We start from the raw sequence: 288,358 nt of genomic DNA on the forward strand, positions 1-288,358 counted from the left end.
CCCCACGAGGCACCCCCTGGCATCTGCCACGAAACCCCGCCGGGCAACCTCCCAGCTGACAACTCCCTACCTGGGCCCGCTGCGCCTTTTGCATATCCAGGCTCTGCGTTGTTCCCCCAGCACGTTTTACCAGGGCCTGGGTCCAAGGTGTCCACTGCGTCAGTCCAGGCCAGTGCCGGGTGCCACTCACCTCCTCTGCGGCTCCAGATGTTGCGGCCGCTGCCAGATGCAAGCGAGGTCACAGCAACTCTCCAGGCATGGTTTCATCAGGACCAGCGTCGCTCCCGCAGCTCGCAGACTGGGTCTGCCTTTTTCTCTTCGAGCTGAACACTCGCCTCTTCACTATGGAGCTGCCACCTAATTTCGGTTCAAATGATATCAGCAGCCCACCGGGTGCACCCACGCTCAGTATCAGGCCACGATGGGCATCTCGGCTGCAGGATTATTGATGGATTGTCTGCCCGGCCTGCAGATCCTCACTACTTGGTGGCCATCTTGCAGCCGGCACTCTAGTGCCCTCCCAAAGCTCACAGATTGTCCAATGCAAAATATTGATTCCAATAGTATACACTCACTTTTACACACTCTTTTTATCCTACTATTCCCACTTTGTCACTCTTTTACAATCACTCTTTTTCCCTTTCCTAACAGCTTTTCTGCCTTTTGCTCTCTTGTTCTTTGCAAATGACTACTGGTGGAACAAACTGTCTTCCCTTGACAAAAGAGAGTTGGTGGGCCCTACCAAAAACTCCTGGCTCTAATGAATCACCGTGTATGAGCAGAGAAATACTCATACTGCAAACGTTCATAATGTACCAGCTCTTAGTTTTGGGGTAGTTTGCTGTGCTGTCTACAGTGCTATGTATACTGGGAGAACTGGAAGCTTCCTCTACTGTACCTCTTCTGTGTGCAAGGGATGCTTGCATTGTGGATGATTGTATTGTACCTGATTGTGCAAGACATGAAATGCAGATGCTTGTAGTGTACTTGCAGTGTAAATGTTTTTGCTCATGAAAAGGACACACCACCTGTACCTGTACCTGTTTTATGTCAATGAAGCTTGCAATGGGCAGGTTGCACCATACCTGATCCATGTGGAGGCTTGCTACAATACCTGCAGTGTAAAATCCAAGCTTTCAATTCAGATATATACCTGCTCTTTGCATTTTAGATGATTCTACTGGAGATACTAGTATAGTAAATATTTTGAGTGAGTGAAGTTTTTCATTTAGTTGCCAGTGTTGTCATTGCTGTGAATGCTCTGTTTGAAAGCTCAGAGAAGCTTGCATTCCAAGTTCACACTCCCTATTTGTCCTTCAGTGAGTGATGCTTGCACTGCTGTCACACCATTCATAATTAGAGAACAGGAAACTTGCCCATAAGCTTGAACTTTGGATGTTTGTCTACAGGGCACGATCTGTTCTGATTGTGTGTAAGAGAAGCTTACAATTGTACCTGGCATGTATATCAGCGTAGACCGCACTGGGGATGCCTGGTGGTAGCTGCTCTGTGCATGAGGGATGCTCACACTGCTGAACCTAGAATGGTACCTGCTTTCTGTCAATTTTATACTGCAGACGATTGCACTGTACTTGCTCATGAGTGAATTGTGTACTGTGCATGTGTGACTGGTACTGTATTGTGCCTGTTCTGTGTGATGAAAGATCATCCTACAGGTGTCTGCAGGATTCCTACTCTATTTGTGATGGAAGCTTTCTCTACATAGACCTGTAATGCATATTTTTTTGTTTGAGCAAAGCATGCCCTCTTTGCCAGTTCTTCATGTAGTTTATCTGCACAGTGAAAAACGTTCACTGTTGTTGTTACAGTGCATGTTCTGTGTGCGAGCATATATTTAAGTATCATGTGCACTCAGCACCCTAGTGCCAATAACAGTCACTGCTAGCATTCCCATTTCTTCTCTATCTGACATAACACCCGCACGAAGTTCTGGCAGTATTACACCCTCCATGTTACCAAAAACGTATAACACTCTTCCAACATCACCTGCTCTATTTGTAATGATTTCCAGCAACTGCACTGCTCTCTCCTTCATCACATATATTAAAGACTCCCTGTGGATGCGCAGTACAACTCTACCTACCCGTTGACACTTTGAAGGGGGTTTTCATCTACAGATGCTTCTGTCTACTTGCCGTGAGTACAACGGCCACCAATCCAGCTTCCAGGTCTCTCCAGCCGTGAGGGGAACAGCGTACAGAGACAGAGACCACAAGACCCAGCAGCCGTTGACGGTTGCCTGCCTATGACGCTGTGCAGCACGCCAGGAGGTAGTATTCCAGCGACCCCAGCCTCCAGCAGCACAGGACGCGCAAGGGCGGCGCCCGGGCAAAGCCCAGGCCAAGGGCGGGCCCCTTTGCGCCCGTCAGAGGCCGAAGGAGGCCGGGCAGGGCCTTGACATTGGCAACTTCTATCCTGGACGTCATATAGACAAACAACACGCCTAAGAAAAGGTACTGTCTGGCTGGCTGGGGTTTACCCAATAACCCGACCAATCCAATTGACTTTAATTGACTAACCAACTTTATTGATCAGTTTATTTTTGGTGTTAGGAGAGGACTAAGTCATGGCCAAATCCAGAGTAGGGCAGGGGGTGGTAGGCACGTTGGATGCCTTCTTAATAAGAGCAGGATCGCACTCATACATGAAATATAACTAACAGAACGTAGACTGTCCCGGTCTATGGATCGCTCTGCTTTACCGGCACTGGCTTTCAATAGCTCTGGTGCCCTGGGGCTGCCTTCAGGCCAGGATGACTGCCAATCTCACCCACAAGGCAGTGAGTGGCTTTCACAAAATATAACACCAGAGAATGATATGACACAAATATCAAAAGAAGCCAGGTCAAAAATTATAACGAGGCCAGTCATTAAAAAATAAGGGGGGTGGGAGTAAGGCCCCACAGCCAAGTGGAAAAAAAGGGGCAGGTAGTAAATAAACATCTTAAATCGACCGATGTACTACCTAGGCTAGAGATTGATCAGTGTGAGCACGTAGTCAATGAAAATGCGGTTGGGGCGGTTGGGGAGGAAATTCGGATCATGATTCCCCCAATTGAAGCACAGCCACAGGATGGCTTAGACCAAAGGAAGACCCACCTATATGATAGCCACCTAGCATTACAGATCCAGGATCCCATGCAAAGAGATGGACAGCCCACACAAAATAATTCTTCTGATAAGAAAAGGGTAAACCTGGAGCACGCTAAATCAGCCTCTAATCCCTTAAGTCAAGGCCCCACTATGGGTTAGCAGAGTGACGATCCGATCACAAGTGATACTGAAATTAATCTGCACCTCCCACCACAAGCTACACCTTACATCATTATCCTAGCTAACGTCCCGGTACTACCGTTAGGTCAGAGGGAACATTGGTCCTCATTGAGGAACAGGGCATTATATTTTTTAAATACAAAAACAGGATTGGCTAATAAATAGTTATTTGCCAATTTTAAGATGGCCTGTTGGATTAGATGGGAGGGGGAATCACCAAAAATCTAGCAGGAGATTATGTTGCTCTGACCTTCAGATCCCCAGGCCTAGTCAAATCAATACTTGATATAATGACAAATCAAAACCAAATTGGGTACAATCTTACTATCTCAGTACTTCCGCTGGGCTTATTTTATCCTCCACTCAAACTATCAAATCATAATATGGAAGAAGTGAGATACACTTTGATCTACCAGCGCCCTAAGCATTTTGAGATACAACCCTGGTTCCATAGAAACCGATTTGCCCCACTGAGTCATTTGGCTGAAATAGATTGACTGCCAACCAATGGGGGTACGTTAGAGGAAAATATCCTTGATCCTCATAAAACTGGTGTGGGTGCTGTGGTACTTAATGATAATTTTGGCCAACAATCTTTAAAGTCGAGTCAAGGGTTTGATAAGTGCCCTTTATTCCAGCTACATAATATGAGTGAGAGTCTGGGAGGTTTGGGCTTAGTTACTGCCCCATCCGACCAGACCCGTGTGGTCCTAATAGGCAAGACATGCAAGCACCTTATCTTCAAAGAAATTGTGACCAGCTACGCCTTGTTCCTGGAATGTAGCAGGGATTATCCCAAAGCTAACAGATGAGGTTTGGGTTTTGTACAATAAAACATTTGATATTGTTTGTACCCAAAAAACATGGAGTGAAACGGACGTTAACATAGATGGATATTTGTCGCTAAATGTTTTAGCGGAGCCATCATTGTCAGGGAGGGCAAGGTGGGGATTGGTAACCTTGATCTCAGTGGGGTATGAGGCGCTCGTAATTGAAAAGGTAATTGATTCACCCTGGTACCAACTGATCATGTGTTTTAATTTGTTAGATGTAAGTCTATTGTTAATCAATTGGTACTATAACATTTTCGATGAGCAAAGCAAAGCACAGGGTCATAAATCACTACAAGAGGAAATTGACAAAATAGCACAAACATCCACCCCTTTATGTATTAAATGGGTTGGAGATTTCAACTGTACACTTTGCCAGCAAAGCAGTAACAAAGTGTGCGGGATGATTGATCTTGATGATTCTCCGCTTGCCCATGTTAAACATACTCCTCAGGAGGATGCATTAAACTCAATCATTCTTGTTAACGACTAATCCCCGGCAAACAATTTAGTGGACAGCTCAGTGGCATACTTCCCGACATTTCAGTGCGGGGGCAGAACCAGTACGATTGATTTTATCTGGATTACCATGAGATATTCCGATCTTCTAGAAAACTTCCTCGTTGAACCGAACCCTGCCAGTGAGCACAATCCTTTAACAGCCTCTCTAAAAATTAAGGCCCTGAAGGGGATGGCTGTGTACTGTCCTATAAAATATAACTGTGATCAAGGGGTAAGGTTGAAATGAAATACAATGGATCATGTCAAATTTGAAGAGAATATAATTAAGTCTAACATAGATGACCTGTTTAACCTACTTAGCCATCCCTGAATCCATTATAGGGAGTTTTGAAATATGAAGATGTGGCAAAAAATCTGCATAAATCAGTAAAAAAAAAATGAATCGCCCTGAATATTAATGGTTTGACTCGGAGTGCTCAGCGGCAAATAGAGTCTTAAAAACACAACTAAGCACAGCACCATGGGAAACGGCCATGATTAAGGAAGCTAGGCGGTCTTACAAGAACACAATAGAGCATAGAACAGAAGAATTGAGATGCCAGTCCTGGGAATATTTAGAAAAGGCAGGAATGCTAAGAGATTCTAGGTCCTTTTTTCGGAGGTGATTAATCGCACACTCTTCATGGATGTAACCAGGAACGTGGAAATAAACATAACGGGTCTAGCCTTGGAAGTCCCATTTTACGAAGATTTTTAACCCAAATGATATTAGTCTTCAAGTCAGTCAGACAGATATATCTTTTAATCCTGAATCTGCCTGGCAATTAAGTGCATCCCTAACTTTAGGCGAAGTGGAGGATGCCCTTAGAAAGGCCATTGCTTCTAAAGCCCTAGGCCCAGACAGGATACCTTTGGACCTCTTTAAAAGAAATCCGGCACTCTGGGGCCCTGTAGTATTTAATGTTTTTAGAGCTGTTACAAGCCGATTTCCCTTATAGATTCCACATGTAAGGCGATAGGGAGGGTAATTCTAGCACGCCTGGAGTTATGGGCTAACAATACCGGGCTAATATCACATACCCAACATGGGTTTAGGAAAGGAATGAGAACTGTCGAACAGTGCCTCAATGTGCTGATGATCATGGGCAAGTACAGGAAGGACAGGAGAGCGTTGATCCACCTGGCTTTCATGGACTTGTCCAGTGCCTTCGACACAGTTGTAGCCCAGTTTTTATTTTTGGTTTATAAAAATGGGCTGGAGCAGTTTCTGTTAAACAAACACTTGGACTTCCCGAAAATAGCCGGTAGCCAAGTACGTACCTTTATTGTCGTATACTGATGACACGGTCAATAGACCTGAAGGTGAATTATAAGAAATCCTTTGTCATGGTATGTGTGTCTAAATAACGAAAACACACAAATACACTGTGAATGGGACAGTTATTGAGAAGGTAAAATGTTTTAGCTATTTGGGGAATGTTTTTAACTCTAACTTAAATTGGGATCAACTTTTAGTATCTCAGGTGCAACAAACTTCAAGAGTCTTTTAGGGGCTGTTTCGATTTGTGGCCAAACATGGTCATAAGCCTGTTGCAGAGATGATAACCCTGTACAAATCAAAATGTCTGTCAGGAGCAACGTACGGTGCAGGAGTGTGGGGATACCAAAAGAGTACCTAGATTCAAATAATCGAGAACACATTTTTGAAGAGACTCTAATTTATCCTGTCTAGCTCCCTTACCTCATTTTGCCACTCAGAGGTGGGTATGGATTATATTGCAGACAGAATACACACAGCACCCCTGTTTTTATGGGGGAAAATCTGGTCCTTAGAGGAACTCAATTTCTCCGGACTTGTCTTAAAAGATTCCATGAATTTAGACAAAGCAAAGGCGGTCCCCTGGTTATGCTACGTTAAACAAACTTTTTATAAGATAGGATTAGAAGATTTTTATAAGTCTGAGTGTATACCGCCAAAAATGAAAATGTCCATAAAAGAAGCGTTTGGAGCAGAGCTGAGTATATCATCTAGGTCTTCAGATAGGCTTTAAAACAGCAACAATTTTATTTGTCTTTTAGTTTACAGGGAAATGCACGTTTTTTAATGACAATATTTCGCTTAGGCACACTGCACTTTCTTGTTGCTTTTCCAAACCAGGTGGGGTGGTGTGAGAGGCTACTTCTCTGTCCTTGTAATAACGCAACTCAAAAAAATACTATGCACCTTATGTTATTTTGCACATCATATAAAGACCCCGCGGTGCGCTTTCTTGAACCAATTTTAAATTAAAACTGTTTCCGCTCCCATAAAGAGGGTTTTAATTATTTACGTTCCCTAGCAAATGCTTCCATTTGCAGCTCTGTCCTTAATTTGATAAAAACTGTTTTTATAATAAGGAAACGATCCACAATGTAAAAGTATGTGATTTGGGTGTTTAATTGTCTGTGAAAGATATTACTTATGCTTTTTTATAAATATTGTCCTATTTTATGGGTTGTCCACGGTTTAGCATGATGCAAAAGATGGAGGGAGTTTCCAGCTTCTTCACTGTGTTTTCTGTATTTCTGTGGCTGGGGGGTGAAGAATATGCCTGGGCACAATTTCATTTACCCAGAATAATCTCACAATGTTTATCCTTGCTAAATTCTTAAAATTGTGCTATTACTGCACATGTGTAATTCCGCATTGTTTGCAGCAAAGATTGTGCATGAGCACACTTGATCTACACAAATGAGCAGAAAGCCAGGAGCTGTTATTTGCAGCGCTTTTTTTGTCATGCCATGTTTGTGTGCAAAATGTGTGCTTGCATTCAAAATAGTATTTGTTTCATGCTAATGTATTGTGTCAAATATTGTTTTGAAATTCACATACTCTTTCCAAAATGTCATGGATTCTTGCAAATGTCATACACCAAGACTTGGGACCCAGGCATTCTACTGAAAGAGGGTGGAGACAGGACTACCCTTAGAATGTGCATGATGCCTTTTGGGAAAGGATGTTCCTGGGCACTGGAAGCTTGTAAAGAGTAGGGAAAGCGTCAGCAGATGCTATTGTGAGGGTGAGTATGTTTCTTGGCATGTTCAAGCTGTTTCAACGTCCTTGATTACAACCACAGAAAGGTTTGTGAGAGCCAGGTGCAGAATCTTCCCACTTCATCATGCTCACTGTTTAGATACTTCTGCCTGTAGCCAGTGAAAGGGCCTTTGGTCGTTCTAGAACATTTCTAGAGATACACTATGATGGGTCTTTTAGGCAGCATGAAAGTGTGAAAGGGAGAAAATCATAAGTGCACCATCAATTTTAAACAACCACTTTCTGATGCATAAAACCAAAAAAACAATTTAGAAATGTTAGTTATATTTATTACTAACCCAAAATAACTTAACATAAACACACCTCAACACAAGGGTATAGAAATACTAAGGAGACAGCACAAATCCAAATCTGTGCACCCAAGTTAGACAGTGCAACATAATCAAAACTATTAACTTGAAATGGAGGATATAGTCACTCAAGAATCAAGAGTCCAACTTTCCCGGCATTGAGGATCAGTGAATAAAGAGCATTTAAGTCTATCTCTACTCTACCAAAAGATGACATCCCTCTGTTAATGAATAAGCTTTTTGAATTAAGAGGAAATTTGTCTGACATTTAGTCTTCCTAAGAAGTCTCTCCACCACTCTCCACTCTATCACCGGAAACATCACTACTTGCAGTGAGAGCCGAAAAGTTTGCAAAAGGTGTCTCTACACTGCGATAGAAAATGGCAACCGAAAGGGAGCCACCTCAACCCAATTCCATGACTTTAGACAATGCATCCACATCACCTATTTGGAAAAACAGTATAGAGTGGACCCAAACCAAAACCTACATCCCGCTTTCAATAGAGTAAACTTAGATCTCACCTGAGAGCAGGGCTGATGTCTGTGTGGGTGCCAATCTCTCCGAGATGAGGTGACATTATCTGTGCAACTTTCTGAAAAATATTTGGGCCTGCCAAGCGGCTAGAGCCCGACTGTGCATGATGAAGGTTGTCCAGGAGGAAAAATTCATCCGTGTTCCTGGCATGTGGAAACTTAGAAGAATCATATCAAAGTGCTACACGGAGCTATGTTTGGGCTGAGTTGTGAGAAGTTGGTTCATATGGTGAGCTTCAATGAGGAACTTAAGTAAAGCCGCCAATTTGCCTGAAAAACTCAAATTGTTGCTGCCAGATAAACAGAGTATCTTGCAAGTAGTCATCATTGTCACAGATGATGAAGATCTTCCCCCACCTGCATAGTCCAAAAACAAGTATTTATCAGTCAGGCCTGTCCTGCTTATCACCTTAGCAGTCTCATTGAGACGCAAGACTGCTGCCTGCCATTCTACTACCCTGAGGAACATTCCACAGTGCTTGGCATTAGGTTTTCAAGCACATGTGCGTTTTTTGTCTCAATACATATCTACAGAGGATACATATATTTTTTCATCCAATTCAGAGTTATGTATTAGTATAATCCAAGAATTCATATCTGATTCAGCCTGGAGTTATAATACAAAATATTGTTATTGTCATTCATTAATTTACAGATTTATCAATATTCTTTGCACTTCCTAAATAGGTAATAAAGATAATCCCTCAATGCTATCCAAGGTAATATAGGCCTGAGTATGTGGATTCTACTTTAGAATACAGTCTGACAATCAATTATGTAATTTTTCAATAGTCACATTTTAGAATTGTAATACAGAAAATAATGTGACATGATAGCATGATGAAATACATCTCAAACCAGTGTATGGATTGTGTTATTCGAATCACATCAGTTACAGTGAGCAGCGTATATGCATTTAGACCAAAATACCCCATTAACACTCTTGCATTCAATTAGTTCCGTCTGACCCAGCAACTTGCTCCATCCCCTTTCATGCCTCCCCGGGTAGCCCCTTTCTACATAAGGCTGTTTCTCCTGCATGACACACCATTCAAAACCTATGTGCCACTGTGTCACTGCGGGGGATAAGGGGGGTTTCCATTTGGTAGCAATGTCACTTACGGGCATCACAAGAGCTGTGCCCAGGAATGTTTCATCTACCCGAGATCCTCCCAAGCCCTCCGGATCCCCCAGGAGGGCAGTTAAAGGTGTGTTGGATACCTCCCAGCTCTTAACCCCAGTGAGCTCTGTGGCAATAGTGGTCTGGTACCTATTTTTTGCCAGGCATGCCCAAACCATATGGTGAAAGTCTGCAGGAGCCAGTTAGGGCTTGACAAAAGGCCAGCCCAGTGAAGTCTGGTCAGGGTGAGATAGGCACAATGTCGATAATATGTCTGGATTAGTCTCAGTCTAAAGGAAATGGTTATGACCCACAGGGTCATGAGGGCATCCTGACAGACGTCATCCTCCAAGGGGCCAAATCAATGCTCCAAGCATGTGCTGAGATAGTCAAGCATAGGGGATGCGTTGATTACAAGTGTGCAAGAATTTTGGGAAATGCCCCCCTTCCATAGTGCACCAATCAGGGTTTTGGCTTCCAGTTATCTGAACTCCGGGATTGGGCTGTTAGCGGGGATGTGGGTGGTGAGCACAGGCTTAAGTAGCAAATATTTCTAAAATTGGGTAGGGTTGATGATATACGTGTCCTGCAATTCCTAAAATGCATATGTATGGAGCCCAAACCAAATGTCTCCCAATTGTGATATTCCTATATGGTCCCACCTCCTTAAGCCCTTCAACGTGGCCACATCTCTCAACCAGGCGCCATGCCAGAGGAGGGTCTTCAGTGTCAGAGTTGTGTTCCAATGTGTCTGCCAAAGAGCAAATCTCCATTTGAGGAAAACCATTTGGGTCTCTGCAGGAATGGAGTTGGGGATCCGTGTGGCATTGCTTGAATCTTGGAAAACCTTAGGGAAACTTCCTCTAGCTTGTACGTTGGGTCAGACCACCTTCCAAAGAACAAGTCATTAATCACCAAGAGTTGGGTGGCTAGGTTATTGTAATAAAGGTTGGACATACATAAGCCACCTTCATAGGGGCACACGGACAAGGGGAAAGAGCCATTCCGTGTCTGGATCAACCCCAAAAGAATGAAGTGGCTAGTCTGACTAGGGTCAGAAACCAATGACAGGGCTGGCAGAGCCGGAGATTCTGAAAGGCTCAAAGGAATTGTAGAAGAATCATGGTTTTATGTAAGGCTATTCTGCCCATTGGATTTAACAGTAGTGTCATCCATCTATGTGGGTCTTCTTTAGCGTTTTTAGTCAATCGGGTAAGGTTCAGGGCCCAAATTTGCTCCAGGTAGAGTGCCACCCCGGTTCCTAAGTATTAAAAACTGAGGCGTTGATTTGGGATAGCAATCTGCCACACCATACAGTCATGGGAGTCATTCAGGGGCACTAGGATAGATTTAGTCTGGTTGACCCTTAAACCAGCTGCCTCACCGAATAAAGGGAGTAACCAAAGACAGCCAGGACCCATCATCTCTGGTTCCACCATAAAGAGCAGAACGTTGTATGCCAGCCACAAATTTGGCCATCACATCTGACTAAATGAACCAAAGGTTTGATTGCCAAGGCATAGGGGAGTAGAGAAGGGGTCTGATAGTACTACATTCACCTGGACTCAAGCAGTGGGGTAGGAATAGTGGACACAAATGAGTTTGTGAAACTGCAGCCCCATACCCACTTTTGTCAGAACTTCCTCCAACTATCTCCAGGCCAGAGTATAGAAGGCCTTTGTGAAATTTCTAAATGAGAAGGGCCAGATTCGATGATAGGAGGTACTGATGAGCTAATACTATGTGGGGGAGGCAGAGGCAGTGACTTGTGCTAATTACTATGTGGAAGAGTCAGAGTCAGCGACTTGTGCTTCTATGAGACATAAAGCTACTTTGGTCAGGGTGGATAAGGGTACTACGCGCTTTCCTAAGGCAGGTGGCCAATATTGTTGCCTAGATCTTTACTTCTGTATTAATAAGGGAGATTCCCTAAGTCTGAACAGGAGGTTGATGGAGGTTGTTTCTTGGAAATTGCTGCAATCGTGGTCATGATGATGACTGAGGTGAAGGTACCTTTATTTCCTGCCTCTTCATACATTGCATGGAGCCAGGGTGTCAGGTCCACAGGAAATCAGGGCCCTGATTCTTTCCGGATGCTACTACTGAGATAGCTGCTCCTCCCTCCTCAATGGAAATCAGCAGGTCAAGCAGTTGAAACTCCATTTGAGAGAGTCACTTGAGAGGTATCTCTTGTGGGAGGTAGGGAGGCAGGTTCAACGAGTGGGACCGCTTTTAAGAGGTTATGATATTACTCCACAAAAGTCTGTGCAATACCACAGAGGTGGGTGTGCCTTTGGCTATCAGTCACCTCTGCTATGATCTTGTTGGCTAGGGGACAAATTTGTGGTGTACTTACTTAAATGCGCGTGTGGCAGCCAATACGTTGGCAGTACCATTAGATCGGTCAAAGAAAGAATCAGCGAACATGCCAGAGCCATCTACAATCAGGATCCTAAATACCCCATGGCATTGCAAGTGGCCTCCTGCCCGTCACCAGGCTCACACAAGAGTTTTTCATTTTTTGGAATTGGCGTCGCCCAACCCAACATCAGGGGGGGAAACCGAGAACTCAGACTAAAACAACTGGAGGCTACATGGATAATGCGCCTCCATACCGTGGAGCACGGTCAGAACTCGGACCATGAATTACATTACTTTCTAAGTGAATAGACACCGCAGCATCTTATTAGAATCTAGTAACTGTTAATTTTGAATTTTTTAAATATTTTCCTTCCCTTCAGCCACTGAGCCCTCTGTACATATGGACAGTCCTATATGATCGAGTCCCTATTTTTACACCAGTTTGCCTGTCCCTCCTCATTCTGTTCTAACCCTGAACGCACCTTCCCAATTTTCCTTCTACGTACCCTTATTGTCACTGTCCATTTGATCATTTCATAGAATAACTTTGAACTTTTTCCAGTGTTTAACCGGTATCTACATGGTTATCTAGAGGTCTCTTTTTGGTATTTTCCTACTAACTGTGACCCTTTACTGCCTTTAAATAGGAGGACAAATCAGTACACTTTCCGCTATTCGTGTACTCTCGATATTACTGGCCCTTCTAGTAAATTTCTAAATGTTTGCTTAATGGTGCAGATTCTACCTTGCCTTATTGTTATTATTTTCATGCCACTTACCCTGTTGGGCACTTGCTATTGTCGTGCCACCTTACTTACATACGGATACGTTTTCTTCAGTTTCTGTGTCTCCTACTTTTACCTAACAGGCTACTTACATGCCATCACACGGTTCTCGATATCTGCACTTGTGCCCACACTTCCGTTTCTCCACAATTTCCACACTTAGTGAGCGGGCTAGTTCTTCTGACTTTTACTCACTTTCTCACCCGTCCTTAATTCTGGTCCCGGACACTACCACTGCTAGAAGGCGGTCTAGTTTCTGCTTCCCCTTTTTTGGAGAAAAGCTTACTTCCGGTCCTTGCTCGCTCTCAGTTTCACTCTTACCGGCAAGACGAGCACGAGGAGAGTTCTGCTTTTACAGAGACACCTTAATAGATATTCTCCCTTTCTTTGTCAATAGTAGGAGCCACTGACATTACCGCGTCCTTTTATTTTCCATCCGATATTTACCAGGCTCTTCATGGGCACGGACGCACCCGCCCGCCTGACCACATCTCACGCTTCAAAGTCACCATTATTTTCATGCAACAAAGTCACCATTATTTTACCCGCATTCCGGGTTGGAATTATCACCGGATCTTTGGTGAGTTTACTTCCCTACTTATTCCATTTCTCCCCTTCCACTTCACTTTACTTTGGCTAGCGGGTGCTCCTTAGCTCCGCTTTACCGTATGGTGAGAATTTCTCAGTGCTGACTCCCTCTTTTTTGTTTAATTTAAAAAAAAAAACTATTTCCCCGTAGATACCTGTACCACGCCCATAAGGTAATTCTTTTTCTGTTTCCGTTATCTGGGACTTTGTCTGGTTGTTTCATTAATACGGCTAACCACTATCCTGTTCCTATGCAGCTCATGCTTTTCCCTTATTTCTATATATTTTTCCTTTACAACACTACGTGGCAGCACTGTCAGCCTTTCCTATACGCAATGTTATCCTTCCACGCGACTACATTTCCTGTATATATGTTTTTCAACGTTGTTTTCTCGCAGCTGACAAATTTGCCAGCTACATTTGTAAAATCCAATTGTTTGCATTCTGTTCTCTTAAAGTCACGTTCAGAGTTGATTGTACGCATGTTTCCTGATAAAATTTTTGGATGTTTTCTTATGTATATTCTTTGACGCATGCTTGCAAATACCTTTTGTTTCACAGTCTTTCCATGTCCCACAGCATGCTCCTAGTAATTATTGGTTTGCAACTACTGCAACTCAAATGTATGATTAGCCAGTTACTTTCCCTTGATAAGTGCTTCTAATTTCAGATTATTACTTAGTCGCAAGATGTGCTTTGTGTTAGCTCCTAGTCGCGTAGAATATATTTTTTCACTCGATGTACAGTCGCCTTTCCTTCATCCTGTTACCACCTTTTGAACAATCATTTTTGATTCACCATATGGCAACGTTGTTCTTTCTATGAAAGTTGTGCCCTTGTATTAATCCACTTGCACTCATTCCTTGAGAGACCTATGATCCAATACGCTCTCCAAGTGAATTACGTTTCTTTTTTCTGCCAATACCCATTCCTTGAGAATTACTACGTTGTAGACTTCCAAGCGAATTTCGCAAAATATTTACTTTGTTGGCACACATTGTGTGATCTCACTTGGACCTCATATCCATCACCATTTTTTCTCTGTGACCATGCATTTAGGGTTTCACGCTGTGTTGGTGTTCTGACAGTCACGCATCTTGTTTTGTTGATTAACCACTCTGAAGGCACTTGTACATTTACAATGCAGCATATATAATGTTTGTCCTATATCACCTTGTTCCCAGCCCTGAAGAGTCACAGGCACTGTCCTGTTGACGAAACAAGTGTCGGCTAGCGTTTGTCTTTTCTATGAACATACTCACATAAAAAACTTCAAGGAGACTATCCGGTATCGACCACATTTACTACTTATTACTGTATATACTGTTGATAATTATATGTGTGCCCAGGTTCTTCTTTGACATTTCAATGCAGATGACAAATTTTGACAGTATCATTATCCCTCTACTTTGATATTGGTGGAGTCCATGGGTACACACAAAAGAGTTGATAATCTGCCAAAAAGAAGTCATGGCGATTCGACAATGAGGGAGTTTAGTTTAAAGGTTGGCTGGTTTAAAAAAAAGCTAATTGAACAAAAAGTGTTAATTATATCCCTCCTCTTACATTGCAAAGGCCAAGGGGTAAGATCATGTGGTATTATCCAGGCAAAGGCACAGCGATGACTTAATCACATAACAAGAACATGAATAGTCCCAGAAACAGAGTGTACACAAATTTGCTTTGCCCCCAGGGATTTCTAGGTGTCTTTCAATTCCTTAAATAGTCATACTAACCGAGCACAAGGGACGGGATTGAGAGGCCAAATGAACAGCATCAAGCCTGGCATTCATCAATTCCTGTTATTCCCTAATGTCTTAACATCACAGACTGCCACATGCTTTGCCCTTGACAGAAGGTATTGAGGGAGCTTCTCCTCACCCACTCCCTTATAGAAAGGACTCCTATTTCAGTTTCCCACATTGCTCTAATGAGTAAAATAACAAAGACACTAACATTAACATAAGAAACTTACAGCCTGCTTATGAGCTAGGTAGAATGGTTACCCTGTCACAACAGTGATGGATTTACCACACGCCGAAATATAAGTCCCATTAGATATAATGGGATTTATATTTCTACAGTTGGGCTAGCCATCCTTGTTGTGACGGAGTTACCCGTCCACCAATAAATCTAACTCGGCCCATAGTGTTTATGAAAAGTGTGCTGAGACTAAGACGGAACTCCAGGGACGATGATGAATCACTGGCAAATAAAATTATACACTGGATTCGTCTTGAACGGCAATGCTAGTTGGCATTGCACTTTGACATACTAAAAGAAAAGTACATCACTAGTGACAGCAAAGATTATGATAGCGTTGGACTTCTCCCTAGAACCCAAGACATAGTTGGTTAATTGCTTTCCATTACCTTACAGTCCCCCACCTATACACTCATCAATCCAATTCAAATAAACATATCTACTTCACTCTTTCAGTTTAATCTAAGACAATCGTGAAACTTGGAACACCACTTAGCACATACACCAAAGATCATGTTTTGTTCAACTTGAACACTGATGACTAACTCTACAGGCCAGAGCTTCCATATCAGCATGGATAATCCCTGGATGTGGATCCTCCTAACCCATATGTAGCAATTGCAGGCCCCATTATCCACTGGAATTAAGAATGTTGACTCAAGGCCTTCAAGACGGCCGTCTAAGTCCTCCCTATAGATATAACAATTGGAACTCTCTCTCTTATGTTAAATGATAAACAACCTAGCAACCCTCTACATCTCCACTATTGGAACATTTCCAGCTTAAGGCACCAACTTATTGACCCAGAGTGGCAAGATTACAATGAACAGTTTAAAAATTACATGCTACAGGAAACCTGGTTAATAGAACCATCCTATAAACCAGGCTGTAACACATTTTATGTAAATGCCACCCCCTCCTTTACTGGTTTGCCATCCGAGGGACTTGTTCCATGGAAATAATGTTTGCTTAACATCACTATAGATGTCCTGACAAGTGACTCACCTTATAGTCTATGATTAAGACTACATGCACAAAATGGTCACATTTATGTTACACCAAGAAAGAGAAACATGAAATCCCCCACTTTAGGATTATTGGAAAAGTTTCAAAACACGTCAAATATGAAGGGTAAGATAATTATTAGAAACTATTGTCAATTGCCCATCGATATTGGCCAACACAGATATCTTAACCGATACCTTAACTCAGATATACAATGTTTACTCCAATGTTCGAATCCAATTTATTGATGCACCTATATCTGACATTGCTGTAGTGGCTTTCCATAAAATCGTAATAGAACATTTAAATATTAACTAAACCATCATCCAAAAGGTAGGAAAGTGGGATAAATATGAACTGTCTGCGAAATCCTTGGTAAATAAAGAGGATTTCAGATTGACTAAAAAGGTAATAATAAAGGCTATAAAATCCTAGTGCCTTATTTATAAGGGTTTGCATTGTGTTTACACCACACAACATGGAGATAATTTTATCTCCGCTTTCTTGGCTTTTAAAGCCAAAAAAGCAGAGATAAATCCCTTGATAATATGCCCCTTTGTTCACTGGCTGGCGTTCATTTTCAATGTAGTGTTTAACAATGGGGGCCGCTAGTTTGCAAATTTTACTTGCCAATATATTTTCTGTAAGACAAATATGGAAGCTATCGTCTGTTTCCCCCACATAGCCCTGACCACAGGGGCATACCAGTAGTTAAATAACTAACCCTGGGCGTAGTTCGCACAGTAGTGCTACGTGTAGGTAAGCGTAGTGCACTTCGCAATATGCAAGCTACGTGTAGCTAAGTGAACTGGAAGACTAGGCGGAGAAGCGGGACATACTTTATCGCTCTCCGGCCAGATTTGCAGCTCTGTAATTTTTTCACTTTAAACTGCACTTTAAATCGTCTCAGGGGCTGAATTGGAGCTATCATTCACTGGGCGAATCATTTTAAACATTTGTATAGATTTTAATTATACTTGTGTTTGTGTTCCTATGCTGTGATTTTAGTACTGCATACACCCTACCCCTGAGTTGACTCGGCACCCGCAGACTCCTCGTTCCACAGCCAGTCAGCAGCTGACTGTTCGAAGTGGAGGGAGACTCCAGTGACAGCCCGATTTTTCCGAACCACTCACTCACTTCCTGATAGTCCCAACCTGAACCGCCATCTTGGTTGGGTGAGCGGTCTAGTTGCTCCGCCCCAACCTAGACAGCCGGCAGTATATTTACCGGCAAGGGCGAGGGAGCGCATTGATGGAAGACTAGGCGGAGAAGCGGGACATACTTTATCGCTCTCCGGACAGATTTGCAGCTCTGTAATTTTTTAACTTTAAACTGCACTTTAAATCGTCTCTGGGGCTGAATTGGAGCTATCATTCACTGGGCGAATCATTTTAAACATTTGTATAGATTTGAATTATATTTGTGTTTGTGTTCCTATGCTGTGATTTTATACTGCATACACCCTACCCCTGAGTTGACTCGGCACCCGCAGACTCCTCGTTCCACCGCCACTCAGCAGCTGACTGTTCGAAGTGGAGGGAGACTCCGGGGACAGCCCGATTTTTCTAAGCCACTCACTCACTTCCTGATAGTCCCAACCTGAACCGCCATCTTGGTTGGGTGAGCGGTCTAGTTGCTCCGCCCCAACCTAGACAGCCGGCAGTATATTTACCGGCAAGGGCGAGGGAGCGCAGCGGACGAGCGCAGTGGGCGCACGAAGGGCGCACCGAAGACGCGCCTAAGAGAAGCCCGTCTGCGCCCGTCCGCGCCAGGATGTCGCCATTCGCCAGGGACCCTGGCCAAATTGAGCTAACCAAGCTTGTTTAAACTCAGGCGCAGCTGATGGGCTTCAACACCATACACTTGACCTGTAAAAAAACTGATCCCCATTTGGTGCAAAGTGGCATTCATTGTGCGTGTGGATATTTACTCTCACATATATCTCCCCCTCAACCTCCTCTGACTACATCAGCATGTGACTCTGTAAGAATTGCACAACTGAATGTAAGATCTCTTGGAAAACATTACTCACAAATACATGACTTAGTTATTGACCACTCTCTTGACATTCTATTCATTACTGAAACTTGGATGCAAGACGAGATAACATCGGTAGCTAACCTGGTCACCCCTACAGGCTACATTATCCACTCCCTAAACAGACAAACTAGAGGAGGTGGGATAGCGGTAATGACCAGATCCCATTTTGAGTGTACATTCACTAAGCTACAAATTGCAGGCTGCGAGAGTGCTCGCTACACCATTAAAATAAACCCGCACCCATCCTTCTCAGGCATTCTAATTTACAGACAGCCGGGAAGTGAAAGCAACTTTGTAAAAGCACTACTAGGGACAGTCTGTTCATTGGCAGCCGGAACAGCGAATTTCAATATTCTCGGAGACCTGAACATACACTTTGACTGCAGGAATGAGACAAAAATAACTAATCTGCTTGCAGACTTAGTAGGGTTTTAACTTAGACAGATGGTCCAGGGAGCAACGCACACTGGAGGCCATTTCCTAGACCCCATTTTTACTAACATAGAAGAAGCTGTGGTGTCCTTGCCTATACCTATGACATGGACGGATCACATGCTAACTATTATGTCCATCCCCAACCTGGCTAAATCTCAGCCCAGGCCAATACACAAGATGTATAAGAGGCCCTGGAGAAAACTACGGTTAGAAGACTTTGCCAATCTGCTAAAAAAACTCCCGTTATCCCTCTCTGACGACACTAACCTATGTTACAAAAATGATTGTAATTGGATAACTCAGGCCCTGGATATATTGATTCCTACTTCCTGGATTCAAGCACGCGCTAAGGAGTCAAGCCCTTGGTTTGACGAAGAGCTATTAGCCCTGAAAAAAAGCTGTAAAATAGCCGAACGTAAATGGAGGAAACGATATGACCCGACCTAAAAGCTCAATATAATACAATTCAGAAAAAGTATCACAGGCAGGTCTGTAAAACCCGTGCAACTTTCTATGCCAACGAAATCAATGTAAGTTTTAATCCCTCCAAAATTATTTTTAAAATCCTGAAAGATCTGAGCACTAAAAAAGCAGAAGTTAACATCTCTGCATCACAGATGTTCTGCGATAAACTGGCTTTGTTTTTTGTGGAAAAAATTGAAAAAATCTATAATGTATTTCGCGCAAAGCCAATGCTCAGCCCTTCTAAAACAGAAATCATATCTGAACTTACTAACATCTCGGAGCTAAGTCAGGAGGTCTTTGACGGATTCTGTCAAAAAGTCAAATCGGGTTCTCCCCTCGACCCCCTAAAGCCTGAGCAATTCAGGAAAGCAGATACCACAGTACTTGAACCACTAAGAGGCATTATTAATACATCATTGACAACATCAGAAATCCCCATAAAATGGAAGCAGGCATGGGTGAATCCCATAATCAAAAAACCAAATTTAGATCCGACAAAACCTGAAAACTATAGGCCCATATCTCTGCTACCATGGCCTGCCAAGATCACTGAGTCCTACGTAAACACCATCCTTATGGACACCTCCCAGCATGGTTTCCGTGCAGATCACAGCACGGAGACGGCACTTCTTAGTGTTACAGAACATCTCAGATCCATCAGAGATTCCGGTCAAACGGCAGCGCTGATCCTGCTCGACCTCAGCGCTGCCTCTGATACGGTCTCCCACGAGGTGCTTCTGTACAGACTGGAGGCAGCAGGGGTGAAGAGCGCAGCTTTGGCCTGGTTTAAAGCATTTCTGTCAGACAGATCTTTTCAGGTAGCTACCCCCCCATTTGTCTCTAAAAAGTGTAACATAATGCAGGGAGTACCTCAGGGCTCAGCGCTCAGCCCGACACTCTTTAATCTATATGTCCAACTACTAGCTGAGATCGCCAAGAGGTGGGACCTTTCCATCGTGTCATACGCTGACGATACTCAGCTGGTGGTAACATTGAGTGATGACAACGGAGCAGGAGCACTGAATGGCCTCACTGCAGTAACTGAGTGGCTAACGGCCAATTATTTACAACTTAACGCTGACAAAACGGAGGTGTTAATAGTAGGAAAAAATGCCGAAGCTTGGGGAAAGGACTGGTGGCCCGATACTCTTGGCCCCCCCGACCCCAAAGCAGAGGTAAAAAACTTGGGGGTGTGGTTCGACTCAACCTTGAGTTTTGTTGGCCACACAAAAAAAGTAGCTGCCGCAAGCTTTGGTATCCTACGCAACCTACGACCTATATTAAAAATGTTCGACCCCTCTACACGTCAGGTAATTATCCAAGCCACAATCTTTTCCTGCTTAGACTATGATAACTCCTTACTCCTGGGAGCCAATCAAGCGGAAAAAAAATGTCTGCAGCGTGTCCAAAACGCAGCAGCGCGGGCCCTAACAGGGCTTCCCTGGTTCGAGTCTGTAACCAAGACCTTGGTAAAACTGCACTGGTTACAGGTGGAAAAGAGAATTGATTTCAAGGCCCTGTGCTTGGCCTTTAAGATTCTAAAAAAATCCTCACCCCCCATGCTATGTCATCTCATAACGCAGTACACTCCGAATAGAGCTCTCAGATCAGAAGGACAAAATCTGGTCATGATTCCCTGTGTCAGACTCGCCCGCATTGGAGGACGTTCCTTTCAATACATGGCTGCCAAACTATGGAACGCACTACCACTGTGGATCCGAAGTATAAATGACCTTCTTGCCTTCAGAAAGGCATTAAAGACCCACCTGTTTTGCTAAGTTGACCTGATAGCCTGTCTGTATGTTGTGCTCTCTCCTGTCTAGTCCAGCGCTGGGACGCCCCTTCGCTGGGGCAGCCGCCGCGCTATATAAGCAGATGTAACATAACTGCGTAGTGCAGTAGGGAAAATGATGTTTGCACTGATTGCACAGTGCCGGATTCTTGTCCTCACTGTGCAATCATTGCAAACGGCATCTTGCACAGGCAAGCAATCGTTTTCTGCCACTCAAGTAGATTTGTACTCGAGCTGCAGTTTTCTCAACGTGGATTAGTAGTCTCTCATCGCAAGAGGTCGCGAGCATACTCGACCACTCGCAATGAGAAACCTGACCTCCCCACATTGAGAATCTCACGGAAGTTTATTTTACACGCTTGCGATCTGCAACTTGATGTTGCTGATCGAAAAAGTCTCGCTGGGATGTCATTTTGCTCGCCTGCGCTCGCCAACTTGACTTTAGATGACCGCGAGCAAGCAAAAAATGCCTGCTACGCTACGTGTTTTTGCACTGTCCTACATGCAATTCGCGTACCGCGAAGTTGTGCAAACTAAGCGAGCGTAGCATTGTCCTACACCCAGGGTTATCAATAACATTTTGCTTCTTGCAGTTCTTCGTAGTTTGTAGATGTATGTTGTATCCATTATGGGTGTGGGTAATTGCATCTAGAGCAGTATATCAGGCTGGACATTGGTCACTTGTGAAACGTCCTTTAATAGGCTTACCACAATGATCTTTTGAATGATGTTGCCGGTGTTAATAAGTCTGCTGCTGTGGGAAAACAAGGGTTTGGGGATCCTGGTGTAATTAACTGAATCACTGTTCAGAATATGCCAATGACAACTAATGGCTTGTCTTACTTTTTTCTATTGAACACTGAGGGGCATATGTACAAGCCCCTATCACCACCATAACGTCACTTTCAGTGACGTGATAGCGATAGGTGCCTTGCCTTATTTACAAGGCAGTGTTAAGCCACGTAATGTGGCTTGACCTTGCTTTGTAATAAGGACCCCTTTCAAGCTATGCTTAGCAGTTAAAGGGGAGGGCAATCGGTGTTGCTGTGAGTGTTCCACCGAAGCACCTATTGATTCTGACCCTGCCTCCTAATTACAAGGAAGGCGTAGCTAGGAGTCAGCGACAGAATTATGACACGGGAAAACCTGGTCTTACCCTGACGCAATGAGGAAAAAGGTTTCATTTCTCGTAATGTGTCATTGTGCAGCACGCATTTAAACAGCAAAATGCCATTGATTGTTCATGTACTGGAAGGTCCTCCTTTTTTTCAGATGCTGTTTTGCAACTTCCCTGTTTGCTGCAATAGGCAGCACATATAGAAGTCACAAAACGGCCTTTAAAAAATGGTTTATGTGCAGGAAAGTGGACCTCCCTGCTGATAAACAATCTTCCCCTGCACGCAGACACCCTTGTACTATAGTGCAAGGCTGCCTGAGTTAGTGCTAGGCTGCTAAATGTAGTGCCATTGAAGGGAGAAACGCAGAGCTGAACCATATTCTTGTAAATATGGTGCAGCCCTGCATTTCTGAGGTGGTGGAGTGGGGCGCTAAACAAGGAAGGCTAACACCTTACTACACATCCTCCTTTGTACATATGCCCCTGAGTGTCTAGTGATACACACTATGGGATTGTTTTTTCTTTCTCACCCCTCAGCAGATGATGTCTGTCATAGAATCTTGCTCTCTCGTAGGATTCTCCTGTGATCCTTCTAGGGTATCTACGTCTTGTCTCTCATAATGGTTGCTTTCGCATTAAAGTCTGCAAGATTATGACAATTATGCCTTATTCTGGGAAACTGAGCAAAATACCCTGGCTTTCGTTTCTCGGTTGTAACTGATGAAGTGTAGAAGAGTGTTGTGTCTTGTTAGTTTAATAAACAAATCAGCTTCTAATTTTCCCTCTCTGTGTTTGATTCATGTGTCCAGAAATGTGACCTTATGCGGTCTTCTGTTGGCTGCGAATTGCAGGTTTGGGTCACAAAACATGAGCCATTCAATGAATTCTATAAGGGGGCCCGGCTCACCCTCCTAAATGAAATAAAATATTGTCAATGTAACATGACAAGAACTTGGTTGATTCTAAAAACAGCGCCAATTCATTATTGATCAACGTATCCTCCAACTACCTTATAAAGATGTTTGCTATGCTTGGTTCATAGGCGGCTCCCATGCTAATTCCTGTTTTTAAAACAAGTTCTACCCCTTATTCGAAAGTATTTCCATGCAAGACAATCCTAGATGTGCCTCTCTAGTGCTGTCGAATGAAATTATCCACCATATTAATGACTGCTTTTTAGGGGATGTTGCTGTGTAGAATGTCTCAATATTTAGTGTGATCAAAATCTCATTCTGTTCATGCCAGCTCCTCCTGCGACAATACTCCTGTCCAGCTTGCCCGCAATCCGCTGCCCCCACTGCCTGTCTGGCTGCTTCCCTCTCTTTGTGCCACTTCTGCTCAGTTCTGCTTTGCATTTCTTGCTTGTTTTTCTGCCCTCTCTGTTTCCCTTTTCTGCGTCATTTACTGCCCTCTGTTTTGTCCTCTTCTGCTCTGTTTTGTCTTTTTGGCCCGTTTTTCTGCCCTCTTCTTTGCCTTTTTTCTGCCCTTTTCGTTACCATTTTTCTGCCCTCTGTTTTGCATTTTTTTGGCTCGTTTTCCAGCCCTATGTCTTGCCTTTACTGATTGTTTTTCTGTCATGTGTTTTACACTCACTTTTTCGGCCTTGTCTGAACATTTTTCTGCCTTTTGTTTTGCCTTTTTCTGCTCGTTTTTCTGCCCTGTATTTTGCCTCTTCAGCTCACTTGTATTTCTGCCCTCAGTTTTGCCTTTTTCTCCTAATTTATTCCCTCTGCCTGCCATTTTCTCAAGACCAGGCTTTTCAACGCAAATGTCACACTCAGCACCAGATGCCCCAGGGGTAACAGTGCCACAGTCTAGCAATGCTGATTTATTGATACATCAGCATTTCTACATATTTTATCATATGTCTGGTGTCTTTAATATTAGGTTTGATGGACGGTATTATGGGGCACAAAATGAAACCAACATTCTATGACAAAGGTTCAGTCATTGATCCTATCATAGTAACGATAGGCCACAAAAGGGGATGATGTTGATTTTCGTGAATCTTGGGTACCCCATAAACATTTGCCATACAAAGATCACAACGTTCAAATTTCTTAGTGCATCAGATTCTCTCATTTAGAGCTTGTGTGATCAGCCGTTGTATCTTCCTGTAAACTCTGCATGTGGGTTCACTGAGAATACCTTTGTGATACTCGGTGTTGCGCAATATCAATTTCATCTGGTTAAAATGTGTTGATGTGTCCATCAGCACAATGCCTCCTCCCTGGTCACTGTTCTTAACTGATACTTTGTATATGCTGCAATAAGTCTTCCAGAGCTATATGCTTGTCAGTTTCTAAATTGAAAGGGGGTTTAGTAATGAATTCAGTTGTTTCTTTGAGTTTATTTAAAACTATATTTTAAAAAATGTCTAATTCTGGGCCAAGTTGTTCCAAGAAGCGAGCAAAGACAGAAGAAGGGGGGTGTTGCAGTGTGGTGAGTTGAGATCAGAGGTGCTAAACTCTCAAGTGTCTAATGCATCCTTCTGTGCAGCAATTTGTCTCAGGTGTACTTTTCTAAAAAAAGAAAACTATATCCTGAAACAGTACAAATGTATTTGCATAAAGGATATGTACATAAGATAAACCTTTTTGCGGCAGTGAGTTGGTAGCTTCATCAGTTGATATAAGGGAAAGATTAAAAATAGGATTTTCATTCATTGTCTTCAATTTTGTCAGTTTCTTGTTTCTAGGTTGTAGCACCCACTCTCCGGGCTACACGGGGAAGCTGCTTGCAGGTCCTTGCACATGAAACTGTCTCCCTACTGACTCAGGAAATTGGTGAGAGCTACCCTCATTGTCCGATTCCGAGGTAATTGAGAAAGTGATCACTTTTTTGGTATTCAAGCTGAGTCATGATTTATCTCCTTCCTGATATTGACACTGGTTGTAATATTTCTCAGAAAGATAGGGATATATTCTTTCTGTTGTAAAATATCTGATGAATTTCCTTCAATTTCTCTGGCTTATTCATTAAAAGAGATGTGTTTGCTTTCAAACTTCTCCATTTTTTTTCATGGCCTCTTCTAGGAATTAGACTTTTCAATCTACCTTACAATTCTAAAATCTCCTTCATTTACAGCCTTATACAAAAAGAGCCCTGGTATGTTTCTTACTCAAAAGTAGAATGATATTGTACCTGCTCTCGAATATTGGATCATAAAATCCCCATGCATATTCTTTTGATTTTCTTTTTTTAGGAACATCCGTTTATTCCATTCCTCACTAGATTGGTTTGTGGAGGTGGATTGATTGTTAAACACCATAAGGTTCCCCACTAATTTGGAGGATTCTTCATCATTAAATTCATTTTTTTTTAGCATCTCTATGATTAGTTGTACAATATACCTTCCATATACTAGTTGGTAAAAGATCAAGAGATGCTTCTTGAAGTGAATGATCAACCCCAAAAATTGAATTAAAAACACAAAGCCCTATTCAGACAAGCTGTAGATAAGAATAGTGTTCAAAAGAGGGACCTGCTTGTAAGACAAGGTAACCGGGGTAGGTTAAATGATCAGTTAAAGGTAAGCTAAAGCAAACAAACCTATGTCTTCCTGTACAAATGTCTACCATTCATACATCAAAATAATGTATGTATGCCTCAGAAGGACTTTGTCTTTACCTTTCTTTCACCAAGATAAGTTTTAATTTACAATTGTCATGACATAATTCTAAGTTGCAAAAAGATGTTCTGGAATATGAACACATCAAACACAGGTAGCATGACAAATGGGCATATCTCATTTAAAAAAACACAATGACTCATCCTCTAATAGACATATAACATTTCCACTTATTCTCACATGCATTCATTGCTTCACGCATCTAAAACCATGATAAGGCTTCCTATCTATGTTATACATTTCTTTGTACTGCACCTCGGCCACTGTATCGTGATTGTATCACACTCTATGTGCTGCACTTCACTTCTGACATTGCCTTGAATTTGCAATTGTTCTTCTTCTAGATGACCTGCTTTTCTGGTGACTGAATCCTTGTAAATCAAAACATTCATTGATAAGGAAGGAATTAAAGTGATCAGCACTTTTACGTACCATGAACCTTATACTGTTGCACAAATACGGTTAGGAGGACACAATCTCTTTTTTGATTTCGATTCAAGCACAGGATTAGGCTGCCTCTTCATTGACAATGCTAAATATTTATTTAACATTTTCCAAATATTCCTGCAGGAGGTGCAGGAATAGGATTGCATGGCTAATGGTAAGCACCTCCTTGTTAACTTCCTGTGTCATAATTGGATAAGACAGTATCATTGGGATCAGAATCTCCACTAGTGCAAATTATTGTACCTCTAACTTCATTGTTTTGGCATTTGCATGCCATCTGCTTAGAGGTACAAATTCATTGATGAGCCTGTATTGCTCATACAGGTGTTGCAGAAAGGAGAAGGTGGAGTTCTAATGTAGTTGTTTTTCCAGTGTGCAGGATCATACAGGTATTGTTTCAGTATGTTGAATCTTCCTCAACTGCTTCTGAACTTTGGGTGAATTACTATAATGGATCCAAGTTCTGCAACGCCTCACCAGTATTTTGTTTATAACTTCTTTTTTGAGAAGTCCTGCACAATAAGATTCATGCAATGTGCTAAGAGCAGGACTCTGAACAAGTGGCAATGAATAGAGTGCTGAAACATTTTTGTTGAAGCCATTCTTAGACTTTGATATTAGATTAATCCCTCTGTGTACTTATCAGCTGTTGCATGCTACTGAATGCTCTGAAAAGTACTTGAAGCGATGAGACCAGAAGGTAGCAGTTGCGTTACTCACTTGAAGTAGATTCAGTGCGCAGTGATAGACATGTGATGTGTTGCTTAACTACTTATCCACATGTCCATTGGAAGGTGGATAGACTAAACAGCACTCTCCTTTAAAGTTTCGCCGAGCCATTCCAACACTTGCTGGTGCAATGATGGCAAAGAAATAATGGATAGATATGTCAGGCTCGGACTCTTCTATTTTGGGTAAAACGATTCCAAAAAATCAAGAAGACATTAAAGAATGTTCTAACATTTTGGTCAGCTTCTAATTGGACAAATTAAATTTCTCTTGGGTTTTGGGGTACGCTGATGTCACTGTGTCAGTATGTCCTTTGTGCTATTCAGAGGTTGGTGTACGTTAACCCTGGGCGAAGGACTTCGCTACAATCGCGGAGTGGGCATAGTGTTGCCTAATTCGCCCTTTGCAAAGTAGGCGTAGCAGGCAACACAACGCCCACTCCGTGGGCATAGCGAAGTTGCCCGCCACCCACCTCCCTCCCTCCCTCAACTACATACCTAATTTGTGCAAATTCGAAAAGAAAAGTAAATAAAAGGCACTTACCTTGTCCGCTGCGTCGGCGCGAACGAGAAGAGGGAGCCCCGGGACGCAGCGGACAAGGTAAGTGCTTTTTATTTACTTTTCTTTTAGTATTTACACAAATTAGGTATGTAGGGGGGGGCAGGTGGCGCGTAGTGGGGCTACGCGAAGTGCGTAGGTGGGCGTAGTTTCTCACCCACTTTGCGTAGCTTCGCGTAGCCCCACTACGCATACTACGCCCAGAGTTAGTGTACGTGATGACTGCACAATACGAGTAACAACCACAGTGCTGCTTTGCAATATGCTTCCATGCAGGGACGGTTCCTCCACAATGGCAGAGGAACATCGCCCACTGGCAGGTTTTATTTTTAATTTGCCAACTCTTAGCCAGTACTGTAGGGATGGGGTAGGGCAAGAGCATCGTAGGGGGAGGAGTGCTTTGTGCAGGCTGGCTCAACACACATGCCCAGTAGGTTTCTCCCGCCCGGCTGGATAGACCAGCTGGGCTGTAGAAACAGGACAGACTCCCTGTCCTGAGTGGAGCATCTTTTCGCCCACTAAGGCCAATCCCTGCTCTGCACTCATAGGATGAGAGCAGCACAGGGATTGCACAGGGAGTCGGAAGCTGCCCCAGTGCATACTGGCAAGAAGGTGTTAAGTGGGAGGCGGCTAGCAGCTTCAGTGCATTTTTTAGAATTATTACCCCCCTGTACTTCCCATTCCATGCTCCACTTTCCCAACTACTTCTTCATTGTTTCGCCTGCCACAGCTGACCTGCTCACAACCCCACCTCCTTTTATCAGCACAATTCCTGTTAGAAATTGGGTTTCTGGTTGGCATGGGTATGTGCTCTGTATAAGCAGGCACCACAATTCTATTGAGGACGGGTCACAAACACTCCCTAAATTAACCTATGCTCACCCTCTGGTAGCTAGTCACAGAGCAGTCATGCTTAACTTAATTTACTGAAAAAAACAAATTGAACATGACAGATATTCAATAAGTAGAACTGGAGTTATGAATCTTTAAAGAAATATGTTCATGCTGGACTGGGTAAAATCCAAAGGTTCAGTCGAGCACGATGGAGCATGGGTTGGATACAGGGAGCGGCTTTGATGTACGGCAAAGTGCTTTAGTTGCATTGTCAATGAAGGTAAGAAGCGGGATTCAGAGGAGGCGATGCATTGTCTATCCATATAGTTAGGGAATACGTTGGTTCTGAGCGTTGCAATGGTGATGATACTTCTAGAATTAAGTTTATGCGCTGCGCAGTCATTGATACATTGGAGCTGAGCTGTGATGTGTCTGAAGTGGTGGAGATGCGCTGGTTCCAAATCCTTTGCATCGATGGCGATTAATGAATGGATGAATGAAGCAAGAAATCACTTGGAAAAGAGCTATGTTTTCAACAGCTTATGGAAGACCATATGATTGGATTCCTTATGTAGCTGAAGAGGGAGGGAATTCCAAAGTTTGGCAGCATTGTACGAGAAAAGCCGGCAACTGGTTCTGGCACTCTTAATTCTGGGGACAGCGGTCAGAAATTGCTTGTCTGAGCGCAGCCGCCTGTTTGTTCGATTGGGCTGGACCAGAAAGGAAATAATTAATGGTCCTTTCCCTCCTATCATCTTGTGGGTAATACACAAGGCTTTGAAGTGGACTCGCTCCCGGACCTGGAGCCAGTGGAGAGCTATCAAGGCACTTTTTGCAGACTGCCGGCTCAGAATCCCCGCAAGAGTCCTTGCAGCGCAGTTCTACACTGTTTGAAGTTTAGCAAGGACCGAGCTCGGGCACCAAGGTAAAAGGGCATTCCCGTAGTCCAGGCGGAAAAAAATAAGTGCCTGGACCATGAGTTTTCTCACCTGTTAGGGGATCAAAGGGAGCCCTTTAAGGATCATCCTTATAATGCCAAAGCAGGAAGCCACAACCTTCCTGGCTTGGACTTTAAAGCTGTGGTCTAAATTAAGCCAAACACCCAGTCTCTATATCTCTGGCTTACGGGTAGGTGCGGGGCCCATGCAGGCTGGCCACATAGTGCCCGCCTTGAAAAGAAGGGGATTGCCAAGGAGCATAAGCTTGGTCTTATCACCATTCAATTTTAGATGTGAGTGTTTCATCCATATGGCTACTTCTTCAAGGCAGAGACAGGGGCGGATAGAGATCCTGTCTGAGTGGTTCAGTGCAACAACCCGTTGGGTATCATCAGCATAGGTCACAATATTCACCCCATAGGGAAGAATGATGTCCGCAAGAGGAGCCATGTAAGAATTAAAAAGGGTGGGGCTCAGGAATGACCCCTGAGGAACCCCACAGTGGAGAGGCAAGGATTTCAAAATAGTCTCATCCTCGAATACTTGGAAGGATATTTCTTCCAGGAAAGATTGCAGCCACGTAAGGGGGCCTCCGGACACCCCCAAACTTTTGAGTCGTTGGACCAGAATATGATGGTTGACTGTATCAAAGCCTGCGCTTAGGACCAGAAGAATCAATGCAGAGGAGACTCCTGCGTGGAGAATCTTTCTGGTATCTTCAATGACAGCCACGAGTGCAGTTTCCATTCCTTGGCGCGGGCGAAAGCCAGTTTGAGAGGAATGGAGGAGGTTGTCGGATTTCAGGTATGTGGAAATCACCAAATTAACATGCTTCTCCGCAATTTTGCTGATCCCTGGGAGATGCGAAATGGGTCGATAGTTGCTAAGGCAGTCTAGGTCCAAGCTAGGTTTTTTCAAAAGGGATTTCCCCATGGCTTTTTTCCATAGGGGAGGGACCACACTAACAGAAATCGAGTAGTTGATCACATCCAAGATGATTGGGCAGACTGATTCAACCACCTGTTTCAGAATCTTGGGCGGGGCGGAGTCTCTAGGCGACCGGCTCTTGACAAATGCAGAGGTAGCCTGGAGAGTTTCGAAGTCCATTAAGGGAAAAGCTTCTAAAGAATGTTGCTTGGTCCTAGGGCTAGAATCCTCTGGCTGTAGGATGGTATAACCATTGGTCGAGGAGAAGGACCCATAGATTGTTTGGATTTATATTATAAAAGTAATCTGCAACGTTGAACCATTGCTTTGGGTATATCAGGTGGAGAGGGAACTTTCAATAGTTTTTTCACTATAAGAAATGTTTAATAGGGGGAATTGGCTGCCAGGGAGATTATTTCCTCAAAATAGGAGGTCTGAGTCTTTTTGATTTCATTCTTTTATGTTTTCATGGCGTCCCTTTATTCCCTTATCTTGCTAAGGAAGTTCTTTCTCAATATTCTTTCAGTTTTTTTGCATATCTGCTTTAGCTCTCGGAGTTTAGGGGTGTACCAAGGCGTTCTATTGAAACTTTTATGTATCTGGGTGATTTTCTTCGGAAGGACCTGGTCTAATGTCCTCTCAAACCAGTTGTTAAATATTTCATTAGCTACAATTGGGTCAGTTTCAGGAGGTGGCCTAGAATTTTCCAGTACTTTCACCCACTTTTCCAAAGGAAGTTTCGGCCAGCAGCAAGACATTGTCTGGGTGGGGTGGGTGACATAGGTAAGGGACCAAAGGAAAAGAAGCAGAAAAAGATCTGACCAGGGGATAAGAATCGGTTCCTGACCAAGTAACTCCTCCAGATTAGAGAATTTAGGATGTAGGAGGTGCCCTTTCGAATGTGTAGCATATAACACATTCTGTGTGAGCTGATAGGCTGCAAGCTCAAGGGATAGGTCCATAGTGGCTGTCGAAGTTTGATAATTAATAAGAACATTAAAATGGCCCAGAAGAGTAGAATTCGAGGCAAAGCTTGCGAGTTTAACGACTAGTTTGGGTAGTGATTTGCAGAATTGGGACATTCGGACATTGCTCCAAGGGGCCGATAAAGTAAAATGCCTGAAAGGGATAGCGTACGCGTGAATCCTATTGAGAAGTTGAGATTCTCTCAGTCAAGTAAGGGGCTACCAAAACTCTGGCAATTAAAGTGGCTTTTATAAAGGATGGCAGTGCCAACCCCTTTACCTGTTGCCCTGTCCATCCTCTTTACTATGTAATCAGATGGGGAGGGCTTGAACAATGTCGGGCTCTGAGCCCGCATTCATCCAGATTTCTGTAAGAAACAGAACATCAGGGCTTTCATCCATTAACAAGATGCACAGCTCTGCTGCATGTTAAGGTAATGATCTCCAATTTAATAGGACTACTTTAAAGTGTTTATGATCATTCTGTGCAATTGAGAAGATGCAGGGGGCAACCAAAGCCTAAATGGGCAGTGCATGCAACAAGAGACTAAGCTGCTAAGCTGCTAGGGGCAATGGAATGGGTGCAAATCAATCCTAAGGTTGAGTTTAATTACCTTAGCTGCTCCGCACTGTAACACAGTTTATCTGAAGAAAAAGGGGCTGGGGTCATGGCCCCTGGCCCTGTCCGGACGTGGACAGGCGCAGAGGAGCTTGCCTTAGGCAAGCCAGCTGCGCGTCTGCTTCACCATCACGTAATCAGGCTCTTATGAAGGCCCTTAGATTAGAAGTAAAAATGAGATGGCCCAGTGTCACTCAGAACCTGGGATTAGATTTAAACAAAAACAAACGGTTCTGTCGGGTATTAAAATTTCTTTTCAAGTTCAAGGCACAATTTACTTGTAATTATATCCGATAAGTTTAGAGAAAGGACAATATGACACACACCGGAGTTAGGTTTGAATCGTATATTAGAGGTTTACATCAAATATTAAAGGCTTTAGCAATAAACATATTTAATTGCACAGAAAGAGAATCAAGTGACTGTGGTGACTTGTGGTGAAAGGTGATTAGAAAAAACACACTATGTACAAGACAAAAAATGTGAAAGTGCAGTGAACAGGGAGAGATAATACAATTTCTGTACATATGGCCCAGAATCCATGTAATGGTTGCACTGTACTGATGGGCACTGTATTGACATATTAAATGCACTGATGTTTCGACCCAAGGTGGGTCTTCTCTGATAAGCGAGAGACGGAAGGAGACGGACGGCTTGATCTTGTAAATCTTTTGACTGGCCACAGACTCCAACCGAACGGTGGAGATCTGACGTCCTTAAAGGAATTACCTAAGGATACCTGTGACTGAACTGCACGGACCTCTAGCTGGATCAGACACCCACCGCAGAGACTATAAGGCATCCTGTGCTTTGGCTACATACCTCCGACCCCCCCCTGCCGTCCTGAAAAAGACCCACCTAGACGCATTACGAATTGCGCAACACCTTGGGTCGCAACATTGACGCATTTAATATGTCAGTACGGTACCCATCAGTCTTATACCAAAAGTAGTAAGTTTAGGATTTTGTCTTAAGTTAGTTCTGTGAATCTGGGCCACAGTGTTCAGGCACGTGAGTTGGGTGTATTTTATGTCCCTGAGACTTCAGTGAGGAGGCACACCAACACGCCCGTGGAGTCACATTGGTTATGAGTTCTAATGTTGTGCGTCCAGTCCTTCTCACCCAGGCAAGGAGGGCAACAGGCAGCAGGTCAGCACAGCAAGAAAGCGGTTCTTCCAGAATGGCAGTCAAGCAAAGTGTCAGTCCTTCAGCAGCCGAGCAATCCCTCTTCCTGGCAGAGTTGCCACAGGTCTAGAAGTGTACTGAAGTGGTAGGGCCAGATGTCCAGTTCGTAAACCCAATTAAGCCTTGCACATGGGAGAGACTTCAAAGGACTATTTAGTGCAAAGAGGTTGTCCCTTCCTTCCCTGGCTCCAGACTCACTACAAGGGTATATGCAGCACTTTGCATGGGGACATGGCACAGCCTATTTAGTTGTAATTATGAGGCTGTGTCCAGCTCCTCCCTCCCATCCTGCCCAGGATGGACCTTCAGGATTTGGATGGAACATTAAATCAATCCTTAGCTCCCTTTTTGTGTGGCTGTCTAGGGGGAATGCACTAAGCCCAGCTGTCACCTCCCCCAGATGGGTATTTGAGACATGCTGTAGGCACACAGGAATAAGAAAACGGAAATGCGAACTTTCCTAAAGTTACGCAAGTTTGGGAAATGGCTGTAACTGTTCAAGTGTCTTCATTAGAAAGACAGGTCAAGTGGATTAATTTTCTTGGCCTGTATATTTATTTCACAATTCATTAACAAAAATAAAGAACTTTCAATGTATCATGAAAAGGAAAACTGCTCAACCTTTTCATTGATCAGAAATACCAGAAACCAGAACAGTTCAAGCATGATACCATATGTACAAAATACATATTTATTGTGTAACTTGACAACCAAGTAGTGAATCCTATACAATGGACATTATGAACAAGGAATTGACAAAAAATTCATAATGAAATCAAAACTAAATTATGAGAACAAGTCCAATGATTCTAAACCAGAGATGCCTATCACTTTTATTCGAATGTCAGAGGTCCAAAGTGGCTGTGGAAAAAGGGAAAAAGGTCTCAACCCTCTTTTTCATTAACTTTCTAAAAGTGGCTCTTTAAACATTGTAATGATAAATTCAACTTTCTATTAAAGAGGATTCATCATTACATTTCCTTAGGAACCTCTCGAATAGGAATTACAGCTTAGTAAATGCACTAAGGGATAACCAATGTTGACGTATGAGAGGGGTAGGCCTCACAGTAGTGAAAAACAAATTGGGGAGTGTTTCACTACCAGGACATGTAAAACTTAAAGGTACATGTCCTACACTTTAAATACACTGCACCCAGTCCTTGGGCTGTCCAAGTCCTATCATAGAGGTGACTTATATGTATTGAAAAGGAAGGTGTGGCCATGGCAAGAGGTTTAACTTGCTAGGTTGACATTGCAGTTTAAACTACAATGGCAGGCCTGATACAATCACTGCTGAATGCCCTCTAGGAGCATTTATTTACAGGTCCTGGAAACATGTAGTGTACTTTACTGGAGACTTATATGAAAATTTAATATGCCAATTGTGGTAAGTCAATGCTACCACCTTTTAAGGAGAGAGCACAAGCATTTTAGCTCTTGTTAGCAGTGGCAACCTGCTTAGAGTACTAAAGCAAACAAACACAAATTCATTGAAAAAGGGAGGAGCAGGAAGGCAAAAGGTCTGGGGTGACCCTGCAGAAAGGACCATTTCCGATACTTCCTCTACTCTCTCACCACTATCGGCTATGTTCTTGCTGTGTTCTTCCCACATCTGGTACAGTAATGACCACTGGCTTCCAAGCTCAGACTCGTAAGTCAGTGAAAGGAATACCGCTGTGGGCAAGACTGCACACTACAGTGGAGGGATAGTTACAGAAGCAAAGGTCAGGGGCGGAGCAGGGAGAGGAGAAGGAACATGCTCCTTAAGGTTCACATCGATAAACTGCCTTAGAGACAAAGTCCTTAATATCTATCAGGAGGAACCCCCGCTCCTGTACACTTAAGTGTGAGGTGCTCGGGACACTGCGGCACAACCTACCCGTCTCAGAGATGCCTGGAACTCTGAAATAGCAAGTAGGCATCCATCAAGTAGTGCCGATCATGTGGATTCGAGAAGGTTACACAATGCTGCGAGAGTCTGGAAGTAATAAAAAAGTGAAAGCTGTCCATGAGGGCAAGATGTTGCTGTGTGAATAGCTTCTTCACACGTTAGATGAAGCAAAGAGCGACACTATGCACTACTTCATGCCTCACTTGTTGTCTTTTTGCAATGTCCCATAAAGTTGTTGCCATTGCAGATATTTTCCTTGCAATACAGGTACTTTGCACACTTGACAACATGGTGGGAAGACCATTGATAGTACACTTCTCAGAATAATGGATGATTGGGAGGGACATTGTGGTGGCAGCATTCTTGCTGGCAGCAAAGAGAGACATTGCCTTTAATTTTAGGACATTGTCATATTGTGTGGAAAAGAACCCTACTGCCATTTTAAGCCAAAGAATATAGGTTGGTGACTCCTACACATTTTCCAAAGTCTCTCTGGGTTGTAATGCACTCTACTGAATTGTAATAGCCTCTTAGAATAAATTGTATTAAGCAGAGAAGGGATGCTATTGCCAAGGAGTGGGAGGCAATATGGAACTCATTCCTTTCTTTTCTTATAGGCTGCCCAGGTCTTTCGGAGGGTCAGGCATATTTAGTAACAGCTATAAATTCTGCAATTACCCTTCCTTCCTATCTGCTCCATAGTCAGTTGCTGGCTGTAGGGGATTAAATGCAGGGGTGGTTATGAAGATACCCTGGAACCTTTGGATTTGTGGCATAGCTGAAAACAACAATAGAATTGACATTGACGGATGGGGAATTCTGCTGTCTTTTGCTGACAAGATTTTCCATGACTAGTTTCCTGCGCATCTTCAGGATTAGATATTCTTATCAGATTCTAGTCTTAAAATCCTATTCCATTTGGCAAGTAAGTTTACTTTCTATTGAATCCATTTCAGTGTATTTTACCTGCAGTCTTGAGGCATTCTGGTGACAAGAGTCATTAATGCTTGTCTGCATTTCCATACAGCCAGCACAGTAGTCCATTTTTAGGTCTCACCTGAGACAGCGCACTTAAAAGAGGCTTAGAGCCTGCCTATTACTTACCAATGGTTGGTTTCATCTTCACTTTCATTTTCTTGCTTCTCATTGGTCAGTGCTGGTTTCATTTTCTCTTTATCTGTTTGTCACTTTGATGGGGCATGACCATGAACCAATAACTGTTTAATTACTTGCACTCGGCTTAAGGTATATTTTTTATTTTCTGATTCTCTCATCAGCATTGCTTGCTCATTGTTGCCTGCACCTGCCTACCTTCTGTCATTTCTGTTTACCCCCTGCCTTTTGTTGTTGCTTTGTCTCCCGTTATTGTTGTGTATACACCTCCCATTGTTGTTGCTGGCCTCACCTCCCTCGACCTTCCACTGTTGATGCTTTACCTCCCATCATTGTTGCTTGCCTCCCCTCTTTTCTCCCTCCTGCCACTGTTGCTTGAGCTGTTCTCCCAACCCCTCCTCTTGCTGTTTCTTTCTCCATCACTCGCACATTCCTCGCCCTGTGGCCCACACCCCTCCCCACACTCAACATTGCTTGCCCCGATTCACTCCTCCAATGATGCTTGCCCCTTCCACAGGTAGGAAAAAACTTGTATGACACGGCCAGCATTGACAGTATGAGAACTTTTGTTTTACTTATTTAATGTTGCACAGGAGCTGTACTGCTGTACACCATGGCTAACGAAATTGACAAAACTAAAAGGTCTTGAATAGGTGAGATCTATTTGGCTTGCCAATTCTTGATAAACAGGAGCTCAATTTGTAATCTATTAGTTAGCAGTGATGTAACAAAACTTGAGGAGGCCTCTCTGCAAAGTATATTGAGGGGGCACCCCACGATCCAGACCCAGTCGGGGGCTCTCAGACCAAGGCCCGCCAACCGGGCACCGTGCTGGAGGGGAGGGAGGCCCTTGGAGCTCAGGCTCCCCATGCCACGTGGGCTCAGGGGCGATTGTTACATCACTGTTAGCTAGGTGGTTTCTGTTTTTGAACATACAACTATGCCATCCAGTAATAAAGCCAGATGACTGCTATTCCGAACCCCCTACTTGCATCGGTTGCACACCTTTTTGGATCACCCCCCTTGAAAGTCCTCATGCACAGAAGTAGTTAATTAGTGAGGGTTGTAGTCATGCAAAGAGACTTAGCCTAATCTCTTATGGGTATGTTTGTAGTATTTACAAAAGTTATTATGATGGGATCATTTTTAACAATGCACCTTTTCCCATTACGGACACTGAGAGTGAGCTCCAAGTGTCCAGTCTACTTCATATGAGGTGGAGCTGGGGTTATATTCAGATCCCAGAACTCTTGCCCTGTCTTACCTTTTTTAAATAGAGCTTCAAATGTAAATGTATCAAATATGCTTAGTTAATATAAACCATAACATATAAAAAGAGCACAATACAAGTTTGTCTTATAAATGCAATGAAAAAATTCTAAGAAACTCATCAAGATATTTTATCTTAATCCAGGTGCTATTAGCATTTACACATATAAGACATACAATTTATTTGAAATGGCCTCTTAACGCCTTAACCGCAGCGGCAATTCCGCTGCAGTGCGGGCGTTCTATTAAGTGGGCGGGGCTGCGACGGCTGTTGGTCGTTTGCAGCACTGGGGACGGAAGGATTAAGTAATATTGTCTCTATACCGGCCCCGGCAGCAATGTAAATGGAGGACATAAAATTATTATAGCTTGTTTTTTGTTGCAGCTTGTTTACAATTTCTTTCAAAATTCTGATTCTATACAGATTAAGAGGAATATTCAGTAAGAAGTGCCGGATAGAGGCGTTAGCCTTCATGGCTTAACGCCTCGCTCCGATACTACGGAAAAGCAAGGTTGCACCATATTCACAAGGACATGGTGCAACCTTGCTTTCCCCAATGCAATCGCGTTAACTTTCACAACTTAGCGTCAAGACAGGCTCCCTTGTACCAGAGTGCAGGGAGGTTTGTTTATGTGCAGGATGGTGTCCCTTCCTGCACATAAGCAAACCTAAAATGCCAGTTTGTAACTTACAAGTGTGTTGCTTGATGCAGCACACATGTAAGTAAAAAAAACGGCATATTTTAAAAAAGATTTGTTTATGTACAAGAAGGGATCCCTTCCTGTACATAAACAAACCGTGGTGTTTTGCATTTTCCATACACAAGGCAGCACACATGGAAAAGGCAAAAACGGGGAGAAATAAAGCATTTCTCCTCGTATCGCCAACTTAAGACCAGGTTTTTCCTGGTCTCAGGTTTGGCGTTAGCTTCTATTTACAATGCCCTTGTGAATAGGGGGCAGCGTAAATATCAATGGCTGTTGCGGTGGAACGCCCACCACAACACCCACTGCACGCCCCTTTCACAAAAAACACAGTGTGAAAGGGTCACATTCACAAGGCAGCATTAAGCCCCGTTAAGTGGCTTAACGCTGCTTTGTGAATATGTCGGCCCCTATCGCCACCACTACATCACTGAAAGTGTTGTTGTGGTGGCGATAGGGGCTTGTGAATATGCCCCCGAGTCCTAAATTGCCCCCGTGAGACATGCTTTAGTTGAGTGACGGAAAGTTCACACGCCCAGTGAGTTGAAAGAATGCAGCAGAAATTGTTGTTGCTCTTTCAGGAAAGCTGAGCAAATGCAAATAATACGCAGAAGAGTTTTGAGGGATTGATTGCAGCCTCTACACGATTTTTTTAAAATTTTGTGAGCCATTTCAGACAATGGTTCTAAGTTGTGAAAACTCCCAAGAGAATTATTTTCCTTTTTTAATAGAATGAATAACTAACATTTAGATATTCCTGCGGAACTAAGGTCATAAGGGGTTGGAAGGTATTCAATGAGTGAGCGCGCTTTGAGAAGATGTTTGTATCTTCCAAAAGCTAAAGTACACGTAATTTTGTTGACATGTTTCCTAAAGACTTGAAATTATATTGGGAGTTATTGCAACTCATTTATTTGTGGAGAGCCTATGCTTGACCGTAGATAGTCACTGCATGGGCATATGTTTGTAGCTAATTCATTTCAGAGTCTTTGGTTTAATGACTCTTCTTTCTCTGTCTTTAGTTTGTGACAGAATTTGACAAAGGCACCTTGTCTTATATACTTTTGCCTCACGAGGTCAAACGTTATACTTATTTGGGCTGGCGAGGTATTCTGTGGCAGTTGAAGAACTGCCTGTATTTCTTGAAAAGAAAAGAAAGCCACTAAGAGAGACCCGGCCTTCACTTTAATTTGTTCCTTACATTGTAGAAAGTTTGTATCAATTATAACTCCCAAATACTTGTAGCTATTTAAATGCAATAGTCATTTTGGATAAATGTTAACACCTTTGTTTTGTTGAGATTAACAACCAGATTGTTTGCAAGAGCATAGACACTTAGAGGGTCTTTAGGATGGCGGGTGGATTGCCCCCGCCAGGCTCGCGGTAGCCATTGTCGGCCTGACGGGGTCAATCCTCCCGCCATCCTCAGCTAAATGCCCCCGCCATATTAGTATGGCGGGGGTGACCACGGCGGACGTAAAGACCGTCCGCCGCTTTTCCACCCCGGTCGCCATGCGACCGGGGCGGAAAAGGTCTAACATGTTGGCGGTGTCTATTTGACACCGCCAGCCATAAACAGAAGAACAACAACAAACAAGATTCACAAAGATCGAGGGGTAGGTCTCCTCAACAGTAGTCCTCATAGAGGAGATATAATCTCAGGAATCGTGATAACATCAAGAAACCTGATAGGTATAAAGATACTGATACTCATTCCTCTTGTTCCTTTCAGGGTTCTTCCAAAAAGACAGAAAGGGAAGGACAGTCAGAAGAGCGTGTTGAGCTAAAAAAAAGAGACACAATGCACTTCAGACTACATTATTAAAGAAGAAGATAAGCCAAAAAAAAGCACAATTTAAAAAGAAGGAGGTGAAAGGACTAAAAATAAGACCTTCTCAAAGTATTGAGGACTTTTGAACTGGGATGGGCTCTGACGATCTAGGACAGTGCAGCAGAAGTAAAAATAGCTCACCAGAACCTGAAGGAATTTCTGTTGGCAGCAGTGCTGAGTGAATACATCACAGTGGAAACATCTGATACTAGGTACAGTGTCCCACATCCTTTGCATGAAATCACACTCCAAATGTAGGGGGACATACCCAGAAGGTTAGGGGGCTCTTTTGGGAGGAACTTACATATGGATATGATATCCTTTTGGCTGAAAGAGATTGGCCACCTGACTTCGTCATAGACCGCCCCAGAGGTGAAGACGTTATCATACCAGCCTTTTCTGACCTAGTCCCCCAGTCCCTGAAATATTGCTTCGCGCAGGAGTGGGCACTTGCGCTAGCTCTTGCCCTTTATCATTATCATGTTGTATGGTATGCTGAGTCACCTCACAATATAATTCCATTAAAAAATACTCCAACACCACAAAGACAATATGCAGTTAAAAATGAAGCCAAAAAACAAGTCAGGGAGATATTAGATCAACCTGAATATCAAGGTGTAATTAAGAAATGCACAATCTTAATTAATACGCATGCCAATTCATACTGTGTGGTTTTAGACAACAGGCATTTAAATACAGGTACCTATATTTGTGATTATGCAGAATCTGATTTCTCTGTCCACCAGTGGATGGAAAACTACACAGAAATTCTACTCTCCTTACAAGCTGACATGATAGCACAGGTTAACACAAAGAACCTCTCAATCTGTGTAGTCGCAGGTCGAACAGGATATACCTACATCATGTTCAATAAAGGTGAAACCGTACCAATTGCCTACAAGTCTCACATATACACGAACGAGGAGATGCGTGTCGCATCCTCAAAGTAAATACTCATTGTAGTACAGACTGCTGTAGTGAGAGAAAGAGCTCTAGCCCAGGGGAAGTGAATAATAGTTGTGACCCCGGTGCCAGCACTAGAGGCTGTCAGCAAGGGAAGTGTTCCAAACGCAAACGTGTTACATCCACATTGTTTACAATGGGCTAATTCTCTCACTGCAGCAGACATAGGATACATATACAATCCTAGACTGAAAACACAGGCTTTTCTGTAATATGAACAAAACTACCCTCTTCCTGATTGGTACACAGTCTAAATATCGAGTTTGTAATATCTACCTACAGAAATATCGAGTCTGAAATATCAAAGGTAAAGAATATCGAGGTCAAGAATATCGTTGGACAGAATATCGACCCTAAGGTAAGTAATTGCAAAAGAAGAGCGGGGAATGGGGTAAGCACAATTCCACCTATCCTTACTACTTCTTTGTATAAATTTTAGGTGCCACGGACCAGAGATTCAAAAGCCCCTAAATTTCCTAAGACAAAGGTGTCTTCCTTTCAAAATACAGCACACAATGGCCCAGCACACTAATTGTGATTATACCTCAATTTTTCAACAGTAATAACAGTTATATACTTTTATTTGAAGAAAAAATAAAGAAATAAATAATGCACCGCAAACAACTCCACTGAATTGTTATCATCAATTTGGAATAATCACTGTATATAACTGTTATTACTGTTGAAAAATGTTTGTATAATCACAATTAGTGTGCTGGGCCATTGTGTGCTGTAGTCCTAAGGTAAGTAATATTGATTTTTTTTATATTGATGTAAGTAATATGGAAGTCAGTAATATCGATATCAAATATATCGATGTTACTAATTTTAATGGTACTAACATCGATGTTTGTATTATTGTTATGTATTTTATTATGTACTTAATATTTATATGTTATATGTTTTTTATTAAGTATTTTAATTGGTTTAAATTATATGTGTACTATTTTTATATAATAATAATGTTATATTTAAGTCAATTTTATGTTTTAGTACTGGAGCGGGTTGTGGGTTTATAGGGGAATAGGGTGGGAAGTAATTTAAATATATTATATATTTTTTTTCAGGAATTACAAATTATTCTAATTCATTTTTTGCATTTAAGTTTTGTAGCGGGTAGTGGGTTTAAGGGGAATTGGGGGGGAAGGTATTTTAATTGTAATTAAGTAATGATTTATTTTAATTTATTGGTAGTGATAATTAATTAATTTTAAATTAATTATTAATTGGTAATTAATTTTTTATTAATTGGTAGTTAATGTTTCTAATTGGTAATTATTGTTGTAATTGGTGATTACTTTTTTGAATTGGTAATTCATTTTTAATTGGTAATTAATGTTCGTAATTTGTAAGTACTTTTTTAAAATTGGAAATGATGTTTTAATAATTGGTAATTAATGTTTTATAAAAAGTATTCTTTGGTATAAAAAATAATTGTATTGTTTATCGTTTTTTAATTGCTAATCCATTTTTAATAATACATAAGTTTTTTGTTTTCAAAAATATTTTATTGTTCAATATTTATTATTTGGTAACTAATAGTAATTAACTACTATGTATTGGTATTTATTGTCAATTTATTTTTAATTAATTATTCAATTGTAATTATGTTTTTAATAATTATTACCTGGTATTTGTAAATGATGTTGAGTTATTTACCATTTAAATTAATAATTATTTTAAATATACACATTATTATGTTATATTTAATTTCTATGCTATCCAACGCTTTCCCTGCTATTGCGCTCTCTGGAGTGGGAATAGTAATTTTCACCCCTATGCTATCCATCGTTTTCCCTACTATTTCACTCTCTGGATGTGGAACAGTAATTTCTACCCACCCGCTATCCAACACGTTCCCTACTGTTGCAGTCACTGGAGAGCTAATAGTAATTTTTAACTTCCCGTTATCCAACGCTTTCCCTACTGTTGCAGTCTTTAGAGTGGGAATAGTAATTTTTACCCCTACACTATCCAACCTTTTCCCTACTGTTGCACTCACTTGAGTGGGAATAGTAATTTATACCCACCCGCTATCTAACGCTTTCCCTAGTGTTGCACTCTCTAGAGTGGGAATAGTAATTTTTACTCCTACGCTATCCAATGCTTTCCCTACTATTGCACTCACTGGAGTGGGAATAGTAATTTCTACCCCTACACTGTCCAACGCTTTCCCTACTATTGCACTCACTGGAGTCAGAATAGAAATTTTTACCCCTATGCTATCAAACGCTTTTCCTACTGTTGCACTCTCTGGAGTCCGAATAGTAATTTGTACCCCTACGCTATCGAACGCTTTCCCTACTGTTTCACTCTCTGGAGTTGGAATAGTAATTTTTACCCCTACGCTATCCAATGTTTTCCCTACTGTTGCATTCTCTGGAGTGGGGAATAGTAATTTTTACCCCTACTCTATCCAACCCTTTCCCTACTGTTGCACCCTCTGGAGTGGGAATAGTAATTGGTACCTTCCCACTATCCAACGCTTGCCCTAGTGTTGCTCTCTCTAGAGTGGGAATAGTAATTTTTACTTCTACACTATCTAACGCTTTCCCTACTATTGCACTCACTGGAGTGGGAATAGTAATTTTTACCCCTACGATATCCAACGCTTTCCCTACTATCGCACTCTCTGGAGTGGGAATAGTCATTTTTATCTTCCCGCTATCCAACGCTTTCCCTACTGTTGCACTCATTGGAGTGGGAATAGTAATTTTTACACCTACCCTATCCAGCGCTTTCCCTACTGTTGCACACACTGGACTGGAAATAGTAATTGTTACCCACCCGCTATCCAGCTCTTTCTCTACTGTTGCACTCTCTGGAGACGGAATAATAATTTTTACCCCTATGCTATCCAACGCTTTCCCGACTGTTGCACTCCCTGGAGTGGGAATAGTAATTTTTACCCCTACGCTATCCAATGCTTTCCCTACTGTTGCACTCACTGGAGTGGGAATAGTAGGTTTTACCCCATCTCTATCCAATGCTTTCCCTACTATTGCACTCTTTGGAGTGGGAATAATAATTTCTACCTTCCCGCTATCTAACACTTTCCCTACTTTTGCACTCTTTGGAGTGGGAATAGTAATTTTTACCCCTATGCTATCCAACGCTCTCCCTATTGTTGCACTTACTGGAGTGGGAATAGTAATTTTTACACACTCGCTATCCAACGCTTTCTCTACTGTTGCACTCTCTGGAGTCGGAATAGTAATTTTTACCCCTACGCTATCAAACGCTTTCCCTACTGTTGCACTTTCTGGAGTGGGAATAGTAATTTTTACCTCTAAGCTATCCAACGCTCTCCCTACTGTTTCACTCTCTGGAGTTGGAATAGTAAGTTTTTACCCACTCGCTATCCAACGCTTTCTCTACTGTTGCACTCTCTGGAGTCGGAATAGTAATTTTTACCTGTACCCTATCCAATGTTTTCCCTACTGATGCACTCTCTGGATTGGAAATAGTAATTTTTACCCTTACACTATCCAACCCTTTCCCTACTGTTGCACTCACTTGAGTGGGAATTTGTAATTTTTACCCAGCCGCTATCCAACGCTTTCCCTAGTGTGGCACTCTCTAGAGTGGGAATAGTAATTTCTACCCCTACGCTATCCAATGCTTTCCCTACTATTGCACTCACTGGAGTCGGAATAGTAATTTTTACCCCTATGCTATCAAACGCTTTCCCTACTGTTGCACTCTCTGGAGTGGGAATAGTATTTTGTACCCCTACGCTATCGAACGCTTTCTCTACTGTTGCACTCTCTGGAGTTGGAATAGTAATTTTTACCCCTACGCTATCCAATGTTTTCCCTACTCTTGCATTCTCTGGAGTGGGAATAGTAATTTTTACCCCTACTCTATCCAACGCTTTCCCTACTGTTGCACTCTCTGGAGTGGGAATAGTAATTGGTACCTTCCCGCTATCCAATGCTACTGTTGCAGTCTTTGGAGTGGGAATAGTTATTTTTACCCCTACATTATCCAACCCTTTCCCTACTGTTGCACTCACTTGAGTAGGAATAGTAATTATTACCCACCCGCTATCCAACACTTTCCCTAGTGTTGCTCTCTCTAGAGTGGGAATAGTAATTTCTACTCCTACTCTATCCAACGCTTTCCCTATTATTGCACGCACTGGAGTGGGAATAGGAATTTTTACCCCTAAGCTATCCAATGCTTTCCCTACTGTTGCACTCACTGGACTGGAAATAGTAATTGTTACCCACCCGCTATCCAGCTCTTTCTCTACTGTTGCTCTCTCTGGAGAGGGAATAGTAATTTTTACCCCTACGCTATCCAACGCTTTCCCTACTGTTGCACTCTTTGGAGTGGGAATAGTCATTTTTACCCACCCGCTATTCAATGCTTTCTCTACTGTTGCACTCTCTGGAGTGGGAATAGTAATTTTTACCCACCTGCTATCCAACGCTTTCTCTACTGTTGCACTCTCTGGAGTCGGAATAGTAATTTTTACCCCTATGCTATCCAACGCTCTCCCTACTGTTTCAATAGTAAGTTTTTACCGCTATGATATCCAATGTTTTCCCTACTGATGCACTCTCTGGAGTGGGAATAGTAATTTTTACCCCTACTCTATCCAACGCTTTCCCTACTGTTGCACTCCTTGGAGTGGGAATAGTAATTTTTACCATTACTCTATCCAACGCTTTCCCTACTGTTGCACTCTCTGGAGTGGGAATAGTAATTTTTACCCCTACTCTATCCAACGCTTTCCCTACTGTTGCACTCTCTGGAGTCGGAACTGGCATTTTTACATTCCTGCTATCCAACGCTTTCCCTACTGTTGCACTCTTTGGAGTGGGAATAGTCATTTTTATCCACCTGCTATTCAACGCTTTCTCTACTGTTGCACAATCTGGAATCGGAATAGTAATTTTTACCCAACCGCTATCCAAAGCTTTCTCTACTGTTGCACTCTCTGGAGTCGGAATAGTAATTTTTACCCCTATGCTATCAAACGCTTTCCCTACTGTTGCACTCTCTGGAGTGGGAATAGTAATTTGTATCCCTACGCTATCGAACGCTTTCCCTACTGTTTCACTCTCTGGAGTTGGAATAGTAATTTTTTACCCCTACGCTACCCAATGTTTCCCTACTTTTGCACTCTCTGGAGTGGGAATAGTCATTTTTACCCATACTCTATCCAACGCTTTCCTTACTGTTGCAGTCTTTTGAGTGGGAATAGTAATTTTTACCCCTACACTATCCAACCCTTTCCCTACTGTTGCACTCATTTGAGTGGGAATAGTAATTTTTACCCCTACGCTATCCAAGGCTTTCCCTACTGTTTCACACTCTGGAGTTGGAATAGTAATTTTTACTCACCCGCTATCCAACGCTTTCCCTACTGTTGCACTCTCTGGAGTGGGAATAGTAATTTTTACCTTCTCGCTATCCAACGCTTTCCCTACTGTTGCACTCTTTGGAGTGGGAATAGTAGTTTTTACACCTACCCTATTCAACCCTTTCCCTACTGTTGCACTCACTGGAGTGGGAATAGTAATTGTTACCCACCCTCTATCCAATGCTTTCTCTACTGATGCACTCTCTGGAGCGGGAATAGTAATTTTTACCCCAATGCTATCCAACGCTTTCCCTACTGTTGCACTCCCTGGAGTTGGAATAGTAATTGTTACCCATACGCTATCTAACACTTTCCCTACTGTTGCACTCACTGGAGTGGGAATAGTAATTTTTACTCCTATGCTATCCAACGCTCTCCCTACTGTTTCACTCTCTGGAGTTGGAATAGTACGTTTTTACCCCTACGCTATCCAATGTTTTCCCTACTGATGCACTCTCTGGAGTGGGAATAGTAATTTTTACCACTACTCTATCCAACGCTTTCCCTACTGTTGCACTCACTGGAGTGGGAATAGTAATATTTTTACCCACCCGCTATCCAACGCTTTTTCTACTGTTGCACTCTCTGGATTCGGAATAGTATTTTTTACCCCTATGCTATCAAACGCTTACCCTACTGTTGCACTCTCTGGAGTGGGAATAGTAGTTTTTACCCCTAAGCTATCAAACGCTTTCCCTACTGTTTCACTCTTTGGAGTTGGAATAGTAATTTTTACCCATACGCTATCCAATTTTTTTCCTATTTTTGCGCTCTCTGGAGTCGGAATGGTAATTTTTATCCCTACTCTATCCTTCGCTTTCCCTACTGTTGCACTCTCTAGAGTGGGAATAGTCATTTTTACATTACCGCTATCCAACGCTTTTCCTACTGTTGCACTCTTTGGAGTGGGAATAGTAATTTTTACCCCTACGCTATCCAACACTTTCCCTACCATTTCACTCTCTGGAGTTGGAATAGTAATTTTGCCCCTATGCTATCCAATATTTTCCCTACTGTTGCACTCTCTGGAGTGGGAATAGTAATTTTTACCCCTATGCTAGCCAACGTTTTCCCTACTGTTGCACTCTCTGGAGTGGGAATAGTAATTGTACGTTCTACGCTATCCAATATTTTCATCACTGTAGTTTTTTTGGACTTTAAATAGTAGTTTTATTTATTGATCTATTTAATATTTTTTGTATTATTTTAGATAATGTAGTATTTAATTAATTTTAAATATTTTGAAAGTATGTTTAAGTTTTCTAATTTAATAAAATAATTATTTAATTTTTATTTATGTTATTATTTTATGTGTGTAGATTTATTTATAATTTATAGTATTTATAAATAATTTAAAAGTAATTAAAATAATTATTAAAAGTTGGTATTACGTAAGTATATATTATTTATTGTATGTATGTGTTTAATTAATGTTTTATTATTATATATTGATTATTTATCAATTTTAAACATTATTAAATATTTTTAACTACGTTTATTTTATTTATTAGTATTATTTACTTTCTTGTACACATTTATTTTTAACAGAAAAAATACGATATTTTTAAATATGATATTTTTAACATAGGTATTTTGGTTCCAATATTTTTGTACTTACCTTGTTGTAGATAGGATGTCGATATACTTGCCTTCAATATTCCAGCGTCAATGTATGTGTAGGTCGATATTCTTTGAGTTGATATTCTGTCAGGGATTCCTTCCGATTGAAGTCTTGCCTCTACATCAGTTTGAGTATGTTAGATATGGGGGTCTCTAGTTGGCACAGGTAGGTACGAGTGACAAACAGGGACCCTTGCCTCTAGTCAGGGTAAAGGGGATAGACTTCTAAAATAACCCCTGCTCAACCCCTTGGTAACTTGGCATGAGCAGACAGGCTTATCTCAGAGGCAGTGTGTAAAGTATTTGTGACCACATACACTAAGCCAGTGACAACACTACAGATGGACAAAACACAGTTGTATATTAAAAATAAGTATTCTTTATTGTTGGACTTGGCCCTTTTTGCAGTGTCATCCTTGAGCTTTTTGCCTTCCTCCTTTATTTTTTCTGACCTGTTGTTGAATATTTCATGACTCTGGGCACCTTACCACTGCTGATCCGTGCTAAAGTGCATATGCTCTCCCTATTGTAAATTAATGTATGTATTAATTGGTGATTCCATGATTGACTATTTGGTTTACTTGTCAGACCCTAGTACAGTGCACTGAGTGTGCCCAGGGCATGTAAATCCAAATGCTGCTGGTTGGCTTGCAGCACTGGTTGTGCCACCCACAGAATCAGCCTAGTAAAACGTGTCTACCTGTTCTCCATAAGCCAGAATGGGCTGTTAGATTATTACATGTTTATAATCCTAACAGACTCAGAGAACTTAATTGTTTACAAATACCAATGCGGAGGACCACGGTCCAGGGCTTCTATTCCAAAGTAAATAAGATCTGTTTTCCTTGCACACCCATCCTGAGCTTGGCGCACTTTTGCTCCACTGAGACTCAGACAAAACGTACAAATAAGGACGGTGCACCAGGGATAAAGTCAATGAGAGCTGTAAGTATTTTCAAAGTATCCTAAAATCCATAAGAGAGTTTCTTAAAATTTACACCACAGCTTATGCGTTTCGTTCATTTGAACTTCGTCAGGGCTGGAATGGACACAAAAATAAAAACCCTAAATACATGGACGTGACATATATGTTTAAACCAATAAACACAATACATGTATATAGTTATACATGTCAACAGAAACAACCAAGAAGCGACAACTTGAAAAACATGTAAAGACAATTATAAACAAGCATTTACAATGCAATGGTTTCGCCTTTGGAAAAGTGAGAGCTATTGGCATTGTAAATGACAACATTTGTATTTATGTGTTAGTTTTTAAAACAGATAAATAAATGGAATTGTCATTTACATTACATATCTAAACAGGATGCACACCTATTTATTAACACTTTCAAAACATTCTTCCCCTTTTGCCAGCCTCGTGCTGACCGGTGAGTGCCAAGCCCAGAAGGCACTCATTAAATGAAACTCCATAACAAAATGGGGCGTCATCTCGCCCCAACCGATCGCACTATTTAGTTGTGCCATCACGGCAATTTATTTTCAAAAATGCTCCGTTTTCATCTTTCTCCTTGTACTTTTTACTCATTTTTTCAGTTTTAGTATGCTTTAATTCCACAGGCGGGGTGATCATGCAATTTCCTAGATTTCTAGTGCTCCCACTGTGCCCATCCGGACCTCTTAGAAAGAACACAACATAAGCATTTCTTCATTCAGGTGCAGTGTTTATTAAAACCCAATGCATTTCGTGCTTGAAAGCACTTCTTCAGGGGTCACTACAATCAAAATAAAAACAGTCTACAATCTCTGTGATTTCACAGTTTGTTATGTACTAGAGATTTTTCACAACGTTATGCGCAAAAAACGGTTATTATTCCTTAAAAAATTGTCATTTACATTGCCATTAGCTTAATCTCTCGCAAATGTGAGACCTATTGTATTTGCACCCACACATACACACAGAGCCACACACACACACACACACAAAGGAACCAACACAGAGCCAGCCGCACACACAGAGCCAGCCGCACACACACCCACACACACAGAGCCAGCCACACACAAACGTGTTTCTGTACTGAATTCAGCTTCGACATGTCACTTTGTAACCCAGGTGCACATATCCACAGGTCGTGGCCCCAATCTGTGCCACATTCCACCAGACAGGAGCAGCGTTCAGAGCTTTCTGCGCAATGCTCTAACATCGCGATAGATAGCGCATCACTAGAATGACCATATCTTCCTCCAGGTGAGACGGGTCTCAAAGTGCCCAGGGACCCGGCAGATAACAAACTCCATGCCCTTTTCCGTCTGTTCAGCAGGGAGTGTTCGTTCAAATTGTTAGCAACACAGCTACTATGTGTGTAATTTAATCGTTGTGTTTAGATTGACTTAATTAAACCATCGTCTTATAACAAAAAAGGTCAAATGAGTGGCCATAGAGAATTCTATGGCATGCTGGCCATTTGTGTGATTTTCAAATATTCTCTCTCTTTAGAAGTTTGGGTCAGATGTCAGAGTCGCAATGCACAACCAATTTATGCAGCAAGGCGGACTAAATTATGCAACAAGAAAGGCAAATTATGCTACATAGTGCAGCACATTATTTAGCATTATCATTTCACTAAGTTGACCGTTTGACACAAATAAGTGTCTGAGCGAACTTTGTATCTCAATAATATCAATTTACAAATTTTACACACCAATCCGCAAAATAAGGTGACCGTTTGTCCCTCTGCAGCACCAGGGGTGGCCTTTTTTGTAACTTTTGATCCATTTGAGATAGAGACTACTTGCATTGAAATCTGAAAATTATGCGAGAGGTACTGGGAAATGTGGCACGTGTGATTAATCCATATTAACATGGAAAACGCTACAGCAGCAGAATAGCATAATTCCAGTGGCCTTGAGTATGCCCTGGGAGAATAGAGATTTTAACATGTGACTAACTAAATAGGTGTGACGCAGGAGGCTGACTCTTTGTTGGGCGTCTGGTCCACCACACAGGTCTGTTTCAGCTCTGCCACTGGCACGTACCACACAATGTAACTACATCTCAACCTATAAACGTGCTTATTATCATCTGTCGGTCACAATTCAAAACCGTGCTAGCATTTATCTCCCAAAAAATCTCCTCTCAGTCTTCAGTTCCCTCCCTGGGCCGATATGTTATCCGCCTCCTTTTCTCCTCAATCCTAAACGTAAAAAAACAGAGCCAGCATGTGACCCTTTATCAAATCTGGTCCCAAAATAGGAGGTCCTCTGCTGAATTATGCTACTTCCCGGTGACGTAGCAGGCCATTTGTCAGGAAGATTAACCATCCTGGTAGTCCCTCTATGGCCAGTTAAAGACAGCCAACATGAGTGTGTATGGGTCCCTCATCCTCCCTCGGTGCCAATGCACCTGCTGTATTACTGATAGCTACGCCACTGGGGTGACTGATGTCACGTGACCTGGGCCCGGATTGGTCAGCCCCGCGCCCTTGAACATTCCACGCCTTTACTGGTTTCTGACCCCAATGGAGCGAAAGCTCAGTTGGTTTGGCGACTCTTTTCGAAACGTGCATACTAAATGAGGTTCACTCACAACCTGAGTTCAGGAAAATTTTAGTCAGCCTTTCATCATTTTATACAAAACGCCTGTGTTCATTTGGAGATCATATAATCAAGCTTTCAATACATGAAAAGGTATAATGAAACTGGGGTACTTGCCCAATTAGGCACTAGATAACTCATCCAATCCATTATTATTCTTAAACGTATCTTGCCAGTTGCCAGGCGACTATAAACTGATCACAAATGACAGGAAGTATATGCTTAGGTAGAAACGGTCATTTAGTCTGAGCACTGTTCTCAAATTATCTGAAAAGACCAGGGACGTGAGCCAAGCGCCAGCCCCAGATCTTTTATTTATTATCACATGTATAAAAAGCAAGCCCTACCGAAGGTACTGTGAAGTAATTGCACAGTTAAAATGACAACTGTTTAAAGAGGTCGGGGGAGGGGAGGAAACGCACTTTCTCCAAGTGCTTCAAACTTTGACCGCGGCTCATGGTGCATCTGCCTACAGCACACCGTTGCCAGGGCTTGGAGCTTTCTGTCATCGACCCTTCATTAAAGGACAGCGTGGAGATTCGGGGAAGGCGAGGCCCTGGTTTTATGCTGCCTCCCGGCTCCTGCCCCGGCCGCTAATCCCTGTAATTTAGATGAATAGCCTCTGCTTTATGTGAGGAGTCGAGGGGCTCTGAGGAGCCCTTTTAAATCGCTCATGAAGGGTCGTGGCCACCTATCAAGCGTCGTAGGCACTAGGCGCTTCTGGCTGCATGCAGTATCGGTGGCATTTCACACACGCGCGCCTGCATTTTTTTTTAAGAGCGAGGTTGTCCCTGGTCTACGAGAAAGCTTTATTAACACAGCAGGCGCCTTTTGTACCCGTGTCATCTAGATGTGGCGAAAGGATGCACCTCGGCGACAGTGCCCGTCTCCCTCTTCGAGGCGCATATAAACAACTGCCTTCAAATTGTTTTGGCGGCTTTTACAGGGTGTGTCACAAACTGAGGCCCCCTCCCCTGCCGTCTCTAAGGTTTTTAAGCACTGTAGGTAACAGGCATTAGTTACTATTATTATCTAGTTTAACACACTCAATATACCGACTTCGAAAGGATGGAAGACTGAGTCAGCCTGATGAGGAATCTAACTCTTGATCCGCACAACACCTCCCCGATCTATCCTGCCAGCATGTGGTTGACCCTGACATACAAAAAAACACCCCTTACACTTCTCACTTACTTTACAAACAAGGGTAGTCTCAAGTGGAATTGACCAGCTGTCCATGACACAGCATCTGAACACAGTGTCCCTCCCCAAGCAGAACTATATATATGCCCAGCAGTCTCACCACACGTCTGCTTTGTACTTATGTTACGTCACTAGCACGTCGTGTGAGGAGACACACCTGCACGCTCCCAGGTTACCTTGGTGCTTTCTCATTTTGGACCGCGGACAGAGGAGGGGGTTATCCTCACCATATCCGTGTGCGACTGGCACACACTCTTTGAACCTCAGTGCTATCTCCGGGCCAGGTTTCATCCCTGCATTAATGTCCCTCCGCCCTCTCCACCCTTCACAGTACGAGTTCAACAAACGAGTTAGACTATTACAGGCGCCCCTGCGAGTCTGTACTAGCATGTGTGCACTCACATACATATATGTATTTAGTGGAATGCTGTGTTTCACTGGCTCACATCCACGTAGCGTGGCAGGGGCCAGGATGTTACAACAAAGATAAATGTCCCACTGCTGAGGGAGGATGCCTGAATTTGTAATTTCTTCCACTTCGTTTTTTTAAAAGTGGCAGCCCTAGGTAGGGTGGACTGTGGTAGTATATATATATTACCTACTGGCGGTCGCCAGTAGGTAGTTATAGTTAGGATTTTTTTCAATGTTAAATCTCAAAATTCTATTTGGAATAACTTTGGCACCGGTTGACGAATCTGCCTGAAAATTTCCTGAAAATGGCCTCGTCGAGCTCCGGTCCTTCCTTTAAAGTTTGGGGGGGGATACGTCAAGCGGGGGCCGAGATAAAAGGGGGTCCCAAAACGCGTTTTCCCCATGTAAATTTCCATAGGGCGGTCGATTTCACTTTTAGCCCGAACGGCTGAATGGATTTCCACCAAACTTGGCAAAATTGAAGGGACTGGTAGCCCGATGTGCCTTTGCTATGTCTCAAGATATGTGCTGCAGTGGATTTTGAGTAATTTAGGTGCAAAAAAATATATATATCTATAGGCGCTCTCCGGTGCGCGCACCGGAGTGCGCTCCAGGCGCGACACACGACTTGCGCGCAGGAAGCTGATTGGCTCTTGGGTGTCTGTAAACATTCTAAACAGTCTGGAGCGGCCGCCATCTTGTGTCTCGGTAAAATCGAGACACAAGGGGTTTGAAAAAAAAAGGGCCAAATGACCATAAGGGGGAAGAGTAGACCCCCTCTGACCCCCTAGGTTTGATGTGGGGGCTAAAATAGGGTCCTGCGGGGCATTACATTTTTTATTTTTTTTTTCATTTTGCGCGGGGGACGCGCATGGTACGCGCACCGGCGAAGCACGGGGAAAATCTAGGACCATATTTATGAAGGCCTTGCGCTGCCAGTTTTGCGCCGCCTGTGCGTCAATTTTTGTGACGCACCAGCGGTGTAAAAAAATGCGCATTGTTACGCAATATTTAAAAAGTGACACATCTATCTAGATGCGTCACTTTTTAAATATAGTGCAACGAGGCACATTTTTTTACACTGCTGGTGCGATGCGTCACTTTTCTGTGCGCACTCCTTATGACATTCAAGATGTGTCATATTTAATGTATGACGAATCATGTTGCAAGGAGTTACAGATACATCAGTATTTCTGACATATCTGTAAACATAAAAGTGACGCGAGGCAGGTGCAAGATTTTGACGCAACAGCATCCTAAAAGTGACGCAGAGAAATCTTATAGATTTCAGTACGTCGTTATTACCAAGCTTTTTGCGGGGGAATGCCCCCTCTGCATACATTATACCTGACGCAGATATAATGTGGCGCAGAGTTTTAAAAAGTGACCCATGTACCTAGATGCGTCACTTTTTAAAAATAGCGTCAGGTATAATGCATGCAGAGGAGGTGTTCTCCCGCAAAAAGCTTTGTAATAGCGACGCAGTGAAATCTTTGAGATTTCACTGCGTCACTTTTAGGATGCTGTTGCGTCAAAATCTTGCGCCTGCTTTACAGCAGGTGTTAGACTGACGCAAGACCTTTCACATGGTGCTTTTTCCATGTGAAAGGACACATTACTGGAGTTGCGTCACTTTTGTGACGCACTCCAGCAATGCGTTACTTGGAATGTCATAAGGAGTGCGCACAGAAAAGTGACGCATCGCACCAGTGGTGTAAAAAAATGTGCCTCGTTGCGTTATATTTAAAAAGTGACGTATCTAGGTAGATGGGTCACTTTTTAAAATCAAGCGCCACATTATATCTGCGTGAGGTATAATGCATGCAGAGGGGGTGTTCCCCCGCAAAAAGCTTTGTAATAGCGACACAGTGAAATGTTTGAGATTTCACTGCGTCACTTTTAGGATGCTGTTGCGTCCTTTAAATATAGTGCAACGAGGCACATTTTATTACACTGCTGGTGTGATGCGTCACTTTTCTGTGCGCACTCCTTATGACATTCCAGATGTGTCATATTTAATGTATGACGAATCATGTTGCAAGGAGTTACAGATACGTCAGTATTTCTGACATATCTGTAAACATGAAAGTGACGCGAGGCAGGCGCAAGATTTTGACGCAACAGCATCCTAAAAGTGACGCAGAGAAATCTAATAGATTTCAGTACGTCGTTATTACCAAGCTTTTTGCGGGGGAATGCCCCCTCTGCATACATTATACCTGATGCAGATATAATGTGGCGCAGAGTTTTAAAAAGTGACCCATGTACCTAGATGCGTCACTTTTTAAAAATAGCGTCAGGTATAATGCATGCAGAGGGGGTGTTCCCCTGCAAAAAGCTTGGTAATAATGATGCAGTGCGTCACTTTTAGGATGCTGTTGCGCCAAAATCTTGCGCCTGCTTCACAGCAAACCTTTCACATGGTGCTTTTTCCATGTGAAAGGACACATTACTGGAGTTGCGTCACTTTTGTGACGCACTCCAGCAATGCGTTACTTTTGTGTTTAGAGATACGTCAGAAATACTGACATATCTGTAACTCCTTGCGAATTGATTAGTCATATATTAAATATGACATATCTGGAATGTCATAAGGAGTGCGTCCACAAAAGTGACGCATTGCTGTTTTCACGTAGCGATGCGTCACTTTTCAGAAATGAGGCCTCCAGTTTATTCACTGTGTCATAACTTTCTCACCTTTTTTCATTCCTCCTACTTCACTTCCTTTCACCTCTCATACCTTTCTGTTCTTTCTTACTCATTCTCCTTTCAATTATCAATGCACTATATTTCACTTACTCTTCATTTTTTTAAGAATATAGCTCTTTGATGAGAATTGGAGGTAGTTCTGAAAAGAACTTTTGGTTTTCTTCTTTAAACTGAACAGGAACAAAAACAGGGAATGGAAACTGCTCAACAGGAGCAAAAAGATAACAAAAAAATTAGGGGTGGGAAGGGCAGCGATGGTTCTCCAATGCTCGAACCATGAGCAGGACACTTTGCTCCCCATAGGTGAGGAGTTGATTGCAGTATCTGCATTTGACGACCCCATGGTTAAATGCAGGTTGTATGTTTGCCACCTGCTCCTGCGATTGCTCTCTCCCAGAAGAAGTTGCTCCTCCGGTTGATGTAGAGGCCCCATCTCTGGGAACCTCTTGTGCCAGAGCCCTGACACTTTCCCGGGCAAAATTCTGGGGGTGCCTCCTCTCCACATGGCGAATCATGGTAAAGTTGCCAAAAGAGTACTTTTTTGGGGGGTTACCCCGTGACAGGACCTGTTTGCAGATCCTGCACTACACTTTTGGTGCATTCACCTTTTTCTGGTCTGCTGGAAACTTACAAAATTTCCAGATGAAATGCTCTTTGACCTTCGGCTGAGGAGGCTCTTCATCAATGAATTCAGGCTCATCTTCACTGCTGGATGGTCTGGCAGCCATGATTATCCAAGAAATATGCAAGAGCAAAAAGGCAGGTCTTTCAGTCCCAAAAGTGAAAGAAGAAGTGAAGGAAATGGGTGGGGATTTCATTCATTGTAAAAAAAAACTGTTAGCAACCAATGAAAAGTGTTATTTTAGGGTCACATGACCCGACGCGTTTACGCTACGCGCTCCGGAGCACTTCCGGTGCGTTTACGCAGCGCGATCGTAGGCGCTTTGGGGCGCAAACGTGGCGCGATCGTAGGCGCTTTTGCGTGCGTTTACGCGCCGCGAACGTAGGCGCTTCCGAGGGCACTTACGTTGCGCGCCGAAGTAACGTCATCAAACTTTTACAGAAATGCATAATCATTTTCCTTATTAAAAAAAACTAATTTTATTTGTATGGTACGAAATGTTTTGCATTATTATTAACTTTTCATTCATATTTTTTTTCACAAACGACAGTTGCGCTCTGGGTGCGCTTTCAGATGAGCTCACGGAAAAGCTTACCGGAGAGCTTAGCTGAAAGCTTCCCGGAGCGCGCACCCAGAGCGCAAAAGAAAAAAATTATATAAAAAAAATGAATACTTTAAAAAAAACAGCAAATTGTAAAAAAAAAAAAAAGGTTAGAAACTCGATATACAAAGGAATTAGCATTTAAAAAACCTATGAAATTCACTGAAAATACCATAGGTTTCACACCAGTTATAGTTAGGGATTAGCATTTAAAAAACCTATTAAATTCACTGAAAAAACCATAGGTTTCACACCAGTTATAGTTAGCTGGAAATTTTACTGATATAAAACCATTGAAATTCCCACGTTATAGTTAGATGGACTCACTATAACTTGCGCGTGCAATGCACTGCTGATGATGTCTTAATAAGCCAGTTAACCAATCAATTTTTAAAAACCATCCATTTAGACACTTATTTAAACATTTATTCTTCCATCAACTTTTACATATACATATATAAAATATATTTATTTTTCAGAAAGACACACATTCACTGGATGGTGTCATCAGTGATGTCATGAGTGATGTCACTGACCATGTCATGAGTGATGTAATATGTGACGTCATCAGCAGTGCATTGCACGCGCACGTTATAGTGAGTCCATCTAACTATAACGTGGGAATTTCAATGGTTTTATATCAGTAAAATTTCCAGCTAACTATAACTGGTGTGAAACCTATGGTTTTTTCAGTGAATATATATATATATATAATACATAATACATATATATTACACATTGCATGTCAGGGAAACACTTATGCGCTTAGCAACAGGATCACACCGCCCATACCATACGAGTGAAAATACAGTGCTTGAATCCCAAAGCGCTGGGTGGCAGGTTTTCACATTCACCCCTCTCACGGGCGCGTCTTCCAACGCCCTCAGAAGGATGAAGAGCAGAGTGACCTAGATACGTTTTAAAACCGTGTTTTTGGATAACACACAGATCAATACGGTGGACGCATTAATCTACTGATCCACATGAACTCATCTAAATGACTATAACATATCTGAACATATGTCTTTTATACAGCACTATATCACCCCAAGTGACTTCTTGGCGCCATATAACAGATGAGTCTTACAGTAAACCAGCAAGTAAAATAACACCCTTTGCACTAAATAGCCGCACTGCCTTTCCACAATCAAGTACTGCTTTAAAACTTAGTTTACTAAATAGCTGTTCAACCGAGGCAGCTTTTACACACATTCCGGTTACAATAACTACATATTAAAGGCATGAAGACAGGGAGCAGTGGGCAAGGAAGAAGACCCCACACTGCACCGGCCGCCCACCTTAAAGCGCCCAACAGCAGCGCCCTTTCAGGCCCCTGCCGATTTATGAGGCTTCCAAACGCCAAGCAAGACGAAGCACGCCTGCCTTTACGACTCCCGCAGCAGCTTCAATATATCACTCACAATAGATAACACCGTGTCTCAGACTACAGTCAGCACTTCCCGTGGCTACACAGACCTCTGCCGGCCGCCCCGTGCGACACGTTCTGAGGTGTACATGCCAGTGGCTAAGCCTCCCACAGTAAACACAAAAACAAGAACAAGTCACACAACCTGTAAACACTGAAGTGGCTCGCTTGAGACAACCCACAGTCGAAGCATCATCGCCCGGTTTTATCAGCAGCACCCAGGCGAGCACGGGACATGGCTCAGCCGGGCGGCGAGGCGCACCCGTTCCCCGCCATGCCACAGAGCCCGCTGCAGCGGCCCCCGGCGCTGCAGGGGCAGCCGCTGGGGGCCCCGGCTGCGGAGGGGCCAGCTTCAGCACCCACGCGCCCCTGAACCGGGGTCTGGAGCGGATCTTGGAGGAGGCGGGCAGCTCGGGGGCTCTGACCCTGAGCGGCAGACGGCTGAAGGAACTGCCCCGGAACTCGCAGAGCCACGACCTCTCGGACACGGTGCAGGCAGGTGAGAGGGGAGGGGACCTCGGCTAGGTGACAGGACACCGGGAGAGGGGCGGCGGGCACCCCCTGCCATCTCTGGAGCCCGTGAGGCAAGGCACGTGCAGTGCCCTGCCGGCTGCACTTACATGTGGACAGATAAACTGTCATTCAAGCGTTATCAGCCATAAATATCTGCCTTCATTGATTGTGTTTCTGGGAGGTAGTTTCCTTAACGCAAGCGGGGTTCACGGCATGGGTCTTTAATCGGCGTCATCAAGCATGACATGCTACATTCTCAGACTTAGTAAAGTATTTTTGTATTTGTTGTTTGCAGAGCGGTCAAATCTGAATGCTTCTTCTGGTTGGGATTCTTTTACCCAAAAAGGCGATTCTGTCGTCTCATTGCAGGGGTTGGGACTCAGTGGACTAACGCATCCACTGCAGGGAGATGTATTTGACCCTACGGTCACGGGTTCAAATTGCAACATGTCCACTCCACTTTCATCCTTCCGATGTTGATAAAATAGGTATCATTGCATTGGTAAAAGAAATACAACAAGTCAGGTCCCGGGCCGGCAGCCAATCACAGCGCGGCCCGGGGAATGACGTCACGGGGTGTCCCGGGCCGGCAGCCCGTCACAGCGCGGCCCGGGACAAAGGGGCGGGACTTAAAAAAAGCTCGCGAAACGCCCCCGAATCGCGTTTTCCCGAGAAAGCGTGATTGACAGCCTCTGTCTCCCAATGGCTAGCCTCCATTTATGGAGCTAGCCAATGGGAAACAGAGGCGGTCCGAACATCCCTACTATAGACAAAAGTTTTCGATCTGTGAGGGGCACTGCGTGCCCCTCGCCAGGTCGAAACCTAAAAATAATACATATAGACTAATGCAAAACACTTAAAAAGTCTTATTACGAGAATGACTAGAAATGTGATATATAGATCACCATAGGTATTATACAACCTAAACCATACACATATATTCATACACAATATTACAGCGCACTGAGTGTGTCCAGGGCATGTAAATCCAAATGCTGCTGGTGGGCTTGCAGCACTGGTTGTGTCACCCACAGAAGCGGCCTGGTAAAATGTGTCTAAGGTCTTCCATTGCAGAGCCTGCGTGCAGTCTGGTACTGTCATGATGACTGGGCAAGTGCACCCACTTGCCAGTCCCGGAACCTTCCCTTGTCTTCATATCAGACATCCCTAGACTCCCCCAGCTCACTTAAGACATATTGCCTTCACCGTGTTTTACAATTCGTCCATACCAGGCGTTGTTAAATGCAAAACCATACGTAGGCCATGTAGCGATTGTGGTTAAATAGGGACGGTGAACACAGCTTCCCTGCCACTTATCGCTGCGCTGAGAGTCAGACGTCCACGAAGCATCGCACAAATAAGACTCCTTTATCCCAACGCCTTGGCTCATGGATTGTCTTAACTTAGTTCTAGCACCTACTTTACGGGATTGAGCTCCCCCACGTGCCAGTTTTTTTTAAACTCACTTTACATAACGTTCAATTCGAGCCCGACTGATTACCTTATACATGTAAGGGTTCGTAACGGACAACATTATGTATATTCAGTAGGGTCTATTTTAACTGAGCACACTCCATAACTAATTATTCTCCACGCCGGGAGCCTCCATTCAACATAAGCATCTCTCCCGAGGCTTACATTCACCCGTTGTGTTTAACTGCTGCATGCTCACTGTCAATTGCCACGTTTGTGGGCCACGCCTGTTATTCTTTATTAAATACTGGCTTCTTAATGTGGGTAACAGTTTTGTGTCAAGGTGCACATGTTGTTCTAATCCACCACGTGCAATCCTTTTTCTTTCCCGGGTAACCACCTATTATCACAAGCACTGCAATGCCGACCACATTATATAATTAACAGGACTTCCCATAGATTGATGCACTCATCAGGTTCCCTTTACTTCACAGATGATGGCTACGGCGGCTTACACCTTCTTTTTCTTCGTCTGGTGAAGAAATTTCGCAGTAATCGCTGAATGTATGTACATTTATAAATACCTTCCTTAGTTGTCCCATTTTTGCAAAGGTGATGCACTGACTCACACGTACATCCCCACAGATTCCGCAGAGAAAGGATAACTCTTGAAGGGTGTCGGCTGACACCTGTTCTTTCCATGCTACTGAAGAAACCTTTAGCAGTACCAATCGCCAGTTGAGCAGGCTAATTGGCATTACTTAAATTTTTCAGGCTCCCTAGACACACATTTTAAAACCCTCCCTTATAATTAGAGGCTATCCTTCATTTTTCTTGTCCTGATGAAGACCCGCCCTAGATGAAACTAAATCTGCACTTCACCCTAGGGACGAAACGTCGACGTTGTGTTTGTCAATCCGTCCGTGAAAAGTCACAACGAAAAAAAGAAAAATAGCTTTGGTTATTTCAAAAATGGACTGATGCTTATTTATGTTTTGTATTTATGTATGTTAAAATGTCCTTCACTCTTATTTGTATATAGCACGGTAATCACTTATCACTACCAGTCACCAAATTTTTTTCTCTATATGTGATTCTATGTCATTTTTGTCCAGGTCAGCCATTTTTCTATGTTGAATTATACATTTAAAAATTTTCACAATAAGAAAAATCTTTCAAATCAAGAATTTTGATGTGTGTTCTTACTTATCATACATTCAATGTTGATTTTGTGAAATACCCAAATCGTTTTTAGACTTACAGTATAACAAAGAGATTGCTATACACCCGACAGAACCACTGTTTTTTTGTTTAACTTTAAAACCCAGGTTCTGAGGGTTACTGGGATACCCCATTAGATTTTATGGTCAAAATAAAAAAGAAGCACAGATTCCAATCAGACCAAACAAGGAAGTTTATATAAACATGTCTCACAATGAGCCATCAACAACTGTGGAGCTACCCAAAATAGATCAAACTTCATCTTCCTATTTCATTAACTGTGATGACTTCTTATCAGATCAAAGTGAACCAGAGATATCTCCAGTACCTGTTCCCTGCACACAAAGGATTTGTGTTTTCTATCTTTGGGTGGAAAAGTCTTACCTTCTTAATCCATGGCTTTAAATTTGGCTTGTAATTGGGGTACTGTTTTAACTGATTTATATTGGTACAGCAGTTGTCTTTCTCTTGGTTTTAATTGGACATTTCATCCTGAATGCTCTGCAGTAAAAAAGAATACTGAAACCACAAACGTCATCTCATTGTGAGGAAAGAAACTTGTCCCTACTGAACATTATAGCAGTTTCTGTTCTTGAGGGAATAGTTTGGGATATGATGTGTATAGTCCCACTGAACTTAAAAAAATTCCACATATGTTCAAAATAAATACTTATTGAACGCGCTCCATCATTTATTCTGTGTACCTCTCTGAGCATGAGTGACTGAGCGAAAGGCGCTGTACTGTTTCAAGGATCCCAGAGGGGTCAGAGTTGTCATGTTCAGTGGTTGACAGAGACTATCCGTCCATCAGTGAGAATTAGGGGCTAATAGTGGCACTATGAGCTAGTTGGTCTACAGGCTAACATATCCTCAGCGGGTGCCTGGAGTTTGTCCTGCAACAATGCCTTTGTTTATATTACCCAAACATGCAGATCCTGAGTTTTCTTAGGAACTACACACTATAACAAGTGACAGTCCTGTTACAAGTCAATAATAAATAGGATGGAGAGGGGCGTGGGTATGCAGCGCAGCATGATGGCTGCCACTTAGGTTTGCTCTGTCTTCCTCGTCTTTTCCCCGAAGATCCGCTACACTAATCCAGCCCCCATAGACATTGCCAGTGAGCAGAATGCCTTCTGACCCCACTGAGGCCAAAATGTGGCTGAGAGGCTCCAGCAACAGGAGTTCTCACCAAATCTGTCTGCGGCCTGGGACGGAAGAGCAGCCTGGCGGTGGAGTGCTCATTGCAGCCAAGTATGTAACGACGCACAGTGGGGACTTCAGGAGCAGACCCGGGCCCTGGGCCTGAATCGTGGTGTACTCTGATACAAGATCGGCAGCGGAACCTGTGACTGGGCAGCTGAGACCAGTAAGGAACCTTGGACAAGAAGTGAGGCCCCGGTTCATGGCGTACTTTGGTGCAATCCTGCAAGGGGCTAGACACACTTACTGGCAGTGAAAGACCCAAGTGCTGGGCCTCTGCCCCGCTGCGCTGCCAATGGTTTGTGATCAGTATCACCGGCGGGCCCCTGGGAGTTAACAAAGGGGGCCGCTGTGCCGAGGGGCTCCCGTGTTGCACCACAGCGTTAACTATTGCAGAGGTGAGGAGATGGCAGAGTGTTGTAACATAGTTCCTGGCAGGCCTAAGTTTAGTGGGTGACCTGCACTCCATCTCCACCAGCGCCAGGGGTCGCACTAGTGCACTGAAGCCCAAAACTTGCCCAATAGCTGTGCCCTGACCCGGCTCCAAGGCAGACCTGAGAAGTGTGCCCCACGTGCTGGAGTTGCCTTTGACCTGCAACCAGAAGGTGTCCTCCTGCCCATATTTTCCAGCTCCAACATGATTGTGGCTCTAGAATTCAAGTGAGACGTGCCTCCTAGCCAATTCACTGGCACAGCAAATAACTAGAAGACTATGCCCATGTCGCATGGTCTAGTACTAGGCCTACATTGGTGAAGCGCAAGATGTCTGGCACAAATGGAACCAAGGTGGCCTAACACTGCAAACTGGAGCGCTACGCATTCCCCAAAACGTCATCTCAGGACCAGCCGGCCAGGGACAAGGCAGGAGGGGGACTGGAGGAGAAACCCCCCTCTTAAGGACATCATGGAGGCCATATCTGGGGTCCGATCATTATTGGAGCAAAGAAGGGACACGATATCCCTGGAAGTAACGCTCATTAGGGCAGACCTCATAAAAATGTATGAAAAAAGTCAAACAACTGGAGGTCACAACGAGAACCTGGTGGAGGGCACTTCGCAACTTCAGACTGAGCTCCACAACGTACAACTTTTCTGAAAATCCGCCGAAAGCAAGCTGGACGATTATGAAGGACGAACCCGTTGTAAAAACGAATGAATCCTTGGGGTCCCGGAATGAGTGGAGGGCCAGACACCGAACCTTTTCATGGAGGAACTTTTTTTACACATCTACAACCTAAAGGCCTATCCAAGTTTTTTTTGATCGAAAGAGCACACAGGGTCCCTGGGGGGCGGCCGCAGCCCGGGGCACCCCGGCAACCATTGTTGGCGCGAGTACTGACCTTTTGTGACTGGGCATGATTCTACAAAATGCCAGAGTAGCCCCACCTATGTGTTATGAGAACGCCAAAATATCCTTCTTCCCGGATTTCAAGCAGGCAGTTCAGATACAACAACAGTTCTTCCTAGCAGTCAATAAGTCGTAGCATGACAAAGGAGTGAAATATGCCATACTGTTCCTGGCGCGGCTCCGAGTGAAAGCTGAAGGGAGGACCTGGTTCTTCGACACTCCGGAAGCTGCAGTGGGGTGGTTGGAGGGTTGGCGGGGAGCAAAAGAGAATTACTCCAGTTGAGAAACGGGTGACCCTGCCCATGTGTATGACATGTCTCCTTTCCAGGGACCAGCAAGAGCCACCTTCTCAATAAACGTTCCCCGTGTCAGCTGGTGATACAGGTATCACACAAAGGATGCTACTGATGTCTCATGCGACTCCCATATACCTGATGGGGACATAACTCTTTGGGACTTGGCCTTGTATGGGGGCTGCACACTATTGACTGCATAGGGTGAGAAGGGGGGATGGGACACTTAAATCACCTCCTCATTTCTACTTTTAGTTCACAAGTTGGGCGGCAGGCTTTCTGCATAGTTGGGATTTATGGGTGGTTCACGGCCGAGAGTGCAGGGGAGCAGGGAGGCGATTTTTGGGATTGGATGAAGAAGTTTTTTTATGTTTTTATTGAATCAGAACCAACAGATTGTATATTGCAGGAGGAATCACTAACCTACACCAATTTCCATGAGCGTACAAGGGGGTAGTAGTGTCAAAATATTGAGCTGGAACGTCAGTGGGCTGGGGGACAAGGTTAAGCACTGTGTGGTCTTGTAATACATCAGGAGATACGCCCAGGATGTCATTCTTCTCCAGGAGACAACTTGATTGGAAATGTCTGCAAAGCACTTAACAGGTGGAGCTATAGACTGGTAGTCAATGCAGGTTTCATCCCTGGTTTAAGGGGGGTGGAAACAATGACACTAAATTCCTCTCCCTTTGTGGCCCAATCTACATGGTCAGATGACCTGGGTAGATATATTGGCATCACGGGGCAATGGGTGGGCCGCACGCTCACATGCATCTACGTTCCGCTTGGCCTTCAAAACAGTACATTCTTAGACTTGGGAGCTAAACTTGTCTCACTTCTATGGAGTCTACTACTGATGGGAGGGGACTTTAACTCTGAGGTCTCCGGCACGCTGGAGCGATGTCCCCCTGGGGACACTGGTACATCTGCCAGATGGTTGCCCGATTTCCTGGAGACTCTGGGCCTCAACAAATGTATGGAGGGAATACCACCCAGACAGTGTACAGCACACGTTCCACTCCGGGGACACATAATAGCCTTTCTTGGATAGACTACCTTATTGTCCTGGCATCCAAGACCACCCACATCCACGAGGTCAGGCACATGGCAAGAGGTGTCTTGGACCATGCCCGGATATGGGCTCACCTAGTGTTGGATCGAGGTGGGGTGGGCAATATAGCCCCTAAAAATCCATGGTATCTCTGCGACCTGAATGTGTGCAAGGCCCTGCTGCAAGTCGAAGACCACTACTTCCAGGAAAACAAAGGCACAGTATACTCCCCCCAAACTCTATGGGAAGCATTTAAATCAGTGGTGCGAGGGCAGGCACTCCCCATGATAGCAGGGACAAGTAAGGAGAGAATAAAGGACCTTGTTGAAAATGCAGTCCTTGGATTGGAGGAGGAGCTAGGAGAGTTACACAACCAAGAGAAAGTACATATCTTGTATCTCACAAGGAATGAATATAAGTCGATAGTCACAGACAGGGCCAGGTCGTTTTGGAGGGAGACGGCAGGAAGAGAATATCACCTAGGGGATAAGGCAGGAAAACTCCTGCCTTATCCAGCATGACTGAATAAGAAAGAACTGACACCTATGTTGATGCCAGAGCTAATAGACAAAGATGGTCAATCCATTACAGATCCCCAGACCATTGCTGATACATTTGCTGCACACTTTAGCAACATCTATTGTGCTCACACATCCTATACTGAAGCAGATTCACGGTCCCTCCTCAGAGATATTGTCCTTCCTACCCTGCCGACTCCAGATCGGGAGATGGTGGACAGTGAATTTACCAACGACGAAATTGCACTAACGATTAGAAGTCTACAGCCAGGCAAGGCGCTGGGCCCTAACAGCCTTCCAATCGAGCTCTATAAACTAGCCCCTGAGAAGCTAACCCACACCTGCGGAATATGTTCACTGATAGCAAGAAGCAGGGTCACTCCCATTGGATCAGAGGGTGGCAACGCTCATTACCATGCACAAAGAGGGCAAGCCCAAGATGGATTGCGCCTTGTATAGGCCCATATCTCTCCTCAATGCGGAGCCTAAAATTCTTGCTAAGCTCCTTGCCAATGGTCTTGTTAAAGTGATCAGCTGATTAGTGCATCCAGATCAGTCAGGCTTTATGCCCCAGCGCAAAACAGCAATGAGTGTCCGAAGCTTGCATGGGGTGATGGAAAGGCTGACCACGTCTCGCTGGACGCATCCATGGCATTCAATACCATCAAATGGCCTAATCTTTTTGCCGTTCTAGAGAAGCTGGGGTTTGGGCCTGGGTTTTTTCACTGGGTCAGGCTACTCTATTTGGAGCCCGTGGAGCAAGTTGTGGTGAAGAACAAAAAATCTGAGGTGTTCATGTTAGGTCAGGGGTCTCCCAATTCCCTAATGCCCTTGCTCTGGAGCCCCTAGCGATCTGGCTTTGTAGGGATTCAGTTATACATGGCCTGCGATTGGCGAACACATGAGAAGACCGCATCTCTCTTTATGCAGATAACATTCTCCGATTTCTAACCTCTCCAAGAGCATTGTTGATTGCGGTGTTTGATATTTTTGCAAGCTTCTGTAGATTCTCTGGATACTTCATAAATTGAGGTAAATCCATCATATACGTCCTTGGGGATTATCGAGACATCCAACCCACAACTCTGCCACAATCCCAACTTGCTCCCACCATTACAATGATAGAAACGGGACATAACAGCCTGGAAGGGGCTTCCTCTCTCACTCTTGGGCAGGGCAGCAATAATTAAAATGATGTCTTTACCCCGCTTCCTCTATGTGCGGCAAATCTACCCCGACCCGGTGCCTGCACGCTACTTATAGAGGGACTGCAGAGAGACCTGCTTAGCACTGAGCAAACTCACCCTAGGCTGGTACAACGGGGATCATCCTCCCTGATCTTAAGAAGTACTTTTGAGCGGCTCATCTTGCGGCCATCAACCATGCTACATACCGCCGCACAGATGACCCAGGCTATGCAAAGGACCGCTGGGTCCTTCTGGGAGGGAACTAAAACAGAGCCCCTACGCCAGACCACGGCGATTCTCCCTCACTGGACCTACTAAACATTCAGTGCAGGTCTGGCATGCAGCAACCTAGAGCCGGGGATGGGAGCGACAACTGATGTTGGCGACTCCTCTCTGGGATTCAGAAACACTGGGAGATCTGTGGAAGTCAAAAGGATTCAACAAATGGTAACTTATTGGGATCTCAAACGTCAGAGATATGTGGGTTGAAGGGGATGAGGTGACATTTGCTTCCCTGCAACAATAACACGAACTCCCCAAACCCGAGTACTTTCAATACCTCCAAGTCTGGCATGCACTACAGTCCTGTCTCACTAAAGAATCCTCCCTCCCACAGTCCTCCCCCCTTGAAGATAGATTGCTTGACAGATACTTACCAGAGAAGGCAATCTCTCTCACATATAGAAAACTGATAAACAACACCGTAGACCCCCTCCAGAGTACCAGGGCGAAGTGGGATTGAGATGGCCTTGAACTTGATGAGGAGGAATAGCAAGAGGTGCTGACCTCCCCACGAGAGGTGGCGATATAGCCTTGTTCAGCTCAAAATATTACATAGGGTGTATGTTACGGGACCATGCTTGGTCCGCATGGGGTGGAAACTAGGGGGAGATTGCAGGTGACAATGTGGCATTTAGGGCACGTTCATGCATATTCTATGGGAGTGTGATCTTATTGAGGTATACTGGTGCCAAATACATTCTGTTCTTAGCGAAGTGTAGACTTGGAATAGCCGCCCTGAAGTGAAAAGGTGCCTATTGAATGTATGGGAGCCCACGGACCTGTGCAGAGCAGACCAGTTGTGGGGAGCAGCCAATCCACCAACCATAGTGGAATGGAAGAAGCATTTGGACTGGTGTATGTTCTGAGAAAAAATGGTGCATCTTGCGAGGGGCTGCCCAAAGAATTGGTCTCATGTCTGGGGGGCATGAAACACATACCGGGGAGAGATATGTAGTCTGCTGCACAATTCCTTATCTGAAGACATCATTACTATGTTCGTGTTGCCACCAAGATTATCACTGTATTATTGAATGAATTCCTCCCATGTGTTAACTGTCAATTTGAGTCATGATCTATGCGAAAACAGATTGTTTGATAAAAAGATTTATAAAAAACAATGAAAATTGTAAACTACGGTCATAGATTGTCTACTGATGAGACCTACTTCAACTGGGATAACTTCAGGCCACCTTTTCAACAGGTAGCCTTCAGTGGGAGGGGGTAGGGGCAGCCACATCACTTACCATAGCGCGGGGACACGCCAGTGGCGTAACCAGGCGCTTTACAAATGCCCAATAATAATAATAAAGTGATAACAGTTTAGAGCTTTTGTCCAGTGGCAGCAGGGGATCCTGCCTGTAAAGGTTCCACATTCCCATGATCTGAATGACCTGTTTCTCAGGTGCTGGAATGGCCTAGTTGCAGCTCTGATTACAGATTCAAGTTCTCTTGAGACGCATCCTTGCCCTGCTCCTGCATATAGAGGTATCGGTGCTTTAACCAAGCATCAGTGAGCATTTTAATGTGTCTAGTGGTGATCTAATTCATCATTGTTTGGCAGGGTATCGAGTGACTATTGAACTATAATTTGGCGTCTGTGTTTGAAAAATATGCTTAATATTGAGCTGAATGACGTATCATTATGCCCATGCAACAAAAAATCCCATCAGACACAATTGCACTTTACCTTTTTTGTAATTTGTATACATTTTCTCATAGGCACTTCTTGAAGCCTCTCTTAATAAAGTTAGTACTTCGCCGGTGTAGAGAATGTCTGTTTCACCTGCAATCACTGAGTTCTTCTGATTTATGTTTTAGTATGTCTCTCTTTAAAATCTAACAGAACAGTGTGTTACGTAATACGTAAGCACATCCCTGTATATGGGCACACTTTTAGAGTTCAGCGTCGCTGATTCAAGAAACAGTTCAAATAAGGATGTTTTTCAAAAGTTTGTGTATTTAGTACATTTTCAAGTTATCAATTGTACAGTGGCGTTACATCACGCCATATGTTCCAATGACAGTAATCCAATGATTAATGTTGCAAGGTATGCTCCAATGCATTTCGGACTTGTGTAGTCCTTTATCAAGGAGCACTGTGGGAAGGATACAATAACTGCATGTTAGATCAACGAAAAAATAAGTAATTGAAAACTTTGTGTGCATGCTGTCTAAACACGCGTGAATGGATGAATACCAGGAAGAAATTCAGTGCATGCAGGTTCAAGAAATTGAATGAGGAAGCATGCAGTCAAAAGAGCGACAGATCGTGATAGGAATTGTGCCGGTTTAACTAAGGAGGGGAAGGTGAATAAACATGTGGAACCCATTGTGCAGAGCGTTAAATAAACCTAAAGGCAGCGCTGGTTTAAAAAGTGATCGCTAAGCGGAGCGGTAATTAAACAATGTAAAATGAGTCTTACACTTCCACATAAGTCAGCGGCTCACATCGGTGCTGCAACCAACAGGGTTGCAGCACCGATGTGAGCCGCTGACTTATGTGGAAGTGTAAGACTCATTTTACATTGTTTAATTACCGCTCCGCTTAGCGATCACTTTTTAAACCAGCGCTGCCTTTAGGTTTATTTAACGCTCTGCACAATGGGTTCCACATGTTTATTCACCTTCCCCTCCTTAGTTAAACCGGCACAATTCCTATCACGATCTGTCGCTCTTTTGACCGCATGCTTCCTCATTCAATTTCTTGAACCTGCATGCACTGAATTTCTTCCTGGTATTCATCCATTCACGCGTGTTTAGACAGCATGCACACAAAGTTTTCAATTACTTATTTTTTCGTTGATCTAACATGCAGTTATTGTATCCTTCCCACAGTGCTCCTTGATAAAGGACTACACAAGTCCGAAATGCATTGGAGCATACCTTGCAACATTAATCATTGGATTACTGTCATTGGAACATATGGCGTGATGTAACGCCACTGTACAATTGATAACTTGAAAATGTACTAAATACACAAACTTTTGAAAAACATCCTTATTTGAACTGTTTCTTGAATCAGCGACGCTGAACTCTAAAAGTGTGCCCATATACAGGGATGTGCTTACGTATTACGTAACACACTGTTCTGTTATATTTCTGGACGTATTGGTCAGTTACGTCACCTGTTGGAGCACCTTCATTGTGTCTCATCTCATCAACCGCCCTTCACAACTTGTGTTTATCTCACATTTGCTGTGCGCCTAAGCCCCTTCTCTAGTTTCATATCTCTTTAAAATCTGCCATCAGAATTTGAAAATCGATGGAGGAGAGCTTTTAAAAAGGGTAAAGTAATGACATGAAACATTAATTGTTTTGTTAACAAACTGTATAATGTACTATTCATATTGTTTTAAGTATTTTATGTATGTTCTTTCATGACCTTGTTTAGGTCGAATAAATATTATTTGATTTGAGAAAAGAAATATAATAATAGTTAGGATGACATTGTCACTATCAGAACCTAGTGCCAAAGCAAATGATCCAGACAAAAACCAGAGGGGACAAAAACAGGCAGTGTCATCAGGTTTTAAGGAATGGGAAAGTGTAATCTGCTTCTCAAATAGACAGATTGCTCTCTAAACTCATCCAATCAATTTACTGTATACCCTATATTCATTTCTTCTGAAGTCTCTTTCTGGTGTGAGGATCCCGGGGTTCAAAATAATACAAGGGAGAATGCTTTCATGTTATGAAACAGATCTAAAGCAACATCTGTAGTCAAAGTACTGTCTTGGAAGAGAGCAGTCCAGTAGTCTATGGAAAAACAGACATCCCTTGGCATCAAATCGTCCCTCAAAACAGTACAGATTTTTATGTTCAAGACCTGGAAGAATCAGTAATTAATTGTGAAAGACAATAAAGCCGACACAGCCAACATTGTGACCAGTCTCTTCGGCTGAGTAAAGTAAATAAAGACCAAGATATGAGAACCACAGCACTAAGGCCAGTGTCAGACATAATATGTGACCCACTGCAGGTCACTTGTCTAATAGGTATTGAACTGCAGATGTTAGCTTTCCACAAATTGTGCAGAGCAACATGGGAGAGGTCACTTAAGTCAAATTTAGGACATGCAATATAGCTTATGAGTGGGGGCGTCGATGGAAGATGTCCCAAAGTGGATGTCCCTTTTTTAGTGAGAAAGAGTGCGTCGAAGGAGACATCAACTTCTACACCTGTCACACGGAAGATAGATGATGCAGAATATTGAGAAGATCAATCAAGGTACTTTATTTTTGCACTCATATCAGTATTCCCAATCACACTTTCCAGCAACTTGGACTGATTTGTGTGCTTAGGTCACTAATTTACTTGTTCACTCAACTTATCTGCTGGCAGCTCCATTCAGGTCTAGGCTACCCTAATCCTCCTACAGCCATGCTCAACACTGTTCATGAAGATCAGAGCCTCTCCTCATCCTTTTTTGTAGTCCCAATGTCCATCAAATTTATCTCAGCATTCACCATAGACCATGCCTCCGCCTAGACCCATCTCCGATTCCTCTCTCATTATCTCAGTGATAGAAATGACTAATTTAAGTACAATGATGGATAGGTACCAGGGAAGGACTGCAGTGGTTGTTGGTAAAAAAGCATATATTGAATAAATGAGTGAAGAAATAAATGACTGTTAGACTACCAGAGCTGCCCTAGCAATGGCTTCCCCGCACTGTTGACCACAGAGAGATTTAAGTGGGTACTAGTTAGAGCTGAAAATCCAAGTTTCTAATTTTGTATGGACCAAAGACTCTATGTTAGTACAGCATCATTTTTTGATGTTAGGGGGGCTTTTTTTTATTGCCATATTCACAAGTTGCTACTAACTCGTGTTAGCAGCACTTTTACAGCATAAATGTGAATTTTAAAGATCGCCACTCCTGTTAGTCGTACTTAACAAAAATGAGATGCAAGGTGTTCCCTTGAAAAAACTGACTGTAAACTCAGAACATGATATGTACAAGGAAATTCTAGTATGTCGATAAACCTTAACAATTGCAGCTAAGTCCAATTATAGGCAGTTTTTGAAGGCCAGGAAATCACTGGTCGTAGAAATTGGTGAAAACACTTATGACAACATATAACATGCCTGGTTGATGGACAGCGCTGCAAGGAATATTGCTGCGCTGTCCTGCACAAAATCAAAAGGTAAGGAATGCGCACTATCAATAAGATTCATGAAAAGTGTTGCACCACTGCGATAAAACAGATATTGGACACTTTTCACTGCACCCTCCTTGTGTCACCATGGCTTCGCTGTATTTACTGTACAGCGTTCCATGTCGCAATTAATGACAGTTACGTCTAGAATCCTGATGTATCTGTCAGCGCTAGATACACGCTTTGCTGCAGTTGTGTCACAAGCATCACACAACTCCGGCAATGAATGGGGCCACAGTGACGTCACTTGCCTTCTGGCAAGCGTAAGGTATTGACGCAGTGGCGTCCTGGAATCATCACAGTGAAATCTATAGATTTCACTGCACCACTTCTATGAGGCTTTGTTGTGTGGGAATGCCCAACCTGCATACATCATACCTGATGCAGGCATAGTGTGGCACAGGACCTTGCAAAGTCCTGCATATGTCTAGATGCTTCACTTTTTAAATATGGTGCAAAGTGCATGCTGCAAGTACATCAAGAAAAAAATTACGTAAATTGTATTACCTGTCAGAAGGGGCTAATCAATAAGCCCCCCCTGTAAGTTTCCCCTACATTGACGCACAATGGCTGCCATGCACCAAAGCAGGCACCCGTGCACTATGGTTCAAGGGTGTCTGTGTGCAAAGGTGATTGGAAGGGACACATACCTGCACAAAACCAATCTATCTCGGGTATTTCATCTTTCTCTGTGTGCTGCCGAATGCTTCACACATAGAAAAAATGAACAAAATTGGAGAAAGGAATACATTTATCCTTGTAGCACCTCCCAAATGTCACCTTTGGGGTGGTATTAGAATTTGAGGCATTACAAATGTTTACAGTTTCCCATAAACCCTGGAATACTTCAGATTCCAAAGGATTGGCGTGGAAATGCCCACAGCAACACCCATTGAATGCCTCTTTCACATTGTTTAATGTTATGTTATGTTATGTTATTTAAAATTTGTAAAGCGCACATACGTCCAGGAGCTTCTTGGCGCTGAAGAGAGATAAAAAACATAACAACGGATATACCAACAAGAGTCACTATTTCAGATAGGCCTGTGTGAAAAGGTGGGTCTTGAATGCCTTTCTAAAAGCAAGGAGATCCTTGCTCTGTCTAAGGGCCAAAGGTAAAGAATTCCACAAGGTGGCTGCTAAAAAGTGAAAACAGCTGCCTCCCTGTCGCTTTTTCTTGAACCGTGGTACCTCAAGTAAATCTTTGTGGGCTGATTTCAAGCTACGTGAGGGGATGTATCTCCCAATCAATTGCCTGATGAACAGGGGGCCCTTACCTTGTAAAGCCTTGAAGATGATGCACCCGGCTTTGAATGCGGCTCTCTGAGCCACAGGTAGCCAGTGCAAATTCTCTAGTCCTGGTTTAATCTATTCCCATTTAGGTACTTTACAGATCAATCTAGCAGCTTGATTCTGCAGGTGTGGCAGTCTTCTAAGTTGACCTACAGGTAGGCCAAGATAGAGACTGTTTGAAAAATCAATGTGGGAAAGGACTAGAGCCATGACTACCTGAATTAGGGCAGAGTGAGTAAGGAGGTGTGCAATTTTTCTTATTTTTCTTAATTGAAAAAAACCAGAAGAAACTACAGTTCCAATCTGGGATTTTAAAGCAAGGTCCTCATTGATGGTCACTCCCAGACTTTTTACTGTTTGAGATTTTTTTGGGGGGAGACCCATATCAGAAGGCCAGAAGTGAGGGCTCCAGCTAATTTCACTCTTCCCGGGCAAAATTAATTCGGTTTTCCCCGGGTTTAATTTGAGGTGATTTAAAGACATCCAGCTCTGAATTAAGGTCATAGTTGCCTGAAAGTCCTCCACAGCATTAGGTGAATTGAGTACAAAAACTAACTGCAAGTCATCTGCATAATTATATACAGTGACTTTGTGCTCTCTTAAAGAAAACAAAAGGGGCCGCATATACAAATTAAATAGTAAGGGAGACAAAGAAGAGCCTTGAGGGACCCCACAAAAAGAATTGATTTTAGGAGCTGAGAAAGACCCTAGACGGACAGACTGGGTGCGTTCAGATATGAACGATTTCAGCCAGGCCAAGGCAGAATCTCTGAGGCCGGCCTGTTCGACACGGTTGACCAGAAAGGAATAGTCAACCGTGTCGAATGCTGCGGACAGATCAAGAAGCACCAAAGCTTGGTGTAAATTTTTGTCGGCGTTAGACCTCAAGGTGTTCTGAACGGCCAATATTACTGCCTCAGTAGAATGACCAGGCCGGAATCCTGCTTGGTTAGGTTGTAAGTAGCCAGAGTCTTCAACAAAGTTTGAGAGGCTATTGGTGACGTGAGCCTCCAAAATCTTGGATAAATAGGGCAGAAGGGATATAGGCCGATAATTAGTGAGGTCAAGAGGGTCAATGCCAGGTTTCTTAGTGAGGGGGATCAATAAGGCCTGCTTGAAGCTGCTGGGGACTGTCCCGGATGTAAGGGAATTGTTAAGCAATAGTATCATGCTATTAGGAATGGCCCGGCCAATTCCCCTCATGATTTGAGGGGGACAAACATCCATGGGGGATCCTGATTTGACTCTAGTCAATAAATCTAAAATCTTAGCACTGAATAAACTCACCCTAGGCTGGTACAATGGAGGGATCAGAAGTACTTTTGAGCGGCTCCCTTGCGGCCATCAACCATGCTACATACCGCCACACAGATGACCCGGGCTATGCAATGGACCGCTGGGTCCTTCTGGGAGGGAACTAAAACAGAGCCCTCTACTCCAGACCACAACGATTCTCTCTCACTGGACCTACTATACATTCACTGCAGGTCTGGCATGCAGCAACCTAGAGCCGGGGATGGGAGCGACAACTGATGTTGGCAACTCCTCTCTGGGATTCAGAGACGCTAGGAGATCTGTGGAAGTCAAAATGATTCAACAAATGGTAACTTATTGGGATCTCAAACGTCAGAGATATGTGGGTTGAAGGGGATGAGGTGACATTTGCTTCCCTGCAACAAAAACACGAACTCACCAACCCAGAGTACTTTCAATACCTCCAAGTCCGGCATGCACTACAGTCCTGTCTCACTAAAGAATCCTCCCTCCCACAGTCCTCACCCTTCGAAGAAAGATTGCTTGACAGATACTTACCAGAGAAGGCAATCTCTCTCACATATAGAAAACTGATAAACAACACCATAGACCCCCTACAGACAGAGTACCAGGGCAAAGTGGTATTGAGATGGCCTTAAACTCCATGAGGAGGAATAGCAAGAGGTGCGGACCTCCCCACGAGAGGTGGCGATATAGCCTTGTTAAACTCAAAATATTACATAGGGTGTATGTTACTGACCATGCTTGGTCCACATGGGTTGGAAACTAGGGGGTGATTGCAGGTGACAATGTGGCATTGAGGGCATGTTCATGCATATTCTATTGGAGTTTATTCAGGTGTACTGGTGCCAAATGCATTCTGTTCTTAGCAAAGTGTTGACTTTGAATAGCCACCCTGAAGTGAAAAGGTGCCTATTGAATGTATGGGAGCCCACGGACCTGAGCAGAGCAGACCAGTTGTGGAGAGCAGCCAATCCATCAACCATAGTGGAATGGAAGAAGCATTTGGACTGGTGTATGTTCCGAGAAAAAATGGTGCATCTTGCGAGGGGCTGCCCAAAGAATTGGTCTCATGTCTGGGGGGCATGGAACACATACCGGGTAGAGATATGTAGTCTGCTGCACAATTCCTTATCTGAATTATCAAATCGTCCCTCAAAACAGTACAGATTTTTATGTTCAAGACCTGGAAGAATCAGTAATTAATTGTGAAAGACAATAAAGCCGACACAGCCAACATTGTGACCAGTCTCTTTGGCTGAGTAAAGTAAATAAAGACCAAGATATGAGAACCACAGCACTAAGGCCAGTGTCAGACATAATATGTGACCCACTGCAGGTCACTTGTCTAATAGGTATTGAACTGCAGATGTTAGCTTTTCACAAATTGTGCAGAGCAACATGGGAGAGGTCACTTAAGTCAAATTTAGGACATGCAATATAGCTTATGAGTGGGGGCGTCGATGGAAGATGTCCCAAAGTGGATGTCCCTTTTTTAGTGAGAAAGAGTGCGTCGAAGGAGACATCAACTTCTACACCTGTCACACGGAAGATAGATGATGCAGAATATTGAGAAGATCAATCAAGGTACTTTATTTTTGCACTCATATCAGTATTCCCAATCACACTTTCCAGCAACTTGGACTGATTTGTGTGCTTAGGTCACTAATTTACTTGTTCACTCAACTTATCTGCTGGCAGCTCCATTCAGGTCTAGGCTACCCTAATCCTCCTACAGCCATGCTCAACACTGTTCATGAAGATCAGAGCCTCTCCTCATCCTTTTTTGTAGTCCCAATGTCCATCAAATTTATCTCAGCATTGACCATAGACCATGCCTCCGCCTAGACCCATCTCCGATTCCTCTCTCATTATCTCAGTGATAGAAATGACTAATTTAAGTACAATGATGGATAGGTACCAGGGAAGGACTGCAGTGGTTGTTGGTAAAAAAGCATATATTGAATAAATGAGTGAAGAAATAAATGACTGTTAGACTACCAGAGCTGCCCTAGCAATGGCTTCCCCGCACTGTTGACCACAGAGAGATTTACGTGGGTACTAGTTAGAGCTGAAAATCCAAGTTTCTAATTTTGTATGGACCAAAGACTCTATGTTAGTACAGCATCATTTTTTGATGTTAGGGGGGCTTTTTTTTATTGCCATATTCACAAGTTGCTACTAACTCGTGTTAGCAGCACTTTTACAGCATAAATGTGAATTTTAAAGATCGCCACTCCTGTTAGTCGTACTTAACAAAAATGAGATGCAAGGTGTTCCCTTGAAAAAACTGACTGTAAACTCAGAACATGATATGTACAAGGAAATTCTAGTATGTCGATAAACCTTAACAATTGCAGCTAAGTCCAATTAGAGGCAGTTTTTGAAGGCCAGGAAATCACTGGTCGTAGAAATTGGTGAAAACACTTATGACAACATATAACATGCCTGGTTGATGGACAGCGCTGCAAGGAATATTGCTGCGCTGTCCTGTACAAAATCAAAAGGTAAGGAATGCGCACTATCAATAAGATTCATGAAAAGTGTTGCACCACTGCGATAAAACAGATATTGGACACTTTTCACTGCACCCTCCTTGTGTCACCATGGCTTCGCTGTATTTACTGTACGGCGTTCCATGTCGCAATTAATGACAGTTACGTCTAGAATCCTGATGTATCTGTCAGCGCTAGATACACGCTTTGCTGCAGTTGTGTCACAAGCATCACACAACTCCGGCAATGAATGGGGCCACAGTGACGTCACTGTTATGCCTGCCTTCTGGCAAGCGTAAGGTATTGACGCAGTGGCGTCCTGGAATCATCACAGTGAAATCTATAGATTTCACTGCACCACTTCTATGAGGCTTTGTTGTGTGGGAATGCCCACCCTGCATACATCATACCTGATGCAGGCATAGTGTGGCACAGGACCTTGCAAAGTCCTGCATATGTCTAGATGCTTCACTTTTTAAATATGGTGCAAAATGCATGCTGCAAGTACATCAAGAAAAAAATTACGTAAATTGTATTACCTGTCAGAAGGGGCTAATCAATAAGCCCCCCCTGTAAGTTTCCCCTACATTGACGCACAATGGCTGCCATGCACCAAAGCAGGCACCCGTGCACTATGGTTCAAGGGTGTCTGTGTGCAAAGCTGATTGGAAGGGACACATACCTGCACAAAACCAATCTAGCTCGGGTATTTCATCTTTCTCTGTGTGCTGCCGAATGCTTCACACATAGAAAAAATGAACAAAATTGGAGAAAGGAATACATTTATCCTTGTAGCACCTCCCAAATGTCACCTTTGGGGTGGTATTAGAATTTGAGGCATTACAAATGTTTACAGTTTCCCATAAACCCTGGAATACTTCAGATTCCAAAGGTTTGGCGTGGAAATGCCCACAGCAACACCCATTGAATGCCTCTTTCACATTGTTTAATGTTATGTTATGTTATGTTATTTAAAATTTGTAAAGCGCACATACGCCCAGGAGCTTCTTGGCGCTGAAGAGAGATAAAAAACATAACAACGGATATACCAACAAGAGTCACTATTTCAGATAAGCCTGTGTGAAAAGGTGGGTCTTGAATGCCTTTCTAAAAGCAAGGAGATCCTTGCTCTGTCTAAGGGCCAAAGGTAAAGAATTCCACAAGGTGGCTGCTAAAAAGTGAAAACAGCTGCCTCCCTGTCGCTTTTTCTTGAACCGTGGTACCTCAAGTAAATCTTTGTGGGCTGATCTCAAGCTACGTGAGGGGATGTATCTCCCAATCAATTGCCTGATGAACAGGGGGCCCTTACCTTGTAAAGCCTTGAAGATGATGCACCCGGCTTTGAATGCGGCTCTCTGAGCCACAGGTAGCCAGTGCAAATTCTCTAGTCCTGGTTTAATCGATTCCCATTTAGGTACTTTACAGATCAATCTAGCAGCTTGATTCTGCAGGTGTTGCAGTCTTCTAAGTTGACCTACAGGTAGGCCAAGATAGAGACTGTTTGAAAAATCAATGTGGGAAAGGACTAGAGCCATGACTACCTGAATTAGGGCAGAGTGAGTAAAGAGGTGTGCAATTTTTCTTATTTTTCTTAATTGAAAAAAACCAGAAGAAACTACAGTTCCAATCTGGGATTTTAAAGCAAGGTCCTCATTGATGGTCACTCCCAGACTTTTTACTGTTTGAGATTTTTTTGGGGGGAGACCCATATCAGAAGGCCAGAAGTGAGGGCTCCAGCTAATTTCACTCTTCCCGGGCAAAATTAATTCGGTTTTCCCCGGGTTTAATTTGAGGTGATTTAAAGACATCCAGCTCTGAATTAAGGTCATAGTTGCCTGAAAGTCCTCCACAGCATTAGGTGAATTGAGTACAAAAACTAACTGCAAGTCATCTGCATAATTATATACAGTGACTTTGTGCTCTCTTAAAGAAAACAAAAGGGGCCGCATATACAAATTAAATAGTAAGGGAGACAAAGAAGAGCCTTGAGGGACCCCACAAAAAGAATTGATTTTAGGAGCTGAGAAAGACCCTAGACAGACAGACTGGGTGCGTTCAGATATGAACGATTTCAGCCAGGCCAAGGCAGAATCTCTGAGGCTGGCCTGTTCGACACGGTTGACCAGAATGGAATAGTCAACCGTGTCGAATGCTGCGGACAGATCAAGAAGCACCAAAGCTTGGTGTAAATTTTTGTCGGCGTTAGACCTCAAGGTGTTCTGAACGGCCAATATTACTGCCTCAGTAGAATGACCAGGCCGGAATCCTGCTTGGTTAGGTTGTAAGTAGCCAGAGTCTTCAACAAAGTTTGAGAGGCTATTGGTGACGTGAGCCTCCAAAATCTTGGATAAATAGGGCAGAAGGGATATAGGCCGATAATTAGTGAGGTCAAGAGGGTCAATGCCAGGTTTCTTAGTGAGGGGGATCAATAAGGCCTGCTTGAAGCTGCTGGGGACTGTCCCGAATGTAAGGGAATTGTTAAGCAATGGTATCATGCTATTAGGAATGGCCCGGCCAATTCCCCTCATGATTTGAGGGGGACAAACATCCATGGGGGATCCTGATTTGACTCTAGTCAATAAATCTAAAAAACTTTCAAGTCAATGGGAGGAAAAGAATGTAATGTTAAAGGATTAAAAAAAATATCATCCACAGGGGCGCAGACTGGAAGTGTGGATATATTCTGTTTAATCAATAGTATCTTTTCACTGAAAAAGTCATTCAAGGAGTTACAGAGTGTTTGTGAGGGGACTACCGGAGGAGAGGTTCTGTCATCATTACATAATTCATTCACAATTCTAAAAATTTCTTTCGACTTGTTGGTAGAATTTAAAATTTTTGTTGAGAAATAAGCGGTCTTGTGATTATGTAAAATGTTTTGGTATGCTTTCCTAGCTAAGCAGTAGGTAGCCCTAGCTTGAGGGCAATACTTAGAGCGCCATGTTCTTTCCTGTTGCCTCACTTCCAATTTAAGTTTTTTTAGCTCAGGTGTGAACCATTTGTGTGCGTCCGAGCTTCTGGAGCTACAAAGACGGGTAGAAGGGGTATAGATATTGATGGCTGTAGTTAGCCATTCTTTAAACCTAAGGTCAGCTACCTCCACATTAGTACTCTGTAGGAGAAGGGAAGTATTTAAAAAGTTTAAGAAAGCTGACATATCCATGGAAGTCCATTTCCGAGTGGTCTTACTGGTTTTGTGGTAAATTAATTTTACCGAATCATTTTTTCCATATAATTATCAATAAAAGGCAGCTCATTCAAATGAGCGGCAGAGTCCGTGGAATCTGAGTCATACGGGCTTTAATAATAAATCCTCGAGGATTGGATATCATGTTCCATCACCACTAAGGTTCAGGAAGGGACATTCAACTTTTTATTAGCATTACACATTATATATAGTAAAACGGTACAATTGAATCCAATACAGTAGGCGTAACAGGTGAAAAGAGAGAGATAAGAAGACATGTGCGTAACAGGAGGCGTGTAAAAAGGCGCACACATGGGCGTGCACTTTACATGTCAGAGAAACGTCACAAGAAACGTCACATGTGGGTGGAGGCATAGAGTAAGTTGCAGGATCAGCAGAAACCTATGACCTGAATGCGCGCGCAACTAAGCATGACGTGGAACTGGGGAGAACTGGGGGTTTTGACTTTAACACTAGTAGAGGAGACTGGTGTCTGGAATGTCAGGGCAACCTGCACCTATAGCATATCTGGTATCTTATGTTTGGAAGATGTAGTGTCTGAAGTAAAAGGTCTCTCGGGCAGAGGCCGTTCAATACTGAATGCTAGTGCGTGCATACGTGTCTTGGTGCGACGTGCGGAGCCAAGGGCCTACCATGGTAACGGGTTCAGTAAATCACTTGCAAGGAGGACTAGAAGGCAGGCCCCTTTGCTCTGTAGCCGGGAATATGTTTACCTATTTCACTAGACTGGAATGTGTTTTCGAGGAGGCTGAGCAGATAACTATAGGCAAAACATGATTTTGGCAGGCAAGCAGGCCGAGCCGGGCACCGCTTCGTTGGCAGGAAGTAAGGCAGGGGTCAGGGATGCATACAGCTTTCGGAGACAGGGGGCCTCGTTTAAGGGCCTAGCTCGACTGGGCCAGAAAACATGGAGAAAACGTGTGCGAGATTCAGAAGTGTACCATGTAAAGACGTTGGCACCATATGCCTAGGAGCCTAATTAATGGGATTTCTTTGCATGACTCGATAGTTAACATGTTAAGGATGGACGCAAATGTATTTGCGTCTTTCTAGCATGTACGGAACAGAAGTTACACAACATACAAGGAACATGGGTGCATGGATAGGGTGCGAGTGGGGGACACATTAGCTACCTGAAAATTTCTATTACCTCATTCCCTCCTTGGACCCTACTACACCCTTCAGGATATATCTATATTCATTAGACCATCTATCTGTTCGTAAAGCATCATTTGTTCGTCTCTCTTTATTCGGGAACGGGAACGTGTACTTGGGCGGGGAATACAAGCTGTGGCGCACAAGCAGCAAATCGCTGGCCCACATTGCAGACAGAGACAACAACTGAATACTATGACCAATATTACTCCAAGGAATGATAACAATTTCCATCCCCAGGCGGATATTACACTCCAGAGCCAACCGGACCAAGTCCAGGAGCCTGGATTCTGGTGTATCAGGTGAGCAATCTCATGAAGCAGAGTTATGGCCTTATACACGGATGGCGCGTTATTAGGAATAAACACGCAACAACTGGATCCGATGACTCTACAAGCCCCGCCCCTATCTGCCAGGATGACGTCAAGGACAAGGCGATTTTGAAGAACAACAAGTCTCATAGCAGACTGTTCCTCGGTCAGGTTACCTAAGGCAGAAGTAGTCTTGTTCACTACTGCTTCTAAAGTTCTAATTAATTTGCGTATCAATTTACTATTCTGGACAGGACCTACAAAGAAAAAGAATCCTTTATTGAAATCTGTATATTGCTCCCATGTTGTTTCGGTCTGGTCGACAATCGGGGTCTTGATCTCCCTTCTATGTCTTACATGTACAAGATGTGGATTTCTATGATAATCAGGCGGGGCTAGGAAAACGGGTGGTAATAGGAACGCAATATAACACGTCCCATTCCAATCCAATGGCAGACGTACATAGGCTGTCCGACCACATATGAAATAAGAATGGCGGGAAGCTTTGAAAGTAGACTTTCCTTTATCACTGAATTCGACAACAGTATTACAATCACTGTGTCCTAAATGTACTGAACCATTCTTTCTGACGCACAATTCACCTTTCACTGGCAAAACTGTAATAAACGGCAAGTCCGAATTAGTCTCAGACTGCACATTCAGGATCATGAGGTTAAGTGTAAAATTACCTAATCCATACACTTCATTTTCTAGATCGGTCCCTGTCCTTTGGGGAAGACCTTCATTATCTGGGAAACATATTCTATTCATGACGGTATTCAGGTTCCCCCATATCCAATTAACTTGGGAAACCTTGGACTTACTATCTAGGGAAGACATTAAAGTAAACCATGCACCACACGAACCATTATGTGTGAACGGATAAGGAAAGAGGGGCAGAGCTCCCTTGTATTTCTGATAGGGAGGGAGTCGGCCACATACCCAGCAATTGGTGGCATTGCTGGTTTGGTGAGAATGATGCAACATACGGATGAATGTATTGTTGCGCATGGCTAAACGATAGGACAATTCATGTGGAGGCAGGTCACTAAAGGTGTGCTCGATAGAGTCATTAGAGGAAACATGTACATGTGAATGAAGAGGAAAGAAAATGTGTAGCATTAAACTAATGCATATAATCGTAAGACTCAGAAGAAACATCGAAATCAAGGCAATTATGCATCTGCTGTGCAAAACTTTACAGTACTGTTTTCTCTTTTCCCTACGCCTATCTCTCTGACTACTTGGGTCTATCTTATACATGTCAGAAACCTGTCTAACCGCTTCACCCAGGTGGGGACTTAAACAATTAAACGCTGTCTGACTTACTAGACCTTAACTTTGAGCGATACTCCTCTTGGGGAGTTTTCTCTAGCAGGGGGAGTTTAGAGTCAGTCTCTAGAAGTGGGCAGTCCTTAATCGGAATTTCTGGACACAGTCCGTGAACTTTCTTAACGTGGCTCGAGTGTAGCCAGCCTTTTCTTCCTCCCAGCTTGACTGCAGTTCTCGTGGACATCAACACCAATTTGGGCTGCTTCCATCTGGGCTCCAGTGGACTTTTCCTATCAAAATTCCTCACGTAGACATGATCACCAGGGAGGACTTCATGCGGTTTTACTTGAGTGTTGTCCGGAAAGGCAGCCGCGACCTGTGAACGACAAGATTGTAGTGCAGACATCAAGGAAGCCAAGTAATCTGTCAGCATAGTACTTTCAATATCGGTTATGCGTTTTGGCATAGGCGTACCCCACATGTTCGGGGGACGACCAAAAGTAATTTCATAAGGAGACAATCCTGTCCTAGAATGGCCACCATTCGCATGTAAAAGAGTGCAACTGGCAGGGCAACTATCCAATCTACACCTTTTTCGGCACATATTTTTGCTAGGCATGTTTTCAGGGTCTGATTATGTCTCTCTACGAGACCTGCGGCTTCGGGATGTCGGACGCAGTGGAACTTCCACTGGTATCCTAATAGGAGTGATACCTGTTTCATAAGCTCGGACGAGAATGGCTGTCCATTATCAGAGTACACGACACGGGGCAAACCATATCGCGGGAAAAACTCACGTAACAGCTGTTTGGCAGTGGTTGCAGCAGTGTAATCGGGGACTGGATATGCTTCTGTCCATCGGGAAAGGGCACATACGACTACGAGGACATACTTGAATCCTCGGCATCTGTTCATCTGGATATAATCCATCTGGAGGACTTCAAAAGGATGGTCAGGAGGATGAAATCCACCTTGTTCCACGGGAACACCTTTGCCTGGATTGAACTGACAACAGATCATGCAGGTACGCACTTTCTGTTTTGCTGCTGCTCGTAAATGTTTGTTGAACCAGAGGTTCTGTAAACTGTCTAACATGGCTTTGTCTCCTAGGTGTGCTGGACTATGTGCTGTGTTAATGATGATTTGAACCATAGAGTCGGGGAGGAACCATGTGGATCTTCCCTTCGTCATCCATCCCTGATCTGTCTGGATCCCTCCTTGTTCAGTCCATTTCTTGATTTCGTCTGGGGTTGCATGTGTCTGTATGTCGAGTACTTCTAGTGTGGGATTCTTGACTGTCAGGCAACGTGTCAGTGCAGGTACTTCAGTCTTTGTCATATCAGTCGGTATGTCTGTCTGAGCTGTAAGTTTGGCTGTTCGATCTGCCAGGTCGTTACCCTGGGAAATATTGTCGGTGACTTTAGTATGTGCTTTGCACTTCATGATGGCTATGCTGTAGGCAAGTGTATTGCTTCTAACAGGGCTTGAATGAGGGGACCATGCTGGATCTTGGTACCGTGAGAAGTTAAAAAACCTCTCTCTTCCCAAAGAACTCCGAAGTCGTGAACGACTCCGAATGCATACTGTGAATCTGTGTATATGTTAACTTTCTTGTTCTTGGCTAGTATACAGGCTTGGGTCAGAGCAATAAGCTCTGCAGCTTGAGCAGATAGTGTGTCAATACAGTGTGTTTCTATGACTTCAGTTTCAGTGGTCACCGTGTAGGCGGCCACCAACTCTCCTGTGCTTGTTCTCATACATGAACCATCCACGTAAAGTGTCAGGTCTGGGTCGGTCACTGCAACGTCTGTCAAGTCTTGTCGGGGCTTTGTTACTGTATTAATGACTTCTACACAGTCATGTGGTGCTGGATCAATTGTACTCGAGGGTAACAATGTGGCAGGGTTGAGTATGTTGCAGCGTCTGATTTCTATGTGTGGCTGGAAAAGTGTCAGTTCATAACCTGTCAGTCGTGCTATGGTCAAGTGTTGAGTCTGGGTTCGGTTCAGAAGGACTTCCACCGAATGTGGAACCTGTACTGTCAAGGAATGTCCTAACACTATTGAATCGCTTTGTCTGATAGCTAGAGCTGTTGCTGCAACTGATTTCAAGCACGCAGGCAATGCCCGGGCTACGGGATCCAATGTACTAGAAAAATAAGCACAAGGCTTATGGTGTCCTGCTTGGTCTTGTGTGAGAACAGATAACGCTGTGCCATCGCGTTCTGTGACAAAAAGTGTAAAAGGTTTGCTGTAACATGGTGTCGCTAAAACTGGTGCTTGACATAAATCTTTATTCAAGTCATCAAAAGCTTGTGTATGTTCCTGAGTCCAAGGGAGGACAGTCGAAGTCGCTGCCTCCTGTGTTGTCAACTGTATGAGTGGCTTGGCTAGAAATGCATACTGAGGGATCCATTGTCTGCAGTACGAAGTGAGGCCAATAAAGGCCTGTACTTCCTTTTGTGTCTTGGGTTGTGGCAGATGTGCAATTAACTGGATACGATCTGGTGTCAACTGTCTACCCCTCTTGGACAGCAAGTGTCCAAGGTATACCACTTGCTGGGCACAGAATTGGAGCTTCGAAGGGGACACTTTATGCCCCTTTTCGGTTAGAAAGTACAAGACTGTCAGTGACGCGCGCTCGCAATCACGTTCGGTCCGTGCTGTGATCAGTAGATCATCAACATATTGCAGTAGAGCAGTGTCAGTAGGCATATGAATACTATCTAGTTGTCTTTTCAGTGCTTGGCTGTAAATACTAGGACTTTTTCGTGAACCCTTGAGGTGCACGTGCAAATTTGAAGCATCGGCCATTTAAACAGAACCCGAAAAGGTATTGGCTTTCAGGATGAATGGGGACACTAAAGAAGGCGTTCTTCAGATCAATTACAGTAAAGAACGCAGCTTCGGAATCAATGGCAGTCAATAGGGATGAAATATCTGGGACCACTGGGTACTGTGGTACTATGCATTTATTCAGTTCTCGAAGATCGATCACCAGTCGATAAACTGGAGGAGCATTTGGGTCAGTTCGTTTAAGAATCGGAATGATAGGAGAATTACATACATTGGAGTCAGTTTCTACAACTACTCCTTGGGCAATGAGTTCGTCAATAATTTTCAGTAAGGCTGCTACAGCCTCGGGGGGCAATTTGTATTGTCGGATTCGGGGCAGTACAACACCTTGCTTGAGTGTGACACGATAGGGAGTAATGTGCATACAACCTACATCAGTTGGACCTTGCGCCCATAAATGCCGTGGAACATTTTTCAATCTTGCATCAAAATCTCTCAACACATAATGACCCTTAAAGTCACGTAGGAATAATCTCACTCCTTCCGGAGAACAACATATAACTGCTCCTAGAGCTTTCAGCGTTTTAATACCAAGCAAGTTTTCGGGACATGATTTCGTAAGTAACAGATCTGTAGTACGGGACAATGGACCAACTGCAAGGGGAACTGGTTTTGATACTTCGTTAACTATAGGCTTTCCTGAAAATCCAAGGGAAACATTCTGTGAGCCTGAGAGGGGTGACCCTGGAACCTCGTCATGACTAATGGTAGTTCTGCTCGCCCCTGTGTCAATCAAAAATGTTCTGTCTTCCCCCAATACCTGACTATGTACATAGGGACCCTCTTGATCTACAGGAACCTCGATAAGGGGCAAGCCAACCTCCCTCTCTAGGCTGTTTCATGTGTACTGCTGATAATCGGGGTAATCGGACTGTGCATACTGGTACATTTGCTGTGTGACATGTTGTGTTGCGGCAATGGGTTGGAGTTGGGGTACAGCTACTGTCTGTTGCTGTGCATTCTGTGGAGGTTGCGTATTCTGCGGAATATTCTGATTCTGTGGAACGTGCTCTGGTCTAGGCGGACGTGGTCTTTCTTTCGTTTTGCCTGTAGCAATATTGTGTCTGAGACCGGCACATTCATTTATGAAGTGACCTGGCTGTTTGCAGTAATTGCAATTCCCTTTAACAGGAGCTGCAGAATGACTAGTCTGTGTGTTCTGCGTGTTACCCCTTTTCTGACCATCTGCTGGGACGGACTGGGCAACTAGTACTTTCATTTTCGTATCTTTCATACGTCTCTGTTCATGATCGTGTTCCTCTCTAATTCTGTTCTGGTGGTACTGTAACATTTGTAACATTTGGGAAGGCGTATTTGCTTGCCATGTACTTTCGACTTTCAATACTCTATTTTTAACCTGTGGTAAGGAATTCTGGACTAATTTGGTCACAAAAAGATGTGGATATGACTCGCTACTTGTTTTCAGGCCACTATTAATAATGAAACATTTCTCGAATCTGGAATAAAAATCACTAGTGTCTTCGTCTTGTTTCTGTTTGCAGGCTGAGATTGCATCCCAGTCTTCCTTTTTAACTGTCAATAGTCTAGGCAAAACTTGCACTAATAATCCTGGTAATGCTTTCGTTTTGTCCCCAAGACCTAAACCTGGGGTACGTGTCTTTTCCTCGTCTTCTAATTCAGTCCAGATAATCTTTTTATCTCCCACCTCCCATTCTTTCTCCTTCAGTTTTTCGTAAATCCCTGCTGGCAATAATACTTTTAACATTTTAAGAATGTCGGAATACGTGTAATCTCCCATCAGTAACATGTCCTTTAATTCACGGTGAAATCCTGCAGGGTCTTTATCGTGACAAGGTACTATTTTCTTCATTTCCAATAATTCCATTTTGGTCAAAGGAGTGTCTACGAATACGCGTTGAAGCGTACCCCCTGGAATCTGGACGGGATGTACTTCTCGTAAGGGATTCTGTCTGTCTAGGTGATATGGCTGTCTTACTTGGGGTGGAACAGAAACAAAATGTGGAGTCAGGAAAGTTCTGTATTTGTGACGTTGTTCTAGAATGGTATTAATTAAATCGGTACCTAGGCCCCTCCATCTTCTCAGGAGTAAGTCTTGCAATATATTATACAATGGACCTGGATCGGAGTGCTGATTTTCATATAGTGTAATGAGATGTTGGATCATGTATATACCAGCTAGTCGCTGTTCGTCTGGAGAAAGGCTCAAAAACGTTTGTGCTACTGAATCGTCTTTATATATACTGTCATTCCCAGCCCATTGGACTGCTGACCGGGCTAGTTCCTGATCACGCATGGTACTAAGTTCATGATAACCTATTCTTTCTTTCAGTATTTTATCAGTGTCTTGGAATACATGTTCAAGGGACCATTGTTCTGGTATAGGGGAAAGGAAACGTTTCTTGTTTTCTAGACGAATGGGTCTGTCAAAAGGTCTGTCAGAAGAATACTGTTTAGGAAGTTTCACTCTACCTACATACGCTATTGTGCCTTGATTCTCTACTGTATTATCTATTTCTTCCTCCTCTGAGGATTCATTCTTGTCTGACTCGGCTTCTCTTTCAGCCTTTTGTCTGTCATGCATCGTTACTATTTCTTTACGGATCTTTCTGGACATGGCATCTATACAATTCTGTTTATCATGTGTACAGTATGCAATATTCTGACTCCATTTTATTAATACATCCATCTCTTCTTTGACAGCACCTGGCCAATCTTGTTCCCTTATCAAACAATTAATCAAGAATCATAATATTAAACCTTGTGTCTCAGCTTTCTGGTATGCCATGGCCTCACGAATACATTCTGGTCTTTCCCCTGTTCTAATAAAATGATATATATTGTCTAGATGGTTCGTCATTTCTGGTAATAGCATCAAATAATCTGTAACACGTCGTAGACGTAACGAGGCTAACATCATGTCTCCTTACTTGCCAGGTACTGGATCATATCTACAATCTGTCATATACTGTCTAAGGTTTTCGTATGCAACCGCTTTCGGTGTACGTTGCAATGCTAGTTCTCTGACTGTCATTCGTTTCACTTGTGGCGGGGTGCGAAGGTGGCCTCCTACGGCACCTCCTGAGGCGGAAGCATGGGCATGAACTGACTGGGTTGTAGCTGTTGAGGTCATGGCGGGTATAAGAGGCATAGGTAATGGGGGTGGACTCTGGGTTACAGCTGTCGCAAAAGGATTTAGAGGACCAACAGTAGGGGGAACAGTAGTAGGGGGGCCTGTAGCAGTAGCAACAGCAGTAGGGGAAGTGACAACAGGTGCGGGAAGTGAGTCTGGGAGATGAGGAGGGGTCGTGGCTTGAACAGACGGAGCAGGCTGCTGTACATTACTAACGGGTGGTACGTGTACATTGGTATATGCTGGAGCTACGTCATCTAAGTAGGTAGAAAGGAAAATGTCTGCTGCGGTCTGTTTGTGACGGAGTTTAGTCGGAACCAATGGTGGTGGCAAGTTACGGGGTACTTCCGGGGTCGCCTTGGGCAGGCCCTCGGCAAGAACTGGATACATGCCTGTAATGAGTGCATTTCTTTGACGGTCTAATTGTTCTAATCTAACTTGTTCTCCTTCTTCTAGTAACTCTTTTTCTCTAGCTTTTTCGGATTCCTCTCTACTTTTCTCTGCTTTTCTGATTTCTTTCTCCGTTCTTCTACGCAATTCTTTACGCCACAATTCTATGGCATCTTTCTGAGATTGTCTGGCTTTCTTTTTCCACAATGCTTCTTCTACTCTCATGATGCAGTCAGCATCCCATGTCCCTGAGACAGGCCATCTATACTTCTCTTCCAGATCCTTGGTGTAGTCCACCCACAAATCTAAATACAGCACGGCATCTAAGCCATGCTTGTGGTACATAAAATATCCTGGAGTGTCCCTAGGCGGGACGGGAACTGCTTCTTCGAGTATCCCTTTCCTAGTACCTATCTGACGTAATTTCGAGAACAGTGGCATGATTGGAGTGATTCGGACGTGAACACAATAAACACAGTAATAAACAGTAAACAATCATTCACCCCACAACATAAAAAACACATTAAAACATTTCAGACTGAAACCTGGTACATAGAGAACACATATTCTGGAAATCTTGAAATAATACTGAATAACTAGATGCGCTGCTAAAACAGTACAGACAATACCGGTCCCATAAAAAAACATGTCGGACCATATTCACCAAAGTGAACACGTCAGGACCAGGTCTGTGTACCCAGACCTGTCTTGACCGGGCACAAATTAATGAACCCGTCTAGATGCGTTCCCAACAACGGTACTCACCGGGAAGCAAGAAACTGAAGGCCTCGGAAACTGGACTGGACTGGACTGGACTGGACTGCTACGACATCTGACTGCCACGCATCACGCTACCACGCATGCGCTTCGGAACAGGTGGGCCTCCGGACACCTCGGACCTTGCTCTCTCGACTAGGGCTCTGGTCGGGATCCTCCGCATTCCTCACCGTCTCGTCTGGACGTCGGACCGCAGTCTCCGTCTCCCCCGTGGGCCCGAGGGAAGATAGCAGGAAAACCCGCAAACGTGCACGGTTTCTGTCGCGGCTGTAGAAGGGGTCAAAGCCTGCGTGACTTCACCGGCGAGTGGGGAAGGGGGGGTACCTATTCGGGCGCCAAATTATGTGGTAAATTAATTTTACCGAATCATTTTTTCCATATAATTATCAATAAAAGGCAGCTCATTCAAATGAGAGGCAGAGTCCGTGGAATCTGAGTCATACGGGCTTTAATAATAAATCCTCGAGGATTGGATATCATGTTCCATCACCACTAAGGTTCAGGAAGGGACATTCAACGTTTTATTAGCATTACACATTATATATAGTAAAACGGTACAATTGAATCCAATACAGTAGGCGTAACAGGTGAAAAGAGAGAGATAAGAACACATGTGCGTAACAGGAGGCGTGTAAAAAGGCGTACACATGGGCGTGCACTGTACATGTCAGAGAAACGTCACAAGAAACGTCACATGTGGGTGGAGGCATAGAGTAAGTTGCAGGATCAGCAGAAACCTATGACCTGAATGCGCGCGCAACTAAGCATGACGTGGAACTGGGGAGAACTGGGGGTTTTGACTTTAACACTAGTAGAGGAGACTGGTGTCTGGAATGTCAGGGCAACCTGCACCTATAGCATATCTGGTATCTTATGTTTGGAAGATGTAGTGTCTGAAGTAAAAGGTCTCTCGGGCAGAGGCCGTTCAATACTGAATGCTAGTGCGTGCATACGTGTCTTGGTGCGACGTGCGGAGCCAAGGGCCTACCATGGTAACGGGTTCAGTAAATCACTTGCAAGGAGGACTAGAAGGCCGGGCCCTTTGCTCTGTAGCCGGGAATATGTTTACCTATTTCACTAGACTGGAATGTGTTTACGAGGAGGCTGAGCAGATAACTATAGGCAAAACATGATTTTGGCAGGCAAGCAGGCCGAGCCGGGCACCGCTTCGTTGGCAGGAAGTAAGGCAGGGGTCAGGGATGCATACAGCTTTCGGAGACAGGAGAGATGAGGCTCGGGGGCCTCGTTTAAGGGCCTAGCTCGACTGGGCCAGAAAACATGGAGAAAACGTGTGCGAGATTCAGAAGTGTACCATGTAAAGACGTTGGCACCATATGCCTAGGAGCCTAATTAATGGGATTTCTTTGCATGACTCGATAGTTAACATGTTAAGGATGGACGCAAATGTATTTGCGTCTTTCTAGCTTGTACGGAACAGAAGTTACACAACATACAAGGAACATGGGTGCATGGATAGGGTGCGAGTGGGGGACACATTAGCTACCTGAAAATTTCTATTACCTCAGTTTGCAGCTTAAATTGAATAGTTTTATCTAAATGAAAAGAGAAGCTTATGCTATAGTGGTCAGACCAGCTACAAGGTTTTATAGCAATAGAATCTATTGGTAAATTCGAGGACCAGATTTGATCGAGACTATGACCTTTCTGATGAGTCTCGGTGTGAATGTATTGTGGCAAACTAATGTCGTTAAAAAGGTCCTTCATCTCTGCTGCTTGAGGATCTAACAATGTGTTATCAAACCAAAAATTGAAGTCCCCAACCAAAAGTAGTTTGGAGTGGTTTGTAACCAGCAGAGCCAATTGCTCTGCTAGAATTGAAGGAAATGTGGCCATAGTTTGAGGTGGACGATACAATAGCACCAATACAAGTGTTCCATTAGGAGTGTCTAATTTAGCAACTATATTTTCTATATTGGGCAGAGATAAAGATGTTGATTGTCTAAGCTGGTGTTTTTTTACTAACAATGATGGCCACTCCTCCCCCACTTTTCCCTCCCGGACGTATTGCTGATAGAATATAATAGTCTGCTGGTAAGGCAGCTAAAATGTCCGGTAAGGAATCCGGGGTGAGCCACGTTTCGGTCAGTAACAACATATCAGGTTGTGTGTCAGTTAGTAGCAGGAAGATGTCCGTCTGATGTTTAGTCATGGAGCGAATGTTTAGATAAATGCACCTAAAGTTGCAGGTTGCGCTGGGTGTGGTTGTAAGCATCGCATACTTTGGAGCGGGATCAGCAATGAGGTTGGCGGGGTTGCTGATACCAAGGCGAGATGTTCGTTTTATCGTATTAAGAGGAACGGGGGGACACATCATAAAGGTAGGTCGTAACGCTTGTAAATCAGCGGATGTGTATGTATAGGAGCTAACAGTATCCTTAGCCCCTAGCCCCGGACGCTCGCGGACGAGCGCAGACGAGCTTAACTCTAGCGCGACTCCGGCGCGCCTCTGTCGCGCCCGCTGCGCTCCCTCCAACACATCACGTTTTATGGGAGGGAGCCTTGAGCAACTGGACCGCTGCCTCAGGTCCCAGTGCTCTCTGACTCTTCCAAATATGGCGCCCGCTCTCACCACCAGACCGGCACCAGGAGCCGCAGTAGGTGAGCCGCCCTCCACTCAATCGGCAGAGGAGCCGTGGTGGACCGGGGCAGAGGGGCTGCTGACTGAAGGTAGGAAAAAGGTGGCGCTAGTAATCAGCAGCGCTGCGTGCCTTTAAACACAAAAATACTCCAACAGCATTCAAGAGAATCTATTATTAAAAGTTACCGTTTTGGCCACAGTAAATCAATCAAACTTAAAATAGTGCAAGTATACACAAGTGCATGAATTTAAAAGGCGATTCTCTAAGGTTTGCCCTTATGCGATGTCTCTCTTCAAATGGCGCCGGGATGCTGCCACCAACCCGGAATCCACCGGATGGGCATATATTTACAAGTCCATGAAAAGTCACATGAAGCACATTGTGCATCCAGAACGTCAGACAATTGATGTCACAGCACTGCAAGAGTGCTGCTAGGGCCCTTGGATAATCGAAGAACTCCCACAATTCATCCTTGGCAAGATTAATGACGCAATGGGCCTGCAGCCATTGCAACTTGCATCAAGAAGAACACCAACACCACCCTTGATATGCACTGCTCACCTGAACAATGGCCCTGTTCCCTTTAGGTGACAATGGCTCTTGATCCCCTCTAAGTGCTGACCTCTCTACACTGTAACTTCAACAAAAGGAAGCTGGAGAAAAGAGACCACAGAAAACCTGAGACTCTTCGGAGCTGTAACTGTGAAAGGAGAGACTCACAGCCAGTCAAAATAAATTAGGTTATCTGCTGTCTGAGGAGTCACATCTGGAAGCAGCATGGACTCTGCACTGGATGACCACGTTGCAGTGGAGTCAACGTCACTGGGGGAGCCTCCATGAGAAGTGTCAGGATCATATCTCTAAGTTTAATTGCACAATGTCGCCTCTGCATGCAGTGGCTACCGCCTATCTTGTATAACCTTCTTCAGATTGGGGTTGGCTTGTAGTTGTGGTGGGGAGGCCCTCTCATCCCATGCCTCCCAGTATGACCAGCTCCATAAATGACCCTTCAATCTGTCCACAGCCCCTGGTGACCAGTAGATTGCAGCTAGGTCCAGATATGTTCAGCTGCGTCAATGATTTGAGTGTCAACATCTGAGATCACCGTCAGCCTTTACAGGTGGAGGAGGGAGTAATTGATGCCCAACTCTCGGAGGGATTGAATAACCACTAGAGAATAGCCCCTCTGCCTCTGCACCCCATGGTATGGTCAGGAAAGAAAATAACTGTGTTGTTATCCACTTTTACCTCCCCCAGCTTGCATAGATCCCTCATGAACAGAAAACATCCAGGACCTGTCCCTGGCAGCGGGCGGGTCAGCATCACCCGATGGACCTGCTCCACAATGAAGAATGGGGAGGGTTCCCCAGCTGGCAGTAGGTCACACAACCATGTCTCTGTATATGCCACTAAATCACCCCCCTCTGGTCCCTCAGGCACACTCAACACCCTCAGGTTGTTATGCTTGGAGCGGCCCTCTACATCCTCAGCAGTTCTTGCCAGGAGCTTCACATGTGCCATTAGCTGCTGCACCTCCAACGCTGTGCTCACCGTACTCATGGGGCCTTTGGTCAGTTCTTGCTCAATGTTGATTTTGTCTATGCGGCACTCAAAGGAAGTGCCCGTTTGTTCGAGGGAGGTACCCACTGTGAGTTCAGAGTCTAGTTTGGAGTTCAGGCTGTCTACTGTGGCCTGCCATGCGGCCAGCAATAACCAGCCCCTCAGCTAACTGGCATGGAGGAGGAGCCATATGTCAACAACACCCCATCTGCAGGCAGTCCATCGTTGTGCCAGATGCCCAGGCATTATGTACGACATGCGATGCAGTACAGTGTGGCCAGCCTGGCCCCTTTCCTCCAGTCAGGTGTATGTTAGCCAGGAATCTTCGTTCGGGCATCACCAATGGAAATCCCTTGTACACCTAAGTTCTCACTACCAGGGGGCGAGGAAAGGGGTTGTTAGATGGAACAATGTATGTCTCAACAACACATGCCTGAACCAGGCAGTCTTATCTATGACCGTTTCATGCATGCCTTTACCACACATGCCTTTACCACGCAGATTCAAGATCACACTCCTTCCCCTCTGTCCTGAGCCCTTAAACTCATGATGCCCCCAGCCCTGAAAACTACCCTGATCCCCAGCCCCCAACCCAAACAAACTATCTCTCACCCCTGTCCCCTGCCTGACCCCTAAAACTCCTGACCTCCTCCAAGTCCTGAAAATTATCCCCCACCCCCTACAAACTTCCCCCACTCCCCAAAACCCCACATACCTCACTGCCTCATCCCAAGCTTTAGCCTTCCTGCTCTTCCGTCAAGCTGCAGACAGCAACTAGACCACGCATATGCCTTAACCATGCATATGCATGGATAAGACAAACGCGTGGTTAAGGCAAGAGTGGTTACGTTTGCGAAGTCGGAACATGTGTGGCTGGGACTGTTTTCAGAGGAAAGGCAGCACCACCCGGTGGCCTCCTCTAATCTAACTGTGGTGACTAGATTCCATGTTCCCCAGTGCCCCAGTGACTAATGGAAGATCAAGCTGCACGTCCTAGGGCCTTGGTCCAACTCTACCTCCGGGCCTCCTCTGCTCTGTGTCCCTCCTTCTCGTCACCTGGGCATCTATACTGATGCTCAATCCACTGCGCTCTCTTCAAATTGGTGACTCACCAAGCAGGAGCCTCAGCCAGGCGGGATTTCACAAGCCTGGGTACAGCAGTGACCACAAAGTCCGCAGGGGAACCTCCTGATGCAGGTCATGCAACAGGGCCCCCTTAGGTGTGAAGTTGCAGTGCTCCTGCCACACAAGTTCAGAGCAGCTCAGGGGCCTCAAGAGCCTCCGGGCAGTGCCACATCCTCCAGCCTGTGATGTAGAGAGACGTGAGCCACTATTGGAAATCACCTCTGCACACCGCAGTGTAGTGTTGGTGCATGTTATGCAATGCACACCTCCTTACGTCGGTGTGCAGGAGTGCCTCTACTGATCACAGCTCCAAGGGGCACCAGGTGGTCTTCATGCACAGATCACCAAATGTGTCTCCATGCGACTTCTCAGACTTTGTCGATAAGGGTGATCGCTGATTCCTCAATGTATACTGCCACAGTCCACATGCTTGAGACAAATATGGCCCACATCCACCGTCAGGCCACAGCGACTCCACAGCACCACTGCCTGCTACTTCGTATCTCAGACACAAGCCCAGAGTGGCCCCCAGGATTTGGGGGTGGGGTTGTAGACCTGTGCTGAACTTGACACTGGCTGCTCCATTCAGCATTCCATTGTTTTTTTTGTTTTTTCATTAGAGGTGTATTTCTAGGCTATTTTTCTCTCTAGCGATTGAAAAGTGATGTGGGTGCTGACTAACAAGAATTTTGTTTCTCCTAATTGGCCTTTTGTCACTTTTCTCTCGCTAACGTCACATTTTTTATCTCATTGAGCCTAGTGTTAGCGGCCGGTTTCACTGCAGCTAACTGATAATATTGCCACTCCAGGTGGTGCAAGCATTCAGGGAAATGCAACGATTATTTAAACCTAATAACCCTGCAGCAAAACCTGATTTAAACCTTTTAAAACCCTTTTTAACCTGTGATAAATTGTGATCTTAATGTGTTGAATCTGAGGCACATACCTGTTACGAATACACATGTGGCTTCATTCTACACAACTTAGGCAGCTCTAATGCAGTCTAGTGGTTACGGGGGAATTCAGCTGCTGCCGGCAGGGTTAATTGGCGGGAAGGGCCGAGGGACGAGAAACTGCATAACTATCATGATGGAGCAGACACCCGCAGCAGGTGTGCCACTGGCATGCCGAAGGCGTGACTAAGGCAAGCCTGTCTGCGCCCAGCCATGCCCAAATGGGACCAGGAGCCAGGACCCCTGGTCAAATTCAGTCATACCTGGCGGGATCGCCCCCTGTAAACACATGTAGAAGGTATATTCATAGCAGAGAAGTTGCTCACTACACAGGGGAGAGGGGACGGACTCACAGCTCCAAATCCCGAAGGGCACAGGTCCAGGAAACACTAAGGATTTAAAGACACTAGTACTCAACACACAATCCCTCCAGAAGACTTGTCTAAAGATCTTCACCTTGCTTCAGGAGGAGTAACTAGCGCTGACATCCTTGCAGTCACAGAAACCTGGCTCGATGATGGCTCAAGTCCTGACATTGTAGCAGCATTACCCTTAAAGTATGACGCCCTACAGCATAATAAGCAGGATGGGAAAAGAGGGGGGGTTACTCTATTGTAAACAACTAGCAATAGAAAAAATTGCCAGAGAAAACCTTAAGAGCACCGAAATCTTGGTGGCAAAAGTATGCTCCAAGCAATGCCTGGTAATAATGGTGGTGTATCGTCCCCCACAATCAACCCCCTGTTCAACGACCGTCTCACTTAAATATTCACAGACCTACGCTCCTGGTATTGCAACTGCTGGTGGTGGGGGACTTCAACTACCACGGGGACCAGATACCTAGAGAGTCACAGGCCAGTCAGTTAGAGGAAACAATGACCACAATAGGGCTGCAGCAGCGCATGGATTCCCCCTCCCATGAGAAAGGAGATAAACTAGACCTCATTTGTCCACTCAGCCACCGGCTAAACTGACGTATATCAGGCCTTGTAGTTGATCGGACCACTACATGATCAGCCTCCAGATCCCCCCAGCTAGGCGCCTCATGCAACCCCTTCCTGGAATGGAGAATGGTATGAAACTGGAGCAAAATTGAGGCAGGCAGCCTAGGGGAAGCTCTGGGAGGCAACTTGCAGAGGAGATTACGGCCATAGGATCTTTAGGAGAAGAGTGAATCTATCACCAACCAGTTGAGAGCAGCCATCAATAGGGTGGCACCGTCTCATTGAGAAAGGGTGAGGAATAAGGGTAAGGGAGCCCCCTGGTACACAGAGTAACTAAGGGGTCAAAAACGGACCCTACGCCAGCACAAAAGGCAGTGGCGCAAGTCATATGACACTGATGCGACCAAAGAATACAGGGCTAGGCTAGCCGAAAAACAAAGAAGCCATTCTAACAAGAAAGGCCAAGTACTATGAGGCGAGGATCACACAGGCAGATAACAAACAAAAAGAAACCTTAAGAATTCTGAAGAAACTCCGTCAAAAGCAGGTGCAGTAAGCAGTCACTAGCCAGGAACACTGCAACAGGTTCCTGACCTTTTTCCTAGATAAAGTTAAGGACATCCTAACGGACATACTTAACACCCCCACCACTCAGAGCCCCCTGGTTATGCGGGAGCCGCAATATGACATGAAAGAGTTGCTCACCTCCTTTCTAAGGCTAGACCATGACTCCTTGTCCCAGGTTGAGGCCCGAATTAAGTCAGGCTCACCAGCAGACCCATGTCCACCAATGATATTCAAGATGGCTCTCCGCGCGATTGATGGAGAGATCATCTCTATGATCTATCTATCACTTGAAACTGGGAGGGTCCCCAGTAACTTCAAGGAAGCGAGAGTAATTCCCCCTACTGAAAAAGTCAGGAGCAGACCCCACTAACATGAAGAATTATACGCCTATATCAAAACTTCCTTTCTTGGCTAAAATTGTGGAACAGCTTGTCCTAAAAACCCTGTCCCTATTTATGGAGGAACATCAGTTACTCGAGGTTCAGTATTCAGGGCCCACCACAACACAGAGCTGGTGATGCTGTCGGTGCTGGATGACAGCAAGAAGCTGTGTTCCTTGGTCCTAACTTAGGACAAAATTCTAATTTAAGACAAAATCCTAATTTAGGACAAAATCCTAATTTAGGACAAAATCCTAATATAAGCCAAAATCCGAATTTAAGACATAATCCTAATTTAGGACAAAATCCTATTTAAGACAAAATCCTAATTTAGGACAAAATCCTAATTTAAGACAAAATCCTTACTTAAGACAAAATCCTAACATAAGACTATAGCCTAATTTAAGACTACTAAATGCCTTCTGTGAATACCAAGAGTAGTAAGCTTAGGATTTTGTCGTAAATTATTTCGGTGAATCGGGCCCGGGGTTATAGCTATTCAATAAAACCTCTCCTAACAAATAAATGGGTACATATTTCTGAACAAATGTTAGTGCGCGCGGCTGCACCAAATTTGTCAGCTCCGCGCTCCTACATTTTGAAAATGCATGGATGCAACATATTCAAATTGTTTTCCCTAGTACAGGCGCAAAATGTTGCTGTCTAGCGCCAAGACAGGCACCCTTGCACCATAGTACAAGAGTGCCTGAGTAGCAGGGAATAATTGTTTATCTGCAGGAAGAGCCCCTTCCTGCACATAAACAAACCGTCATGGTGAGTTGTTACTTCTATGTGTCCTTCAGAATGCAGCACACAGAGAAAAAGCAAAAATGAGGAGAAAGAAACATATTTTTCCTCGTTTCACCCTTCGAAGGCCTGCTCTTGCATGGCGTTCGTTTTTTTGCTGCTGCCTCAGATTTACACCTCCTTATAAGTCTGGGGCAGTGTTAGAAGCAATCATTCAGCATATTTATAGAATCCCTTTAAGAGCCCCCAGATGTGAAAATGAAATACATTGGAACTGCACCTACTACATGCTGCTACACCAGCATGATTCAGAAAAGGGGATGGTGATGAACAGAGTGTCTGAATTAAGCAGACCACTCTTACCCAGTCCAAAGATCAGGGATTGATCCATCACCGTTATTTATCTCACTGCACCATCCCAGCTCAGAACCTGGCTATATGCAAATCAGTCTGTCCCTGGCCCAGTGCATCATGGGAACAGGGCAGACTAAACTACCAAGCCAATTCTTCACCAGAAAGGAGACAAGCTACCGGGGACCGGTTTCTGGCATTTCAGCCTTCTTCGGCCCGGCTTGCTTGAATCCTGATAGTGCAGTGAGAAAGGGACTCATGTCTGAGTATACCCTGCCACACCTATAGTGGCCAAAAACGATTCAGAAAAGGGGGTGGTGATGAACAGAGTGTCTGAATTAAGCAGACCACTCTTACCCAGTCCAAAGATCAGGGCTTGATCCATCACCGTCATTTATCTCACTGCACCATCCCAGCTCAGAACCTGGCTATATGCAAATCAGTCTGTCCCTGGCCAGGTGCATCATGGGAACAGGGCAGACTAAACTACCAAGCCAATTCTTCACCAGAAAGGAGACAAGCTACCGGGGACCGGTTTCTGGCATTTCAGCCTTCTTCGGCCCGGCTTGCTTGAATCCTGATGGTGCAGTGAGAAAGGGACTCATGTCTGAGTATACCCTGCCACACCTATAGTGGCCAAAACGATTCAGAAAAGGGGGTGGTGATGAACAGAGTGTCTGAATTAAGCAGACCACTCTTACCCAGTCCAAAGATCAGGGCTTGATCCATCACCGTTATGTATCTCACTGCACCATCCCAGCTCAGAACCTGGCTATATGCAAATCAGTCTGTCCCTGGCCCAGTTCATCATGGGAACAGGGCAGACTAAACTACCAAGCCAATTCTTCACCAGAAAGGAGACAAGCTACCGGGGACCGGTTTCTGGCATTTCAGCCTTCTTCGGCCCGGCTTGCTTGAATCCTGATGGTGCAGTGAGAAAGGGACTCATGTCTGAGTATACCCTGCCACACCTATAGTGGCCAAAACGATTCAGAAAAGGGGGTGGTGATGAACAGAGTGTCTGAATTAAGCAGACCACTCTTACCCAGTCCAAAGATCAGGGCTTGATCCATCACCGTTATGTATCTCACTGCACCATCCCAGCTCAGAACCTGGCTATATGCAGATCAGTCTGTCCCTGGCCCAGTGCATCATGGGAACAGGGCAGACTAAACTACCAAGCCAATTCTTCACCAGAAAGGAGACAAGCTACCGGGGACCGGTTTCTGGGATTTCAGCCTTCTTCGGCCCGGCTTGCTTGTATCCTGATGGTACAGTGAGAAAGGGACTCATGTCTGAGTATATCATGCCACACCTAAAGTGGCCAAAAACGATTCAGAAAAGGGGGTGGTGATGAACAGAGTGTCTGAATTAAGCAGACCACTCTTACCCAGTCCAAAGATCAGGGCTTGATCCATCACCGTTATTTATCTCACTGCACCATCCCAGCTCAGAACCTGGCTATATGCAAATCAGTCTGTCCCTGGCCCAGTGCATCATGGGAACAGGGCAGACTAAACTACCAAGCCAATTCTTCACCAGAAAGGAGACAAGCTACCGGGGACCGGTTTCTGGCATTTCAGCCTTCTTCGGCCCAGCTTGCTTGAATCTTGATGGTGCAGTGAGAAAGGGACTCATGTTTGAGTATACCCTGCCACACCTATAGTGGCCAAAAACGATTCAGAAAAGGGGGTGGTGATGAACAGAGTGTCTGAATTAAGCAAACCACTCTTACCCAGTCCAAAGATCAGGGCTTGATCCACCACCGTTATTTATCTCACTGCACCATCCCAGCTCAGAACCTGGCTATATGCAAATCAGTCTGTCCCTGGCCCAGTGCATCATGGGAACAGGGCAGACAAAACTACCAAGCCAATTCTTCACCAGAAAGGAGACAAGCTACCGGGGACCGGTTTCTGGCATTTCAGCCTTCTTCGGCCCGGCTTGCTTGAATCCTGATGTGGTGCAGTGAGAAAGGGACTCATGTCTGAGTATACCCTGCCACACCTATAGTGGCCAAAAACGATTCAGAAAAGGGGGTGGTGATGAACAGAGTGTCTGAATTAAGCAGACCACTCTTACCCAGTCCAAAGATCAGGGCGTGATCCATCACCGTTATTTATCTCACTGCACCATCCCAGCTCAGAACCTGGCTATATGCAAATCAGTCTGTCCCTGGCCCAGTGCATCATGGGAACAGGGCAGACTAAACTACCAAGCCAATTCTTCACCAGAAAGGAGACAAGCTACCGGGGACCGGTTTCTGGCATTTCAGCCTTCTTCGGCCCGGCTTGCTTGAATCCTGATAGTGCAGTGAGAAAGGGACTCATGTCTGAGTATACCCTGCCACACCTATAGTGGCCAAAAACGATTCAGAAAAGGGGGTGGTGATGAACAGAGTGTCTGAATTAAGCAGACCACTCTTACCCAGTCCAAAGATCAGGGCTTGATCCATCACCGTCATTTATCTCACTGCACCATCCCAGCTCAGAACCTGGCTATATGCAAATCAGTCTGTCCCTGGCCAGGTGCATCATGGGAACAGGGCAGACTAAACTACCAAGCCAATTCTTCACCAGAAAGGAGACAAGCTACCGGGGACCGGTTTCTGGCATTTCAGCCTTCTTCGGCCCGGCTTGCTTGAATCCTGATGGTGCAGTGAGAAAGGGACTCATGTCTGAGTATACCCTGCCACACCTATAGTGGCCAAAACGATTCAGAAAAGGGGGTGGTGATGAACAGAGTGTCTGAATTAAGCAGACCACTCTTACCCAGTCCAAAGATCAGGGCTTGATCCATCACCGTCATTTATCTCACTGCACCATCCCAGCTCAGAACCTGGCTATATGCAAATCAGTCTGTCCCTGGCCAGGTGCATCATGGGAACAGGGCAGACTAAACTACCAAGCCAATTCTTCACCAGAAAGGAGACAAGCTACCGGGGACCGGTTTCTGGCATTTCAGCCTTCTTCGGCCCGGCTTGCTTGAATCCTGATGGTGCAGTGAGAAAGGGACTCATGTCTGAGTATACCCTGCCACACCTATAGTGGCCAAAACGATTCAGAAAAGGGGGTGGTGATGAACAGAGTGTCTGAATTAAGCAGACCACTCTTACCCAGTCCAAAGATCAGGGCTTGATCCATCACCGTTATGTATCTCACTGCACCATCCCAGCTCAGAACCTGGCTATATGCAAATCAGTCTGTCCCTGGCCCAGTTCATCATGGGAACAGGGCAGACTAAACTACCAAGCCAATTCTTCACCAGAAAGGAGACAAGCTACCGGGGACCGGTTTCTGGCATTTCAGCCTTCTTCGGCCCGGCTTGCTTGAATCCTGATGGTGCAGTGAGAAAGGGACTCATGTCTGAGTATACCCTGCCACACCTATAGTGGCCAAAACGATTCAGAAAAGGGGGTGGTGATGAACAGAGTGTCTGAATTAAGCAGACCACTCTTACCCAGTCCAAAGATCAGGGCTTGATCCATCACCGTTATGTATCTCACTGCACCATCCCAGCTCAGAACCTGGCTATATGCAGATCAGTCTGTCCCTGGCCCAGTGCATCATGGGAACAGGGCAGACTAAACTACCAAGCCAATTCTTCACCAGAAAGGAGACAAGCTACCGGGGACCGGTTTCTGGGATTTCAGCCTTCTTCGGCCCGGCTTGCTTGTATCCTGATGGTACAGTGAGAAAGGGACTCATGTCTGAGTATATCATGCCACACCTAAAGTGGCCAAAAACGATTCAGAAAAGGGGGTGGTGATGAACAGAGTGTCTGAATTAAGCAGACCACTCTTACCCAGTCCAAAGATCAGGGCTTGATCCATCACCGTTATTTATCTCACTGCACCATCCCAGCTCAGAACCTGGCTATATGCAAATCAGTCTGTCCCTGGCCCAGTGCATCATGGGAACAGGGCAGACTAAACTACCAAGCCAATTCTTCACCAGAAAGGAGACAAGCTACCGGGGACCGGTTTCTGGCATTTCAGCCTTCTTCGGCCCAGCTTGCTTGAATCTTGATGGTGCAGTGAGAAAGGGACTCATGTCTGAGTATACCCTGCCACACCTATAGTGGCCAAAAACGATTCAGAAAAGGGGGTGGTGATGAACAGAGTGTCTGAATTAAGCAAACCACTCTTACCCAGTCCAAAGATCAGGGCTTGATCCACCACCGTTATTTATCTCACTGCACCATCCCAGCTCAGAACCTGGCTATATGCAAATCAGTCTGTCCCTGGCCCAGTGCATCATGGGAACAGGGCAGACAAAACTACCAAGCCAATTCTTCACCAGAAAGGAGACAAGCTACCGGGGACCGGTTTCTGGCATTTCAGCCTTCTTCGGCCCGGCTTGCTTGAATCCTGATGTGGTGCAGTGAGAAAGGGACTCATGTCTGAGTATACCCTGCCACACCTATAGTGGCCAAAAACGATTCAGAAAAGGGGGTGGTGATGAACAGAGTGTCTGAATTAAGCAGACCACTCTTACCCAGTCCAAAGATCAGGGCGTGATCCATCACCGTTATTTATCTCACTGCACCATCCCAGCTCAGAACCTGGCTATATGCAAATCAGTCTGTCCCTGGCCCAGTGCATCATGGGAACAGGGCAGACTAAACTACCAAGCCAATTCTTCACCAGAAAGGAGACAAGCTACCGGGGACCGGTTTCTGGCATTTCAGCCTTCTTCGGCCCGGCTTGCTTGAATCCTGATAGTGCAGTGAGAAAGGGACTCATGTCTGAGTATACCCTGCCACACCTATAGTGGCCAAAAACGATTCAGAAAAGGGGGTGGTGATGAACAGAGTGTCTGAATTAAGCAGACCACTCTTACCCAGTCCAAAGATCAGGGCTTGATCCATCACCGTCATTTATCTCACTGCACCATCCCAGCTCAGAACCTGGCTATATGCAAATCAGTCTGTCCCTGGCCCGGTGCATCATGGGAACAGGGCAGACTAAACTACCAAGCCAATTCTTCACCAGAAAGGAGACAAGCTACCGGGGACCGGTTTCTGGCATTTCAGCCTTCTTCGGCCCGGCTTGCTTGAATCCTGATGGTGCAGTGAGAAAGGGACTCATGTCTGAGTATACCCTGCCACACCTATAGTGGCCAAAACGATTCAGAAAAGGGGGTGGTGATGAACAGAGTGTCTGAATTAAGCAGACCACTCTTACCCAGTCCAAAGATCAGGGCTTGATCCATCACCGTTATGTATCTCACTGCACCATCCCAGCTCAGAACCTGGCTATATGCAAATCAGTCTGTCCCTGGCCCAGTTCATCATGGGAACAGGGCAGACTAAACTACCAAGCCAATTCTTCACCAGAAAGGAGACAAGCTACCGGGGACCGGTTTCTGGCATTTCAGCCTTCTTCGGCCCGGCTTGCTTGAATCCTGATGGTGCAGTGAGAAAGGGACTCATGTCTGAGTATACCCTGCCACACCTATAGTGGCCAAAACGATTCAGAAAAGGGGGTGGTGATGAACAGAGTGTCTGAATTAAGCAGACCACTCTTACCCAGTCCAAAGATCAGGGCTTGATCCATCACCGTTATGTATCTCACTGCACCATCCCAGCTCAGAACCTGGCTATATGCAGATCAGTCTGTCCCTGGCCCAGTGCATCATGGGAACAGGGCAGACTAAACTACCAAGCCAATTCTTCACCAGAAAGGAGACAAGCTACCGGGGACCGGTTTCTGGGATTTCAGCCTTCTTCGGCCCGGCTTGCTTGTATCCTGATGGTACAGTGAGAAAGGGACTCATGTCTGAGTATATCATGCCACACCTAAAGTGGCCAAAAACGATTCAGAAAAGGGGGTGGTGATGAACAGAGTGTCTGAATTAAGCAGACCACTCTTACCCAGTCCAAAGATCAGGGCTTGATCCATCACCGTTATTTATCTCACTGCACCATCCCAGCTCAGAAACTGGCTATATGCAAATCAGTCTGTCCCTGGCCCAGTGCATCATGGGAACAGGGCAGACTAAACTACCAAGCCAATTCTTCACCAGAAAGGAGACAAGCTACCGGGGACCGGTTTCTGGCATTTCAGCCTTCTTCGGCCCAGCTTGCTTGAATCTTGATGGTGCAGTGAGAAAGGGACTCATGTCTGAGTATACCCTGCCACACCTATAGTGGCCAAAAACGATTCAGAAAAGGGGGTGGTGATGAACAGAGTGTCTGAATTAAGCAGACCACTCTTACCCAGTCCAAAGATCAGGGCTTGATCCACCACCGTTATTTATCTCACTGCACCATCCCAGCTCAGAACCTGGCTATATGCAAATCAGTCTGTCCCTGGCCCAGTGCATCATGGGAACAGGGCAGACAAAACTACCAAGCCAATTCTTCACCAGAAAGGAGACAAGCTACCGGGGACCGGTTTCTGGCATTTCAGCCTTCTTCGGCCCGGCTTGCTTGAATCCTGATGTGGTGCAGTGAGAAAGGGACTCATGTCTGAGTATACCCTGCCACACCTATAGTGGCCAAAAACGATTCAGAAAAGGGGGTGGTGATGAACAGAGTGTCTGAATTAAGCAGACCACTCTTACCCAGTCCAAAGATCAGGGCTTGATCCATCACCGTTATTTATCTCACTGCACCATCCCAGCTCAGAACCTGGCTATATGCAAATCAGTCTGTCCCTGGCCCAGTGCATCATGGGAACAGGGCAGACTAAACTACCAAGCCAATTCTTCACCAGAAAGGAGACAAGCTACCGGGGACCGGTTTCTGGCATTTCAGCCTTCTTCGGCCCGGCTTGCTTGAATCCTGATGGTGCAGTGAGAAAGGGACTCATGTCTGAGTATACCCTGCCACACCTATAGTGGCCAAAAACGATTCAGAAAAGGGGGTGGTGATGAACAGAGTGTCTGAATTAAGCAGACCACTCTTACCCAGTCCAAAGATCAGGGCTTGATCCATCACTGTTATTTATCTCACTGCACCATCCCAGCTCAGAACCTGGCTGTATGCAAATCAGTCTGTCCCTGGCCCAGTGCATCATGGGAACAGGGCAGACTAAACTACCAAGCCAATTCTTCACCAGAAAGGAGACAAGCTACCGGGGACCGGTTTCTGGCATTTCAGCCTTCTTCGGCCCGGCTTGCTTGAATCCTGATGGTGCAGTGAGAAAGGGACTCATGTCTGAGTATACCCTGCCACACCTATAGTGGCCAAAAACGATTCAGAAAAGGGGGTGGTGATGAACAGAGTGTCTGAATTAAGCAGACCACTCTTACCCAGTCCAAAGATCAGGGCTTGATCCATCACCGTTATTTATCTCACTGCACCATCCCAGCTCAGAACCTGGCTATCTGCAAATGAGTCTGTCCCTGGCCCAGTGCATCATGGGAACAGGGCAGACTAAACTACCAAGCCAATTCTTCACCAGGAAGGAGACAAGCTACCGGGGACCGGTTTCTGGCATTTCAGCCTTCTTCGGCCCGGCTTGCTTGAATCCTGATGGTGCAGTGAGAAAGGGACTCATGTCTGAGTATACCCTGCCACACCTAGCTGAAAAACGGTGATGGATCAAGCCCTGATCTTTGGACTGGGTAAGAGTGGTTTGCTTAATTCAGACACTCTGTTCATCACCACCCCCTTTTCTGAATCATTTTTGTCCACCATAAGCGTGGAAGGGTATACTCAGATGTGAGTCCCTAGCTCATTGCACCATCAGGATTCAAGCAAGCCGGGCCGAAGACGGCTGAAATGCCAGAAACCGGTCCCCGGTAGCTTGTTTCCTTCCCAGTATAAGAATTGGCTTGGTAGTTTGGTCTGCCCTGTTCCCATGATGCACTGGGCCAGGGTCAGACTAATTTGCATATAGCCAAGTTCTGAGCTGGGATGGTGCAGTGAGCTGAAAAATGGTGATGGATCAAGCCCGGATCTTTGGACTGGGTAAGAGTGGTCTGCTTAATTCAGACACTCTGTTCATCACCACCCCCTTTTCTGAATCATTTTTGTCCACCATAAGCGTGGAAGGGTATACTCAGATGTGAGTCCCTAGCTCATTGCACCATCAGGATTCAAGCAAGCCGGGCCGAAGACGGCTGAAATGCCAGAAACCGGTCCCCGGTAGCTTGTTTCCTTCCCAGTATAAGAATTGGCTTGGTAGTTTGGTCTGCCCTGTTCCCATGATGCACTGGGCCAGGGTCAGACTAATTTGCATATAGCCAAGTTCTGAGCTGGGATGGTGCAGTGAGCTGAAAAACGGTGATGGGTCAAGCCCTGATCTTTGGACTGGGTAAGAGTGGTCTGCTTAATTCAGACACTCTGTTCATCACCACCCCCTTTTCTGAATCATTTTTGTCCACCATAAGCGTGGAAGGGTATACTCAGATGTGAGTCCCTAGCTCATTGCACCATCAGGATTCAAGCAAGCCGGGCAGAAGACGGCTGAAATGCCAGAAACCGGTCCCCGGTAGCTTGTTTCCTTCCCAGTATAAGAATTGGCTTGTTAGTTTGGTCTGCCCTGTTCCCATGATGCACTGGGCCAGGGTCAGACTAATTTCCATATAGCCAAGTTCTGAGCTGGGATGGTGCAGTGAGCTGAAAAACGGTGATGGATCAAGCCCTGATCTTTGGACTGGGTAAGAGTGGTCTGCTTAATTCAGACACTCTGTTCATCACCACCCCCTTTTCTGAATCATTTTTGTCCACCATAAGCGTGGAAGGGTATACTCAGATGTCAGTCCCTAGCTCATTGCACCATCAGGATTCAAGCAAGCCGGGACGAAGGCGGCTGAAATGCCAGAAACCGGTCCCCGGTAGCTTGTTTCCTTCCCAGTATAAGAATTGGCTTGGTAGTTTGGTCTGCCTTGTTCCCATCATGCACTGGGCCAGGGTCAGACTAATTTGCATATAGCCAAGTTCTGAGCTGGGATGGTGCAGTGAGCTGAAAAACGTTGATGGATCAAGCCCTGATCTTTGGACTGGGTAAGAGTGGTCTGCTTAATTCAGACACTCTGTTCATCACTACCCCCTTTTCTGAATCATTTTTGTCCACCATAAGCGTGGAAGGGTATACTCAGATGTGAGTCCCTAGCTCATTGCACCATCAGGATTCAAGCAAGCCGGGCCGAAGACGGCTGAAATACCAGAAACCGGTCCCCGGTAGCTTGTTTCCTTCCCAGTATAAGAATTGGCTTGGTAGTTTGGTCTGCCCTGTTCCCATGATGCACTGGGCCAGGGTCAGACTAATTTGCATATAGCCAAGTTCTGAGCTGGGATGGTGCAGTGAGCTGAAAAACGGTGATGGATCAAGCCCTGATCTTTGGACTGGGTAAGAGTGGTTGCTTAATTCAGACATTGTGTTCATCACAACCCCCTTTTCTGAATCATTTTTGTCCACCATAAGCGTGGAAGGGTATACTCAGATGTGAGTCCCTAGCTCATTGCACCATCAGGATTCAAGCAAGCCGGGCCGAAGACGGCTGAAATGCCAGAAACCGGTCCCCGGTAGCTTGTTTCCTTCCCAGTATAAGAATTGGCTTGGTAGTTTGGTCTGCCCTGTTCCCATGATGCACTGGGCCAGGGTCAGACTAATTTGCATACAGCCAAGTTCTGCGCTGGGATGGTGCAGTGAGCTGAAAAACGGTGATGGATCAAGCCCTGATCTTTGGACTGGGTAAGAGTGGTCTGCTTAATTCAGACACTCTGTTCATCACCACCCCCTTTTCTGCATCATTTTTGTCCACCATAAGCGTGGAAGGGTATACTCAGATGTGAGTCCCTAGCTCATTGCACCATCAGGATTCAAGCAAAACGGGCCGAAGACGGCTGAAATTCCAGAAACCGGTCCCCGGTAGCTTGTTTCCTTCCCAGTATAAGAATTGGCTTGGTAGTTTGGTCTGCCCTGTTCCCATGATGCACTGGGCCAGGGTCAGACTAATTTGCATATAGCCAAGTTCTGAGCTGGGATGGTGCAGTGAGCTGAAAAACGGTGATGGATCAAGCCCTGATCTTTGGACTGGGTAAGAGTGGTCTGCTTAATTCAGACACTCTGTTCATCACCACCCCCTTTTCTGAATCATTTTTGTCCACCATAAGCATGGAAGTGTATACTCAGATGTGAGTCCCTAGCTCATTGCACCATCAGGATTCAAGCAAGCCGGGCCGAAGACGGCTGAAATGCCAGAAACCGGTCCCCGGTAGCTTGTTTCCTTCCCAGTATAAGAATTGGCTTAGTAGTTTGGTCTGCCTTGTTCCCATGATGCACTGGGCCAGGGTCAGACTAATTTGCATATAGCCAAGTTCTGAGCTGGGATGGTGCAGTGAGCTGAAAAACGGTGATGGATCAAACCCTGATCTTTGGACTGGGTAAGAGTGGTCTGCTTAATTCAGACACTCTGTTCATCACTACCCCCTTTTCTGAATCATTTTTGTCCACCATAAGCGTGGAAGGGTATACTCAGATGTGAGTCCCTAGCTCATTGCACCATCAGGATTCAAGCAAGCCGGGCCGAAGACGGCTGAAATGCCAGAAACCGGTCCCCGGTAGCTTGTTTCCTTCCCAGTATAAGAATTGGATTGGTAGTTTGGTCTGCCCTGTTCCCATGATGCACTGGGCCAGGGTCAGACTAATTTGCATATAGCCAAGTTCTGAGCTGGGATGGTGCAGTGAGCTGAAAAACGGTGATGGATCAAGCCCTGATCTTTGGACTGGGTAAGAGTAGTCTGCTTAATTCAGACACTCTGTTCATCACAAACCCCTTTTCTGAATCATTTTTGTCCACCATAAGCTTGGAAGGGTATACTCAGATGTGAGTCCCTAGCTCATTGCACCATCAGGATTCAAGCAAGCCGGGCCGAAGACGGCTGAAATGCCAGAAACCGGTCCCCGGTAGCTTGTTTCCTTCCCAGTATAAGAATTGGCTTGGTAGTTTGGTCTGCCCTGTTCCCATGATGCACTGGGCCAGGGTCAGACTAATTTGCATATAGCCAAGTTCTGCGCTGGGATGGTGCAGTGAGCTGAAAAACGGTGATGGATCAAGCCCTGATCTTTGGACTGGGTAAGAGTGGTCTGCTTAATTCAGACACTCTGTTCATCACCACCCCCTTTTCTGCATCATTTTTGTCCACCATAAGAGTGGAAGGGTATACTCAGATGTGAGTCCCTAGCTCATTGCACCATCAGGATTCAAGCAAGCCGGGCCGAAGACGGCTGAAATGCCAGAAACCGGTCCTCGGTAGCTTGTTTCCTTCCCAGTATAAGAATTGGCTTGGTAGTTTGGTCTGCCCTGTTCCCATGATGCACTGGGCCAGGGTCAGACTAATTTGCATATAGCCAAGTTCTGAGCTGGGATGGTGCAGTGAGCTGAAAAACGGTGATGGATCAAGCCCTGATCTTTGGACTGGGTAAGAGTGGTCTGCTTAATTCAGACACTCTGTTCATCACAAACCCCTTTTCTGAATCATTTTTGTCCACCATAAGCTTGGAAGGGTATACTCAGATGTGAGTCCCTAGCTCATTGCACCATCAGGATTCAAGCAAGCCGGGCCGAAGACGGCTGAAATGCCAGAAACCGGTCCCCGGTAGCTTGTTTCCTTCCCAGTATAAGAATTGGCTTGGTAGTTTGGTCTGCCCTGTTCCCATGATGCACTGGGCCAGGGTCAGACTAATTTGCATATAGCCAAGTTCTGCGCTGGGATGGTGCAGTGAGCTGAAAAACGGTGATGGATCAAGCCCTGATCTTTGGACAGGGTAAGAGTGGTCTGCTTAATTCAGACACTCTGTTCATCACCACCCCCTTTTCTGCATCATTTTTGTCCACCATAAGAGTGGAAGGGTATACTCAGATGTGAGTCCCTAGCTCATTGCACCATCAGGATTCAAGCAAGCCGGGCCGAAGACGGCTGAAATGCCAGAAACCGGTCCCCGGTAGCTTGTTTCCTTCCCAGTATAAGAATTGGCTTGGTAGTTTGGTCTGCCCTGTTTCCATGATGCACTGGGCCAGGGTCAGACTAATTTGCATATAGCCAAGTTCTGAGCTGGGATGGTGCAGTGAGCTGAAAAACGGTGATGGATCAAGCCCTGATCTTTGGACTGGGTAAGAGTGGTTGCTTAATTCAGACACTCTGTTCATCACAACCCCCTTTTCTGAATCATTTTTGTCCACCATAAGCGTGGAAGGGTATACTCAGATGTGAGTCCCTAGCTCATTGCACCATCAGGATTCAAGCAAGCCGGGCCGAAGACGGCTGAAATGCCAGAAACCGGTCCCCGGTAGCTTGTTTCCTTCCCAGTATAAGAATTGGCTTGGTAGTTTGGTCTGCCCTGTTCCCATGATGCACTGGGCCAGGGTCAGACTAATTTGCATACAGCCAAGTTCTGCGCTGGGATGGTGCAGTGAGCTGAAAAATGGTGATGGATCAAGCCCTTGTCTTTGGACTGGGTAAGAGTGGTCTGCTTAATTCAGACACTCTGTTCATCACCACCCCCTTTTCTGCATCATTTTTGTCCACCATAAGCGTGGAAGGGTATACTCAGATGTGAGTCCCTAGCTCATTGCACCATCAGGATTCAAGCACAACGGGCCGAAGACGGCTGAAATTCCAGAAACCGGTCCCCGGTAGCTTGTTTCCTTCCCAGTATAAGAATTGGCTTGGTAGTTTGGTCTGCCCTGTTCCCATGATGCACTGGGCCAGGGTCAGACTAATTTGCATATAGCCAAGTTCTGAGCTGGGATGGTGCAGTGAGCTGAAAAACGGTGATGGATCAAGCCCTGATCTTTGGACTGGGTAAGAGTGGTCTGCTTAATTCAGACACTCTGTTCATCACCACCCCCTTTTCTGAATCATTTTGTCCACCATAAGCGTGGAAGGGTATACTCAGATGTGAGTCCCTAGCTCATTGCACCATCAGGATTCAAGCAAGCCGGGCCGAAGACGGCTGAAATGCCAGAAACCGGTCCCCGGTAGCTTGTTTCCTTCCCAGTATAAGAATTGGCTTGGTAGTTTGGTCTGCCTTGTTCCCATGATGCACTGGGCCAGGGTCAGACTAATTTGCATATAGCCAAGTTCTGAGCTGGGATGGTGCAGTGAGCTGAAAAACGGTGATGGATCAAGCCCTGATCTTTGGACTGGGTAAGAGTGGTCTGCTTAATTCAGACACTCTGTTCATCACTACCCCCTTTTCTGAATCATTTTTGTCCACCATAAGCGTGGAAGGGTATACTCAGATGTGAGTCCCTAGCTCATTGCACCATCAGGATTCAAGCAAGCCGGGCCGAAGACGGCTGAAATGCCAGAAACCGGTCCCCGGTAGCTTGTTTCCTTCCCAGTATAAGAATTGGCTTGGTAGTTTGGTCTGCCCTGTTCCCATGATGCACTGGGCCAGGGTCAGACTAATTTGCATATAGCCAAGTTCTGAGCTGGGATGGTGCAGTGAGCTGAAAAACGGTGATGGATTAAGCCCTGATCTTTGGACTGGGTAAGAGTGGTCTGCTTAATTCAGACACTCTGGTCATCACAAACCCCTTTTCTGAATCATTTTTGTCCACCATAAGCTTGGAAGGGTATACTCAGATGTGAGTCCCTAGCTCATTGCACCATCAGGATTCAAGCAAGCCGGGCCGAAGACGGCTGAAATGCCAGAAACCGGTCCCCGGTAGCTTGTTTCCTTCCCAGTATAAGAATTGGCTTGGTAGTTTGGTCTGCCCTGTTCCCATGATGCACTGGGCCAGGGTCAGACTAATTTGCATATAGCCAAGTTCTGCGCTGGGATGGTGCAGTGAGCTGAAAAACGGTGATGGATCAAGCCCTGATCTTTGGACTGGGTAAGAGTGGTCTGCTTAATTCAGACACTCTGTTCATCACCACCCCCTTTTCTGCATCATTTTTGTCCACCATAAGAGTGGAAGGGTATACTCAGATGTGAGTCCCTAGCTCATTGCACCATCAGGATTCAAGCAAGCCGGGCCGAAGACGGCTGAAATGCCAGAAACCGGTCCCCGGTAGCTTGTTTCCTTCCCAGTATAAGAATTGGCTTGGTAGTTTGGTCTGCCCTGTTCCCATGATGCACTGGGCCAGGGTCAGACTAATTTGCATATAGCCAAGTTCTGAGCTGGGATGGTGCAGTGAGCTGAAAAACGGTGATGGATCAAGCCCTGATCTTTGGACTGGGTAAGAGCGGTCTGCTTAATTCAGACACTCTGTTCATCACCACCCCCTTTTCTGAATCATTTTTGTCCACCATAAGCGTGGAAGGGTATACTCAGATGTGAGTCCCTAGCTCATTGCACCATCAGGATTCAAGCAAACCGGGCCGAAGACGGCTGAAATGCCAGAAACCGGTCCCCGGTAGCTTGTTTCCTTCCCAGTATAAGAATTGGCTTGGTAGTTTGGTCTGCCCTGTTCCCATGATGCACTGGGCCAGGGTCAGACTAATTTGCATATAGCCAAGTTCTGAGCTGGGATGGTGAAGTGAGCTGAAAAACGGTGATGGGTCAAGCCCTGATCTTTGGACTGGGTAAGAGTGGTCTGCTTAATTCAGACACTCTGTTCATCACCACCCCCTTTTCTGAATCATTTTTGTCCACCATAAGCGTGGAAGGGTATACTCAGATGTGAGTCCCTAGCTCATTGCACCATCAGGATTCAAGCAAGCCAGGCTGAAGACGGCTGAAATGCCAGAAACCGGTCCCCAGTAGCTTGTTTCCTTCCCAGTATAAGAATTGGCTTGGTAGTTTGGTCTGCCCTGTTCCCATGATGCACTGGGCCAGGGTCAGACTAATTTGCATACAGCCAAGTTCTGCGCTGGGATGGTGCATTGAGCTGAAAAACGGTGATGGATCAAGCCCTGATCTTTGGACTGGGTAAGAGTGGTCTGCTTAATTCAGACACTCTGTTCATCACCACCCCCTTTTCTGCATCATTTTTGTCCACCATAAGCGTGGAAGGGTATACTCAGATGTGAGTCCCTAGCTCATTGCACCATCAGGATTCAAGCAAGCCGGGCCGAAGACGGCTGAAATGCCAGAAACCGGTCCCCGGTAGCTTGTTTCCTTCCCAGTATAAGAATTGGCTTGGTAGTTTGGTCTGCCTTGTTCCCATGATGCACTGGGCCAGGGTCAGACTAATTTGCATATAGCCAAGTTCTGAGCTGGGATGGTGCAGTGAGCTGAAAAACGGTGATGGATCAAGCCCTGATCTTTGGACTGGGTAAGAGTGGTCTGCTTAATTCAGACACTCTGTTCATCACTACCCCCTTTTCTGAATCATTTTTGTCCACCATAAGCGTGGAAGGGTATACTCAGATGTGAGTCCCTAGCTCATTGCACCATCAAGATTCAAGCAAGCCGGGCCGAAGACAGCTGAAATGCCAGAAACCGGTCCCCGGTAGCTTGTTTCCTTCCCAGTATAAGAATTGGCTTGGTAGTTTGGTCTGCCTTGTTCCCATCATGCACTGGGCCAGGGTCAGACTAATTTGCATATAGCCAAGTTCTGAGCTGGGATGGTGCAGTGAGCTGAAAAACGTTGATGGATCAAGCCCTGATCTTTGGACTGGGTAAGAGTGGTCTGCTTAATTCAGACACTCTGTTCATCACTACCCCCTTTTCTGAATCATTTTTGTCCACCATAAGCGTGGAAGGGTATACTCAGATGTGAGTCCCTAGCTCATTGCACCATCAGGATTCAAGCAAGCCGGGCCGAAGACGGCTGAAATACCAGAAACCGGTCCCCGGTAGCTTGTTTCCTTCCCAGTATAAGAATTGGCTTGGTAGTTTGGTCTGCCCTGTTCCCATGATGCACTGGGCCAGGGTCAGACTAATTTGCATATAGCCAAGTTCTGAGCTGGGATGGTGCAGTGAGCTGAAAAACGGTGATGGATCAAGCCCTGATCTTTGGACTGGGTAAGAGTGGTTGCTTAATTCAGACACTCTGTTCATCACAACCCCCTTTTCTGAATCATTTTTGTCCACCATAAGCGTGGAAGGGTATACTCAGATGTGAGTCCCTAGCTCATTGCACCATCAGGATTCAAGCAAGCCGGGCCGAAGACGGCTGAAATGCCAGAAACCGGTCCCCGGTAGCTTGTTTCCTTCCCAGTATAAGAATTGGCTTGGTAGTTTGGTCTGCCTGTTCCCATGATGCACTGGGCCAGGGTCAGACTAATTTGCATACAGCCAAGTTCTGCGCTGGGATGGTGCAGTGAGCTGAAAAACGGTGATGGATCAAGCCCTGATCTTTGGACTGGGTAAGAGTGGTCTGCTTAATTCAGACACTCTGTTCATCACCACCCCCTTTTCTGCATCATTTTTGTCCACCATAAGCGTGGAAGGGTATACTCAGATGTGAGTCCCTAGCTCATTGCACCATCAGGATTCAAGCAAAACGGGCCGAAGACGGCTGAAATTCCAGAAACCGGTCCCCGGTAGCTTGTTTCCTTCCCAGTATAAGAATTGGCTTGGTAGTTTGGTCTGCCCTGTTCCCATGATGCACTGGGCCAGGGTCAGACTAATTTGCATATAGCCAAGTTCTGAGCTGGGATGGTGCAGTGAGCTGAAAAACGGTGATGGATCAAGCCCTGATCTTTGGACTGGGTAAGAGTGGTCTGCTTAATTCAGACACTCTGTTCATCACCACCCCCTTTTCTGAATCATTTTTGTCCACCATAAGCATGGAAGTGTATACTCAGATGTGAGTCCCTAGCTCATTGCACCATCAGGATTCAAGCAAGCCGGGCCGAAGACGGCTGAAATGCCAGAAACCGGTCCCCGGTAGCTTGTTTCCTTCCCAGTATAAGAATTGGCTTAGTAGTTTGGTCTGCCTTGTTCCCATGATGCACTGGGCCAGGGTCAGACTAATTTGCATATAGCCAAGTTCTGAGCTGGGATGGTGCAGTGAGCTGAAAAACGGTGATGGATCAAACCCTGATCTTTGGACTGGGTAAGAGTGGTCTGCTTAATTCAGACACTCTGTTCATCACTACCCCCTTTTCTGAATCATTTTTGTCCACCATAAGCGTGGAAGGGTATACTCAGATGTGAGTCCCTAGCTCATTGCACCATCAGGATTCAAGCAAGCCGGGCCGAAGACGGCTGAAATGCCAGAAACCGGTCCCCGGTAGCTTGTTTCCTTCCCAGTATAAGAATTGGATTGGTAGTTTGGTCTGCCCTGTTCCCATGATGCACTGGGCCAGGGTCAGACTAATTTGCATATAGCCAAGTTCTGAGCTGGGATGGTGCAGTGAGCTGAAAAACGGTGATGGATCAAGCCCTGATCTTTGGACTGGGTAAGAGTAGTCTGCTTAATTCAGACACTCTGTTCATCACAAACCCCTTTTCTGAATCATTTTTGTCCACCATAAGCTTGGAAGGGTATACTCAGATGTAAGTCCCTAGCTCATTGCACCATCAGGATTCAAGCAAGCCGGGCCGAAGACGGCTGAAATGCCAGAAACCGGTCCCCGGTAGCTTGTTTCCTTCCCAGTATAAGAATTGGCTTGGTAGTTTGGTCTGCCCTGTTCCCATGATGCACTGGGCCAGGGTCAGACTAATTTGCATATAGCCAAGTTCTGCGCTGGGATGGTGCAGTGAGCTGAAAAACGGTGATGGATCAAGCCCTGATCTTTGGACTGGGTAAGAGTGGTCTGCTTAATTCAGACACTCTGTTCATCACCACCCCCTTTTCTGCATCATTTTTGTCCACCATAAGAGTGGAAGGGTATACTCAGATGTGAGTCCCTAGCTCATTGCACCATCAGGATTCAAGCAAGCCGGGCCGAAGACGGCTGAAATGCCAGAAACCGGTCCCCGGTAGCTTGTTTCCTTCCCAGTATAAGAATTGGCTTGGTAGTTTGGTCTGCCCTGTTCCCATGATGCACTGGGCCAGGGTCAGACTAATTTGCATATAGCCAAGTTCTGAGCTGGGATGGTGCAGTGAGCTGAAAAACGGTGATGGATCAAGCCCTGATCTTTGGACTGGGTAAGAGTGGTCTGCTTAATTCAGACACTCTGTTCATCACAAACCCCTTTTCTGAATCATTTTTGTCCACCATAAGCTTGGAAGGGTATACTCAGATGTGAGTCCCTAGCTCATTGCACCATCAGGATTCAAGCAAGCCGGGCCGAAGACGGCTGAAATGCCAGAAACCGGTCCCCGGTAGCTTGTTTCCTTCCCAGTATAAGAATTGGCTTGGTAGTTTGGTCTGCCCTGTTCCCATGATGCACTGGGCCAGGGTCAGACTAATTTGCATATAGCCAAGTTCTGCGCTGGGATGGTGCAGTGAGCTGAAAAACGGTGATGGATCAAGCCCTGATCTTTGGACTGGGTAAGAGTGGTCTGCTTAATTCAGACACTCTGTTCATCACCACCCCCTTTTCTGCATCATTTTTGTCCACCATAAGAGTGGAAGGGTATACTCAGATGTGAGTCCCTAGCTCATTGCACCATCAGGATTCAAGCAAGCCGGGCCGAAGACGGCTGAAATGCCAGAAACCGGTCCCCGGTAGCTTGTTTCCTTCCCAGTATAAGAATTGGCTTGGTAGTTTGGTCTGCCCTGTTTCCATGATGCACTGGGCCAGGGTCAGACTAATTTGCATATAGCCAAGTTCTGAGCTGGGATGGTGCAGTGAGCTGAAAAACGGTGATGGATCAAGCCCTGATCTTTGGACTGGGTAAGAGTGGTTGCTTAATTCAGACACTCTGTTCATCACAACCCCCTTTTCTGAATCATTTTTGTCCACCATAAGCGTGGAAGGGTATACTCAGATGTGAGTCCCTAGCTCATTGCACCATCAGGATTCAAGCAAGCCGGGCCGAAGACGGCTGAAATGCCAGAAACCGGTCCCCGGTAGCTTGTTTCCTTCCCAGTATAAGAATTGGCTTGGTAGTTTGGTCTGCCCTGTTCCCATGATGCACTGGGCCAGGGTCAGACTAATTTGCATATAGCCAAGTTCTGCGCTGGGATGGTGCAGTGAGCTGAAAAACGGTGATGGATCAAGCCCTGATCTTTGGACTGGGTAAGAGTGGTCTGCTTAATTCAGACACTCTGTTCATCACCACCCCCTTTTCTGCATCATTTTTGTCCACCATAAGAGTGGAAGGGTATACTCAGATGTGAGTCCCTAGCTCATTGCACCATCAGGATTCAAGCAAGCCGGGCCGAAGACGGCTGAAATGCCAGAAACCGGTCCCCGGTAGCTTGTTTCCTTCCCAGTATAAGAATTGGCTTGGTAGTTTGGTCTGCCCTGTTCCCATGATGCACTGGGCCAGGGTCAGACTAATTTGCATATAGCCAAGTTCTGAGCTGGGATGGTGCAGTGAGCTGAAAAACGGTGATGGATCAAGCCCTGATCTTTGGACTGGGTAAGAGCGGTCTGCTTAATTCAGACACTCTGTTCATCACCACCCCCTTTTCTGAATCATTTTTGTCCACCATAAGCGTGGAAGGGTATACTCAGATGTGAGTCCCTAGCTCATTGCACCATCAGGATTCAAGCAAACCGGGCCGAAGACGGCTGAAATGCCAGAAACCGGTCCCCGGTAGCTTGTTTCCTTCCCAGTATAAGAATTGGCTTGGTAGTTTGGTCTGCCCTGTTCCCATGATGCACTGGGCCAGGGTCAGACTAATTTGCATATAGCCAAGTTCTGAGCTGGGATGGTGAAGTGAGCTGAAAAACGGTGATGGGTCAAGCCCTGATCTTTGGACTGGGTAAGAGTGGTCTGCTTAATTCAGACACTCTGTTCATCACCACCCCCTTTTCTGAATCATTTTTGTCCACCATAAGCGTGGAAGGGTATACTCAGATGTGAGTCCCTAGCTCATTGCACCATCAGGATTCAAGCAAGCCAGGCTGAAGACGGCTGAAATGCCAGAAACCGGTCCCCAGTAGCTTGTTTCCTTCCCAGTATAAGAATTGGCTTGGTAGTTTGGTCTGCCCTGTTCCCATGATGCACTGGGCCAGGGTCAGACTAATTTGCATACAGCCAAGTTCTGCGCTGGGATGGTGCATTGAGCTGAAAAACGGTGATGGATCAAGCCCTGATCTTTGGACTGGGTAAGAGTGGTCTGCTTAATTCAGACACTCTGTTCATCACCACCCCCTTTTCTGCATCATTTTTGTCCACCATAAGCGTGGAAGGGTATACTCAGATGTGAGTCCCTAGCTCATTGCACCATCAGGATTCAAGCAAGCCGGGCCGAAGACGGCTGAAATGCCAGAAACCGGTCCCCGGTAGCTTGTTTCCTTCCCAGTATAAGAATTGGCTTGGTAGTTTGGTCTGCCTTGTTCCCATGATGCACTGGGCCAGGGTCAGACTAATTTGCATATAGCCAAGTTCTGAGCTGGGATGGTGCAGTGAGCTGAAAAACGGTGATGGATCAAGCCCTGATCTTTGGACTGGGTAAGAGTGGTCTGCTTAATTCAGACACTCTGTTCATCACTACCCCCTTTTCTGAATCATTTTTGTCCACCATAAGCGTGGAAGGGTATACTCAGATGTGAGTCCCTAGCTCATTGCACCATCAAGATTCAAGCAAGCCGGGCCGAAGACAGCTGAAATGCCAGAAACCGGTCCCCGGTAGCTTGTTTCCTTCCCAGTATAAGAATTGGCTTGGTAGTTTGGTCTGCCTTGTTCCCATCATGCACTGGGCCAGGGTCAGACTAATTTGCATATAGCCAAGTTCTGAGCTGGGATGGTGCAGTGAGCTGAAAAACGTTGATGGATCAAGCCCTGATCTTTGGACTGGGTAAGAGTGGTCTGCTTAATTCAGACACTCTGTTCATCACTACCCCCTTTTCTGAATCATTTTTGTCCACCATAAGCGTGGAAGGGTATACTCAGATGTGAGTCCCTAGCTCATTGCACCATCAGGATTCAAGCAAGCCGGGCCGAAGACGGCTGAAATACCAGAAACCGGTCCCCGGTAGCTTGTTTCCTTCCCAGTATAAGAATTGGCTTGGTAGTTTGGTCTGCCCTGTTCCCATGATGCACTGGGCCAGGGTCAGACTAATTTGCATATAGCCAAGTTCTGAGCTGGGATGGTGCAGTGAGCTGAAAAACGGTGATGGATCAAGCCCTGATCTTTGGACTGGGTAAGAGTGGTTGCTTAATTCAGACACTCTGTTCATCACAACCCCCTTTTCTGAATCATTTTTGTCCACCATAAGCGTGGAAGGGTATACTCAGATGTGAGTCCCTAGCTCATTGCACCATCAGGATTCAAGCAAGCCGGGCCGAAGACGGCTGAAATGCCAGAAACCGGTCCCCGGTAGCTTGTTTCCTTCCCAGTATAAGAATTGGCTTGGTAGTTTGGTCTGCCTGTTCCCATGATGCACTGGGCCAGGGTCAGACTAATTTGCATACAGCCAAGTTCTGCGCTGGGATGGTGCAGTGAGCTGAAAAACGGTGATGGATCAAGCCCTGATCTTTGGACTGGGTAAGAGTGGTCTGCTTAATTCAGACACTCTGTTCATCACCACCCCCTTTTCTGCATCATTTTTGTCCACCATAAGCGTGGAAGGGTATACTCAGATGTGAGTCCCTAGCTCATTGCACCATCAGGATTCAAGCAAAACGGGCCGAAGACGGCTGAAATTCCAGAAACCGGTCCCCGGTAGCTTGTTTCCTTCCCAGTATAAGAATTGGCTTGGTAGTTTGGTCTGCCCTGTTCCCATGATGCACTGGGCCAGGGTCAGACTAATTTGCATATAGCCAAGTTCTGAGCTGGGATGGTGCAGTGAGCTGAAAAACGGTGATGGATCAAGCCCTGATCTTTGGACTGGGTAAGAGTGGTCTGCTTAATTCAGACACTCTGTTCATCACCACCCCCTTTTCTGAATCATTTTTGTCCACCATAAGCATGGAAGTGTATACTCAGATGTGAGTCCCTAGCTCATTGCACCATCAGGATTCAAGCAAGCCGGGCCGAAGACGGCTGAAATGCCAGAAACCGGTCCCCGGTAGCTTGTTTCCTTCCCAGTATAAGAATTGGCTTAGTAGTTTGGTCTGCCTTGTTCCCATGATGCACTGGGCCAGGGTCAGACTAATTTGCATATAGCCAAGTTCTGAGCTGGGATGGTGCAGTGAGCTGAAAAACGGTGATGGATCAAACCCTGATCTTTGGACTGGGTAAGAGTGGTCTGCTTAATTCAGACACTCTGTTCATCACTACCCCCTTTTCTGAATCATTTTTGTCCACCATAAGCGTGGAAGGGTATACTCAGATGTGAGTCCCTAGCTCATTGCACCATCAGGATTCAAGCAAGCCGGGCCGAAGACGGCTGAAATGCCAGAAACCGGTCCCCGGTAGCTTGTTTCCTTCCCAGTATAAGAATTGGATTGGTAGTTTGGTCTGCCCTGTTCCCATGATGCACTGGGCCAGGGTCAGACTAATTTGCATATAGCCAAGTTCTGAGCTGGGATGGTGCAGTGAGCTGAAAAACGGTGATGGATCAAGCCCTGATCTTTGGACTGGGTAAGAGTAGTCTGCTTAATTCAGACACTCTGTTCATCACAAACCCCTTTTCTGAATCATTTTTGTCCACCATAAGCTTGGAAGGGTATACTCAGATGTAAGTCCCTAGCTCATTGCACCATCAGGATTCAAGCAAGCCGGGCCGAAGACGGCTGAAATGCCAGAAACCGGTCCCCGGTAGCTTGTTTCCTTCCCAGTATAAGAATTGGCTTGGTAGTTTGGTCTGCCCTGTTCCCATGATGCACTGGGCCAGGGTCAGACTAATTTGCATATAGCCAAGTTCTGCGCTGGGATGGTGCAGTGAGCTGAAAAACGGTGATGGATCAAGCCCTGATCTTTGGACTGGGTAAGAGTGGTCTGCTTAATTCAGACACTCTGTTCATCACCACCCCCTTTTCTGCATCATTTTTGTCCACCATAAGAGTGGAAGGGTATACTCAGATGTGAGTCCCTAGCTCATTGCACCATCAGGATTCAAGCAAGCCGGGCCGAAGACGGCTGAAATGCCAGAAACCGGTCCCCGGTAGCTTGTTTCCTTCCCAGTATAAGAATTGGCTTGGTAGTTTGGTCTGCCCTGTTCCCATGATGCACTGGGCCAGGGTCAGACTAATTTGCATATAGCCAAGTTCTGAGCTGGGATGGTGCAGTGAGCTGAAAAACGGTGATGGATCAAGCCCTGATCTTTGGACTGGGTAAGAGTGGTCTGCTTAATTCAGACACTCTGTTCATCACAAACCCCTTTTCTGAATCATTTTTGTCCACCATAAGCTTGGAAGGGTATACTCAGATGTGAGTCCCTAGCTCATTGCACCATCAGGATTCAAGCAAGCCGGGCCGAAGACGGCTGAAATGCCAGAAACCGGTCCCCGGTAGCTTGTTTCCTTCCCAGTATAAGAATTGGCTTGGTAGTTTGGTCTGCCCTGTTCCCATGATGCACTGGGCCAGGGTCAGACTAATTTGCATATAGCCAAGTTCTGCGCTGGGATGGTGCAGTGAGCTGAAAAACGGTGATGGATCAAGCCCTGATCTTTGGACTGGGTAAGAGTGGTCTGCTTAATTCAGACACTCTGTTCATCACCACCCCCTTTTCTGCATCATTTTTGTCCACCATAAGAGTGGAAGGGTATACTCAGATGTGAGTCCCTAGCTCATTGCACCATCAGGATTCAAGCAAGCCGGGCCGAAGACGGCTGAAATGCCAGAAACCGGTCCCCGGTAGCTTGTTTCCTTCCCAGTATAAGAATTGGCTTGGTAGTTTGGTCTGCCCTGTTTCCATGATGCACTGGGCCAGGGTCAGACTAATTTGCATATAGCCAAGTTCTGAGCTGGGATGGTGCAGTGAGCTGAAAAACGGTGATGGATCAAGCCCTGATCTTTGGACTGGGTAAGAGTGGTTGCTTAATTCAGACACTCTGTTCATCACAACCCCCTTTTCTGAATCATTTTTGTCCACCATAAGCGTGGAAGGGTATACTCAGATGTGAGTCCCTAGCTCATTGCACCATCAGGATTCAAGCAAGCCGGGCCGAAGACGGCTGAAATGCCAGAAACCGGTCCCCGGTAGCTTGTTTCCTTCCCAGTATAAGAATTGGCTTGGTAGTTTGGTCTGCCCTGTTCCCATGATGCACTGGGCCAGGGTCAGACTAATTTGCATACAGCCAAGTTCTGCGCTGGGATGGTGCAGTGAGCTGAAAAATGGTGATGGATCAAGCCCTTGTCTTTGGACTGGGTAAGAGTGGTCTGCTTAATTCAGACACTCTGTTCATCACCACCCCCTTTTCTGCATCATTTTTGTCCACCATAAGCGTGGAAGGGTATACTCAGATGTGAGTCCCTAGCTCATTGCACCATCAGGATTCAAGCACAACGGGCCGAAGACGGCTGAAATTCCAGAAACCGGTCCCCGGTAGCTTGTTTCCTTCCCAGTATAAGAATTGGCTTGGTAGTTTGGTCTGCCCTGTTCCCATGATGCACTGGGCCAGGGTCAGACTAATTTGCATATAGCCAAGTTCTGAGCTGGGATGGTGCAGTGAGCTGAAAAACGGTGATGGATCAAGCCCTGATCTTTGGACTGGGTAAGAGTGGTCTGCTTAATTCAGACACTCTGTTCATCACCACCCCCTTTTCTGAATCATTTTTGTCCACCATAAGCGTGGAAGGGTATACTCAGATGTGAGTCCCTAGCTCATTGCACCATCAGGATTCAAGCAAGCCGGGCCGAAGACGGCTGAAATGCCAGAAACCGGTCCCCGGTAGCTTGTTTCCTTCCCAGTATAAGAATTGGCTTGGTAGTTTGGTCTGCCTTGTTCCCATGATGCACTGGGCCAGGGTCAGACTAATTTGCATATAGCCAAGTTCTGAGCTGGGATGGTGCAGTGAGCTGAAAAACGGTGATGGATCAAGCCCTGATCTTTGGACTGGGTAAGAGTGGTCTGCTTAATTCAGACACTCTGTTCATCACTACCCCCTTTTCTGAATCATTTTTGTCCACCATAAGCGTGGAAGGGTATACTCAGATGTGAGTCCCTAGCTCATTGCACCATCAGGATTCAAGCAAGCCGGGCCGAAGACGGCTGAAATGCCAGAAACCGGTCCCCGGTAGCTTGTTTCCTTCCCAGTATAAGAATTGGCTTGGTAGTTTGGTCTGCCCTGTTCCCATGATGCACTGGGCCAGGGTCAGACTAATTTGCATATAGCCAAGTTCTGAGCTGGGATGGTGCAGTGAGCTGAAAAACGGTGATGGATCAAGCCCTGATCTTTGGACTGGGTAAGAGTGGTCTGCTTAATTCAGACACTCTGTTCATCACAAACCCCTTTTCTGAATCATTTTTGTCCACCATAAGCTTGGAAGGGTATACTCAGATGTGAGTCCCTAGCTCATTGCACCATCAGGATTCAAGCAAGCCGGGCCGAAGACGGCTGAAATGCCAGAAACCGGTCCCCGGTAGCTTGTTTCCTTCCCAGTATAAGAATTGGCTTGGTAGTTTGGTCTGCCCTGTTCCCATGATGCACTGGGCCAGGGTCAGACTAATTTGCATATAGCCAAGTTCTGCGCTGGGATGGTGCAGTGAGCTGAAAAACGGTGATGGATCAAGCCCTGATCTTTGGACTGGGTAAGAGTGGTCTGCTTAATTCAGACACTCTGTTCATCACCACCCCCTTTTCTGCATCATTTTTGTCCACCATAAGAGTGGAAGGGTATACTCAGATGTGAGTCCCTAGCTCATTGCACCATCAGGATTCAAGCAAGCCGGGCCGAAGACGGCTGAAATGCCAGAAACCGGTCCCCGGTAGCTTGTTTCCTTCCCAGTATAAGAATTGGCTTGGTAGTTTGGTCTGCCCTGTTCCCATGATGCACTGGGCCAGGGTCAGACTAATTTGCATATAGCCAAGTTCTGAGCTGGGATGGTGCAGTGAGCTGAAAAACGGTGATGGATCAAGCCCTGATCTTTGGACTGGGTAAGAGCGGTCTGCTTAATTCAGACACTCTGTTCATCACCACCCCCTTTTCTGAATCATTTTTGTCCACCATAAGCGTGGAAGGGTATACTCAGATGTGAGTCCCTAGCTCATTGCACCATCAGGATTCAAGCAAACCGGGCCGAAGACGGCTGAAATGCCAGAAACCGGTCCCCGGTAGCTTGTTTCCTTCCCAGTATAAGAATTGGCTTGGTAGTTTGGTCTGCCCTGTTCCCATGATGCACTGGGCCAGGGTCAGACTAATTTGCATATAGCCAAGTTCTGAGCTGGGATGGTGAAGTGAGCTGAAAAACGGTGATGGGTCAAGCCCTGATCTTTGGACTGGGTAAGAGTGGTCTGCTTAATTCAGACACTCTGTTCATCACCACCCCCTTTTCTGAATCATTTTTGTCCACCATAAGCGTGGAAGGGTATACTCAGATGTGAGTCCCTAGCTCATTGCACCATCAGGATTCAAGCAAGCCAGGCTGAAGACGGCTGAAATGCCAGAAACCGGTCCCCAGTAGCTTGTTTCCTTCCCAGTATAAGAATTGGCTTGGTAGTTTGGTCTGCCCTGTTCCCATGATGCACTGGGCCAGGGTCAGACTAATTTGCATACAGCCAAGTTCTGCGCTGGGATGGTGCATTGAGCTGAAAAACGGTGATGGATCAAGCCCTGATCTTTGGACTGGGTAAGAGTGGTCTGCTTAATTCAGACACTCTGTTCATCACCACCCCCTTTTCTGCATCATTTTTGTCCACCATAAGCGTGGAAGGGTATACTCAGATGTGAGTCCCTAGCTCATTGCACCATCAGGATTCAAGCAAGCCGGGCCGAAGACGGCTGAAATGCCAGAAACCGGTCCCCGGTAGCTTGTTTCCTTCCCAGTATAAGAATTGGCTTGGTAGTTTGGTCTGCCTTGTTCCCATGATGCACTGGGCCAGGGTCAGACTAATTTGCATATAGCCAAGTTCTGAGCTGGGATGGTGCAGTGAGCTGAAAAACGGTGATGGATCAAGCCCTGATCTTTGGACTGGGTAAGAGTGGTCTGCTTAATTCAGACACTCTGTTCATCACTACCCCCTTTTCTGAATCATTTTTGTCCACCATAAGCGTGGAAGGGTATACTCAGATGTGAGTCCCTAGCTCATTGCACCATCAGGATTCAAGCAAGCCGGGCCGAAGACAGCTGAAATGCCAGAAACCGGTCCCCGGTAGCTTGTTTCCTTCCCAGTATAAGAATTGGCTTGGTAGTTTGGTCTGCCCTGTTCCCATGATTCACTGGGCCAGGGTCAGACTAATTTGCATATAGCCAATTTCTGAGCTGGGATTGTGCAGTGAGCTGAAAAACAGTGATGGATCAAGCCCTGATCTTTGGACTGGGTAAGAGTGGTCTGCTCAATTCAGACACTCTGTTCATCACAAACCCCTTTTCTGAATCATTTTTGTCCACCATAAGCTTGGAAGGGTATACTCAGATGTGAGTCCCTAGCTCATTGCACCATCAGGATTCAAGCAAGCCGGGCCGAAGACGGCTGAAATGCCAGAAACCGGTCCCCGGTAGCTTGTTTCCTTCCCAGTATAAGAATTGGCTTGGTAGTTTGGTCTGCCCTGTTCCCATGATGCACTGGGCCAGGGTCAGACTAATTTGCATATAGCCAAGTTCTGCGCTGGGATGGTGCAGTGAGCTGAAAAACGGTGATGGATCAAGCCCTGATCTTTGGACTGGGTAAGAGTGGTTGCTTAATTCAGACACTCTGTTCATCACAACCCCCTTTTCTGAATCATTTTTGTCCACCATAAGCGTGGAAGGGTATACTCAGATGTGAGTCCCTAGCTCATTGCACCATCAGGATTCAAGCAAGCCGGGCCGAAGACGGCTGAAATGCCAGAAACCGGTCCCCGGTAGCTTGTTTCCTTCCCAGTATAAGAATTGGCTTGGTAGTTTGGTCTGCCCTGTTCCCATGATGCACTGGGCCAGGGTCAGACTAATTTGCATACAGCCAAGTTCTGCGCTGGGATGGTGCAGTGAGCTGAAAAATGGTGATGGATCAAGCCCTTGTCTTTGGACTGGGTAAGAGTGGTCTGCTTAATTCAGACACTCTGTTCATCACCACCCCCTTTTCTGCATCATTTTTGTCCACCATAAGCGTGGAAGGGTATACTCAGATGTGAGTCCCTAGCTCATTGCACCATCAGGATTCAAGCACAACGGGCCGAAGACGGCTGAAATTCCAGAAACCGGTCCCCGGTAGCTTGTTTCCTTCCCAGTATAAGAATTGGCTTGGTAGTTTGGTCTGCCCTGTTCCCATGATGCACTGGGCCAGGGTCAGACTAATTTGCATATAGCCAAGTTCTGAGCTGGGATGGTGCAGTGAGCTGAAAAACGGTGATGGATCAAGCCCTGATCTTTGGACTGGGTAAGAGTGGTCTGCTTAATTCAGACACTCTGTTCATCACCACCCCCTTTTCTGAATCATTTTTGTCCACCATAAGCGTGGAAGGGTATACTCAGATGTGAGTCCCTAGCTCATTGCACCATCAGGATTCAAGCAAGCCGGGCCGAAGACGGCTGAAATGCCAGAAACCGGTCCCCGGTAGCTTGTTTCCTTCCCAGTATAAGAATTGGCTTGGTAGTTTGGTCTGCCTTGTTCCCATGATGCACTGGGCCAGGGTCAGACTAATTTGCATATAGCCAAGTTCTGAGCTGGGATGGTGCAGTGAGCTGAAAAACGGTGATGGATCAAGCCCTGATCTTTGGACTGGGTAAGAGTGGTCTGCTTAATTCAGACACTCTGTTCATCACTACCCCCTTTTCTGAATCATTTTTGTCCACCATAAGCGTGGAAGGGTATACTCAGATGTGAGTCCCTAGCTCATTGCACCATCAGGATTCAAGCAAGCCGGGCCGAAGACGGCTGAAATGCCAGAAACCGGTCCCCGGTAGCTTGTTTCCTTCCCAGTATAAGAATTGGCTTGGTAGTTTGGTCTGCCCTGTTCCCATGATGCACTGGGCCAGGGTCAGACTAATTTGCATATAGCCAAGTTCTGAGCTGGGATGGTGCAGTGAGCTGAAAAACGGTGATGGATCAAGCCCTGATCTTTGGACTGGGTAAGAGTGGTCTGCTTAATTCAGACACTCTGTTCATCACAAACCCCTTTTCTGAATCATTTTTGTCCACCATAAGCTTGGAAGGGTATACTCAGATGTGAGTCCCTAGCTCATTGCACCATCAGGATTCAAGCAAGCCGGGCCGAAGACGGCTGAAATGCCAGAAACCGGTCCCCGGTAGCTTGTTTCCTTCCCAGTATAAGAATTGGCTTGGTAGTTTGGTCTGCCCTGTTCCCATGATGCACTGGGCCAGGGTCAGACTAATTTGCATATAGCCAAGTTCTGCGCTGGGATGGTGCAGTGAGCTGAAAAACGGTGATGGATCAAGCCCTGATCTTTGGACTGGGTAAGAGTGGTCTGCTTAATTCAGACACTCTGTTCATCACCACCCCCTTTTCTGCATCATTTTTGTCCACCATAAGAGTGGAAGGGTATACTCAGATGTGAGTCCCTAGCTCATTGCACCATCAGGATTCAAGCAAGCCGGGCCGAAGACGGCTGAAATGCCAGAAACCGGTCCCCGGTAGCTTGTTTCCTTCCCAGTATAAGAATTGGCTTGGTAGTTTGGTCTGCCCTGTTCCCATGATGCACTGGGCCAGGGTCAGACTAATTTGCATATAGCCAAGTTCTGAGCTGGGATGGTGCAGTGAGCTGAAAAACGGTGATGGATCAAGCCCTGATCTTTGGACTGGGTAAGAGCGGTCTGCTTAATTCAGACACTCTGTTCATCACCACCCCCTTTTCTGAATCATTTTTGTCCACCATAAGCGTGGAAGGGTATACTCAGATGTGAGTCCCTAGCTCATTGCACCATCAGGATTCAAGCAAACCGGGCCGAAGACGGCTGAAATGCCAGAAACCGGTCCCCGGTAGCTTGTTTCCTTCCCAGTATAAGAATTGGCTTGGTAGTTTGGTCTGCCCTGTTCCCATGATGCACTGGGCCAGGGTCAGACTAATTTGCATATAGCCAAGTTCTGAGCTGGGATGGTGAAGTGAGCTGAAAAACGGTGATGGGTCAAGCCCTGATCTTTGGACTGGGTAAGAGTGGTCTGCTTAATTCAGACACTCTGTTCATCACCACCCCCTTTTCTGAATCATTTTTGTCCACCATAAGCGTGGAAGGGTATACTCAGATGTGAGTCCCTAGCTCATTGCACCATCAGGATTCAAGCAAGCCAGGCTGAAGACGGCTGAAATGCCAGAAACCGGTCCCCAGTAGCTTGTTTCCTTCCCAGTATAAGAATTGGCTTGGTAGTTTGGTCTGCCCTGTTCCCATGATGCACTGGGCCAGGGTCAGACTAATTTGCATACAGCCAAGTTCTGCGCTGGGATGGTGCATTGAGCTGAAAAACGGTGATGGATCAAGCCCTGATCTTTGGACTGGGTAAGAGTGGTCTGCTTAATTCAGACACTCTGTTCATCACCACCCCCTTTTCTGCATCATTTTTGTCCACCATAAGCGTGGAAGGGTATACTCAGATGTGAGTCCCTAGCTCATTGCACCATCAGGATTCAAGCAAGCCGGGCCGAAGACGGCTGAAATGCCAGAAACCGGTCCCCGGTAGCTTGTTTCCTTCCCAGTATAAGAATTGGCTTGGTAGTTTGGTCTGCCTTGTTCCCATGATGCACTGGGCCAGGGTCAGACTAATTTGCATATAGCCAAGTTCTGAGCTGGGATGGTGCAGTGAGCTGAAAAACGGTGATGGATCAAGCCCTGATCTTTGGACTGGGTAAGAGTGGTCTGCTTAATTCAGACACTCTGTTCATCACTACCCCCTTTTCTGAATCATTTTTGTCCACCATAAGCGTGGAAGGGTATACTCAGATGTGAGTCCCTAGCTCATTGCACCATCAGGATTCAAGCAAGCCGGGCCGAAGACAGCTGAAATGCCAGAAACCGGTCCCCGGTAGCTTGTTTCCTTCCCAGTATAAGAATTGGCTTGGTAGTTTGGTCTGCCCTGTTCCCATGATTCACTGGGCCAGGGTCAGACTAATTTGCATATAGCCAAGTTCTGAGCTGGGATTGTGCAGTGAGCTGAAAAACAGTGATGGATCAAGCCCTGATCTTTGGACTGGGTAAGAGTGGTCTGCTCAATTCAGACACTCTGTTCATCACAAACCCCTTTTCTGAATCATTTTTGTCCACCATAAGCTTGGAAGGGTATACTCAGATGTGAGTCCCTAGCTCATTGCACCATCAGGATTCAAGCAAGCCGGGCCGAAGACGGCTGAAATGCCAGAAACCGGTCCCCGGTAGCTTGTTTCCTTCCCAGTATAAGAATTGGCTTGGTAGTTTGGTCTGCCCTGTTCCCATGATGCACTGGGCCAGGGTCAGACTAATTTGCATATAGCCAAGTTCTGCGCTGGGATGGTGCAGTGAGCTGAAAAACGGTGATGGATCAAGCCCTGATCTTTGGACTGGGTAAGAGTGGTCTGCTTAATTCAGACACTCTGTTCATCACCACCCCCTTTTCTGCATCATTTTTGTCCACCATAAGCGTGGAAGGGTATACTCAGATGTGAGTCCCTAGCTCATTGCACCATCAGGATTCAAGCAAGCCGGGCCGAAGACGGCTGAAATGCCAGAAACCGGTCCCCGGTAGCTTGTTTCCTTCCCAGTATAAGAATTGGCTTGGTAGTTTGGTCTGCCCTGTTCCCATGATGCACTGGGCCAGGGTCAGACTAATTTGCATATAGCCAAGTTCTGAGCTGGGATGGTGCAGTGAGCTGAAAAACGGTGATGGATCAAGCCCTGATATTTGGATTGGGTAAGAGCGGTCTGCTTAATTCAGACACTCTGTTCATCACCACCCCCTTTTCTGAATCATTTTTGTCCACCATAAGCGTGGAAGGGTATACTCAGATGTGATTCCCTAGCTCATTGCACCATCAGGATTCAAGCAAGCCGGGCCGAAGACGGCTGAAATGCCAGAAACCGGTCCCCGGTAGCTTGTTTCCTTCCCAGTATAAGAATTGGCTTGGTAGTTTGGTCTGCCCTGTTCCCATGATGCACTGGGCCAGGGTCAGACTAATTTGCATTTAGCCAAGTTCTGAGCTGGGATGGTGAAGTGAGCTGAAAAACGGTGATGGGTCAAGCCCTGATCTTTGGACTGGGTAAGAGTGGTCTGCTTAATTCAGACACTCTGTTCATCACCACCCCCTTTTCTGAATCATTTTTGTCCACCATAAGCGTGGAAGGGTATACTCAGATGCGAGTCCCTAGCTCATTGCACCATCAGGATTCAAGCAAGCCGGGCTGAAGATGGCTGAAATGCCAGAAACCGGTCCCCGGTAGCTCGTTTCCTTCCCAGTATAAGAATTGGCTTGGTAGTTTGGTCTGCCCTGTTCCCATGATGCACTGGGCCAGGGTCAGACTAATTTGCATATAGCCAAGTTCTGAGCTGGGATGGTGCAGTGAGCTGAAAAACGGTGATGGATCAAGCCCTGATCTTTGGACTGGGTAAGAGTGGTCTGCTTAATTCAGACACTCTGTTCATCACCACCCCCTTTTCTGAATCGCTACACCAGCATGAGCAATACAGCCCTATCAACAATAATGTACCTCTAAGGAGTGGCATTCAAATGCTAAAGCCATGATGGTAGAGGTAATAAAATGAGGTAATAAAATGGAGTCTAGTGGAGCTCCTGATCCAAATGGTACTCTATTTTGTAATACAGGAAGCCAGCAAGGAGGTGATTAACATGAGCCATGCGATCCGATTTCTGCCCCTACTGCAGGAACACTTTCAAAAGGAGGACCAAATATTAAGCATTGTCGGTGAAGAAGGAACATTTGGTCAACAACATAATCCTCCTTTTGAATGGAAATTAAAAAAAAGATTGTGTTCAGCCGAGCAAATATCTGTACAATAGTGCCAGATCCATTGTACCAAAAAAGCTGACCAGTTTAATTCCATTTTCATCAATAATTGTGTTAATTTACATGAATTGTATCATCAGGAAAGCAGGTGATCTAGAACATAAATTGCTAATTCATGGCAATGGAAAAAGTGAAGTGCAGCACTCACCTTCTGGAAAAGGTAGTGGTGTTGTCTGTGAATCCTCCAGAAGCGTATTGTCACTAGTGCAGCAGCATAACCCACTACCATCGCTGGCTAATACTAAAACAGCAGCAACAGGAGGCTCACATACCACATCTGCAATGGGTTCGTTTCATATCATGGTGCCTAAATCAAGTGCACAGGTGCAGGCAAGCAGGCACATCTAGTGGCATTATTAATGACAATTGGGAAGAGAGTTCATAAATATCCGAATGATGCAGCAGTGGTGTTAGTGGATTACAACCCATTAAACTATTTGCATGGGAAGAAGAAACAGTGACCAGAAGTCAGCATGGTGGCAGCAAAGTATCTAGCATCCCAAGTAGCCAGTATGACTTTGGAGCACATATTCAGTGCTGCTAGGCCAAAGTAGGAGCCTCTCTACTTGAAATGTTGAGAGACTGAAGATGTTTAAAACAAATACATATTTCATTCCCCAAAATTATCAGGCTCTAGAAGACACATTTGTGGGTGGGGACATCACAAGTGTGGCAAATGATCATCCTCCGGAAGCCCCCCTCTCCAGTTTTCCAATTAAACATAAAACGCAAAACAATATTAGAGAGCTTTAAAATCATGCACATTAGTGCATTTTATACCATCTTTTGTAAATAAAATTAAATGGATCAGTGTGCATAGCACAGAAAGTCAATCAAGGACAACATCTTTTTGTGGAAATGGTGACTGATCAGCGTGAGGTAACAACAAATATTTCAACCTTATGTCCAACAATGGACTTGGAAAAGAGTAATGAAGTTAAAGCCTGCAATGCAAACAAGCATTTCCCAAAAAAAACAAGAAGATCTCTTCAATGCCTACCCTTTGTTAGGGATGGACTGTAAACTCCGCTCTGCCAGTGGGGTTCATGGAGTTTTGCCCACTCCACGCTCTGCTTTGAGTGGGGAGTTTGGCAAAAACTCTCTCAACCACTGAATGGCAGAGATTACTGACCAGTCCGCCCATCCTTATATTAGTAACAATCACTTGGCACATAAATATCACTTTGAACTGCCCCTCTCCCCATGTGTTCCGGGTGTCAATCTCTTCCTCTGTCTGGGGCCAGAGCTTGACCAACACTGAGCTTCTCCAATGGGCTGTGGAGGGCAAAGGAAGCATCGCTTTGTGGCTATTGTTGCTCCTCAGTAAACAGAATCAAAACAGAAGTATCTACTTGCAGCGAATAGTGTCCTGCGCTCATGGACGTCTGACTGCGAGGTGCCTGCGGCCCCCGGAAGAGGTAGAAGGGAGTCGGGCTGAGTCTCAGAGTTGCACTCCATGCTACTGCTGGATCTACTTGCTACCTTTGATTCCCAGAGAAACTTGCTGCCTCTACTCCTGGACCCTAACCTGGGGAATGACAGCCAGCAATAGTCCTCAAGTAGCAGGAAACTGTCCCGAAAGTTTGGCAGGCAATAGTCTCAGTTGAAGTGGAGGGATAGCAGAGAGTGTTTTTGTATACTTAACAACTGAATTGAGCTTAAATGTCAAATAACTGACCAATAGACCAATCCCATGAGTGTCATGGTTAGCAGGGGCTGGATTGTAAGTCAAGCGCACATTCATTCTGTGACTTGTAATTCTTAATTTTCTGTTTCATAGGTGCTGAAGGCCCTCGTGTATGACACCTTAAGGCAATACTGGCTTTTCTCCAAATTGCAGTCTCTTGTGTTACACTACAAATATGAACAGTTTGCAAAGTGACGTTGGCTTTGAAAGACAAGCCTGTCTGAAAGCGTGTTGCGCATGACACGGCATGCTTGACGGGCACACATTTAAGGCCCTTTTGATAAAGAAATGTGGAACCACCTTTTCCAGCTTGCAAAGTGGTTTTGAGTGTAAAACTAAGGCATAGATTCATCAACCTAAATTGCGATCGCAATAGCAGCAAAACAACTATTGCAATCGCAATTTCCGCTCCCGCAATTCATTAACCAAAAAAGCATCAAATAGCGAATTCGCAAATATAAATTCACAAAATCAATGTGGAACCCCCATTGCGATTCCTTAACAGCAATTACCCACATTTTCTGAATATTATTTTGCGAATTTGCAAATAAATCGGTAATCCAATTCATCATAAATCGCAAATTGCAAAAAACACTAAAATCGCAAAATGCGAGTCGCAATTTGAGGAGAAGTCAAACCAGGTGGTAACCATGAAGTTTAATTGGGAAAAAAAATTCAAACAAGAAACAGGTGCAGGGTAAATCAAACACACTTAAGGAGCATGAGGAAAGTCACAATGCCACATCGTGGCAAGGCTGCTGAGGCACCAGGCTGCAGCCCGGAACCGATGCAGGATCAAGGAGCACATCTTCCAGCTGCGGATTACACTCCTGGGTCAGACTGAAGAGGAGATCTACTCCAAATACAGGTTGAATGGGGCATTGATAACTAAGCTCATCAGAGACCTTGACCCCCTGATGCAGCACCCAAGAAGGAGGACCAATGCCGTGCCCACCCATGTCCAGGTCCTGTGCTGCCTGCACCTCCTGGCCTCCTGATGCTTCCAGGGGATAGTTGCATATGCAGGGGGGATATCCCAGAGCACACTGTCACTCTGCCTACGGAGTTTCCTGAACGCCATGCTGAGCCGGATACAACACTTCATAACCTTACCAACAACCCAACAGGACTTAACCCAAACAAAACTGGACTTCTATCACACTGCCCAATTCCCCCATTTAATTGGCTGCATTGACTGTACCCACATCCACATCTGTCCACCCGCAGAGACCGAATACATGTACCGGAACCGCAGGTCCTACCACTCACTCAACATCCAGATGGTCTGCAATGCGAAGACCATCATCACAGACATTGTGGCCCAATACCCGGGGAGCACGCATGATTCATTCATCTCCCGGCACAGCGGCATACACACCCGCTTGGTCAGGGGTGACTTTGGCGAAGGACATCTCCTAGGTAAGTACACATGCCCACATACAGTATGTCAAGACCATGTAGCTGCGCATAACAGGCACTGATCCTCTGCTCCTTTTCTTCAGGTGACAGCGCCTACGGCCTCCGTGAGTACCTCCTCACCCATTACCTCAACCCTGCTACACCACAGGAGCGGAGTTACAATGCTGCATACATACACACAATAAATGTAATTGAGCAGGGGGAGGAGCCAAGATGGCGACGAAGACGGACGGGTAGTCTCCCGGCTCCGCAAGCCTTTGTCTCCCGAGACGATATCCTGCTCTCCATCCTGTCACCGCGCTTCAGTGGGAGGACGGTGAAAGAGCGCTGCATCGAATGACGTTTCTCCGGTGTCCCTGCCTGCCTGCCAGCCGGAGATCCTGTTGAGCCGTTCGGACGGCTCTTCCTCGCCCAGGTACCGGGACCCATGCAGCGGCGTATAGACGGTGGCAGCCACAGCTACGTGGGGTGAATCCATTGCGGCGGTCCTGTCGCTATATTCCACGCTATTCGCTGCTGGGAATAACATGAGCCCTTCCATCGGCTCTTACGGATCGGCCGCCTGGGAGTTCCCTCTGTTGTCTCAGTTGTGCAACTTTGTTGATGAGACGTGCTGCGCCCTCCATGTTGGTGTGCATCCACTGCTTCACCCTAGGCTTGCCCCTGCTCTGAATCGGCCGGCGTGGAACTATTCTGTGCATCGCCCGTTCTTTGTTGCTCTGGGCTGCGCCAGTGGCTTGGGTCCCTGCTGTTTTACGTGGACTGCACCCGTATGCCCCTGTGTCTTTCCTGGCGAGACGGCGATGGTGCCTGGCTCAGTGGGGGAGATGGCGGACGATGCCTTGCATAAGGGCTGGACCGCGCTATGTGACCGTGGGCAGTGTGATGGTTCTGGCGCCATGCCTCCTGAGGCGGCGATGGTGGACTTCCCGACCACCTTAACCTGTGGCTCTGTTCTCGCTGCCCTGGCCGACTTGAGAGCCGAACTGTGTGAGGGCGCTAGAATGCTGGGATGTAAGCTTGATGCTGCCGCACTTCAGATGGAGTGTACCTCGCCGGCTTGTTTATCTCAGTGCACCGAATGGATTCTCCCTAAATCGGATGGGGATACAGTGTTGCCGCGCGAACTTTCGGAGGATCTCTCGTCCGGCAGCGTTGGTGTGGATGGAGCGTTATCTGCCTGCCTCCCTGATGCTTCATTGTTGCCCTCCCTGCTGGAACTTGTTCTTTCGGCGCAATGTCTGGTCAACATGGCTGTTTCAGCTCAACATGCTCCGATACCATTTCAGGCTGATTTGAAACATCGGGCGCACCTGGCGATATTATTGTTTGGTGCTCACAGACTTGTTCGAGGCTGCGGATGTCCATTTTGTTTTGTGGCACCTCCTCCCTGTCGAGAGCGGCCATCTTGCTCCTTTGTTCCATCTGTGGTGATCGCCCTGCGGGAGCCATGCCCGGGGGGACGGGTGCGGACTGGCCAGGGCTAATGGAATTTTTCCTACAACTGGAGCTGGATTGGCCGGTGGGGACTCGGACTGCGACACATCCTTAAACTTGTATTGCTGCGAGATGCGGTGACTCTCCCCATTTTATTATGTGTTACTGCTCATTGTTTTTGTTGATAAGTGGGGTGATGTGCGCACTTATGGCTGGGTAGTCCGGTAGACTTTTAAGATGGCCCTCCTCTGATATAACAATATTTCCTTTTTCCTTTTCTTTCTTTCTTTTCTTGCTCTATATTTCGGGTTTATCGGGCGACAGACACACTGCTGGGGGGGGGGGGGGGGGAGGCCGTAGCCTCTGCATGCGTGTAGGGTGGGGGGGTTGGGGGTTGGGTTTTAGGTTTCTGGTTTCAGTTTCTATGGGCCTTGTTTTTTTCTTTCGTTCTCGCTCTCTTCTTCTTTCTTCTATCTTGGGTCCGTGAACGGGATTGCTAGGGGGTGGGTGGCGGCGGACTCTGGGTAGGGCGTTAGGCTTGCACTCCTGTTGTACAAACTTTTGATTGATGGTTTACGTGGTAAATTTGTCGCTAATGTCGTGATGTGCCTGCACGGACTCTGCTTTCTTAATCTATTGTTTATAAAAAATGACAAACTCTAATAGCTGCAATAAAAAATTTTAAAATTAACCTTCATTGCTCCTGAGACATGGTATCACGACGACTTCCAGTGTAACTTTCAAATGCTTGCTATTTGTGAAAATGTGTACTGTCACCGTATTGCATGCACTAGTGCTTCAAGAGTAATCGTGGCCGGCCGGATGGTTGTGGGCCCGTATTTGTTCTTTTACTATTGCACAATAAAGGTTTACAAAAATTTAAAAAAATTAAAAAAATGTAATTGAGCAGACCTTTGGGATGTTAAAGAGCCGATTCAGCATTTTACACAAGACTGGCAGGCCCTCAAATACCAGCCTGAGGTCTCCTGCCTCATCGTGGCCATGTGTGCCATACTGCACAATATTGCCACCAAGCGGAGGATACCTGTGGAGGTGTCTGGTAGTGAGTCGGAGGGGGACAACCTGTACCCTGTCGCCTCTCCAACTCCACGTTGGGAGTGTCCAGCCGTGATGCTGCACTGGGCCTGGTACTGTGGCACCTTTCTGGTAGCAACTGTACAGACAGGCTGCTCAGGCTCGATGTGCCCTCACTGGCATCATCACTGCCCCCCCTTGCATGGCCATGGCCACGCACCTGTTGGTTTTGAACTGCGGTGGTGACCTGCTTCAGGGCCCTTACTACATCTTGGCAGCATACCACCAGTTGAATTTGCATTGCCAGTGACCTGCGCGACAGTTGTGATGTTGCGTTCCCTATCAGGTAGTTCGACCGGGTATTTTCAGATAGCTGGGTCAGCAGCTGGCCGTGGCGTCGGCGGGTGATCTCCTGCTGCGCCACCTTCAGTTGGTTGTTCTCCTTCAATACAGCCGTTAGCTCCTGCACACTTTCTGTCAGCGGGTTTATATTGCGTGCAGTTTTGTACAGCTGCAGCTGCATGGCTGCCATGTGATGTGCCTGCTTGCGGTGCACAGCTAGCATCCGGGCTACGATTCCAAGCCCTAGATCTTGGGCCTGTTGCTCCCTGTCTGCTCCTGTGGCCAGTGTGCGCTGCTGCCTCAACCGGCCATTTGCCTGCGACCGCACAGTGGCTGTGCGGCGTGTCTGCCTCCTGGGTGGTGGTGGGGCCTGTTCCGCTGCCATGCCTGACGCCTGGGGTGGTTGAACTCCTCCTGTGGCTGCAGGGGTGGCCATGTCCGTTTGGGGAGGTGGTGGTACTGGTGCAGGTGCAGGTGTATGTGCTGATCCAGGTTCTGGGGCTGGATGGCTCGCTCCCTCTGTCTCATCTTTAGTCTCCACGACATGGAGCGCATCGATATCTGAGGTCTCAGCATCTGCAGCACCTGTGATGTGAAGTGGTGCATGATTAATTATAGGAATCTTGTACATGGGATGTTTGGTACATGCATGCAGGCTTGCATTCCCTGACTGGCTTTAGGGATATGTTTCACTTGACAGTTCTGGCTGTGTGTGGCTATCAGGGAACATTGTCACACTAAAGGTCCCACAATTGAATGGGGCGTTTCTGATGTGCAGAGACTGCATTACTGGGGTTATCAAATGGCAAGCTCTGGGGGCATGGGCATTGTTAGGGGACAGGGTTGCAGTTGCATGGCTCTTACCTTGTGATTGTTGTGTGGGTCGGGAGGTGTCCAGCTGAGTGACCCCCACGCAGGCTGCAGGGTTGATGGTGTCCTCAAACAAGTCCTCCAGTTGTGTGTTGGCAGCCACTGTGGAGTCTCCACCTCCAGTGGCCAGTCTCTTCCCCAGCCTCTCTGCTATGCGCTCCTTGGCACGGCCTCTGAGGTCATACCACCTCTTCTTGAGGTTATCGATTGACCGCTGTGTCACTCCTACGGTGTTGACATTTGCCCTAATGCACAGCCAAATGCGCCTTTTGTCAGCCTCGGGTACCTTCCTGGAAAGCTTTCCAAAAAGCTTGTCATGGTCTCTGCTGACTCCCTCAATCAGGTACTCCAGCTCTTGTTCGGAGAAATTGATTTTCCTCTTCCTGCCAGTTTCACTGGATCCTTGTGCATCCTGGGACATTGTGGGTTCAATGTATGTCCTGTTGTGGGGCTGCAGGGTGTGTCTCCGGGAGCTCAGTGATGGGCCTCCTCCTCTCTCCAGCTCTGTGTTCCAAATGAGTAAGGGAACTGCCTACTTCCCGGTTGTGATGTCATCATTGTGCTCAAAATGCGACTTCCCGTTTTTGCGATCTCGCAATTTGCGGGTTGGGGAAACAGACGATTCTGCAAATTTGTAGCAATTTTTGATATTCGCATACAGTGATTGCGGCCGATTGCGATTCGCATTTTGTTTGCGATTTTCATGATGCATCCCATTCTGCGAATTCCAATTAGCGATTCGGTATTTTTCGCTATTTGGAATTCGCAGAGCGGGTGCTTGATGCATGTGGGGTAAGTGTGCAGAAGTTTTGACACATGACAAGTAATGTTTTATTTTCCCCATAAATACTGTTGTGGGATTATAGGAATTATGGGGAAAAATGAAACAAGGGCCATCATTCAGTTTCCAGGACTGACCGAACATGGGCAGGGGTAGTGCTTTGGTTGTGCATGTATGTGTGTGGAGGGCTGTTTCAATCGCAACTATATGCATGTAAATATTGTGCATTGTTACCTGAAGGCCTGCCTACATCCTGCTGCTTTCTTCCTGATACAGCGGGCTCACAGTGTTTAGCGTGGCCGTGCTCCAGCAAACACAGTTTACATCGTAAAACACAGGAACCAGGCATTCCTTGGGCTTTGCTGGTTAACTTTGCTCCCCACATCCCTTCAGTCTGTGTGGGGGGTCTAAACCTTCAAAGGCCAGCCCTGCATATATGTGGGCCGGGCCTCAATTATTTTGTGCTTTACTCAGGTTTCGTGCACTATTAAAATTACACCATACTTGCTTACATGTGAGTTCCCAAGTTCAGTGAGTTTTGAAGGGTACAAGTTTGTGAACTCACAGCAGCAGGCATTTGAGAAATAATTCGCCCCCCCCAACCTGAGACCCTCACAGGTGAGTAGTGAGCTTCACAAATTCCTGAATTATTGAGTATAGTTTCAGAGGAGAATTGGTGAAAAAGTTAGCTTTTAAACGCCATATGGGAGAAATTACATGTTCGGATGTAGGGTGTGAGATGTTGGGGTTTGCAATTTCTTGCAGTCCTGCAGAGCGGTGCTGCTTCAAGAGGGTGCAAATTAAAAGAGCTCTGGGTGCTAAATTCCACAAGCTGTTGCGAGGATGGCCTGGTCTTGGGAATGCTGATTTTAGGCTGCAAATACCTTTAGTTGGGTCTGTTTGTTATGTTACCTGTTTATGTTATCCCTGAACACCTGTTTTACCCCATGCCCACATTTACAGCTTCAACTGGGGCATTTAGACCCAAGCGCTCTTACTCAAAAGAGCGCATTTAGCACATTATCTCCCACACGGAGGTCAGATCATCGCCACCTTCAGGTGATGTTAATCGGAAGATCACAAGTGTGTATGGTGGACCGGAATTCTACCACTGGCAGGACACAGAAGAATTCCGCTGCATTTTAGGTAACTCCCCAGAGTTCTGTTTGGTAGAACTCTGCAAGCTCCGCCATCCCCTACCTTTTGTTTCATTCCCATGCTGGGCTACCAGGGAAGATTCAAAAGCATGCACTGCTCACATGAATTAATATTGCTTCTCTGGGAAAGAATGACAGATCAGCAAATGGATGGCATGCCTGGAACAGGCGTCTCACTCACATGAATACAAAATATTGAGGGTAATGTTTTACTTCAAAATTAAACTTGATATGTAATTTTTGATTGATCATTCTGAATCAATACCTTCCGTCAACATGTCACTGGGATTGTTGTTACTTTGCTTGATCTTCCTTCATCAACTTACTTCTGTTATCTCTAAATTCTTCTGAGGCCACTGAGATATCCTAGAATGTATAAAGACTCAGTTTACAGTCACTTTTGTTGTTCAGCCCATTGATCTCATTTTTAGAGGAAATAAAATCTGCAAGTGCTGTTGACAACAGTCAGAAGAAAGACTAACGCCTATTTATTCATATGGGAAAGAAGAGGTCATTTACAGTCCTACTCTTGTATATTGAGAGATGTATTTTGATTAGCAAAATGCATACAAGTGGCAAACTCAATTTTAACGGTTGTGGTTTGAACGTGCAACATAATAGGCCTAGCTAAATGTTACTATTGTTTGGGTAATCAGAAGGGTATTTGCCATCAATTACAAAAAGGGATCATGGACAGTGATTCTCTCACAAATTGGTATCCACACTAACATTTCATAAGTGATTGTGCAAACTAGGTTCCAAAGGAAACCTCACACATATTTGGTGTTACTGGGCACCAGACATGCAAGCCTATATTACCTTGGTCAGTATTAAATGATTATCTATGCAAATTTGGAGTGCAACAAATATTCAGCAATCTGTTAAATTAATAACAATATCTCCACTTTAAAAAATGTTTTATCTTCAGGCTGCAATCAGATATTAATGCAAGGTTCGCACCAATACACAACTCTGAATGGGCTGAACAAATATATATATAGCTTGTATGGATGGATAACAAGACAAAAGAAGTGTTTGAAAACCTGATGCCAAGCTACCTTGAATGTTCTTTAGAATAGTAGTGTGGCAGGCAGCAGCCTTTCTCCTCACTCGGACTGCTGAGACAATAAGCAAGACAGGCCTTATTGATGAATACTTCATTTCGGCCTTGAAGGCTGTGGTAGATCTTCATCATCTATGACAATTGACGACTACTTGCAAGATACACTATCTAGCAGGCAGCAACAATTCTAGTTTTTCAGGCAAACTGCAGTTTTAACTTAAGTTCCTGATGCAGCTCCCCAAATAGACTAAGTTCTGGGAGATTGGATAATTTCTCACAAATCAACCCAACCTCAGCTTCTGATTAAAACTTTGATTCTTCTGAGTTTCCACATGCTAACATGGATCCCACTGGTCCCACCAGTCATATAGGGAGAAGTGTGGCTCAATGTTTAGAGCGGCAGACCCTGATGCAGAGGTCTGGCCCGGGACCAGGGTTCAATTCCCGTCTGGGCGGGTCTTGGGCTCATTTCCCCGGACCTGATAATTCTTGTCTCTGTGCCTATTCTAATCATGGGTCCCACTCTGGGCAATAGCTTGCTTAATCCCCACATTGGAGATGTAACAACAGAGGTGGTGGTTTCATTGAAGAGCAGTATATGTTTTTGACATTATGGTGGGAGTGGTACTACCAAAACCTCATCTGACTGTTATGTCATATAGAGAAGAAACGGAAAAGTTAGCAGTCGCTTTTACTGGCACTAGGATGGTGAGGGTCCATAATACTAAAAGATAGTAGTATGCTCACCCACAGAACTTTCACAGTAAGAACAGCAGTTAAAGTTTTCCATTGTACAGATAACTTAGGTATATCATTGGCAAAACAGGCATGCTTTCCTCACACAAAACAGATATAATATAGGTATATGTAGTGCAAGCTTCCATTACAAATAGAACAGGCACCTTTCAGACACCTGCTGGGCATTCTTTTTTACAGAGAACAGGTACAGTACCAGTCAGACATGCACCGTTCACACTTCTCCCAGGAGCACGTACGATAAAATCATCCGCAGTATAGAAGTACATAAGACACAGCGCATGTACCATTCCACGTGTAGCAGTAACACAACCCTCATGCATAAAGCAGCTACATTGTGGGCGTCCTAAGTACATTGTACACTTGTACACAAAGCAGGTACAATTGTAAGATTCTTTCACACACACACAGCACAGATTGTGTCTTGTAGACAAACATACTGAGAGCAAGTTTCTCTCACACAGGTGCTAGGAGGAGTGGGACAGTTTCCCTGTTCTCAAATTAAGAAAAGCTTTGGTGGCAGCAGTGCAAGCTCCCTTCACACACAGAGAAGGAACCTTTCAGGTGGCTGCTGTGTTATCTCCTTTCACACACTGCAGATACATTACAGTACCGTTCAGGTATGCATAGGTTACCCTTCTCCCATGTTGGGCTGCAATACACTCATCTGCAACACAAAATCACATAATTCACTGAACAGATACCATTCAAATTCATCTGTGCAAACATTTGTCATGCACAGAGCACCTACTGTACAAGAATCGTCGGTGCATGCACACATAGCATACCCAAATGCACTCTTTTCTCACACACAACCAATACAGAATCAAGCATCTTGCATTGTAGAGACGTACTCACAGTGCAGGTTTCACTGACAGAAGTATCAGGTGGAGAAGGACAGTCTTCCAGTTCTCAAACTGCGTATGGATCTGGTGACAGCAATGCAAGTTTTCCTCACATACAGGACAAGTAGAGAACATGTATTTTCAATATAACATTCCCTGCGCTTATGAACAGAGTATTCACAGCAAGGGTAGCACTGGCAACTTAATAATGAACTTCACTCAGTCAAAGCATTTACATTACTAGTATCTCCAATGGAAGCTTCACAAATACAAAGAGAAGGTATATTTCTGCAGGCACGCTTCTTTGATACATTGGATGTGCTGCAGAAAGGTTCTACATGGAGTAGGTATGGTACAAGTCTGTCCATTTCATGTTCATTGACAGAGAACTGGTACACGTCATAAGGAAAAACATTTAGGAGCAGATTTACTAACCTGTCACCCAGCGCAGTGTGGCAAGGCAACGTGATATGCTGCATTGAGGGAAAGGAAGTGAGCAGAAACACACCACATCTGCTAATATGTAATGCACACTTCTGCTCTTTCATAGCGCTGATGCACTTCAGACAGCCTAGTGTCAAGGCAGGCACCCTTTCATCATGGTCCAAGGGTGCATGCAGGACAAGGAGGATTAATTGTGTGCATTGTGGTATATCTGCCAGCACAAAAGCAATATTTTGAGGCGTTTTTCTACTTGTATGTGTGCTGCAGATTGTAGCACACTATAAAGAGTAAATTAAGAAGAAACGATTTTTCTCCTGCTTACACCATTGTCTGGGAGGTGTAGTGTTTTTACACTGTCCTAGATTTACAAATCTCCGTATATCTGGGATTGTGTGAAATCCAAAGGTAAATACATGAGAACACACATTTTCCACCCATGAAATACCTCCCAAAATGAAATGTAACGCAAGCTGCTGCATTGCGTCACGTGTTTTTTTTTTGCAAAGCAATGGAAGTGCAAATCACAACTGGCATTTTACCACAAAAGTGGTGGAACCATGACTCAAAAGGTTGTTAAAAATCTGGCTCCTACACTGCATGTACACTACAAGCATCTGCAGTTCAAGTCTGCCACAAGCAGGTACAGTAAAATCATCCAGGGTGCAAGCATCCCTTACACAAAGGACAAGTAGAGTAGGAGGAGCATCCGGTTCTCACACTATGACACTATAAATAGCACTGGAGACAGCTCACATTGCGTTCTTAATTTGATCCAGTGGTTTGAGGTGAGGCCCACTAGAATCCTTTTTGGGGACTATAACATTTTTGTTTACATCACTAATCATTTGCACAGAACAAGAGGGCAAAAAAGCAGAAAAGGAAAGAGGAAGAGCTTGATAATAAAAGAGTGACCAACTCAGATAGCAGGGATGAAAAGAGTCTGCAAAAGTGAAAAGTGAGAATGGGGCAGCGAATGTATGTTGATGGATGAATGTGTGTTGTCTTGTCTGATTTCTGCAAAACCAAGAAAATACTGCATGTTTTCCAAACTAGCATGTCTAATCTCTTGACATGAAATGTCAAGCATTTAGGTTTCAGCACTGTAGAGAAATTACTGGCTACAAATTAAACATTTGTAAATTAGGAGTGTGCAAAATTACGTGTCACCTCACAATTTTATACATTTTAAAACACATTTAAAGCACCAGCTAAGTCAGGCACTTGTTGCAATGGAAAAGCATTCCTTGCTTTAAGCGGCTTCATGCTCTCTAGTCTCCCCTTCATGAAAAAGCCCCTTACCTTAAGCTTCTTAGAAATACACTGCTCCTTCCCACACAAGCTGAGACTCCTTGCCACACGCTGTCATATTCCCCAAAACAGTGCCCTTGCTGTAGAGTGCCACTGTTAGTACTAGTACAATTCTCTACTGAATGATTGTGTATCCTCTGCTGTCACCTCCGAATTTGAAAGTGCCTATCTCATTGGTAATTGTATTCCACTTAGACTATGAGTGTTTGGGCCACCAGGCAAGTTATTTACACAAATTAAATATGATCCAAAATACAGCAGCAAGCATAATCTGAAAATTGAATAGAACTGTGATGGAGCAGGGGAGAGACAAAAACATTTGTGTACGCCTTGTGAAGTCATTCTCTCATAACCATAATAATACTAATAGAGTGAAGCATGTAAACTAATCAACCAAATGCACATGAAGTCGACACAACACATGGGAAAACGAATTGCTGTTTTGCAGAAATAAATATACTAATAAAACCAAAGGAGTCATACTAATATAGAGATGTGGTATTGTAGATTTAACTGAATAAATGTGTGTATTTTTGCGTATATTAGAAGTTTTTGTGGCAAAAAGAATGCAGATGATGAGTAAAATGATGCTTATTTGTGTGCTTTTGCTAGGTAACATCTAACCAGGAAAATTAGAATGGTGAGAGGTAAACAGAAGGGTTAAAATTCTATATCTAATTTCTGTTGTGTTTATTTTCATATTAGTTCCCATTGAGGCCTGCGCGGCCTAGTCTAAAAATGGCTGTTTACGTGAAACAATGAAAGTGGACTCCGAAATATGGCCCCCACGCATGCGCAGTGCACATGAGAAATGTGAGTGAACGGCCTATTCTCGAAGCGAGAGATGTCAAGGCCAGCTTGGCCTCTGAACGGGAGACGTTCCAAAGGAGGCCTGCATTTAAAAGCTTGGGAAAGGAAACAGATGATACTTTATTATGTACAAAAAATACAAGAAGTGAACGACAAGTACAAATGTGAACATTAAGTCATGAGAAAGCCTTGGGAATGACAGGGCAACATTTTGAAATGCTTTGAACAAGGAGGACATGAGGTGATCATCACCACCCCTCTAATGGACCAATATGAAAGGAGTATGGACCCTAAAAGTTTCAAATTTGAGTTAGATAGCTAGCAAAAAGGGTATAAAAGAACTTGCGCAAAAGAGAGTAGGAGTTGGTTCCTTTTTTTTAAATAATTTTTTTTTTATCACCTGGTATCAAAACGACAAAACATTCGACATAGTTTCCATTCATCAAGTAAATATACAATTAATCATAAATTAATCAATCATTTCGCTTTTTCAAACATTGATTTGACATAATATCATATAAGAGAGAAGACAGATAAACAAAAAGTCTTTGGTATATTAGTTCATTTCTAAGTTCCCCCAGATTTTCTCATATTTCTTTAGTGACCGGATTCCCCTGAGTTCTGCCAGCGTACATTCCATAATTTTTATTTTGTTAACCAGGTACCACCATTCCAGAACGCTGGGTGGGTTGGGATTAATCCAGGCCCTGGCTAAAGTTAATTTGGCACAGGAGAATAAGATTGATAATAATATGTAATGTGGTTGGTTTGACAGATGAGGGCCTATCATTACCATGGGTGCAGTTATTGGTGAGCTAAGAATATTTTTTGTATTTAGGATCTTTCCCACTTCTTCCCAGAATTTCTCTAATTTCGGGCATGAGAACAGCATATGGACAAGGTCTGCCGCGTACTCATCGTATTTCGGACATTTAGTTTTTTCTCTCATGGTGTTATTCGGGGACCATTTAGAAAGTTTTTCTGGGGTATAATATAACATGTATATAGTTCTATATTGTTGTAATCGCAAATTAGATGATCTTACATGATCATGAATATTAGTATAGGATTTACTTATTTGTTTACCTGTTATATTAGTTCCGAGCTTTAGATTCCATTTATTAGCTAGTGTATCATTATCGTCAGATCTTAGACCTATAAAGAATTTATATGCTGAGCTAATTGTTGATTTTTCTTTTTTAGAATTTAGAAGTTCCCAAATACCCCCGCTCGCCAGGGTGTTGATTCTATTCTTCCGTATTAAAAAGTCATATATTTGCATATATTTGAATCTATGCGTATCAGGTAATCCATATAGTTGTTTTAAAGTAGAAAAATCCAACATGCCTTGAGAATTATATAAATCGCCCAGAAACATAATACACCTTTCAAATGCCATCTACGGAATACCCCGTCGCTAAATATACTAGGCAGCCCGGGATTTTCCCATAATATTAATTGTGAATGAAATATAGTGGTTTTACAGTGAGTGAGTATATCCTTCCATATTCTTACTATATCTCGTGCAGTCTTAAATTTAACTCTTTTGTAGAAGTTAGGATCTGTGATTCGAAGAAAAAATAGTTTAGCATCTCCCTTTAGTGATAAATGATGATAAAACAGTGTGTCCTCTTCATTTAGTAGCGATCGAATACGTCTTATAAAAGAGGCCCAGAATTAAAATTTCATATCTGGAAAGTCAAGACCACCAGATCCTATTTGATTTTTTAGCATTTTCAGTGATCTCCTAGCCTTCTTATATCCCCAGATAAAGTTACCGAAAATCCTGTCTAATTGTTTAAAAAAAAGCCAGTTTTGTGCCAAAGGAATTGCTCTAAATAAATATAGGTATTTAGGTAAAATTTTCAATTTTATCAAGTTTATTCTCCCAATCAAATTTAATGGAAGTCGGTGCCATTTTTTTAAGCTCGCAGTAGTAGTTTTCATTAGATTTTTATAGTTGATGTTATTGATTTCCTTAATATTTGAGGTAATTCTAATTCCGAGATATGTCGCAATCTTGCATATTTCAGGCACTGGTTGAGAGGAAACAAAATTCACTATTATTTGAGTTTTGTGGACATTTAACTTATAACCTGATACCTTGCCAAATTTTGATGCTTCGAGTTTGATAGCTGTTAAAGAATCAATTGTTTCTATCGAGTATACAGCGATGTCATCCGCATACGCAGTAATTTTTAAGCTTTGACTGTCAGTCTTAAAGGGTCTTATTCCTGTCTGAGTATCAAGAGCTTTTAAAAACGGTTCTAATGAAAGGGCAAACAATAAGGGTGAAAGGGGACACCCCTGACGTGTACCTCTTTTGATTGGAAAACAATGTGACGTAAGACCACCATAACTAGTATATGCTATTGGATTGTCATAGAGTGCCTGAATCCCGTTTAAAAATTTTCCTCCAAACTCCATTGACCCCATTACATGCCATAAATAGTCCCACCCCACCCGATCAAACGCTTTTTCAGCGGCAAGCATTATCATAGCCAGGGGGGTAGCCTCTATTTCTGCTATATCGAACGCCGTTATTGCCGAATTAACATGAGCTGATGTGTCTCTCCCTGTTATAAACCCATGTTGTTGCATATTAACAATTTTTGGCATTAGTGGTGCTAATCTTCTAGCCAGACATTTTGCAAAAATCTTTGCATCAACATTAATCAAGGAGATTGGCCTATATGAGCCCATCTCCTCTTTGGGTTTACCCTTTTTATGGAAAAAAATGATTTTGGCTTTATTCCAAGAACGGGGAGCTGACCCGGTTCTACCTATGTAATTTATTACTTCTAAAAGAAAGGGTGTTAGCTCATCCAAACATGATTTGTAAACTTCCAGGGGAATAGTGTCCTCGCCAGGTCAGTTCTTCTGTCTCGTTTCTTGTTATCTTATTTGTTGTATTTTCTTTTAAATATTTTTCGATTATGGAGTCATCGGGTATGCTCTCTGGTGTGTACAAGATTTCATAATATTTGGCAAATTGTTGAATGATATCATCTGGCCGATTATATCTCTTGTTATCAACCCCTGTGATTTGAGATATCATAGATTCCGCTCTGTCTTCTGCTACTTTAAATGCTAAAAAATTTCCAATTTTGTCACCACCCTCATATTGTGAGAATTTATATTTATGGATCTGTGCACTCCTTTTCTTTAATAAAGTTTCTTTAGTTTTACATTTTAACTGGCTAAGATTTGCACTAATATCCAGGGTTGAGAGATTGTCTCTTAGAGCTTTTACAAGCTTTATCTCCTCAGCTGCAATATCGGTAGTCAAAGTTAAATTATGATTTCGTCTTTCATGATTCTGTTTCAGAACAAAGGTTTGCATGAATCCTCGAATACTCGCTTACAAGCATCCCATACTGTTAAGCCGTATCTGATATTAAATTCCTAGGAAAAGTGAAAGCTCTTGGAGGTTTATGTTTGAAAGGTGTCGCAAATTCAATCATAATGGGATTGTGGTCAGATGTAATACGTGGATAAATTACCATATTTGTAGTTTTCATCAGGGTGTCCGATATAAAAGCCATATCTAAACGTGAGCATAACCTATGGGGGGCTGAGAAAAAAGTATATCCTGGAGAGTTTGGGTATAGCGAGCTCCATACATCTTTGACATTATGTAATTTACATAGATCTAAGATAGATACTCTATTTTTAGGCATTCGTTTATAATTACCCGGGCGTGTTGTATCCGTCTGACAATTCAAAATACAATTGAAGTCACCCATTATTATTACTTCTCCCTCCCAATCTAATAACACAATGTTTAGTTGTTCAAATATTCTTGGTTCTTCTTTGTTTGGTCCATATACCACACAGGCAACATACTTCAAATTATTGAAACAAAGTTGGGCGATTGCCCATCTCCCCCATTTATCACCCTGTGTTTTAGTTATTTCTGCCTTGAACCTTCTGTCTTTTAATATGGCAACCCCTCTTACGGAAGACGTAGTTGCGGAATTTGTTACTAACTCAAAACCCAATTGACTTAGCAACTTCTTATCTTTATCTATAATGTGAGTTTCTGACAAAAACACTAAATGAGGATTATATAATCTTAACTCTTCAGCCACTAACTGCCTCTTGCGTTTGTTGTTCAGCCCTGACACATTCCATGCCAAACATCTAATGTTATGCATCTCTAATGACAAAAGTGGTGTCAATATACAGCATTATTTTATATAGTTCAAAATAAAGAATACATTTTAATAACAAAAGATTCTCGTCATGCTCTTCTACCAGGTTGAAAATATTTTTCTTTTCTTCCCCAACCCTCCCTCCACCTTCCCCCTTCTCCCCCATCCCCCACACCCACCCAAAGCTGCGAAGACCCGCCCCCCCCTTACCTACTGCTGCCGGTGACAAGGCAGCGCCTGCGGTCGGAACCAAGAATCCCCCCCCACCCGAGATGTCAACTAAAGAAAAAGAAAAAGTGGCAAAGGATGAGTATTTGTGTGTTGAAAGTGTCCATATCCGTGTCCCAATCTGTAGCTTAAATTCTTAAATTCGATTAAAGACAGCTAATGTACTCCTCGCTTTTTTTTATTTTTAATCTTTATTTTTGTTGACTCTTGTTGAAGTTGGTCAAATATTCCTGTGCCTCCCAAACTTCGCTGAAGAAGTTTGTACGTCCTTTCATGATTACTTTTAGTCGGGCAGGTTCTTGTTGATTGGATCTATTAATTTACGCATTTCCCATCTTTTTTCCATCGTAGTTTTGCTAAGGTCTGACCGTGCAAATATGGTAAGATTGTCAATAATTATTGGTGTATTAGGCTTAGCTTTTTGCCATACAGCTTGTCGGAGCAAGAAATTACCGAAATGCATCAAAATTGGGCGTGGGAATTTACTTTTCTGGCGTTTTTGGACAAATGGAAGTCTATGTGCTCTCTGCACTTGAGAGTCCCAATCCCAGTCTGAGAGATCCGGGAATGCTCGAGGTAACAATTTCACCAGAAAATCCCTCGGGTCAGATCCCTCCAGCCCTTCCGGAATTCCATAAAGTTTGAGGTTAGATCTTCTTTGGCGATTTTCTAGGTCCTCAACTTTCCCCTGAAGTTGAGCTAACTCTTCATCATGGCGCCCCACAGTGACATCTAGCCGTTGTGTTCCTTCTTCTACTAAGACTGTGCACTGTTGTAGCTCTATTATCTCCTGAGTGATACCCTTTAGTATGGAGGCTATATCTGTTATGGAGGTTTGTAATCTTATGTTGTCATTTTTCAGCTGTTGATAATGTAGCTCTGATTCTGCCTTTTGATTTATCAGGAGTTTGAATATAGTGTCTAATTGGGAGTGGTCAGTATTTCCCAACTTATTAGCTTCCGTTAAGTGTGAATTCATTTTTTCATCATATACTTTATTTATTTCAATGTCCATATCAGATGTCAATAGATCAGATGCCATTGCCGTTGTCGTTGCCGTTGCTGCTAATAGAAGATCCTTTTCTTCTTCTTCTTCTATATTCTGCTCAGTAAGAGTGCTATTAGGAGTTTGCTGTGCTTCGTTATCTATAGGGCTGCCCCCAGAAAGCCTTAAAGTCATAGTCTTGACTAGCCCTTTGGCTTCTATCCACTTCCTTAACGGGCTTTTTACACTGGCCGCTCTTTTTGAGATCAAAGGGGCTGTTCCTGTATACAGGTTAGACAAAGCTCTACCTTTCTTCTTGTAAGTTGTCTTAGCCTTGCCTCTGCGTCTCTTTGGGGGTAACCTGCTTATAGTCTTATCCATGGACTTTTCCAATTCCAGTTCCTCTTCTGTATCGTAATCACAGTCTTCAGAGGATAAGTGTTCATCAGCCAATCCCAATGTTTGCTCTGAACCATACTTGCCCCCTGAGCAGGTAGCATGCCTGTCGCAGTCTTCTAGAGCATCCTTATCTTTATCAATTGGGTCCTCCATTCTCGAAGAAATAGCCAAATCTGAAGCTGACTTAGCAATACTTAACGTTTGGGACCCCTCTTTTGTCGCCCCATTTACCGCCCCATTTACCTCCTTTATTCCTGGTATTGCCTCAGCACACGTTAGTGTCTCTTGACTTTCACAGTCTGCATTAGAAATGGGAGACATTGCCAGTTGAGTGGGTAAATCTGAGTCAACATCATGATTTGTATTAACCAAAGTTGTGTTAGTTTTAAGGCTTACTGCTGTTCCATCCAAATCCAGAGGAGCAGCTTCATTAATTTCTGTACCCTTCTGCATTACTTTTTTAGGAACAGTTCCACAATCAAATTGAGGAGGGCGCAGAATTGTCTTACCTGCCGCCTTCCTGTTGCTCACCTTTAAAGTAGCTGCCGGTGCTGCCAAAGTCGCTGTCTCAATGTTCTTTTTCATTTTTTCTGCCCCCCCCGCATCACGCTGTTTTCTGTAGCTACTACGTCTATAGCCAGAGTAGCAAGAGTTAGAGCTGGGGTTGGGGCTGAGGTTGTAGATACAGCTTCCATATTTTGCTTGTGAATAGCGGCTGCTGCTGCTGCAATTGCAGCGGTTTTGGTATTCCGCGTGGTATGCGGAGGATGTTTAGGCGACATATTTTCTGTTGGAACGAGAGCAAACCTCGCCTTAGCCAGACCCAGCAAATCGCTGCCAGATCGTGCAAGCCTGTTTCCCAGCCAGTCTCGCACTGAGCGCCAAATATTTGGAACAAGCCACAACATCAGCAAGAGTATCTGTTAAGAGCAGCATAGTCAGTATGAGGAGGTGCTGCGTGTAATACCAAGAGCGAATGTGCAGGTAAATGATCCGGATAGGCACACTGCTTCTTCACCTCAAACTGTTCCGCTCCTGTAAGCCTCTGCCGCTGCCGGTATCAGGTGAGTGATCTGGGTAGGCGCGCTGCTTCTGCACCTTAAGCTGCTCCACTCGTCTGTTGCCGCTGGCCCCCAGCCGTCTTTTTCCCTCCTCGCAAGTTTAGTTTTCAGCCTTCCGTATCAGTGGATCCCGTTACCATCCTCGGGAAAACGCCGCTGCCGACATCAGCGTGGAGGGAGAGGGAATTCTCAGAACGCCGCCAGCAGAGCCCTCACTCCGCCATCTTGGACTCCGCCCGAGAGTAGGAGTTGGTTCCATGGATTTTAATTTGCACCACAACATGCTGTAGGTATGAACAATTTTTATGGTGCTGGAGACTTTGAAATATTTTGGATGAGACAGAGTAAAATGATTGATCGTGGAGATTTTATGTCACATGGGAGACATTGAGGAGATTAGAAAGACAATCAGCTTGGGAACCTGTTCAATGCGGTTCTGTCATCTACCTATGACAGATTGATAATATGCTTTTCTAATTTTTATTTCTTAAAAGTACTAAATACATGCTTCTTTTTCTTTTTTTTTTCCTTTTTTTTTAACTTGGGAAATAGATTCTGCCGAGCTGTTAAACTCTTGTATAAGGCCCCGACTGCCAGATTATTTGTGAACAGCTCTCTGACCGATATATTTAACATCACAAGAGGTACTAGGCAGGGCTGCCTTCTTTTCCCTTTTCTTTTTAGACTTTACATCTAGCCTTTTGCACAGGTCCTCAGAGAAGAGCTTAACATTGTTCCCTTTAAATTTGGAGGATGGGAAAAGCGGGTGGCATTATATGCTGATCATATCCTCATTATGACAGCTGACCCCGATTTAGCCTTCCCAACAGTCATTAATCGGGCTGTGGAATTTGGTAAGATCTCAGGCTATGAAATAAACCCCAACAAGACTGAAATCATGGCTTGGAATATCCCTAATTCACAACTTAATGTAGGATCTTCTTTGAGATATTTGGGGATAAGAATCATGCAAGAGGTAGGCAAGATTCCTGAACATAACTTAGATCGGGTGTTCAGGGAGTGCCAAAAGCAGATGAAATTTTGGGCTCTCCTCTCTTTGTCCATTCTGGGGAGGATTAATATAGTAAAAATGTCCATCTTGCCTAAGTTTACATTTCTCTTTAATAGTATCCCTCTGGCTTTTGACATCAAGCAAATAGAGAAATGCCCACGGGAATTAAACTCCTTCATCTGGAAATTTAAAACAACAAGACTTGCGTGGAAGAAGCTCAGGCGGAGGAGGGAAAAGGGAGGTTTGGCTTTGCCGGACCTACAATATTATGCAGGGGCCTTTCAGCTCTCGCATTCGCAAATGCTCCTAAAGGTTCCTACTAATACTTCAGGCAGAGAATTGGTCGGGCCATGTTGATGGGAGAAGGTTTTTTGTTTAAATTTGGAGATCAAAATTTTTTTTAAAAAGTGAAGTTAAAAATTCTTCACTCATTAGCCAAAAGCTGGGCATCTATAAGAAAGAAAGTTGGGCTTAGCTATTTTTCAAACTTTGCACCAATATGGGATTCCCCTGGTATACCCCTTTGTTTTCAGGATAACTTGATTATCAATGGTTTGTCTGTTGACTGTGTAAAAACTTATAAATGTTTGGGAATTACATTTGATGATCGAATATCATTTAGACAGCATTTTAATAACTTAGAGGCTAAAGGTACCTCACTTGCTTTCACATTTCGTAAATTAAGAGATAAATTAGTATGCCCCAAATATGACCACCTACTGAGTCTCATGAAAGCAAAACTCATCCTCTCCCTGGACTATGGGTCCATTATTTTTAAGGGTAGAGACGTGAACGTATTGGAGGCCATAGCTGCAAGGACATATACATCAGTATTTAGGATTCCTAGGCAGATTTCACGTGCCAATTTAAGATTGGAATTTGGCTTACAGCAACAGCTCTTGGTGCGTAAAGCTGCATTTGTTAAAACACTATTGGCATTATCTCGAGCCGAGGAGGGCACGTTGGCCAAAATGTGTTGGATCGAGATTTCGACAAGCGAATATTCTAGAAGCTGGCAGGATTATTTAGCCGAGTGTCTCCTAAAATTCAAATGTCCCAAATTGGAAGACGAAACGAGGAGTAAAATGGTTTATAAAAATTAAATAATTCAATCGTTGCTTTGCTGTCAGAAGTGTTGGATAAATATGAGTTGGGGGAAAAAAAAACTTTTGGACCATTGCCAATTGCTTCGACAAAATGATGGTCCAACCCTATTTACTTTTTCATCAAAAACCCTTCATTAAGAACACATTTATGTTATTAAGGTTTGAAATCTATCCAACCAAAGATGGAACCCCCAAAATGGAAGTCCAAACCTTGCTGCATATGGTAACACTATGCCCAAAAATGATGAAGGAACGGAAAACAATTTTAAAACCTATTTTTATAGAAATGGGACTTAGGTCTTGTAGATCGGCAATAATATTTTGCTTAAGTGGTGTCAACGTCCATATAATACACCAATTTGTAAAATTTATGCTTACAGTGGAAATTAAATTATGTAAGGTTGACACCCAAAGTATATGTTACATTTGTTACAGCTGTGAAATGAGGATGCTGCTGTTTTTAAGGTGATGATGAATTAATCCTATGGCTCTTTTTAATGTACTAATTGTTTGTTTTTAGAGTACTACTTTTTAGATAAGGTTCTATTTATTATGGTTATTATTTTTATCGAATGATATACGTGCACTTTATCCCTGAAAAATGCCAAGCCCTATAGACTATTTTAAAAATGAAATAATAATTTTAAATTACCCCGATCTGGAAAAAGTTAATTGATTGTGGCCAACATTATGCATTGTATCCTTGAATATTTATTCTGGTAATGTGTTGTTGTTGTATTTATTTCTGTTCTTCGTTGTAATGGTTTTAATTATTCAACAAATAAATAAATAAATCAATACTAATACTTTAGACGGAGAATTAATTGGGCCATGTTGAAGGGAGAAGGTTTTTTGTTTAAATTTGGAGATCAATTTTTTTTTTTAAAAGTGAAGTTAAAAATTCTTCACTCATTAGCCAAAAGCTGGGCATCTATAAGAAAGAAAGTTGGGCTTAGCTATTTTTCAAACTTTGCACCAATATGGGATTCCCCTTGTATACCCCTTTGTTTTCAGGATAACTTGATTATCCCGGTGAGAGATTCGGGTATCTATAACTGGGGAGACGTGCTGCATGGGCAATCTATTTTGCCCTGGGAAGATCTACTGGGATTAGTGGGCCCAGTTCTTTCCAGATTCAAATATATTCAAGTGAAGAGTTGGGCACAGGCACAATTTAGGAAAGATAATCTTTTGGTTAAAGATAGTAACATTGAGGAACTCCTTGTGCTTAGGCCCAGGGGTGCGAAGGAGTTTGCACTTTGGTATTGGGCAATTGAGGAGGAGGCAGATGGGGACTTCAAACTCGCTGACAAATTATGGGGAGATCAGATAAGCTTACAGTGTAAGGAGGTTTGGGTGGAGTCCTTTAGTCTCCTGCATAAAATAGTAAGACCTGCCTGGCTGAAACGTAACCATCTTTTTACTGCACATAGGGTGTATTTTCCCCCCTAAAACTATCAAAATTTCAGCCTGTTAAAGTTTGCAATGAATGTGGCCTCCCCGAAGCATCGGATGTTCATATGTTCAAGGATTGTCCGCTAATCAGCTCTTTTTGGGCTGAGGTGAAGAAAACTCTGGATTCTATTTTGAAGACTTCACTTATCTTCACTCTCCCTTTAATCATCTTCGGTCTCAATGACAATGTTATAGGCCAAGGTAGGTCTCTTCTTCTTTTCTATGCTATTCTTATGGCCAGAAGGGAAATATGTAAATTCTGGGTAGATTGTGTTGCCCCATCTCATTCAGGCTGGATGACTCCGCTATACGGAGTGTCTAGGATGGATCTGGCTAGATCCTGTAGCAGGAAAAAGTTGCTTTTTGGGTTCTCCTGATATGTTGGAAGTAGGATTTCGGTGTTTTTTTCCCCCGGGTCCTATGATTATGCCTTTCTTTAGCTCCATGGGCCAGTTCCGTAGGTCTCCTCGCTTAAACAGTATGGTCCGCAGGTTGCAAAACACCTAGGTGGAGTAAAATCTTCTACCCTCTCTCTGTGAATGTTCCTCCCGCCGCTTATTCCTTTGTATCTTGGTCCAGTCTTAACATCCATATAAAAATCCCTGAAATTGTTCAGGATAGATACGCATGGTGATTGGCGCTTCCTAAAGAGGGCTAAGGCAAATGAGAACAAAAAAAAAAAAAAAGAAAAACTACATACATGCTTATGAATTGTGCTTCTACAAACTTACAGGAATATTGTGATTGAGCGGGTCTTAATCGCCATCAACTGACTTCTACTAGTTGGTCCATCGATCAAATTGTGAAGTACTTTGATGTTTTGTTCCTTATGGCTGTTGATTAATTTCTGAAATGTATATAATGTATGGAATACAGAATTTAAGTTAATGAGGTAACCCACTATCCATCTGCCTGCTTTCTTTTTCACTGATTCAGGGGAATTGTGCTGTGCGAAGGTGCTATGGGCCCCACCGATGAGTAAAAATAGGTTGCTCCTGAGTTAACTGGGATGAGTTTGAGGGTTGTTTGGGAGTCGCGCTGCATCACCTGCACACATCTCTCCTACCTTAAAGCTTCACTGGTTCATTGTGAAACAAAGACCTCTTATTAAAATTGCTTGTATTATTTACAAATCAATTTATGAAAAGGCTGAGCCTTTGTAGCAGGCAGAAAAAGAGGAATGTTCCTCCTTGACTTCTCGAATCCTCTTTTGCACACCAGTTTAGGAGCCCTTATTTCAAGCAACAGATAGCATAGGGTAGAAGCTGCCCTGTCCTGGCCACCATGATATGAAACTCCAACCCCCCCCCCCCCCCCCCCACCCTCCTCGGTCAGGCTGAAACCTAGCTTTCCCAGGTTGAGGAATCTTTTGAAGGCCAACCCATTTAAGCAAGCTTCTGATGAGCCTGAGCCCCTCTCTCTCCTGGTTGTCACAATATCATAAACCACTTTGTGTGTGCGTGCGCTCTACATGTTTTCCTAACACAAGAATAGATTACATCAGCAGTCGTTTGCAAATAAGTGAAGGGACATCCTGGTCATCTAAATCGTTTTCATATCTATGCTTACAGGTTACAGCTCATTCTTTGCATACAGCAGTAGGTATACACATCCTGCTTGAATAGTTTCCGCTATGGAATTAGTTTACCTCAGGAATATTTCCTTCTTGCCATTGCTATCACATATCTGTCAAGTATATAACCTACTACCCAGAATAACAAGAACAGTTTTTTCATTGTACTAATGGTGTCAATTTGCAGTGATCATTCTCTCCTCTTCCTAGTAAAGGCAACTTGATTACCTCTGCTTAGTTCATTCTACCATGTACATTAATCACGTTCTAAATACACTTTTTCACAAATGGTATCATCATCAATCACTGGATTATGTCTTTGACGCTGACATTAATATATTGACCTGATCTATTGAGCAGGTTGCTTTAATGACAAAGCAGCATGTATTGGGGATCTGCAGATCTGGCCAAAGACCATCAAACTTATCCATTCAAATGTTGTGCCTGTGTCTTCAACAGAATCAATGCCATGGTAATGGATGCCATTCGTTTTGGTTATACTGACTTCTTGATAGCTGGATAAGTAGACCATGCCGTCCTGTTCATTGACTTTCATCAAGGATGAGACATTGTGTGCTTGACAATTCCTATTTGGGTGTACACTAGAGTATCTATTTTTTTAACTGCAAGCCTCCTTACACAGACAGCAAAGTTCAATGTCATGGATGCTTCAGGTCCAAATGTGTAATTTTTCACTATCTTACAGGCAGGCTACAATTACCTGGCATCCTGACAAGCCACAGTCAGGCAATTGTAGCATACCCAAAACATGACATTTACCCCGCTTACTCCATAGAGAAAAATATATATATTTGACATGATAACAGATCCTGCCTTAAAGAAGGATGACACAACATATTCGCCCTTCTTCAAAATAAAACCATTTCGAATCTTTCATGGCATCTGTTCTTCTCAGCTCAGACTGCAGAAAGTCATTTGAGTACCTCTTATTGTATGAATGATGAGATGGTCACACTCTTGTGTTGCACCAGATGTCCAGACATATTGGGTCATGCAGGTGGTGGTTTCTGTGACTCATTGGAGGATGATTTATTGCTCTTAGAGGAAGGAAGTTCCTCTAAATCTGAATTATGGTTTGGTGGTTGTCTGAAGTGATGTGTTCTTGGCATTGGTGCGAATGTAGATTCCGTTGATCCTAGAAATTGTTGTGACATGATCTCTGGGTTCGACTTGTTTACAGGAGTTTCCTTTGGAAAGGGTTTCTTGAACATATGGTCACTGGGGATTCAATTGATTCAAATTACTTTGGTAAGGTCCTCCCTAAATACTTAGGCTATTCTCAAATGTTGTTTCACCTCAGACTGTGAATGGATTGGACACATTTTGCTTACCCCTTCTCTCGGGCTCTGTTTGATGACTGTCTGTTGATGTTGTTGGTAAGAGATTCTGTATTTATCTTTTAATGTAGTGTAGAAATTGTCTGTTATGCTTCTGTTTTAGATTAAGCACTTTCTCTCAGCTTTGTCTCATCGTGTTGTCTTTTTTTGGGTTTATATGTGTTTTGATTTCCAGGCTGAGAGTGTAGTGACATATTGACTGCAGCTTGTGTTATTTTCTATCTTCCTCAATCTGTTATAGTCATTTTGAGTAACTTATTTTCTTGTTACTATCCCTTTGCTCTTTTGTTTACTCAGGTAATTTGTGGTTGGTTATTTGTTTCTGTATTTTCTTTCAATGTTATTCTCATTCTTTTGACTTTAACCTCATAAGTGCTGCATCTAGTCCAACGGCCGACGGCACCACTACCTCAGGAGTGCTGCCGTCGGCCGTTGGACGTTCGAACCTCACCTGCGCAATGGAACGTTCAGCACTGGAGCTGGACGTTCCATAGCTGCTAAGGTGTTATTCTATATTTGTTTACTAGTGTTTTTTAAATGTTATTTCCCCCCCCCCAAAAAAAAGACACCAGACTAAGTATGTGGCATTCTGTCCCAACTAAACTTAATATCTCTTAGTTTGCAAAAAGTATGTTGTATGAGGGAGTGTTGGTTTCATTATTTTTATTTCTTTTTAGTGCTATTATTCTAGTTTTGTTTGTGGTTGGATGACCTGGATGTTGGGCCCTTGTCAGATTAATATTTTTAAGGAATAGTATTTGCAGAATTTATGGATGGTAGCAGCATAGGGTTATAATATACATATTCCCAATTCCCTAATGTATTTTGTCACTCTTTTACAGATTTGTAAAACTATCGTGTTGTGTTGCTGTTTGGAGGCTGGCCTGTCCTGCTGTAGGTAGGCCTTGGGTGTATTTATATTGCATTTTTCCAATTCTCCCTGCTGCTCTGTTACGGGTTTTTTAATAGTTGTTGGAACTAACGGATGGCCATGTATTCATGCAAAATAGAGACTATTTACTGACTGCATTTGTCTGTTGGTGACTAAGGTCATGGGGTCTATGGAAGTCCAGGCTCATCACAATGATTTGCCTTTGTTCTCAGATACGTTCTTCCTAATGTGCTTCCTTATCATTTTTGAGAATCTATGTATGCTTTCTGTGCAATGCTACAGGATTTAGTTTTTTCGGTCAAGGCAATGTGCTCCAGTCAGAATTGGGCAATTATGAACTTTGTTCACCATGTGTTCTTCTCTGATCATGTCGGAACCACGATTTTGTTGAACATGAGAGTGCTTGTGTATGCATTTGGTGTGAGTTTAGTTTTTGTTCCCTATTTCTCTTTTTTTGATGGCCATACAGCGGTTATGACAACCACTATTTTCTGCACCCAGTGTGTACATCAATCATCTTTTTTACTGTTAAAAGACATATTCTAGCAACATTGACAGAAGATCGTGACACTTTACTCATTTTGCGTTTTCTCTGATTCATCTATTTGTCCGTGTAGCTGATAGTAGTAGTGTTTAGTACAGAGGTGTTTTCTGTATGTTATTACATTTGTATCTGCTATCCACTTGACCTGGAAGGACTGGATACACTGTAATTTTTTTAATTAGTGTATTCAACTTTTCCATTCCCTCAGCCAGCCTGCTCAGGTGTTCCTGGAGATGGGCCCTGGAGGGACACCTGAAAATATTCAGCTATTTTATTTAGATTTTTTCTTGACTACCAAAAGGGTCCCATAAGCCCTGTAGGATTTTTTTTTTAGCTATTTTATGCGCGGGAACATTATTTTTAATTACCATTGTTAAGCTTTTATCGTGAATGAACATGTTTTGTATTACATTGATTAGATTTCACTGACAACCTACCTCATTTCTATTGCTTGCAGGTACACAAGAAATTTCTTTTGATAATGAGACAGTCAGACAATAACTCAAAAGAAGGAGGTTACTTCCAAGGAAGTGCGCAGAATAATAATAAGAAAAAGTTTGTTGATATAATAATCTGATTTACAAACCTTTCATGCAATTGAGTGTCGCATGGCAACTTTCTGTGCTGATATGGTGCAGTTCTGCTCTTTGATAGAGATGACATACTTCAGGCAACCTTGTGTCAATACAGGCACCCTTTCACCATTGTCCAAGGGTGCCTTTGTTACAAGGAGAATTATATTTGTTCAAGTAAGTATGCCTTCCTGCATAAAAATAGTCTCATGAGGCATGTTCCGATTTTATGAGTACTGCAGATTGCAGCACACATTGAAAGAGTAAATAACAAGGAGAAGTAATACATTTTCTCCTTGTTACGCCATCCTCTGGAGAGCAATCCCAGGTTTACAAACCTTTGTACATCTGGGTTTGCATGAAATCTATGTTTGGATGCATGGGCTGCCCATGTGGAACCCATGAAACGCCTCCCTCCCAGAATGAACTGTAATGTAATGCAGTGCAAGACGCTGCATTGAGTCACATTTTATTTTACAATGCCTTGCAAGGAAGCCCAAATCACCTCTTGCACGGCATTGTAAATAATTATTAGCATTTTGCGGCATGGATGCACCACTAAAGTGATGCAATCATGATGCAAAAAGTTGCCGGTAAATCAAGCCCTGATACTGCAAGTAAACTACAAGCATTTGCAGTTAAAACCATTCTGCCACATGCAGGTACAGTATAATCATCCATGGTGCAAGCATTCCTCACACACAGAAGAGGTTCAGTAGGAGGAGCATCCAGTTTTCATACAATAAATAGAACTGGTGACAGCACACTCTGCATGCTAAATGCCATCAAGTGGTTTGAGATGAGGCCCACCAGCACTCTTTTTGGGGACTGGAACATCAATTGTTCTTCTTGTATTTGACACCCTGAGTGAGACGGGTATGCCCGGACATCGGTCCTGTGCTCTCCATGCCACTGGAGTTAAGCTATCATGGCTAATGAGGGGTGAAAAGCCAGAACCATTACTAGGATGCTTGTTACCAGTCTAGGGAAAGACCTGGCTTGGCAGTTCGGGCTATTCCCATTGGGTACAGGGTCAAGACTGATTTGCCTATGCTGTGTTTAAACTGGAATGACATTGGAAGCTAACAAAACGATGGATTTAGGTCCAGATCTCTGTACTGGGATTAATGTATGACATGGTTCTGCATTCTGTTCATCAATTGTTCTTTTTGTATTTGTGACCCGAGTGGGACGGGTATGCCGAGACTTGGGTCCCTTGCTCTCCAGCCACTGGAGTCAAGCTATTCTGGCTGATAAAGGGTGAAACCCTGAAACCGGTCCTAGGATGCTTGTTTCCAGTCCAGGGAGGACGTGGCCTGGCAGTTTCAGGCTGGACTGTTCCCATTGGGTGCAGGGTCAAGACTGATTTGCATATGACTAGGTTCAAGCTGGAGTGGCAAGGGGAGCAAAAAAACTAGGAACAGATCTCTGAACTGGGGTGAATGTATAAAAGTGTTCCGTATTCTGTCCATCAATTATTATTTTTCAGTAGGAGGAGCTGTGAGAAGTTGGCCTGGCATATGCTGTCCACTATTCTAGTGGGCACCTTGCACCAGTCCAAACAGCCCCTTATTGATGGTAGGTTAAAGACAACCTATCCTACTGGTAGCTGTAGAGAGCAGCCTTCAGGCTAAGTCTTGAAGGAATGTAAAGCAGCTTGTTTTACCAGTCTATAATCTCGTGAATGACCAAATGAAAGGAGAACCACAACAGGTATATATACAAAATACATGTATTTATTCTAAACACATCCGTCTAGTCTCTTTATGAGGCTAGAGGCAAAAGTACATTCATACTTAATTAGCACACAGTAAATTAGCACAATATACGTTGAGCCCTAGGGGTGTACCAAACCATATATTAAGAAAGTGGTATAAGTACCACAATTTACATAGAGCACAGGCCTAGAGCCTGTAGAACGACTGGGGCCACCAGGAACCACCCAAGGTAGTGAAACAGGAGACCCACGGAGGGATGCGGTCAGTGTCTAAACACTGCCGCGAATCACCATTAACTGCTATGGGGAAAGTTGCGGTTGGAAAATTAAGGATAAAGGATAGTTAGAAGAGGACTTGGAGCAAACCCCTTTAGAACCAGGAGGTTCTAGAGTCAACACCACAGGAGCACTGGAGTACTCGAGTTACCTCACCCAGGGAAGCCGGGTGCATAGGTGTCTTTCCGTGTCGGGTTTCGTCATCGAATTCAATGGAGAGCTGCTGCAAAATGCTACTGGCGTCCAAGTGGAAAGTGTCCGGAAGGATCCAAGGGTAGAACCTGAAAGCAGGGGCAACAGAGTCTGGGTCACTAGCCAGTGACCAGGAAGGCGATGAGTGGATGCCCACCGATGTCAGGTGATTTCAGGTGAAGAAGGTGAAGCTTGACTCTTCAGCCACGAGGTTCCGGAGACGTCGCTGACAACCAGGAGCTGGATTTGAGCTTTCCCGCGAAGGATGTCGAGTGCTGTGGTGTCGGGCCCAGATTGCCCTTGGCAACAGCAACCCACGCCGAAAGCAGAGATCGCTTCAGTGCAGATCAGCAAGGTCTGGGAGACTCACCTCTTGGTAGGGAGTCAGGGCACATCGGGAGCAACCAAGTAAGCCCAAGGAAAAGTAGAGTTACCTTCCAGGGGACCTACCAGTCAACAGACTAGGGATCGAGAAAGAGCCTCGAGAGGCAATGCAAGAAGCAGTCCCATAGAACACTTGTGGAGTGTAGTCCCACAATCTTCTGTGCAGGTGATGCTTGGGGCATGAGCTATGTTAGACCTGGTATCTTTGACATGGTTCCCCCTGTCTTTTTGCCCCTACCTCCTGTATTTTTGATACTGTGCTGGATTTAGTTTTCGCTGGTTTAGATGCTTTGGGCACTTCGCCACTGCTGTTCAGTATCAAAGTGCAAGGGCTCCTTGTGTAAGTATGTCCTCCTGGTCAGTGTCCCCACTGGCCAGGCTTAACCCTTCCCTTTCTGTACACATTGGTCACCCCTATGGAAGGCCCAAGGTACCCCATTGGGCAGGGTGCAGTTTATGTGAAAGGTAGAGCATGTACTTGTGCAGGTGACCTGCTCTGGTAGTGAATTACAACCATTTTCGTTTTCCACTATTGTAAGGCTATCTTGCCCCATAGGCTATCATGGGGGATGCTGTCTACAGTGGCTACCAGCATGTCTTCCCATAGGAGCAAGATAGGACATAAAAGTCTGGTATCTCTGAACTCATAATTCAATAACACATCTTTTAAGAAAGGTTGTTTTTAAATCCTGTGTTTGAGAACAGCAGAAAGTTGCTGTTCTCTTGTCTGTGTGCCTTGGCCTGTTTGTGAATTGACTGTCTGGTTTGTGAGTGACAGGGGCTGGGTGGCTGGGTGGCTCCCAGAGTCTGAGTTGGCTACCCCTGGACTGAATAGCTCCATCTCCATCTAGAGTGGTGGGAGGGGGTAGCACCAGGGCCCTTCCACAATGCTGACTCCACCTCCTGCTGGGCAGCTGACGCCCCTGCCCCTCTCTCTGAAAGGAAATGAAAGGAAATGAGAGACCAGGAAACCAAAGTCCTCAAGCAACACCCAGAACTGGTTCGGACAGTGCTCAGAGCCCTTCTGCACAAAGGGATCAACGACTTTTAGGAGTATAAGTACAGGACCCCTGACCACAGAAAATTAGATCATCCTGGAAACAAGATGGAACCTCTGCCAAGGAGAAAGCTGAAAGACTGAAGAAGAAGGACTGCCCTGCTGTGTGATGCTGGACTGACCTGCAGTTGCTTTGCTGCCTAGGAGAGGGGAAGGACTTTGTTGTTGCTTTGTCCCCTTACTTGAAGGAATCTCCAAGTGCCTGTTTGCGGCTGGCTCCCTGTTTTGAAGTCCCATGAAAAAAAGGACTTCACTCCCAGCTTCCCTGAGCTCTGCCGAGAGAGCCCTGGGCCAGTTGTGGTGCCTCTGGAAGTTGTACCTGTGCTGGGAAGCTGGAAACCAACATTTGCGAGTCTTGCGGGGCACATCCCTGACAGTGCAAGGAAATTCCCGCCGCTACGAAGGCCGAGATCGTCGCAGCGCCTGTGGCCACTGCCTGAGACATTGCATCCTTCGTTTGCGGGAAGATTATCATAGTTGTGAGCATCGTCACAGAGCCTGTCATCGCTGGGCGATATCGCCGCACCGCTTGCTTGATGACCGAATCACGTCGCTGCGAACATCATCGCTGAGCCATCGCATCGAGGAGCTGCGAGAGGAAGATCACCGCTGGATCGCGCATCGTCGCCCCGGAGATCGTCGCAGCCCCTGCAGTTCATCACATCGTGCCTTTGCAAGAACAAACTTCTTACGGAACCTACGCACTGGAATCCATAAAAGTCATCGCCTTCCTCCCAATACAGACCGGATTTGTCGCAACAGGCCCTACTGCGGCAGGGCTGTCGCCAACGCCTCCCCATGGCCTCAGGAGCAACGCATCACTTGTTTTCCACTGCACCAGCTTCTGCTTTGGAACTTTGTCACATTTAAAAGTTACTGTTGACAAAACGTGACGCAACTGTGAACTGTTCACGCAACTGTGGATTATTTTATCACAACCTTAAGAACTCTTTTTGCAACCATATTCTTGAACTGTGTATGTTGGATTTTTGTCATTTTGGTCTTGTGTAGTTTAGATTAAAATACCTTTATTTTTCTAAACTGTTGTGGAGTCAGTTTGTGGTGTTTTCACTGTGTTACTGTGTGTGTTGGTACAAATACTTTACACATTGACTTTGATAAGCCTTGACTGCTCATGCCAAGCTACCAGGGGGGTGATCAGGGGTTATCCAAAGAGTGTATCCCCCTTATTCTGACTAGATGCAAGGGTCCCCATTTAGACAGCGTTACCTTCCTCTGCCAACTAGAGACCCCCAGTTCTAACAGGCTACAAGTAACCAAAAGCACAGCTTCAAGAAAGCTCAGGAAGTCGATGCACTCAGCAAATGTGCACAGTCTCAGGAGTTCCGGTTGCACATCACTTGTTCGGGCTGCGGGTCTCAGCTTTGCTGGGGACTCGTGTCGGACTTCCTCTTCCTGGGCTGCAGGTACTTCGAAGTCCGGCGAGAGGTTCGAAGATGCAGACTGACAATTGCTTTGTTGGTGCCTGTTTGAACAGGGGAGTCACTCCTTGACCCCAAGGGAGATTCCTCCGTCTTCTAGTTGTGTAGAATGTTGAAGTTTCAGGATATATGTTGCAGAGTTTCGTTCAGGTGTAATCTGAAGTCCTAAGGACTGGGGTCCCATACTTATACTAAGATAGGGGGTTGGACCTACTCTGGGGACCCACCTATGGGAGGGTCTGGGAAGAGGGGTGGTTACACCCATTCCCTTTGTCCAGTTTCGCACCAGAGCAGGGGCTGAGTGCCCCTGCAACTGTCTTGAACTGAAATATGCACAGGGACACCAAGTGTGCGCCCAGCACTGTCTGAAAAGCATTCTCTGAATGCACCCATCCAGCCCCAATACACTAAGGGCTGTCTGGGAGGTGGTGGCACCTCCCTGTGACAGGAAACCTTTTGTCCAGTTGTCCCCTGCCTGAGTTTCGTCCAGCAGCAGGAGGTCAGTCTCGTGTCTGTGGCTGCAGAATCCATTTTGTGATGCTGGGGTTCTTTTAAATTATAACCGGTCAGACCAGTGTGTACATGTCTCTCCCTGTAGAAGGGTGGAATTCTACCCCCGTCGCCAGGTCTGGCGGGGGGTAGAATTCCAAAGTGTTTGACACCAAACACAACATGTTTCAATGCAGCCATTCCAAAGTTAGCATTTACCTTGAGGTTATAATGCACTTATGAGTATATGGTCTGGCTGCATCACATAACAGCTTCAGAGAATAGATTTTGAAAGCTAAAGGGAGGTCCTGCTCATGCATGTGCACCCTCTCACACAAAACCACACACTCTCCCTTCAAGATTGATAAGGCCTGCCATAGGAGTGACTTATAGGTTTATATGTGTCCGGGATTAAAGGTAGATATAGGTAACCTATATCTTAGTAAGGGGTGCGTGCACCACCTTACCCAGGCTGCAGTAGCAGACCTGTGGTGCCATTTTGGAAGGCTTCCCAGGGGTGGCATAATACATGCTGCAGCCACTGGTAGACCTCTGGGGTACCTTTGCCCTTGGTACCTAAGGTACCATATACTAGGGTTCTCTATAAAGGTTCTCTAGTAGCCAAAGTGGAGTGTACCTAAAGTACATGCAATCATTTTAGAGAGGAAGCAGCTAGGCTGAGGTCCTGATCAGCAGGGTCCCAGCCAGACTAAAGTCGAAAAACAGTGAAACACCAGAAAAAATTTGGGGTAACCAAAGTAAGCAGATCCTACTCTTCTACAGGAGCAACCAGTTCTCACACTATAAATAGCAATCAAGACAGCTCACTGTGCACTCTTAATGTAATCCAGTGGTTTGAGGTAGGGTCCACCAGCACTCTCGTTTGGGACTGCAACTATTTTTCCATCACTAACCATTTGCACAGAACAAGAGAACAAAAAGCAGAAAAGCTGATCGGAAAGAGGAAGAGCATGATGGGAAAAGTGTGACAAATTCAGAAACCAGGGATGAAAAAGAGTCTGCAAAAGTGAAAAAGGGGCACCGGGTGTTTGATGGTGAATAAAAGAGGCATAAGAAGGAATCAAGATTTTGCACTGAGCAATCTATGGGCTTCATAGAAAAATATGGGCAACAGAACTTAATATTTTATAAAAATGAACACTGCTCAAGCACACACCATTCAAATCAAGGGTAGCAGGACATATTTCCATTCCACAAAAAAATTAAATGCAGCATTAATATTATTGAAGAGTGGCATTACTAGCATTCTTCACAACAATCTTGTTTACAAGCTATCAAACAACACTCAACTATGGGCTGGAGGGACAGTCTGGGGCCGCCTTGGTAGTGCAGCATTTCTCCTCCATAATAAGGACCACAGGGTAAATTATGTATCTAGGGAAACCATCTCCCTTCCTGGCAGCAATACCTGGCGAGCATCTTGCAAATACACAAATTTCTGTCACCAAAAATTAACAAGTTTAAATATAGAAATAGGTTGCTAACATGGGAAAAACCTGTCATGGTTCAGCAAATCTACGATAAGGAGGCTCTTCGCCTACAAATCTCAGTTGCCGTTTGTATAAAATCTGGATACTATCTCACCTGCTTCCTCGAGTTAAGAATCCCTTTCTGGATGAACAAGATAACAATACCAGTGAATTCATTTGTCTAGTTTCTGCCAAAACAAATAGTCATTGCGTAGCAGGTCACCAATAATTTTCAGACAATTTTCCATACTAGCGTGTCCAAGCTCTGGATTTGCAATGTCAAGCATTTAGGTTTCAGCAATGTAGTGAAATCACTGCTTATGAATCTAACATTTGCAAATTATGTGTGTTGAAAATAACAGCATCTGTTACCTCACAACTATACGCATTTTAAAAAGACTGAAAAAATCAGCTAAATCAGTCACTTGTGACAATGGAAAAGCATCCACAGGCAAGATGGCGGCTGCGTGACCTGTGCGAGTTTCTCTTCCTGACCACTGTAGTCTCTTGATGTGATTTTGTGGAGTTAATGACCCACTGATTATTGAGAACGGAGGAAACCGAGGAAGACGGAATACCGAATTAGAAACTTGTCAAGCCCGGAAGATTTCTTCCCCAGAACAGTACAACCTAGGGATACGGGCAGCGCGGCTCGGTCTTAGCGCCCTGGAAAGCCGGACATAACTGAGAGTTTGGTGGGCTTTGCCGGCTGCCGGGTGCAAGCAGCTGAGCGACTGCGGGAGACGGAGTAGGATGACGCCATGAGGAACTACCCCAAAGGAGACCAGGCTCGGCTCTAGGGCAGTGGTGGTACCTAAGAAGCTGCCTGCTCTGAAAGAAACTGAAGCAGCTTGCACTCCCTCTCAGGAGAGAGGGGATAAGGCGGGGAGTAAAAATGGTACGCCCGGGAGTGCAGGGTACCTCTCAGATGGTGCCTGGAGAGGGAAGACTCCAACGGTCCCAGGAATGTTTTCTGGCAAGCCGGCCAGCGGTAAACTGGGTTAGCCTCTGTTGGAGAAAATACCAAGTACTTTGAGAAACACCCCCCTAAGCCTTAGTAATGTTATTAACACAACATGCAACAATGTATCGGATTTGACAGAGACTGCTTTGCAGGATTCACCCAGTATTGCAGAGACTTGTAAGCTACCTAATGCCCCAGTGGTTCTAAGCGTTCCAGCAGGGGTGGCAGAAGGAATACCTGATAGTGGAGTACAAGAATGGGGGGACAGATGCAACTGCCACTATCTCTCTCAATGAATCTGTCGGGGAGCCGCAGGAACTAGGGTATACAGTGCCAGGTACTCCAGATGGAGATAATTTCTTTTCACTAGTGGAAGAGTCCGATCTTAACAATGCTAATGATCCTGATAATACGGATGTTGATGCTCTGGAGACAATAGCGACAGCCCCCGACAAAAGCAGATACCTTAAGAAAGGCTACTCATCAATCTAGTAGATCTGGAAAGAAAAGCCTCGAGGGTTCACGGCATGAAAGCTCTCATTCAGATATTAACGACCACATCAATGGGACTACGCCACTACTAATCATGCAGCTGTGGGGGACCAGGACATAACTTGCGACTAAAGAAATCCAAGGTGCTATTCGCAAAACAACAAAAGCTTGCTCAGAGGTTGTAGCAAGAACCACTGCCCTCGAGGAATGTGTAGTGGGATTGGAGGCTGGTCTTAAAAGTACTGAGCTAAAAACAACGACAAATGATGCAAGATTGATGAATATTTTGTGGAAATTAGAAGAATCCGAAAATAGGCAGCGGAGAAATAACTTACGCTTGCTAGGTATTGAAGAAAAAGTTGATGGGGATGATGTATGAGGATTTGTGCTAAAGCTTTTTAAATCTGCCTTTCCAGAATTGTCGTACTGGAATTGGGAAACTGAGATCCAGCGGGTACACAGATTCCCACTAATGGTAAAAAGTAATCCTGGCTCCAATCCAAAGCCCGAGCAATTTTAATTTTGTTTGGGAACTTTCTGTTGTGGCAGGCAATATTTGAGAAGGCAGGTCCGGACGCAAATAAATCAGCTGAGGGGCAGACATTTTTTTGTGCGGCCAGATTTCTGCCACTCAACAGTGGAGAGAAGATGGTGGCTATGGTAGTTGATCAGCCCCTTTCAGAAAAGTGGATGTGAAGTGTACTTGATGAACCCTGCCCGGCTGAAAGTTATTTATCAAGGAGGGGTAGAGTGTTTACTTCTGAGATTCAGGGGGAAAGCTACCTAAAGGAATTGACTGGTGGCTGATGGACTTTAGTAGCTTAGCGGTTTAGGGGTTTTCTTCTGATATTTTTTTCTTTCTCTTCTTTCTTCCGTTTGTTCTCTTAAATGAGGAGGATGCTGTTATAATATTGAGATTTATGGTCTGAACATTGGTGATTTTGCTCTTTTGGGCTGTTTTCTAACCTCAACGGGGCTGGGCTTTTTCTCCTCAGTGTTTTTCCTGGGGTTCGCGAGTGACAGGCGGTGCACAAAGGAACGTGGGAGGCATTGCAAGGGTCAGAGGAACTTTTTTGCCTTAGTGAGTGGTGTGGGGGGGTGGGCGAGGGTGGTAGATTCGATCTGGGGAAAGGGGGGCTATATGTCATTATGGCTTTATACCATGCAAAATTGGAGTGTTTTTCTAGTGTTTTTTTAGGATTACTATGGATTCAACATATCTAGATCGATCTGTTACAAAAAATGGGGTGTGTAAGGGCAGCCTCTATCAACATTTGTGGATTAAATGAACCGGTAAAAAGGTGTACCAGAAGGGAAGACATTCTAATCTTGAAGGCAGATATCATCTGCCTCCAAGAAACACATATTGAAACTAGCAGAAATACAATTTTGGAGCTGGTTATCATCTAAATGATGGTAAAACTCAAATTGTTTGCATTGATAAACTTGCTTTAGTGGATCAGCGGATAGTAGCAAGTGCTAGATATTTAGGCATAGAAATCAGTTCTAAATCTGAAGAAATTGTTGACATTAATTTGAAACCACTATTACAAAAAATCAACTTAGACTCCCGTACAATGAACAATTTACATTTGACATTGATTGGGAGAAATAATGTTGTTAAAATTATATTTCACCCCCAAAATTGTATACTGTTTCAGAGCAATTCCCTTGGATATAAACAAAATTTGGTTAGAAAAGCTGGACCAGCTAGTCTCATGGGGCCCGATTCACAGAATGAACTTAAGACTGTATCCTAAGCTTACTACTATTTTGGTATTCACAGAATGCACTTACTACTTTTGGCATTCACAGAATGAACTTACTATTTTTGGAATTCACAGAAGTTGGGATTTTGTCTTAAGTCCGTCTTAAGTTTGTCTTAAGTTTGTCTTAAGACAAACTTAAGACAACATCCTAACTTCTGTGAATACCAAAAGTAGTAAGTTCATTCTGTGAATGGCAACAGTAGTAAGTGCATTCTGTGAACACCAAAATAGTAGTAAGTTTAGGATTGAGTCTTAAGTTCATTCTGTGAATCGGGCCCATGGTTCTTATGGGCTGGACAGCACCCAAGAAGGGCTTTTAGATATATGACTCTTCCTAGAGACAGGGGAGGGTGGTCCGTCCCTAACTTTCAAATGTATTATTGGGTTACTGTGTTGAAACAGATGGGGGAACTATTAAACGGAGAAAATACGGGTAGTGTGGAAACATCGCTTTAATTTATGGGATGGAGGCTAGGGGACTTCTTTTGCATTATATAGATTTTGCCTATTTTAAGAGGATCAAATTCAAGGTTCTCCTTAGTGCCAACAGGGTTTGGACAGCTGTTAGAAAAAAGTTTGAAATTGGGCAGTTATATTTATATACCCCCCTAGCAAATAATATTCTACTTACGGAAATATTTCGAGATGTATATTTTCAAAATTGGACGGATAAAGGTGTTCACTGTATAGGGGATCATATATCTAATGCTGGGATAATCACCTTTGAGGCTATCAAAGAGAGATTCGGGATCGAGAACAATAATTGTTTTAAATATTTACAGATCATGGACTTCCTTAGTAAAAAGATCTGTTATCTGGGTTCGAATCCCGTTACTTGATTTGATCAATTGGGGTCAATCTACAATATCTATTTTGGTAAATGAGAAGATGGGGGACAATTTAGGTAACATTTTGATGGGTGAAACGATTTTGCAAGCAGGGCAGGGTGAGTGTGAAGACTCCCTTCTGTTTAGTCAAACCTCGCACATTTCTCCAAATTTACAGGTATAATGTTTCAAGACCTGGTGCAACTTATACATAACCCCGGCACGTATTTACAGATGGGGTGGGACCTCTGGGATAAATTGTCTTCGTTGTGGATTGCTGGCTGCAGACAGTATGCATATGTTTGCCACCTGTCCCAGCTTGTTTCAACTGATAGCTAAAATCGAACAGAGGTTAGAACATAATTTGGGATATTTAGTCTCACTGACCCCCCAGGTTATCGTGTTAAGGATTTCTAACCAAGACTTGGAGGAAGCCGATTGTAAAATGGTTTATGTAGCAATGGCTGTATTGCGGGTCTGGTTGGCCACGGTGTGGCTTGATCCGAATCCTCCGTCGATACATGTTTGGTTTAGTAAATTTGTATTTGTGTAAAATTGGGAGATTTCCATTTTTAGGAGAAGGGGAAGTAGAGCTAGGGCGAAAAGGTAAAAGATCTGGGAATCTTTAACTAAAAGGTTAAATAAGGATGAACTTTTATTATGATTGAAAGTACCTCCTCTTTAATTCTGTTGTCATTTTCTCTCTTTTTCCTGTGGGGATCCACCTGGGTGGGGGGTGGGAGGTGTAAAATAACCTAAAAACTGGGTCTTCGGATATGTTTTTTTCCTTTCTTTGTGAGGTTATGTTATTTTTTGTTTCCATGTCTGATGTCCTAATAAAGATTTTTTTTTTTAAATAAAAAGAAAAAGCATCCACTCTAGTCCAGCACTGCTCTCTAGTCTGCCCCTCATGAAAAAGTCTCTTATCATGACACTTCTTTACATGCACCACTCTTTCCCCCACACAGCTTAGCAGCCTTCTTGCCACACACTGTCATATTCCCCCATTCAGTGCCCTTGTTGTAGGATGCCACTGTTAGTAGCAGTTTAATTGTCTGCTGCATGATCATGTACCCTCTTCTGTCACCCTAGGCTTTGAAAGTGGCTATTGCGTCAGTAATTGCATTCCATTTATACTATGAACATTCCATGTATTTGGGCCGCCCTCTTCATACACGTTCTTTACACAAATTACAGATGATTCAAATTACAGCAGCAAGCATAATCTATAAATTGTATAGACATGCGCACATCCCTCATGCCTTATCAAAGCTTTACTGGCTCCCTGCGAAACAGAAAGCGCTTTTTAAAATGACTTCCATTATTTCCAAATGAATTTATGACCAGGCTGCAGCCTTTGTAGCAGGCAGTAAAAAAAGTATGTTCCTTCTTGAATTCTCAGATCCACTCTTGCTGACCAGTTGAGGAGCCCTTATTTCAAGCAACAGAAAGTAAGGGTCAAGAGCTTCTCTGTCCTGGCCAACATCTTATAGAACTTTCTTCCCTCCTCTATCAGGCTTGAACATAACATTCTATAACATAGAATGAGAAAAAGAAGCTGTGTTAGGCTCCGATCTGCCGTAGTACAATATCTGTAACACAAAATGACATGGTAGCCTTTTTGGGAGCAATTGGAACTGTTTTATATGCTTTCTGAAGATTCTGTTTCCCAAATACTACTTTCCTACTCTAAATCTTGGCAGTTGGCAAACATGGGGTGTCAGCATTTGCTCCTATGCAGATGTTAGCCAGCTGATGGTAGCAATTGAGGAAAGGCATGACGACATCAAAGCAAAACTGAAAAATTGCCTCGCATAGATGGCGCAATGGATGTCAGAACATTGCCTGAAATTAAACGAAGGGAATTCGGAAATCCTGCTCTTTGGCGGAGCTAACTTGATTTGGGATGCCATATGGTGGCCACAAACCCTGGGAGACCCACCAGCACCCAAGCAATGAGCTAAAAACCTAGGCATCCTCATTGACAATACCCTTTCCAGAAGTACCATGTGCAGGCCCTATTTGGAAGGGGCTTTGCAACTCTGAAAATGCTAAGGAGACTCTTTCCCTGGACCCTATTGGAGTGTAGACAAACAGTTACACAGGTGTATATGGATCTTCTTAAGAAACTCTTGTGGATTTAACTACATTTTCTCTGGATTGATCTTTACACCCTGCTCATTAGCAAGCTAGATGATGGCAATGCCCTGTTAGTAGGCATGGCGGATTACCTCTTTTCACGCCAACAAGTTCTACAAAACACTGCAACAAAACTGGTATGCCATAAAAGCAGACTGCGCTCAGCATCCATGTGCTTGAAACAACTCCACTGGCTACCCATGCAACAGGGGGCAGTGTTTAAGCTAAGTAGTCACGTACATAAGGAACTACACCACAGTGGACCAAGAACAAAATTGTATTTTATGCCCCACAAGATGCCTACTGTCACTTTTCCAAGCACAGGTTAGGGTAAAGCGCATAAAGAAAGTGAGGGCAGGCGGACGTTAGTTCTCATATCTGGCAGAGAAAAAGTGGAACAAACTACCTCAAGATCTACACCTTACAACAGATTATCTGTTTTTTAGGAAAAAACTTAAAACCCATCAATTTCCTTGATCCTAATATCTGTCAGATCCACTACTGCTGCTAATAACTGTACAACAAATTCCTGTTACCTAGTACCGTGATATCCTTCGAGATGAATGTTAGCGCTCTATAAATACATAAATAAATAAATAAATTCCAAGAATTGGACGATGTTGGTTCTAAAATCTCCATTCAGACAGCACAACTTGAGGTCTTACCAGTGTGGCTCAAAGTGGCCTATGATAAAGCATTTCACAGTAACGTCAGTGAACCCACCTTGTCCAATGCCTCCGAATTGGCACATCCCATCCAATGCAGACATCATGCAGGATTAACTCCCTTGCATCACTGAATGTGCTAAACATCAAATTCATTCTAGATGCACCATCACCATTGCACGCTCAGAACCGACGCCATGCCTACCTATGTGGATCGACAATGCATAGCATAATCGGCACCCCACGTCTTATCTTCATGGACAACGCAACTAAAGTACTTTGCAGCGGGTCAAAGCTAGTCTCTGTATCGGCCCATGCTTCATCGCAGTTAGGCTGAACCTTTGGATCCCAGTCCAGCATGACCATATTTCTTTAAAACTTCATAAGTTAGTTTTTACTTATTGGAGTTTTGTCATTGTGGTCTTGTTTTGTTCATCAAATTAAGCTGTATTGTTCTAACCAAGGCCCCAATTTGGATGTTGGGAGGACTTTGCCCGCCCGCCATCTGAGCGAGCGCCGGTCCCGCCATGCCCATTATGATGCCATGGCCACACTGGCAGCGCATCATGGATTTATAAGATTGCGGCGGGCGGTGTTCAAACCAGCACCCGCAGCAATGGTATGCATGGTATGCATTTGCATACAAAAAGCGCAGGCACAGCGCAGTGCCTGCCGCATTGTGTATGCAAATGCAGAGGGGTACCACCGGTACCCCCCATGTGCACCCCCACCTCGCCTTCACCATGGGGGCCCGTAGGCAACCCCCAAAGTAAAGACCGCATGCTTTAATGCCGCCATGGAAAGGCATCTGAAAAAGCTGATCATAATATGGCTGGCGGTGTCTGATAGACACCGCCACCATATGATTCCTTTTCCTCCCCTGCGGAAAAGCGGCAGACTGTATTTCCGTCTGCCGTGGTCCTCCCGCCATTGTAATATGGCGGGGGGAATGGGTGGCGAGCGGGCAAGGATGTCGGGTGGATTGCCACAGCCCGCATGGTGGTGGCAATCTGCCTGACATCCTAATGGGCCCCCAAGGGTTGAATCTTTTTGTGCGATCTTTTCACAGAACTTTTTGGTCACTCTGTGGAACTCACAAACTAGCTACCCCCATTGCTAAACAATACATTGAAAAGCGACACAAGCTAGAGAACATACAGTGGCTTATTATAGAAAGGATGGGCTCTGACTTATTTGAGGAAACTGAGAGATGTGTTTTGGATCTTCACCCTCCAAACCCAGAATGTGAGTTTAAATAGCAAGAATCCCTGAGAAAATGCCATTTGATATGGCTGAAGGTATATTTGAAAGTAATCCAGCTACTCAGTTAAAGTCACTGACTGCATATCCGCATGCTGTGTTTGTCATGGGTGCCATGGGTGCCTTGAGTGACTTGGGCCACTGTGGAGATGATGATAGTATCGGACAATTTTTCCTAACTAAACTAGGCTAGTTATACCCTTTTTTGGTCCCTAGACCAACCACAAATGTTGCAAGTGACAAGGTCCCAACTTACGATTGGTCAGGAGAGGTGGTTAGGTCATAGTCACCACCTAAATTCTGGGTTCCCATATTAAATATTCAAATGACAGTACCCACCCCTTACATTCCTGTTCCCAGGCATACGTGTAGAAGAGGACAATAGAGTATACAGTGGAAAGAAACATTGTAACATTTTTAGGTGAAATTCAGCATCTTCTCCCAGGGTAGAGGTGATCTTCCCAGGAGCGTCTCAGCTTCAGTAGCCAGCTGGCTGAGTTCCACTGATGCAAGGCCCGGTCCTCATATCACGTGATCGGGTCCACATAGACTTCTAAGATGGAGAAGTTCCCCAACTCCCAGGCCCCCAGATACGCGGTACATGAAAAGTAAGCGAAAACAAATTAGAAACACAGAAAAATAGAATACACGGTACACCATGATAATCTTCACTGCACCCCTTACTTCATAATAACTATAGCGATTAAAGGTTATGCAGAAATAGATAGATATGCAAAGCGGCATGGGCAAGCAGACCGCGTGGTTATAGAAAAGCGGCCATATTTAGCTACAATGCGCATGAGCGAATGCTCCCTCCAAAACTGCGAGTGCGTCACATCACATGGGTATGACCGACGCATACGCAGACTGAATTTCTGCGAAGCGGCCATTCTGTAGTATGCAAGCGGAGTTAGAATTAATAAACACATAGGCAAGCATCTCTAGGACACCCGCATGTACTGTAAAAGTGTAATATTAATGACAAACAGGATTGTTTAGTACTATTACAAGTTAACGAGGTTCATGAATGTGAACAAGTCGCTTTTACGTGCGAATCCTTGCTCCATCAGAGAGAGACCACTTTCATTTAAAGTGTTCTATACTTTTGTTAAAGTTTTTTTTAACTCTTCCTCACTTTTCTCTGACAAAGCATATTAAGTAAAGTGACACCAAGTTTCCTAGTTTATTTTTATTTGATTCGGAACTCCGAAGAGATCCACAAAAGATAACACAATGAATACAACATACAAAACCATTTTTACAGAAAAAAGAACAAAGCACATTACAAAGTTACAATTTCTGTACAAAAGGCCAATACGGGTTACAAGAATCAGTAATGCATACTACGCTAAAAGAAGAAGCCCCTCAATAAATATCTAAAAAGCATTTAAAAAAGTTAAAAACATTAAAACAAAACATCTCATTAGGAGGGTTATTTAAAGCATGTACAAAAGCATTAGCAGTAAGAATACTCAATTTCAAGCAAATATGGCGTAGCTATTTGCGACGGAAAGGGAGCAGGGGAGGACATATAAATATGACGTGACTCAGATCTTGTTTGGGGCAGTTGCAAAAGTTGCAAGCTGCGGAAGTACCATACCACTTGGACAGAAGTATATTTAAAGGCAGGAGATCTTGTCTTAACAGAAACCAGAATCGTCGGACACCATGGGATAAATTCCAGAATATGTAGGGTTGCCTATATTTGATTACACAAGATGAGACAAATGGAGTGACTCCCTTCCTAGTTACAATATACTCCCTATCTAATCTGAAACTAAGTGCCCATGAGGCCCGTTTCAAAACTAGTTTTAATTGGCCCTGGGAGAGGGAAAAAAGGGAGGTCTCATCTAATTTCAGAAGTGTCACTGCCCTTCTGACATTTTTTACAAGAAGGGAGAATTCATTGAAAGACCCCAATAATTCGTCTTTCATTAAGCGTCTTAGTGTCCCCGCTTCCCCCTTCGCCCAACAGGCAACCCAGCGCACCAACCTCGCTAGGCCCTGGGCCCAACTACTACGAGCTCCAAACTCCAGTCTGAAAGCTGCAGCTGTACATGATTTATTGGTAGAGGTTATATTCCGAAAAATCTTCCCCTCTGCCAACTGCAAAAATCCCCATTGCCCCAAATCCACTATTTCAAGTCCATATAGCAAAGTGGACGGGATCTTGGCACGAAATACTTCTAACAGGAAGGAAAAGTGGCGCCTCCCTGTGGCTGAATAAAGGGCTTGTAAACTTTTCCCTTGGGCCACTGCTTTCCGCATGTTGTTATCAATATGGGGTTTCTCACTGGAGTTATTAGTTATTACTTTCCCCAAGAAAACAAGCTATTCACAACTTCCAACTTAAGTCCCCCAACTGTCCATCCAAATTTCACAGATTTAGATTTTTTATTGCCAGCGATACACATTATTTTGCTTTTAGAAATATTTATTTTGAGAAAGTGAGTTTCAGCGAATAAATGAAGGGCATGCATGCGGTTGTTTAAGCCTTTAGGCGTTAAATCCAACAATAAAATATCATTGCATAGAGTAAACTAGAAATCCCGACACCTCCCAGCATGGGCGCTATTCCTTCGCAGGCAGCTAGAGTCATAGGGAGATTCGAGATATATAAAGAAAAAAGAATAGGGGCTAACAAACAACCCTGCTTGAGGCCATTAACAGAGTAAATGACCCTAGATAGCCCTCTTTTTCCCCCCAAAAGGACCTTACACCAAGTATCTGTGTGAAGGGCGCGCACCAGCTCTAACAAAATAAGAGGCATACCCAGCGCAGACAGCTTCCTCCATAAAACCGGACGATCTACCTTATCAAACGCTGTTGAGAAATCAATGAACGCTGCGTACACTTTACCGCCGCGGACCCTCACATATTTGTCTGTAATAATCTGTAACGCCGTAAGATTATCAAGAGTACCATGACTCTTACGAAAGCCTGTCTGTTCAAGGGGCAATATATTACTATTAGCTACCCACTCATTTATTGAGTATAGTAGGCATTTGGAAAAGACCTTACCAATTGCATCAAGAAGGGCGATTAGGCGATAGTTTTGAGGAACATTCCTATCGCCCTTCTTGAACAGCGGCACCAAAATGCTACCCTTCCAAGATGGCAGAACTGTTTTGCTCATAAAGCAGTACCTAAATATCGGAAACAAAATCTTGCTCCAAGAGCTGGGATCCTGCTTCAGAACCAAAACAGGTAGCTCATCTGGGCCCATTGCACCAGAAGAGCGCAATTCGATAACCCTCTCAGATGGAGGATCTATAAGGGAACTATCTTCTTTACAATCCTCATAGGCATTTAAACAGCCGTTGCTCGCGTAAAGGTTAGAAATAAAACTAGTCCAAATGACTTCAGCAATGGGAATTGGAGAAGGAAAAGACCTTGTTCCGCAGCCCTCACTAATTAAGGACCAGAACAACCTTGCTTGCCCGCGTACTGCGGCCTCACGCAAGCTGACCCATATTGTGTCCTCTTTATCCTTTTTTATTTTCATTTTGACCCTATGCCTCCTTCTCAGAAGGGTTATTTTATTGTTTCTATCGAGGGATCTGCAAAGATATTGTTCCCTAACTAGTTTATTTATTTCCCTATTGAGACACAAAATAGAGACAGGAATTATTTTCTTCCTTTTTTGTCGAGAGGGTTTTACCACCTTCAAAAAAAGGGGTATAGACGAGCTGTCCTCCCTTTGTAAAGCATTTAATTTATTCTCTATAATAGGTTCTAAGCCAATAATTGCAGTGGAATTCCAAAAACAACGTCCAGTATTGTTAGCAAAATTAACAAAGTCACCGCTAAGAGTCCAGGAGTCAGTGATAGGCGGATTTATCAACACTGATACCGATAACACATTATGATCACTCAGTGTAGTCTGCAAAATTGATAGGTCGTTTAGAATATAAAAACTATTCATATCTATAGCCACATAATCCAAGATAGACCCACCATGAATGGATCTGTGGGTACAATTAGCTGGAAAATCAGAGGAAAATCTTCTGTTTACTATAATACCCTCCATCTAAACAAGTTCATTTAAAAACTGTTTCCCTCTCTTATTTGTTTTAATCTTATCCGGGAAAACAGCCCGGGGGATATGGAGAGATTCCTCTTTCAATTTGTTTCGAAAAAGTTCCAAACTTAGGTTTGAGACATGACAATTAAAATCTCCCACTAGTTTTACATGGGGAGCAGGAGTTTTATGCATAATTTTCTTTGTATAGTCAAAAACCTGTTTTAGAATAATATCGAAACAAGCTTCCGGGGGAATATAGGAGTTAATAATTACTAGGGGTTTCAAGTTCTCCACATTGTCCGCACTAAACAATGTTACTGATTGAAACAGCTTACTTGAATGCAGGTGGTGAGAAAAATTCCACCTTATCTGATTGGAAAGTAAGCAAGCAATACCACCCTTAGCATGGCCTCTCTTTGATGGGGAGGCTCCCCCCTTTAGGCAAAAGTAATCCTTTACTACTGGCATTTTATCTACACACCATGTTTCTTGTAAACAAATTACAGGGGCCTTCAATGAAGAAAGATACTGCAGTTTCTCCGGGGCATTTTTTAAGCCAGCAGCGTTCCATGAGATTATCTTCAGTCCGCTGCTAAAGGTGTGAAAATAATTTGGGATGACAAGTGGATTGACTGGACAGGACAACGGGCAACCAATTCTATTGGCAGTTTTCCTCACCCATAGTCCAATTTGGGACCACAGAGATAGGAATTCTGTATGTCACTTGGCGGGTACTTTTAGTCCTCGAAGCCCTGGGCAAAACCACTTGATCCAGATGGGAGCGGGAAGGAATTTTTGACTGCATTATCCTCTTTCCCATGTGATACAAATGGTATAACATCAATCCCTCTACATTGAAACTTCTCAGCCTGATGGAGGATAAGGTTTACAATTAATTTAGAATAGAATGTTGCCCTAATATACATCCTATCCTCACCTTTCAAGATCGTAACGAAATCAATATCATTAGATTGTAATAATTTTAATCCCTCAAGCTCTCCGAAACATTTGAGTAACATAGATCTATTTAATATTAGACCAGAATCAAATAGGGGGAAAAAGTCCAATAAGAGAGTATCAACCCCTTCTTTATTAGGGATTGCATTTGGGTTTCTTGACTCTCCGTCACCGACCAAAAAAGGAAGGGCCTCTGGATTAAGAGGGGTTAGTAGAGAGGGTATAGTAATCTTCCTATCTTCCACAGGTGCAGGAATCGAAACCCTACCTGGAAATCCAACAACACTTTCAGGTGCAGATACCCCTTCCTCGGGGACGGGGTTCACACCCTCCAAGGGAATAACTTCCATTACTGAATAATTTTGTCTCAGAGCTGTAGGACCAACCAATTCAGCAGACAACTTTACAGGAGAATCAATTACAAAATCTTTCAAGGGAGAGTTCTCCAAGCAGCCAAAGACAACTTTTCTCTGTCTTTTTTGCTTGTGTCTACGGACAGGTTTCCTCTTTTTCCCTCTGATAGTTTTTGACTTTCCTTTTTTGTTTTCCTCCATTTTAATATTTTCCTCGGGACAAAAGATTGGAAAAAGTTCTTTATTAGTATTAGTACCATTCAATCCCTCAATTGCCTCAAGCTCTTCAATTTTTAAATCATCATCAATGGCATTGTTGTTAGCTGATGATAATGGAGTAGGGGCCAGATCAACCTTTGCCCCAGATAAAACATTTACATCAGCAACCACTGATAAAGTATTTCCAACGTAGGGTTGAGGTTTAGGCGAGTTTACTACAACTAAAGGGGCCTTAGATGAAGAAAGCGTAATAGGGTCTACTTGCGGAGCCAAACTACAAACCTTCTCAACGTTTTTATTCACCAGGGCCGTCAAAATCTGTGTAACTGCCTCCAATATACAATCCGAACTACCAACAAATCTACCCAATAATGACAGAATGGAGGACAACAAATGTTCAAGGGCAATCATTGACTCAGAAATTGGTCTATCCTGCCGATCAGGTTTAATTAACTCAATGCCGGATAGCTCCAACTCGGGACTCTTAGAAAGATTGGACAAAGAATACATATCAGAAGACTTCATAGAGGGCGTACTGCTATATAACAGCAACCCAGATGGACCTGAAACTGGTGGTGTTTTAGTGGAGCCCACAGGTTCAGAAGGGATGTCAGGAAGGTACCTTTTACAGAGCTCCATATCAATATCTGGAAATAAAGAGTTTTCATCAGGAATCGCCAAAACACCCCCTACAGAATTCAAAGTCAAAGTGTGCCCCGACGGAGCCATAGGGATAGGTTGAGGCGGGCTCACTATTATTAAAGAAGAAGCACCTGGGGGAGAAGGTGCATTAGGAATGTTCTCTAAAGGAGGGTGTATATCAGTAGAATTAGAATCAAAATGATCATCAACCACCGACAAGGGAATAATTACACCTGGAGTATTTACCACACAGACGTCTGCACGTACAATTTTAATAGGAGAAGCGACCCCATTTGGCACCGGTATATTTGAGGGTTTATCCCATAAGTCAAATAATTGACATTGTCCCTTAATGAGGGGTAGCTGTGCATTCTTATTTGGTAGAGGATTTGATTTAGTCTTGCTACACGCTCTACCCATGAGAATTCTCCCTGATCGCAGCTTTTTGGCGGTCATATTTATATTCTCACTACACAATAAAAAGATATAAAAAAGTAAAAAGTAAGTATAAATACAAAACCAGCTAAAATTTAAAACACAAGGCAAGGCAGAGTAATGCACCACAAAATTCAAAACCACGTATAATGGCAACAGAAAATAAATACTATCTTAGGTCACGCAATTACGTGTGTTAACAATTCAAAGTGCCACAGTATTTAACCATAAATAAATATAGAGAAATGAAAAAGAGTGGGCCCAGGCCGGCCTACTTCGGTCTCTGAGGGCTTAGAGGGCCCGACCTTTGCCCGGGTTTAGCCCGGCGCCGCCCGCCCGCGTCCCGCGATGCGCGGTCCTGCAGCGCAATTAGAGCCAGGTGAGGGGGGCGTGGCGGGGAGGTGCTCCAGGCCCAGATGGCTTGTGGGCGATGATGTTTCCTGGCCTCCCTGTCCGCCTACAAGCCCACAATCACGAGTGTTTCCCGCGAAGCGGGAAACGCGAGCAGTTAAGTACAAGCGCTGCCAAATAGCGCTTCGAAATGAACAGCGCTTTGGAATGACAGGAGCGTTCTTCCCACAGTTACAGCTGTACGACAAGAGTTCACCTCCTTAGCAGATCGACAGCCTACTCAGGATCAGCAGCACCACTTAAAGATCTGTAGGCTTTATGGTCAGCAGTTCACATCTTCACAATGTGTGCAGCGTCGGTGTTTCACCCTTACTCCTCCCAAGCTTTTCTTCCTGCGCCTTTCTGCACAATTTGGTGTTATTCCGACAAGCAGTTCGGACTGTAGACGTATTCAAAATACCTGGAGGCAAGAGAAGACTGAAGGCTCGTCCTTGCTCCACCGCCACTACTCGCCACTCGGTCACGGTCGCAGTCTCCACTTCTCCGTCGGCGGCCCTGATCCTGTGAGAGACCGCGGTAGATGGGGCTCTGGCAAGGTCATTGACAGGCTCTGGCAAAGTTTACTGGTCCGTCTGGCAGGCCACCACCGCCACTGTTGAGCATACACCACCGCCGGGGCCCCACCCTGTGTGCCCGTCCGGACTGCAGGATGTAATTACAAGGGGGAGCCTGGTGCCGGTATTTTTAATTCTTCACCGTGATTGCCGGCTTTTGGCGACGCCGCCGCTGCTGCAGCCCGCTACTGCAGGCCAGCTGACCCGCTGACCCGCCTCTCTCCCGCCGCTGCACTTCAAAGGCTTGCCTTCCTTGTCCACCAGCAATGGCAATTGCAGCGGCAACGGCAAACGCGGCAATTGAGCAGGGGGGCCGGTGGCCGGCTTCCCGGCTCCCGTTTTTCTCCGCTCAGCTGCACCCACACACAGGCTCGCAGGCTCGCTCAGGCTCGCTCAGTTCTACCCACCCTTTTTGAATAGTTGGCTCTCAGTTACAAGAGCTTAAGATGGCTGCTGCTTTATTAAGATGTTCAGGTGAGGAGGTTGTCATTCCATTCACAGCAAGTTTATTATAGTTCTCTTTTTTTTTGTTCAATGGCATTTTATGAGGGCAGGCACAGACCCATTGGCCTCCTAATATTTAATTTTCTTTGAATTTGGAATCTGTTTGGAGAGGAAGATTTTCCTTTGTACAAGCGATTTTTGGGTCTGGCATTTTATCATCTGAACATCCTCTGAAGTATTTCTATATGGTGGCTCAGGTGTACTTTTTTATTTTTCTATTTCCCACTCTTTCCCCATTGCACAAAGATTAACTGGCTGCCACATCAAAATGGCTGCCGCTGGACTTAGGACTCATCTGCTCGTACTCCTGTGGGGGTGTGATGCTCCCAGTATTGAATGACAGCGTTACTTTGCTTCTTTCTGTTGTGCCTGATTGTGTTCGGACTCCATGTGCTGTTGATTTATGAGCAAAGATGGTAGGGGATTAGATCACTGCCTGTTTGGATCATTTTGTGGTCACATTTGAAGCAGATCGCTGTGGCAGACAGGAGATATATGTTGATGGTTTAGTTCTGAATTCATTTCAGGACGGTTTTGGGTGTTTTAAGCACGCTTTTTTAGTCATTTTTTGGGAGAGTGAATTTAGGTTATTTTTAGCTTTGTTTTCAGGAGATGAAACAGAAGCACACCAAGTAGAGGCAATCCATTCCACAGTGCCTGGGTGGAAATTTAAACTCATTCCTTTAAGGATCCTTTACAGGAGGGCAGGTAGATCTTCCTTAATCTAGTACATCTTGTAGGGTCTTTCCCTGTTGCTTGCTGTGTAGCTATTTTCCTGCTATACTGTTCAACTTAAGATCAACTTTAAGGACCTAAGATCATGAGATTTGTTCTCCCTGGTTAGTGCACCATTTCGAGCCAAACATCTAATATCAGCTAAAGGTTTAACAGATAAGGTGCCAGCGAGTTAGAAACTTCATAAAGATTCAGCTAAGTGGTGTCTTAGAGAATTTATATGAATGAACAAGAGTGAACAGTGACTTTTCTACGACTCATATGAGGATGGGATAAACTTTTAGACTTTTTAGCCCATTTACCTCTGCAGGAGCCGTACTGTAAATAGGTATATGCTCAAGCTATAAACTATTTGGGGGACGTACCACTTTTTAAAACCCTAATTAATTCTCAATGTTTCCTAAAACTCAAGTTGCGGAATAGAGGGAAGGTCCATTACTTTCTGGGGCTTTCTGATTATTGTTCTGTTTTACAGCAGTCCTATGGTCCCATTATACTTATTTGCACTAGACCGTTACACTCTTGCTACACCTCTCAAGCAAATGTCAGCTTATGCTGAGAACTTTTGTTTGCATCTATACACTGCCATCTGGGTTATGTGTTATCAAACAGATAAATGCAGGTATATTTTTTTTAACCAGGGTGTACACACGAGAACTTAAAATGTGTTCCTTTCTTACTCACACATTGTATTCGACTCTGCACTCCCTTCTTACCCCTAATCAATTCCACTTGGACAACATTACTTCTTCCAAAACCCTTGTGGATGTGCAAAATGTTTTTCTCAAATTGTTCCAACATTAAGAAAAAGGAAAAATCTCCTATTTCCTAGAATCCTATTATTCGTGATTTATCTGTAGCAGCTCAACTCCAGAAACGCGTAATCAAAAGTAGAAATCTCCCAATCTCTTTCTCAGTGATTTTGATTTGGGATTCCTCACGTTAAACTGTCAGACTCTACTGGTTTGCTGTGAACAGGGCCCACCCTGCAGTAGCATGTAGCACAAGAGGAGCTCATTGGAGACTGACACCTGAAGTTGTGCCCACAATTTTTCTGGGTCTCAAATGGCCCACCCCACCCCCATTAGCTTATGTTCTGTTGGTAGCCCATGAAACAAGCTGCTCAACATCACAGAAATATGGTTACTCATGATGACCATGTATTGACTGGCACAAGAGATATGCAGGACCTTTGTGTTAAAGGCACATATGAGCTTCTTGTGCAGTTAGCACACACTGTTAGCTAGGTGGTTATATATTGTAGATACGAGATCTCTGGGTTTTGGTAGTGGACATCGTCGCTTAGCCCGTATAGCAGATGGATCTACATTTCAGCTGATGCATCCCTTTCGTCTAGAGGACCTTGGCTTCTCTGTCTTTCTGTCAATCGATCCTCAGTTATATTACAAAATGTGCACATTCAAAAACAGACACTGGATTTATTTATTATGTCTAAGTGCTAGTGTTGCCCCATAATGAATAACAAGGGGGATTATTCTTTCCCAGGAAAAGAGCATAATATTAAAACTTGTGCTGACTATGTATGAATTATAATATAGCACAAAAACAAGTGTGATATTTTGAAACATGTGCAAAGCAAGAGTGGCCTACTTTATGCAAAAAAAGGCTAACTGAGGGAAAACTACACTAGAAATAATAAGAAAGACACAACCCTGGTTCCGTCTTTCTTTTTCAGTCTTCAAATAAGGGTTGGAAATTTGAGTTTGGAGACACTTGCGCCTCCTCCCCGTCACAGGAAGATGACTGTCTGATGTGGTTAAAATCACGTCCTGGCCCTTCTAAGTGGAGCACTGACAAAAGCCGGGAGAAGGAAGCATATACATCGATGCCATTCCGAAAGCTAATCAGCAAGTGCTTTCCAGGTGGGGAAGGACTTCAGGGGCGGCTCTAGGCTCATGGCGGCCCTGGGCAGGGAGCGTAGGTAGGGGACCCCCGATTGGGGGGTCATGGCGGCCCTGGGCAGGGAGCGTAGGTAGGGGCACCGGATTGGGGGCTCAGGGTGTTTGAAAGTGGAACAGAGCCGGAGGCCGACAAATCCCTGCCAGGGGCCACCACGCAAATATGTATCCATCCTCAGAGGATTATTATATTAAGGATATGAATTGGCATAGCGGCCCCTGGGGTTTTGTGGCCCTGTGCAGGTGCACAGCTTGCACATGCCTAAGGCAGCCCCTGAGGACTGCCCCAACACTTCGTAATGATGGATTGAGAGGACGCGACCGAAGGAACACTTTGGGAAGGTGAGGTGTGGAGCTAATCAGTGAACTCACATCTAGAACAGAGATGTCTGGTGCTTCTAGGAAGCCTAACATGACTCAAAAGATGACGTCGAAGGACCCCAGGTCAGAGGGATTGCCAAATCAGGTTCTAAGAGGAATGTGGCTCAACCAGGTACAGGAGCATTTGCTGGGAAGACACAGGAGGAAGATAGTGTTGGTTGTGGTATGGGAAGTTGGACTGGGGATTTAAAAACTCTCTCTGGCTTGCATTGAAGCTTACCACTTGTCTTTCACGTCACTGCTTGTCCTTCTCACTATACATACAGACTTGCATATTTTGAGTGAGCACTTACTAGTGAGGCAACTTGGACCTTTGCTGCCCTCTTTTTTGTTTCTGGTGGAATTCAATTGCCTTAAAACTATTTTCTCTTGCTGTCCTCACTGCCCTGACCCTCCCCCCATCCCTTAATCAGTTAGGGCAACTTACCAATTCCTTTAGACTTACCTCTGTGATCTCTTTCTTTGAGGGTAAATCCAGACTCAAGGACCTAAAAGGAAGAATAAGAGGAGAAAACCATTTACATTTTGCATTTACTAATACAAAGCATGAAGAAAAACTAATACCAGTGTCTCAAGAGTGTTAAAACCCCACACCTTCTTACATGTGGTAGAGAATGCAGGCAGCAACCCCCATTTATTAAAATGAATGTTATTGTACAGCAATTGGTACATGGTCGACAAAAATTGAAATGGACCCTAGAAAGAAGATTTCTTCTGAAAAAAGGAACAAAGACATGTTCTGAGATATCATGAAAACGCATGTGGAAAGCTTGCACAAAGTGGGTGAATATCAGTTTCAGCTTACCTCCTATCGTTTTGGCACCCAAGGCACAAGCAGTAGGGGGACTAATGTTGAGCTACAGAAGTACATAGCCAGAGAGAAAGAGCGGAACAAGCATGTGCCTGGCCACCAGATAAATAGCCTTTCTTTCTAACCCCCACAAAAGTACTTACCTCTTTTTACACAATCATTTTTATGAGTTGAAAATGTCTTTAGGCTAGTAAAAGGACTTTTGTGATTGTTTCTGAATTGCAAATGGAAGGGATATTTTCTCTTTCCTTTTTAATTCCTAAACAAACTTATCGATATTTTATGACTGCATTTGCTGACCTAAACCATTGATTAGCTACTGACCCTCAATGCGGGGTGATAACTTATTTTCAAATGGGAAGGAGTCCCATTAGGACATGATGCTAGCAGCCTCACGAGGGCGAGAAGTTTTCCAACAACTGCTCCTCAAACAGTGCAAGTTATCTACTACTTAGACATTAACCGGGTAGAGAGTGAAGTGTTTCTGCTATTTGCATGGCTGGTGGCCAAACAGTGCAGAATGTTCACAGTTTAGCCAGTGGCCTGGTAAATAGTGATACTTTTCTTCTGTTTGTTCAGCCGCCATCTAAACAGTGCAGAATCTGTACTATTTAGCCAGCAGCAGGGAAATATTTAAGTTTACCTGCTATTTGCACAGCTGCTGGATGAACTGTGCAGAATCTATTATTTTACCAGCAATTCTGCTATTTGCTCGGCCGACAGCAAAACAGTTTCGAATCTCTACTGTTTAGAGCGTGGCCGGGTAAATAGTGACATTTTGCTACTATTTGCTAGGCTGCTGACCAATCAGTGCAAAGTCTCTACTATTTAGCCAGCAGCTGGGTAAAGAGTACAGTTTTTCTGCAATTTGCATAGCCAACAGCTAAACAGTTGGGAATCTCTACTGTTTGGAGCATTGGCGGGTAAATAGGGAAACTTTTCTACTATTTACAGGGCTGCTGTCCAAACTGTGCAGAATCTCTACTGTGTAGCCAGTGGGCAAGTAAATATTAAAGTTTTGTGCTATTTGTACAGCTGCCAGTCAGACTGCACAAAATCTGTACTATTTGCTGCAGCTTAGTCAATATTTAAATGTTCCCGCTGTGTGTATAGCTGCCAGTCAGACAGGTGAGAAGATGTACTATTAAGCCAGTGGCTTGGTAACTAGTAAAGTTTTGCTGCTATTTTTAAGGCCGCCATCCAAATAGTAAAAACAGATCAACTATTTAGGCAGCAGTCAAATAAATAGCAGAAAAAAAATCACTCTTTACCCGGTTACGGGGTAAATAAATGCTACATTTTGCAAAGTTTTGACTCTCACAGTTGGAAGCAATGATTCTGGCTCAAAGCAGGAGCATCCAAACCATGGCATCATGACGTGTCTGTCACAAGTCTTTCTGCGGTAGTAAACAAGGATGTAGAAAAGGTCAATACTTGCCCTTACCAACAGCATATGTTAACTCATTACTTTTCCCCTACTCAAAATAAACTGGCACCGCCCGACAACATCTAATCAGCAGTCCTCTACTAGAAGTACTCATAAAAATTATTAAAGGTAGTCCTGTCCAGGGCCGGACTGGGAACCACAACCGGCCCTGGCAAAGTGCTCGGCCGCCCCCCCCACCACTTGGGGGAGTTGGAGGTGCCGCCGAGCTTGGTTTTCGGCCGATTTTGGTACAGGGCCGATTTTACAGCTAAGCTGCAAAAACGACACTGTAACAAAAACGGCCCCTAGGGGCACAAAATCGGCCCCCACCAGTGGGATTGCCCAGTGCCCACTATGGCCAGCCCACTATGGCCAGTCCGGCCCTGATCCTGTCCCCGCCTCCCTCACTCGAGTACCTGGATCACCAAATAGAGTTATGCACATTTAATTGATTCCATGATATTTTGTAAAAATTATGTACATTTTAAAACCAATATTTGGCACAAAACTTTAGCAATAAATACATCGTAACATCCATTTTGGATGCAAGGACACATTTTGCTCGCAAAAAGTACAAAAAAACACAAGTGCTGTAAATAGCAGCTGCCGGCTGGCTGCCTGTCTTTGTTATGTTATGTTAAGATAGTTTATAAAGTGCACCGCTGCCCCAGCAACGGGGCGTCCCGGCGCTGAGAAACAATAACACAACTACGGCAGGAAATTCCCAGCACAGTTAAAAAGACGAATGACAGGGGCGTCAAAGGAACATAAGAAAGGAGAGCTTATTGTGAGAACAAATAGGTTTTTATCGCTACTCGAAAGATCAAATAATTATCCATGCTCCGGATATGAGAAGGAAGGCCATTACAGAGCTGGAAGCCAGTACACGAAATGAGCAACCACCAGCACAAGCTCTCTGCACGCGTGTTATGGAAGCCAGGTTTTTACCAGCAGAGCACAGAGGAAGCCGCAGAATGTAAGGAGCAAGCAGGCCTGCCACTATGCCAGAGGAGGGAGATTTCAAGATCTTAAACGCAAAACAAAGGGATTGAAACTCCACCCTTCTCTCCACCAGTAGCCAATGTAGCCACTGAATAGTACTAGAGGTGGAACAACGCCTGGGCATGGCAAGAACCCTCTGAAGTCTTAAGATCTCGGTCCTATTGACCCCAGGGTAGAGCACATTGGCATAATCCAATCTAGAAAGGACAGATGCCTGCACAATGGTCTGCCGATTGGAGGGATCAAAAATCCCAACATGGGTCTAAGGCAACGTAAAAAAAAGAAACAGGTTGCCGCTACCTTCTTAGTTTGTTACAAAAAGGGGGGTTGAACCCATGCAGTCACAGGGACCTGGGCGCTAACTGGTACATATATAAAGGGGTCTCCGCAAGAGAGGTGTATTGTATAACTACATACACTGGGAATATTCTAGATAATTCAATGATACAAAAGGTTTTACAAGTATTGTCATTTATTAATCAACAATACGTCGTTGCCAAATGGCAAATTACAATCACATAAAATTTGAAATTTGAAAACCCCAAAGAGGGGAAGGGGGGGGGGGGGTAGAAGAGGGAACTGTGTTTACTTTCCTTTGACTTGACACTCCCTTGAGCACTTCCTTCCCTCCCTCTTCTCCCCCTCCTTCCCTTTTCAAATTTCAAATTGTATGTGATTGTAATTTCGATAACGGCTCGCTCTTAGTCAAGGAAGTGGCATATGGGAAATTATGCATATCGTGTCCAACTCCGAAGCTGACTGAAGGGAGTCCTCAGGGGGAGTCCAAAGAAAAATACTGCCAAACTCCGGCAGTGTAATTAACACTGCGGATATCAGTAGCCCTATACTGACCTCCGAACCAGTTGTAAAGTGAAAGAGATCATTCAAGGCATATTCAACCGAAAGTAAAGGAGGCCGGGGTGGAGTTGCCATTGCTGACTGATTCAGGTTATGATGGATTGTCATGCCTACATCTTGAATGCATAGAAAAGCACTTAACCCCTGTAAAGGAGAGTCTATCAGGCATTGAAAGGCACTGAGAATTGCTGTAGAAGCCCCCAGTGTTCGGCCCCCATGCAGCACGTTCTGCAGCCAATCTCCATCCGCCCATAGTTTCCTTAAGAAATACTCTGGGCGGAGGCAGGGAGACTGGCAACATTTCAAGAGGAACTGTGGACAGTATGCTTATCGAGGGTGAGGAGGGAGATAATCTCACTAGAAGTAATCGTGACACAACATCTAGTCAACCCACTAGAGTATTACGCAATAACCCAAAATTGGGACTGCAGGAAGTCAAACCCGCTACCATGATTTTACATCTCTCTATGTCAATGTCATGGCAGGAGTGTCCTCATTGAAGAATGGCCAAATGGAGTCATGGGATCAAGCACATAACAAGGTGACACATTGCCATGGGGCCAACAGAAACTTTAAGTAATAACATGGAAATTACATTTTTATGGTCCGAAGGATAAGCTGGGTGGGACTGTGCCAAAGGAGATACCTGGCGATTGCACTTAACTCTCGACAGCCCTGCATTGTGGGGAAACGTGTTTTGTCAACATTTGTGTCTAAATTATGCACAGTTACACTTCCAGTGGGTGACTTTTACGGACCTCCCCAATCGCTATCTTCCATTCTGCCCAAGATTGCCATTTGGAACCTTTGTGGGCTTGACAAGAAGTAACAGACTTTCCCCATTGATTGATTTTTAATGAGTACGATTGCCGAGGTCATTAAAGTTGGATTCTTTGGAAGTTAGGCATAGGATTATAAATGTTTCAGTCCCTTTTGACCTGATAACTCAGGTACAGCCAGTTTGCCTTGCCCCTAATCCAAACCTACCACTTTGTTTAGAGAACACTGTTAATATTGTGCCTGCCCCCTGTCACTCATGCTATTAACAATCTTTAGTTGGAATATCGCCGGTATGCGCTCCAAGATTTTACTTCTGGAGGGGCAGGTTTATAAGTTCATATGATAGTCTATTATTTCAGTAAATATGAGCTACTTCCCTTATTATTTTTGATGGTTCTGTATGCTTTTCCCTACTTGCAGTGCCCTCTAAGTCCCGGCGTCCATATGGGGGCATTCCATATGGATTATTCTGCTATTTGGCGGTAGAGCAGAAGTCTCAGAAGTATAGGGAAACAACTTCCAAATAGTAGTGTATAGGGGAGCTTTAGAGATATACCTGGTGTATTTCTATATTACCAATTTTTATGACATTCCTAATAAGAATTTTCCAGTTACATTTGATTTTATTTTTGCTTGACTGGAAAAACTGGTAAACATGGGTCTTTAATTAATTGTTTGCTTGGCGGAAGACTTAAACGCAAAACTCGCAGTCAAACGTGTTGGTAAGAGGATTAATAATGACATAAGTGGAGATACACGAGGCAAAGAACTGGAGGTACAACTTAATTCTGCTGTCATGCTCAACACTTTAGAGATAGGTAAAGGTATTGTAGGGTTGCCCAAGTTCAGAGGTAGAAATTGCTCTACAGTTTTAGATTATGTATTTGTCTCCGGGAACCCTACAAACTCATTAATGTATGGCACCATTATTCCAACCCTATTTGGAATCATAATCCTGGTGTAGTAGCTTTTGACACCCCAGCTAGCAGGTTGATCAAGTTAGAATCTGTTGTCTTATCTATATGCCCATCCATTGCCAATTTACGTGTATGTTGGAAATTGTGTGATTCGTGCAATTTTTAGGAACGGTCACTTCTGGGAACACCGATTTAGCAATGGTCCGTATTAGGACGGGATATAACATTGTAGTTACTTATAGGAGAAATTCAGTTATCTCTCAGAGGTGGAAGGTTCCATCTGATAAAGCGCATAAAAAAAGGATAGGGGGGTCTTTTAAAAAGCTGTGACCAATATGTGTTCCATTGATCAGACATCCACTAATGTTTGCTGCGATATAGATATTGATGCATTGGTGGAGTACTTTGTTAAGATAACTTCTGATAAGGCTCTGAAACCTTCAGTTTTTGGGGACCAGGTTGCTACTCCTGTTAAAATTTTAAACAGTACTCTCGATGAAGTCACAGCAGCAATTCAAGAGAATGGGGCGGGGCAAATTGCCAGGCCCTGATGAAGTTCTATTGACTTAATAAACTATAACTTGAATCTATGGCCTCCCCTGCTGAGTAAAGTTTTTCTTAGCATAACTTCTTTCACCATACGAAGTTCTTGGGCTAACGCTTTTTGAAAAAGGTGATCATAGAAAGCCCAATTGCTATCGTCCAATCTCCGTGATCGATATACCGGACAAGATTTTTGGTCATGTTCTCCACAACAGGATTCAGGATTGGGTACGTGAGAAGGATATCCTGGATCCATGTCAATACAGTTTTCAGGTGGTATTGGAACTGTGGAGTAGTGCCTCAATCTGAAATTGGTAATTGGCAAGTATACAGTAGCTAAAGAGACTTTTCCGTATCTAGAGTTCATGGATTCATCAATAGCCTTTGACTGTATAAAGCGAAATAGGCCCTGGCAACACCTTTACGAAATTGGATTAGACTGGACTCAAAATCACATATTGGATGCCCTACGCTCTAACACCTCAGCAAGGGTGTAGTGTGAACAAAAATAAAAAACTTTCCGATATTATTGGGACCCGCAATGAAATGTGTCAATGGTGTGTACATGCTTCCTTAATCTTTACATTAACAACTTAAGTACCCTATTGGCAGCCAGTACCCCAGATGTCTCAAAGATAAATGCCACTTTGCATCCTGCACCCTCTACACAGACAATGCAGTTTATAACGGCCCGCACACCTAAATACCCAAGAATGTTAGTTCACACTTTTGTGGTTGTTTTATTCAAAATTCTGTCTTTTGCCAATTTTTAAAAATCTTTTATGAAGAAATGTGGCGGCAAAAGACATCGGTTTTTTTTCATATCTAGGTTTAAGTTTTAGCTCGACAGGCTCCTGGGTTCCCTGATATTTCGCAAAGATGGGTAAAATTGGAAAGATCAGCAGGCTCTCTCCTAAGTCTCACACACTCCTTTAACGGCTGGGCTTTGGCCCCGGTTATACAAATAGCCTCCTATGTGGCAGGGGTTTAGGGTATTGCTGATTGTATGGCCCTACAGAGGGACAAAAACATATTTTGTAAGAGGGCTGTGGCAGTTCCAGTATCCTCCTTGCACTTTATTTGTCATAGCAAACCTGTGTGATCTTATTCAAATCAGACCCTCTTTGTTGTGGCTTCCATTTGGTATAACGATGAAGCCTCATTACCAAGGGCTATAACTACTGACTGCCTGGCCTGTAACAAGGGCATGTCAATGTGAAACACATTTATGTGCATCTATTAGGAAAAGACAGGCATCTGTTACTTTGCCATCTCAACTGCATTATAAGTGAGTCAAAGTTGAGTAACAGAAAGTAACTATTGGAAAGTATTTGTTCTTAAGTGCGGAAGCCTCTCCAGTTAATGATGCATGGAAAACTAGAAGGGCCTGGAAGTTTTCTTTGTTATTTAGGTTTAGATCTGACAAAGTGAAGTACCTACTGTGTTTTCCTCTAGGTTAACAGCTGGATTTAGATGCAATTACTTGTCCATTCAGAAGTGGTGCTAACCAATCTATGATTCATTACCCTTGTTTCTGTGAGTTTTATGCATTGTATACCAAAACTTTCTTGGTCCCATTTCTGATATTCAGCCTACCTCTATCTCCAATGTCTTTTAGGTGAAGAATCTTGTATTGTTTTACCTCATGCCACTATAGTCAGATTTAAATGCTGTGATGCTGTAACATATCTTATGGGTTGTTGTTTTAAATGTAAGGCAATATGCACTTTATTTCGAAGGGTTTTATTGCACATGGCTTTATTTTTTGAACAATCATGAAAAATATTATCTGTTGTTATGCTTTGACTGTTTATCAAGAGAATACTTTTATTAGAAAAAAGACTTCTCAGATCCTCTCTTGCCAACCAATTGAGGAGCCCTTAGTGCAAGCAACAGAGGCAGGGGACAGAAGCTTATCTGTCCTGGCCACCATCTTACGGAACTCTCTCCCCTCCTCGATATGGCTGGATCCTAACTTTCTCAGATTCAGAAAGCTTTTGAAGGCCTGGCTGTTTAAGCAAGCTTTTGGTGAGCCTGCGCCCTCTCTCCCCTTCCTCTGGTTGTCACAGGATCAAAAACCCTTTGGTGTATGTGTTCTGTACGTGTTTTCCTAACCTAACATAACATTACATTAGCAGCCTTATGCAAATAATTGGAAGTTCATCCTGGCACAGAGCTCCGCCCACCACAATACTAAAAATACAGGATGTGCCCGCCATAGTGGCGGGCACATCCTAATGCTGCGTGCGGGACCCCCGCCCTTAGGGTGGGTGGTCCGGATTTCCGATAGGATGGCGGGCGGGCAAAGCCCGCCCGCCATCCTAATGGGGCCCTAAGTTTAGATTTGTTCTGCCTCTCCTTAACTACCAAAAGGATACCATGGGCAAAGCCCGCCCGCCATCCTAATGGGGCCCTAAGTTTAGATTTGTTCTGCCTCTCCTTAACTACCAAAAGGATACCATGGTCTGTGTAGCAAAAGAATCTCAGGTAGCTTATGCATGGGAACACGTATTTTATTTGGAATTGTTAAGCATGTATGATGTTTGAGGATGGCTTGTATTACATTGAATAGATTCTACAGACTTCCTACCTCATTTCTATTGGCTGCAGATACACAAGAAGTCGCAAACAATACTGAGACAGTCAGAAGTCTATAAATTGGCTAACATCATGACATTCAGCTAAGTGTTCCTCTCAGTGCAAGTAGCACATCTTAATAAAAAAAGTGAAGAAGATGACACAAAAGAAGGAGGATCGTAACATGAAAGTGCCCAGTTAGAAAAGGAAAACATCTGTTAACAGTGCCACCACAAGCCGTCCTATTGTTACAGTAACGCAACATACCTGCTGCAACCTCCTCTGGGAATGAAGAGGTTGACCAGAGGATCGTCCCTTTAGTAATGGCACAGTCACCAAAACCAAGTTCCATGTATCTCATTGCAGCAGTGAATGCAGTCATGGAGAGGACTGAGCCTGAACTGATTTATGCCACAAGAAAACAAACCTAATCTCCACTACAAACTCAAGTATAGGAGTAAAGCTCTGTTCAACCTGCTCTTATTCATGTTGTTCCACCATCACTGCCAGCTTCCATCTTTTAATGAAGCCCCAAAAACCAGCAGCTGCCACCAATACAATCATTGTTACAACACACCACATGATAAAGGTGAAGAAAACACCCAGTTTGTACTCAACAAGTTCATGCATGGGCTCAATGAAAGGTGACAAGGGTCTACAATTGTGCTAGTAGGCATATTTAGCTGTTCCTAAGGAAATCTTGTTTCCATATGAATATGTACCCAGTTTCCCAGGGATACTGGAATGCCCAATAAATATTTGTTTTGTTAGCCAGCATGAGGAGCACATCGCAGAATTCTCAATTTGCCACTAAAACATTTTTAGTGGACACGGATAAGCCTGTCGGATTTTGGTAGGTTGGGCCGTGATTATTAAACGTATACTGCACAAGCTCTGAGCCCATGTGTTTTAACAACCATGATGACTAGGAGCATGTAAGGCTCATGTGTTTCAAAAGCAGCCGGTGCAAGCACTATTTAACTTTGACTGAAGCTCTGTGCGCATGAGTGTCATTTTACAACCAAGAGGACCTTGTGAACTTAAGGCCTATATCACCCAGGCACCAATACTCATACTAGGATCCACGAGTCTTCAGCTTAAAAAAAACCATCTAGCACATTTAAGATGCCCCCTTATTGTCACCATTGAGTTTTCTTAACACTGAGCAGCAATCTGTAACATCTGGGGCAATCTGTATCCCGAACTAAACAGCACAATAATGTGATTACACACAATGGGAGCTAACTCTGAATTCAAAATTTTCATTCATGTGGGTCCTGAGCGTATACCTTTTAAACAATGGCCTTGGTAACCTTTCCTTCCTTTGCAACCACTGTGCCCCGCTGATTTTCAAGGACCCTCCAATTTGCCTAAGGAGCACTGTTCTGCTCACCTTGGTGTAAGATGCTAGTGCGCTTCAACGTGCTCTGTGTGTGAGTATGTCTTACAGTGATTGTACCATGTGAATATATCTGATGATTGAGCCCTCAGGGGCGGCCTTGGGCATGTGCAAACTGTGCACCTGCACAGGGCCACCAAACCCCAGGGGCCGCCACGCCAGGCCTGAGGCACTTATAAATGGTGCATGGGCCCCGGCCGGGGCCCCTGAGGCTCTTAAGTAATGATGCAGGGCCCCGCCCGGGGCCTCTACCTACACCCCCTGCCCAGGACCTCCATGAGCCTAGAGCCGCCCCTGGAGCCCTTGACATTATTTAACGTATCTGCATGTGTTGAGTTTTTTTTAAAAATGAGAGTGCCTGTTCAGTCCTTACATTTTAATTTTCACTTCACTTTCTAGCCATGCAGACGCACAACATTACTTTTGAGTGCACTCTACAAGGAACTACTGTAGTTACACTGCGGATATTGGTTTGCATTTCGAACACCGTGTCGCATATGCTTTTCGACCTTTCGTCTCTCTCTCTATTTTCTAGGTGGAACTGTTGTGCTTCAAGGATCCTGGTGCAGTATTATTTAGATCGAGCTTTCATCCTTTATTAGAAAGAGGGTCCCATGACCCTAAGGAAATGCCAGGTCAGTATTTTGGTCTTTATGAAGTGCCGCCCGATTCTTTGGGATTTCTAGGCGTGAAACATGTTGACCTCTCTGTTAACAGCTAACTAGGTACATTGATACCACACATATCACCCACTCTTTCTACCTAGTCCTGGTGATATTACCTTATAAAAATTGTTTTAGGGTACCAGAGCCTATTTTAGACACCCCCCACTTCTCACTTGGCACACCTTCGCAGAGCCCTCTCACTTGCATTCATCCAACAGCGTTTGCAGATCAAAAGAACATTGCAGGGCCGGGCAGATTAGGAGCACCCAATGATGAAGCCCATCCCTAATAGGTGTGAGAGGAAATCAATATATGATTTTCAGTACTTCCTGCGACAGTAGCAAAAACCATGTGGTTCCACCCCTTGTGACCACCTGGCCAATGAGGAACTACCCCTACCATGATTACTATTAACCTTACATTAGCCAGGGCCACTTGAAGTATGTGATTGTGCAAATACAGCGCTTTTCACGTAATTATCGAGTTGCCACATTTGCCATCATCTGCTGCATTATCTGACGAATTTAATAAAAAAATTCTATCTCAAACTTCAAAATGTTACTAAAAACACAGCAACACCTGTTGCTGCTCAGTGGAAGGTCCATCAAAAAGGTTCACTGGTAATCGTTCTGTTGCCTATTGGGTGTTAAACTGGCACTAATGAGGTGGAACCAATCCCCAGACAGTGTTAACAAACATTTAATTGTCAAAATAATGAAGTAATAATATCACAAAATGTGACACATTATGCCACATAATTTTCCTTTTCTTGCAGCATAATTTGACCCAACACTGTCACATAATTTGGTCTTCTCCTGCCACATAATTCCAGTGAACCTGACATTAGCTTAAGAGTACTGAAACAGTCACTAACCATTGATAGATGTCCATACAGGTCATTAGAAAGGGTGATCACAACTTTATCCCAATTTTGTAAACTATTTTGTAGGAAGTTACAATATTGTTTCTGTTGCATTATTTATGACAAAGCTTCCCCAACTAGCTTCAGATTATTTACAAAACTTCATCTCTCTTTTCCTCTGCTTCCTCATATTTTAGAATTGGGAGTGCTCAGAAACCTGTGGCTTTTCAGTATGAAGAGATGTATAAACGTTATTTAAATTTCAGTTTTTTCTGCAAGAGTCCATTTGACTGTTCTACCAGGAAATGTTTTGAAATCCCATTAGGTTGGCACTTTTAAACAATTGAGAGGCAGGAAGAATAGTATGACAAATAGCAGGCAGCCTAAATTGTAAATGCTTAATACATTTGTTTTTCTGAGAAAAAGTGAGGGACATGATAGGTATATATTTGGACATATTTGATAGAACCAGCCAGGAAAATATAGATCACTATTCAAGACCTGATTAGGGGGATTGTGTTTTGAAGAAAAAAATAATCGAAAATGTAAATAATCCAAAGCCTTAACAACCTTTCATATCAGTTTGCGTAAACGATATTTAAATATAGGCCCCAAGACTGTAGAACACTCCAGTGTATAACACTACACTCAACACCACTTTGGTATATGCTAATAAAATTTACAATATTTACAGGACATCAAAATACTTTACCGCACTCCACTTCATGCTATCCTACTGCATACCAGTGCACTGTACACCATTACAATCTATGCAACTCAAACAAACGCCACTCTGTTGTATGGCAGTTCCCTGTACCCCACTCCACAGTATGTGACTCCACTCTCCACCACTCTGCTGCATGGCATTCCACTATACAATACTTCCGTAAACCTCATTCCACACTACTCACTAAACCGCAATATACTGTACCAGTGTACACTTTACATCAGTATCCACCACAATATTGTACCACATTTCACTTAACATTCTACTTCATGAAAGTAAATAGGAATAATATTGCAAAATTGTTACTAACATTGTAAAAACTATTCATATTTCACAAAAGAAGTAAAAGTTGCATGTCAGTATTAGTTAGGGAAGCATCCTTTAGGTTTGGTATACAAACCAAAATTAAGCTCCACAAACAATACCAATTCTACAGTTATGGGGGTTTATTAAAAATCGGGCGGGCCACGGTCTGCCAAACTCGTAGGGTGAGGTGGTGGCGGTCTACCGACTGCCCTCTTAGGACCAGGTTGGTCAGGCCACCATGGAACCACCATAGTTGGCAGGGATCAGAGATCCCTGGACATGGTGGGGCATCTTGAGGACTAAATATGCTTGGCTTGTGATCAAAGATCCCTGCTGGTGATGCAGCAGTCTTGGTAGTGCAATATGCTTGGCTTGGCCACTCCGAGCCCACCAAGCATATAATGAGTTTCCTTACACCACACTTTTTATGTCAATGTGACCACCATGGAAAATGTGGCTGTAAGGAAAGAAGACACCCTGGTGCCTCACAACATGTGGATGCACACAAAAACTCCTGACTGGCAGCTGGGTTTGGCGCTGATGAGCAGGGCTGTCTCTCACCCACACCACCAAGCTCATAATAAGGCCCATCGTAATCTTTTAATTTTATTATTATGCACCACTAATAAACGTATTTCTGCCACACAGAGCTGCCACTGCACAATCATAAAAAACTCATGAGTTAAAAAAGTTGAAATGATCATTTACACACCTCTTTCATATTACTGTAAGTCATACTTATTTCCCACATGTATACTTATGCACCACCTTTCAATTAACATCACTCGCACACTTTCGTACACAGTCTTGTCTCCTCACTTTCCACACTACATTAGTCCCTACTCCATTCCGTAACTATTCCTTTGGATATTCCCTAAGTTAGAGGCTGTGAATTTATTTTAGTAAATGAAACACTTATGACATGAGACATTATATTATGAGCTAGTACACTCTCCATGGTAGATTAGTGAGTTATAGTTAATGTAGTGTGGTGAGTGAGGTGATAAGACTGTGTATGGAAATGTGCAAGTGGTGTACATTGAAAGGTGGTGTGTAAGTATAAAAGTGAGTGATAAGTATGACCCCGGTAGTTTAAAAAAAAACTATATTAACTTATATATATTTCTATATCTACTACCACTTTAGGAAATTAGTGATAGTTATTGGATAAGTACCAACCCTAATACCTCCCAACATTATAAGGCGTAATGCAGAAAACAAAGAAACTTGAGGTGAAAACTACATAGCTGCCTTTACCTTTTGTAAGGGCAGTCATTAGCCAATCAACGTTACTATAGAGGCCACATATAAATGCTTAAAATATATCAAATACTTACGGTATTTACCTGCTGAATCCCAAGGAATCATCTTTGCACCATAATATATAATCCTTCCAAATTCCATCAATATCGGACTGATGGTTTTTGTTCGATGCAAAGTGCAAAAGTCCAAGAAAAATGCATTGGATTTCAAGCCTGTTTGGGGACCCCCTCTTGACAAAATGCCTTCCAGGACTGAAAGAATGAAATGAGTGCAGTAGGTCTACAAAGCTTTGTGGACATTCATCAAACATTTTTTGTTTTCGAAAATGCTTTTTCCTGTTGATTCGCAGTGCATAGACAAAATACAGTCAAAACCAACCTTTAAAAAAAACCAAATATAAAAAATGACTAGTCTAATCAGAATAAGAGAAAGGCACCTTTGTTGGAATACGTCTAACCATGACAATGAAGAATATACATAAAATGGGAGAAAGATTGTAGCTAATACCTAAAAATACTGTGTTAAGCATTTGAACAAAAGGAGAGTAAGTGCATTGTGCACTCTGGTCCTAATCAAATCCCAGGGAATTTGCAGTGTAAATTAGACAATTTTGTGGCATAAAAATTCAAATTTGTACCAAAATAATGCATCTATTGCAACATTTTTGCTGAAACGTTTGTAATTGAAACATATGAGTATTTGGTGCTTCCATGATTCTGGTGCTTTAATCGTTCTGACTTTACTCCAATTCTTTATTTCACCCTGATGCTTGTCACACTATTTTATTTGTGGCATCAACAATGATCCAATGGACAGGGGTGTAGTTACAGGGAGGTAAATAAATATATGTTTCGATAAATAGTTGGGTACAAGGGGTTGCAGTCAGGTATGATGTGGTGCCTGTCGGATTTCACCAGAGATTCTTACATATTTACAGACAAAAATGCACACAAAATGTGTCTCTCTCTGTTTTGACTGTCATCAAAAATCAAGTGTTTTCCGTAACTTAGTAACAATGCCAATCTGCACTTCTCTTCCTCTCCCCAACCCCTTAAGCCCCTCGCATGAACCGTTCTTTACGTATTGGAGGTTACACCCTCATACATCTCTCTAACTCTTCCGTTTTTTACCTCCTCTTCTCCTAATGTAAATTTATTTTGTGACTGTAATTTATTATTGCACCTTACGTAGGCATGTATTAACAGGCATGCTTATCTAATGTCCTGAAGATGATCCTTGCGTTGTTCTCTCGGATCTTCTCATACATACACTTTGATGTCACTATTTGTTTATGTAGAGTCTTTCCTTGCGATTTGTTTGATTAATTGATGATCTGTCTTGAAAACAAACCATGAGCATTGCCTGAGCCTTCCTTAAGTGTTTCCCCAATTGTATGTCTTAATGTCTTTGCAGTAGAACACAGCCCTGTGTCCCACTTTCAGTATGTTTGTGTGCTGAAACCTTAATATTTTTTTCCAAATTAAACATTGAACCTATGTCTGGCTGGATAAGTTTAGCTAATACAGAAATGATTGGGTCTGTATTTATTGCTTCGTGTTCATCTCTATTCTCCACGAGGGACCACTGTTGTGTCAAACAAGCATATATAGAAGCGGAGAGTAGGACAGCGTTGAAAGTTCCTCTTGTGATGGAACTTGGGGCCATCACTCGACTGTTAACTCATATCTCGATGTTTGTTCCGTGTGAAGGACCTGCACTAGTTTTAAACATTCTTTTACCACTCCAGCGCAATGAGGCACTGACATTATAAACCCCCCACTTAACAAAATCGAAAGCCTTTTTTTTACATAGCATGCACATCCGGGTAGATATGTGGAATCACAACTAAGAATGCAGGAAGGATGTACATTAGAGAACTGCCAGATATAAAGCCGGACTGCTCAGGGCCCACGATGTTGGAGAACTGTGGTCCCAGTCGATTAGCCAATATTTTTTAAATAGTAAATGGGCCCGATTCACAAAAGTAATCTGAGACAAAATCCTAACTTCACGAGTTTTGGTCTTTAGACAAAATCCTAACTTAAGAATTAACTTAAGTTTAACCTAAGTTAGTATTTTGTCTTAAGACCAAAATTTAAGACAAACTTAAGACAAAATCCTAACTTTACTACTCCTAAATGCTTTTTGTGGTCACCAAAAAGTCGTAAAGTTAGGATTTTGTCTAAGATTACTTTTTTGAATCCGGCCCCTTGTGTCCGTATTAAAAAGTAATAGTGGTGAATAGGATGAACAAGAACCAATTAGGCTTTCCACAGAGGTGGGGGAATACACCCATCGCATACCATTCCCTCGAAGGCCCAAGCCTGTCCTGGTAGGTCTTGTATAAGGCCACTGTCCAACTGTCTGTGCTGGGAGCCTTCCCACTAAGCATGTCTTTCAGTGCAGAAGCAAATTCCGAGGGGTGGAGTGGTACCATAAGCTGTACCTATTGGCATCTGTCAGCCATTTCATAGTGAAATAAGTTAGGTAGTCTTTTGTGGCCTATTTGTCATGCATAATTTGGGAGGAATACAGGTCTGAATAATAGTGGCAAAACCGATTTGCCACATTCTCGGCCCTATTGAGGGCTGTTCCAAGAACAGTTAACACTTTATTTATTTATTGCCACTAGCCACTTTTAGAACGTTTACATTAACTTACATTAGCCAGTTGGCCCATGTTGCCTAACTCTGTTCAGTCTGGGCTGGGTGACAGCTAGGCTTTGTGTATTCGCTCTAGACAGCCACACACAAAAGAAGCTTATGTCTATCTTGTTGGCCTATGATATATAGATGAAAGCAGAATGTTCCTCAGGAAAGTTGGTAAACAGTTCTATATTGAGACAGCAAGGTATATTATTCTGCAAATTTGGAATGGACAGTTGAAGACTGGTTGGTAGCTGGCTGGGTAAATTGGATCAGGTTTTCTTGCTGTTTCATGATCAGTTAGAGGTTGAATATTTTGAAAGCTACCTGAAATACCACCCTGGAGTGAGTCTGGAGCCAGGGCAGGAAAGGAAGACCTCGGTGCACGAATCTATCTGTGAAATCTCCTTTACTTAAAAGGCACAACTGGGTATGACTACTAGACATTTGACACCATGACTTCAGCACACTTCTGTACCAGTGACCACTCTGCCAGGAAAAAGAGCTTCTGTGCTGCTGAAAGGATTGCCACTCTGCTGGACTGCTGCTTTGCTGGACTTGTACCTTGCTGAGCTGCTTTGCCGCCTGCTATTGTACTGACTGGGTGCTATCCTGAATTAATGGAACCCAGACTGACTCCAAGGGCTTGCTGGCTTGCCTCTTATTCTAAATCTAACGGTCATTAAAGACTTCACCTCATCCTGCTACAGTACCTGGACTTTGCTTGCTGCAAGTGTGGTCTTTGGAAGTGGTGCACTCCAGTCCTGGGCTCTTGAAAGTGGGTAGAAAGTGCTACTTTGACTAGAACCCACGCATTCCCATTGGAAGTGGCTCATCTTTATCTCTGCATGTGTTGAAACAGCACATCCTTCCGGATGCAAATGCCGATCATGTACTGTGAGAGCAGCAGCTGCACATTGCATTCGAAACCAGTGCCTCACACTTGGAATATTGCCACCTTTGCGTGGAGAAAATTAATGCTTCTCGTCCATTGCATCATTTCAGCTGCACCTCGCATCTTCATCAATGACGACGCATCCCAGATCAAGGCACTTTGGTTCAGTGCACCCAAGTAGGCCTCTGTATCGGATCCATGCTCCATCACTGTTGGCCTGTACTTTCGACTTTGCCTCAGTCTAGGGCAATCAGATTAAATCGCTTATCGCTTCAAAGCATGATTTTACATTTATTCTTTCAAAATTAATATCTTGACTTCTACTTTTCTGAATTTTATCTTTTTGATTTTGTTTTATTCATAAAATTATAATCCATTTTTTCTAACCTGGTGTTACTGTTTGAAGAATTGCAAAAATATCTTTCACATTGCCTCTTAAATTGTGCGTGACTGCTCTGTGCCAAGCTGCCAGAGGTTGAGCACAGGATAATTTAGGGATTGTTGTGACTTACTCTGACTAAGATTATGGTTCCTGTTTTGACATACTGCATAACTCTGCCAATTAGAAACCCTTATTTTTTGCAATTATTATTAATGATTGCATTATTATTATTGTTATTATTATTATCTTTCTTCTCAAACTTTCTCCCTAATAATATTGTAATATTGCGTCAATATCTTCAAACTGCATTGTGTTCAATAAAATACAAATAGAAACATGTAATTTCTGCTTTCTGATGATCCGTTTGTTGAGACTTCAATTTGTTAGTGCATCATATTCAAATTAACTGCAGTGCATCAAGGTGAGATCTTGCAGAGATTTTGCAGTTTTGCTTGTCAGGTTATGTTTTGGTCTAAACCAGTGACAATAGCAGGCCTCACAGTGTGGATCTGGAGCCTTGGAATGTGTGGAGGTTAAAAATCACCCAGACAAGAAAGGCGTTTGTAAAACTTTGAGAAGTGGACTTGCAATGTATGAAGTAAATTATTTTAATTCTATATTTCTCAGAGTTTGTGTTTAAATTTCAGAGGGTAACACAACATTTTGCATACTACTTGAAACTATCACAAAATATGATACATCATAGTTGGCTCTACCCAAGCCTCCAGGGCTACTGCTTGTGGCAGAGTTGACCCTCACCGGTTTCTCTCTTTCTTCCTTTTAACTAGACTCTGAGTCCCTGACCCTGATTCCTGTCCAGTAAATGTATAATCTGAGTCTAACCTTGACACTAATGTCATCTTTATTCCTCATCTGTTACAAGTGTGCAATATGCCATCTAAACCTAAGTAAGACTATCCTTCATTTTCTACAATTCCCCAAAAACTGCCCTGGTACTCAAACATGGTTTTATTTGACCTGGCTCGCTACAAACCATTCTTGCTGGCTTCTCTAAAAACTTGTTGAACAAACTGCAGTGTGTTCACAATGTTGAAGAAAGACTACTTTGCATTCTCTGGTGCAACAATTTAATCACTAATACCCTGAGATCAGTATGTTAGCTACCATTAAAGAGAGATCCTACTTCAAAATGCTATACATTTCTATCGGAATGTTTGTTCCTGGTTGGGTGCCAGGTTCTTAAAACCAAACCAGCCATACAGGTACTTGCAAATTATTCTCTGCAAAGCAAAAACAGATAGAACAGGTACCGAACCTCTTGCAGGTTGTTGGTTGCAATATGTGTTCTTCTTCCACCTCATTAAAATGTGTATATGCTTAAAGTTCTGTGGAAGTATTGCTTAATCCATAACAAGATTCAAATAGCTGTAACAGAGGCAGTGGTGCTGGAACAATGTTCAGAATGTGGGTGTTGTCATTAGTGTTACATCATTGAAATCAAAGAGACTGTGAAACATTCAATTCTTACACTAACAGTTTGTGTAGCAAATGTACTTCTTTAACTGCTGATATATTTTTTAATATATCTACTGTTTATTTACAGATATTTACATTTTGTTGTGTGTTAAAAAAAGTATCGTTTTACACTGACAGTACCCTAGCAAGATTGTCGCATAGTTCAATTTACACATGTCTCTCAATGTGTGAGAGAAGGAAAAGTAAACACAAATTGCAATATTAAAAAATAAGCAGCAGTTCCTCAGGATGCGTATCCTAACATTTGAACTCTACCTTTGAACAGAGGGAAATAAAACAGGATAAAAATGGTTGATTCACCTTCTGAAGGTAAGCATGACTGTTTTGGAGCTGCTTCTGTATCCTTAGAACCCCTACGTCCAGCGCCTATTAACAGTTCACTGTCTAAATACATGACTGTAAAATAATCACACACTTCAGTAGTTTATTTTCATAGTGGCTTGGAGCCAAGACAGAGAGTGATTTATATTTTGCCCATGGATAAGCATAGAGCAAGATGGAGGGAGTTTCCAGCTTCTCCAGTGTGTTGTTTCCATTCTTGTGGACAAACTTACCCAGTGTAATAATATAATGCCATTAATGTATGCTTACTAACTTGAAATTCATGAAATTACGATATCATTCCACATTGTGTAATAACACGTTTGCAGCAAAAAGTTGGTACAAGCGCACACCATCAAGCAGAAAGCCAGAAGCTGCTATTTGCTGTGCTTGTGTTTTATGCAATTTGTTTTTTGCAAATGTGTCCTTGCATCCAGAATGGATGTGAAGATGTGTGTTCATGCCAATGTCAACCCCAGATGTCTTGTAATTATGCAGATTTTGCATACCTCCATTAGAGACCCAATTACTCAAGTGAGTAAAGATGGATATAGGACTACCCTTGGAACGTCTGCAATGACTTTTAGCAAGGCATTGCTGAATAGATTTTCCTTGGCACTGAGAGTTGGTAGATAGTAGGAGTGGGGATAAGTCAGCAGAATCTGTTCCTAAGGGTGAGGGTGTTTTTTTGTAGGTCCTGCCCTTTTCTATATCCTTGATTACTATCACAGAAATACTTGTGACAGCCAGGTGCAGAATATTTACACTTCATTGTGGCAATGGTGTAGATACTCCTGCCTGGAGCTAAAATCATTACTAACTTCTGAGACTCATAAGACCTTGAAAAAAATGGTGGGTCCGCACTAATTAATAAATTGACAATCGAAAGCGAACCACCTGAAACCAGTTCCATGCCTTTGGATAATGGATCCATAGCCACTATTTGGAAAATGGGTATAAAATAGGACCCAAACCAACACATTTTTTCCCAGATTGAAATTTTCAAACTATTCATGGCTAAGGAAAGCAATGCTCTGAGAGTACTCATAGAGCTCCTCTGAGACCAGGGCTAGCATTAGAATAGCCGCCAATCTCCCAGAGATGAGGTGACATCATCCATGTAACTTGCTGAAGAAGCTTTGGGCGTGCCTACTTCCGCAAAGCCAGCCTACCTTCTCAGACTGCATCGCAGAGTGCCTGACCATGAAAGATGAAAGAGTGTCCAGGAGGAGAATTCATCTATGTTCTTGGCAAATTAAAAACTTAAAAGAATCCAAGTTCCATTTGGAATGTAGCTTGGGCTGAGTTGTGAGCAGTTTTCTAATCTACCAGAACTTGGTTCATATGCTGAGCTGTATGAGGAACCTAAGTCAAGTACCCCTGAGGTGGGGCTGAATAACTAAACTTGTTGCTGCTTGTTGGATCTTGCAAGATGAAGATCTACCGAAGTCTGCATCGGTTGAGAATGAGTGTTCATCATCAGGCCTGCTACGTATAACTTCTTAGCAGTTCAAGTGAGGAGCAAAGCTCTTGCCTGCAATTCTACTACCCTGAAAAAGCTTCTAAGGTCTGCTGCATTAGGTTTTCAAGCACATGTACTTTTGTCTTGTTGTCCATCTGTTCAAGCTATACATATTTTCTCAGCCCATTTAGCCCACACTGAGTTATGTATTGGTACAAACCCTGCATTATTATTTGATGATTGCAGCCTGCAGATATAATAAAAAAGGTAGAGATATTTTCATATTTAACAAATGTCCTCAATATTTTTTGCACTTCTCAAATGGACGAAGATAATCCCACAATGCCAACCAAGTTAATTGAGGCCTGAGTATCTAGCTTCTTGCAACACCAAATATGTGTGGATTGTCAGATAGAATACAGTCTCAACAATCAATTATGAAATGTTTAGTGTTGATGAAAAATGGTGACTGAATCACTGTCTATGGTACAGTTTTATATTGATGACATATATGCTGCTGATTACCCAAACAATTAAAACATTTAGGTGTACCTATCATGCGGCATGTACAAACCACAACTATTTAGTGTAGCTTGCCACTTGATCCACTGGTCAGAATTTTTCTAATCAGTGTTCCTCTCTCCAGTTAACAGGGTTATGTCTGTAAGTGTCCTCTTGTTGCCCATAGAAGTAGATAAGCATTGGTCTTTCTCTGACTGTTTTCACTGGTATTTGTAGATTGTATTTCTTCTGAAATGAGATAAATGTGTTGAACAAGAAAAATACTTTAAGCTGAGTCTAAGCACCTAATCAAGGGTTTGTTGATCCATGGGACCACCACAATCGCAGTGGAGATGTGGCAGTCGGGGACCATCGCACCAGTGGTCAGACTGCTGTCTTACAAGTAAGGCGGTCGGACCTCCAGAGAACATTCATAAACACTGAGGATCCGGGATCCCTGGCCGGGTCTTGAGGGCGCAATATGCTTGCGGGTGCTGCTGCAGCACCACCAAATATATTACAAGTTTCCTCACTGCCAGCGGCCTAATGGTGGTTTTCGTGCCATGAAACTGCTGGCAGTGAAAAAAGAAAGGAGGTAGGTGTATATGGCCCCCTCTTGCCCCACTGCATTCGGATTCATGCAGGGGGCACATGTTGTCCCCCAGTGTGCATGCAACCCAGTTCCTACACCACATGCTACATTCCATGTCCTGTATGAACATGCATTGGCGATCCCACAGTGGTGCAGTTCTAGGGCTAACATCTGAGCCACGCCGCTCACCTGCCAGACCACAAAATTACTCTTAATCTGGCAAGCCTGTGGCGGTCTTCTTTGACAGTATGAGAGCCTAGTGTTAGTATTGTTGGCCCGCTCCCACACTTCCAAACTCCTAATTGTATGCTTACTTATTCTTTGTTATCTGAGTGGTCTCAAAAGAAGTTAGAGATAAGAGACTTGAGTTGTCAAAATGAGAATCTAGTAAAGGAACAACAATCCCAGTATCATGTGAATGTCAAGCATCCAGAATGATCACACAAACATTACATACCAAGTTAAGTTCAGCGGTAAAGACCCTCCCATCAATCATATTAAACGTCATTATTTTTATTGTGGAATCCATTTATCAATGTCTATTAGAATTTTCACTGGTGGTCCATCAAACTGGGTGGCTACTACTCTCCTGTTTTCACCTTACCATGTGGTGTCCCCCAAGGATCCTCGTTAAGTCCAACACTTTTTAACATCTATGTGTCGGACTTGGCGAGGGTCATTAAATCTTTTGGAATTGGCCTGACATCATACGCCGACGACACCCAGTTGGTACTGGCAATCCATAACAACGGAGAAGCAGTTGCGGCCAACTTTCAGGAAGGCATGATGGCTATCAGCACCTGGATGGATCACAACTGCCTAAAATTAAACTCTGACAAGACGGAGGTCATGATATTCGTAAAACTGACCCCGTCTTAGTCCCCAGCATGGTGGCCCTCTGACCTAGGAGCCCCCGCAATCCCGGTCACTTAAGTCAGGAATTTAGGAGTATTATTTGACAATAAGTTGTCATTTCTGAGCCACGCCAAGGCAGTGGTCTTGGCATCATTTTATACTCTAAGGATGGTTAAGAAATTACAGCCTTTTCTTCCTCCTAATGCAGGCAAAACTCTAATGTGCACCTTAGTTCTTTCTAAGATCGATTACTGCAATACTCTGCTGTTAAACGCTCAAGAACAAGTCCTTAATAAGATGCAACTAATTGAGAATGCGGCTGCCAGAATTCTGACTTGCACATCAAAATTCTCTTCTATTCGATGTCGATGCACACAATGATGCGTTTACGTATAAGAGGGAGATTGTATCATTATTATTGGTTTCACATGTCTTGAACTCTCTATCAACCATGACTCAGAAATACATGGTCAGGCAGGCTGTAAGACCTATGCTGAAGTTATTCAATAATAGGTCACCGATGGGGTGGCAGGCAGCTAGGAGACAAATGCGCGAGCAGGAAACTCTTATCAAACCCACAGATAGCTACAGTGACACCATAATGGTCCAGGGAGATTAGCCCCAATTAAGCACACATGGCCAAAGGTGTGGATGCATTCCTCAAAACATCATAAAGCCAGATGCCACACAAAGTTAGGAACACACAGCCAGTCAGAATACAACGCACACTGTACATGAAGTGATCACACACCCCTCATGCTGGACATCTCGACATATTGCCCATTGGCAACCCACTGTGTCCACACAAGCTGAAAGGACAACTGCATTTGTTGCCAGGAGCATTATTTATGACTCCAAAGACCAAAAACGGATCAGCAGAAACGGTCTTTGATCCCCAAAGAAATGTATACAACTTTGTTCAAATCGATTGTACTTCAATTCAGTCCTCACACCTTTTACTGTAACTGTACACCCCGCTGCAGCGTTTAATTAAACCAACTGTTCTGTTTTTGCCAAACGCCCTATATCTTTCATTTTTTCAAGGTAAAATCATATTCGAGCAACATTTTGGTGAGCCAGCCAGGTGAGATTAGTACCTAGGACCCAACTGAATACAAATGAAGGGGACCCCAAGGACAGATTCACAGGTATGCAGCCATTGATTGGAATTCCTACTGAATAGATGTGGCAGGGGTCTGTCAGAGACCGCATCTGATCATTTGTCCTAGCATTGGACATATGGCAAACTAGAAAGAAATACAAAAATGTCACCTGAGTGCCCTGCCACTGACAGATATCTGGTATGTTACCTATTGTATGTATCTGAACTGAGTAGTTGAAAGGCGGTCTCAGATATGTTCCCTCGGAGTCACTTTTTTTATAGTTAGCTAGGAAAGGTGTATGTTGGTTGTCACTTGGACCGCTGGACGTGATACAGATGGTATGCTTGTCCCCTGGGTGTAATGCAGGGGCACTGCTTGTACCCCTGACTTTTATAGAGATGGAATGCATGGTCACTGGTTGTGATATGGGCTGCTTCCCCAAATCTTATTTTTTAGTCTAAAGGGGTTTTCTAAGAGCTACCCATTTCTTAACACTCTTGGTATCTGGAAGAAGTGAGATATGCTGACAAGCGCCGAGCATGACAGGCTGCATTCAATCTGCTCAACCACCAAATATGGATGGCCCTGAGGGAAATGTTCCCTAACTGCCCAGAGGAGACCATAACTGATGTTCTTGATAGCATGAAGGAACGATGGGGCAGGATACAGGACAGCCATGGACCAATACAAGCCCCCAGGTTGTTTTCTTTTATACTATCCTTAAAAAGGGGCTGGCCACCGAAATACAAGGTGGATTGGACAACATAGTGGGGCTAGACACCAAACCCTGGTGGGAGATCCAAGCTCATATGTTACACTATCATTAAAAAAAAACAAGAAAAGGATAGGGAGAAACAGGAGCAAGCCCAGAGAGACATCATTGAGCAGGTCCAACACAAACTGAAAAAGATTGCCCTTAAGGTAACTGGGTTGGCCGCCAATGTACATATGTAACCAGTTTTGAAGGAGGCTCTACAACAAAACCCCAAAGGGTTTCAACCTAGCTATAATGATGGAAGTCAGAGAGGTTGTCAGGAGCCAGACCTTAGACAGTGTCACTTTTGTAATAGAATGGGCCACATGGCCGACCAGTGGTGACTAAAAGCATATCACGAAAAGAGGTCAATGAGCTTAAGCCAGTCCTGCAAAATCTCCATCTACCAACAAAGCCCTGGGAAACCCAAATGGACCTTACCCTCAGCTGCTGAGAAGTCAGTCGGCTATTGTTCCACCCCAACAGGGATCAAGTAGTTGAATAACCATGTGGCAACAGCAACAACAGACAGTGAACCCAGTCCAACAGGGACCATGGCCACAACCACTGCAGTGAAGGGTAACCGTCTGAGAAGGCAATGCCTCATCCCAAATACAAAAGCAAAATATGTATTAAGTTAGAACCCGCATATGCATTCCACCCATTTCATCCACATCCCAAAATTTGCTGCACCCAAAAAATCAAAACGAATGACCAAAGGAAACAACATCAGGAATTCAAGTCTTTACTTGCGTTGGGGAATTCAGGGCTCCTGTATGTGTTTTGTCGACCAAGTATCCTCGCTGGAGTCTGCCAATCAGGGTGTCTTTGAGAGCAGCAGGCCAGCTCCCCAACCAGTCTTAAAAAAGAGGCATGCACACATGTCTCCATAGCCAAATCCAATTGGAACAGTGTTCCAATTACCTAATCAAAGAGACCCCATTCTCAGACACCCAGCATGGGACCCAAAATCTCTTCATGGCACGCAGCCCCAACAGTGGCACCAAATAACAAAAAGCCTACAGCCATATGGGGGCCCCCTTTTAGTTTGAACACACAGGGCCCGATTCACAGAATGAACTTAAGACTCAATCCTAAACTTACTACTATTTTGGTATTCACAGAATGCACTTACTACTTTTGGCATTCACAGAATGAACTTACTACTTTTGGTATTCACAGAAGTTAGGATTTTGTCTTAAGTTTGTCTTAAGACAAACTTAAGACAGACTTAAGACAGACTTAAGACAAAATCCTAACTTCTGTGAATACCAAAAGTAGTAAGTTCATTCTCTGAATGCCAAAAGTAGTAAGTGCATTCTGTGAATACCAAAATAGTAGTAAGTTTAGGATTGAGTCTTAAGTTCATTCTGTGAATCGGGCCCTATGCTGTCCTTCGGAGTCACGAGCCTGATGTATCGTACACTAGGGAAAGTAAATACCCTATAATCTCTACAGCACACACACAAATTCTGACAGGTTGCAAAGCACTGCATGGCCCTGAATCCATCAGAAGGGAGGTTTTGCCAGAACAACCAGGTTTTCTAGTTAATCACCATCATTAGGCGAGTTTCGAGGAATTCTTGGCCTGAAAACCCTCTATGCAGCAACTTTTCTCATCCTTTCCATCAAATCATCCACATATCTAAAGTCTGTTTACAGGGTCATGTTCATTCAAAACAACCACAGAAGCGCATTGCAGGTTAGAAGCCACCACATGCTCTCTAGCCTCATTCTCATGGAAAAACTCTCTTACCGTGAGCTTCCTTGCAATGCACTGCCCCTTCCCACACACAGCTGAGTCTCTTTGTCACACACTGTCATATTGCCCCTTACAGTACCCTTGTTCTCGAATTCCACTTTTAGTAGCAGTTCAATTCTCTGCTGAATGACTGTGTTTCCTACCTCCCAAAGCAGGGTGATCAAGCTTCACTGTTTATATCTGACAGTATGTAAAACATAGCAATTGAACGTTAGTGTTCTTTTGGCCTCCTTATGGTGGACAGCATTTTAGAATTGTTTGTTACTCAGGCGCTAAGCAAGTTCCTTTATTCAACCAATGTATTCATGCATTCTTGGTTGGTTTTCATCTAGTCTGCAGTGCAAAAGCCGGTATTGCTTTCAGTGCTTGATGATCTATGATGGAAGTTGGATTCAAGACATGTGCTTGTGGTAGTACTCCTAGATTTATAGTCCCCCCTTTGATCCTGTTGACCATGCGTTTCTGCCGAATTGTCTGAATGTGGCTATTCTACCAGGTCAGGCTTTAAATTAAATATCCTCCTTTTTCAGATGCGATACAGAGGTTGTGCAGCTTGGCTCATTTTCGTCTTCTAAGACCCAGGTTACCTGTAGGGTCTCCGAGGCTCAGCATTATCTTCCTTGCTGTTTAATGTTTATGTATGCCTATTAATCTTAGCCCTGGCTAGTCATGGTTCCAGATTCAACAACTACACCGATGAGTCTTAGCTCATCTTTCAGCTTGAGAGCACTGTCCAGTTCCAACAAAAATTTAAAATAACCCTGAAGTTCATTTGGAACTGGATGGGCACTAACTTCCTTAACCTAAACACTAATAATATTGAGCTGGGTATTCTAAATCACAGACACATCTCTGGTCCAAAACTTATTGGCCCTCTGAGCTTTGTGCCCATCCTGTTCCAGTCGCCTTTGCCAAGAACATGGGTGCTTTGGTAGGCAATTAATTGTCCATGATCCTCCAAATCAAGGTGGTCATGGTAAAGTGGATTGGCCTATTGAAACGTATGAGAAAGGTCACTCCTCTTCTGAAAACTGAGACTTTGCAAGCGGCTATTGCATGAGTAATTGTATCCCACTTAAACTGTGCAAACTCAATGCATTTGAGTCTCCCTACAATTGTTTACACAGATTACATGATTCAAAATAAAGCAGAAAGCATGATCTGTAAATTGCACAGACCTGTGCACATCTCTTCTGCCTTAATGGAGCTTCACTGGCTGTCTGTGAAGTAGAGAGCTTCTTTTTAAAATGACTTGTATTATTTACAAAAAAATGTATGACTGGGCTCCAACCTTTGTAGCAGGCAGAACAAAGAGGTAGGTTCCTCCTTGACTTATCAGACCCTCTTTTGCCAACCAGTTAAGGAGCCTTTGATTCAAGCAAGAGAAACCAGGGGGCGGGAGCTTCTCAGTCTTGTCCCCCACCTTATGGAACTCCCTCCCTTCCTTGATCAGGCTGGAACCTAACTCACTGAGGTTCAGGAAGCTTTTGAAGGCTGTGCTGTTTAAACAATCTTTTGATTTGCCTAAGACCTCTCTTCCCTCCCTCCTGGTTATCACAGCACCAAAAACCCTAGGGTTAATGTACGCTCTACACATTTTCCTAACATAACATGAGATAACATTAGCAATCTCATGCAAATAATTGCAAGTGCATCCTGGTGTTTCAAATAGTTTGCATAGCTGCCCTTACTATTTATTTATGTAGTTTATAGAGCGCACAGCTACCCCCGAAGGGGTGTCCCGGCGCTAGATCCTGAGTCTCTAGGGGGGAATAAGGAACATAGAGCATGGGGAGCGGCAGGGAGAAATCAGAGTCCAGAAAAGAGCCAAGTTTTGAGTTTGGCTCGGAAGATGGATTCGGAAGGACAGAATCTCAGATCGATTGGCAGAGCGTTCCACAGTTTAGCCGCAATGACACTGAACCCTCTGCCACCCATTCTAGATAGTCTAAAACGGGGAGAGATCAGGAGGCGGAGGTCATTGGATCTCAAGGATCTGATGGAGCGAGATATAGAGACACGTTTTTTCAGGTAGTTGGGTCCGAGATCGTTGATGGCTCGGTAGGTAAGGGTAAGGATCTTGAACTGGATCCGGCTGGCCACTGGAAGCCAGTGAAGCTCCTTACGATACGCGGATACTGATTGACGGTAGGGAATGTTACCAATCAATCTGGCCGCCGCATTCTGGACAATCTGAAGCCGGTCTAACAGATACTGGGGGGCACCAGCATAGAGGCTGTTAGCATAGTCCAGGTGGGACGTGATGAGGGCATGGGTAACTGTACGGCGGGAATCCAGAGGGAGATAGGGGAATATTTTTTTGATCATGCGCAACTTCAGGAAGCAGGCAGAGGTCACTTTATTGACCTGAGTTTTGCATGAGAGGGAGTCGTCAAACTGGAAACCCAGGTTACGGGCAGAGTGAACAGGAGAGGGAGCGGGGTCAAGTGCCGTGGGCCACCACCAAGAGGAGGGGATGGGATCTTTCTGATTGAAGAACAACACCTCCGTCTTGTCTGCATTTAGTCGGAGGTGGTTATCAGTCATCCAGACACTGATGTTATTGAGGCACTGGCGGAAGTTGGTAAATGCGGAGTCCGAGTGGTCTCTGAAGGAAAACACCAGCTGAGTATCGTCAGCATAGGAGACCACCCTGACTCCGTAGGACTCCACAACGTCGGCCAGAGGGGCAAGGTAGACGTTAAAGAACAGGGGACTGAGGGCGGAGCCTTGTGGCACACCACAAGACAGGGGTTTTTCATCCGATTTAAAAGGCCGCAGCAGTACCCTCTGACTTCTTCCCGAAAGGAAGGACTCAATCCAGCTGAAGGCAGTGCCGCCAATGCCTATCTGTTTGAGTCGGTCGAGGAGGATGGGGTGGGAGACCGTATCGAAAGCTGCTGACAGGTCGAGGAGGACCAGCATGGCCTCCTCGCCCCTGTCCACGCATTCCCGAATGGTTTCCGAAACTTCCAGTAATGCCGTCTCAGTGCTGAATCCCGCTCTGAATCCGGATTGTGAGTCGTGCAGTAGGGAGTGGTTTTCCAAATATTCCGTGAGTTGCAACTGTACGGCTTTTTCCAGGACCTTTGCGGGTTTGGGGAGAAGGGAGATGGGGCGGTAGTTGGCGAAAACAGTGGGATCGGCATCCGCCTTTTTTAGAATTGGAATCACCAAGGCCGCCTTCCAAGAGGTAGGGAAGAAGCCATGGTGAAGGGAGGCGTTCCAGATGGAGAGGAAGGAGCAGGCTAGCGAAGGCGCCAGTTCTCCCATGAGTTTCGCAGGGACAGGGTCAGAGGGGGCGCCGGATTTGCACTGGGTGAGTAACCTAATAGCATCGTCCCGGGAGAGTTTATTGAAGGAGAGAAAAGACGGAGAAGCTGGGGGACTAGGGGGGGGAGGCAGGGGGACTAGCCCTTTAGGGAAGGAGACACAAAGTTTGTTTATTTTATCGAGGAAGTAATCTGAGAGTCCCTCGCATAGAGCCTGACTCGCAGTGTTCTGAGTGGCCCTAGCCGGAGGATTGATGAAATCTTTGACAATGGTGAAGAGGGTTTTAGATGAATTTTGGTGATTTGAGAAGAAAAATGATTTTTCATAGCGATTTTTTTTAGTTTGAGGAATTTTTTCAGTGTGGATCTGTAGGTAAGTTTAGCTTCAGGGTCGTAATTTAGTCTCCACTTACGTTCGAGTGCTTTGCATCTGCTTTTCTCCTCACGGAGGGAGGTAGAGAACCATGGGGCGGAGGGTCGAGATCTTGTGGAGGCTATTACTTTCTGGGAAGCAATGGAGTCAATGGCATTGACAAGGGCAGCATTTAGCCTAGAAACAGTTCCATCAATATCCGAGGAGAGGTGCTCCGTCTGGAAGTGGAATACCGGGTCCAAGGTGGCACATGTGACCTTGTGCCACTTTCTTCCCAACTCCTTCCTGGGGGCCAGGGGGACAGTTTTCCGGCCGAGGGCAAGAGAGAAGGGGATAAGATAGTGGTCGGACCAAGTGAGGGGGAGGGGTGAGAGGACAGTGATAGGCGAAAAGTTGGAGAAGATGAGGTCCAGGGTGTGACCAGCCACATGAGTGGGACCGGTGACTAATTGTTTGAGGTTCAGGCTTTCCATAATTTCCAGCAGATTGTTCGCCTTCGCGCAGAGAGGGTTGTCTACATGGAGGTTAAAGTCACCTAGGACTAGAAAATATTGGTGTTTGAGGGATAGATCAGCCAGTTGGTGGGTAAGGGCAGTGAGAGAAGGGGAGGTGGCGGTAGGGGGGTTGTAGACTAATGTTCCAGCCAGTATGACTGCGGCGGAGTCAGATAAAGAGAAGTACATGGCTTCAATTATACCAATATTAGTGAGTTTGGTAAAAGTCAGCTGAAGATGGGATTTGAGGATGACGGCTAGTCCGCCTCCAGATTTACCACCAGCCCGGTTCATGCACTTTATATCGTATCCTGGGGGGATGGCCAGATAGATATCCGGAGAGGAGGAATCAGTGATCCAGGACTCAGTGAGGAATAGAATATCCCACTCGTCTGAGGAGATAGACATCCAGATGTCGTTGGCATGACGGGGGAGAGACCGGCAATTGATCAAGCCAGCTTTCAGAGTCCGGTGGTTAGAAGAGGGGGGCTGCGGTGCGAGACGAGAAGGCAGGCAAGATTGGTAGGGCGGGAGAGTGAAGTTGCATAAAGGGCAGTGGAAAGGAACTGATTCTAGGTGGTCTGGGTTGCAGCGGGTGATAGCCGAGCAAGGGGAGGAGTTTAGTAGGTGTAGTTGGGTATTGGTCCAGCACGTACGGGTAGAATCAGTGGAAGAGGCAGGGGGTCTGGCCCTGGGCCCGGTCCAGGCCCGGACGGGCCCAGACGGGCTTGCCTTTGGCGCGCCTTCGGCGCGCTGACGGCGTGCCCGCTGCGCCCGTCCGCTGCGCTTCCTAGCGAGACACATAATTTATGTCTGAGGGGAAGGGCGTCATGGGGGTGTGGCCAGCTGAGGTGGGCGTGTCATACGTGGCGCCTCGCCCTCAGTGATGGCGAAGTGCAGGCCTCGTTGCAGCGCTAGATCCGCTGTGCGTTAGAAGGGGTGAGTGAGTTAAAATTACAAGTTATCACACGAAATAAGTTTAAAAATCACAGGCTCACTCCCGGCTTCCGCCTCAGGAGACTCGAGAATCAAAGTGTCGCGCTCACCAGCTGCGCGCACTTATATAGTCGAAAAGGGGGTGTGGCCAGCTGAGGTGGGCGTGTCATACGTGGCGCCTCGCCCTCAGTGATGGTGAAGTGCAGGCCTCGTTGCAGCGCTAGATCCGCTGTGCGTTAGAAGGGGTGAGTGAGTTAAAATTACAAGTTATCACACGAAATAAGTTTAAAAATCACAGGCTCACTCCCGGATTCCGCCTCAGGAGACTCGAGAATCAAAGTGTCACGCTCACCAGCTGCGCGCACTTATATAGTCGAAAAGGGGGCGTGGCCAGCTGAGGTGGGCGTGTCATACGTGGCGCCTCGCCCTAAGTGATGGCGAAGTGCAGGCCTCGTTGCAGCGCTAGATCCGCTGTGCGTTAGAAGGGGTGAGTGAGTTAAAATTACAAGTTATCACACGAAATAAGTTTAAAAATCACAGGCTCACTCCCGGCTTCCGCCTCAGGAGACTCGAGAATCAAAGTGTCGCGCTCACCAGCTGCGCGCACTTATATAGTCGAAAAGGGGGCGTGGCCAGCTGAGGTGGGCGTGTCATACGTGGCGCCTCGCCCTCAGTGATGGTGAAGTGCAGGCCTCGTTGCAGCGCTAGATCCGCTGTGCGTTAGAAGGGGTGAGTGAGTTAAAATTACAAGTTATCACACGAAATAAGTTTAAAAATCACAGGCTCACTCCCGGCTTCCGCCTCAGGAGACTCGAGAATCAAAGTGTCGCGCTCACCAGCTGCGCGCACTTATATAGTCGAAAAGGGGGCGTGGCCAGCTGAGGTGGGCGTGTCATACGTGGCGCCTCGCCCTCAGTGATGGCGAAGTGCAGGCCTCGTTGCAGCGCTAGATCCGCTGTGCGTTAGAAGGGGTGAGTGAGTTAAAATTACAAGTTATCACACGAAATAAGTTTAAAAATCACAGACTCACTCCCGGCTTCCGCCTCAGGAGACTCGAGAATCAAAGTGTCGCGCTCACCAGCTGCGCGCACTTATATAGTCGAAAAGGGGGCGTGGCCAGCTGAGGTGGGCGTGTCATACGTGGCGCCTCGCCCTCAGTGATGGCGAAGTGCAGGCCTCGTTGCAGCGCTAGATCCGCTGTGCGTTAGAAGGGTGAGTGAGTTAAAATTACAAGTTATCACACAAAATAAGTTTAAAAATCACAGGCTCACTCCCGGCTTCCGCCTCAGGAGACTCGAGAATCAAAGTGAGGTAGGTAGGTTAACACTCTTTCTTTGCATACAATGACATCAATGAATATCCTGCATCACTAGTTTCTCCTATATAGCTAGGTTTCAACAGAAATGTTTTCTTCATATCATTGCCATCACATATCTGTCACAATGATGACCTTCTAACCAGAATAATAAGAACAATTATTTTGCAGGACTAATGGATCATTTTGCTAGTGACTCTTCTCACTACTTTTTAGGAGTCGCAGCTTGATCACCTGTACACATTTTGTTTAACCTTCTACATTAAGTACTTTTTAAAATGCATTTTTTCACAACTAATAACATTGTCAATCACCTGATTATGTTTTCAACACTGAAATTAACTTACAGACCAGATTATATTAATATAAAGATTTGTAATCACAAAGCAACATGAAAAGGGAGAATCTGGATATCTGGTCAAAGATCGACAGAGTTATCCATTCAAATCCTATGTCTTGAACAGAATCAATGCCATGGCAATGGATGCCATTCTTTTTATTTAAACTGACTTCTTAATAGCGGGATACATAGATCATAAGGTGCTTTGAATAATAACAGCCCTGTTGATTGCCAGTCAGCAAGAATGAGACTTTATGATCTTGACATTTGTTTTGTGGGTGTATGTTGGAATATCTAATTGTGTTGTTCCGAGCCTTCCAGCATAGACAGCAAGGTTCAACAATGTAAATGTTCCAAGTCCAAAAGTGTAATTTCGCTCTCTATGTTACAGGCCAGGCTACAATAACGTAACAGACAACTTATCTTGACAAGCCAACATCAAGCAGTTCTAGTATCGCCACAACTTCCCTATACATAGAGAGGAAAAATCATATCTCTGATATGTTTTCAAACCACAACATTTCCTTCCTGCTTCAGAATAAAACTTTTTAAAATCTTTGATAGCATCTGCTCTCACCAACTTAAATTTCAGGAAGTCATTTGAGTTCCTCTTGTTGCATGAAGGATGAGAAGGTCAGTCTTTTCATCAGCTGACAATATGTATTGGGTAATAAAATGGTAGTTTCTCTGACACATTGGAGGATGATGTATTGCTCTTAGAGGAAGGAAGTTCCTCTGATACTGAATTGTAGTTTGGTGATTGTCTGCAGTGATGTCTTCTTGGCAATGGTGTAAATGTTGATTCTGGTGGTCGGTGAAAGGTATAGTGCTATGGGATTGCTGTTCTATTGGGTCAGATTTACTGCTATTCTATGGAGTTCTACTATTTGCGCCCTGATTCTACAAAGGTATAGGTAGAGAAGGTATTTTCCTTTTCCGGGGGCTATGTCTTGGCACAGGTAAAACCTGTCTGTACCTACCGCATGCAAAATCAGTTTACAGACGTAACATGACCTGGCTGTTGTCTTGGAGCCCACATGTTTCATGTGCTGATACCATTTGTTCAGTAAGAGGGCACTGTGCAGCGCATGTGGCATGCTAATGTTGGGTTTGGTGTAAATATAAGTGATATAGGATGGTCTCTGTGTAAGGGCTTTGGCAAATTGTGAGTGGACTCCATTTGACTTGGTAGGTCGTTGACAATGAATGAATGCAGCAGTACCCATAGTAAACCAACAAGGTACATGGGGGTATGACAATACATATTTTATTGAACGTTGCATGTCTATGGATGAATCCAAGGGAGATGTCGGTAATCCTCTGGTAATTGGGAGTATCTTAAGTTAACAAACTTCAAGGCAAGACATTTACTGTACAGTTTGTAGTTTGTAATTCGCCCACAGTAGATCCTGTCACAGTGATGATAAAGCCACTGAAAAGGTGGTGCTCTTGGATATATAAAGAGCTGCATTTACTGGTTAATTAAGAAAACAGTGCATTATTGCATGTGCCATAGTCAATCACTTTCTTTGGAGTTCCTGTGCTTTTTTTCTAAAGGTGTGTTCTTCACACTCCATTCCATCAGTTTGGTGAGGCACATGTGAGTGGCCCCAGTCTGGACATCTATTTTGTTTGATGGTTTTCAATAAAGAGTGACTATTGTTTGCAGAATGGGACATCTTATTATGAGTTGTTAGGCCTCCCCCTCTCTGCACCTGACTTGGAGTTTAGACTAGTAAATAATTTTTACGTGGTTATCTCATTAAGTATTAGGATAAAATCAATTCAGTTAAGGTTTCATGGGCATTCCTAACCCCTCTCTCCTAGGATGTGTATGGGTGCTATCGGTGCATAAAGTGTATTTTAGCCTACACATGTGCATGACGATGTGTAATGGGGAGGCGTGCCACTTATTTGAGCATTGATGGCGGTTGCAAAGTGCCATGAAGTCACTTATGTACCCCTCTGGTCCGTTCCCTGCAGTGTACAATGTGACCCCTGTAGCACCAGGTGTCTTGGCTATGCCGATTTTCTGTCATTTATTGGGGAGCTATTTGAATCTTCTTTTTGTTGTTCTTTTGGGTGCCTCCCTAGATCTAAATGGATCTTATTTTTCATGAAAGCGGAGGTGGTCAGGAAACTGTTCCCTATCCCTGTCTACTCCAGATTGTGTCTTTTTGTAATGTTTGAGGCTGGGCTTACTGTTTTCTCTAGATGGTGTATGTAAGGCTTTAGGTGTTGGATATTGCCAAAACTAATATGAAGGTGAGCACATTCTGTGTTCTACTCTCGCTCAGACCTGTGATGGACTTTGTGGACTCCCCTCTTGCAGGCAATCCCCTCCCCCTCGGACCATGTCTTCCCCAGGGTATTTGGACCTGCCGTTCCTGGCTGTAGCTAAGACTTAAAGCAAGACATGATTTTCTATTACCAAAAGTGCAGATGGTGGCTTAAAGCAAGAGATGATATTCTCTTGCCAAAAGTGGCAGCCTTCGCTGGCTTTATAATTTGGTTCAACATGTTTAAAGTTTCAAGGTGACAGATTTTACACACACCATATTGCAATTGTTTAATTCTTAACCAGTGATTTCACTAAAGTGCTGAAACCAAAATGTTTGACATTTCATATCCAGAACTTGGACACTGTAGTTTAGAGAATTGCTTGATAATTATTAGTGAATGGCTATTCAGTATCTCCCTGGTTTGGCAGAATCCAGACAACAAGTGGGTTTCATGTTATTTAACTGATTTTATAAAATACTTGCTCATCCAAATAGGGTTCCTTATCTCAAAGAAGGAGAGGAGATATTCATCCAGATTTGGTACAAAGAGCAACTGATATTTGGAAGCGAAGAGCCAGGTTTCAAAATATTTTCTTAACAATGAGAGGTGTTGTCCATGTTGGCAGGGTTTGCTATATTTTTGTTTTTTTTTAGGGTTTTCTATAGTGTGAACCAGACCCAAGGTAGGGTATCAGAGCGCCTTACATAGTGAGCAAGATATTGGATAGCACATATAGTAAACACGTGGCATAACAAAAAAAACCAAAAAAAGACATATCATATGTTCAGGCGATAAAAGCAGAAAAGAGAGTAGTTCTGAGCGATAAGAGTCAATTTGAAATTGTGCGAGTCTTAGCTTCGAAATATCAGTAGACGGAGAGTATATTCAAGTTTGAGGTTGTGAGCTGGTGTGGTGATAGAGCAATAAGAAAACCCACATTTCCATCTCTTCATCAGGTTATGAGGAACATGCTCTGGCTGAAATACTGATATCCAGGCAGTGGAAAAGGAAGAGTGTCAGTCTCAACCTACAGCTGTGCATTAGTTGTTTCATAGCATGGCCTGGGGCACACCTCACTGATGGCGGCTACAGATCCATCAATGGAGTTAGGGCAGAGTCTAAAATCGGCACTGACAGGGGGGGGGTGGCGTGTGGGGGGAGGGTTTACCAGCTCCACAGGTCTGTTTCCAAATCTAAGGATTAGTTAGATGCACAAGGGGACCCATCTCTAAGAACCACTGTCAGTTTTAGATACCAACACAGATTATCGGATTGGGATCATGAGGAGGAAGATGCTTGGGGATGGAAACAGCAGGGAATGAGAACTGAAAGAATAAAGATGTAGTTATCAACAAATATTTACTTTTCTTTCCCTCACGTCTCACACATTGTTGTGCAATACTTGAATCGCCTTAGCTTTTCGTTTCTTGACAAGCCGAGTATGGGAATGTCATCAATAGGTTTCATTAACAAACATATATTTTTCTTTCTAGCAACTAAGCAAAAATAATTCCTTTCAAAATATAATAATATAAGAGCAGCATACCAGATTTTCTGCACAGCATCACTTTTAACAAATTATTTATACCAGGAATTCTAGTCAAGTCTGTGACCAGAATAGGGTGTCTTAACACTACTTTTTCTGTGAACCAGGAATAAAGTTGAATGCAAACATTAATGAGTTTCTTTACTCCAACTCCGGATTTTGATCATTTTCAGTGGGAGAAGTGTAAAAGAACACTTTGCCAAAACAATTTGTTTATTTTTGTTTTTTTCAATGACACACTAATAAATGTGAATCATTCTTTTTTAAAAAAAAAATTCATTTTATTGCACATGAACATAACAAGCATGTCAGCATTGATCAACACACCCCACCCTAATAAATTAAATAAAAAAGGGGAAGCAGCTAAGCCAGCCCCCCACCCTCCATGATTCATCATTAAAAACAAGTCACTCTCTTCCACCATAGCTGGCCCCAGCCGATTTCTTTCCTGACCCTTCCCTAGTACGTCATATTGTCCAGTAACACACTCCCTCCTGTCCCGTGTGAGAAACTGTTGTGCCCCTGCAGGCTCAGAGTCCTCCATCCAGACCATGATATCTACGCCATTTGCCCCACACTCTACCAAACTATTTAGGGCATCCCCGTGCCTTTGTATGTGACTCTTTCAGCTGCCATATATAAGTCCATACCTCTCCTTCATTCATTCCTCCATCTGTGGCAAATTGGCTACCCCCCATCTCCTTGCCACATCTCTCTTGGAAACCACCAGAGCCAGGGCTAGAAAAATCAACAATGGGCGGGACAGGTCTACATCATTAGTCATGCCTTTTAAGACCAGTTTGGGATCTAGCGGTAGAGTGGTCTCCAGCACCTCCCCCAGTTCCCCCAGGATCTCAACCCAGTAGGTCTGAATTTCCGAACATGACCAAATGACGTGGAAGAAATCTCCACCGTCCCGACCACTGCACAGGCAGTTCGGGTCTCCAGCCTCCCCATTTTATGTAGGCGTTCTCTGTCAAAGTAGGCCCTATGTAGGATATTGTTTTGGATAAGTCATAAGCGGGACTTAATGGCTACCTCTCCCAGGTGCATCAGAACTGTGTCCCAATCCACCGTTTCAATTTCTCCCACATCATGCTCCCACTTTATCTTAAGATTCACCAGCCCATCCGGCATGTTATTCATCACAGTTCTCTAAGTCAGTGAGACTGCCCTATTTGGGATTTGCTCCTGCAGAAGGTGGCCCTCCAACGGTGCATACTCTGGGAGCATACCTGTCAAAGTCCTCTCTGCCTGCCAGGCGTGTTTCAACTGTGCGTATTTGAAATATCGCGTGCGGCATAATCCATATTCCGCTCTTAGGGCCTGGAAAGACTACAGTGCCCCATTTTTCATCACATCACCTATTGTCGATATACCTATGGCGTCCCATCTCTGTAACCCCCGCAGTTTACATAGTTCCCTCAACCAGGCACACCGCCATAGCGGTGTCTGCCTCGTCAGCTTCCATTCCCGGCCTACATACCTCGTCGCCCGCACCCAGATCTCCAGGGTAACCCTAGTGGCGGAAAGCAATCTGCCTTTTCCCGTGCCCCGGTAACGAGAGTGAGTGAATGTGCGATTCACCATGCCATGTCACTCTAATGCATAGGTAGGATGTGTGGCTGGGGCATGTATCCAGTCATTAATATGTGAATCATTCTTGTGCATCTTGGAATGTTAGCAACTGTGGAGAGATTAAAGCCCAAAACAACTCGATTTCAGAATACTACATTCTATAAATGCTGTCTCAGATCTCTCCTAAAATGACTTCGAAATCTACTGTCTTTTGTTCAAGTTATGGCATCACAAGACACCCCCATCACACTCCAGTTGTATAGTCCTCTATTCTGCTTCTTTCTGATCAAGTTGAAGATCTTCTTCCCCTGGACAAATTGTTCTAAGCTGGAATCTTCCTCCAGGAAGGCATAACAGTGTTGACCACTGCAATATTGAGCATAGCCAGACCACACCCAAGATGGTTGGCACTCTAATGTACATGGCACATGAAGTACTAAAACTAGTTTGTGTACTCTTGTTTTCTGTGCTACCAATGTAATCACCACTAGTGACAAAATGTGCTTTGCCATATCTCACCTTGTCAATTCTGGCATTCCATTCTGTTTACATTTGCCACATAATGTGATCTTAATGCTACACAATATGTTTACAGTGTTGACAAATTCCAGTCATGGAGTCTCCTGACAGCAGTCCCTCCTTCTGCCTATTTCCCGGGACATGAAGGATGAAGTTTATGACTTTTTGCCGTAGAAGGAGAGAATTCAATGCATTTGCAGGTTCCCAAGAGTTTTCTTCAGGTCCATACCCTAGCCAAGAAATTAAAGCATCACAATCTTCCTTTAAGATGCTTGGAGCCAGGATCTTGTTCATTTCAAATTTTAGTAATCCCTGTTCTATCACAAGGAGTGATTTACTTTGAATTGGAGTGACAGCCGCTTAAGCAGAGAAGTGTGAAATACTGGATGTATTTTTAATGCTTCAAGTGCAAATCAGCAATTTACCGATCTTTCATTTTTTTGACCACTTTATAAGGTCAAATATGTTTTGGAGGAAACCTCTGAATATTTGAAATGCAGAAGTTGCGTGGAAAGCCACTCCTTTCTTGTATGAAAGCCCACATTGGTTGTGCTTGTCTGCTTGTCTTTTGTAACCTCTCAGAATGTTCTAAGTTGACCATGATTTTGTTGAAGGCTTCATGCGTACTTTGAATCTTTTCTACAACAGCAGAACTTGTAAAGCTTAAGGAATTAATATGGCTAGAAATCTTGAATGAAAATCACAGGTCCCATCGGAAGATGAGTAACCTGTGGATATGTGTTCAGTATTGTTATAGGCTATTTCGGAACGAGACATAGGAGTAAGTATGGGCGGAAAATCCGTTACGCTCGCGGATTTTGCGGATTTTCGGTAAATTCGCAATCCGCGAGATTTGCGAATTTCCCGCAAAATCCGCAAATTCGCACACAGCGGATTTTTTTTTTCTTGGTGATACAATTTTGCGGCGCGCGGCGTTTATCATCGTTTGCCGAGTTGTTTTTCTCGATATTTTGCGAGTGCTGCGCCATTTTGGATCTTGCTGCGGCATCCCGCGGGAATTTGGCAAGCGCGATTACGTAATCGCGGCTTGCCAACTTTTACAGCAATCGTTTGTCAACGCGAGTACGCCGTGATCACGTCTCGCGGTACTTCGCAATTGCGAGCTTTGAGATGCGGCGAGCAGCAACAATCTCGCACTCACGAAAATATAAAATTTGCAATTCTGCACAAGAAATCCACCAGCAAGCAGCATAAACCTTCTTGAAATGATGATTTGTATCTGAATAACTCCTTAGGTTGACATTTGCCTGCACTTTTTTTGCGAGGAGTCCATTTTGGGGAGGGGGGGGGGTGGGAGGAAGGAAGTGCCCCACAGTCTTCAACTTCCTGTTCCTGTCCAGCAGGCTCCTCCCAGTGCTTTGCCCATCTCCTGGTCACTTTTCATTTGGATCTGGAGCTGGAAGGATTACTTTTTGTGGATGCTGCTGGATATTTGAATTTGAGGCCTTTTTGACTTTCTTTGGATCACTTTTGGATTAGAAATTTTACAAGTAAGTTTGTTTGGGGCATTACAGTTGCTGCAACTACAATTTTGGAATTTTCGATTTTTGGGCTGTTTTGGGGCCTTTTGCCCAGGGGTACTCAGTGGTGGGTGGACTGAGTCTTTCTGTGGGGTGTCTTGAACTTAAACATCATGGAGGGCATGGATGGATTTGGATTGTGCTGATTTTTCAGCGATTTTCTTTTTTTGGGGCTGTACTTGTGGCCTTTTCACCAGGGGTATTTGAGTCTAGCATGGGCCTAGTCTTTCTGTGGGGTGTCTTGAACTTAAACATCATGGAGGGCATGGATGGAATGGGATTGTGCTGATTTTTCAGTGATTTTCGTTTTTTGGGGCTGTACTTGTGGCCTTTTCACCAGGGGTATTGAGTCTTGCATGGGCCTAGTCTTTCTGTGGGGTGTCTTGAACTTAAACATCATGGAGGGCATGGATGGAATGGGATTGTGCTGATTTTTCAGTGTTTTCCGATTTTTGGGGGTGTTCATGGGGAGGGACAGGCCATGTGGCTGGGGGCCATTTTGAGTGCTGCTACTGGCCCTGGCCATGTGCTGGGAGGCAAGTGGCCATTTTGAATGCAGGCATTGTTGTTAGGCCTGCAACCATTTTGCCTACTTTTCAACCTTTATGCCCAGGGGTAGTGAGTCTTGCATGGGCCTAGGCTTTCTGTGGGGTGTCTTGAATTTAAAAAACATGGAGGGCATGGATGGAATGGGATTGTGCTGATTTTTCAGTGATTTTCGTTTTTGGGGGCTGTACTTGTGGCCTTTTCACCAGGGGTATTGAGTCTAGCATGGGCCTAGTCTTTCTGTGGGGTGTCTTGAACTTAAACATCATGGAGGGCATGGATGGAATGGGATTGTGCTGATTTTTCAGTGATTTTCGTTTTTTGGGGCTGTCCTTGTGGCCTTTTCACCAGGGGTATTGAGTCTTGCATGGGCCTAGTCTTTCTGTGGGGTGTCTGGAACTTAAACATCATGGAGGGCATGGATGGAATGGGATTGTGCTGATTTTGCAGTGTTTTTCGATTTTTGGGGGTGTTCATGGAGAGGGACAGGCCATGTGGCTGGGGGCCATTTTGAGTGCTGCTACAGGCCCTGGCTATGTGCTGGGAGGCAAGTGGCCATTTTGAATGTAGGCATTATTGTTAGGCCTGAACCATTTTGCCTACTTTTCAACCTTTATGCCCAGGGGTAGTGAGTCTTGCATGGGCCTAGTCTTTCTGTGAGGTGTCTTGAACTTAAACATCATGGAGGGCATGGATGGAATGCGATTGTGCTGATTTTTCAGTGATTTTCGTTTTTTGGGGCTGTACTTGTGGCCTTTTCACCAGGGGTATTGAGTCTTGCATGGGCCTAGTCTTTCTGTGGGGTGTCTTGAACTTAAACATCATGGAGGGCATGGATGGAATGGGATTGTGCTGATTTTGCAGTGTTTTTCGATTTTTGGGGGTGTTCATGGGGAGGGCAGGCCATGTGGCTGGGGGCCATTTTGAGTGCTGCTACAGGCCCTGGCCATGTGCTGGGAGGCATGTGGCCATTTTGAATGCAGGCATTGTTGTTAGGCCTGCAACCCTTTTTCTACTTTTCAACCTTTATGCCCAGGGGTAGTGAGTCTTGCATGGGCCTAGTCTTTCTGTGGGGTGTCTTGAATTTAAACATCATGGAGGGCATGGATGGAATGGGGTTGTGCTGATTTTTCAGTGATTTTCGTTTTTGGGGGCTGTACTTGAGGCCTTTTCACCAGGGGTATTGAGTCTAGCATGGGCCTAGTCTTTCTGTGGGGTGTCTTGAACTTAAACATCATGGAGGGCCATGATGGAATGGGATTGTGCTGATTTTGCAGTGTTTTTCGATTTTTGGGGGTGTTCATGGGGAGGGACAGGCCATGTGGCTGGGGGCCATTTTGAGTGCTGCTACAGGCCCTGGCTATGTGCTGGGAGGCAAGTGGCCATTTTGAATGTAGGCATTGTTGTTAGGCCTGCAACCATTTTGCCTACTTTTCAACCTTTATGCCCAGGGGTAGTGAGTCTTGCATGGGCCTAGTCTTTCTGTGAGGTGTCTTGAACTTAAACATCATGGAGGGCATGGATGGAATGCGATTGTGCTGATTTTTCAGTGATTTTCGTTTTTTGGGGCTGTACTTGTGGCCTTTTCACCAGGGGTATTGAGTCTTGCATGGGCCTAGTCTTTCTGTGGGGTGTCTTGAACTTAAACATCATGGAGGGCATGGATGGAATGGGATTGTGCTGATTTTGCAGTGTTTTTCGATTTTTGGGGGTGTTCATGGGGAGAGACAGGCCATGTGGCTGGGGGCCATTTTGAGTGCTGCTACAGGCCCTGGCCATGTGCTGGGAGGCAAGTGGCCATTTTGAAAGCAGGCTTTGTTTTTAGGCCTGCAACCATTTTGCCTACTTTTCAACCTTTATGCCCAGGGGTAGTGAGTCTTGCATGGGCCTAGTCTTTCTGTGGGGTGTCTTGAACTTAAACATCATGGAGGGCATGGATGGAATGGGATTGTGCTGATTTTTCAGTGATTTTCGTTTTTTGGGGCTGTACTTGTGGCCTTTTCACCAGGGGTATTGAGTCTTGCATGGGCCTAGTCTTTCTGTGGGGTGTCTTGAACTTAAACATCATGGAGGGCATGGATGGAATGGGATTGTGCTGATTTTGCAGTGTTTTTCGATTTTTGGGGGTGTTCATGGGGAGGGACAGGCCATGTGGCTGGGGGCCATTTTGAGTGCTGCTACAGGCCCTGGCCATGTGCTGGGAGGCAAGTGGCCATTTTGAATGCAGGCATTGTTGTTAGGCCTGCAACCATTTTGCCTACTTTTCAACCTTTATGCCCAGGGGTAGTGAGCCTTGCATGGGCCTAGTCTTTCTGTGGGGTGTCTTGAACTTAAACATCATGGAGGGCATGGATGGAATGGGATTGTGCTGATTTTTCTGTGATTTTCGTTTTTGGGGGCTGTACTTGTGGCCTTTTCACCAGGGGTATTGAGTCTTGCATGGGCCTAGTCTTTCTGTGGGGTGTCTCGAACTTAAACATCATGGAGGGCATGGATGGAATGGGATTGTGCTGATTTTTCAGTGATTTTCGTTTTTGGGGGCCGTACTTGTGGCCTTTTCACCAGGGGTATTGAGTCTAGCATGGGCCTAGTCTTTCTGTGGGCTGTCTTGAACTTAAACATCGTGGAGGGCATGGATGGAATGGGATTGTGCTGATTTTTCCGTTTTTTTTTCGATTTTTTTGGGGTGTATAACTGAACTGATGTTCCTCTGTCTTCCATTGTTTTTAGGTGCACAAGACTCAAGAGAACCACCAGTGCCAGGAAGAAGTCCTGCAGCGGTGTGTGTGTGCAGCATAACGTCACGCGACGTCACGTCTGGCCTCAGACAACTCTACAATTCGTGCAACTGCGGCCTGCTGTCTGACCTGCTCTGAAGAAGATGGCCCCAAAAAAAGGTCTCGGTAGCTCCTCTAGCAAGAAAGTTGCTAGTAAGGAGCAGAAGAAGCAAGTTACTAAGGAGGCTGGTGTGCCGGCCGCTGCGTTTTTTGGGAGCAAAAAGAAAAGTACACCTGCAGCAGCAGCAGGATCTGCTGGGGACCAAGCTGAGAGCAGCACCCCGCTCCATTGGGTTCAGTGCCTCCTCCACCACGCCAACTTAAGTCAAAGCCCTTGAGTGCTTCAGAGGCAGTCAGTGTACTTCTCCAATCACCATCGACCAGTGATGTTGGCTCATTGCAAGAAAGTAGCAGCAATGTCCCTGAATCAACATAGGTTGTTGTAACTCATCTGACAAGTGTTGAACAACCACAGCCGCAACAACAACACCATGTGCAAGTACAAGCCCAAGTGCATATGGAAGGAGTGGCAGCGCAAGGAGATGCGCAAGCAGAGGTGCATGGAGGGTCACAAGTGCCCACAATAGTTGTTCCTCCCGAAGTAGGGGCACATCAGGAAATCGACAATCAAGCCGATGTATCATTGGAAGCCACTCCTCCTGATGATCATTCATTGTCTTCCACATCCCTAGCAAGGAAAAGATCAAGGTTGGTGTCTACATCTTCTCCAAGCCCACCTCCTTCTGATGATACGGATCCCAATTGGGAACCAGCACCACTGCCGTCTGAGAGTGAGGCACACCATGATCTGACAAAGGTACCTAAGCATAAAAGGAAGGTCGTCGAAAAACTCATAGCTATGGAGTGTGATGAGGCTCAACAAGAAGTGACGGATACTGCTGCTGGTGAAGCCTCTCACGATGACGACGATGAGGCAGTCATCATAAAGGTCACTGCAGCCCCAGCGGGCATGCAGCAAAGTGACATTTTGACCCTATCCCGAGAAGCTGCTGAGCGTGACTATGATGTCGACGAGGAGGCAATGGAAATGGAAACACAACAATCATTAGATTTGGAGTTAACTAGTACACCAACACCTACCGCTTCCATATTTCTTCCTCGCAAGAAGGGACCTCCATCCACCTCGACCTCAATTAGTGGTGGTGAAAGTGCAAAACGTACTGAAGTTCGGCAATCCACATCCTCCACTTCATCTGGCATTAGAAGCAGGACCACCACCACCAGTATCGCCGCCTCCTCCGGCCCCCAAAGACATTTCAAGTCTCCAGTTTGGGACTTCTTTAGTGTTTGCCCAAAAAAGGAAAACGTAGCCATTTGTAGCATTTGTAAGCTTTGAGTTAGTCGTGGTAAGTTTGGTACCAACTATGGTACCGGAGGCCAGAGAGGTCATCTTAGGAGAGCGCACCCTGTCCAATGGTTTGCGCAACTAGAGGCGGTCAAGGAAGCCCGAATTGCACGTAATGAAAACGTTGATTTTTCATCTGATGAGGACGAGGAGGAAAAAGACGATTCAAACACTTCACTTACACCCAGTACCCCTGTCAGCAGCAGAGAGTGTGGGAGAGAGTGAGACATCAATGCGAAAAAGTTCATCAGCGAGCGTAACTGGGTCGAAGATATCATCATCATCCCGTAAATCCTTGGTCCAGGGCAACATTAAAAAGATGTTGTTTACAGAAGCGCAATATGAACGCAACCACCCACTGACGCGTCTGTATAACACTAAGCTGGCTAAAATGCTAGCTCTGGACCTTCTCCCTTTTTCTTTTGTAGAAGGGGTTGGTTTTCTAGAATTAGTGGCAGCGCTCTGCCCTAAATGGAAGGTTCCTAGCCGGTTCTATTTTGCCCGAGTTGCGGTTCCAGCACTACATGAAGATGTTCTGAAGGTGATTGGGGCAGCTTTGCAGAAGAGTGCTGTTCACACTATACATCTGACAACAGACATGTGGACCAGTGGCGCAGGCGCTGATTACATGTGCATCGCTGCACACTGGGTCTCTTTTTCAGGGGCTAAAGCAAAGCTAAACGCAGGTGTTGACCCGGACATTGTTTTTAAAGCTGCCCGGAAACATACAACACTAGCCATGTTTGGTTTGGAGAAACGTCACACAGCAGAAAACATTTTCGATGTCTTTAACACAAAGGTCCTTAACTGGCTGTCCCCAAAAAAACGCCAGGTTGGTTATGTTTCCACGGACAATGGCGCCAATATAGTTAAGGCCATGAAGCTGGGTGACTATTTCAGAGTCCCGTGTTTGGCGCACTGTATAAACCTGGTTGTCCAAAAATTCTTGGGTAATAAAGACAGTGCAGCGTACAGAGTATTGGACACCTGCCGAAAAATGTGCAACCATTTCAGCCATTCTTTTAAGGCCCGGAAGCAGCTGAGGAGCCTGCTATATCAACGTCAAATGCCAGTGAAAGCACTCATCCAGGAGGTGGTAACACGTTGGAACTCAACCTTCTACATGCTTGAGCGTCTGTATGAGCAGTATACGGTACTCGATTACTATTTCTTAACACAGGGTACAGCTCAGAAGGAGGACCTGAGGATGGGTGCAGCGCAATGGAACATAGTTAAAAGCCTGACACGCATGCTTCGTCCTTTTGAGTTCTTCACGCGTGCAGCCAGCAAGGAGGACTGTAATTTGGGAAAAGCTATCCCATTGTTGTACATGCTGGAGCACCAACTGAAGGAGGTGTGTTCTGTGTTTGAAAAAGATGAAAAAAACCAAGACTCTTTTGTTCTGGCTGAGAAATTATTAGAGCACCTACAAGGTGATGAACGTCTTAAAAAGATCCACTCAGACCAGCATTACATTTGTGCTACTATTCAGGATCCACGCTACAAAAAGGCGCTGGCAGGCCAAGCATTCTTTCCTTTTGCTGATGAAGATGTTACAAGTTACAAACGGTGGATAGCCTCCTCAGCCAAGAGGTTTGAAAGAGAACAGCAGCAAATTGAAGGAGAAGGCAGTACATCAGCATCAGCAGGCCATCCCCAGTCACAACAATCCTCTTCTGCACCTGTGGCTGCGGCACAAGTGACCTCTCAGCCGTTAAAGAGACCGGCAACCGGATCATCTGCACCACCAGACGCAACAGTAACATTGGAGGCTGAAGAGGATTGGCTAGCTCGGCTTGGGTTTGGTTCTCAAAAGGTCACAGCAACAGCTAAGCAAAGAGGAGGAACCTTGGAGGAGAACCTTGATTCGAAGGTCAAGGACTATCTGAATGACTCAACAGAGGTCTATGTTAATGCTGACCCATTGGCGTATTGGCATGGGAAAAAAGAATTGTGGCCACAGCTCACCAACCTGGCTTTAAACTACTTGTCTTGCCCACTCGCAAGCGTGTCTTCTGAATGTGTTTTCAGTGCTGCTGGTGGCATTGAAACTTCCAAATGGAGCCGCCTCTCGCCCAAAAATGTGGAGAGGTTAACAATGATCAAGATGAATCAGCACCTCATACCACCAGATTTCAGAGTACGAGAAAGCGCGCCGGATGAAGACGAGGTGGACAGCAACATAGATGAGGGAATTTCTACTCTGTCAGGTGACACTGACTTCACCCTGCCTGAATTCGCAGAGTATGATGACGAAGCCTTATTCTTATTCAAGGACCGTGATACCGATCCCTGAAAATGAGACAACGAATCACTAACTTTCTTTTTCGTCCTTATTCACTTTTATTCCTGTGTGTCTGTCTTTCTTTGTTGTGCACAGTTAATATAATTCAAACTTTAATCAGATAATCACAAAAACAAGCCCATCAGCAGAACTGTCTTCACTTGTTTGCTAATTGATTTGAAGGTGCCACAGTCTGCATTCCTCAGGTTCACAAGTTCAGAAGAACTTGCTCATCTATCGTCCTCCTCCAGACTCCTATTTCCATCAAAGCAGAGGGCTGGTTTACGCCCAATGAAGAAAGACTCAGCACTTGTGGGGGTGTTGTTCTACCTCTTTGCAGGTGAGTTGACGGCTCTGGGGACATTGCTGGGAAGCTCTAATACCGGATAAAAGTCGTTTGGACCAAATCCCAGGCGGAATTTTTTTTGTGTTTTTGATGACTTGCTTGCCTTTGAGGTGCTCTTAGGGGGGGGTTCCGTCTGTTTGTGGGTGGGTTTCGGGGTCCGAGAGCACTGCTGGGACACTCTAATCTTGATTGCATTTGCTTTTCAGGAAATCCGTGGTGGCAAACTGGACTTATGGCCTAGCTACGCAGCGCGTTTGGACCGAAGGCCGAGAAATATTGTAAGTAGGAGATGTTGCTTTTGGCCTGTTTGGGGGTGTTGTGCTTTTTGGCGGGTGGGTTGGCGGGTCTTGGGCCATTCCTGGGAAGGTCTAATACCGGGTAGAAGTGGTTGGGACAAAATCCAGGCCGATTTTTTTTTGGGCTATTTCTGAAATTTTGCTCAATGTAGCGTTTTCGGGGGCCTGTTTGGGGGTCTTCCTGGTGTTTGTGGGTGGGTTTCGGGGCCTGGGAGCACTGCTGGCTATGGATACTTTACTTTGCAAGAGGTTTGAAGCAAATCCATGGTGGCAGAGGGGAGTTAGGGCCTAGCTGCAGAGCGCGCGCGGAGTGATTTGGGAAATTTGGGAAAAAATGACTAAGTCCCCATTTTTGTACTTTCGCTCTTTGGCTGTTTGGGGGTCTTCTACTCGTTTTCTCCTGGGTTGACGGCTCTGGGGCTATTGCTGGGAAGCTCTAATACCGGATAAAAGTCGTTTGGACCAAATCCCAGGCGTATTTTTTTTGTGTTTTTGATGACTTGCTTGCCTTTGAGGTGCTCTTAGGGAGGGTTCTGTCTGTTTGTGGGTGAGTTTTGGGGTCCGTGAGCACTGCTGGGACACTCTAATCTTGATTGCATTTGCTTTTCAGGAAATCCGTGGTGGCAAACCGGACTTATGGCCTAGCTACGCAGCGCGTTTGGACCGAAGGCCGAGAAATATTGTAAGTAGGAGATGTTGCTTTTGGCCTGTTTGGGGGTGTTGTGCTTTTTGGTGGGTGGGTTGGCGGGTCTTGGGCCATTCCTGGGAAGGTCTAATACCGGGTAGAAGTGGTTGGGACAAAATCCAGGCCGATTTTTTTTTGGGCTATTTCTGACATTTTGCTCAATGTAGCATTTTCGGGGGCCTGTTTGGGGGGCTTCCTGGTGTTTGTGGGTGGGTTTCGGGGCCTGGGAGCACTGATGGCTATGGATACTTTACTTTGCAAGAGGTTTGAAGCAAATCCATGGTGGCAGAGGGGAGTTAGGGCCTAGCTGCAGAGCGCGCGCGGAGTGATTTGGGAAATTTGGGAAAAAATGACTAAGTCCCCATTTTTGTACTTTTGCTCTTTGGCTGTTTGGGGGTCTTCTACTCGTTTTCTCCTGGGTTGACGGCTCTGGGGCCATTGCTGGGAAGCTCTAATACCGGATAAAAGCCGTTTGGACCAAATCCCAGGCGGAAATTTTTTTGTGTTTTTGATGACTTGCTTGCCTTTGAGGTGCTCTTAGGGGGGGTTCCGTCTGTTTGTGGGTGAGTTTCGGGGTCCGTGAGCACTGCTGGGACACTCTAATCCTGATTGCATTTGCTTTTCAGGAAATCCGTGGTGGCAAACCGGACTTATGGCCTAGCTACGCAGCGCGTTTGGACCGAAGGCCGAGAAATATTGTAATTAGGAGATGTTGCTTTTGGCCTGTTTGGGGGTGTTGTGCTTTTTGGCGGGTGGGTTGGCGGGTCTTGGGCCATTCCTGGGAAGGTCTAATACCGGGTGGAAGTGGGTGGGACAAAATCCACGCCGAAAAGCATTTTGGCACTTTTTGTAACTTAGGGTTCGTTAGCCCTATCAGCAGGATTGCATGTGTTTCGGGGTGTTCTACATTTTTGCAACTGAATTCTGGGGTCTTAGAGCACTCGTGAGAATGTGTAATTTTGGTTGCAAGTCATTTGAAGAAAATCCATGGTGGGAAAGGGGGGATTTGGCATAGTTAAAGAAAGCCTTTGCCACTATTCTTAACTTAGGGTTCGTTAGGGTTAGCAGTATTTCGATTGCATGTGTTTGGGTGGGGGGGTTTTCGAGTCTTGGAGCGATGCTGGCTATGGATACTTTTGCTTGGTTGCTTGCAAGTGGTTGGAATGCAATCCACGGTGGGTAAGGGGGTATTTGGGCCTACTTTTACTTTCAAAGTACGTTTTGTCACCAGTTTTCTGCTAGGCCTCATTTTTTGCGATTTGATTGGGGGTCTTCTACATTTTTGCGACTGGCTTTAGTAAGGGTCTGGGTGGGAGCACTGCTGGGAAGATCTAATTTTGTTCTAAAACACAGTTTACAGTACACCTAGCTTGAGGGGAAAGATCCGCTACATTAATTTGCCCATACTTATTTATCCTTCAAAAGGTGACTCGGACAGAGTACGCACTGTCAAACATATTGTACTGTCTACTAGGAAAATCAAAGTGTGAGTTTTTGCACTCCACAGCCTACATACCTTATATTTATTTATCAGTGGTGTTGTAATATTATATCACTTCCTGTTTTTCGTTGAATAATTACAGGCCGGGTTTCAGTCTGTGCAATGGGGAAAAACATCACATTAGCGAGCCGCAATTCAGCATCCGCCAGGCATCATCATTGGGGATCAATCATGGATGAATTCGGGAGGTAAATGACTGTGCCACACTATGTAGTCACTCAGTAAGGACATTTGGGGTTCAAAGTCTGTTATCACAGAGGTATGTGGAAACTCTAACAGCGCCTATTATAATTGATAAGCAATGCACTATTTATTGTCCATAGTTGTTTCTGCAGAAGAATTGTCCCCTCAATAGTAGTGGTATGGATTGTCCTCCTATCCAAACCAAAAGGTAGTATCTTATTCTTTCTTGGTGGTCATTCACATTTTATAGTTGGGAATTTTCAAAGCAGATAGAACACTTCAAAAGACATTATGGACAATCCCAGAGGACTGCACTGCACTAAGTTGATAGAGCTATTGCTGACTAGAATGGGAGTTTCGCCAACCGTACAATCTTAGTTAGCTACACAGACAGACTAATAAGAATGATCTAGTAATACCACTGGGAGTCATAGTAGAGGCAGGATAAGAATTTAGATACAGTCTACAAGAAGATCAAAGACGATTTTGAAAAAATCAAATGAGGAACGCTAGGAAAAATAGGTAGTAGTCTAAAATGAAAACTTACTGGGGCCAGCAAAGGAGCCCTCGCCTGCTCGATCCTGGCCCTGTTCAACAGCATCCGCCGCCTTCTGCTCCTGTGTCCTCCCCTCGCCCTTGGGGGGAGCTGACGTACAACATGAAAGAAAGAACAGAAAACATGGATGATTGTTGCTTGTCAATGTCAACCAAATCAAACATTTCAAAACAACAATAACAAAATATTTTAGCGAAATTATATTGATTAGGGTTAGTTTTCATTGATTTGCGGACCTGCGACTTCGAAAGTCACGTAACTCACTAAACAAAGTACTGAAAGGTTCACCTAGGACTGGCAGGCAGCAGTCCGCAGGCAAGACGCAAAGTGACAGACAAACTCCATTGTGATTTCAGTCAGATCAGTGACAACACTAACAGTTGCCTGCTACATAACCAGTCATTTAAATAGTCAAACTATCAATCCACCGCCCCTATTTTTCTTATTGTCAGGGGTACAAAGGAAGGGGCAGATTTAAGCCCCTTGCGGCTCTTTTGCTCCGTTCTTGCGTGACTTTTGTGACGCAGCAACTAAACAAAAGAGGCGCCATGGTGCGGCGTATAATATTATAACAACGTGACGCATTTGGGAGATGCATCCCGTTATAAAGCCCTGCGCCATCAGGGGGCGTTCTGGCGCAAGGGAGGGCATTCCTGCGCTGGAACACATCCTAAAAGTGGCTGAGGGAAATCTACAAAATTTCAATCAGTCACCTTTAGGACAATGATGCGTCACACAAACCCTGGCCTGCACCTGCTTGAAGCAGACGTACGGCTTGACCCAGCATTGGGGAGATAGGGTACCCCAGAGCATAGCTGGAGCTGCGCCATCGTTGCGACGCAACTCCAGCAGTAAAGCTTCGGTGACGTTTTGGGCCCATGGTGCGCCGCATTGCAAATACGGCGCACCATGTTTGGTGGTGGTAGCGGGCTGCACAATTACTGGCGCATCCCTGCTACTTTGCAGGGATGCGACGGTAATTGCAATTCTGCCCCCTAGGGGCCTACTTACTTACGCGTTCTGGCGCATCTCCAGAGATGCGCCAGATCAAATGCGTCACGCAAAACTACCCTTGCGACACAGCAGATGCGCCTCATTTACAATGCGGCGCGCCCTGGCGCAAGGGTAGGCACTTGCGTGACGCATCTCGTTACGTAAGAGCGGCGCATCGCTGGAGTCACGTCGCCAACGCAATGCAACTCCAGTAATGCTCAGGGCCACCCAATACTTAACATGCTGTGTCAGTCCTTACGCCTGCTTCAAGCAGGCTTAAGGAATTGAATTGACGTAGCAGCGTCGCAGAAGTGCCTGCGTTAAATCTTGTAGGACCGCCCACCCTGAATACTAGGAACGCACCCATTGTGGCGCAGGCCCATGGCTTTATAACGTGACGCATCTCCCTAGATGCGTCACGCTGTAAATGACTCGCAGGGATGCACCACGTTTACGCCGCTGTTGCGTCACGCAAGGCAACGTAAACGTGGCGCAAGGGGCTTGTAAATGTAATCTGCCCCCTAGTGTCTAGCATTACGCAGTTCTGTAAAGTACACTCATACATAATTGTTACTCAGGCCAATGAGACCACAAAATAGAAAACAAATAAGCATAGTAGCAACGCCACTGAGAAGGAGAGCAGTGCACCTGAAATGCACAGAAGATTTTGAAATATAATTTAACTACAATGTAATCGTCAGCAGCATTATTGGCTTGCTCCATGTAAAAAACAAATATTTGCAATACAACAACACAGAGCAGGAGAAAACATAGTATTGAGTGATGAAATAGCTACTACTACTCACCAAGCCCGGGGATCTCCAAGCCAAGCTGGTCCAGCAGGTCGCGCTCCCTGTCCAGGACGTCCGTCCAGCGGTGGGTGACCTGGCTGTAGGTGCGCTGGACCCCGGAGAGTTGGGACATGGCCCAGCACACCTTCTCCCACCGCTTCCGGCGCTCCCGGATGTTGTAGCCAGCCGCGATCCTGCCGCCTCCCGCAATGGTCCTGGGCAGGCGGCGCTGGACAAAGTAGACCAGCGCGCCCACTTCCTCCGGGCTGAAGATCTCCCGTCGCGTCTCCTGCTCCCCCCTCAATCGACCGCATGCTGTCCTGGCACGGGGTCCAGGACTCCTCCTCCCCGCCGCCGCTGCGGCCCTCAAGTGCCTGGGCAGCTTCTTGGCGCCTGGCTTCACCATGGTCTGGGCAGGTAAGGTAGGAAGTAGAAAATTAAGAAGGAATAGGATAGGGAAGAAGAAAAGAAAAGAGTTTAAAAAAGTAGTTTAAAAGTAAAGAAAAATAGCAGAAAAGACAAAAATATACAGCTAGGAAAAGAGAGGGATAGATAAGAAGCAAAATCGTTCAAAAAAAAACTGAAAACAAGCAAAGGATGGCAAAGATAGCAAGAGGATTAAACACCATGCCCAGACACAGGAAATGAATGAAAAACAAGATGGCCGCCCGTTCACGAGCGCAAAAATAAGTTCGCACAAGATTTTCCTCGCGATCTCGTGCAAACTTGTACTCGCAATGCGCTTACTTCGCGAGATTATACATAGCGGGCGGAAACGGAAATACGTCACGCAAACAAAATGGCCGCACCAGTACTCGACCTTGGGGTAAATTCGCGTGTTGCGCTGCAAGCGGCTCGCGAATACTGCAAAGAAACTCGCAAAACAACAAGCCGCAAAAAAAATATAAAGCTCATTCGCACGAATTGGCGGCTTCCGCGGTCGGTTTCGCACGACGCCGCGCCTCGCGAATAGTGCGAAAAAACCGAAAAACGATTTTTGCAAAAGCAAAAGCAATGAGCAGGTGCAAAAGGTCAACCTCATGATTTGTAACGATTCCCTGTAGTGCTTCCTGAGGGGGCCCTCCAGAATTCGGTTGGCTGCTTGCAACTATTGTGTGACCCTGCTCTAACCTTAACTGTATGCCACAAAGGTCCTGATTTACAGCTAAGGGAGCACACAACCAGGTGCCAGGCTGGAACTTCAAATTCAGTGACACATTAATTAGCCCCTAATTCATTATTGTCAGTTGGGGCAGGGCAGGTGTTGTTAATAAACTAACCCCAAATGGATTCATATCAGTTCAAGCAGGGCAGGTGTGCTTACTTTTCCCCCCATCTTCTACAGTGATGATCAACCAGAGGGTGGCATTGATGTAACAGAGGGTGGCATGAGTCAAAGAGAGGGTGGCAGTGGTAAAACAGAGGGTGCTGGGAGGCTGTGATGATGAACCAGACGTAGAAACAACATAGTCGCGACCGTTGCGAGCCGACAAGTAAGTTCGCAATTGCGAACTAGTACCAAATCCTCGCGAACTGGCAGAAACACTTGAGAACACAAAAAAAAAATCCGCAAATTTGCGGGAATTCGCGGATTTTGCGGATTGCGAGTTCGCAAATTCGCAAAATTCGCGAACGCCAGATTCGCAAAATTCGCCCATGCTTACATAGGAGATCAATTCAAGAATCATTAAGTATTGAGCAGATACCACTGCAAATATTGCTGACTGTCAGGTGGGCAAATGATGAAATGAGAACAAGGCTGGTGGAATTTTCATTGCATACCACCATTAATGCTATAAAAGTGAAGTAAGCTGTGTCCACTAATATGACATAATTGTTGCTGCAATCCTGGTACAAGAAACAATATGGTCTAGCAGTAGCTTGGTTAATTGTAAGGAATAAAATGAGATTGTTTTGTAAAGTAGTCCACTATTATCAACACTGTGGTCATACCACAATTGGTAGATAAGGCTACTATAAACTCTATAGAGATTTTCTCCCAAGGTAAACTTGGGGTGGAGAGGTTTTAACAAACCCTTGACAACTGAAAATTCTGGATTTGCAAAATGTTCATCAGGTATTGCCACCTGGAGGAGGAGGATAGTTCCTATGGAGACATGAATCTAACTGTGGTCCTCAATGTGGAGGAGAAAAGCTATGATGCCAAGGCAGACCAGGAGAATCCATTCAGTAAGTAGTTGAGTGCTGTTTCATCATTTGCATACAATAATGTTTAATGTTTGTTAAGAATGTTTGTGTGAGTAATGCTGATTCCAATTAATATGAATGCTATACTTAATCTATTTGTGTAATTGAAGCTTGTCCTTTAACCCTTGATGTGCATGTTGGGTGTTTGAGCAGTGTTTCATCTTGATATTAATCAATGCTAGTGCCCATATTATCCTTTAATGCATGCAATGCATAATCTTGATTCACTTCATGCCTCTTTCATCCACCAGCATACACTCACTGCCCCCTTTTAACTATTGCACTCTTTTCCTATCATCCTCCCCACTTTCCCAACACCTTATCTGCCTTTTGCTCTATTTTTCAGTGCAATTGACCAGTGGTGGAAAAACAAGTTCTAGCCCCCAAAAAAGAGTGTTGGTCTGACCCACAACAAACATCTGACTCAAATGAATCACTGTGTGTAAGCAGAGTTATACTTACACCACACATGTTCATCATGTACCAGCTCTTAGTTTGGGGGTAGTTTACAGTGCTGTTACCGGTGACCGCTGCTATGTATATTGTGAGTACTGGAAGCTTCCCTACTTTATCTGTTCTATGTGAAAGGGATGCTTGCACTGTGGATGATTATACTGTACCTGATTGTGCAAGACTTGAATTACAGATGCTTGTAGTGAACTTGCAGTGTACATGTTTTTACTCTTGAAAGGGATAAACCACCAGTACCTGTTATAGATCAATGAAGGGTGACATGGACAGGCTTGTACCATACCTGCTCCATTTTGAAGCATACAGCAGTACCTGCAATGTGATAAAAAAGCTTGCAGCGCAGATATATATCTGCTCTTTGTATTTGGGATGCTTCTACTGGAGATACTAGAACTATAAATGCTTTAAGTGAGGGACATTTGTCATTAAGTTGCCAGTGCTGCCCTTTCTGTGAATGCTCTGTTTGGAGGCTCAGTGAAGCTTACATTGAAAAGTCATGTTCTCTCCTTGCTCTGCGTGTGAGGGAAGCTTGCACTGCTGTCACCAGATCCATACACAGTTTGAGAACTGGAAGACTGCACTTCAGCTGATTAGTGTCAGTAAAACTTCACTATGGATACAACACCACAATGCAGGAATCTTGGCTCTGTATTGGTTGTGTGTGATAAAAGCTTGCAATTGTAAATGGTTTGTTCTTTAGTGTACCATGCACTTAAATTAGCTGCTCAGTGCATGACAGAACTTTGCACTGTTGAATTTGGAATTGTATTGGCACTGTGTAATTTTGTACTGCAGATAAATGCACTGCACCTCATCATGAAGGAAGTATGAACCTGAATGGAACTGTACTATATCTGCTGTGTGCGAGGGCGAATAACACAGCAGCAACCTACACCATTTGTGCTGTGTGTGTGTGGATTCAAGCAAGCCGGGCTGAAGACGGCTGGAATTCCAGAAACCGGTCCTCGGAAGCTTGTTTCTGGTCCAGGGAAGACAAGGCTTGGCAGTTCGGGCTGGACTGTTTCCATGAGGCACAGGGTCAGACTGATTTGCATATAGCCATGTCTGAACTGGGGTGGCAGAGTGGGATAAAGAACAGTGATGGATTAAACCCAGATCTTTTGACTGGGTGTGAGTGTTTGACTGATTCAGATGCTCCGTCCATCACCACCCCCTTTTGTACCGCTTTTGCCTGCCATAAGTGTGGCAGGGTATGCTCAGACGTGAGTCCCTTGCTCACTTTGCCACTGGATTCAAGCAAGCCGGGCTGAAGACGGCTGCAATGCCAGAAACCGGTCCTCAGAAGCTTGTTTCCGGTCCAGGGAAGACATGGCTTGGAAGTTCGGGCTGGACTGTTCCCATGAGGCACAGGGTAAGACTGATTTGCATATAGCCATGTCTGAACTGGGGTGGTAGAGTGGGCTAAAGAACGGTGATGGATTAAACCCAGATCTTTTGACTGGGTGTGAATGTTTGATTGATTCAGATGCTCCTTCCATCACCACCCCCTTTTGTACCGCTTTTGGCCGCCATAAGTGTGGAAGGGTATGCTCAGACGTGAGTCCCTTGCTCACTTTGCCACTGGATTCAAGCAAGCCGGGCTGAAGACGGCTGGAATGCCAGAAACCGGTCCTCAGAAGCTTCTTTCTGGTCCAGGAAAGACATGGCTTGGCAGTTCATGCTGGACTGTTCCCATGAGGCACAGGGTCAGACTGATTTGCATATAGCCATGTCTGAACTGGGGTGGCAGAGTGGGCTAACGAACGGTGATGGATTAATCCCAGATCTTTTGACTGGGTGTGAGTGTTTGATTGATTCAGATGCTCCGTCCATCACCACCCCCTTTTGTACCGTGTGTGTGTGTGAAGCAAGCTCGCACTGCTGCCACAAAACCACTTTGGAGTTTTAGAACAGAAAACCTGCCCTACAGGCCCCTGTGTCAGAGAAGCTTGCACTCTGGATGCTTGTCTACAGGACAAGAACATGTCCAGTCTGTGAGCGTATCTTTTATTATCCTGTGCCCTCATCACTCTAGTGCAAATAACAGTCACTGCTAGCGTTCCCATTTCTTATCCATCTGACATAACACCCACATGAATTTCTGGCAGTATTGATCCCACCATGCTTCCAAAACAAAATGCCCCTCTTCCAAAAATCACCTGCTCTACTTGTCTTTTCATCTTCAACCCCTATATCTTAATGATGTATAGCAACTGCACTGCTCTGCCCTGCTCTCCTTCATCACATATATTAGAGACTCCATGTTCCACACTGGCAATAGGTCTACTACTTTCTCCAATGCTTTCCTTCTAAATCCTTTCATGTTGGCAGTTTGTTTGTTGGGACCAGTGGGATCCATGTTGGCTTGCCCCTGGTTTAGCCTGGAGCAAGATGGAGGGCTTTTCCAGCTTCTCCACTGTTTTTCCTGTATTTTTGTGGCCGGAAGGTGAAGATTAAACTGATTCTGTTACCCAGCATAATCTCACAATGTTTACCCTTGCGAAATGTTTGAAAATATTTATTACTCAACATTGTGTAATTTTGCATTGTTCCCAGCAAAGATTTTGCCGGGGCACACGTATTCTACACAAATGAGCAGAAAGCCAGCAGCTGCCTTTTGCACCATTTTTTTATTTTTGCTGAATCCTCCCTTAACCCACGCCCTGCATTCATGAGTGGAGTTCGGAGACTAGTGAACTAATTTGTTTAAACACATGAAGAATGACCCACAGTCATCTCTTTGCTTGCTATGGGACACTGATATATTATGAGTTATTCATGGGTGAAGAGTGAGAATAGACTGGGCACTACCGATGTACAGTATCTTGTGATACCAAACTCAAGTACATTCCATTTGATATCTGGCAAAGGGCATGTCTCGCCTCAGCTGTCCACGATAGTTTGGGTCCTGAACTGTGTGCACACGATGTAATGCACCTATTTTGTATTTGACACAAATATTCTGGGCATGGTTGTATGCTGCAAGCCTGTGTTCCTGAGTAAAGGATGTACTTGGCCCAGTAAGGGGTTGGCTCAAAATTCCTTCCATTGGAGGGGATGCAGAGAGGGATATTCCTGCAGATGATGTTTTTAAAGATATCAAATGAAAGGATGGATTTATAAATGCTCATCTAAAGCCACGCCATTTGCATGCATTGTTAGGCCACTGGAGTCCCAACATTGCAACACACTAATGGTGTAGAGTTGAGGCTACTGCACAGAACAGGGAGTGATTTGTGTATCTTCACAGGATTGCAATAACCTACGCTCTAGTACAATGTATTACATGAAGAGCCACTGGATGGGTGTAGGACTTTGTAGCGTGAGGGTCACAGCCACGTGGTCATGGACCTATCAAAGGTGGTGCAGACATGGCTAGATGAGGCCGCTGCTCTGTCAAGTGTCTACATGACATTTCCTCCTTTGTTCATGTGTAGGGGTGTCTTTTAGAGTTCACCTATGCTACAAAGTCAACTGTTGACAATGGCTATTGAACTAGAGGCCCTGGCCCCACCCCCCATGTGTAGTCTGTGAGCTATGTGGGTTGCTGATATTCTAAATGCTGATGATCCTTCTGTGCTCATCTATCTTGTTATTGCTATCATGTTGTTCAAGTACTATTTAGTACCAGATGCTCCTGTTGCGGTATGCATGACTCAATGATGAATGTTTGTTATGTCCATCAGACCAGATCTACATTGGTTGCTTATTGTAAGATGTTTTACATCCATCCCAATTTATGTCCAAGACATGATAATGAGCTGACAATTAGGGGACTTTGTTTGAATGTTGAAATGTCTTGTGAGTTGTGTGCAGGTGCGTGCATTGAGTCATATGCCAGCGAATGCAACTCCCTGTCTTTTGTTTGTAAGAAATTGTTCCTTCACCAAGGTATAGGAGGATGAGCCATCCTTTATGTACCTGTAGAATTAATGCCTGCTCCATGTGGACTGTTATCACTTTGTAACTTTTTGAGTGCTGTGACTCAAAGTGAGACTTTTTGATACCATGTTCTGACTTATTTTATCTCATGCCCTGCTGTACGGCATCAGTAAAGAGCAGCTGGGGAATCGCATGGATCCTTTAGGGGCGTGTAAACCTGGCCCGGTAAAGCGTAGGGGTGCCAAGATAGTTGTTCCCTAATGTATTTGATTGTGATGTGCGTGCTAGCTGTCTGAGTCCTGCTCTGGATCTGTGCTGGATCCTTCACATGTTGTTATTGCTGACATATCCAAGATCCCATTCTGGTTGTGACTCCTTAAGATGACCTGCCTATGTGCCCTGCGGTGAGTCTAAGATAAAGGTGGATGTAGGATTTGGTAGATAACTGCTCAGACACTGCTGTACATGGGGCTGTGCGATTAGGCTGATGGGGGAGTGGCAGGATAGGTTGGCCTGTATTAGTCAATTTGTCGTTTAGAGCCATGTTTTGATCTTTCAACAAATGGTGTATCGGGTAAGGTGAGGTGTGAGATGGTAAAGAAGTTAGGCCCAATTTTGCGAGATGATTGAGTGGGTGTATGGTATTGCTACTTGGTAGATCAGCCATATATTTTGACCTTATTTTGCTGTGTGGTCTGTATATATTTTTGGTTAATTTCAAGCTATACATAGTAGATGATGTGCTTCTTGCTATGGTGTTTGGGAAAGGGCAAGGTAATTAGGATAGACAACGTCATATCCTGCAATTTGACTTCCTATGACTTGAGATTCTGTGTTCTTTCTATGTGTTTCAGATATTTGAGTTTTGCCAGGGTAAATGATGCATGTAGGCACGGACATGGAGCCAGTGCATATGTGTCTGTGGACATACTTTTGTGAGTGCATTGACGTTCTGTTGCCCTGTGATGTTTTGTTGTGTGCTGTGGTGTACTCATGCATTCATTAAGTTATACATACATATATGTAACTCGGGGCATTCCTGCTCCAACCTAAAAAGTGTGTTTCTCCCATGATTTGGCAGTCTGACGGTAGATACCTAATGATGACATTCCCTCATTTGCCATACACAACCTGCAACGGAACACTTTCTACTTTTTTTACTTTAATTGGATAGTTACGTAAATATGTAGGGGTAGGTGTCTTACTTACCGGTGGTGATGACTGTGTCAGTTGGGTTTGTAATATTCATCGTAGATGGATAGTAGAGGCATGACATGCACAATGGACTCCATAGCTGCACAGCATTGGTCGCAGGAAGCGTGTTGTGATGAGATTCAGAATTGAGATACTCCCCTTCTGCCTCCTCTGATGAGGTGTTTGACCCAACAGATTTGGCGCGTCGGAAATACATATCAGAGTTAGCTCTGAACAGCTCCATTCTGCATTTCTGATGGCTTCCCAGTTGAAATATGCAGTCAGAATCGGAGAAAGAAAGTCAGTCGGTAAGCAATGGGCTTTGGACATCATAATGTGTCGGTCGTAACAAACGCATCTGAGGATGAGTCGGTCAGACGGTCTACCACTGGCAAGCGTGAGAAACGTGAGCAAGCGCTGATTGAGAAAGAGCAGCGGAAGAGTGTGTACGAAAAATTGCAAGAATTGAGGAAGAAAAAAGTGAAAGAATTGGAAGAGAGACAGGAGAAGGAGCGCAGATTACAGATATCTGGCCAATATGCAACCTCTTTATCCTGTCCCTAATAAACCACAATATGAATTCTCATTGCTAGATCATCCTCCGCCTCCGTTTGCCATTCCGTCCGCTCCATCTGACGAAGATGAGGATTCCAGGGCAGATCGAACAAAACCAGATACTCGCTCTATGCTGTCGGTCGAACGTGTGGCAGAATTTAGAAAGACTGCTCGTCAAGCACTTCGTGAATCTGTTACTGTTTCTAACATCTTAGATAGTTTACAGGGGTGGCAGGACAGAGAACGATTATATTTTACCAAGCATTTTGCTGAAGGAAGTTGTTGACATGTTTTGGAAAGTCTCTGGTGTTTTAGAACCTGATGATGTAGCAGCCGATTGTAAGCAAATACGTAATGGGCTTTTTACTCTACCCCTGGTGGCTGATAAGATAAGACAGTTGTTCAAACTACGAACGGAGGCGCTTCGTATGCGAGAGGAGAAACAGAAATGCAGATGCACGGACGGATTCGCTCGGCGGGAAACAATCCTCTATCTTTGGAACAGATAAGACTGCAATAGTGCATGCAAAGCCTATGCAAGAGGCTGCGCCTTTATATGTTCCTAATAAGGGAGTGGGTACAAGTGATAAGTCCTCTGTAGATGCTAAAGGTTATTTTATTTATAATTGGCTGTATACTCCCTGGAATAGGGCAGATGTCATGGCACTTAAAGCTGCATTGCCTGACCAGCGGAAAAATCCAGCCGCTTTCTATGAGGAAGTTGAGGGAGCCATAATTTCTTGTATCATGACGTTAGCTGATATTTATTTATTTTTCGGGCTAATATTGCCGCCTGATATGTAGAGATTCGTGCATAAAGTTGATGATCGCGCAGCGTACAGGGCATTATGGAAGGAGATAGAGACGGAAGAGAAGGATAGGGAACCAGCGGAAAAGCCATGTCAGTTGATTTTTGATCTTCCGGTTGCAATACTAAGTTAAAAACTATTATCCCCCCTAAAAAGATTGATTGGACTATTTTAGCATTGTGTAAGCAAAAGACAGATGAATCAGTTTCAGATTTCTTCACGCGTTTCGAGGAAGCATGTCATGATTTTAGTGGCCAGTTGCTAACGGACGATACGGGCCGACATATGTTTGTAGATAAATACGTTGCGTATCTATTACCAGGAGTGGCTAGCCATTTAAAATCTAGTGAAAGCTCTTGGACCACCTCATCTCCGGCATCTCTCCTGACGATGGCTCAATATTACGAGCGTCAGGAATTAGAAGCGAAGGGTAGTGAGGATAAAAAGTCTAAGAAATTAAAAACAAAGGTTATGTTATCCCAGGTTTATGGTCCACCTCCTAGAGGTAATGATAGAGGTGGACGAGGAATTTATGGTTCTTCCTACACTCGTTCGAATCTGGAAGTTGATCAATGCGCGCATTGTAGGAAATTTGGCCATTGGGCAGATGAGTGTCCGTTGTTGCGCTCAACACGCTATGCCAGTGGTTGGGGACCAATGAGAAATCGCGCTGGATATTTAGGTCCTAGGGGCAACACGAACGATCGCGCTAGGTTTGATTCTAATGTGCGGGTACAAAATGGGTTCAATACTTTCGATAGGCGCAACCAATACCAGATGACTGATTATGCGCAGCCTGATTTACATGATTCTGCTTGTGCATAGGATTGAGTAGGATGGGGTAAGGATTCAGTTGAAGTTCCAGTAGATCAGAGGGGTCCTTATGTTACAGCACATGTTTTGGGTTCTACTGATCAGTATCTGATACAGGAGCTGCTTGTAGCGCTCTGTCTAAACAATTGGTTCCGAGAGCTTCCCTGTCTGGTTAACGATCACATCAATAGGGTTCGATGGAACACCTTCCCTTAGTCCATTGTCACAACCACTAGCATTTCATGTTGATAAATTTGCTGCACCGTGCCCGTTTTTGCTCTCCCCAAATACACCAGATAATATTGTGGGCCTTGATATGCTCAAGTATTTCAGAGCCACAATAAGATGTTCCCCTGAAGGAGTATGTGTGATTTTGAATGACAACTACCCTGTAATGGAAAGAGCCTGTCTTGTTAAAGAAGATATTGCATTAGATTCCCTACCCAACACTTTGTGGGCTACTTCAGATACTGATGTGGGACAGATGATTATTCCACCAGTGCAAATTAGTGTAAAGGAGGGAGCTGAGTTACCACGTTTGCCTCAATATAGAATTTCACAGAATGGTGAGGAAGCACTCACACAAATTGTACAAGATCTTATTGAAGTTGGGGTTGTTGAAGAAGTTCCATTTAATGTCTGTAACAGTCTGATTCTCCCAATTCTGAAGAAAGACACTGACACTAGGATCTATCGATTTATAATTGACTTAAGAGAAGTGAATAAGATAGTGGTGCCACAATATCCAGTGGTTTCTGACATCACAAGACTTCTTACTTTAGTTCCACCTACTGCAACCACGTTCTCTGTTATAGACTTGAAGAACGCTTTCTTTTCGATCCCTATTCATCCTGATAGTCGATATCTGTTCGGTTTCACTTTGAATAATCGATCGTATAGATTTTGTAGAGTGCCTCAAGGCTATACTGAGAGTCCCAGTATTTACAGCCAAGCATTAAAGAGACAACTGGATTCTTCTGTTCTGCCCAAAGGTGTGGCTCTCATAAAATATGTTGATGATATCTTGTTGGCAGCCGATACCCCTGAACAATGTGAAAAATGCACTTTGTCCTTGCTTTCTTTCCTTGCTTCACATCATCACAAAGTATCGAAAAAGAAATTGCAGTATTGTAGACTAAAGGTAACCTACTTAGGTCACCATTTGTCTAAGGAGGGACCTGCACTCACATCAGATCACATTCAGGCAATTTTAGATACACCAGTACATTGTACACAGAAAGAAGTTCGAGCATTTCTAGGTCTTACTTCCTTTTGTAGGCAATGGATATTAGGATTTTCATCTATTGTTAAACCTTTGTTAGCCCTTTTGACAAAGACACTCCAATACCCCTTCCATGGACAGATGAATATAAGAATGTTTTTCGACAGTTTCGACGGTTACGACAAGCCCTTTGTTCAGCACCAGTGTTACACGAAGCCCTTTACATTGTATGTACACGAGAGAGATGGATGTGCATGATCAGTTTCGGTGCAGACACATGGCGATAAGCAACGTCCTTGTGCATATTTTTCTCAGTGCTTGATCCTGTTGCTCGAGCGTTGCCTGGATGTTTTCGCTCAGTTGCAGCAACAGCTGTGTCAATACGCCAGAGTGAAGGGATAGTCTTATCACATAAGCTGTTGGTGCTGGTACCCCATGCTGTTGATGCCCTTTTGAATCAAACAAAGATGCAGCATTTAACTAGCGCTCGTCTACCAGGATATGTGTTGACGCTGTTAGCCCCTCATATTATGAAGAGATGTGCAACACTAAACCCAGCCACGCTATTGCCATTTCCGGTGACTCAGCCTGAGGCACAAGAAACACATGATTGTATTTTGCTGATGAGGAACAGACAAAGGGTCGTATTGATTTGCAAGATAAGCCCCTTCCAGATGTAGATGGAGAATTGTGGGTTGACGGTCTTGTCTGAAGTTACCAGATGGTACAACTTCAGCTGCATATGCAATTACTACGCTTCACACGATAGTGGAGACAGCTTGCATACCACAGAAGTCGGCTCAAGCAGCAGAACTAATAGCTTTGACACGGGCATGTGAGCTTAGTACAGGTTTGCGTGTGAACATTTATACAGATAGCCGCTATGCTTTTGGAGTGGCGCATGATTTTGGCCTGCTCTGGAAGGAAAGAGGTTTTCTGACATCAGATCCAAAGAAGATAGCTATAGTGAAATGTAGTGCGCACAAGAAAGTGACTGATAAAGTGGGACAAGGAAATGCTTTTGTAGATCGAGTGGCACGTGAGACTGCGATGCAGCCTGACACTACTTCCATGTATATAGTTAAGTCACAAGCTGAGCGGTGGCATGATGCTAGTAAAGAAGTATTAGAAATACAGAGGACCGCTTCTGATAAAGAACGGGAGCAATGGTCTAAGGATGGAGAATTGGATGATGAAGGTTGTTGGCGAAACAAACAGATGGATAGATGGAAGTTGCCTATAGCTTTTTTACAACCTATGGTTCAGATGGCACATGGGCTAGCACATGTTGGAGCTTCAGCAATAGTGGAATTGCTTACGCAAGTTTGGGAGCATCCAGAAATTATTAGCACAGCTAAGAGAGTAGTACAGTCCTGCATGATTTGCTTACAATTCAATCCTGGAAAAGGGACATGAACTCCAGCAGGAGGGTTTGGTACACCAACTGCACCTTTTAAAGTTTTGCAGATGGATTATATTCAGCTTGAACACTGCAATGATATGAAGTATGTCTTGGTAGTGGTATGTGCCTTCAGTAAATGGATTGAAGCGTATCCTACAAAGGACAATACTGCAATTACTATGGCAAAGGTGCTTTTGAAGGAATTTTTCCCTGGATATGGTGTTTGTAGACTTTTGTGGAGTGATAACGGACCTCATTTTATAGGGAACGTTATCAAGTATGTCCTGAAAGGATTAGGGATCAACCAAAAGTTTCATGCAGTGTTCCACCTGCAATCAGCAGGATTGGTGGAAAGATACAATGCTACTCTAAAGCTGAAATTAGCCAAGATACAGGCTTCTACTTCTCTGACTTGGCCAGATACATTGCCACTGGCATCGTTGTCTATTAGATCAATGTCTCATTCTCGAACAGGTCTCACCCCCTATGAGATTCTGTTTGGTAGGCCCATGAATATCTGGGGAATTCCTAAACCAAGTTCTGTGTATGATGTACCCTGTGTCTTAATGAATTACTTTTTGACACTATTAACTGATAACTTGGTTTCTATTCATCAACAGGTTCTGGAAGCACTCCCTGACAGATCTACTGGTAAAGGCCATGATCTCCGACTTGGTGATTTTGTTCTCCTGAAGTCCTTTGAGAGGTAGAACAGTCTGGAACCTAGGTGGTGCGGGCCTGAGCAAGTGATGCTCGCTATGAGGACAGCGGTTCTAGTCACCAATCAGAAGAATTGGATTCATGATGTGCACTGCCGGAGAGTGCATTCTGCTTTGGTGGAGCCAGCTGTGTTGACCGATCATTAAGAAGTTCTGACTGCGGAGAAAGGCCGTGCTGTGACACCTGACGAATCTGAGGAGTTCTTCCCGGACCCGACAATTTCGAGAGCAACGAGATATAATTTGAGGCCAAGAAAAAAGCCTGCACTAGTGTGAAAGTTGTCTGAGCGGTCCTTGGGTTAGTAAAACGGAGAGCCGATGTGGCAAGTGGGGGGGGGCAATCAGCCCTGCATTAGAGTAGTGACACTCGTCTTTGTCCGTGGTGAAGAAATCAACTGCTGCCCAGGGGTAAGAGCTCTGACAACTACTTTAGTTTCAGGAAGAATTGTTTTGTGCTTTCGTCAAAAATGGTAAAGAAGAAGATTTTTTGTGCTGTAGGGCTTATTGTTGTCTTTGTGATTGTGGCAACAATAACATGGTCTGTTGTGGAAACAACTCCTGCTCGTGAGTTTTTTTTTGTTACTACACCGACACCTGAGGAGCATTATTTCTTTACGCTCCCATATCAAGAATTGAAGCACTGACAATCCTACCTTAATAACACTTTTATTCAGATGCTACACCATACCCACATTGCTACAAATGCCACACACTGTTGGATTTTTGGGATGATGCCTGCACATCAAAAGAAGGGAGGAACACCGTTTATACCTCTCCCTTTTTCGCATAATGGCTCCTGTCGAGCCTGGTATACCCTACTTTTTGTAACTAGGAAGCCTACAGTGGGCAGACTTCTTTTCCGGTTGAATAAAGAATGTCATCAAGACCAAGATGGGTATCCCCAAGCAAATGGAACTGAATGGGAGTGGGAGGAATATCGACCGGACAATATTTCAACGCCATATATTTTCACCACCACAAGAAACTCTATTGAAAGTGAACATTTTGTTATCTCTGTCACTCATGCACAAGCAGTCTTATGTGTACAGAGCATTGGATATATTCCTGTTGGGATTAGTAATTGCATTACTGTTTTGAATATAGATGGATTAAATATTAGAACTTTTTTAACTTCTCAAAACACGTATTTTGTATATGGGAATCGTGGATATTACCGACTATCAGCTGGGTGGTCCGGAGTGTGTTATGTATCATTTTTGTTGCCTCCTGTGTTTCTGGCACCTCCATTGTATCATCGAGATCTTAGACTATTCAACAATATTACTGTAAATCATTATAAGAGGACCTTGAATACTGATGATGTAGATCAAACTGACACTAGCCTGCAACAGTATATAGACTGTAATTTAGGATTGTTCTTTTTTGTAGGTGCTGCATTAAATAGTAGAAAAGTGCGACGATTAACTAGAGTTGTAGAAGCTGTTACAGATCAAGCAGCTGTAGCCCTAGGAAACCTCACTGAAGAATTGCAAATTGCTAGAATTGTTGCTTTACAGAACCAAATTGTTCTGGATGTTATGTTAGCAGATAGAGGTGGTGCATGTCGCATTATAGGTAGTAGTTGCTGTGTGTTCATCCCAGATCACACACCATCAGTGTATAAAGCGATCAATAAACTCCATAAGATTGCTGCAGACCTCCATACAGGGAATGGTACGTGGACTCTTGCAGGATGGTTCTGGACTTTAATCTCTGCTTGGGGCTGGAAAGTATTGACTGCTCCATGTATAATAGTTGCAATAATCTTTACATGGTGTGTGTGTATCCAGTGTAGTCCGATAATATGTTCTATGTGTATTACTGCTTGCATACCGACCAGAAGAAATGTTGCAGAAATCAAGATGCAGAATAGTTTAAATAAAGAAGTTGCTGATATGATGATCATTGACATAAGGGATCAGTATTTAGCTTATCCTAGAAAGTCGAATGTCTTCAGCTAATGCTGAAAGGGTCGTCTGTTGTAAATCAACGGCGATTAGGTAAAGCATTAGCAGAAGACATGCTGTATTTGGCCATTGTCGTAGCAATTGAACCAACTCCATTTTGTATTTGTGGCGGACATTTTGTATGCCATACATTGCCATGTGCTCGCCACGAGTTTTGTCCTACCTCCTTATTATCTGCACCTGGAATCTGCCCAGTAACTGGCTATAATTAGCATCCTTTGTGTGTTAGCCCATGCCCAGTAGAGTCCACATCTGTTAGTGATTAGTATCAGATAGGAATGTGCTTTCGGGGTCTCAAAAACCGTTAACTCCATGTATCGATTGTGTTCTGAAATGTCCTTATATGGTCATGAATCATGCTCCATCTTTGAACCGTCTTCTTTTGAGCCCCCGCTTTGTGTATAAAAGGGGCCATGTGTTTTAGTTCGGTGTGCTACTCTATGCAATACTGAAGGGTGTTGTGTGGACTGTAGTACCACCTTTAAAGGTTAAATAAACTATGCTTTTGTATTTTCCAGTTTCTGTGTTAACTTCTTATTTGCAGAGAAGGGCGAACCCCTTGCACTGGTAGGCCTTGCTGAGGCTTGCTTACTTCACCACCTAAATCCTAATCGGACCCTGAGTGTCTAGTGATACACATTAGTTTGGGATCGTTTTTTTCTTTCTTTCTTTCACAGCAGATGGTGTCTGTTATAGAAACTTGCTCTGTTGCACGATTCTCTAATGAGTCTTCCAGGGTATCCACATTTTGTCTCTCTTAATGGTTGCCTTCACTTCAAAGTCTGCAAGATTGCTACAATTATGCCTTCGTCTTGGAAACTGACAAAAAGGGCTCTCCTGGATTTTACTTCTCAGATGGTACCTGTTGAAGTGCAAAAGAATTTTGCATGCTGTAGATTTAATAAACCAATCAACTTCCAATTTGATGCCACTTTATTGAGTTCATATATCCAAAAATGTTACGCTATGTGGGCTTCTGTTGGCTGTGAATTGCAGGTTTCGGTCACAAAATTAATTCAATAAATTTCATAAGCATCTCCTGCTCACTCTCCTAAATGGAAAAAATATTATCAATGTTATATGACCAGAACTTGGACGATTCTGAAAACAGCACCAGTTCATTAAGGATGGAGTTATCATCAAAATGGCTCGTAAAGATGTTCCCTATGCTTTGTATATAGCAGGCTCCCAGGCTAACTATTTTTGTTTTTTTTTAAAGAAAAGGTCTCCTCCAAATTCAAAAGTATTTTTATGCAAGCCACTCCTAAGGAATTATATAGAAAATATTCTAGGTGCATCTGTCAGGTGCTGTTGGATGAAAATATACACCACATTAATGGCTGCCTCTTGACAGATGTTGCTATACAATGCCTCAATATCTAGTGTGCCCAAAATCTAAGTCTGTTTGTGCTAGCTTCCCCAGGGACAGTTCTCCCATCCAGCTTGCCTGAAGTCTGCTACCCTCTGGTGCCTGTCTACCTGCGGACCTCTGTTTGTGCCTCCTCTGATCTTGTCTCTGCCCTGTTTTGCTTTTTCCTGCTCGTTTTTCTGCTTTGCAATTTCTGCTCATCTTTCTGACCTCTGTTTTGCTTTTTGTGCTCTTTTCTTCCCACTGTTTTACTTTTTCTACTTGTTTTTCCGCCCTCTGTTTTGCTGTTTTTCTGCCCTCTGTTTTATCATTTTTCTGTCTTCTGTTTTACCTTTTTCTGCTAATTTTTCTGCCATCAGGTTTGCTGTTTCTGCTTGTTTTTCTGCCTTCTATTTTGCCCTCTTTTTGGGGTTTTCTGCTTGTTTTTCTCCTCTTTGTTTTGCCCTCTTCTGCTCTGTTTTGCCTTTCATGCTCATATTTTAGTCCTTGGATTTTCCTTTTCTGATTGGTTTCAGCTCGCTCGTTTTTCTGCCTTCTATTTTGCCTTTTACCTGTTTGTTGATTCACTTTACCTGCTGCTTCCTCAATACATGGCTTTTGAGTGGAGACCTCGCACCCCAGCGTCCAGATACCCCCAGTTTTGACAGTGGCATGCTCTAAAATTGCTGATTGATGGATACACTAGAACTTCTACAGATGGTATACTATATCTGGTGACTTTGATATAAGATTCTATACAAGGTACTATGGGGGGGGCAAAAAAGAAGCAACATACTTTGATAAAGGTTTAGTAACTGATCCTATCATAGTAACGATAGGCCACACATGATTTTTGTGAGTTTTGGGTATCCTAAACCAGAATTAATGACATTAAAACATTCAAATTCCTTAGTGCATACCACTATTACGGCTTGTGTGATCAGCTGTGGAAACTCTACCTGGTGGGTCACTGTAAATACCTGTGTAATATTTGGTACTGCTCAACATCACTTATCAGGTTAACATATTCTCCATGTCCATCAGCAAATTGCCTCCTCTGTTGCCACTGTTCTTCGCTGTTACTTTTTTATGCTGTACTGAGGCGTCGAGATCTATAGGTTTGTCAGTTTCAAAATTGGAAGAGGGCTTAGGAAGGACTTTGGTAGGTTGTTTGCCTTTATTCAAAACTACCTTTTCAAAAAGGGCTTCTTCTGTGCTAAGTTGTTTGAAGAATTGGGCAAAGACAGAAGGGGGGTGAGATCCGAGTAAGAATAAATTCCTGTGGTGATTTCATTAAGTTAGCTCCAACATTTCATTTAGGTAAATTTTACAATTACATTAAATGTAATTTCAATACGAGAAGGGCTGTGGGGCAGATTGTGCACCTCCGAGAATGCATTCATGGTAATTGCAGTGCAGGACGTTTGCTATGTTTAACATGAATACTTTGAAAAAGGCACACACTCTTCTGCACAGCCACACTATATATAGAAAAAATGTAGCAAGTCTGGAAGCAAAAAATGTGCTTTCAGATGATTCTGAAAACAGAGGTACACATGGTTGCTGACTTTATGAGATTGCCTTTTCAGTCTTGACTCTGCAGCCTAGCCATATGTTTGCCATCACCCTCTGGTCCATTGTAAACCACAGCTTTTTCATAAAGCCACTAAGGACCAACTGTTCTGTATGGAGATTCATCATATTTTTGTGTAGTTTTTGTGCCAAAATGCCCTAGGGTAAAGCTGTGCTGACAACCGTCTAACTCACGTGGTACAGTTAATGTCCTTTACAGGGCAGGATGAAGCTACCTATGGTGTATTGTAACTGTGATTACAAGCGAACGTGTGTGAATGAGACACACAGCTGGTAAAACATTGATTTGGCAAAAGGGATAGAAAATGCAGGTGAGTGTGCGGATTGTGTGTGGAGGAATTAGTGTAGTGAAGGTGATACAAGAGTATAGAAGTGTTAACGAATTAACTTATTTTTAATTAGAAAGTCTTTTTCATATTTTTTGCACACCACTTGCTGCATCCTGTTCATGTGGGATTGTTTGAAGGCTTGCGTGCAGCTCAGTGCTCCTTGTGAATTTTCTAGTTCATCCAACTCAACGGCGTGCGCAGATTGAATGACAAGGAAAAGCTGCATCGCAGAAGGTGTAACACATAATACTGATTTATAGATCAGTTTAGAATAATGGATGCTAATAATTAAGCACATGCAAACATGCCTGTTTGGTCTAAACTGGAATCCCAGGTAAATATTTATTCATTTTTCCTATCAGTTTCTGGAACAGTCACATACATTGTTTTTAACTCCTAGATCCTTAGCTAAAGATCGTGTTTTCAATTGTATGTTTGCAGTCTGCAAGGTATTTGAATGGTCAGGCATGAGTACCAGACAAGGTCATTCAGTTTACATTCCTGGTTGCTGGGTAAATAGATTCACAATCTGCACCCTTTTTCTTCTGCAGGTTTGTGAGACCACACTACGTGTACAACTGCACAGACAGACATTAGTACAGGCACAACAAACAGGTGATTGTTTGGTAAAGTTAAACTGTGGTGCATCTTTTACATTGTAGCATAACAAAATACCTTACCCATTTTTTCTTCTGTTGCAGGTTTCGCAGACAGTACCATACACTTTAGAACGGGCATGCATGAGTACAGCAGAACAGGTAATTGTTTGGTAGAGTTAAACTGTGGTTCAGCTTGTACATTGTAGTATAAAAGCATACCTTACTCATGTGTTTTTCTACTACAGGTTTCGCAAACAGTACCACACACATATTTGAACAGGCATATGTGAGTACAAGCAGAACAAAGAAGTAATTGTTTGGTAAAGTTAAACTATGGTGTATCTTATACATTGAAGTAAAACAGCATACCTTACCCATGTTTTTTCTGTTGCAGGATTTGAAGGGAGTATCACACAAATATTTGAATTGGCATACGCAAGTACAAGCAGAACAAACAGGTAATTGTTTGGTAGACTTAGACTGTGGTGCATCTTGTACATTGTAGTATAACAACATACCTTGTCTATGTTATCTTCTGTCTCATGGTTTCACAGACAGGACCACATGCAAACTCGAAAGGGCCTTCAACGGTACCAGCAGAACAAACTGGTAATTGTTTGATAGAATTAAACAGTGGAGCATCTTGTACATTGTAGTATAACAACATACCTAACCCATTTTTTCTTCTGTTGCAGGTTTAGCAGACAGAACCACATGCACACTTGAACAGGCATACATGAGTACAAGCACAACAATAGGTAATTGTTTTAGTAGAATTCCATTTTGGTGCACATGGTATATTGCTATATCACAATATGTCGTAACACTTTTTACTTCTATTGCAGGCTGAATGGACAGTGCTACAAATACGTTTGGAAGGGAAGGGCAGAGAACAGAAAAATCCAGGTAATTACACCCTATGTTTTGCTGGCAATGCCTCAGTACTGTGACAAATTGCATCCATGAGCATAGGTGCCTACTTTAGCCTTGTTCCCTAATTTTGCAGAATTCATGGCATGGAAGGCTAAAACCGGTTAGCAGGAAAATGTTCAAGTGCAAAGCTACAAAGGAATGTATGATGTTACAACACATACATTTACAATGTATGCCTTTACAACACAGTTTTTACATTGCAACATCTTTTACAATGCATTTTTTACAAAGCATGCCATTACATCACATTTTCAGAAACTACCTTTACAACGCATTCCATTACATCGCATTATACCTTTACAACGCATACCATTACAATGTATACCATTACACTGCATTTAAGATAAGTGTTGGATAGTATAGGGGTAATATCTACTATTCTAACTCCAGTAAGTGCAACAGCAGGGAAAGCGTTAGATAGTGTAGGGGTATAAATTACTATTGTAACACCAGTGAGTGCAACAATAGGGTAAGTGTTAGATAGTGTAGGGGTAAAAATCACTTTTCTAACTCCAGTGAGTGCAGAAGTAGGGTAAGTTTCAGATAGTGTAAGGGTACTATGCGTTGTAATGACTTGTGATGTAAAGGATGTAGCGATGTAATGACTACTATGTAAAGGTAGTATAATGTAATGACTTTGATGTAAAGGTTAATTCCCCTTCTGCAGCATGCAGTGCTTCACCCCAAAGGAAAATATTTTGCCTTGTATTCAAGGACGATTGGATGAAGGAAATTTTGGAGGCTGGGACACAGAAATCACAAAGCAAGGTTTGCGTGCAATTCTGAGAACTATATCAATACTGTCCAGAAGTGGGCTTGATTTGCAAAGCAAGGGCCAAAGCCAAGATTGCCGGGGACTTTTCAACAGGTAAGAAATGGGGTGATGGATGGGAACTGGATTACATACAACAACATTTAATTAGCAAAGTCTGCTTTTGTGATATTGAGAAACAAAAGTGCTGCTTACAGATGTGGTTATGGAGTGCTGGAAATGCTGACAGACACTGCCACTGACAAAGCAAACAGAATAGAAGAGGTTGAACGACAAAGATCACTGCCTGAGGAGATAAAGATTTTCATCAACAACATGTTGCTGGCAGTTAAGATGAATACTTCAATCTTGTCTGTCCAAGACATCCATGACCACCTAGCTTTGTATGTGAAGATACCAAACAGCTGGAGGAGCAAGAACTATGCCTTTGAGTTTCTTTAGACCGTCAATAGCCTGTTACACTGTAAAGCAATGGCAGAACTTTGCATCGCTCTGTATCACACTTTGATGATTAATGAAAGCACATATACTTCTGTTACAAAAATGCTCATCCTGTGATTCAGACCTTAAGGAAGAAGTTGGCTATAAAAATAGAAAATACAAAAGCAAAGTTGATTAAACCTTTAAAGGTGGTACTACAGTCCACACAACACCCTTAAATATTGTATTGAGTAGCACACCGAACTAAAGCACAAGGCCCCTTTTATACACAATGAGGGGGCTCAAGAGAAGGCGGTACAAAAGACAAGAGCAGATTTGTGACCATACAAGGACATTTTAGAAGGCACAATCGATGAGTGGGCGGAGGTAACAGTCTCTGATAACTGGTAGGCACATTCCTATCTGGAACCAATTAATAACGGTCGCTGATCCTACTGCGCATGTCTGGACATGCTGAAAGCACAGACTTCTAAAAATAGGCTGTTGCTGGGTAGGCTCCAGGCACATTTAACAAGAAGGTAGGACTAAGCACATGACGAGCACATGGCAATGTATGGCATACAAAATGGCCGCTACAAATACAAAATGGAGTCCGCACATTTATTACGATAATGGTTAAAACGAAGCATGTCTTCTGCTAATGCTTAATCTAATTGCTGCAGATTTACAACGGACGACCCTTTCAGCATTAGCCGAAGACATTCGGCTTCCTAGGAAAGGCCAGATATTCATCTCTTATATCAATGGCCATCATACTAGCTATTTCCCTTTTCAGATCATTCTGCATTTTGACTTCTGTAATATTATTTTTAGTCGTAATACAAGCATTGACACACATAGAACAAATCATCGGGCTGCATTGAATACAGACGCAACAGGTGAAAATTATTGCAATTATTATACATAGGACTGTTAATACTTTCCAGCCCCAGGCAGAAATCAGAGTCCAAAGCCACCCGGTAAAGGTCCATGTACCATTTTCTGTGTGAATGTCTGCAGCGATTTTATGAAGTTTATTAATCGCTTTATACACTGATGGAGTATGGTCAGGGATAAACATGCAGCATCTACTACCTATAACACGGCATGCACCACCTCTATCTGCAGGACCATTCGATTCTGCAAAGCTACAATTCTTGCAATCTGCAATTCTTCAGTAATATTTCCTAAAGCCGCAGCTGTTTGATCGGCAACAGCTTCCACTACTCTAGTCAATCGTCACACTTTCCTACTATATAATGCAGCACCTACAAAAAAGAACAATCCTAAATTGAAATCTATATATTGTTGTAGGCTTGTGTCTGTCTGATCAACATTATCAGTAGTCAACGTCCTTTTGTACCTATTCACAGTAATATTATTGAACAATTTAAGATTTCGGTGATACAGTGGAGGTGCTAAAAACACAGGGGGCAACAGAAAAGAAACATAGCAGATACCAGTCCATCCGGCTGGCAATCGATATTATCAACGATTTCCACACACAAAATAGGTGTTGTGTGAAGCTAAAAAAGTACCATTATTTAGACAATCTATACTCAATACAGTGATACAATCGCTGACTCCCACAGGGATATGTCCAATACTCTGTACACATAGTTCTGCTTGCGTTTGAGTAACAGAAATAACAAAATGTTCACCATTAGATGAGTCTCTCGTGTTGGTGAAGATATATGGTGTTGAAATATTGTCAGGTCAATATTCCTCCCACTCCCATTTAGTTCCATTCGCTTGGGGATACCCATCTTTGCCCTGATGGCACTCTTTATTTAACCGGAAAAGCAGTCTGCCCACTGTAGGCTTCCTAGTCGCAAAGAGCAAAGTATACCTGGCTCGACAAGAGCCATTATGCGAAAAAGGGAGAGGTATAAACGGTGTACCTCCTTTCTTTTGAAGTGCAGGCATCATCCCACAAATCCAATAGTTTGTCGCATTAGTAGTGATGTGGGTGTGATGCAGCATTTGAATGAATGTGTTATTAAGATAAGATTGTCGAAGTTTCAATTCTTGATATGGGAGCGTAAAGAAATAATGCTCCTCTAGTGTAGGCGTAGTAATAACAAACAACTCTCGAGCAGGAGTTGTTTCCTCAACAGACCATGTTATTGTTGCCACAATCATCAAGGCAACAACGAACCCTATTACACAAATATTTTTCTCCGTTCCTAGTCAGAACACAAAACAAATCTTCCTGAAACTAAAGTAGTTGTCAGAGCTCTTACCCCTGGGTAGCTGCTGATTTCTTCACCACGGGCCAAGACGGGTGTCACTACTCTAATGCAGGGCTGATCCCCCCCCATGCCACATCGGCTCTCCGTTTCACTGACCCAGGGAATGCTCAGACAACTTTCATAATGCTGCAGATTTCTCTCTCGGCCTCAAATTATATCTTGTTGCTCCAGGGACTGTTTGGTCCTGGAAGAACTCCTCCGATCCATCAGGCTTCACAACACGACCTCTCTCTGCAGTCAGACCCTCTCGGTGGACGGTCAATACAGCAGGCTCCACCAAAGTCGGGAGTACTCGGCGACAATGGGTACCGTGGACCCAGTTCTTCCGATTCATGACTTGAACTGCTGTTCTTGTAGCAAGTAGCACCTTCTCTGGCCCACGCCACCTTGGTTCCAAACTGCTCGACCTCTCGAAAGATTTCAGAAGGACGAAGATGCCAGGTCGGAGGTTATGGCCCTATCCTGTGGATCTGTCAGGAAGTGCTTCTCGAACCTGTTGATGAATAGAAACCAAGTGATCAGTTAATTGTGCCAAATAGTCATTCATTAAGACACAAGGTACATCATACACAGAACTTGGTTTAGGAATTCCCCAGATATTCATCGGTCTGCCGAAAAGGATCTGATAAGGTGTGAGACCCGTTCGAGAATGAGGCACTGATCTGATTGACAACAATGCCAGTGGCAATGCATCTGGCCAGGTCAGGGAAGTCGAAGCCTGTTTTCTAGCTAATTTCAGTTTCAGAGTTGCATTGTATCTCTCCAACAAACCTGCTGATTGTGAGTAGAATACTGCATGAAACGTCTGTTTTATCCCTAATCCTTTCAGGACATACTTTATAACGTCCCCTACAAAATGAGGTCCGTTTTCGCTCCACAAAAATCTGCAAACACCGTAGCGAGGAAAGAATTCCTTCCAAAGCACATTTGCCGTAGTAACATAACATAACATAACATGGGTATTTGTAAAGCGCACGTTCACCACTGCGGGCCTCTTGGCGCTGAAATAACAGATGTTTGTTGTAATTGCAGTATTGTCTTTGGTGGGGTACGCCTCAATCCATTTACTGAAGGCACATACCACCACCAAGACGTACTTCAAATTATTACAGCTTTCAAGCTGGATATAATCCATCTGTAAAACCTCAAAAGGTGCAGTAGGTGTAGGAAATCCTCCTGCTGGAAAGCAAATCATACAGGACTGTACTACTCTCTTAGCTGTGCTAGCAATTTCTGGAAGCTCCCAAACTTGTGTAAGCAATTTCACTATTGCTGAAGCTCCAACATGTGCTAGCCCATGTGCCATCTGAACCATAGGTTGTACAAAAGCTATAGGCAACTTCCATGTATCCATCTGTTTGTTTCGCCAACAACCTTCATTATCCAACTCTCCATCTATGGACCATTGCTCTCGTTCTTTGTCAGAAACAGTCCTCTGTATCTCTAATACTTCTTTCCTGGCATCGTGCCACCGCTCAGCTTGTGATTACACTACATACATAGAAGTAGTGTCAGGCTGCATCGCAGTCTCACGTGCCACTCGATCTACAAAGGCATTTCCTTGTCCCACCTTATCAGTCACTTTCTTGTGTGCACTACATTTTACTATAGCTATTTTCTTTGGATATGTTAATGCAGTCAAAAGATTATGCACTAGTTCTCCGTGCATTATCTGCATCTCGTGTGATGTCAAAAAGCCTATTTCCTTCCAGAGCAAGCCAAAATCATGGGTCTCTCCAAAAGTATAGCGGCTATCTGTATAAATATTCACACACAATCCTGTACTAAGCTCACATGCTCGTGTCAAAGCTATCAGTTCTGCTGCTTGAGCAGACTTCTGTGGTATACGAGCTGTCTCTACTATCGTGTGAAGTGTAGTAATTGCATATGCGGCTGAAGTTGTACCATCCGGTAACTTCAGACAATATCCATCAACCCACAGTTCTCCATCCACATCTGGAAGGGGCGTATCTTGCAAATCAATACGACCCTTTGTCTGTTCCTCAGTCAGAAAAATACAATTGTGTGTTTCCTGCGCCTCAGGCTGAGTCGCTGGAAATACAACAACGTGGCTGGGTTTAGCGTTGCATATCTCTTCAATGTATATGAGGAGCCAGCAGCGTCAGCTCATATCCTGTCAGACGAGCACTAGGTAAATGCTGCGTCTTTGTTTGATTCAAAAAAGCATCAACAGCATGATGTACCAACACCAACAGTTTATGTGTTAAGACTATCCCTTCATTCTGGCGTATTGACACAGCTGTTGCTGCAACTGAGCGAAAACGTCCAGGCAACGCTTGAGCAACAGGATCAAGTACTGCTGAAAAATATGCACAGTGGCGTTGCTTATCGCCGTGTGTCTGTACTAAAACTGACAATGCACATCCATCCCTCTCATGTACGTACAATGTAAAGAGCTTCGTGTAGTCTGGAGTACCTAACACTGGCGCTGAACAAAGGGCTTGTCGTAACTGTCGAAAAGCATTCTCACATTCATCTGGCCAAGGGAGGGGTATTGGAGTATCTTTTGTCAACAGTACTAACAAAGGTTTAGCGATATATGAAAATCCTAATATCTATTGCCTACAAAAAGAAGTAAGACCCAAAAATGCTCGAACCTCTTTCTGTGTGGAAGGTACTGGTGTATCTAGAATTGCTTGGATGCGATCAGATGTGAGTGCACGCCCCTCCTTAGATAAAAGGTGACCTAAGTAGGTTACCTTTGGTCTACAATACTGCAATTTCTTTCTCAATACTTTATGATGGTGTGAAGCAAGGAAAGAAAGCTAGGACAGCGTGCATTTCTCGCATTGTTTGGGGGTATCAGCTACTAACAGAATATAATCAACGTACTGAATGAGTGCCACACCCTCGGGTAGAACAAAGGAATCAAGCTGTCTTTTCAATGCTTGGCTGTAAAAACTAGGACTCTCGAGTTAGCCTTGAGGAACTATACGATCGATTATTCAAAGTGAAACCGAACAAATATCGGCTATCAGGATGAATAGGGATCGAAAAGAAAGCGTTCTTCAAGTCTATAACTGAGAACGTAGTTGCAGTAGGTGGAACTAGGGTAAGAAATGTTGTGATATCAGAAACCACTGGATATTGTGGCACCATTATCTTATTGACCTCTCGCAAATCAATGATAAATCTGTAGATCCTAGTATCAGTATCTTTCTTCAAAATTGGGAGGATCGGACTGTTACAAATGTTAAAGGAAACTTCCTCAACAACTCCAACTTCAATAAGATCTTGTACAATTCGTGTGAGCGCTTCCTCACCCTCCTGTGAAATTCGATATTGAGGCAGGCGCCGCAACACAGCTCCCTCCTGTATACTAATATGCACTGGTGGAATAACCATCTGACCCACATCGGTATCTGAAGTAGCCCACATAGTGTCGGGTAGGGAAGCTAATGCAGTATCTTCTTGAACAATACAAACTCTGTCTGTTACTGGGTAATTATCATTCAAAATCATCCTTCAGGGGAACATCGTATTGTGGCTCTGAAATACTTGAGCATATCAAGACCCACAATATTATCTGGCGTGTTCGGGGAAAGCAAAAACGGCCATGGAGCAGCAAACTTATCAACATGAAATGCAAGTGGTTGTGACAATGGGCTAATGGAAAGGTGTTCCATCGAACCCTATCGATGTAATCGTAAAGCCAGATAGGGGAGCCCTCGGAACGAATTGGTTAGACAAAGCGCTAGCTCCTGTATCAACCAGAAACTGATCAGTAGAACCCAAAACATGTGCTGTAACATAAGGACCCCTCTGATCTACTGGAACTTCAACTGATTCCGTACCACATCCTAGGCAATCCTATGCATAAGCAGAATCATGCGACTCAGGCTGCGCTAATCAGACATTTGGTATTGGTTGCGCCTATCAAAAGTATTGAACCCATTTTGTTCCCGCACATTAGAATCAAACCTAGCACGATCATTCATGGCACTTCTAGGGCCAGAGTTCCCCGAGCGGTTCCTCATGGATCCTCGGCCACGAACATAGCGCTGTGAGCGCAACAATGGACACTCATCTGCCCAGTGACCAAATTTCTTACAATACGCGCATTGATCAATAGCCAAAGAGTAACGAGTAGAGGAGGAATTAGAAAATCCTCGTCCGCCTCTATTTTTACCTCAAAGAGGTGCACCAGAGACAACATTTTTTGTATTTTTAATTCTTTAGATTTTTTTTTCTCATTGCCCTTCGCTTCAAGTTTCTGACGCTCGTAATATTGAGCCATTGTCAGGACGGATGCCGGAGAAGAGGTTGTCCAAGAGCTTTCACTGGCTTTCAAGCGGCTAGCCACTCCTGGTAATAGATTTGTAACATACTTGTCTACAAATAAGTGACGGCCCGTATCGTCCATTAGCGACTGGCCACTAAAATCATGAAAAGCTTCCTCAAAACGTGTAAAGAAATCTGAAACCGATTCATCTGTCTTTTGTTTACAAGATGCTAGAATAGTCCAATCAATCTTTTTAGGGGGGATAATCATTTTTAGCTTCGTTAATATTGCACCGGGGAGATCTAAAATCAACTGACATGGCTTTTTTGCTGGCTCCCTGTCCTCATCTTCCCTCTCTTTGTCTTTCCATAATGCCCAATATGCTGCACGATCATCGACTTTACGCACGGATCTCCACATATCGGGCGGCAATATGAGCCTGAAAAACGAATCAATATCAACTTATGTCATGGTACAAGAATTTAAAGCTCTCTCAACTTCATCATAGAAGGCGGCAGGATTTTTACGCGGATCAGGCAATGCAGCTATAAGCGCCATAACATCTGCTCTATTCCAGGGAGTATACACCCAATTATAAATAAAATACCCTTTTGCATCTACAGAATATTTATCATCACTAGTACCCGCACCTTTAGGAGGAACATATAAAGGCGCGGCCTCTCGCATAGGCTTTGCATGCACTATCGCGGTCTTATCTGTTTCAAAAATAGATGATTGTTTCCCGTCGACCAATCCCGCCAAGTCATCTGTTTTAGCTTTTCGTTTCTCCTCCCGTAGCCGAAGCTCTTCATTTCGAAGTTTAACCAGTCGCCTGATCATATCAGTCACCTGGGAAAGAGGAATATAACCTTTACCTAATTGCTTACAATCAATTGCCACATCATCAGGTTCGAGAACATAAGATACTTTTCGAAACATCTCAATAACTTCATCTGCAAAATGTTCAGTAAAATACATCTGCTCTCTATCTTGCCATCCCTTAAAAGTCTCTAAAATATCTGAAACAGTAATAGTATCCTTAAGTGACTTCCGAGCCAGGTTCCTAAGTTCAGCCGCACGGTCGACCGGAATCATGGAGCGGGTATCTGGTTTTGTTCGATCTGTACCGGAATCCTCATCGTCGCCGGATGGGGTGGACGGAACGATATACGGAGGCCGAGGACGATCTAACAAAGAAAAATCATCTTGCGGTTTATTAAGGACAGGATAAAGAGGTTGTCGAACAGCATATAGGCCAGATATCTGTAATCTGCGCTCCTTCTCCTGTCTCTCTTCCGCCTCCTTTTTTCTCAATTCTTGCGCTTTTTCATACACATTCTTCAGTTGCTCTTACTCAATCAGCGCTTACTCACGTACTTCTTTCACCCACATTCTCACACTTTTAAACATATATTGTCTAGATTTTCGCTTAAACATACACTGTTCCACATACTCAATTTTTCGCATATCAAATGACCCATACTCCGGCCAACATAACTCAGGTTCCTTTTGCGTGTATTTCCTCCACAACGTGCTGTACTTTATAGAAGAAAGACCATATTTCACGTACATCTCTCTGAGGCGTCCCCTCTGGGGGAGCTGGCTGCGATTCCTCTAGTTTTAACCGATTATTTCCACAAAAGCAACACATCCTACAAAGTGGGCTAAAAACAGGCATGCCAAAAATAGTGCAGAATATGCAGTATTATAATCAAAGTAGCACTTAAAGTATCTCTAATAAGTTGTGCTGTTCAAATCAAAATCATATTATGGAGAAAAGTCTCCTCATTACCTGCCTATATGTGTTGCAACACATATATTTCACATACACATACACATACACTTTATTGACTAGTCATTCCAAAATTGCCACAGCAAGCGTATCCTAAAACTGCCTTGCCACTCACAGGCTTCCAAAACGCACAGCAAGTACCGTACAACGGTTCTTACCACTCACAGGGTGTCCAGTCTCCAACTGCCAAGTTCTAAATTTGACCAAACGGCCACTGCACGACAAGCCAACAGAAGAGATCTCAGTCGAGGACCGGCACCACCTGGATGGTCAGATCGGAAAGAAAGGAAAAAACGCCTTGGATGCCAAGACTCAGGTCTCCTATGGCATGCGTACGCGTCCCCAGCGAGATTCCAATCCTTCGTCACGACCACTCCTTCGGGCTTCTGAGTCGCCGATGAGCTCCACATGTCGGGCGCCAATTTGTTGTAAGCAAACCTCAGCTAGGCAAGGGTTCGACCTTCTCTGCGCAGAGTTCTTAGACCTTAGGAAGAAGTTGGCAATGAAACTGGAAAATACAAAAGCAAAGTTTATTAAACCTTTAAAGGTGGTACTACAGTCCACACAACACCCTTCGGTATTGTATCGAGTAGCACACCGAACTAAAGCACATGGCCCCTTTTATACACAATGAGGGGGCTCAAGAGAAGGCGGTACAACAGACAAGAGCAGATTTATGACCGTACAAGGACATTTTAGAAGGCACAATCGATGAGTGGGTGGAGTTAACAGTCTTTCGATAACTGGTAGGCACATTCCTATCTGGAACCAATTAATAACTGTTGCTGATCCTACTGTGCATGTCTGGACATGCTGAAAGCAGACACTTCTAAAAATAGCCTGTTGCCGGGCAGACTCCAGGCACAGTGAACAAGAAGGTAGGACTAAGCACATGACGAGCACATGGCAATGTATGGCATACAAAATGGCTGCTACAAATACAAAATGGAGTCGGCACATTTATTACGATAATGGTTAAAACGAAGCATGTCTTCTGCAAATGCTTAATCTAATCGCTGCTGATTTAAAACATTAGGTTGGGTGAACTCCTTGATGATGTTGAAGAGTTCTTTGCTGTTGTGTGCGTGGGTGGAGATTTTGTCTTCGATCACTTTTCTCCTAGTTTTTCTGATGAATTGGTGGTAGACTTTGGTGACGGCTCTGAAGTTGTTGTGGGCTTCTGTGGATATGGTGTTTCTCCAGTCTTTTTCGAGGCAGTGGCAGGTGTGTCTGGACTTTCGAAGTTCGGTAGTAACCCATCTAGCTCCCTTGGCTTGGGTGTTGTTGTTTTTCTTGAATGGGGCTAAGGTGTTGGCACTGTTGGTGATCCATCTGTGCAGGGTTCGGGCTGCGGCATTGGGGTCATCATTTTCCGTGAAGGTAGGGGTGGAGTTGCTAAGTGAAGAGGTTAGCTGGTCATCTGTGATTCTGGTCTAATTTTGCGATGTGCCTAGCTGTGGACTTTGGGCCCTAGTTCATCCGACATCTAGGGAAACCTAGCAAACTTGTACATTTTTGAAACCTTACCCTGCCACACTTATGGCGGCCAAGAGTGGTACAAAACTGATTTGCATATAGCCATGTCTGAACTGGGGTGGCAGAGTGGGCTAAAGAACGGTGATGGATTAAACCCAGATCTTTTGACTGGGTGTGAGTGTTTGATTGATTCAGATGCTCCGTCCATCACCACCCCCTTTTGTACCGTTTGTGATAATGGGGAAAATTGGTGACTTAAGAATAAGTTGGCATGATTAAAAGAATATAAAACTACTAAAGAGGTGCACAAATTGCTCTTCCAAGCACTCATAAGCAAAGTCCGTATTAGAGTGGTTAAGAGTCCTCCAATAGTCATAGTTCCTTTTGATGGTATCCAGAGTTTATTATTCCATAGTAATCAAAGTTCCAAATCAAAGAAAAGCACATCCAACACGTGTTTCGTCTAGCCAGTGCGTCGCCTTAGACTTCTAAAGGGCTGCAACCCAAAATAACAATGTATAAGATCAAGTAATATGTACAATTTTTATCGACAGTATTCTGTAGTACGTTAAAGTCTAGAAATAGTAAGAAAGGGATAAACCCTTCAACCAACCCTTGTACTCAATAGAATTATATAGAAAATAAGAAGGAAAATAGGCCGAACCAAGTTCCCATCACAAGTGCGTGTCACATGATAGTCCATGCAGTATACTAAGTAAGGATATTTAGATTAGAGAGGCAACTATCAACCTTGTTTAGTTTAAATAAGTGTGGTAATGGTTAGAATTAGATGATGCAATGGAATTGCATCAATGTGAATGTTCCAATTTAAACCAGTATTTGTGGGTTTGCTGATGGTTGCTGTACTTGACTTGTACTGAATAAAAGTCATCTCATCTCAACATTTTGTGTGGATTACTACATATTTTGGCGACGAGGGTGGGACGAGGGTGTTCAGGTGTAAAGGCCGCTTGATTGAAAACAAACATTAGCGCGTGAGCCTGCCTGCTGAAGTGCACGATCACGAAGAGAAGAGAAATCAAATATAAATAAACGTCAGCGCGTGAAGCGTGTTGCCTGACTGAAATGTCAGTTTAAAGTATTTCACACTCGTATGGATTAAGCGTCAAGGAAACAAATACAACGTGGCACATTTTAAAAGAATAGCACACGATTTTTGAAGGGAAACTATTTACGAAGAGTGGAAAGCACTTACAATAAAGCTGTTTTGGAGTCTGATCTCTTGGAGGTTTCTGTGTAGCTAAAACAAAGGAAGGACTTCGCCGCCTTATTCATTGAAATAAACAACAGACTTTATCCATAGACCTGCATCTCATATGGATTAATTATTTTAAATTATTATTTCAATCTATCATGTTAATTAATTATATTAATTAATTATTTTAGATTGTTATTTTAATCTATTGTGTAGGATTGTTATTTTTGCTTGTTGTTTTAAACTTAATTTGCAGGTATGTCTGATGAATCGATGTCTGCACCTCCAAAATTTTTAGCAGTCCCTGGTGAACCTTCCATACCATGGAAACATTGGAAAAATATATTTTTAACTTATCTGTTAGCCATTGGAGGGAACAAATATGGTCCTGTCCGAAGACAAGCCATACTTTTGCATCACCTCGGTGTGGAGGGTAGAAGAATATATGATGACTTGCCAGAAATATCTTTAGGTACAGGAGATGGTCAAGCAGTGAATATTTATGAAATGTCTCTATAAATGTTAGAAAAACACTTCACTCCATAAGTAAATGTTGTTTTTGAAAGACACAAGTTCTTTTGCAGAGTACAAAGGTTTGATGAGAGCATTATGTCATATGTGGCGGATTTGCGTGGTCTTGCTGTCACATGTGATTTTCAAGGTTTATGTGATTCTTTAATAAGGGATCAAATTGTTAGATGTACAAGTAACAAAAGACTAAGAGAAAAATTATTATCTAAAGATCCTACTTTAGAACAGGCTATTAGAATTGCTAGAAGTATGGAAAGTACTGACATATGGGTCAAGGAAATTGATAAAGGTAAAGGAGTTTCTGGAAATCCGGGTGTGGTACCAAGCAAAGAAACTGCTGTGGAAGTCAAAGAAGTAAAGAATGAAATGTATAAGAAACCTCAAATAAGAAGCAATGAAAATGGATTGACCAAAATGAATGATAAGAGACCCATAATTTGCTATAGGTGTGGATGTCCGGGTCATGTAAGTTCAAGCTTTGCATGTGGAGCGAGGAATGCAACATGCAGAATATGTGGCAAGAGGGGTCATCTGGCAAAGGCTTGTAGATCGAAGGGATACACTAGAAATGCTAGCATTAAGGAAATAGAAAATGGCGAAGAACAAAAAGATGAGTTGTTTCTTTCTGTTGAAGGTGTGGAAGATTCTTCACAAGTTATTGGGTCAGTGGAACACTTTGACTCTGATGTATCAAAGATTGGTGAGGCTTGCACGAATTTAAAAAGAGAAAGTACAACTAAGTTAGAGAAACCTCACTGTGAAATTGCTCTAGGAAAAGGAACTGTAAGTCTTTTGGCTGACTCTGGTAGCCTTTTTACTTTAATTTCAAAAGAGACTTTCATAGAAAAATTAAATGGAGAAATGAAAGATTTGTTACCTGCAGATATGAGAGCTGTAGGGTACAGCGGATCAAAAATTAATATGTTGTAAGGATGATGTTGAAAGGATTTTCACATCGTATAATTTAAAAAAAAAATGCTAACCCAATAGTTCATAAGGTTAGAACAATACCACACATGATGAGAGAACCACTTAGCAAGGAGTTAGATAAGCTATTGGAGGCTAAAGTTATAGAACCAATTGATTCATCAGAATGGTTGTCCCCAATTGTTGTCGCACCAAAGGAAGGGAACAAAATTAGTTTATGTATTGATTTGAGGGATTTGAATCGTAATATCTGGGTAGATAGACAACCTTTACCGAATATTGGAGAAATGTTGAGTAGAATGGGTGGAGGTTGTGTTTTTAGTGTGCTTGACATGTCTTCAGCTTATCATCAAGTGAATTTACACCCTGACTCACGACCATTAACATATTTCTTGACTCCTTTGGGGGCATTTAGGTACTGTAGGATGCCGTTTGGGTTGGCGTCAGCCTCAGCCGTATTTCAACGCGTTATGCAGAATATTTTTAAGGGAATGGACAGAGTGCTGTGTTTTCAAGACGACATTATGATTGTAGGAAGGTCATTTGAAGAACATGATCAGTTGATGAATGAGGTGTTGCGTAGAGTTTTGGAGCATGGTTTGACAATAAAAAAAGAGAAGTGTCAGTTAAGGCTAAGTCAAGTTAATTCTTTAGGTCATCAAATATCAGCAGATGGTATAAGACCAAAAGGTAGTATTGTGAAAGCTGTCAGGGATGTTCCATCTCCCACTAATAAGGAACAGTTAACATCATTTTTAGGTCTCACAGAATATTGTGCTAAATTTGTGCCTAAATTTGCTGACTTAGTGGAACCAATGAGAGTTCTTTTAAAAAAAGGAGTGTTATTTGAATGGAGTGTTGGATGTCAGGACGCGTTTGTTAAGGTAAAGGAATATATTTCAAAGGCTCCGTCATTAGGACATTTTGACTTTAAGAAGAAGTCCATATTCGTCACAGATGCAAGCAATGTTGGATTGGGGACGGTATTGATACAGGTGTCAGATGGTAATGAGACCATCATTGGGTTTGCTTCACGTAGATTGCAGGGAGCAGAGAGATCGTATTCTACAATAGAGAAGGAAGCACTGGCATGTTGGGTGAAGACAGATCATAAACCTTTAGTTCATGTCTTTAAAGGAGGGCGAGGTTTGGATGGAAGTGTGACTCCCCGTATATCAAGGTGGTTACTATCGGTCTTAGATTACAATTTTGTGGTGGAATATGTGCAAGGAAGTAGGAATGTCATTGCAGATTGTCTTTCTAGGATGCCAGTAGATGATGATATTTGTGTAGAAATTTTAGAAGACTATGTGGTGAATATTGACAGTGAGTTCGCTGTTAGTCAAGAAGAGTGGAGAGAAGCCTTGGAGTTGGATATGGAGTACAAGAAGATAAAAGAATTGATTATGAATTCTTGGAATGGATCTAGTGAGGAGATTGTACATAAGCAATTTATATCTGTTAAGGATGAACTTAGTTTGCAAGGTGACAAAATTTTAAGAAGAAATAGGATAGTTCCACCAATTTTGTTGAGGTCAAAGTTGTTGAGAATTGTTCATGAGGGACACCTAGGTAGGAGTCTGACTAAACGTAGATTGAGATAATTTTATTGGTGGCCAGAAATGGACAAGAATGTGGAGGATCTTGTGCGTGATTGTCATGCTTGTAGCAATAGTGATAAAGTGAACATTACAAGGGAACCTCCGTTGAGGTGTGTGGAATTGCCCATGAAACCTTGGGAGAAATTAGCCTTGGATGTTTTGGGTCCAATTGACAAATTGGGTTGCAATAATCGGTTTTTGCTAGTGTTAGTGGATTATCATAGCAAGTGGTTTACTTGCAAATCTATGGGGCAAATTTGCACTTCGAATGTGATTGCATTCTTGAAAGAAGTTTTCTTGGAAGAAGGGGTGCCCAAAACTCTCATAACTGACAATGGTGTTCAGTTAGTTTCTTCAGATATGACTAGTTTTCTTCTAAGTTTGGGCATTAGTCATGAGAGAGTGGCTTTGTTCCGTCCGCAGGCAAATGGACTTGTAGAGAGGGTCAATAGAATGATAATGGATTCCATACAGCTTTCTTTGGCTAATGGTTTATCTTGGAAGGATGTGTTGCGAAGAATGATGTGGGGTCACAGAATTACATCACATTCAGTTACTGGAGTTTCTCCTTTTGTGGCTTTGAAGGGAAGAGAACCAGGTACTAAGGAGTCTCCAATGTGGTTGAAGGAAAAAAGTCAAGTTTGGGTTGATAGGGAAAAGATGAGATCGAGAGCTATTGATTGTCAGTGGCGCAACAAGAGGGAATTTGATAGTAGGAGACATGTTAAGGATTTAATTTTCAAAGAAGGTGATTGGGTTGTTGTGAGGAAGTTTGGTTTTGTAAGAAAGGGGGAAAGTAAGTTTTCTCAGCCACATAAAGTTGTTTCAGTTAAAGGCTCTGTGGTTGAATTAGACGATGGGAAGAAATGGAGTTTTGGTAGTTTGTGTAAAGTGTCTCATTTGTAAGTATCTTTTAATGCAATGCAAATTGTGAATGTAATTTATTTTTGATGCAAAACAAATTGTGAATGTGATTTATTTGGAAAACAGTTCATTGATATGTATTGTACTTTGCAATGTGTTACATTTTCTAATGTTTTCTTATTTTCTTTCTTTTTGATACCATAGGGGGGAAGATATGTGGTAATGGTTAGAATTAGATGATGCGGTCATGATGCAATGGAATTGCATCAATGTGAATGTTCCAATTTAAACCAGTATTTGTGGGTTTGCTGATGGTTGCTGTACTTGACTTGTACTGAATAAAAGTCATCTCATCTCAACATTTTGTGTGGATTACTGCATATGCAATGTTCCTTCACATTGCATATACACGATAAACCATATTAATCCATGTTCTCCAATAAATCTAAAAGACATATCATTTATTTCAATATCGTTAGTACCATTGTATGCACAAATCATGTGAAAAGAGCTGTCCATCTGCCTGCTTCATCACCATCACCCATATCCTAAGATTACCCACCACCCCCCGATCGGGTCTCTAGCCACAAGTTAGTCGAATAAAAAAAATCCCCATTACGGACTCATCATGTTTAAGAAAAGACTCATGCGGGTATCTCATCCATGTTCATCATATCCCGTGTCTCAAATAACACACCACTTGTTCTCTCTCACCTTACTAAATTCCTTAGATCCTCAAGGTAATTCTCCGGTAAATTCCCACGTTCACAATGTATATCCAGTCACATGAACGTAGTCTGAAATTCAAAATTAATATAAGAAACTAACCGCTTCTCTACTAAGCTATCATACCTATATCATGCCCCGGCACCGCATTCTCACCTCAGCAATAAGCAAGACGTCCAATGTCAGAACTTCTCACTATCCAATTGAAAATCCTCAGCCAAAGCTTCCCGCTTCCCGGTTAGAATCCAACCACAAGTACGTGTTCTGGAATACGAGAAACGTATTGGTTGGTAGAGTTAACCGCTACCCATCAGAGCTACTATATCTAGGTATCAACCAAACACCTTGCTCACCCGCATGCCGTATCGGCAGTCAAAGAATGGAAACCGGCGTTCTGCATGGCCGCCATCTTTAGATGGCTATTTCGACTCCTGTACTGCGGGGGCCATCTTGTAATGATAAGCTTGAACATACTTCCATAAGTTACTATTTTAACACATTAAGCTAATCCTATCTTTCATTAGTTACTAGTTATAGTTTAAATACTATTATTCAAAAAGTATAGCAGTTATAACTGTTATATCTAACGTAACAGCTCTATCAAACGTCCTATACATATGGGTCACGTGTTGTTATTTCTACTCTTAAACCGCAGGCGCCATCTTGTAATGGTAAGTCCAACACAACTGCTTCCATCATTTTTCTAATTTAACACGTTAGACGAACCCAATCGTTCATTGTTTACTAGTTAGAGTTTAGAACCTAGTTTTAAAAAATGTAGCATTTACGACTGTTATATCTAGCACAACGTCTCTATCGACCATCATGCGCATGCAAGTCACGTATCAGCACCATCCGATCCTGGTCAAATACGTCACTCACCACCGAAAATACCCGTAATCAGAATCATCTGAGAGTCCCTATATCTCCAAGTTAGTACCATGGGGCATCCATATAGTGTATCAGAAGCTACTTATGTCATTTGTGTATATTGGCAATCTCTCCTAGTTGGAGGGTTTGTGTGGGGTCGTGGTAACTGACCCTGTTTCTTCCTGGAGCACCACCTGAGGAAAATAGTTTTCTGATATTTTCCCTGATTTTGCTCTGCGCTTGTTTTCTTTACTGGTTACGGCTTCCTTTAATTACTAAAGAGGTGCAATTGTGTCAGCCACTTAGCAGATATTAAGGTTTGCCCTTTAACTACAAGACAGTGGGTTCGTATGGCCTTCTGTTTATTAAGTAGAAAAACTTCACCATCTGGTATCTTGTTATCTCAGCATGTAATTTGTATACAATGTACACATGAGGAAGGAGTATGAGAAAGAGCACAAGATTATGTTGGGTGCAATCTTGTACAGCAAGGGTCAGGAATACCGCACAATTCCAGATGTCGCCCATCAGCTTGTGACACCAACACCCAGGACTGCTTTTCCCATGAGCCTTCCCACAGGAAGCGCCCAGGGGCAAATGTTGTGATGATGTGAGAACAAGGCAGCCTCCAATGAAGGACATGCCCATTCTAGAATACCAACCTCCGAAACAGGTGCAGGTAATTTCTCCTGTTCCCGCGGAATAGCAGCAGCTTAAAGCCGAGCCCTTTTCTCCATTCAACAAACATTGGGGAAAAGAGCACACACATTTAGGCTAAGCGTGAGTAATACACATTGAAGAACAAGAAGGTGAATGAGTAAAGGGATACAATATCCCTGGAAATGTTTGATAGTGAATGGAAGCACATGTCATGTGTAATGATTCTAAACCTCCTCCCCATTATAATGCTTTTGAGCATGACTACATGTTTCCTGAGCCTTCCCTCCATGGGGACTAGAAGCCCCAACATTGGTATAAAATTATGGGCTGATTGCAGAACTGAGAAAGGAAAATGTTTTTTACTTCACGTGAAGTGCCACAAGCAACAAAGCATGCAGACGTTGCATGCTTACAAATGTATGTGCATTATAATGTATCCCCTCATCTACAGAGTATGGAATCAGAACAGTATGTTTGTTTATTCACAGAAATATAAGAGCCAGAAAATTCAAGAGGTAGACATAGGTCACGCTTTCTTAGAGGTAATGCTGAATGCAAGGTTGCCTCATTATGATCCAGTGTACCCATCCTGAGGAATGCCACTAACTCAGTTGAGACATAAGGCAGAAACATGTTGACAGTAATAGTGGTGATGGGGTACTGAATCCCCTTGTCCCACGTTTGATTTTCATACCAAGTGTCATGACTAGTGAGTAAAATGTTTTTAGGATGCTACATTGGCATTTTATTATCCTTTAATCGGGGATCAACTCTTAGTTAGAAGTGTCTCCCTGACTCCAGATGAATGCTCGTTTTCCATTAAACTGGGTTTTCGGAGATTGTGTCCTACGATGAAGCATGGCACCTGGTGATGTGTGAGGACAACCCATCACATTTATGTGTATGTCCATTTCTCATATTGAGTAGTGTTGGGAGGGATGTATTAATTACATCTGAAAATAAATCTCAGGTAGCCTGGTTTGTGTGCATATATTGTGTTGCGAGGCCAGCTCACCCTTGAGACCCCATAGCCTCTAGTTCCCTACCCTGGTTATATTTCATGTGTGTGTGCTTATGTTTAGACTAAATCCCAGGAAATAATACAATACAAAAACGTACTGGTTCCCTCTGAAAATGTAATTTGGCACAAAGGCAAGCATGATATTTATAAAACCAAAGCAGCCTACAACATGCACAATTTTGCTAACATAGGGAACATGACAATGGGCCATATGAGAAACTCACTATTAAGCTGGTTTAGCCGGAAGCAAGCTGGGGGCGGGGGGTTGAGCTTCTCAGTGTGGTTTCTGCATTCCTTTGGCTTGAGGGTGGAAATTAGGCCTCTGTACTATTTCTGCTACCCAGCATAATCACACATAATGTCATTTATTTACCCTTGCTTAATCCCTGAAACTGCACTGTTCCTCCACATTATGTAATTATGCATTGTTTGCAGCAAATGTTGTGTACCAGCACAAGGGAGCTAAGCAGGCAGGCAGAAAGCCAGCAGCTGCTATTTGTAGCATTTGATTTTTTTGCTACTTTTGTGCTCAACATGTATTAAATGTATTTTTGCATCCAAAATATATGTTAAGATGTGTTTCATGCTAAAGTTTTGTTCCAAATATTGTTTTTAAAATTCACATAATTTTTACAAAATCTCTCGGAATCAGGAACATTTTGCACACCTTTGCTGAAGACCCAGGCACTTAAGTGAGGAAGGACAGGGACAGGACTACTGTTAGAACTTCTATGAGTACTTTTAGGAAAGGACTGTCGATTAGATTTTCCTGGGCAGTGCATGTTGGTAGAGAGTAGAGGAGAGGGGATTAGTTAACAGTTGTTGTTAAGGGTTAGGATGTTACTTCGCAAGTATCATCTTCCTTGAATACTACCACAGAAAGACTGGTGATAGCCAGTTGCAGAATCTTCACACTTCATTGTTCCAATGATTTGGATACTCCTTCTTTGACCCAGAATAATTTCTACCTACTGTGAGAGTCATTACTTTGCAAAATGTAGTGCATATTTAACCAGCTGCTGGGTAAATAGTGATTTTTTCTGCTATTTAATAGACATCCTGCCGTCGCAAGACCTCTGCGACTCCCTATCAACCTTCTTCTTCCACCACAGGATCTCAGACATCCACAACAACTTTAACACCCAGACTCCCGTACTGGCCGTACACCCATTACAGTGCTGGCATTACCATGCATGCCTTTACGTCGCATGCGTTACACGCCAGCGACGTTATGAGGTTTATACATCGCGCCACTTCCCATTACATCGCATGCGCTTTTAAAACTCATGCGCTTTCAAATCGCGTGTGGTGAAATGGAGGCGAGGCGGAGCACTGGGACAGAGGCGGAATGGACACGAGGCGGAGCACCGGGTCAGATAGCACCGGGACAGAGGCGAGGTCGAGACGACGCGTGGAGAGAAAGGTAAGGGGGATTTTAGGGCATAGGGCTTAGGGTTTAGGGAAGTGTTAGGGGGTTGTACTGTACGGTAGACTGAGGGCTTAGGGTTGAGGGCAGTGTGAATGAGTCTTACTGTAGGGTACTGTATTAGAGTTTAGGGATGCGTGACAAAGCCCTGGAATGACTCACCTCCTTCCTCAACGGCAGAACCCAGAGATTCCACCTCCCCTATTCTGATCCGTAGCCACCGAGATCACCTGCGGCGTACTCCAAGGATCAACCCTCAGCCCGACCCTTTTCAACATCTCCCCAAATCGTCCGATCGCACGACCTCAAAATAATCTCATACGCTGATGACACCCAGCTGATCCTCTTCCTCACAAAGGACCCTGCCACAGCCAAAACAAACCTCCATGAAGGAATGGATGAAGAGCAATTGCCTGAAACTGAACTCAGACAAGAAAGAGATCCTCATCCTTGGGTCCACCGCCTCCCCCTGGAACGACTCCTGGTGGCCGGCCACACTGGAAGCTGCACTGACACCCACCGCCCACGCGTGCAACCAGGGTGTCATCCTGGCCTCATCACTATCAATGACCCAGCAAGTCAACGCCGTCTCCTCCTCCTGCTTCAACACCCTCCGCATTATTCGCAAGATCTACAGATGGATCCCCACTGGAACCAGAAGGACAGTCACCAAGGCCCTCATCAGCAGCAGGCTGAACTACGGCAAAGCCCTTTACGCGGGAACCACAGCCAAACTCCAGAAAAGACTACAACGCATACAGAATGCCTCCACATGCCTCATCCTCGACATCTCTCGCCACAGCCATATCAGTGCCCACCTGAAAGACCTGCACTGGCTCCCCGTCAACAAGAGTATCACCTTCAAGCTCCTCACCCATGCGCACAAAGAACTCCATAACGCCGGTCCAACATACCTCAACAAACGACTCACCTTCTGCACTCCGAACCGCCAGCTCTGCTCCACTGACCTTTCCTTCGCCAACGTTTCACGCATCCAATGAACGACCACCGGTGCCACCTTTTCATCCACTTGTGACAGATCCAGGACCTACTGACCTTCAGGAAACTTCTCAAGACCTGACTGAACAAGCAGTAGCAGCACCACCCTCTCCCCCCCTTAGCACCTTGAGAACCTCGGGGGTGAGTAGTGCTCTCTTTAAATATTGTTGATTGATTAATTGATTGATTTTTTTCTACTATTTAATAGGCTGCAGGCTGTTTGGCCAGCAGATCTGCAAATAGTGAAAAAAACTTCACTATTTACCCGGCTGCTGGCTAAACAGTAGAGATTTAAAACTATTTATCTGGCAGCCATGCAGATTGCAAATTCACTATTTATCTGGCCATTGTTAAATAGTAGCGTCTCCACTGTCCGGATGGCAGCCATACATATAGCAGTAAAACTTAAATATTTTCCCAGCTGCTGCTAAATGGTAGAGATTTTGCATTGTCTGACTGGCAGCCATAAAAATAAAACAAACATTTCACGATTTAACCAGCACTAGCTAAATAGAAGATTCTGTAGTGCAAATAATAGAAAAAACGTCACTATTTTCCCGGCTGCTCTATAAACAATAGAGATTCTAAACTGTTGGCTGTCGGTCGTGCAAAGAGCAGAGAAGGCCGTGCAAATAGCAAATGGCTGAAAACCTTCACTCTTTACCCAGATGCTGGTTAAATAATAGAGATTCTGCACTGTTTGACCACAGCCGTACCAATAGCAGAAAGCATCACAAATTACCAGGCCCCCGGCTAAACTGTGAAAATTCGGCACTGTTTGGCCTCCAGCCCCACAAACAGCAGAAAAACTTCACTATTTTCCCAGTTGCTTTCTAAGTAGTAGAGAGTCTGTACTGTTTTATCTGCAGTTTTTGGAAAACTTCTTCTCTTTAAGCTGCTAGGATCCTTTCTGAATGGGACCCCTTCCTCTTTGGAAATACGTTACCACCTGAACTCGGGGGTCAGAAGCTAATCAAAGGTTTGGGACAGTAATTGCAGTCACAAATATCAATAAATACCTTTCTGAATTGGAAATGTGAAGGAAGACACCCCTTTTATGAACGATCTTATTTTCATTTCAGAAACAATCGCAAAAGTCTTTTTACTAGTCTAAAGAAACGTCAAACTCTTAAAATTGTTTTGTCTTCTTTGACACAACCAGTACTTGTCCTGGGAGTGGGCAACTGAGCAGCGGTTGCTATAGAGATGGGACCCTGGGCTGCATTACTCAAAGAACAGAATGGAGTATGCTGGATGGCTGCCCCGCCTTAGGTAGAAGGGAGATCATTCACACTCTTGGAAACCCTGAGTTGAGCATGGGAATGATGAGAGTGGTCACCCGCTTGGCTCAAGAAGGTACTGCTTCCAGCCCTGTCTTGCCGAAGGAGGTTGAGAACCTTTTGGTTACCCCCATGATATTTCAGCCAATGCAGGTGGACCTGGATTCCTCCTCTCAGCTTTCTGTGACATCACGACTCAACTGTTCATTCTTTAATCTTGTGGGGGGCTTGGTTTGGGGGACCGGCCAGAAGGCTTGATAATGATGATAGCTGGCTTGCCACATCTCTCTTAGCTGGGGCTCTTGTATGCGTGGCTGTCACCCTGCTTGTGATGTTACTTCTGTTGTGTTCCTAATTCCATTGCTATGCAAACATGTTTATATGACATCCTGTTAGATGGTTGTCAACAGCTCACACACGTTTTCCACCCTAGTTAGCTGTTCTGGGATACTCAGTTATGGCAACAGATACTTCCAGGGGAGAAGTGGGGGGTGTTGGTGAGTGGGTATTACAGTTGGGCTTCTATGCCTGGATTGTTTCCTTTTTTGTTTAGTCTTAATAATATTTTTTTCCTTAGGTCAGCTACAGCAAGCACACGTCATGAATGGTAAATGTATATGGCACAGCACTGCGGGTACTCAGGTTAGCTTGTCCATCCTAGTATTAGGCAGCGATTACCTCCTACTCTCTCCCAACCGCATCATGAACCTCCCTCAAATAACAGTGCTCTCCTGGAATGTAAATGGCTTGCTGGATCATAATAAACGCTTTGCAGGTACATCAAATGGCACAGGCCAGTGGTCCCATTATTTGCAGGAGACTCACCCATTAGGTATGAAGTGCCTCTTTCTAGGCTGCTTTGGTTATGATAGGGTTTATCATTCTGGCTTTAACCGTGGTTCCAGAGGAGTCGCCATACTATTGCACAGATTATTTCCCCTTGCAGTCACGGTGCAGCACACGGATGCTCAGGGATGCTCTGTGGGTAAAGAGGGCCATCTGGATGCGAGGGACTACAATTTTCTCCCCTGCTATGTTCCTTCTCCTCTGCTGCAGCCCTTCCTGCGAGAATTGCAAGGCTTTATCTTGACTCAACCCTAGGGGGTGTTGAAGGTAGGAAGTCACTTTAGTGAAACACCCGACCCGGTTTTTGTTGTGTCTTCTGCCCCATACCCTGACAGGCATTCCTGGTCAATTTATCTGTCTTCTTGGGTTTATTTGCTGGGTCTTCGCAATATATGGTGCCCTTGACACCCTGTCCAGCAGGCATACACTCACCAGTCAATGGCACATGCAATGGAGTCTCGCATAAACCTGCAGTGGCTACTGCCAGCAGACATACATATGGTTCAATCTGTACTAATCTTCCATGCAGCATCTTTGATCATGCTCCACTTTTGCTGGCCTGATGGCCCAGCCCACCAACCTACCATGCCTTGAGGTTCAGTGCATGGTACTTGCAAAGTTCCAAATGCGCTGACTTTGCTAAGTAGGAACTAGTCAAAAAAGAGAGAGAGGGGTCCACAACAATCCAAAGGGAAAGGACACCAAGTACAAAGACTTAAAACAAAGAACCCCTTCGTGTTCTGTTTAATTAGAGCATACAGCACCCGTCAACATACATTCACAGACCGCAGGCACTACATGCAGAAAGACACCCAAGGAGTTGAAGAATACAATGTCAAAGTAGGTTACCAAAACATTTATTAAAAACGTCCTTTTCCTATATCCAATTTATTTAAAATAATTTTTTTGGAAAACCTATAAAATGATCAAATCAGATTACACATTGTTTTTAAGCAAAAATACACATAATACATAAATCCATACACAAAATGTGACCCTCTAGGAATAAAACAAATTCATTAAGTAATTATACAAAAAATAAAAATGCAGAGTATACATACAAACAGGGAAGATATATTCTTTTGTCAAAAACGCTTTTTAAAATCAAATTTCAGTGTGCTATATTGATGTTTATCAATACTAGTGAATTCCAGCATAGGTCTCCTTGAGAGACCAGCTTCGTGTTGATTATTCTTATGACCCAAACCAATGATTTAAACAAACAAAGTGACGCGTTTCGGTGGCATGTGATACTTTCCACCTTCCTCAGGCTAACACAAGATAATTTGGGAAATCTCCCCTCGAATAATCTAAAAATAACAATAAAAACAAGTTAATATGATGGCACCTACATTCTATTGTTAAAAAACAATACAGATTGTAATACACAAGTTAAAAAATGCATTTTGGCATACACAGTCAGTAACTTTAACTCACACCAACCCAGAATAGCAAATCCCAACTGTGAACAAATAATCAGTATAGTGTTTCACCATTGCATTCCCCACTTCCAATGTGTGCTGTAAGTAATAAGAAGACCTCATCACTCACTCCATTCTTAAGATACACACTCACTTAATAGCACTCAGATTCAAAATCACAGGAAAAATGTATCGTGAATACACAGCAATGGAATTCGTGAGTTATCGGAGGAAATCAATCTCTCCTGGTTCGCTGCTCTAATGTCCACAGATGGTACACAAGCAGATCAATCGGTGAAGTGAAGGGCAGAGATAATCACCCTAAAACGACATGCATATTAGTGAGCATCAGAGAGAACAATATTAGCGGCGTCTTACACTAAAGAGACGTCCCAGTGGATTGCTAAGGCTAATCGGCCCGTGTCTCTCATTTAAAAAAATCCTAGACCATGAGTCCTCCAAATTCCTATAGTTAGAGCAATAAATACCTCAGTTGTCGAATCTCCCAAATCTCAAAGGGTCACTCAGATCCCAAAGCGAAGGGGATGAACACCTCAAAAAGATGGCCTCGCATACAAGACACTGAAATGATTAAATGCCAAACATGACTTTTTTTTAGAATTTTTTTTCCACTAGACCCCATTATTATCTATTGCTATCCAATGACACAAAATAACGCTTTCCATTGTGTGTTCTCGAAATTTACCTGTAGTTAATGAAATCTTGTACACTGCACTCCGTGGTAACCCTGAACTTCACGTTGTGGTGCAATTAGTATTTAAAATGAATAATGTTTAAAAGTGCCTGTAGAGACATAACAAGAGAGCCCCGTTGTTACGCTCTGTCGATTTGGAACTTATTCTAAATTGTCAATGCACGGTTAGATATACTCAACCCAGAGCTATAGCCAAAGGACCCGGGCAAGATTTGAATCTACAAGCCCACAGACGGCAAATAAACACGTCCGTGACAAAGAAGCACCACTTCGTACGCCGCATCCGGACAACAAAGGATAAACCCAACCACCTCCTCCAACCCGTCTAAAACGTGGTCGGTATAATCACAGGGTTTTCTTACATAGACTAGGTTTGTCTAAGTTCCAAAACTTACCGGGACTCACAGGCCTCCTGGCGTGCTCCTGAAAATATTCACGGAGAGAAAGAACCCGCCATTGCTCTTCCG

Source organism: Lissotriton vulgaris, chromosome 1_2 (genome assembly GCF_964263255.1).
Source record: "Lissotriton vulgaris chromosome 1_2, aLisVul1.2, whole genome shotgun sequence".
Classification (NCBI taxonomy): Eukaryota; Metazoa; Chordata; class Amphibia; order Caudata; family Salamandridae; genus Lissotriton; species Lissotriton vulgaris.